A 244,836-nucleotide genomic window follows, 5' to 3' on the forward strand; every position below is an offset into this window, starting at 1 on the left:
CGGCGGAAATGTCCTGACCATCCGGACTGCTGCCAGCCTCATGAAAATTGACAATCAAATTGCAAATAGCTTTATCTTGTAGTTTGTTTATTTATTTATATCATTTCGTACACTTCCTGCGCATCGGCCACAATGAGCAGAGAAGTCATCTGGGAGGCAGACGGCGGCCATAGTTGTTAAGCTCTCTGTCTGCCTGTGTGTGTGTGTGTGCGTGTGGCCGCCATTTTGATATGGCTCATATGTGCGCACGTGTGTATGTGATTGCCTGTCCTTTTCGGCCTGTTATCCTTGGCTTATGTTTTCAATTAAATATCCATACAATTTTCATGACATGATGAACTACCTAGGAGGACTCCAAGCCAGGTCTCGACACGACTCTCAGCTCTCGCACACACATGTCTGAGTGTGTGTGCCCGCGTGTGTGCGTCTGTCAGTCAATTTATTTAATAACAAACGCACAGCAGACAAACAGAACAGATCTGAAATGTGCTGTATTACAATCAACCAACCAAGCAACCAGCCACTGGGCATAAAAATCTCTGTGAAGATTTTTGAATAAATCAAGAGACAAATATTTTATTTCATTTAATTTACACTCGTATAAAAACGAGCCGAGATAAGGTCGAGCTCATAAGTGATACAAAAATGTTTCGATTATAGCTGGAGTTAAACTTGCTTGCGGGGGAAGAGACTGGGCTCCAAGTATTCGAGTCCCTTGGGAAGAATATCTAAGATCTGACACAAGGCATTGTCATCTGGTCAACTGCCTTGGTTTATCATTTATGTCTGAATCAATCGACATTTAACCGCAACTGCCAAGGCAATTGCCAATTGGTTTTCGTTTCCAATCAAAGCTGCATATTCACTTTTTGTTTGATCGGACAGGCTGACAGCAACAATAAGTTGGAAGCATTAAGCTGAGGAGCTGAGGGGCAAAAGTTAATTTCACTTATGCGAAAAGTGAGGCAAAAAAAACTTTAATGTGCTCGCAGCACTCAAATGAAGCTGATAGGCTCTCTGTCAGGTGAACTGGAGCAGAGCAGCGCAGCTTCTGCGGCTGCTGCTGCTACCCATGTCATTTCAATCAAATATATGTATTTATTTTTTTGTTTATGACAGCAGCAGTGCCTCGACTGTGCCATGATTTATCATTATGTGACTGTGATGGCCCCCACTTGCCCTAACCCCACGTCTGTTACGCAACATAAGTACATGTTCAATATATAATAACATAAAATATGACGGCCTGGCCACATAAATAAAACAGCCACAAGCCGGTGAATATTGTAAATGTTTCAAAAAGGTTACAAATGAACACACGTCATGCAGATGCAGATGCAGACATACACACATACATACATAAATGAAGTGTATGTGGAAGATGACGTAAGGTAGTTTCAGAGCGTTCAGTCTGCTCCTGGCAATAAATAATATTTTCGTATTTATAGATTGCCTAGCAGCTGGCTTAAAGCAACAAGGCAGAAGAATTAATTATTTGAAAATATATGAAGACGACTTAGTTAAGCAACAGTTTACGAATTAGTCTATAGCACAGTTAACAGCACAGACTCTTTCATATCCGATCTCACCATATAGAGATAATTTTTAAAATTTTTAGACTTGCAATTCGGAATATATATTTTATATTATTAGACTGAATTCTTAATTGTTGTTCTTATTATATTATATTGTTTATTGTTTGCTTCGAAAACAATTTCCTCTATTATTGTGGTTTAACATTGATAAGCTTAGGGTGTTGACCTGATCTTATATAATAAATGGGAACATAACATCAATTGACACTCGCAAAAATGATAAGGAATAAATAATGCGAAATACGAGGTTTGCTTATTGAGATGAGTGAAGAGCTTGGATCAGTTCGAAATAAATGCAGTTGTGAAACAGTTGCAAATTCTAGATTATTGAAAATGGAAAATCAGCTCAAGGTGTGTTCCATGTTCATGATACTGATATCAACGTTGAGCTTTGTGGCAATGGAAAGTGCGGTAAGTATTTTCATATATATCATAAACATAAATGTCAAATGTTAAATATTTAAGGAGTGCAAAGCTAAGAGAGAGTTAGATACGCAATGCGGAAAGTATTGCTATAAGATTGTGAAGCCCCTTCTTGAGCACGCCTCATCTGTGTTCCAGAAGGAGAAGGCTCTAGCGGAAATACAACTGAAAGCTAATGAATGTACTCAGACTATAGCAGATTTACAGAAAACAGTTGCATTCAAAGTTGAATTACTTAACTCCAAAGATAAACATTTGGCTTCTCAAGCTCTTTTAATTGAAGCCAAAGATAAGCAATTGGCTCTTCAGACTGAGCTAATCAATACCTACAAAGCTAAGAAGGATTCGATTGAAAATGAAAAGGATAAGAAAATACTAACACTTGAATCTCTAATAAAAGAAAAAGATCTTAAAATATCGGATCTTGAAGTAAAAAACACTGCAAACTCTGCGAAGATAAATGATCTGCAAACGAAGCTAGCAAAATATTTGAAAATGCTAGAACAATCTAGCTGTAAGTCGATCACATCTATAATTAAGTTGCCTCACGTGGAGCCATTCCCCGTGTCCTACGACTACAAAATAGCTGGACCCGGGTGGACCGTAATTCAGCGTCGGATTGGTGGAACTGAAGACTTTAACCGAAACTGGGAGGAATACAAGACAGGCTTTGGCGACTTGCAATATGATTATTTCATGGGATTAGAGAAGATTCATCTACTTACGCAATCGCAGCCGCATGAGTTGTATATTCAGTTAGAGGACTTTAATAATGAAATCCGAAATGCTCGATACACACATTTTCTTATTGGAAGCGAGGAAGAATCTTACAAGCTAATAAAGCTTGGTAATTTTTCAGGAAATAGTGGAGATGCCTTTACGAAGCATTTAAATATGAAATTTTCAACAAAAGATCGGGATAACGATTTAGTTACAAATAACTGTGCGATAGTCCATGAGTCTGGATGGTGGTTTCACAATTGCAGTCACTGGTAAATACCGAAACTGTTTTGATATTGTACATCCTTTTGATCGTCTTGCATTTCTAGTAATCTAAACGGACGATACACATCCGAAGATGTTGGAATAGATGGAAAGAAAATATCTTGGAATTACTGGCATTACAAGCCTCTAAAGTTCACACAAATGATGATAAGTCCAAAGTTGAACTAACTAAACAGTTTAATACATTTAATACACTTTCAATTTATAATTTGAATAATAAATCAAATAAAGTAAAGAATTCATATTTGTCGACAATATAGAAACAGGAGGGAATATGAAATATGAAAATAATAGGGAAACACAATTGATCTTGTTATCTCCATGAATGTGCTGCACTTCATTCTGTATAATAAGACAACTAAAAATGGTCTAGATATTTCTAGACTAATAAAAGCGTTGCTCCTGTAAGATTCGAACTCACTGACTTCGTAAACTTATTTTACTGTCCAAAAGCAGCTAAATTACAAATCAACATTCTAGGACTTTAAAGATCCCTGCTTGCATAACATAGTCCTTGAGTAAATCTTCAGTACCACATGACCGTTAAAGAGAGTTATACTCGTAGGCTAATACAAAAAGGAGTTTTGAGGATAACAACAAAAGTTTGCCCTGAGCTCCATATGGTAGACACAGCCCCGGATACAGTCATCAATTCTTTGTCTTCTATCAAAGGGCATTTGATAGTTGAATATTACAATTAGTTTCTTTTGCAATTATAATCTAAGCATTGTATTGTATGCCATTCGACTGAGCTACCCGGGCACATAATAGACTCTTGATAAGATCCAATGAAAAGTTTTTACTCCTTGGAATGGTTTCAAGAATATTTTAAAAAATATTAAAATATTTTGAAACACGAAACATTTAAGAGTGCTCAACCCGATTTTTTTGGATAGTAAGTAAATTGAATGATTATTCGAAAAAGAAGATAAACTTGTACTGCAAATGCTATATTCGGTTAAGCACTTAAAATGTTTATGTATTGAAAGCAATCATTATTTTTTTGCTTTTCATTCCATTTTTGCTGCTTAAAAGTATTTATATTTATTTTCAAATATTAATGCAGCTTCTTCAGGGGATTAAAACTTATCATTGGTTCTTAATCAAGGAAGTTCACGTGCCCGGGTAGCTCAGTCGGTAGAGCATTGGACTTTTAATCCAAGGGTCCAGGGTTCAAGTCCCTGCTCGGGCGGCTACATTTTTTTGTGAAGATCACGGGAAATACGTTCATATAACAAGAGCTTCAGCAGCAATGCTGTCCGTTTCCCTTAAGGATGACAATAGCAAAAACAATTACAAACTCGCGAAAGACGAGATTCCCGAGTTGAATATAAGACATAATAAATATGAAAATGTAGCGTTGCGATCTCGCAACCATAAGATCTAACTTACCTTTTTTCGATAGCTCATCCTATTTCCTTAATATTGAAATTCACAGAAGTATTTCAAACACTAGTCAGTGTGTGAGTGCTCAAATCGAGAGAGATACTCCAAACCTTTCGAAGTGTTGTACTGCGTATGGTATTTATGGTATTTATGAGTTTTGTGGTTCAAGGATATACATACTATATGAAAATATCCATGCCGACTCGAATGTTGATCATTATCCTGTTCCTACACAAGAACTGGAAATAATTTAGAAAAAAAGGAACTCTTTGCCATCCTATAAACTGACTCCAAGCTGATTTTGAATGCCGCCCATTTCCATATTACCGACAAATATGCATTCTTTACTTTATTTGCTTTATAATTAAAATTATAAATTGAATTTATTACATATATCAAAGTGTTTAGTTGTCAGATTTTGGACTTATCATCATTTGTGTGAACTTGAGTGGCTTGTAATGCCAGTGATTCCAAGATATTTTCTTTCCATTTTTTCCAACATCTTCGGATGTGTATCGTCCATTTAGATTACTAAAATTGTCAAAAAAATCAAAAGGCTGTACTTATTAATTTATTATATATATTATTATTAATTTTTTTTTTTTTACCAGAAACTGCAATTTTGAAACCACCATCCAGACTCATATTTTGCCACACAGTTACCTTTATCGTTAAGGCGATCTTTTGTTGAAAATTTCATATTTAAATGCTGCGTAAAGGCATCTCCACTATTTCCTGAAAAATTACCAAGCTTTATTAGCTTGTAAGATTCTTCCTCGCTTCCAATAAGAAAATGTGTGTATCGAGCATTACGGGTTTCATTATTAAAGTCCTCTAACTGAATATACAACTCATGCGGCTGCGATTGCGTAAGTAGATGAATCTTCTCTAATCCCATGAAATAATCATATTGCAAGTCGCCAAAGCCTGTCTTGTATTCCTCCCAGTTTCGGTAAAAGTCTTCAGTTCCACCAATCCGACGCTGAATTACGGTCCACCCGGGTCCGGCTATTTTGTAGTCGCAGGACACGGGGAATGGCTCCACGTGAGGCAACTTAATTATAGATGTGTTCGACTTACAGCTAGATTGTTCTACCATTTTCAAATATTCTGCTAGCTTCGATTGCACATCATTTATCTTCGCAGAGTTTGCAGTGTTTTTTACTTCAAGATCCGATATTTTAAGATCTTTTTCTTTTATTAGAGATTCAAGTGTTAGTATTTTCTTATCCTTTTCATTTTCAATCGAATCCTTCTTAGCTTTGTAGGTATTGATTAGCTCAGTCTGAAGAGCCAATTGCTTATCTTTGGCTTCAATTAAAAGAGCTTGAGAAGCCAAATGTTTATCTTTGGAGTTAAGTAATTCAACTTTGAATGCAACTGTTTTCTGTAAATCTGCTATAGTCTGAGTACATTCATTAGCTTTCAGTTGTATTTCCGCTAGAGCCTTCTCCTTCTGGAACACAGATGAGGCGTGCTCAAGAAGGGGCTTCACAATCTTATAGCAATACTTTCCGCATTGCGTATCTAACTCTCTCTTAGCTTTGCACTCCTTAAATATTTAACATTTGACATTTATGTTTATGATATATATGAAAATACTTACCGCACTTTCCATTGCCACAAAGCTCAACGTTGATATCAGTATCATGAACATGGAACACACCTTGAGCTGATTTTCCATTTTCAATAATCTAGAATTTGCAACTGTTTCACAACTGCATTTATTTCGAACTGATCCAAGCTCTTCACTCATCTCAATAAGCAAACCTCGTATTTCGCACTATTTATTCCTTATAATTTTTGCGAATGTCAATTGATGTTATGTTCCCATTTATTATATAAGATCAGGTCAACACCCTAAGCTTATCAATGTTAAATAATAACAAACAAACAATATAATATAAAAAAAAATTATAATTAAGAATTCAATCTCAAAATATATAAAATGTATGCTTGAAAGCCCCAATGTGTGTAGAGATATGATTCGGACACTTCTTATTCAATTGCAATGCTAAAACTGGAAGCTCGTCAAAATACCTACAAAATTGTCACTAAATTAGAATTAGCATCAGTTTCACAATTGGTTTTATTTACAACTAATCTAAGCTCTCATTTTATAGTTCTTATCAATGTAGATTAAAGCGGCAGCCACACGAGTTATCAAATAATTAGTCGCATATAACAAATTAGAATTAGTCAAAGTCGTAGGTGAAATAACTTTGACTAATTCCATTTCGTTATATCGGGTCAAAAGGCTAAGCTTATCAGTTCCAGACGAATTTTTCATGAGAATATTTCGAAATCAAAATATATCCGTTTAAAATATTTAAAAATAAAATATAAATAATAATGTAAATATAAAAATTTATAAAAAATAAGTTCATTATCTTTTCGCTTATTCATTGAAATTGAATGTGTTTGAAGAATTCCAAGATTGTTCAAGCCGAGACGTATCTGTCGTTATATGTATGTATTGGCCCAACTTTGTGAATAAACTCTGCACAGCAATTCATTTTATATAATAAGACAGCTGCGAGTGCTCCAGTCGGGAGTTCTTTTTAGCTTTTCCAAAGCAACCAGCATGTATACATTCAATAAATCACACTCAATCCTGGGTGAATTTTTAGATTTATAATGTGTCTTTATGAAAAGGTTTTATTCGTGAGCTGTATGAGATTCATTAAATTGACGTTATCAAAGTATTCACAGTACAAAATATCTCCCGTGATGTTCACCAAAAAAATACGCTCGCCCGAGAAGGGACTTGAACCCTGGACCCTTGGATTAAAAGTCCAATGCTCTACCGACTGAGCTACCCGGGCACGTGAACCTCCTTGATTAAGAACCAATGATAAGTTTTAATTCCTTGCAGAAGCTGCATTAATATTTGAAAATATATATAAATACTTTTAAATACATAAACATTTTAATTGCTTAATCGTATATAGCATTCGCAGTACAAGTTTATCTTTTTTCCGATAACTCATCCAATTTTCGTACTAACGATAATAATTCCAAGGAATAAAACCCATTATTATATTGGATCTTGGTTCCCATGTGCCCGGGTAGCTCAGTCGGTAGAGCATTGGACTTTTAATCCAAGGGTCCAGGGTTCAAGTCCCTGCTCGGGCGGACTTTGTTTTGTGGCGTCGATTTAAAATATTGGAATATTTAACTATCATCAAATGTACTTCGATGTAAGAAAAGTATATCTTGTTGTGATCCCCAAAACTCCTTTTTGTGACAGCCCACGTGTTTAACTCTGCTCAACGGTCAAGAGGTGTTAAAGGATCTATTCAAGGACTATGTTATGCAAGCAGCCGTAGGCTAAAGGCTATCAATCAAAAGCACTCAGTCAACAGCTGAGAGTCAGCTAGAGCAATTGACTTGAAATGTCGAAATAACTCTTGGCACAAAATAATATATTTTATATATTTAGTATAGATATTAATACTGTGGAAATGTTTCACTACATAGAGATAAGAATTGTCAGTTCCAGGAAATACTCGCAACACTCAATTAACAAATGTAGCCGTTGCCAATCAGTGGCAAATCAGTGGAAATCTGGCAGAAAAATCTAAAGTGATATTAAAAAAATGAGAATGAACTCGGCCGCGTACAATTAAAATGGCAACTAAATAAATTAAATTCCAAGTTGGCTGTCATCGGCCAAAAGGCAAACATACAAGTGCCAGCAAGCCGAGGCAAATCAGAGCAGACTGAAAGAGCAAAGGTCCTGACCTCGAGTCTCCAACTCCGAGTTCATGTGCGGGCAGCATCGATGGTCGTCGAGGCGCGCGTTTATTGAATGAAATTAGTCTGCAAATACAGTGTGGCATAAGCCCTGGGCGCATTGGCCTGGTCAACGAGCCGTAAGCCTAATGTAAGTGCCTCCTTGGCTGGCGCAATCTGTGCTAGCTGCCCCGCCCGCCCCCACACATACATGGCGCACAGTCTCTCCCTTGCAGAGTTGTCGTCTGCATTGAAATCGTCCATTAGCTAAGCAGATTAATTGCTAAAAGGTATTTAATTCGCGTCGCTTTTAGATTTCAGCGTTTTATTCTCCATTTCATTCAAAGCTCGGCGTTCAGCTACTCGCATTTCAGCCAGACGCATATTACGCTGTTTCCTTTCATTTTATTTCTCAATTTCTTTTCATTTGATTCTTTTCTTTTATTTTTCGCTCTGCTGTGCTGTGCTTTTTGATAGAAACTCTCAACTTCCTTGGAAATATGGCGTTAAGTATTTTGCGCTACTTTTTTCGTTACTTTTTAATGCTTCATTAGCTACTAATGGAAATTGTGACTTTGCGAAATGCTTTGGCAGCGACTGCCATTAGGGGGCCACGGAGAGGGCCAGAGATTAACAGAAAGAAAATGTGTCACACAGAGGCCAAACAAAAAGTTGTCGAGGCGGAAAGTGTCTTGCCTAGAAATCAATTGATAGCAGCTTCATTTCTTTGATTGAGCTCCACATGATAAAGAAATAGTAGAGAATTCTGTATGGAAAGATTTGACTTGTATAAGCCACGCTAGTACTAAGAAATTAAAAGTAAAATCTACCCAGCAGCAGGGACAACAAAATATGAAAGGTGTTTGAAGACAACGCATAAAAGTAAAAAAAAAATAAAAAGCAGTAGCAAATAATTTTCAGAAAAGTTGTGTGATTTATGTGCAAATATAACACAAAAAGCAACGCAAGTTTTCCACTATAAAAAATGGCAGGGAAAGAAACTCAGAGAGACTAGGCAATGCAGGTGGCAATGAAGTAGGACATCAGGTAGAAAATGAAAATTGCCAATGCAGCTGCTGCCAAGCCAAACAAAGCGAATGACGACCAAGGCAGCACAAACTTGAGGCAGGACAATGGGCAGGCAGGGTGAGAGAGGGAGGCTGAGCAGCTGTAAGGCGAAAGCTGCGCCAGTGAAAGCTGTTCCGGAAAACTTGCTAAAATTATTGAAGTGCAAGTAAAAAAGTAAGTGTGACACTGAAAGTTGTATGCAGCGAAATCGAGAGAGAGAGAGAGACTGTCTCAGTAAGGAACAAAGTCTAAAGCATAAAGATCGTAGGGAAGCTTTCAAAGATCTATTCAATACAAAATATTTAACCACTTCTCACAGCTGAAACAAACACAAAAACTCACACAAAAAAACGAGCAATTTGTGTTTATTTACAAATACACGAGCCTTAATCGAGAGCGACTAGATTGGGAAAGTCATAAAAACGTCCGATTTTATTTGAATATTGACTATATTTATAACAGAACTATAACAGAGGCATTCAAATATGAAATATATATAATTTGCATTTACCAGAGACTAAATGTATAAATATAATGCTCAACTAACTAAAGTTCAATAACGTGTTTAATCCCCTTCATGGGAACAGAGAAGTTTGAAATACTAAGAGTGCCCATGCTCGGCTGCTTTGATCATTATTTAAAACTCTGGGGTCTACCATGCTGCCTTCTACCAGTAACAGACATCCTAATAAAACTCATACTATAGATTTTGCATACAATTGAGCTACCATTAGAATAAATTCAAGATTTACTAATAACAACTATGAGTATAGGAAAAGAAAAGAAATATAATTTGTTACCCACTCATTTAATATAACAGATTGTCATCAGTACCTGCCTTTTAACTAATCTAACTATATAAATTTGTTGCAAGCAGCTTAAAGTTCCTTCTGATTCAGCCAATTAGCTAACATTCTCGTACATCTTGGGATTGCGTTGAATATTTTCCTCCATGATTTTCTTGTGCATAATCTCCCAATTCTCAACCTTTTGCAGAACATCGGGTAAGACTTCGCGTATGCGGAAGCGGTCAAACTCGGGTCCATCGCGCATCTCAATGTTCGTCTTGAAATTATAGTTGGGCGTGTAGCCGTTGAGCTTGAGGAAATGGTCGAAATAGAAGGGCACAATCTGCTCCTGCATGTTGTCTAGCACCATGACAGAGTCTTGGGTAAAGCCGTCGCTGACGACGCCATCGTCAGCAAAGGCGCGCACAAAGTTTCGTGTATTTTCAGAGATGACCACGGGCGGTGGTATAACTTTCTTGACACGCTTTCTCAAGTACATACGCTGCAGTGGTCCAACACGCTTGGGCTTCTTGTAGGGCGGCTCGAGGTTGCGTCGCACCTTCTTCATTTCCATATCGATGCGCCGCTCAACCAGATAGGCCTGCGTAGAGAGCTTCTCCAGGTAACGTCGCCGCTTGCGTAGCGTCAATTCCACTTCGCGTACTTTTTCGATGTCCATGTGCTCGAACTTGCTTAGTATCTCCAGGACAACGGTACTGATGGCCGCCACCATGTCGGAGGCACTGGGTATCACGTCGCTGGAGCCTCGCACCGTGGCGGGCACCACACGACGATAGACTTCGGCCATAATGGCGCGATGCTTTGTATGTTCCTCGTCTGCAAAGGAGGCTTGAATCGGTTGATCGAGATAATGTCTGACGCGCGCCTCCATCTCAATGGCACGATCCTCCATGAAGAATTTCTTGGCCGACTTGCGTGCCACATACTCCTGTTTCTCCTTCAAGTCCTTGCTACACCAGTCAACGAAGGTTTCCAGTCTACCCTGCAGTTCGGTGTGTACGGATAGGGTATAGTGCATTTCAAGCAGCAGCATGAAAGTTTTGTTCTTCAAATTTTCGATGCCCTGCAGGAAGTGGTCAGCACTGGGAAATACCTGCAATACTGGATGCAGATTGCGCATGTAGACGTTATAGTAAAAGTCTCGTATGGCCCAGGCATCATCCTTATCGCGCACGCGTATGTTGACTATGGCACGCTTCGCAATTGACTGGTCATAGGGTTCCAGTTCATACTCAACATCCTCGTCCTCCTCCTGAACTGCCTTGGAATCCACCGCTTCGAGCTCATCGGCATCACCACCGAACTTGACGCGTTTCTTCACCGGCACCAGATGGATCCAGTCATGCTCGGAACGCCATTCCTCCTCACCCAGTAGATAATGGAAGTTCTGCAACATCACACAGCGAATCCAGTGCCCCTCAATAAATACTATGTCCATGTTGAGCATTGTTAGCTCACGCTCCAGCTCACGGTATGTCTGCTTCATTTTGTCGGTTATTTCGTAGTAGGTCTTTACCTGATAGACCATCGTCATAGCTGCATTGTACTCCTTTTTTTCCCACTTGGCGAAGAGACCCTCATACAAAATCTTGGTGTTCTTCATGTCCTGCCAGTGGCGCTCGTTCAGCGTGTCGTAGATCTTGGTGCGCACCATTTTGCCTTGGATCAAAAGCGACTCGTACTTGAGACGCATTGCGACCTTTAATAGTTCGACGCCTGTCTTGAAGTTAAATGTTTTGACTGTAGCACGGTTTTTCAACTCATCTATATAGTTCTCATCGAGGTCGGTGATTACGGAACCAAAGAACTTTTTTGTTTTAGGTCCAATTAACATTTGATTGGCACGGCTCACGGGGACCTCCAGTCTGAGACGCAAGCCGTTGCGAAGACGTGAGCTGAACGTAAAGAATGAATCCTTGGGACCCAACATGGCTGCCTGCTCCTTATGTTGACCGGAGAAAGGAAGCATGCGGAAAGGGTTCTCCTCTTCAGCATCGACGTCAATGACTTCCGCTTGGAAGCGAGAACGGCGCATTTCCTCAAAGGGCACGAGGGGTTTCCGTATATAGTCCAAAGGTATCTTCGTCTCATCCTCTAACATTAAAAAGCTGCCGCTGTCTTTGGATAGATTTGTGCACTCCGAGCTACTAAGCGAGCTAAGGCATTGCTCAATGCTCTTAAGATCCTCCTCGAGATCAGCCTCAACTGCCTTGCGGTCAACCAACAAACGCTCCTCCTCCGGATCAATTTCTTTGGTCTCGTACAGAGCCTCGCGTGTCTCACGCAAAAAGTCCAGATACTGCTTACGTCCTGGAAAGTCAAGGTTCGCCAGCTCTTCAGGATCACGTGAGTGAAATACAAAGTCATAGGGCTGACACAGATCCTGCACTACCTCTCTGGCTCCATCCTTGGTATCAACGCGAGTAGCCGCCAAGTGATCAGCGATCATCTTTTCAAAATCATATTTTGGCAAAGTCAAATCAGTGTCTACATATTTCTTGCAAGGAGGATTTGCCTTGATAAAATTTACAATCGGAACTCTTTCCGGCTGTACTTGTACGGTGATCTTTGGGTAGACTGTTTTGGTCTGATAATGGACATGCACGGTCTTTGCCTGGGTGGGATCCCAATGATCGTGATGATGACGCGCCTCGAATTTGGTCGTGAACGGACGCTTTGGGGTACGTACATTGACATATTTGATATGATCGGGCATTACCTTTTCCAGCAGTGGCATACCTGAATTTTGGATGGCATCATTAAACTGAGCCGATGGCACACGCTCGGTCTCGTAGTTCCGTCGTCGTCTCGGATGTATGTGAAGCGTTTGCTCTCGGAATTCAGGCGCTGGCATGTTGCCACGCTGATCAATGGGCACATTTTCGCCCCCGGCCTTCATGCGATATTCAGGATTATATGCTTCCTCACTGGATGGAGTCGTTTGCTTAAGAACCTCTTGAGGGGGCACCCAGTCCAGATCGACTTCCTCTTCCTTGACATCGCAAGGCGATTGCTCGCGCAATTGTTTCGCCTCTACGCAGGTGAGTCCCAGCAAATTCATTCGCGCGAGCTTTGCCTTGAGGTGCTTCGCCTTGGTCACTTTGTTCTTGAGCGTTAAGTACTCCAAGGTAGTTTCAACTTTGGAAGCGTCCACAACATCGGCATCTAATTGATCTGGTGCATCCGGCACTATGATCTTTTCCGGAAACACATAGCGAATGAGATTGAACTTCTTGACGTGATATTTCAGCTTGGGCTTGACCAGCTTCAGATTCTTCCGAAGCACACGATGATAATGTAGACCGAGGGGCTTATCGATGAACTCTTTGATGGCGCTCTTCTTCTCATGCTTGTGCAGACTCATACCCTGCGGCGGAAATAGATCCAATTTAGGATCATCCGGATCGAGAACTTTTATAATGCCTCGCTCGACGTCCAGCTTGATGGGCTCCTTGCGGGGCGCCAATTGATTGAGCCACTCGTCTCGCGTTAGGCAACCCTTAACCGTTCGCTGACCTTCCATGATCTGAGAGCGATGCAACTTGCCGCGCAGGCCGTCGCCGTGCTTGAAGTGAAAGCCGCGCAACTGAAATTTATCGCCTATTTTGCCCACCTTCAGATAGTCTTCATCATCGCTGCTCTGTTCGCTGGGCGTGGTGCCGACACTGCCGTCAATGCTATCCTCGCAGCGCAATTGATGCGTTGCCTCCGGAAACTTCTTCAGCTTGCCAGTGCGCTCCAGGAAGAACTCTTGAGTCACGCGTGCCAAGTCACGTCGCACGCAATTCTCCTTATGCATGATCGCCTTGAGTCGTTCGGTTTCCGTCAGTGTTTTGGGGAAGAACTTGCGCTTTCGTATCACTGGCGGTATATACTCGAATTTTCGAAAACTGCGCTCGATATCATCATCGATTTTCGCCACATCCTCTTGCAAATCCCTTTCGGCAACTGTGCGTGCCTGAATTTCCAGTTCGGCTGCCTCCACTCTCTTACGCTCGAGCTCTCGCTGGGCTGTACGTTCTTTGCTACGTAAATAAATGTCTTTGTAACGGGCCTCCCGACGCTTGTGCTCCTCGGCGATCTTCGCTTTGTTGGCTGGCTTGTCGGGAGAGCGATATAGCTCGGCGAGCTTAAAGTCCTTTGGTGGCGGTTTGTCTACAACGGGCTTATCCTTGATGTTTGTGTCAAACACTGGAGGTATCGCTAGACGTTCAGCTTGCAATTCGGCCTCAACTTTATTGGCAGTTTGCTTCTTCGTTCGTCGCCGCGTCATATAGCGCACCACTCGCCAATAGGTTTGTTGGTTTTGTTGGTCCTGTTCATCCTTCTCGTATGTATTCTTATAGTCCATGCCCTGGAAGTCCAAATTGACGGGATTCTCCAAATCAATGACCTCGCATATGTGCGAATCGGAGGACTCAGAGCCTGTGCTGGCGCACACGTTGTCCCCATGCTTGACCATCTTGCTAATTAGCTTGAATTGTTGATCGTCCGTCAGTTTCTTGTGTCGTAGCGCACTGGGATTGGCCAAGCAGTGAGTCTTGCGTGGATCTTGTGTGAGGAAGAACTTTTGGCGCACCGGCGCCAATTTGGACAATTGCTGAAAGTTTTCCGGACAATTTCCTATATACGGTCGTGGAGCCCCAATCACGTAGCTAGCCTCGCAGGGCTTCTTCCACTGGTCGCCCTTAAAGTTTTTGGCTCGAGCGGATGGCACATGAGAAGAGTCCATCATTTTCTCTGAATTAACTGATCCCATACTGCTTGACTGCTTTTTCTTTAATGGTTCAGGGGCCTTGTGTGGTAGACTGGACGACGTACAGCTTCTCGCTTTCATATTCACTGTGAAGATTCCGTCACGAAAGCCTGAAACGCTTGAGCTTAGAAAGTCATGCCCGGTTCGCTTGGTCAACACCCGCTTGCCACACACATCGCGCGTTGCGATTTCTGTCCGTTTGATATTCACATCCGGAAACTCTAGTGTCTGAACGGTCAACTGGCGATCCGAATCACGGTGGGAGAAGTCAATATTCTTGAACTTGGCTATTTCAATTTCCCGCTTCGACAAGTGGTGTCCCTTTTTTGGTGGACAGCGGTTTTTCGACCGAGCTAGCTTGGTATTTGACCTGCTTTTCGCTTCGGGCACATATGAATCTCGTACAGCATGGGACATTTTCTGAACGACACTTGCAGCAGCTTTGGTTTGTTCCAAAGATGCTTCAGTGTACCGTCCCTGTGTTCTCCTACTCTCAGCCATTTTTGCACTATTTTTGCACTATTCGGATTTGAAAATATAATATAGCTTGACTGGATAATAGTTTACGCCGTTTTCTTATTGTTGTAGTTCGATAGCAAAAGTGACTGAATTTAGGAATTTAACCCGTGTTACTGACTATGATTTTATTTCGTATTTTACTGACATAATTCTGGCAAGGGTAACTAGGTACTATGGACATACAAAATGGCATCTATTACGAATAACAAACAGGTCAAAATAAATAACAATCAATATGAAATAATATTAATAATATTAATAATAATAATAATAATTAAATGTTCTTTGCAACTCTAAGAAACTGCAATAAAATTGTTAATTTGTATAAAAAGAATTATACAGAAAATGTAGTTAATATTTTTATTTTCTTAAGAAATAAATATATCTATAATTCTTATATTTATTATTTATATATAAATATATACATATTTATTTATGCACATATAGTGTTTAGTCGCACTATCATTTTCATGACCATACCTAAATATATAATGTCTCAATTTCAGCAGTTTTTAAATTTTTTTCTGCAAGTCTGTTCACATTTACCTAAACTTAAGTAAGTAAACATTTTTTTCCATCTGTCGTCTGCATATAGTTTGAGTCCTTTATTTTTATTTTTATTTTTTTGCTGACTGCTTGCTTCCATTAGCATTCAAAAGTTTACATCGAGGACCCATAAATTCAGAATGGTACATATCTGCTTACATGATTTTTATTACATTTGTGGGGGCAGCATTTGCTGTACTCAGCATTCGCTGCTCTCACACCCAAATTTCTTTTGCTCGTACTTTATTTCCACCCTTATCATCAATATTTCCATTTTCCTTATTTGGCATACCCTATAGACATATCATTGACAAGAGAACTTTATGAAGATATGAAATTTATAAGAATGAAGAATTTGTATATATAAATTTTATATTTATAATTTGTATATATCTATTTATATAACAGATATTGTTATGTAGGGTATCTGCTCTTCGATCATTTGCCTTTACATGTTTTCCTTTGTGTGTGTCCTTATGTACCTTGTATACTCATTGTGAACTCCTGCCCGCCTAAAAGTATGCCATAAAAATTGACTGGTTTTCCATTTTTAGCTTGTCGCACTGCGCATTGAGTTGCCACATTTTTCAATTTATTTTTCAGCTCCATCTTGACGTTTTATGACCCACATATGTCTGCCTAATAGGTCCGAGAACTAAGCCGCCATCGCCCTACTTGAATTTAATTAAAATTTATAACGACTTCCATATGCCAAAACGCTCTGCATAATTGCAATCAGTTGATCTAAATATATAAATATATTAATTTCTACCCTCTCCTGGTCCTATTTAAATCTCACATTTATGTTTATTTTCGATGCTCGTAACCGGAAATAAAGTTATTTTTTGTGCATTTTCTATTCGTGCGTCAATTTTAATGCTCGACTCTTTTTGTTGTTGTTGCTTTCAGTCAAATTTCATTGTTTTGATTATTATTTTTTTTCGGACACCCCCCAAGCGGCAAATAAATAATTTATAATAATTTCACAAAATACCACTTAAAGTGCGGAAATTGCGCAACACGAAGCCCCACAACGGACAATTGTGTGAATTTATAATTTTTGTGCAAATTCAATTAAATGTAGCACGTTTGGGGAGCGTGGGGATTACGGCTGCAAATTGGGAAATTGAGAAATTGGCAAATGGGCAAAAATCAATTCAATTCACTTCAAAAGAAATAAATAAAATAAAAGTTGCACTTTTTGCATAGAAATGCAAAATGCAAAATGCAAAACGCAAAACGCACAACGCATTATGAAAACATATTCCTTAATGTTATGCCTGAATATTCTATGCTCTTACAAAAGTGCATATCAATTATTCATTCTATAAAATGAAATTGTATTTGCAATGCATTTCTAAAACATAAGCTTTAGGCCGGACTTAATCTACTTATATTTGAAATTATGGTAAAGTTATATTATTCAATGTAAAGCTAGTAAGCTTTTGGTTTTCCATTTACATATAATTTTTGATTCATTTATGTAGAATTAGGTAGGGCTGCATTAGTCGAGCGACAGGCATATAGAGATGGAGGGATGGACAAAGTGATAGGTAGAGAAAGAGGAAGAGAGTGGATGAACAGATGAGCAAGTGAGAGGGAGAGACGTAGAGAAGCTGAGAGGTATATATAGGAATAGAGAGAGAGAGAGAGAGAGAAATAAAGTGAGAGAGAGAAGATATATAGATAAAGATAAAGAGAGGAAGAGAAATAGAAAAAGAAAAGAAAAGAAAGCGAGAGAGAGAGCAAGAGAGCCTGGCAAAGACAGAGAGAGAGGGACGGAGGGAGATATATATATACAGAGAGAGAGAAAGAGAGAGAGAGAGAGAGACAGGAAAATAGATATATATACAGATAGAGACAGAGAGAGAAAAGAAAAGAGAAAAGGTAGAGAGAGAAAGGTACTGACAGAAACATATGGAGAGATATATAGAGAATGAAAAGCAAAGAGAGACAACATAAAAACCGAAGAAAGCCCGAGGGAAAATAATAAATTAGTAATTAAAATTCATGAAAATCCCGCAGAAACAAAATACGAGTAGCTTGATGAGAAAAATCAATTTTGTTTAAAAAAATATAAGGGAGTACTTAGGTCACGTCTATGCAAGTCTGTGAAACACAAAATCCGGCAGTCAGAAAGACCAAGCAAAGCTCTTATGGACTTGCTAAGAAAAAATGACAACATGAGGAAGTAAGTTATACTGCACTCATTATACTAAGGAAAATCCATTTTAAATATGCAATTACTTAAATACATTCACAATATTAACATCAATATGTATTGGGCCCACATAAAAGAGGGGAGCTTCTTGAGCTTTAAGAATTTTTCAATGCGGCCACGCGGTTTTGCGAGCAATCAATTATCATTAGCGCAGTCAATTATCATATGCAGTCTTCCCACTTACTTTAGCCAATTGCTAATGCTTGTGGTGCAACAAACCTGCTGGAAAAATAATCAAGCCCAACCGGCGCAAGGGTACAAAAAGACAACGCAAGAAAAAATTGGTTAACATTTTTTTAGTTTGCTTTTGCTTTGCTTTCACTTTGCAGCTAAAAAGTTTAATTCAATTAAGAGTTTGGCCTGCGCCGCTGCCTGGATGCTGAAGTTCGCTCTGACGAGAAACCAAACACTTGCACACACACACAACTACACACCTACACACATGTAGCTGCACAGTTGGCCACCCACAGCAAAGTCAAAGTTGCGCTTTTCAATTTTTGCAACATTTTCTGTTGCATTTCCTTTTGGTCTCGTTTTCTCACCTGCCCAGGTTACATTCACCTTTTCAGGATTCATTAAAAATGCATTCTCCTGCCTGCCTGCCTGCTGTGCCAAAAGAAACTGAAAAATTTAAGCAAAAAACTTTTGGAGTCTGTGCAGCGAAGACGACGACGACGACGACGACGACGCCGCGACGTTGAAGGCGCTGCCATATTTGCCATATGGCCAAAGTCTGTGCGGGATTTTCTTTGTTTGGCTATAAAGTTTTCCCACTGCACATTTTATGCCAGACTGCAGCAGCAGCATCAGCAGCACCTCTTAAAGATGCACGAGCTGGGCTGCTGTCAGGTGTTCAGCTTTCACAGTTAAATTAGTCAAAAGAACATATCGAAACTGTTTATAGCTGATATATGTTTGAAATATTTTATTCACTATAAATATACATAGAATGTATAAGATATATTTTGCTACTATCTAGTTAACAACAGCATCTGCGCTTAAAAAAAACTCATGAAATCAAGCGACTTTAGAGCTTTGAATTCAAGTTACAAAGTTATATTAAAAATTTTACAAATATTTTTTAGAATGTCGAAAACTTAATTATTTTAGGGCTGCTCTTGGCTGCCGAATAATGCTTACATTTTGCAAATGCTATTCACAATTAAGGTGATAATAAAATTTATTAATGTTCTAAATATTATCAATAACTTCAATACTTGCTGAAAGCAAATATAGCAAATAGTATCAGACTTGCTGATTCACTCATCTAAAAACTCAAAATATTGGCCTTTGCCCTTTACATCACTAGGTAACTCTTTATTCATTCAATTCTTTGCTAACTACTTTTATAAATGAGCATTCTACAAATACGAAATATGATTATGCGTCTATATAACAATATTAACCCATATATATATTATTCTTTTGCAAATAAACATGTTTTCATTTCGCCTTCTTCATAACCCTTTTTCCGCCTTATGTTTCACGTGCATATGGAATAAGTTTCGCTATGATTATTTTCAGTTTTTTTTTGCAGCTTCTAATTGCCCAGCAAATGTGCTCATCTAGGCTATAATTTCCTAAGCTTCAATATGCATTTTCCCAGCCACTTCACAATTTTATTTTTTCGCTTTTTTCTCTCTCTCGCTCCGCACTATTTTTTTTCACGCGCGGCAAAGTTTTTAATTGAAAGTTTTAAGCTGTAATTGAAGTTTGCCCAGTCCTTCGACCTGTCACGTCCCTCACTGGTCTAAGCCAACCAACCACTACACGTACTCCTTCCATCTCCTCCAGGGTTTTGCCATCTAACATAGCTGCTGCCATTTTGCCAGCCTCTTCATTGCGCACTTTCGGTACCCAGGCTCGTCCTGCAACTTGTAAAGCGTTTTATCCAGGCTCGGCCTGTTGGCCAATGCCTTGGTCGAAGTCCCTTTTCGAGTGAAGCGCAAATTTGCCTTTTGGCCCAGGTATGAAATAATTATAATTTGCAAATTTCGCAGCCATCGCGCGAACCTTGTTTAATTTTGTGTGCAGCAACTTGTTAAAGTCATCCCGAAAGTGGCTGCCACTTCAACAATCTTCATAAATGTGTTAAATTTAACTCGCATTGCGAGTATATATATCCTTATATATGTATAAAGCATATATATATATATATTTATATACATATTCTTTTTTAATGCCTGTCCAGATGAATTTCATTTTACATTTACGCTCGCCGTGCCTTTTCTTTTGTGGCGTATAAAACATGTATTTATTTAATTAAAAAACGCAGCTTTCCTCTGCTGTGCTGTGTTGTGTAGTGTAATAATAACAATAATAACAATTTTCAGTTTTTATTTTTTGTATCTTTTTTGGTTTCCCGAACTTTTAACAACCAATTGTTGTGGCAGTGCAGATATATTAATGAAAATAAGTAAGAGTAAAAATTCAGCCTATGACACTATAAAATGCCCTGCACAGTTAAGCTATTAATATTATTATTTAAAAAATTGTTAGCTAAAGTAGAAGTCTCTCTTTTACCTAACCAATAGATTAAAAAACGTTAATACTTTAACATATTATATACGTATGGATAATCTTTTAGAACTGCTTTAGATCTGCCATATCTTGACAAAAATTTTTCAAATACTTTTCATATGTATATAATCCCAATACAAATGTTTTTGACCATAAATAAAATAAAATATGTTTAATTAATGAATAAATTTTACCATTCCAAATTTTTTGAGCAGCTTTTTTAAACAATACGGAAATAAATATATATTTGAAGCCTTAAAAAACAATTGTTGGTTCAGTTTATGTTTCGTATCTGCAATCTGCCTTGAGCTTTGGTTCGTAAAGCAGGCTCAAAGCACAATGCGCTCTTAATTAAATAAAAAAAAAAGAAAATTCAAACTATTTTTTTTTTGTTATTGATATTTTGCTCATAAAAATATATTTTTATATATTATATATTACAAACATTATTCATTATTTGTATTTTCATGTGACGTTGCAGAAGCCGCACAAGCAAAAGGAGGAAAAAGAAGCTGCCAGTTTTTAATTAAATGTTCACGGAAATGCAGCCACATTAAACGGAAATGTTGAAACATTTAAATGCAAACGAAATGCAAGAACTGAGCAACAGATTCGACCAAACAGCATCTCCCCCGCCGCTTTACAAGCTCTTCTCCTGGACACGCTTTGGTTTCTCTGCAACTTTTTGACCAGCGCATGGCAGGTCGTTGACACCGTCAAAAAAGCCAGCTTTAAAATTGCCAGACACATTTTTAATTATGAATAAAGATTATTTTATGCACTTCATAAGTTTCAATCAATAATAATGAACTTCATAATGGCCATAATTGAAGACTTCATTTATGATATGCAGCTTATGCATGTCGGTAGTCGAATGCTTAAATATGTCTGTTGTCTTAATTTAAATAAATAATAAAATGTATTACAATATTAATGGTATATATATACTGGAATATCAATAGCTTATCCTTCATTGTAGGAACAAGGAGTGCTTATTTGTAACATATAATATTTATAATATATCATAATAGGAACTCTTAATGAAATTACACAGGTCAACGTGTGTAATGTTGTTAAGTGACATCTATCAACAAGTCCAGTTCCTATAAAGATTTATTCTTTTACATCAAACCTGTCTTGTTTGTATACATACATACACATACATACAACTACAATATGCAATGAGAGACTCAACTAATAATAAAAACTATAACAATTAAAATACATATAAAATAAATCACGCCAAAATTAGTTTCTTACAAATATTTATCTGTATTTTAATCAGTTAATCAAACAAAATTCTTTCACGTATTAGAAGTTATTTTATCATGCGTTCTGATTATCCAGCAGCAAACAGTCCCACTTAAAGAGCTGCTAGCTGCTATGCCAGTTCATGGTAATAACTTAATTCGGCAAATTGAATTTGTATCTATATCCAATCAATAAAATACGAGTATTTAAATAATTGCCAAATTGCTGCCATAGAACGACGGCAATAAAAACAATAATCGGTAATGTATGCATTCAATATGCAAAGGTTTTCACTGTTTATTTATGCAATAATGCAACGACAATTAGGACAATTAAATATTTATTTTTACACTTGGCTTCAACTCTACGAAAATTGCTCAAATTTTGTTTGTTTAAATTCTCAAATGTCTGCCATTGAGTGCGTGCTACCTGTTATTCTTGTTGTTATTGTTGTTGTCGCCGTTATTGTTCGCATTGTTGTTGCTGGTGTTGATTTAACGAGTGCATTTGAACCGCAACAACAACTTGTTCAAATTTTCGCTTTTGGTTTTGTTAAACAAACTAGCAACAACAACAACAACAAGCACTAACTACTAAAAGTGCTGCCACAGAGCCTGGCACTTTGTCAACTTCATGCAACGGCAAATTGGTAAACCAACAGCAGCAAAGTGCAAAATGAACAACAATAACAAATATAAATATAAATTAAATAAATAGAAACCGCAAAAATTAATTAGCATGCTAACAAAATAACAAATAACTAAAGTATATTAATTAATCACGAAATATAATATAATAAATAAATATGTACCCCTTTTTTGTGCTAAAATTTTGTTTTTATAATCTGAAATGAAAGTTTTAGTTTTTTATTTAAAATTTCATCCTCTTTCATCATTATAAATTCTCGCACATCAAATCATGTTTCTCTTTAATACGAACTTAACTCAACTTTTTTAGGTCAAAAATACTTTTTGAGCAGTTTAACTTATGTAATTTTGTTGTTTTGCAAAACTTGAATGATCGTGAATAAACGTAATTTATATAGTTAAGGCAACACAACTTTACACTAGTATATAGACAAAAGTAAATATTCAAACAAATAAAATTTAATTATTAGTCTAATTGTCAAAAACTGTAGTCCTGATTATATGGAATTATACAAAATTTAATGAGCTAGGCTCGTCTTTTTTATGTGAGTGTGTGTGAGTAAAGTTAAATAACCAATTTCTAGACCGAAATAAAGAATATATTGGCACTAGTGTAGTGTATATTAAATAAAATATATATTTATGTAATAGTTTATTATTTATTTTTATTAACTAACAATATTTACTCAGCTGCACTCACAATAATTTAAGACATTTTATTTACTAATAAAGAAAAAACTTTATAATATATATAATATATAGGAAAAGTATTACGCAGACAAAAATCAACAATTTCTAAATCAATTGATTCTAAATAAAAATGGAAGAAACTTAGCTTAAATTTAATGAAAAAAAATCATTTTTGTGTAAATTTATTAAAGTGAATTATTACATTTAGTATTATTTATATGTGTCTCCACAGTCAACTCAAACAATTTATTATTTAGTATTTTTATTCATTTTTATTAATATTTATATGTATGTGTATATTATTTTCATTTCTTGTTTGTTTTTCAATTTGTGCAGCCTCCTTTAATATCATTTTTATACAATTTAAAAATGTTAAATATTAAACTTGTGCAGACAGTTCAGTCACACACTCATGCGACCATAATACTAGCTTGATAAATACTCTTTTTCCACCACAAATCATTTCCTGAAATACTCTGAACCATTCGGCCTCTCGTTCTTTCCACAGTGCGTTATGTGTTATTAAAACCATTTTTAATTGAAAATTAATTGAAATATCAATTGCAATGGCATTAAAATGTATCTGGCTGAATCTGAAGCTACAGTTACCTACACAGAGACAGACAGAAAGAGAGAGAGAGAGAGAGACTTGATTCCCATTATAATAATACTGTGACATTTTGTGCATTTACAATTTATTATTATGCCATTTCATGTGGCATTTGTGTGTCTGCGACGGTGTGTGTGTGCTTGATAATTTGTTATACAATAAATTAAAAAAATCCATTTTGATATCATGTCAATTTGTTTGTTATCCGAGTGCACACTGTACGAGTCGAGCCGCCAACTGAAAATCAATTAAAACAACGCGGCGATCATCGAGTGGCTCCATAAATTAGCCAAGCCCAACAATTTAATTGAATTAAGTCCATTTACGAATCTGAATTATACTATCATTAAATTGCACCAAATATGTCAAGTGCTTTGGCAAACAGTCAATATTCATCCGCATTAAGCAGCCAAGTCCCTTGCTCCAAATCATTTCGCAACTAACAAATAAATATTATAAAAGCAACAAGACAACAAGAAAAGAATGCAGCAAAATGTTACCATTCTAAACTTTGTGTAAAGCCAGATAAGAATGCTCCTCCTTGAAGAATATAAGAATATTTGTATGAAGTAAGACAGGGGCTAAAGCCCCTGACTTGTAATATGTTTTTTTTTCCTTTGCAGTTCGGCGTCTCATTGACTTGTTATGTCCTAAACATAATAAAAATAAAGCTGACTTAAGACGACAGAATCATACTCTTATATGCGCCTGTATTTCAATTTATCCTAACATATATACTTCAGATATTGAAGAAGCTTATAAAATAGAAAAAAATTATTGATAAATCAATTCTCCTCACTTCTTCTTCTCTTATGCAAATGACCTGAATTATAATCTTCGATGCCAATTTAACTCTGGCTTTGAGCCATTACAGTTTAAAGTGCTCGCTCAAATGCTTAATACTCTTATATACTTTAGGGACAACTTTGTTCTTAAGCATATACCACACACAATAGTCATCGTACAGTATTTGCTACTGTAGAATGAGATATCTTTTGTGACCAGAAAATTAAGTTCCCAATGTTATTAAAGCGTTTCACGCTGATAATTTTATACTACCTTAAAATGCTGAAGCAAATTTGTTATGTAAGTTCATGTAATAAATACACAAACTATGATTATTTTCGATTCCAGATACTTTTCCCATTACCTTTAATCCGAATTGCAGTTAGAACTTAATTTGTGCAATTCTGAGTCAATAGCTTCTCAGCACAATCGACTGCTAAGGTAACTGGCTGTTGGCATTTAGCATTTTGTTTCTTTTCAATAAAACTTGAAGCAAACCTCAATAGATTCAACAGCAACAACAACAGTAACAGTTCGTTAAGCGAGAGGCAATAGTACGTAAGCGGAAATTGTTGAAGCCATTTGGGTATTTCACAGCAGGTGAGCCTTCATCGAACGACCTCCCATAGAGCTACAAGCTGCGCACTCGCTTACTCTTAGGAATAGAAAAGCCAACAAGGTGAAATTGCAAATAACAAAGCAAGCAAAAATTCAATTCAAGACATTTCTAATAAAACTAAAAGATTTAAGATTTTAACAAAATTAAATTAAATATTTTATTAAGGTAATTTTAGGTAAGGTAATTTATTTATTAAGGTAATTTATTATAGGCTTGCCATAAATGAATTATATTTGGCATTTATTGGATCTAACTAGGAACTTGAAGAACATCTTTTTTTTTAAATATAATAATATATGATAAATAATATTATAATAATAATATTCTCAAAAAATATTAGGTATATAAATTGAGATCAGAGAACCTTCGTATATAACATACATAACTTAAGATAATCAAATATAATAAATCTAATCATTCGAAACTTTGAATAAATCAACTCGCCTGCATATGCTTAAAGTTGATATAAGCTCAAAGCCTGTCAACACTAAAACTTAATAATAATAATACTTACTTGAATAGACCATTTGCAGCTGCCTCTTGGCAAGCTAAGTCTAAGATCTAGCCAAAAATTGACAATCATTAGTCAGCTCCTCTGAATTGAAAGTGGGAAGACAATTGCTATAACTTCTTTGTTTTGTTGTTGTTGTTGTGCTGGTGCTGGGCAAATTACGAGCCTATTGTGTTTGGCAGTTGACAAAAAGAAGATGTGTGAATACTCGGCTCTAACTCCCCGTTGGCTGACGCTTGGCTAATGGCAATTTTAATGCGCACTTCCGCCGGAAGTCAAAACGTCGCCGTCGCCGTCGTCGTCAGCGTCGCAGCGGGTTGGCAGTAGCCAGTTTTGGTAGCTGAAACAGTCAGTCAGTCAGCCACGTACACACTCGGAGGCAGTTCGGCGTTAAAAAGACAAATGACAAACACATTTGCACACTATTACAACTGGAGCGAGAGCCCGCGCGTGTTGTCTGCTTTCTCTTTCGTCAGCCAGCCGCCTCTCACTCTCGCTCACAGTCTCACTCTCGCTGCGTGTCCCATTTGGAGTCGCAACAGGCGGTCATGGCACAGGCACATAGATAACTGTCGCTCTATTTTATACACACTACTTACATGGCAGATAAACACGCATGTAAATGTGCCCACGATGCGAGTGGGTGGCGGAGACAAAGGACACCAGAGGCTGGCATTAAAATAATGTTAAATTGCTTGTAGTATTTGCTCCTGTTGCCTGCTGCTGCTGCTGCCGGCTGCCTGCTGCCTGCTGCCGATTGCCTTTCCTGTCCGCCTTTGTTTGCTGGCATCTCATTGTAGTTGTCCTTCGGCATGTCCTGCCTGCCTGTTGTTCTTCTTTTTCGTTTCTTTTTTGTTTGTTATTTGTCTTCCCTTTTGCAGTTTTTCGTTGCGTGGCGTCGTAATTCATTGTCCCCGCCTCCATTAAAGCAGACCGTCTGCATATTTTATTTGTTGTTGTATTTAAATGTGCTTAAAATGTGGTTAAATGTGTTGGCGAAAGTCGTCGCCGTGCTCTGGTCGCATTTCCGTTTCCGTTAACCACATTGCCAACCGAATGAAGTTGATTTTTAAGTTGCAATTTTTGTGGCCACGTCCTCGAATTGTTGCCTCCCTCCCGAACCGTGCAATGAGACTTGCAAATTAGTTTAGATTTGTATCCGAAAAGCCAGTTGGATTTTTGTGGTTCTTCTTTGTGTGTTTACATTTAGTTCGTATTTTTTAATACCCTCAGCTCATTCAAATTTAGGGTATAAAGGTTTTGTTTAGGTGAATGTAACAGGCAGAACGAGGCTCTATATTTTATTTTTATTTTATTCATCAGATAAACTGAATTGATCTCGATTAAGCCCTGAACTTTGAGACATATAATCTAATATATATATATATGTGTTTACAACAAGCCTACAACGCTTGGCAGCAGTTCTTAAAAAGGCTTCAGGGTATTTCCTAGTCGGGAACTTCAGTCTAGAGCTATCTTATTTGTTTCTATTCCTTTTTTCAGTTTTACTTTTTTGGCTCACATTTAAATGCTAATTGGATTTGGTTTAATTTCTCTAAATAAATCTTTTGCATCAACTATTAGTATCAATCAGAAAGAAAGAAAGTAATAGAAAGCAATAGAGAGGCAGAGAAAGAGATATGTATTGAAATGTGATCATAAAATTGCAATGAGAATAAGTTAAGTTACATTAAAAAGTAGATAGAAGAGTGCCAAACGTCAGTAAATATTTTGTTTATGCTTTGAATAAAGCTTCAATTTGCTTAGACAACCTACTAAGTAAAGCAGACTATTTCTGAAATATTCGTTTAATTTGAAATTGACTGATTCAGGAAGCTGGCTTAGTTAAGGCTTAAGCACATCTTCAACATTTGTTTCTTTTCCAAGTAGGCCAAACTTTTCTCAACAAACACAAACTCTAATCAATTACAAACAACAAAAAGATTTCAGTGTATACTTGTATCAGTTTCGAAAGTATTTAAGCTCTTCCCAGTTCCGTTCAAGTTTAAAAATAGAGATATTATTTAAAATAAAATCACATATTTTAAAATGCATTATAGTTGAACTGGCTTTGGGGTGCAAAAGTAGCAAAGCGTGTGGCGTGCTCTGGGTCCCAAGCGGGCAGCGTAAATATTTGCGAAAACCGCACAAAAGTGAATGCGATTGCAAGTGATTGCACCAGCGAATGCACTCTACTATATATGCATGAGTAATTAATTTAATTAATTTGTTCATAATTAATGCCAACGGCAAAATTGCAAAACTGTTGCAACAGCGTCAAAGATGGCCAACAAAATGTTTTTGTTATTTATGAAAATGTCGTAAATTTTCTCCATAATTTTTTTTATTATTTTTTTTTTGTCTTTGTACCATATGTATATATACATATACTTATATATATATATATTCTTTTTGAACCTCAACTCACTCTGCGCGACTGACTGAGCCGCTGTCATATTCATATTGCAAGTATGATGCGACTTTTTGCAAGCTATTTGTTAAATATGTCAGTTTTAATATGCCACACGCATTTTCACTTATTAAGTGCGCTTCATTCAATGACAAAAATAAAAAACACAAGCAAAGCGAAGCTGAAAAAATCGCGCAAAAATTCAATGCAATGCTTTGTGCAATGATGCGTATGCGTGATTTTTAATCAACCCGCCGCCCAGTCGACAGATACAACAGATCAACTGGGCGCCTTGCTGCCTGCCCACGTTCATTTAAAATACATATATATCTGCGTGTAAATATATATCTCTTAATACATATATTTCATTTCATTATATTACGTAAATGCTAAAATAATACAGTGGCCTTGAATCCGCATTCAACAAAGGTAAGAATTAAAAAAATACCTGCAAATTGTATAAAAGAAAATGAAATTGAAAAAGGTAAATACAAAGCAGATCCAATTCATACAAAATTGCAAATTAAAACCGACCCAAAAAAAGGAACGAAAGCTTAAGTCGAAAAATATATAAAATATGTTTCAGTTAATCAAGCAGTTAAAAGAGCAAGAATGAAAATTAAACAGAAAAAAGATAAATCAAATTAATAATAAAAGCAAAGAGTAAATATTTTATGAGCAAAAATAATGAACATATTTTTAAGCAATAAAAAACAATTTAATAACTTTGGTTTTTAAAAATTAAAAAAAAAATTAAGTAATCAAAGAAATGTAATTAAATAGTAAAATAATATTAAAATACTAAATAATAAAAAACGTAGACTTAAAAGCAAATATAAGTATAGGTAAGTTAAGTAATATGTCAAACATGAGATGTCATTAAACAAAAAACTATAAATCAAAATTTCTATAAGTTTATACCATTCATATATAAAATTGAATTATTTAACAAAAAAAGAACATGAGCAAGAAAATAAAAATTATAATAACTAAAATTAAATATTAAAAAATAAGTGAAAGAAAATGCAAACTATGCTAAAGAGAATATTTAAAAGCTCTGAACACATTAAAAAAGTAATTCAGAATGTATGGCTTGTGTCACAGTGCATAAAATAATTAAAAAGTATATATACCATATAATGGATTGTCAAATGTGCTTGATATGCTGTAGCTGCCTGACTGAGCACACACACATATATATACATATATACATATTTATATTTACATACCGACATTCGCTTACATTGAAAACGATTTGGTTACCGTGTGCAATGGGGCGTATGAGCGATTTGTGTATATACGCATTTTAAGTGCTTTATGGTTAATGACACTTATGGTTAGCACATTGACAAACCCAACCAAACAGCAGCTAGCCACAAATTTATGCAAATTTACGTTTGGCCATAAGCAGGGGAACTCCAGTGACCGGCAAATACTTTAAGCCCCGCCCTGCCAACTGCACTGCAATCACAGTCTCCAATGCTGGCAAAAACTAATTAAAATTACAAATCCACAAATTATTTTCATATTCTCTTCATTGACTTTGCCAAATGGCAAAATTATGCAGGCTTAAAAATTAATAGCACATAATGCGGCACAAAATACAGCAAACAAAATGGCAAAATTGCACCGGCACACACAGTATGCAATCAAAGAAGCTGAAAAGGAATAGAAAGAGGACGAGAAAGAGATAGAGAGAGAGCAAGAGCGAGAGAGTGAGTGAGATGTGCAACTGTGCCATTAAATAATTGCACATGTATCAATTGGCATGCTTACTCAATTTACAGACAAACAATTTGAGCTGTAAAGAGCAACGGCTTGATAAAAATCTATTGCATACTAATAGGCACTTCAATTCAATTCGCTCACTTAGACAGCCTCACATGTGAGAGTGTAAGTGTGTGAGTGTGTGTTTGTGTGTGCTGCAGTGCACTTTACAATGACCCATAATAAAGTTTGTTTGCCGCTCTGTGTCTGCCAATTTGCCCATTTTGTGTTTACTCAACGCGCCAGAGCAAACAAAACGATGCCAAAAGAGCGGCTGAAACGGAGAGAGTGAGACAGAGAGAAAGAGAGAGCGCGTACCTTTCGTCAAGTTAACATTGTGGGCATACGTTATACTTTTACCTGACATTATTTCCGTTATTACGACAGCACCCGCATCTGCTTCGTGCTGCGTGCTTCGTGTTCCCTGTTGCATGCTATTTGGCGCATGTTTGTTTCTCGACTGGCTCCACCAACACCAACAGTAACAAAGCGCGCTCTCTTAAAGCTCTGCTCTCTTAAGCGTTCCACATGCACATGGGCAGCACTGTTCGCCTTTTGCAGTATATTTTCTTTGGTATTTTTTGTCTTTTGGCTGGTTGAATCTTAGTTTTAAGTGAATAGCTTTAGTTCTTTGTAAAGTGTTCATATACATTATTATTTGTATGTTAATTACTATTCTTTTTACTTTATTATAAATATTTAATTTTTGTTAGATATATAATTATTGGACTTCTATATCAACCATTAATAAAATAAAAAAATAATTTCTTATGATTTTTATATTTTATTATTCAATTTATTTATTTATATTTCTTTAATAAATTAATAGCTCTAATATTATTATTTAATATTGTAAAATATAATTTAAATAGACTCTATATATATTTTTTACTATTTCCTATATTTTTATGCTTTCTTTGCTAGGTGAACTCAGCTAAGTCTTCAATCAAACATTTGACATTTAAAACTTTAAATATTATTAAAATATTTAATACATCTTTTGTTTTATATATTCAAAAACTGCCTCAAGCTATCAAATAATCACATCATCAATGCAACAAGCATTAGAGCTTCATTGCCATTTACTTAATAACAACTCAGACAGACAAGTAGGAAACAAGTTTGGCTATTAATTAGCCATTTGCACGTTATTCCAATGCCAGTTCAGTAGCTCTTGTCGTCAATAGATGACCGAGCTGTCACGCCCCCTTGTTTCCTCACTCACATGTCAATTGCAAAAGTTATGGCCAGCATGCACAACGGGCACAGCATGCAATGTAGTCATACATTTAATTTTTGAAGTCCGTTCTGGCAGTTTGCAGCGTTTGTAGGCGCAGCTGTAGCGGCGGCGGCGTACAGTGCGTATGAGTGACATTTAATTAGTACGACATAAGCATTGCCATAAAGTACACTTCGAATTGTATTTATTTGCAAACAAACATGGCGACAAAGGACACACCTACACAGACACACAACAACCCATTTTCCTTTGCCCCTCCCCATCCCTCACTCTTTCTGTCCCTCTCTCTCCCTTTCGCTTTACATTGAGCGGAGCAGCAGGCGCAACTTTTGCGCTTGTGTGTTTCGGGTATTTACACACATTTCACACCGACAAGCACACACGCTTATACACCCACACACACACTCACACACATACTTGAACAAAGTGTAAGACATTTATAAGCAAATATTTATAACGCGCGCCTTGCACTGACGCGAACAAGAAGTTCAAGAAGAGGAAGATGAGCAGAATGAGCGAGAGGAAGCAGGGGGAGGGAAACTGCAAAACAAAATAATTACAACATAAATTAAGCAAAATAACCGCAGACGCGTAAATGTTACTTCGTGACTTCTGACTGAGCGTGTATGTGGGGGGCTAAACATATGCTACATGAGATTTCTAATAAAGTGAATTTAAGGTGAGCCAAGTGACATTGCATGAGGTACGCTGAGAGTAAAAGATGCTGTCTTATATCAGTTGAAAACTTAAGATGACAAATATAGTATATAAAACTTGTGAAGAGAAGAAATTAATTTAAAATTTATTTGAGACAAAATAATGCAATTTTTATCCTCTTGAGGTATGTATAAAAAAATATGGAAATAGTATCAACATTTGAAAATATATAATTATTTCCATTTAATGAGTTAGTTGATTACTTAATATAATGATGTTATACAATGTTCTATATGATGTTATATATGATAAGGTAATTTGTAATTTATCTTCTGAGACGCATATGCTCTTCAGTTAAGTTTGGTTAAGAGTAAAAACGTTTAGCTTGTCGAGCTTATATACAAATTGTTTAATCATAAAGGTATAACAATTAATAATCATGAACCGTGAAATCATTAAATACTAAAATATTTTTTTGCTTTCTCTTTATGGGCAAATTTTGTTGTTTAATTAGTAGAGTTGATGGCGCGCAAACGTAAAGTAATATATAATGATTAATATAACTTTAGAACGCTATCAAAGGCAGGTCGAGGGAATATTATATACATGCGTCTGTACTGCTGGTTGTTAGGCTGATAGCTAAGCAGCTTTGATGGGTTTCTGGTCTGTTTAAGTGCGAAGGGCTGATGACATGTTAAGCTCTCTGATATGACTTGGTTCCGAACTTTCCATTGTGTTGCTAATTTATTAATTATTATTCAAATTTTATAATATTTAATAATTTGGTATTACTTTAATGCAAAAAAATTGGTAAATTTTAAAAATAATATAATTGACTTTGTATAAAATATAAAACATATTTTAAATTTGAATTTAATATGGAAATAATATAATAGGCGAATATTTTGTACTTTATCAGATTTAATAAATATTTAAATTTGTTATACTTATATATATGTTCTGCATCGAAATTCCACTTTTATCAACTTGAATTGAAACCTCTCTCAATGGTCTATTATAAGTCTTAGATAGAGCTTAGCTTAAAATTCTAGAGTATTAGATATGGACAGCGCCTCAACAGTTATCACTCAATTCAGTCATATAGTCCTTCAGTCTTTCCTTTTCGCTGCTTCGGTAATTGTTAGCGAATTTTAATAAAAATCATTTTTGCGACAGCCTCAGCGCTGACAGCTGTCTGTGAAACTTAATGCCCTGACAAATGTATACCCAAAGGCTGGTATGTTCTGGCATTCGACTGGATGCAGGCAGCTTCTCTGCTGCAGGTTTTCAGTTACGCAAAGGAAATGAACGAAAAATGTAACAACAAAACATACAAATTGAAAAAAGCAATGCGAAGAAGACGACAAAACATGCCCACGCCTTGGCAGGAAGTAAGTGCCCCAAAATGTATGCTACGCTACTTCGCACTCAAATTCGCATTCGCTTTCGCCTTACCTCGCCTCAAATGAAAGCAAGTTAATTTGATTTGGAAATTTGGAAATTTCCAAAGCGCAGTTGACAAAGTAGGCGCAGTTGGAGGTGGCGCGAAGGCAGACGGCAAGTGGGAAATGGGGAATGGTATCTCGCTTTTGGTAGCTAATAAACGTGTCGCCATTGTCGCTCAGGTGACAAAACAAGTGGCGTGGAGTGAAGCACAGGTGTACACGCGTGTAGGGAAGTCAAGTGAAAACCAAGGAAATTGAATATAAGTTGATAAATCTTACAAATATGGAATGTTCTAAATGCTCGCGGTTACAGTGGCACAAATCAAATATCAAGTTGACTTTCCCACTTAAATTCAATCATGAAATACATAGTTACAAAAGAAGAAACTAACTAAAAGAAAAGCTTATAGAAAGCCAAAACAAACATGACCATAGATCTAGTATCAGATGACTTGGTTCAACTCAGTCAACTCTGTCTCACATATAGAGCTCAAGGTCTGCCAACGAGGAAGGCTTGTTTGCTATAGTGCCACAGAGAACACATGATACTGGCGATCAAGTCAACTTATAGAATAAAACTCAACAGCTCAATGTGATCGATAACTTAACTTAACTTTGGTAAATCATGTTGTGTATTGATTGATATTAACTAACTACTAGAATGATTCTCCGCTCATTTATTCGCAAGTCAAATTAACTAATTAATTTGATTTTTCGCCAGTTTTGTGCTGCTTTCGTTGCACTGTGTCCTTGAGAGAAGGCAACCCAACACATTCGTAAGTCAGACAACAAAACAGAAAGCAACTTTTGGCAGAACACTTCGACTTCTACTTCCACTTCAATACGCCTTCAATGCGCAGCTGAAGCGACGAGGAGAGCGACAACAGAGTCGACAGCCTCGTGGCAGCTGTCAAGCGAGACAAGCTGGCGAAGTAGCTGCTTCAATATAAATAGCTAACTGTATACCTGAGCCCAACCGTACCCTACCCTACCCTACCCCGTTCCAATATTCATGGCAACGCACCAAGGACGCTGACAGAACAGAAAAGTACATCAAATGTACATTAGTGCGGTAGTTAACTTATTCATGTACACAGCAACAGCTAGGAAGCCCAATGGGCTGACACGCCTCCTTTTGCACAAGCTCCCACTCAGCCACTTGCCCATCTTCCTACCCTGTTTCATTTTCGTGCTGTTGTATCACTTTTTGTCGCCGAAAAAAAGTGAAGAAAAGAAAAGAAAAGGTACAAAAAATGTCAAATGAAATATAATAAGGGTACATCGGGACTGGCTGTGCCTGGGAGTATCTGCTTTATAAGCTGACTCCATTTAACTCCAACGCACTTGAAGCTCGACTCCGACGGCGCAGCGGAGTCCTCCGTCAAGTGTGTCCTTGGCGTGGCGACTTCACTGCTGTCACTCGGCACTCGGCAACAGACAGACAGAAAATTTGTTTTGAGTTGAGCTCCTGGCGCATAGTTCGCAGTTTCGAGTTCGAGTTGCTGTCGGTTAGTCTCTGGTTGGCAGGGGTACAAAAGACTTTGGTAAGTATGAAATAAAGTCAAATTCCAAAACGTGCCCCGCCCCAATCCTTCTCACAAGCTCACACAGCTGCCAGGTAGCACCCGCCCCCGCAGACTACCGACTGCCGACTGCCTTAAAGACGACAGCAGCTGCAGGTGAAAGTTTTGTCTAATTAAAAAATGCTTCTTTGGCAAGAAAATTGCGGCTTCATTGGGTTCACCCGCTACCCAAACCTCGATGCTTACAAGCAGCTTAAAGAATCAAACAATCTAAGCTAAATATATATATTATTTATGTACATCTTGGATGCCTTGGATACACCTCTACAACGTTTGAAGACGGTATTGTCAGCGGACAGAATATATACAAATTGACAGCGGAATTGTATAAAATGTCAGATGCTCAGTAGTAGATAAGTTATGGTAAATGATTTATTCACTATAGGAGCAAGAAATTCATTCGAGTATTGAAACGTATTGAAACAAATAATTGAATTAAAATTTCATGTTTCTTAAAAGGAAATCGCCTACGACTTTCATTCAACTTTTCTTTTCAGCGCCCACGCTGCGTATGCGTGCTATGACTCTTCTAGTATTGAAATATTTATGGCACATTGAAGCATTTGCTTGAAGTCGTGTCTAGACTTTGTTCAACATTTGCCAGCTTAAAACAAAGAGACGTATTAAGAGTGCAGCAAGCGTAGCGCCGCGGGTCAACTTGGGAAGCGTAAATAATAACACAAAATTTGTTGCTTTTCTAGCAGTGGGCGTGGCCAATAACCTTGAACGAGCCACAATAACATGAAGAAGAGCCTGGCGGCACTTAAAATGCACTCAGCTAAAATGCCACACATGTAGCAGAGGCAACAAACATCAACAACAGCAGAGCCAAATAGCCAAACAGCTAAACAGCCAACGGGCCATCGGCCAATGGTCAACAGAGCAAAAAGGTCATTGAAGTAAACGCAAACGAAAATAAAACTGCAAATAAAATTAACACGCACATCAAAATGCAAGCAGCAGCAGCAGCGGCAGCTGAGGAAATCAAGTTGTGCGAATACAAATTGACAGCACTGTGCATACTTGGCTGTGGGCAAGGGCAGTCACAGTCACATATTTAACATATATATATATATATTTTATTAAAATAACAATAAGTCTAGGAATATCTACATAAATAATAGAAAATTCTGTCTATTTTGTTTTCAATTATTATTATAATTCATTCATTAATTACGATTAAAATGCAAATTCAATTGAATATTTGAGCAGCTTAATCTTTATTGATAACTTTAACAGCTGCTCAAATATAGTTCAACAATTTATTAGCTAATTTGTTCATATTATATGCTGGTTAATTTTTTTCAAATTTATATAAAATTAATATAATAAATAAATTTAAAAAATTTTGAAAGATATTTTTTAATATTTAAAAAATTGATTGGAAATTTAGTATACAATTTATACATATATATATATATATATTGTACAATAAGAATACTGAAAAATAATATATCTTTCTTTAAATCGTCTCAGAATAAGTAAATATTGACGTTAATTAAAAAAAAAAAATTATTATGATGAGATTTAATTACAGTTTACATTTACTAAGTTATTGAATTCACTCAGTAAAATTTAAGCTAAGGATTTCATATAAGACCAGGATATTTGCCAATCAATTCGTATTTTATAGCAGTGTTTTTCTCTATATTATTAGTCTGTTTTATTTTTATATGTGTATATATGAAATTTTAATTATGTATTTTGGGTAACCTAAAAAGAAACAATAAAGAAAGAGAATTTTTTAAATATGGAAAATATTTGTATAAAAGTCTCAGCTACTTATTCAAGCATGAACACTTCTCTTAAGTAAGATCCAATAACCTTCGCTTAACTTAAATCATAAAAATATCAGAGAGCAAATGACTACAGCCTTTAAGAATACGAAAGGAGCTTTGAGAACGGATTAAGAAGCTGAACAGGAAAACAAGTGTAGCCATGAATAAAATAGTTCAAATCTTGAATAATTCATGTCTATAAATCAGCTCAAAATTAAATATAAAATAAGTACAGTTGCTTATGTAAACTCTCTCTTACTTTACTTAAGGCATATGCTACTACAAGCTATTTTATGATATTTATTTCTTCTTTTAATAATCGATAATACAATAATATCACTACACATTTTATATAAAGCTAAGCTAAACTCAACTGCTTCGAGTCTGATTAGCTTTTCCTGTCCTTATACGCAAAGCTATTCACTCTAGTTTAAGCAATAGTTTAAATACGTTTTATACCTTGTTATTCTAACGATCAATCAAGGAATTTTTTCATCAGCATTGGAATTAATTAAGTCATATTACAGGCACTTAAAGTCCAATAAGTATTGAAGTGCTCTGGCAAACCTCTTTCAAAGTATATCAACTACTTCACATTTAATTTGGCAAGCTCTTAATTATTTTCTTCAGTGTTTTTTTCACTGACTTGCCACAACTTATGAATTTTGGATGCATATTAAATTGAATTGGCAAGTGCTTCTGCCTTTTTTTAACCGACTGCCATCAAGCACGCCTCGCCCGCCCCCTTTTCCCAGCCCGCTCACATTGCCCGTTGCCCTTATCGTTGCAATATACATTATGCAGTGCCTGCAAAAGCAAATTTATTTAAGTTAAAAGTCAACACACACACACACTCAGCCCCTCAGCTGCCTGCACATTTGCACACGTAATGTCATACTTGGACCCATGCCCGGACCCCCAAATGGCAGGGCCACGCCCATTTACTTTGGCAACGCCATAAAGTATACAATGGCATTGGTAATAAACCGCAACGCGTCATTGGCACTCGCTGCCCTCGCCCTCGCCTTCCCTGTCTCTCTCACTTGCACCTTGCCAGGCCTGTGGCCAGGCGAGCGCCTGGCTCGCTCCGTTGGCCTTTGTATAACGTGCTGTGCGTCCTGTTGGCCCTGGGAGATGTCTCGCCTCCACAAAATTATGCTGCACACACACACAGCAACCGGGCATACAACGCCTTTGTGTCCAACTTATTGACGCGCTGACTGACTTCAACTTCGAGCTGAGCTGACTTCAATGCATGCGGACGACGTTGATGCCGCCGGCTGCTTGGCTAACTGGCTGACTGGTTGACTGGGCGAGTGGCTGACTCCCGGGGCTGATGGCTGGGCCGATTGTGCAACTTCCTGGTGGCCACGCTCCATGGCGTTAATGTTTGCCCATATATAGTCTTTCTATATAATGCATAACATTTTGCCCGCCAGACGCTGCCAGACACAGTATCCCTTCCCTCCCTTCCGACCCTACCTCCCACCCCATCTCCTTCGCTCCATCAGCTCCTTTGTTGCCCGTTCAAGGTGTTGATATAGGCGTTGGCCACTGCTGCTGCTGCTGCATTTGGTGTTGTTTGTTTGTTTGATTATTGATTGAGCGCTCAACTGAAAAACAGGAAGACATACAAGCTGAACAGCTGATTTTCACTAACTATCGACTGGTCAAGCCATTGTTGGCCTTGAGGCGTGCAGTTGCAAAACAAGATGCAGGCATTCAGCTCCATCTTGAAATGTATCTTGTCTTAGTTATCAATATATGTAATAACCTGTCTGCCCCTCCGTAAGCAATCTCGTAAACTACAGCACCTAGAGAAGTTATTGAATTGTACTGCATGCCATACTTAGTGCCATTTATCATTATTTTTCGATATCGTTTAGTATTTACCTATTATTTTATTTGTACTTGCCTTTTAAGCAGGACGTGAGGTATCAGAATTATTAAGTTGATGCCTATGTTAAATATACTTTAATATGCATATTATAATAATTCCTAATTTTTCATACATCCACCCATTATCCCTAAGATTGAGCAATTTATAAATGGAGCTTTGCGAACCTTTTCATATACGATCTGAAAATTACATTCTATCGCTCTCTCTTTCTCTCTCTCACTATATGTCTGTCTTTCTCTATCTCCCTCCATCTGTTTCTCTTTCTTTCTTGCTCTCTATCTTTCACTCATGCTCTCTCTCTCATTCCCTCTTTCACTCTCTCTATTCAAAGCTATGACTACGTAAGAGTTATAGCTTGAGATGGGTAGTTCGACAACGTCAATTAATGATAAACCCAGGAAGTTTCTGAAATCAACTCCTTTAGCTTGTTTAAGCATCATCTGTATACCAAAATCCTTATATATATATCCTTATACTTTACTACATTCACTGAATAAACCCTTTCAAATCAATATCAAATAGTTCCAGTTAAACGAATCTTGCTATTTGCTAATGTAGATAACTACAAAGAAAGTTTGACAACAAGAAACAAAGAAATCAAATTTAGTTCTTAGTAAGACACTTAAGCATCAAGCTAAGCTAATTGGATAGAAAAGTTTGTATAGCTTCATTAGATATGCTCAACTTTGAACACAGAAATTTTGATTGAGTTTCCCATTTGGCTAAAGATTTTTCAATACTAATGTCTTAGCAACTCGTGTTATGGCTTTAGAACCTGCAACTGTGTTGCATACTTCATCAGCTTAATAGTCCCTTGAAGTCACCCACACGCGATTTACCATCAATTCAATGAACTATTCATTCACATTGGCGGAAGTTTTTCACACGCGTCTCCGCATGCCCATAAAACCAACTCCGAAAACAACTTCAACAGCAACTCCAACTCCAACTTCAACGCCCGCTCCCACTTAAGTTTTAGCTACAGCTACAGCTACAGCTTCTACTTCATTGTCATCGTCAAAGTAGCACTAACGGCATTATGCAAGCGGCGCCTCAAGTGTCCTTGTCGTGTTCATGCATGTCACTTCGATCACTTCACAGATTTAATCAACTACCCGGCCAAAAGCTTTCCCCAGCCCCCAGCCCTCTATGCATAGCTGCATACGCTGCGGGCGCATTATGATGTGATGTGCTCTATTATATTCATATTTTATAGCTACTTACATTTTACTACTCAGGCGCTAACCCAACTGCCAACTGCCAGCTGCCAGCTTCTGTTACTTCTTTCTTATTTTTCATTTTTTTCTTACTTCTCTTTCTTTTACGTGTTCCTTTTTTTAGAGCTTGTATTTTTGTTGCTGCCTTCTTTTCAGTGTGGCTTCCATTGTTGTGCAAATATTTTTTAGCTTGGCGGCACTTTACACGCCTCTTTCGTTTTTTTCTTCTTCTCTATCGTCGTGTAAATCCTGGCAGCAAGCGCTTGTCTCTCTCTCTCTCTCTTTGTCCGCCCCCACTGCCACGCCCAGCATCAACAGCCAGCCTATCCAAAAGTGCTGCCTGTCTACTTTTGTTGCCTGTCAGCGGCGGCAGCGACGGCGACGGCGTTGCCATCCAGTGGGTGTGCGGCTGTGAGTGGGTGTGTGCGTGTGCTTTTAACATGTCTTTTGTCATTTTTCTAGTTTATTATTATATTTTCTTGCACTCCCACACACACACTCACATGCACAACAAGGCGAACCTCGTCCACGTCCATTTGGCGCTATGCTACATAAAAATGCATCAACCGCAAATTTTTTGTGTTGCCTTTATGATGTGCCTGCCTGCCTGCATTTTACCCTGTCTGCCTGCGTCGATGTCTGTGTTCATGTCCTGCAGGCGCTGGCAGGACACGCTCTTTGTTGCAGCTGCCGCAGTTGTGGCTACTTTTCCAATGCAATTGGCGCTCTAAATTCCATTACTCTCGCATTTGCTGCACTGCACGCTGGGCAATTTTCTTAAATTTGATTGAGCAGACAAAACTCCTCCGGCTGAAGCAGCGACAAAAATTTCCTTTTAACTAGATTCTATAAAAAGTACATAAATATAAACTATACTATAAATATATATATATGTATATTTCAAAAATACATTAAACAATTATATATGTATATATATATATATATATATTTATAGAAATATATATGTCGAATCGGTATGATATTAAGGCTTGATTTTATGAAATTAAGAACAGAGTCTATAAGCTGTTATGTTGTGATTTCCTCCTACTGTTCGAATAGAATTTGAGAGAAGCTGCCAGCTTATATTAAATATATTTTATCGGAATGAATTTAAATTTTAGTTGTACGCAAATCTATTCTGTATGATATAATTCTCACTGCGCGGGAGACAACTTGAGTCGATGCTGAGTTCAAGCGAGTTGAAAAGGCACTTGGTCCAAGTTTGAATTATGTAGAGTTGAAAAGTACAAAATTATAATGGAGCATATAAAATTTAACACATTCACACGATCTATATATATGAGAGAATGGAGTTTGAGCAGGAAAGCCTAGCGTAAGCTGAGAACTTGACATAGACTTGACATTGACTTAAACTGTATTAAAATTCGAGCAATTGATGAGCTCTTATCATGAGAGAACTGTGCAGTCAAATTTTAACTTCACAGTTTCGGAATAATTCATGATTAAATGTCAAATCACATAAAATATTTCAGCAGCTGCATGTAATCGATGACTGTAAAAACTACTGCCAAATAGTTCTCGGTAAAAATATCATCTTAAGTTGCTCGTACTTTATACAAATTCTTAGCAGTACCTTGATTAATTTGAATCACTTACATATTTAAGTTAAGCTCTCCAACTTCCTGCTTCATTGTTATCGCTAATAATGCAATTGCAGCTAAAACTAATGCCACAGCTGTTTTATTAGCATTGGCTGGTTGAAGTTTGAAAAGTGGCTCAACTGGCGCCTCTGAGTGACCTGAATCTCAATTGCATCTTCCACTCCAGCTGGAAGCTAATGCCAATCGACAGAGCTGTGGCGCCTTATGTGGCCAGTGTCCAGAGCTCGGTCATGGGCGGGAGCATGGTTAAAGAGGGGCTGGAGGCAGGCTTGCCTTTTTGCAGCTGTAATCAATATGCAAACAAACCATTTGCCACAATAATTACAAAGTAATGCAGCGTCCGGCGTGAAATGTAAAAATAAACGGCAGCTGCTCGAATCCAATGATGACTTTGGCCAGAGCCGAGCGAGCGGGTTGGAGAGCAAAAGCTGAAGCTTTCACTTATGGTGGGCCATATCGAGGCCACCGCCAGACCCCGGCTCTGATGATGGCCATGCGCGAGCCAATGATGAAGCAATTAATTTGCAATTAAATCGATGATGCAATTGCAAATAAGCGCAGCGCAAAAGAAGCGACTGCAAATTGTGGAAATAAAAAACAAAGTACTGGGAAGGGACAGTGGCCAAATGGTAGAGTCTTAACGGCTATTCAATGCGCTGCAGTTGAGCGAAGAAGATGCGAAATATGCTTTACTAAATATAGATTTTTATAAATTTAATATCGAGTAATAAATGAAATAAATAAAAACAGTTATTTTTTATAATATATAAAAATTTTGACTTATGTAAATAAAATTATTATTTAATAAAAGTTCTATAACGGAAAAAAGGTTCAAAAAAATTAAAAAAATAAAATTAATTTTAGAAAACTAACTTCAAATTATTGTACTTATATAAATAATCTTAAAATCTTATAGTTTTAGCTATAGAAAAAATTGTAAACTATTTTAATAAATATTATTTGCATGCGATGTAGGAGAGTTAATTAGCTAATTCTGATACAGCAATTTATATTTTATTTATTCTATCAAATATATATCATATTTCATTCCATTCAGTAAAATAAATATAAAATAAACACAGCAAATTTATAATTTATTTACAAATAAATTAAATTTTTCTGATAATTCTGCTGATAAAACTAACAATGAGTTCGTCTTATTCCATTTAAAACTAATTTCTTACAAAGTTTTATTTGGAAACTGAACCTAAATTTTTGGAAAATGTATCTATGTATTACTAACTTAAATAAAATAAATATTATAATTGAAAGAAATTCAATTTGATTATAATTTATGCAACTTATAGATGAAAATTTCTTTATCATCAGCGCATTGTAGGGCATTTGGGGTGCCAAAATAAACCACGGCACTGCGCATGCAAAGGGCGGAAAAGTGGCAAAATTAATGTCCACACACAAACACATTCACACACAGAGAGACACCTACATACACAACAAATGTTGGCACGCACAGTGGTGCGAATGATGTTACGGTCAGTGAGGCGTTGGCTTTGGCTACCAACAACAAATAGTCCAGGCCGACTTCTCGCTGAAGCTGATGCGCATTTTTCACGCCGAAACTGCAAATCGATCAGAGGCGTGCTGGGGCATGGGCGTGGCCGGGCTGTGCTGGTTTGTTGTGGAGTTGGCGTTTTTCCATCAACTTTGGCGGTTATTCAATTAAAAATTACTTTATTTGTAATTAAATCGTTTGGCATGCTCACCAGCTGGGCGCCCTGACGCCCGCCGTCCGCCGCACTGTGTTCAGCTGTGGCGGCCATGCTGCATTTCCATATCCTGCTCTTCTTCTTTTTTTGTTCATAGTAAAGTAACGTTTTGTTAGAAAATCGCTTGGGCTGCATTTTAAAATGCAATTTGTTGGGCACATGATATTCTCTGCCGTTTTTTCTATCGACGCCTCTCGTGGCTGGCACACAAATCACGGCAATTTATTTATGACACTATTTACAATAACGGGGCGCCAGGATTGAGCAGAGACAGTAGCAGGAGCAGCAGCAGCAGCAACAGCAGCAGCTGCCAGGCGCCTCAATACAGAAAGGCATACACATTATAGCAACTAGGAGACAGCAGAGAGTGGCTTCTTCTTCCACTGCTCCCTCACCTACATCTGCTGACTGGTTCCACGTGCACTCTACTTAAATAACAATTTCAATATATTGAAATTTACTTTGTCACATGAAAGCTAAACAGCTTGCACTCAGCGTCAGTCACGAAGCAATACACAAGACTAGCCCAGCTCCAAGCTCCGCCTGCCCCCACACCCAACGACAACCCTTACCACCAACTCAACTATGTGACTTGTTACCCATCCAACGCGTCCCTCGTCACCAAGTGGAAAGTGTTGGAAAAGTGCTGCCATTGCAGGTTTTCATTTTATGCTATTTACATTTTCATATTTTGCTCTGCGCCGCACCGCAAACAATTTTGTAGCTCGACTTTGTTGTTGTTGCTATTGGAATACCCTTACAAGAAAGCAGATCCCATAATATGACAACATAATGTATGCCTTTATTTGCATATAATATATAAACATGAAATTCTATTGTGAAGACATTAGAATATAATATATTTACTACTACTATTTACTACTTTAATAAAATGAAATTATTATTTTTAACATAAAAAATTGTAAAGAAAGCAATATAAAAAAATATATTTTGCAGAAAAAATTCAAGTAAATTTTTTAGAAAAATCTCACATGAAAACTTTTTCGAACTAATTATATAATAAAAATAGTATTAATACAAACATATTTTTAAATTATTTTATTTTTAATGTCATTAAATATGAAAAATAGTATACTCATAATTGATTTACAAATTATATACATTTTCAATATTTTAAAAAAAATATATAAATTTTGATAGCACTAAACATAAATACATTTAATCATTACTTTAAATTATTGATATTATAACAAATGTTTCAATAATGCTACAATAATTCATTTTCCTCAACTCTTACTCAATTTAATAAAGTTTATGTTGATATTTTAACTATAAAAATATATATGAAATAAACAAAAAATAATTTTAAATATTGAAAATAAATAAATAAATAAATTTTTAGCTATGTTCTATATTCAAACAAACTTTTCATATAATAGCTTACAGTAATATCACATTAATAAGACCCCTTTTAACAAATTCTACTTCATAAAAAGGAATTTTAGTAGAGTATCCACACGTCTGCATTACATAAAAGTTAAATTTTGTTGTTGTTTCCGTTTAACATTTCGTTGTTTTTTGTTTTGCTGTATTTTTTTATTTTCAATTTTGTTATATGCTCGTCGTTGGTGGGCTGCCTCTTCGGTTTGGCGACTGCTACTTCTGTTTTTTGTGCCCATTTAGTCGTTGTTTGCAATTTTTAACATCGCATACTCCAATGGCATGGCATGGCATCGCATGGCATGGCACGCTGCCCGGGCGGCTGGGGCCTGGGTCGGTATCCTTTCAAAAAGGGCATCAGGTGTTGCACGTTGTGCAGCAGCTTATCTCAAATGATTTATAAACTACCAACAGTGGCGAGGCCAAAGCCATTGTCATTGCATAAAATATGCTAACAGTACAGCATAAAAAACAGGACAGAGCACAGTAAAAGAAAAACACGAAGCTACATAGAAAGAGAGAGAGAGAGAAAGAGCGAAAAACATCCATATGGAGTGGGAAAAAAATGATGGAAGCTTCTGTGTCTCAGCCAAGCATCGATTTGAAATTGAAGTCCAATTCTTAATGGAAACCGAGTATAACTTGAAAGGTATGAGCTTACAAGGACACAGGTAACAAATACAGTTTTGGTTGTAACTTTAATTCATAGAGAACCAAAATTCATTCACTAGTTCACTGAAGTGTGAAACTGATTTAGGCGATTGAATGATGAAGTTATTATGAACAGAAATTATATGGCATATCGATGAGAAGTATTTAAAAAAAAACCATATATAAATTTTTAAACTATTTCGCAGATCTGAAGAACCTTTTCCTTAATCAAATCTATATATATTAGAATATGTAAAATGCTAAAAAAACAGATAAAAATGTTGAAAATATTTCCGTTGCAACAACATAAGCTTAGCATTCTTAGATAAAATACAACTATTTTTAGCAATTTCAAAAATTCAAAACAATTCAGCAGCTAAACGACTGATAAAATAGATATATAAATATAGAAAATACCAAAATCATCCAGCTTTTATGACATCAAAATCAAATATATATTTAACATATAAAAAAAATTATTATAAATATAAAATTATATTTGCAATATTATAAAAGCCTATAAATACCTTAAATACGATTTTTTAATTTTTGATTAGGGTTTAATAATATAATTTATTATTGCATTTTGAGATTCCATCAAAAGCGCTTAAAATAATGTAAAAAATTACTTTCAATATTTTTAAAGAAAAGAAATCGTCAAACTTTACGCCGCAATTACTCATAATGAGGAAATAAGCATATATACATGTATATTTGCACATGTGTCTTTAGTTATATGCATAAATTATCTGCTCAAATAGCTGAGAGCAGCTCTCATCTATCATCTGTCGAGTGGGATCCTCACCCCATTGACAATCGACAAACATATTGCACACACTTGGCACATAATAAGCCACTCACTAATTGTTGCAGCTTAATTGAGGCTTACGCAGTGTCCGTCCATAAGCGTCCGATCGTAGTGGAGTGGACGGCGCCCAATCCACATTATAGACGCTCAATTTGTTCATAACTATGGCTAACAAAATAATTATTGTTTAAAAAGCCGTGCAAACTAATGCCCAGTGTTTGGCCTGCAAATCTCTGTCCCGCCCACTTGTGGGCGGTCATTCAAATTGCCTGAACTGCTGTTGTTGCTCTTGTTATTGTAATCGTTGTTGTTGTTGTTGTATTAAGACCAAGTTTGGCTTGTCTAATTAATTTGCATTTAGCGCACAGGCCTTACAGTGCTTTGGAATCGGCTTTTGGGTCTTAGACGGCATACAACTGCGGCATTTGGCGACTACCTCCTTAATGCCACGCCCCCCTTGCCTAACTACCCTCTGTACACACGCACACATGCATCCCTTGCTGCATATGCTGTCTTTGTCTCTTGGGCGATTTATGTTGACTGCAATTTTCAGCTGTGGTGCGACGCAGATAACTAAGCTTGATATATATACATATCTCATATAGATATATATATATACAGATATGTAGGTACATATTTGTATTTGAGGCTCATCCAGTTGTCGCTGCGCTTGTTGTTGTGATTATTAACGATTATAGTCCTGCTGTGGGCAGCACTACAAATGCTCATTTTATTAATTTGAATTACATTCCATGATTGAATGATTGAAGCTCGATTAATTTATTATACAAAAAATTTGAATTTAACAATTATTGGACTTACGTAAATTCTTATATATTTTTCATATCCTCTACAATCTGAAAATAAAAGAAAATTTCCATTTTCAATTATTTATAAATAAATAGTATCTTAGCTTAATTTTTATATTACTTAAACATACATATTTATATTAAATACTTGGTATCTATAGTGTATAAATATATATATATTTATATTGCATTTAATTATTTTATAAATATATAAATATTAAATATTAAATAAAATTGTAAATATTTTTTAATATATTTTCAACACACTTGGTTTAAATATTTTTTATAAATATATAAATTTATTTCATTATATATGTATATTTTATAAATATATTCTTAATAAATTTATTATATTATATTTATAATATATATTTTTCTTAATATTTTTTAGAAATATTAATATATATATATATAAATATTTATTAAAATTATATTTATATTATATATAATATTTTTTTCCGTGTTATTAAAAATTTCACAATTTAATTTTTGATTTAAGCTTTAGCCTATAGTAAAAAACACGATTTAATAAAGCAGCCAACGAAAAATATTCACTTGTCTTAAAATTGTTATCAACCTATATTCTCTGTTGTACGCTTCAATATGAACTATATTCTCAGTTATCTTTTGTATATACATATCTCTGTATTGTACCCATTGGCACATTAAACTTCAAAGCGCCTCACACATAGGCACACATAGGCAAAGCCATTGAACCGCACACACAGAGACACATTTGCCCACCCACATAGATGTGAGCAGGTGGCTGCTGCTCTCATCGAAGATACCCCTGGCCATGGGGCTATACAAATACAAGACGGCAAAAGCATTTATGGCATTTTGTCGTTAGCTGTGCGAACTATTTGCCTTGAAACGACAACCACGGAGACAATGCCGCAACAACAACAGCAACAAGACGACACAAATCATCGAGAGATGCCACAATAGCGCCCAGAACATGCCAAACAGAGACACCAACATGGGAGAGAACAGAGATAGCTACAGCTGAAAAGCTTAAACATATGCAGACAAAAGTAAATCAATCAATCCTGGAATTAACTAATTGCGTAAAGCAATATTTATGAATAATTAATGAGCTCATAATGCCGACCAGCATGTGTGTGTGTGGGGAATGGGCGTGGCAAGGGCAGAGTGTACTTAGTTTGTGGTTCGTTTATCTTTTAAGCATTGGAAAGGCAATTCGTATGCCGCCCGGCCTCAAACCTGCGGCTGGGCTGACTATTAAGTGGGCCTTTGAGTTTCTGGCTGAGTGCAAACTTGAAACTATGAATATTAGTTGCCTACTTTATATAATATTCTATGAATTTTTAATTAACCACGTATGTGTGTGAGCGAGTGTGCGTTTGTTTATTGTTGTTGTAATTTGCAAACATTTGCATAAATCAGACCAAATATTTTGCATACTCATTGATATACTTGATGGCTTTTTTATTTTGCTTTTGAGTAGAGAAAAGACCTGGTTAATTTATAGCTGAAATGCATGTAAATTACCTCGGGGCCAGGACAAAATGCAGGCAACGCAGATAAGTCGCTGCCAGAGAGTATGCAACAACAATTTACACAGGCAAGCGACAACAATAATAACAACAGCTATGACAACATTTACATTTCATAAATTCAGTGCAAATAATTCATAAATTTAAAACGACAAGAAAAAAGAGCAGCAAAAGAAATGCATAAAACGTATAGAGGGAGAGAGAGAGAGAGAGAGAGAGAGAGAGAGGTAGAGCAGGGAAGCAGCGTTCCCAATCCTTTAGCACTTCCAAAAGTACATGAGCATATGAGCTGTATATAAGAAAAAACAAAAAAAAACACAAAATAAAAATCAACTTCAACGATAACAAAAACAACAACAATAAGCGACATGCGTGTAAAATATTTACACATTTTTAACTGAATATTAATTTATGTTGTTTTCCACTGTCCAGTATTTCACTGCCAGGCTCACTCTTATGCACTCTGCCTCTCTCTTCCTCTGTGTCTATCTCGCTCTGCGGACTGCGAGCTGACAAAAATGATTTTATACCCTATACTAGATACCTTTATATGGTATATAGTACATTCTGACCGACATTAAACTTAATTTATAGCCAACAAAATTAGTTTATTTGCAGATTGATTCAAGAGCACGAAAAGTACAGCGAGTTCTGTTAGTCTAATATTAATTCTGATCATATTTATAGATCCTATAATAGTTGTTATTTAAGGTATTACACAATTCAAATTTTTCTAAATGCTCAAAATTATTCTAAGCAACTCTCGCTGACTATGAATTATTATGCAATCTTTTTTGTAGTACTAAACGTGATTTTTATATAAGATTACACAGCAGAACCCATAGCAAATAATATTTTTTTCTACCTGAGAAGCGAATGAAGGTGAGAGAAATAACAAAAGCTTTTTCAAATTAAGTCACAAAATTATCTAGAATCTGATTACACTGATTACTGAAATATAAACAAATTTTAATTTCAGCTTCTGAGTTGGAAAACTTTTAAGAAATTTCAAGTTATATGAGTCAAAGAATATACTAATCTGATTTGTCTTTATTAAATTTATTTATTTTATGTAGCTGTCTATAGTAATAAATATAGAAACATCTAGTTTTTTTCTTTTCTTAAGTTTCATTAAGAGTAGTAGTAAATTCGTCGCTCAAAAATTGCCAACTTTATTGAAGTGGTTTTTGTTGTTGTTGTGGCCGCAGCAGCTGTTGACACATAAATAAATGCATTTTGCAGAATTCGTGCGCTGCTGCCGCCGCGTATTACTCTTTTATTTGCAGGGAACAATCCATGAATTTAAATGCATTTTGCCGACAAACATTTAAATAGAAAAAATACAGAAAGCAAATTTGAAATGCCTAAAAAATCTATTAAATTGAAGTAAAAGCGGAAACATTCTAAAGAGCAAAGGAGGCAAATGGGATAAAGGAGTTCTTTGCTGAAAGACCAGACGTTGCATAGTTCTCGGCTGGCTGCCAAAAATGTAGCAGGCAACGCCTCACTGAACTCAGCGATGGAAAGAGGCGGACATTGGATTGAGAGGCATGGCAAACGCGTCTGGGCCTCATAGTTTACATTGACACGCGCCTGCATGCAAATAAAATCATGACAGCCAGACAGAAACTCGTGAAAGCTGCCAGGCGAGCGCAAACTAAACAAGTAAAAGAGTTTGGCTCAGGAGTGCCCTGCCAGCAGACACCCTGTAATCAAATATGCTTTCAATCGTTCTTGCCCGCTGTTAAACATGCGAACACGGCATCTTAGATTCAAAAATATAATACTTTATATTTCTATTTCAAATTGGGGTTAAGCAAATTTCCAAAAAGTGAAATTTTTGTATACCTGACTCTATATGCCAAATTGGATGATTCTGAGTCGTAAAGCGAGTCGAGTTATGATTCAAAAATAAAATTTTTAATATCACTATCCGATGCATTGTAATGGGAATAGAGAAATTGAGCATATTTGTTGAATAAAACGATGAACTTCTTCTATACAAAGTATATATAAATAAATTTAAAAAAATATATAAAAAAAATTTAAAAATTTCTAACAATTTTAGACGCTTAAACGGACTGATGGATAGGACTAGATCAGCTTATTGATGTATCTACAAGTTAAAGCAAGTCAACAGACAGAAAGCCACATAAACGGACAGGTTATCGGAAGGACATATCATCGACGGTCGGACAGACAGAGGCTACATCCACTCCACAACAATAAATATACATATTCATCTCAAGCATACATAAATACATGATACCCTGCTTAGCCACATTCATGGTTTTCAGCATGTAAAAAAAACACTCACATTCACTCACACACATAGTCAGTCTCTCCTACAGACATTCACATTATTATTATTATTGTTTTGATTTCCCTGGCTGAGTTTGCTTAAATATTTTTTCTTAATTCTTGAACTTGACAGGCTGCCCGCCTCTCTGCAGGAAATTGGGGCCTCGCCATAGCTGCATCTATGGCATAAGGACATTTTAGCCAGGCCGTGAGGCTGGCCACTTGACTGCATTGACTGCTGCTACTTTAGCCGCTGTCATGGCCATGCCCATGCCCAGAGCCCACGAACCAAGTCCACTTCATCTCCTGTTGTTCTCGTAGCTTGTTTGTTTGCCTTGTTTTGCTTTTGTTTTCGGCTCGGTCTGGACGAGTGCCAAAATAAAAATATTTTATTATGCCAAAAAGAAGTTATGTCGTCTACGAGCAGACCCTTTCGCCACTGGGATTACACTAGGCTCTTCGTTGGCTTTGGCTTTGGCTTTGGCTTTTTGCTCTGCTCTGCTCTGCCTTGTCTGCCTCAAAGCTGTGCATTTGAAAGTAGCCACAATTTGACAACATTTTTTCTCTTCATCTTCTTGGCCAACTGTTGTGGCCAACAGCTTTATGTATTTTGATATGAAAATTTATTTTTGGCAACAAATTTGCTTTCAAAATATATATAAATATATATATAAAACATATATATTTATTTATTGAATGCTATTTTAAACGGCAATTGATATTAATAATAAAGGAAAAGAGTTAGAAATTGAGAGTTAGGAAATAACAGAATACTTGAATGTTAACTACGTAAACTGCTTAAAATATGGAATTTAATTTTGTTTGAATTTGAAGTTAGTTTTTCCTATAAAATAAAATTGTATATATATATTTTTTACAAACCATATTTATTTTATTTTCCTATTAGCTTTTTAATATCTAAATATTTTGTAAGTTTTGAGATGGCCACAAAAAGTCCAAAATTAATTTGCAATTCACATTCTGTAAATTGTTTTAGCAATATATATATATACATATATATATATAACAAAATTTAAAAGTTTTCTGTAAATTTTAAATTTGAAGTCACTTTGGGCTATTCGTGAAAATCAGACTGGATTTTCATTATATTGGTTATATATTTTTACATTACACAATCTAAAACCATATTTAATTAAAAAGTTTAGTTCAAATGTCAATAAATGTCAATAAAGCAGACTTTAATGGATAGGAAATCTTATGACATTAATGATTAAATTTGACATATGGATCATCCGTATTCCAAATGCGACAATTCTGGTTATTTGAAGTCGGCTTAATCCATAGGCCTTAAAATGCACAAGTGGACAGTTTGTCCGCGTTGCTCTGCTATAAATCTATCTATTCCCAATAAAATTTTAAACTAAACTCAATAGAAAGTAATAAGCAGCTGTTTAATAGGTTGTCCAAAATAGTGTTACCAACTCAAAGCATCAACCTCTAAAGAAAACACTATTTATAAAATTAATGAATGTAAAAGTAAAAATTTCAAATTTATTATTTGGACTCAAATATGCTTATAAGTATTTCAGGTTATATGTTGCACTATGTGCTTTGATCTAATATCAATAGAGTTACACTATTTTGATTAAAGAGAAGAACTACAATATATTGAAGTCAAATTTCAAAAAGATTTTACATTTTGAAGTAAAATATAAAGCTAAAATTCAGCAAAACAAAATTTCTATTATTAAGACTCACTTCACAAAACACTTTTTGGCAAGATGCAAGTGCGACGCTACGTGAAAGCTATTTAGTTAAGCCATAAATATATATTTATATATGTATACTATTTACTATATATTCTCTACTATATAGAGGTATACAATATAGAATCAAGCATATCATCTTTAGCCATTTTATGCCGCCTTCAATTTTTCTGCAATGTTCATTTGCTTGACGAATGTCACGACAGAGAATGCCAATTTGGCCACCTATAAAAAGAAGTTTATATTAAGATTTGGCCAACGGAGGTCACAAATTGTGTGTCTCACTTTAATATTGGTGTCCAGGCTGATGGGGAAAATGGAGCCAGCTGTAAAACGTATCGATTGCTGTACATTTTGCAGAAAGTAGATCAAGGCTGACTTGTATGGCCGCGTCGCATCAGACCACTTTGATTGAAACAATGCTAAGGCCAGTTTCTCGCAGTCGCTTTCGATCAGATTGCAGGTGAAACAAAAGGGAAATGTCTGGAAAAAGAGCGCTATGATGTAGGCAATCGATGCAATGCCCGTCCACAGATCCACGAAGAACATCAAATTGATCATGGTCAGACCGAAGAGCAGACCAACGAAAAGGAACTGCACAAATGTCGTTTGCGATATGCAGGGTCGCATAAGATCGCAAATTCTAAACAGATAATTGATTAAATAACTTCTGTACAAAGCCTAAGCCGTGCTTAAAGTTACTTCAGTATTAGCTTGTGATCCTCGATGCAGCCCCTCAGCGCAAAATAGTTCTGCTCCTCAGACATCGCGGGATCAGTGCGCAGATTTTCGATCCGTGTGCAAAGTAGTTGCAGGTGCGAGCGCAGCGCAAAGCCAAAGATCAGCGGATAAACGTCGGTCAATTGATTAAAGTAAACGCCGGACGACATAAAAAGATACTCAATAAAGGAGGCGATCAGCAGACTCCAGGGCCCATCCCGCCAATCGATAAAGTAGTTATACAAACGCCATGGGGTTAATCCTCTGCACACAGATGTTAAGTACGTTAGGGTCACAAAGATCGTGTACGTGAACTGATATAAGAGATAAATCTTATTGCCGCGTATGACTGCGCGATGCACGATAATGCGCTCCTCGTCCGTTACGCAACGCTTATCAATCTCATCCAAGAGCTTCTTCAGCTCCATGAGACGCCAGACGTTCAAAAAGGATATGATGCCACGGGTGAAGGCACCAGGCGCATTGATGCCCGCCTGCAAGGAGGTGAACAGCTCTCCGGGCGTGAAGGTGCTAAACTCCTTCACATAGGTGATGCACAGGCCGATGGGCAAATAGCCAGCCAATCCTATCACAAATATCGTCCACATCTTGTAGACACACTGATATTTCTTATCGATCGCCTGCGGCACCCAGCCCAAAGCCGTCATTCCGTACTCCAAGTACTTAAAGCCATCTCGACTGGGCATCAGGTCCGTCGGTGTCGGCTCCCGCAAATACCTGAAAAACATTTTCACTTTTCACAAATATTTTCCGAATTCGCAGACAGAGGCGACCAGAGAGCAGCTCCAACTATGCCCGTCGATTGGAGGGAAAACCCTTTATATATGCCTTTGCCTGCAGCTGAAATTAATTGCATACTATATAATAATAAAACTATAAAGTTTTTAAATATAAATAATTGTAGGTGTTGAGAAAAGAAGAAAACGTGTAAGAAGGAGCAGCTGTTTGGCATGTGCCGAACTGGGAATACCCTTAATATGCAATTCAGACGAGTCTATAGTCTAGATAACTAGATAATACTTTAGAATATTATTAAAAAATTTTAGAAGATTTGTACGGAAATCAAATTTTTTGCAACTATCAAATTTCTGGAATATGAGAAAGAGGGAATGCCTTTAATTATATAGAACTGTAAAATGTTATTCATTTTACAGCGATTTTCTGCTTCTTTTTGCAGGCAAAAAATATTGAAAAAACTGTCGACATTTTACTAACCGGGAATTCCCCTAATAAACTGAAATGTAAAGATTCCTATACATATTATAGAGTATTATAAAGTGTGTTTGTGGAAATCAAAAATGTAGCTCAGAGTCTCTGATTAAAATTGATAATGATAGATAATAAACTAAAGTTTATAGAGTCTAAATAATAAATATGTTTAAGGAAACAAAACTTGTAGTAAAGAGCAGTAATCTGAAAGATACTGAAGAGAGAATACCCTTAATAATATTGAGTACAAAACGTATAAAGTCTGATAGTGTTCTAGATAATTTATTCTTCTCTATTTTGCATGCTATCTGCAACAGACTGTAGAGGGAATAGCCTTGATCAAATATAAGGTATAAAGTCATATTTAAAATATAGAGTATTCTAAAATATGTTTATGGAAAACACATGTCCAGCACTGAGACCTTGTCTGATAGCAATAGAAAATTATGGATAGAGCATGATGATGGATAAAAGTTTATAGAGTGAAAATAATACTATCGATTATTCTAAAAAATGTTTAAGGAAACAACTTTATATTTAAGAACAAGTAACCCAAATGGGCTGAATAGAGAATACTCTTAGCAAAAAATTGATTTTAGAGAGAGTAAATAATACTTGCGACTATTGTAAAAAGTATCTTTATGGTCAGCTCCTTGGCATATGAAAATGAGGGAATACCATTAAATAGGTTGCCATTTGAAAACTTTTCTTTAAATATATAAAAACTTACGAATACTTAGAAATATTTTTATATGCTTTTAATATTCTCAATCTTAAATAGCAAATAAAATAAAACAAAAGTGATCTACTCCATTCTTCTATTCCCTCTGATTGCATTAGATAATTTCGAGCAATTTCTAGTGCCTTGCAGACAACAATATAACAATACCCTTTCCAATAGAGCAAAAGGTCTTAATTGTGCTTCAATTATTTATATGTCTTCTTGCTGTTATATGGCAATTGTTTACATATTTAAATCTGTGTCTTTTTATTGGGAAAATAGTCATCGGTTTGTATAGGCGCAGCCAACATTTTAGTTAACGAATTCCTCCCCTACGGGACTCGAATGTTTCTTAAAGCAATGTCTTTGTACAGAATATTTGATTTTCAAGTTGAATTCATTTAAAGCAAGCTACGAAAGGGTCCTGCAACTGCATTAATAACTTGTTAAGCAAATATGCAAAAATATTTAAGACTTTACGAATCTGAAATTCAACACCTTTTCGCACTATTTGAAAGCATAGCACGTGAGAGCGTCGCTGTTGGGTGTGTGTGGCTGCATAATACTCGTCCATGAATCAAAGGTAGTTTAAGTTGAAGTAAATGTTTTATATGCCCCAATGGACGCACCAAATAACTTAAAGTTCTAACTAACTCAAGGAACTTAGTAGCTATAAAAGTGAGGAAAATATGGCTTTTCTTATTTTTATAAATATTAAGGCAGGCTCTATATTAACTTGGCTGTAAAACTGAGCAAGAAAATGCTCATCGGATTTGCCAATCTCCCAAAGGGCATCATGTGCCCAGCTCTAAACATTTTTAATCTTAAGAAAATACAGTTATTGCAGATTCGTTATCATATATATTTTATTATATTATATATTGTTCCGGGCCCTATCCGCCAGTTTAGCTCTCAATCATCAATGCTTTCATTCATACAGCCAGCAAGATTCACAGTCAAAGCTAATATACCCTTCACAATTCGTGAACGAGTAGAAATATGCAACTGAGAGAAGTGAATGTCTCGGGTGCTGCAGAGCATATCCTTTGGATATACACACGCCCCTTATGTGTGCTGCCCTATGATTATTCCGTGCAGCTTCTGCAGCTCTTTCATTCTCATTTCCGTTGCACAAAGATTTGCATTGCGATTATTTCTGACCAACGCAGAAGTTGTTGTTTTTTTATATACACAAAATAAAATGTCGAGTGATGTTAATGACAGAACAACTGCCAGAAAGGCAGGGCAGAGCGCAGTGAAGACAGCGGCTGAAGCGGATGAGTAAAAAACGGCTTCACCTGCAGCCAGCTGCCATGGGCAATGGGTGCAGCCTGTGGCTGGCAAGGATCGCCGCAAATGAATGGCATTTCAGTTGTATGCAAGGATATATGCAAGGACCACAACAAAGGCTCGACTGGACTCGGTCTCCGGCTTGGGCCGGCAAGCGGCTCATTATGCACAAACACGTCACCGAATGTTAACTCCTGCCGGTAGATGGCGCCGGCACATGAACTGCCCAACGATAAGTCAAACTCTGCATCGCCCAAAAATTCTGGCAGGCTGAAGAAACGGCAAACGAAGAACTTTGAGGTAAGGCCTGCTACTGCGGCAGCAGCTGACGATGATGCGTGACATAAACCACAACGCCAGGACCAAAGCCCACAGCACAGATCCACATGTCCGTCCCGCCGGCTGACTCACAAATTTGCACAGCGTCGCATATTTCAGTTGTCATTTTTGCTGTTTTGCCAGTTTTGCGTATGCCAGAAAAGAAGGCGCCGTGTGCGAGTGTGTGTGTCCCGGATACTTCAGCTGCTGCTGCGCCCTTTGCCATCTCCCATTCCTGTTTATCGTTAAGGTACTCTCGCCTCCCTCTCCCTCCCTCTACATCTCTCTCTGTCTCAGTCTCTGTGCTGGGTAGCGGCATTTCCGCTGGCAACGCAGCTGCGGCGGCAACTGCCACAAACAATTTTGACATTGCGCTGCTCAGTTGCGGGACGTTCCATTGCCATAGCCAAGCCAAGCTGAGCCTGCAGTGCTCCGGACAGGATGTGCAAGGATATTGTGAAATCAACGTAATGGCGGAGCATTAACATGCATGCTGCGAAAAGGCGACAGGTAGCAATGTCCGGGCAAGTTGGCCACAAAACAAGAATCACCAAATATGACAAGATAACGCACTTTTCATACACTATAAATCAAGATTTCCAGCTAGAAGCAAGGTATATGCTTCTTGTATAATAAATCAGTTAACATACTCGTAGACTGATTGACTCAATAAGTAAATTAGGCAGGTAACTTAGACTAGTTGGTAAAATAGTCATGCAGCAATTATTTGCAATAATTGAAAAATAAATAAAAATATATAAATAAATTATAATAATTATAATAAATAAATAATAATAAAATAAAAAAATAATAATAAATAAATAAACACTTAAATAAATATATGCATATTTTTATCAATATTTTATTATATAAAACTTCATTATATAAATTTAATAAAATATATATAAGTTAATGCAATTATAGTATTTTATTAGAGGAATTAACGATAAAAATAGTTTAAAAAATTAATAAAATGTAAAAAATATATATATTTATAATATAAATATAAATGTTATAAATAATATATAAGTAAACATATATAATTTAAAGGATTATATTAATTAGACTTTATTGTTTCAGATTGCAATTTAAATAAAAAAAATTAAAGCAGAAAAACAATTTATTATAATTTAATTTTGTTGTTTCTTTTTTGTTGATTCAATTAAACGATTTCTTCTTTAATTCCCTGGCAGTCAAATGCTATCATTATTTGAACACTTATTCGCAACAAATCTCAGACGAAAATCCCAATACCTTCACTCGTCCTGGGTATTATACAAAAAACAGATAGAGTATAGGCCACTGTTCGCATTATCTTTGGCATGCTGCTCTTTTTCATTATGAAATTATAAATATTTTATTTTATACTGAAGCGAGGACAGCACTACCTGTAGAGAGCAAGACAGACAGAGAGCGAGGGAGAGGGAGTGTGAGAGAGAGAAAGAGAGGTTCAAGGGGCCAGCAGTCTGTGTATTAAATTCCATTGCCAATTGCAGGCGACTTTGTTTTGCTGCCAGCTACGTTTCAATTTTAAATGAAACATAAAATTTCACTTGCACGCAGTGGTAAAACGAAGACCGAAAACAAAAAAAAAATATGTATTTTGTGTGTGTGTGAGTGGGTGGGTGTTTGTGTGTGTGTTTTATTAGTATTAGTAGCAGCTACATTAAACTGGGACAGAGCTTATTCTATTGAGCTGAACTCTACGCAGTTCCACCACTACGGCCAGAAAGAATCTGTAAAAATTAAAAATTAGTATCACCATACTTATGGCTAATCCAAGGTTCCATTTCCGGGAACAGCGTGTATGTCCGCCTGCCAAGGCAGCCATACTTTTTGTGGCTCGTCCTTCACACTGGCGTCCATCCTTGCACCTACTAGCAAGGTGTGGAGACCTTGGCTTCCAAACTATTTGTTTGGCTGAAAACTTAAGTTCGGCCTGGTCCTTGGGGTATGAGCATGGACCGCCACTCTTAGAGCACCGCAGTTTGACCACCTATCGTTTTGCTGGGTAAGCCGTACCCTCAGCTTACACCTATATTAATTTTACAATTCCACAGTGAAAAACTGAGGCTTAATTGAATTTTCCAATGGAATACCATGCAGACGCGTTCGTACTCCACGAAACACCAGCGTGTGTCTCTCTGTGTGTGAATGTTTTTCAATTTCAATTGAAATTTACAAACCACTCAAATGACCTTAAGCTACTTTAACATAAGCTGATGGGCGTACTGTGTGGAGGTGGGCGTGGCAGCGACATGCCGCACAATAAAAGCAAAAGTAATGCCAAAAGTAAAAAGAAAAAGAAAAATCGTGAAAATTTCATAAACCAAAACTCAAACAGCGCCGAAAGTTAAGTAAAAATGTAGGTAACCAATGGCTAGGGGCTCTTCTGGGCACGGCCAAAAAAAGTGAGCCGCCCAGCAAAAGTTATGGCCATTTTACACACACACACACTGTGTTGAATCGCCTTTTGCCAGGTTGTTTCGGTTGTGGGGCTTATTTGATTTTTGCTTGAGTTATTACACAACTGGCAACTGCATAAACACGGCAACCGCAACGCCTCCAGCATATAAATTCAATTTAAAAATATATATATAAAAACATACATACATATATATATATATACATATCGTATATCTCTGTCCAAATAGCGAGGCTCCATTGAAGCGGCTCTGCTGTTGATTTTTCCATACAGTTATTACCAGTTTGGCAGTTCAAAGGAATTTCCTTTGATTATGTCCGCCGAATTTTATAATAATATTTATTAAAATATATACTAAGTTAGGGCTACATATGTATATACTAATGCATAACAATAATATTAATAATAAAATTATTATTTACAATCTTTATTATTTTTTACATTGCATTTCAAATAAAAATTTAATAAATTAATAAAAACATTTTAGTTAATATTTGAATTTTTATATAATTTTACTTTAATTTTATTAACTAAATTCAAAATATTAAATTAATTTTAATTCAATTAAATTAATATAAAATGTAAATGTAACCATAAAAATAAATATATAGACAATAAAACATATTCAAACTAAAAAAATGTATGTTATATATAAAATATATATGCAAAACATAATATATAATTATATTTTTATTAGTTTTATCACTTTTTTAATTAATTACATTTTAATTAAATTTATTATTTTAATTTCTCCTTTTCTAACTTATAAGCTTTATTTTATAGGCCAAAAGTAGTTTCAGATTATGTTAATAGTTGGAGTTGAAATACATAATATAATCAATATAAAAATATAATAATAGTTATAATTAATAATATGATCTACATAAAATGCTTTTTATTGTAATTTTAAATAAGCAAACTCGATACGTTGCAGAAATTTTAGTTTCAGATTCGAACTCAGGAAGCCGATATGGTATATATATGCTGATGGATGAAGTCTACATATATATAAAATGATATAGTCTAAGTATACACAGAATAACACAAAATTTTATAAAATTATATAATTTGTATTATTTTTTTAAAATTTTTTATTTAGTTGACATTTTATCATTAATACTTATGTGTTTTCGAAATTATTTAAACTAATAAAAATTAGTTAAAAATATTTCAATTAAGTATAAATTCATTTAATAAAGTTACTGAATATATAGTTATATATATATATATATATATATCATTTAAAAATATATAATAACGAAATATTCTCAACGCAAATGTTGTCAAAAATTTGTCACATAATTTAGCTGAATGAAAAAGAAAAAATTCTGGTTTATTTTTTCCATTTTGTAGTTTTATGGCAAATATGCTAAAGTAAAATCTCAATGATACTTTGGTTTCTTTACGGCAACAGCAGTCGACGAGTTCGGTAACATCCTGGCGCAGGTTGCCACTGAAGAGAAGCTTTCGTGGACCATTTTAAATGGCGACAGCGCCAAAGAGAAAGGGTGACCCACGTGAGTAGTGTGGGCCATAATAAACTGAATCGTCCTAGACTATGTCAGTCATCTTTGCAGTTGCCACAAATTCATCGCAAGATCTAGTCACCGATCAAGCCTCGGGTAGACGAGCTGAGCAAAAAGTCTATACATTTAACAACGAGAAATCGGCTCATGCAAAGCCCGCCTCATCACCCACGAAAGATGAGAAGGTCAAGCCGCAGAAAACGATATTGGAGGAGCACGGCATCATCTTGGGCAAGGTAATTGGCACGGGGAACTACGCCAAAGTGAAGATCGGTTTCTCCGAGGAGTATGGCAAACGGGTGGCTGTTAAAATCATATCCAAGGTGAAGGCACCCACTGAATACACTCAAAAGTTTCTGCCACGCGAAATTGAAGCTGTGAAGGGCCTGCACCATGAGAATCTGATAACATTCTATCAGAGCATCGAGACGAGTCATAGGTAAGCCTCTTGACTTCTACCTTTCAATTCGTATCAACTCATCGACTCTATCCATCCCCCACCCCAGAGTCTATTTGATAATGCAGCTAGCAGAGAATGGCACTTTGCTCGATTATGTGCGCGAGAAGAAGTTCTTGGACGAGGCACAATCGCGCACGCTATTCAAGCAACTGATCAGTGCCGTTGAGTACATACACAGCAAGGGAGTCGTGCATCGGGATATCAAGTGCGAGAACCTACTGCTGGATGAGAACTGGAATTTGAAGCTGATCGATTTTGGTTTTGCACGCAAAGATACGCGCACTACCGAAAATCAAGTAGTGCTGTCAAAGACCTTTTGCGGCAGCTATGCATATGCCAGTCCAGAGATTCTAAAGGGTATGCGCATATACATTTAGATATTGTTCAGGACTAATTAGTATCTTCCCACAGGCGTTGCCTACGATCCATTCATGTCTGATATTTGGGCCTGTGGCGTCGTCTGCTATGCCATGGTCTTTGGCCGCCTGCCCTACGATGGCTCCAATGTGCATATTCTGCTTAAGCGCATCAACCAGTCGCTAGTATTCCCCAAGAATCCGATAGCCAGCACCGAATGCAAGCACATGATCATGCACATATTAGCGCCCGTCAAAATAAGATACACTGTGCCCCAAATCAAGGAAGATGCTTGGCTGAGCAACAAATAACAGACAACATATTCAATCGATTTGCCATAGTCCAGTTCTCACTGTTGTCGTAGCAAAAATTAAACAAACAAATATTTAATATAAATTTTTAGTCAATAAAACTACACAATTAAACCAACGTCTGATATTTTTACAAATTTTATCTGAACAATCTTCGACATAATATAGATTGTAATAAAACAAAAGCTTTTTAACTTTGCATTGATTCTAATTTTATGAACAGATATCAATTTTAATTTCAAATTCGGTTTATTTTATGAACATCAAGTTTCTAGTTCACAATTTTGTATTTCGCCACCTTCTTCAGGTATCACACAATTTATAAATAAATGAGAAGTCACTAATAATTATTTAAAATATTTGTCTTTTTTGGTCAGTCTCACTACACAGCATCGCTTAAAGATTTGTCTGAAACATTGTTACTATTTTATTGTAGTTATTGTTATTGTTATTGTATTTATATTTCATTTGTGTTGCATTTTATCTTTATTTAAATTTAAATAAAAACCTTATTTTTAAATAATGAAATTCCCCACAGCACGCCCTCTGGCGCATGCCGCGTGCACAAGTTGGCAGCTCTAATGTATGTCGTGCGACCGCCACAATGCAGCGATAACACAAGCTATCGGCTCTAATCGAGTGTGCCGCGCTTTGTAAAACTTATTTAAAACAAATATAAGCATTTAGCATAATTAAATTATTTAAATAATTTATTTTTGCATAATTTTCAAACTTTTTTTCTTATATATTAACCATATACTTGGATCATTTTATGGCTGCCATGACTACAATCGGTTGCTCTGGCAACGACAACTGCCAAAACGAAAAATTAACAAAATAAAAAGTTACGCGATTTGTTTCGTGCTATGAAAATTGTATTTAAAAACTACAATCAATATATGTATTGTAAGCAAAGGTGCTAAATTGATGGCTGAGGTGCACGTAATTGGACAACTACTGAAAGCTGTTGACTTCGACGAGCCACATTTGTACTGCAAGTGGAGTTTGCAGAGCGGTAAAAAAGGAGATGAGAATATATATAAATTTACTCAATTTCTTTTAACTAACTTAATTAGGCAACGCCTGGCGCTTGGTGCAGGGCGAGGTGCAGGGTCAGACGCACGTCTCCAGCCATCGCCTGCAGAACAGCTCCGATTTCGCTCAGCCCATCGACATTCATTTGAGCACCGCCGCCCTGCAGGGTTGGCCTCGCCTCCTCGTGGAAGTTTACGCCGTCAACGTGCTGCAACAGTGCTGGCCCGTTGGCTACGGCTTTGCGCACCTGCCCGCTAGGCCAGGCGCCCATCGCTTGGAGATAAACACCTGGAGGATTGCGCCAAGCACCTGGTGGCAGAGCATCAAGGAAAAATTTGGAGGCGGCGGCGCTGCCTTGCATAAAACCGATTTACTTTACTCGGGTGTAGAGCGGTAAGTGCGAAATGACACGAGCTTAAAGTGTCACAAAAAATACGCTTTCAATGAGTCTTAAAGGCATTAGCGGAGCTTTTAGGTAATTCAACTTTATTAAACAACTTTGAGGGACTTTGAAATTACGTGAAAGCTTAAAGCTTAAAGCTTTATTAGCATGAGTACAACTAATTTTCTTGCCAGAGATTCCAATTTTACTTACGTGAAGTTAGATTTTGACAAGAAACTTAATCTAAAACCTTTAAATGAGCTTAAACTAGTGAAAACAAAATGTTAAGTTAATAACAGCCTTGAAAGCAACCACTGTTAATCGATTCTCTTGCTTTCTGAAGCATCTTTATATAGAGTCCATAGTTCGATAAATTACCGAACTTAACATGAAAGCGGAAGAACTTAAACCGATGAAGATGGGACAATAAATACAAATTGTTTTACAATATCTCAGGAAATGAGATAATCGAAATATATACTCGGTTTTGTTCTTCTCTTAAATTAAGATAACTCAATAAACCTCTCAACTAAGATGAATCAATAAATTGTAGTCGCTAGTGAAGTCGCTAGTGAGGTCGCTAGTGAAGTTAAAGATTTCAGCGTTCCACAGTTTTCAAAATATTCCAAAACTCTTTATCTGCTTTACAGATAGAAGTTCAATTTCTGTGCTCTTTGGGGGTGTATTTCTGTCGTGTGCGTTCTGGGTGTGTTTCAGTCAGAAATAATATATTAATATTAATATAAATATATTCTATTCGTTTTTTTCATATCACTTCTGGGCTACAAATGTAGATCATTCTCAACTTAACAGCTAGAGTCTGGCAATATATTCTAATTAATAAGATATGAAATTTACACTTAAGAAGCTTTAAGTTGTAGAACATCATACAGATCATATCTCTTCTTGGTCACCAAATTTGATCATATTATAATCATATCATACGCACAGAATTTAGATAAGACTTTTCCTATCTATCAAGTTTCTTATCTATATATAATTTTCCCACTTTCTCTACTCTTCTCACAGCTACAAACTGCAAACACGCAGCTCTGGAAAAATAATTGTGGAACTCAATTTAATATTTCGCAAGTTTGAGGAATACGGGGTGGAATTTAAGTAAAAATATGTTAGACTTAAAGATGTTGCTAAAGATCGCCGTATTAGGCTTCTGCCTACTCTCAGCTCCAATGCAATGCATCAAAATTGGCGTCTCGAAGAGCGACAACAACAGCGATGCAACAACACCACTGACGACAACAACAACAACAACTACAACAGAGTTTCTAGCAACAACAATTGCAACTATAAACGATGTGGAAATCAATAGCACTGGCAGCTCCTTGCCAGACGCGGCGAGCACTCCCAGTCAGACCTTTCCGCCAAGACGCAAAACATCTAAGCCACGGCCAACTCCAAAGCCCACCAAGCGCTTAACGACGCCAGCAACAACAGCTGCTGCTGCTGCTGCTGTTCCAACAGCAAACACCTTGGATGCCAGTACATCGCCGGCCACTGCGTCTCATCGTAAGGACACTCGCCTTTATTACTGCGCCTGTGACTTGCAGGACGAGCTGTGTGAAGTCAACTGCTGCTGCGATCGCGACTGCTCGCAGGAGTCGCTGCAGGTCTTCAGCTGTCTGCCCGAGCAGCACACGCGCCTGGAGGACTTTCAGTACAATCATGGACTGCCCACGTGCCAGATCAGCGACGGCTGGCTCTGCGTCTTTCGCAGCCACACGAAGCCAGCCAAAATGAAGGTGAATAGAGGCGAATTGACTTTTCGCTTTTATTATAAGGTTGAGACTAGATGAGGCTTGAGGCTTAGATGATAAACGTTAGTATTTTTATGTGGTAAGATGTGAGCGGCTTGGTAAGTTAAGATATAGTGTGCATTGGGTATACTGGAGATGGCTTAAAACGCTGTAATAATAGGTTATCAACTCATCTAGTTTCCTATAGCAGAGACGACAATCTGTAAAGCAGTTCATATAATGGCGAAGTTAAAGCAAATTCTTCTTAAGTCTTTAAAGCTGATAAACTCTTACCTAGCACTGGCAATTAGACTAAGCCTCGCTCTGGATCGCTGAGTTATGTACTAAGAACCAAGAACTCTCTCAGTAGAATGAAACACAATGTCAAACTGCTTCAACTCGTGTTAAATCTTATAGAAATATGATACATAGTTTTTAAATTTTCAATTAATCAAAGTCCTGTTAAGTATACAAATATTTAATTGACTTATCAATTAGTCCAAATATTTTTAAAATTAACGAAAAGCTTGCGATATAAATATAGACATATATATATATATATATATATATAGACACTATAGTAAGAAGAGTTAATTAACAAAAATGAAAATTAAATTATAATGATATAAGTTATGCGTTCAATCAACATAGATATAGATAGGTATATAGATTTTCTATCAAAGATGGTTGAAAAGTGAAAATTTTTATTTGAGAAATAAAAAGTTTCGGAAGACTCTTAGCAGAAAAGATTAATTTTCGAACTTGAACGCAATAAAAATAGAAATTCAGAGTGTAATGCTTTTGGGAAATCGTCTGTAAAAGGCAGAAGAAGCCGTAACAAAGTCCATTAGCTGTGATCTACTGTTTCACTAGAATTTCAGAAAATGCTTGAAAAAAATGAACAATTTAATTTAAATATGTTTAAGCAATCACAAATACCTAACATGATAAGAGATGTTAACATCTTTCGATCTACTGTGCGAGCACCTCTCCAAGACAATTAATATTACACAATACACAGTTAAAATAATTGTAATTTTAATCTTAGTAAGAAAGTATATTTAACAGGTCTTTGATTATACATTCCATTATAGGTGATCTCAAAATACTAATAAAATGCTTCTATTTTGACAGACGGCAAGCAACATCTTCGATGCAAAGGACTACAATAGATGGCCAGAACAGTTGGATGCATTTGAGACGCCGTTGCCAGCCACACAGACGACATCGCACTACAAATTCGGACAAGCGCTGCAGCTGTGGCAGCCCGAGCGCAAAGAGTTGGCCAGCTGGGAGCTGCCCCTGGCCTACGAGAGCGCCAGCTGCCAGTTGCAGCAAACCTTGCTCTATCTGCAGCCAGTGCAGAGCAGCTGCCTCATTGGCGATGCTTCGCAATTGCAAATGCATCTCTGGAGCCTGCTCAATGTGACCAGCAGCTATCAGTTGCTGTCGCGGCCCAGAGAGCCGGAGGAACAGCAGGTGCATGGCCTCAGCATACAAATTTGCCAGCAGCTGCTGCTCCAGCCCAACATACAATGTTCCGAGGCCAATGACACGCAAGTGGATCTCATGGTGGACAGCATTGAGCTGCAATTGCTGCACAACTATACACATATTTTGGCCGCAAAGCTGCTGCTAAGGGAGGCCATTGTGGGTGATGACACTGCGGAGCTGTGGCTGAGCTATGCGCTCGTCTACAAGTCTGTTCATGAACCCAAGACGAAGCCCAGCTCTGGCTCGCTTGGCTATGAGCTGGGTGCGCCCATTCTGCTAGCCATGCTGCAAGGGGACAACAGCAGCAAGGCGCAGCAGCCGCAGCAGCTGCTGAACTACTTTCGGACTGGCAATGCCAGCCAAATCAATCAGCACTGGTTGATGCCATGCACTGCCAGCGTGGAGCAGCGCCATGCCGTCAGCTTTGGCATTGATCTGACCAAGCAGTGTCAGTTGAGGCAGCTCACACCTGTGCCGCAGCATGACAATCACACGGACTACTGCCAGCAGCTGCAGCGGGACATTTGGCGCCAACTGTTGCCCTACGATTGCACGCAGCTGGATCAAGTGGCGCAGACGTTCGTCTCCCAGCTGGGCAGACCGCAGCTGGACAAGTGGCTGCCACTGCAGCTCAGCTATGTCGACGGTCAGCTTCAGCAGCCACCCATTCAGGCCATCTACGACGCGCAGCAGCAAAGCCTGAGCTGCCGCAATATGTTGCTCAGCGTCAGCTATGAGTTCTATGTATCAGAATTGACGCTGCTCGAGGGACAGGTGCCGCATCAGAGCGTGTTGCAGCATGCGCGGCTAGTGCTGGGACAGCGCCATGATCTCGAGTTCGATGCGGCCGAACAGCAAGTGCAGCTGCCCCTAGCCGTGTCCGTGATGTTCTTCAAGGCGCAGAATAAGCTGCAAAACAACTCGAATAATTTAACCATCGACTGTTGCTTGCTTTTGATATCTTTTGTAATTCTAATGATTGCAGCTCACAGTTCCCCGCTCAGCTAGTCAGACCAAAGCAGAACCTAATGTTTATAGTAAAGCTATTCCAAAAAGCTGTTCCAAAAACTAAGATTAAATATGAAAAATTGTACACGATTTACTCTTAAAGCAATATATCTTAAACAAGACTCAAATATACAACAAAATTTAAATACCTTAACTACATAAATATACGACAAACTTGCAGAGTATAAATTTAGTCATATTTAACTATCATTATCTACACTAGTCAGTAAATGAGATTGATTATTAAATAATTGAATTCATTGACTGTAAGAGCTAAGAAGCTGTGTACCAATATAAAAAGCTATAGCCAGCTGATCTCTAGAGTCTCTAGCGTGAAAGAAAGCTCAGTGAATAACTCTTTCACAACATAGCTATATGCAACAACCGATCAATATAATGTAGCTAAAAGATCAGAAAATATAAAAAATGAGATTGGCTACAAAAAGAACAATTTTATATGATATAAGCACTCAAAGCATAAACAACTAAAAGTAATACTAAATCCACAAAAAACCTGGCTAATACTAGAACGAATCAAATGAGTTCATAAAACTGAATAACCTACTCTGTTAACCCGTGATTCCTTAAAGCATGAGAAGAGCAGTTAGAAATATTTGTAAGATTTTGATATCCCAGCTACTGGAAGCACACTTAACTCGGATGGAATGCGTTTTATTACAGTAAACTAAAGTCAATAAATACATCGCAGATCTGCATACATGGAGCACTCGTAGCCATTTCAGATGATGTCCCTGCGGCACTTGCGCATCTGTTTGCGCAACAGCAGCGCATTCAGCTCGTCCTGTTTGCGCTTCTCCTCCGCCTCGAAGGCAAGTCTGATTTCTTCAGCATCATTGGTGGCCCTCTCGGAGATCTCGTGCACCTCGCGCAAGAAGTCGAGCACACCCTTGCGTATCAGATACTGATAGTTCATGGAAGCAGTGTATTTGATTTCGGTGCCAATCACGCGACTGAGCTCCATCCAATGCAAATAAATCCAATTCTCGTTACGCAGATCCTTGACGCTTTGGTAAACGGGCACGAAATCATCAATTTTCTTAATAAACACTTTCGCCACCTCCATGATCTCGGCCTTCTCAGAGAAGTTGTCCAGCGATTGGACGAGTTCACCGCGCAGATTCATTAAATTGTTCCACACCTCCTCGAGCTCAATCAGTGCAATGGGATTGCCCAGGGTGGCATCCTCCAATTTCTGAAAGTTTGCACAGGCATACCATAGCGTTCTATAGGGCTGAAAGCTCTCCATGATGCTGGTCAGAAACGATGTGGAGAGTGGCTCCAGCTCGAAGAGCTCTTGACGATATTGCAGAGTTTGGCCCAGCTTCTCCAGTTCTCTGATCACACCCGATGTAAGTTTGATGTCCACCGATGTCTCCTGCGCTCGATTGGGATTGAAGGCGAGTGAGTACGTTTGGACTTCGTCATTCAGGGATTCGAGACGCTCCTCGAAGACCTGGCATTCACTGTAATGCTGACGCAAGAATTCCTCAATATCGATCTTTTGCTCCTCCTTCAAAGTAGACAAACGCACAAGAATCTGATATGGCCAGGCAAAGGCGTTCCACTTCATAGCAAACTGATGATCGCTCAAATTGTAAAAGAAACTATCAAGCAGATCATACTCCAGCCAAAGCACCTGGATATCGGCGCGCAGATGTTCAACCTGTTCGGGCACAGTCAGCGCATAATCACGAATCTCAAATAGATGCTCAATGCTTATGGGTCGCAAGGCGATCTTATGGAACACCTCCTGGCAACGATCAATGATATTATCAGTCGACTCGTACATGCGGTCCACGTAATACTCAAAGATGCGCCGCACCAGGTCAATGTACTTCTTGATCATGAACTGCTTCAGATTGTCCACGTTGACGTAGAATGGTCCGATGGTTATGAATGCTGGCAATATTTGACGAATCTCCTCCTTTTGTCGCTTGTACTCCAATATGTCCCACTTCACCTGTGACGAGGGCTTGCACGCAGCTGCATAGTCTTTCATAAATTCGTTGACATTTAGCAAGTAAAAGTTGATGAATCGCTCGTAGTGGCGGGCGTAGGCCTTCAGGGGCAACACAGCCTGGGCATAGCAATTGCGCATTAGTTCATGCTGAGTTAGGAATTTATCCTCGATCAGTTCTACGGTCAATACGAATAGATTATGGGCGAATTTCAAAGAGCTCATGACATCCGCTTCAATTGTCCGCACACCCGACACCTTCTCCAGTCCCCGCTTAAAGACGTCCATTAACGAGGGCTGAAACTCATCCGGATTTGTGGAGTAGAAAACCTTCCGATCCTCATTAATGCCAATTGTCAGTGCAAAGACGGGCTTTGGAAAGGGAAATTCCGTATCAATGAAGTTACTTGTCCACTTATAATTGCTCTTCAGGTTCAGGAACTGCTGACACGGATCACAGACGAGATTTGCGAAGTTCGTCAGCGAGGAGAACAGCAGCACCTCCATTGACTCCTGCATGCGAAACTTCACCTGCAAAAGGAATTGAGAAATCTTGCACATCTGATAGACAGTCCAATTGTTCAGCGAGATGTCCAGCCAGCCCTTGCCCAGGGCACGCAGCACCAATGTGATCACAGTCGTCAGCTGCTGCGGCCAATAGACCTTCAGAAAGGTCGAAACACTATCGCTGTGCGTCTCTTGCGACTGCAAAAAATCAACCAGAGCCATCGGCTTATTGAAGGTGCACACGAATATGGTTAGCGTCTCGATGTGTTGGCATTGGCTAGCGACGGCCATCATGGTCTCGATGCTGCCGGTACAATAAAATAGGCTAGTTCTTAGCCAGCCGTAGCGTTTCTCCTTAATATTTATTTCAAGCGCCTGTAGCTCTCGTCGCTCGTGATCGGCAAAGTCAACTCGGGCGGCCGTTGGCATAAACTCCTTGAGCGAAATATTGCGGAACTGTGGAAACTCTTTGGGCATGTGTATGATGAACTGTTCCAGCTCGTAGAGAGCCATCAGGCGCTCGAAGACAATGTTCACCTCGGAGCGCAGACGTCGCTTGCACTGATCAGAGACTTTGGACTTCTGCAGCACAGCTTCAATGGGCTTAAGGCTCTGAAAAGTCGTCGATTCAATATCGTCATGGAGCACACAGTCCACAATCAGCTCCATAAGCATCAGTTGCTCGCCCTTGTGCCGTTCGTGCACAGCCGACTTGATACGCTGGATGTATTTGTGCGGGTCCTCGGCTAGGAACATGAACTGCAACTTGGGCACCTCGTAGCTGCACTCATCATCCATCGAGATGAGCGTCCAGAGATCGGTTTTCTCATTGTAGAATGTAACCGCAGCCGTAACCCAACGACAGCTGCGCAGACTTCGATTATAGGGCAAATAGGCGCGTGCCGGCAGCGGATAATGAACATCGCCAACAATGCCCAGCTCAAACCAGGCAGCCGGGGAGCTAATGTCATAGTTGCTGTCGTCGAAAAAGCTGAGAGGAAACTTGTGCGGAAAGGCAAATTCAGACATCAAATTATATTGCTCCTCGGTGGGCTGCAGCATATCGTCGGTGAGTCCGGCTTTCTTGAGCTCTTCAATTAGATTAATTTTGCTGTATTGTCGACGGCGGCGATCCACGGCCACATCCTTGGGCAGTTCACCCTTGGGCACGAAGCGCGTCTGAATGACCTTCGGCAGTATCGTGGGCAGTGGAAAGCGGTAGACTTTCCCATTCTTACCCACTAAGGTCAGCCAACGTTGTGCCTCCTGTATGGGATAGTGGACGGGCGTCAATTGTTCGCGCGGTATATGCAACTCTTGGAAATGCTTAGGTGCTGTGCCAGGACGTGGTGGCATAATACAAATTGCTGCCGGAAGAATCTCATCTTCGTCAATGGATTGTGTACTTTGAACAAATACAGATTGCTCACTTAATTCCTCCATTTCAAGGTATCAAGATTTTTTTTTTTAATTCGAATATATTCCTGATATTGTGTCGTAAACTATGAAATAAATGACATAGTTTGTGGTGGCGTCAATTTCTTAAATCATTTTCTTGTTTAATTATACATTTTTAAAATTTTCAAGCAGCGCGCCCAGTGGAATTTATATTAGTTGACTACACAAACATATAAAGTTGGCAACGCGAACGTTACATATAAGGAGAGAGTAAACATATCTTCGTTTTTCAGCACTGACAACAACAGTGATGAGCAAATTTAATGTTGAATTCTTGCAGCTAACTGTGAAGACATATGTCAATTTAAACACATCCCAATTATTATAAATGATGCCGATTTTAATTAACTGCATATGTACATCACGATTTTACTTAGTATGTTAAATATCACACAAATATTGTGACTCTTCATTCGATACTTACGATATTTTATACCACCTCTAGCAAGTCACGTAAATATCGTTCGCCTCAATTAAACGCTAGTTCGTTCGTGTGCAACAAAAAGTAATTTTTCAATGGAAAAGCAAATGAATTAATTACGAAAACTAATGAAAAACGCAAAAGAAAAGCCATGCTAAACATATGCATAGAAAGTAAGTGAAAAATATTGTGCATACTATGCGAAAATTCTGTGTGAAAATTTTCAACTTTCTGCTCGAGCAACGGTGCTCCGCTGGACAGAGAGAGAGCAAAAGCCCGTGAGAGCAGAAAAAATCAATAAAAATTGTCGTAGCATCGCGATTGAAACGAGCAAAACAAAGAGCGCGCAACGAATGTGCGTGAAATGAGGGAAGCGCTAATAAGAGCAGCCGTTAACTGTTCCCGTTTCAGTTTCAGTTTCAGTTGCAGCTACATGGCCCAAATGCGTTGGCAGCAGACAGGTGTACTCAACAGAGCGAGAGAAAGATAGTCAGAACGGAAGTCAAATAAGAAATAAAAAAATCGTAAAGTTCACAAGAATAAAGCAAACAACTGCGCGAAAAGTAAACTGCAAACAGCTGTTACAGTTATTGTGTGGCACAATCAGTGTAAATATTTGTGTTTGATTTATGAAAAAGCTGGCAAAGCAAAGGCATTTAGTTCACTTAACCCTACTGAACCCACAACAAAGCGCGTCACCCACGCTTAAGCATTTACTCAGTGCACGCACACAGACAAAATCATATGTATGTACATATATATTTGTATATAAATATGTATGTATATGTATATATATCTTAAGTTGAGCCAACGCTCGCACGTTCGTTCACTTTGATGGGTGCGCGTATACAGCAAACATTCCGCCTTTAAATCGAATGTATTTCGCAAAAGCAAAAACAACGGCAACGGCGAACGCAGCGATAACAATTGAAACAGACAAACGGCAAAGCTTGCACCGGTGATTCACAGCCGACGGAGTCGCTAATTAAAGCGACTGTGAGTGTTGGCGTCGGCGGCAATTGAATGTGGAATATACATTGAATATAGAATATAGAATGTCAAACAAGCTTTGATGATGTGATTTTCGTATCCGACTAAGTAATTCAATTTTGTTTTGCGCATTTGCAGTTTGAGCAGCAGCAACAACAGCGACAACAACAACAACAGCAGCTATGAATGTTATGCGAAAGCTGCGCGGCGCTGCCAGCGCCAGCAGCAGCAGCACTTCAGGCGCCAGCAGCAGCAATGCCAGCCCAAACGCTGTCAGTGCTCCCAATGGACGCACCGGCGACGAAGCACTGCTCGATGCACGCATACAAATGAGCCTGGCCACGCTGAAAAAGCTCTTCAACGAGTACACACATCCCAAGGAGCCACTCAGCGAAAATGAACGCGATGGCAAGCTCTATGAAATGCTGCCATTGTTTTGCAAGGTCTGTAAACTTTACCATGTCAACTATATATATAAATGTGAATGTTATTTATTGATTTGTTTTATGGCCACAGGTGTTTAGCAGCTGCCCCGCCAACGATATGAGCGAAAAATTCTGGGATGTTGTTGCCTTTTGTCAACAAGTTTCTCGACTGATGGTCAGCGAGATACGGAAACGTGCATCAAATCAAAGCACAGAGGCTGCCTCCATTGCCATTGTCAAGTTTCTCGAGGTGGAAACAACGGAGGATACCAGCAGTGGCTGGCTACTGCTAGCCACACTGAATCTCTTGGCCAATGGCGATGTTTCGCTTATACAGGTTAATTGCAATCGATATTAGAGTTATGTAAAGAGATTAGGAAAATATTCGAAAACTTACACAAAGAAAGAAATAGGTAACGATAGAGAGGCATTGTAAATTTTTAATTCTTATCAACATGGGAATTGGTATTTCCGCATTAGTTCATTTATAGACCAGCCCCTAGGGATTAATGCATTCATTTGCATTTGTTGATGTTATATGTTCAGATCCAATTATACATATTACATTTGCCTCGTAATACACATATATTATATGTCTGCTACAGATAAGCATATAGCAGGAAGGCAAAATAACTGACCTCCATATTTATAACATGATAGCTGGAATTACTTGAATGTCAACCATACCAATAATAAGAAAGAATAACAATCTCTCCATATAAGAAGTATTTGTCATGTATAGTATATTATGTAATTGATTGACGCAGATTGAATATATAGAAACCGTTACGCCGCTATGTTATCATTAAAATTATTTACTGTACTTTACTACAAGTTCAGCTCTTAAATGATAGTTTATTCATTATTAATCAAAACATATTTTCCTCTTAGGTCATGACAGCTGCGGCAGTGCCCTCAACTTTAGTCAAGTGCTTGTATCTGTTTTTCGATCTGCCCCAAGTGGAGGACGATGAACCACCTGCTGATGGTGAAAGTGTCAGCGATTTCAATGCGCACGAACGTCGCACCTTGCTGCAAAAGGTATTTGTACAGCTGCTGGTCAAACTGTGCTCGTATCCCTACCCAGCCGAGGAGCTGGCACGCATGGATGATCTAACGCTCTTGTTCTCCGCCATCACCGCACCCTGCCCCATGCAAAATATTGTCTGGCGCAAAAATGCAGCCGAGATACTGACCACCATCTCGAGGCATGGCCTGACCGATGCCGTTGTTACCTATATACATTGTAAGTATATTTATATATTATATATACATACATGCCGCTAACCTTTCAATTCTCCTGTTTCTTAGCCAAGGGCTGCATGGCGCTGTGCGTGGATAACATGCAACGTTTGGCATTTGGCAATCCTCTGGAAATAGTCGAAATGTTTGTCACGGTCTTTTGCTTTCTCAAGGATTCTAGTCAAGTATCCCAGATACTCATGGATGACTTTCGAGCCTCTCAGGGCTATGTGTTTCTCAGTGATTTTTTGCTCAAGTATGTTGATTATTCACAATGTTAGCATTAGCATAATACCCTGCAATATTCCACAGGTTCGACAATCCTCGCAGCCAAACCCTGGAAATTCAGGCCGCTATACGCAACCTAGTGCTAATGATCTCATCGCTCTGCATGTGTGGCTTCTACGAGCTGCGTCCGCCGGCTGCCCAATTTAATACGGCTTTCAAGTTGCAGAACTTTCAGCTGCCGCAAGCTAGTTCACGCGAAACTTGTGTGCGGAATGTTTATGCATTTCAGGTGCTACAAACGGTCTTCCTCAGATCGACAACACCTGCGCTATGCTGCACCATACTGGATGCTATTTCACGCGTGTATCACTCGGAGAACGCCAATTATTTTATACTCGAATCGGAGCATACGTTGAGCAGCTTTGCAGAGCGCATACACCAGAAGAGTCCACAAATCCAAGAGAAGTTCTACGATCTGCTTGAGTTTATAGTCTTTCAATTGAATTTTGTGCCCTGCAAGGAGCTAATCAGCTTATCACTGCTGCTCAAACACAATCAATCGACATCGTGCAGCATCCTCTGTCTTAAGACTCTGCTCAACATTCTGCGCCACAATAGCGTGTTTAAGGATGTTTATCGCGAGGTGGGAATACTGGAGATATTTGTCAGCTCCCTGAATCGATATTCAGATCATGTGCGACAAATCACAAAAGGCGATGATTCGCTTGTGGTACAGCTGACAGCTGAAGAGCCAGAGGACCTGCTCGATACACTGGGCAAGCTTGTATTGGAGGCTTTGACAATGCTGCTGGGCGGCGGTGCCAGCAACAATGCTCAACTATTTCGCGAATACGGTGGCGCGAAGTGCGTCCATGAGTTGGTCAAGTACAAGCATTGTCGTCCCCAGGCGCTGGGCATTGTACGCGAGCTGATACTCTCCGCTGGTGGGGACGATGATATGCTCTATATACTCTCACTGATGCACAGCATCAGTCCACATCAAGTGGAGTTCAAAATCCAGATACTAAATATGCTTTTGGGCTGTCTTAAGGACTCGCATCGCACACGCACCGTATTCCGCAAGGTGGGCGGCTTTGTCTATCTAACCAGCGTCTTTGTCTCGCTCGATGGCAGCATGGCACAGCCTCAGCCGGACATTGCCCAACAGGATCTCATTCTCTTGCTGCAAATTGTCTGCCAGACGTTGGCCACAGCCATGCGCTTTGAGCCAGCGAATGCCAAGTTCTTTCATCAGGAGATCTGCAACAGTTCGCTGTGCGACACGTTGCGACTGCTGGGCTGCTTTGGTGGGGACACCACGCTACAAGACTTTACAGGCAACTATGAGCCGCAACAAACGCTACTCAAATATTACCATGACGTATTTAGCGGCGATATACTGAGCTTCAGGTGAGTTCATATATTATTCTAAATTATATTATGGCATTTTTTATTGGTTAATATTCCTTTTAGTTTCTCTGACAATGTACCCAGCTCGTTGTCCTACATCTGTGTGGTATTTCGGCTGCTGTATAGCATTGCCTTGGACAATTTCGAGACGCCCAACTTGAGCGGAGTCATCACGCTCTTCAGCGAGACTGCGCCTCATTCAAGGTCGCCCAGCAAGGAGTTGGCTCCGCCCGTGCACCCCAGTCAACTAAATCTTACACAACCCGCACCCGAGCCACGTATCGTTCATCCCGGTGTAGTGCTGTGCATGCTGCAGCTGCTGCCAGGTGTGCAGCATGATACGGCTCCGTTGCAGGCCATCCAGCTGCAGGTGTATCTAAGTGAAATTATCAAGTCGCTGGTGCGCAGCGAGCGTAATCAGCAAATAATGTGCGACCATGGACTGGCCGAGCAGCTGCTTAAGCTGACACGACGCGCTTTGGCCGAGGAGCAGCATCCATTGCATGTCCCAATGCAGTATATACTGGAACGTCTGGCGGCGCAGGCGCTACAGCCCACAGAATTGCGCCAATTTCTGCGTCTGGGCGAACCTCTCTCCTGTGCAGATATTGATCTACAGCAGCCCTATAGGCAGGGCGGACCAGTGCCCCTGACGCGCATCAAGACGTTGGTCTCGATGACAACACCTCGTGATTTTCGTGCCCATGGCTCTAGCACGTTGCCACCATTCGTGGAGCTAGACATGTCAGCCGAAGGATTCGGTTGCCTCTATTTGCCATCGCTAGCGCCACAGGCTACAGCCACAGCTGGTGGCACAATTGATGCGAATACGATTGGTGGAATCGGTGCCGGCGATCGCATCTTTCCACCACAAACAGGTCTCAGCTATTCGACATGGTTTTGTGTTGAAAAATTCTCCGATCCCAAGGCAGATCCGCATTGTGTTAGGCTCCTTACGCTGGTGCGCACCATTCATAATCCACGAGAGGAGAATCTGGCATGTTTATCCATTTTGCTATCAGCCAGAGACAAAGCCATTGTTGTATCCACGCAAGAGACACTCGTCACGCCTAGAAAAAGTAAGTCGACCGTTGGTGACTTATTTCTGATGTCATTTCATTCGTATCATTGTTTGTTTTTATCGTTGTCATAGGAATTCTTTGTATGCACATTGACTAACTAAATCCACTTTTATCATTTATACTTTGCTTTACTTTCATTTATTCGATGATATCATTTTCAAGAGCTTTCATGACTTGATCAAAAATCGTATGATAAATAAACTTATTTATCACAGCTTATATAAAGTTGCATAAACATTTATTTGATAGAAATTCGATGAGGTATAGAGAATTTGATATTGAATATTTGTTTACAATTTTATTGTCTAATCAAAGTAGAAATTCGCTAGATGAGAACTTCCTCATTTCACTTCATAAGCCATTTTTTATATATAATTTAATTGACAATTTAACTGTACTCTCAGGTATCGGCGACTGGGAGCCAGAAGGTTCGGATGATGGCATTGCTCGCATCTGGTGCCCGGATCTCTTGCACGAGGGCCAATGGCACAATTTGGTTGTAGTGCTCAATCGTGCCGTGCTTAAGAACTCCAGTCTCTCGCTCTACCTGGACGGTGTGCCCATGCACACGCAGAAGCTGCACTATATAGCGCAGCATCCGGGCGCTAGTAGCGCCAATCTAACATCGGCTACGCAGATCTTCGGCTACATTGGCACGCCGCCCATTTGGCGTCGCTATTCGCGTCTGTGCTGGAAGCAGGGTGTCTGCCATCTGTTGGAGGATGTGCTTACGCAGCAGACGGTGCAGACTATCTATCAGCTGGGCCCACACTATATGGGCTCGTTGCAAGCGCCACAGCTGGGCAAACAGGCGGAGCCACTGGCGCCCCTGGTGCCCGAGGATCGTGTGCTGCTCGGCCTGAATGCTAAGGCGGTTTCCAAGCTAACATTGGTTAAGATACGCAAGGTTTACAGTCGGGCGGATAACAAGAGCATTGCCAAACAGCTCAATATGAATTCTCATGAGAATGCCACGCCCATTAAGTGAGTAGCTACCAATGGGTGATCCGAACCATTTCTGTATAAGCACTTTTATTTTCCAGAATCCTTCATAACTCAGCGGGTCATTTGGCTGGCGCTGGTCGCTCTCTGGGTGGCGTTGTGGTTGGCTATTTGGGAGTGCGGGTTTTCAGTCCACATCCCGTTTCGGCCATGATTGACACCGTCGGCGGCTGCAATGTGCTACTTGGGATTATTGCCATGGCCCAGGACGTGGAGTCTCTGTATGCGGGCGTCAAGGCGTTGACGTGTGTAGTGCGCAGTAATCGCGCTGCACAGGCGGAAATGGATCGCAAACGTTGCTATCAGACGCTGGGCATGTTCTTCAAGAAAAAGAAACATTTGCTTAACTCACACATTTTACATCTGACCTTTGGCCTGGTGGGCACGGTGAACAGTGGACATGATATGTCAGCCATACCGAATGTGACAGCATTTCAGGATTTGTTGTGCGACTTGGAAATCTGGCATAATGCACCAAATGGTCTTTTGCGCTCGCTGCTGGAGCACTTACTCGAGCTGGTCGTGGAATCGAATGAGAAAAAACAGAACGTGAAAATTATGCGCGATCTGCAGCTGCTAGTGAAACTGTTGCACATTATAGCTCACATTCAGGATCATTCCACGCGTGAGATTCTTTTCAGTCTACTCGAGACGCTGCTTGGTGGCCAACCACGCCATACGGATTTGTTGCTCTTTGGCCAGTATGTAGCCGCCAAGTTGCCACGTCTGCAGGACTTAAATGTAGAGCGTGCTGTGCTACTGCCCAGCATGAAGCAGCCAGCCGAGGATCAGGACGGTGTGGCGCACAACATTTACTTGCGCAATCGCTGTCTCTCGCTGCTGCACGGCTTGCTCTTTACGCCTCGAAACACCGTCAACTACGTCATTTGCGATGACATATCGAAGACGCTCGGCATGGATTGGCTGCTGCTCTTCATGCAGCCGCACGTTCACTTCACCACAGTCATCATAGCCGTACGCATTCTAGTTGTCGTGTGTGCCAATGAGAGTTTCCTGGTTCGCTTTCGTGATGCCACCCACAATGGAGGCTATTTACGCTTCACTGAAATGGTTTCGCAACGCAAAATGCTCGGTTTGGGTGCCCAGCAGCTTAATCAACGTCCCAACAATGGCACTGGCACTGTCATCGTGGCCACGCCCCAAAATACAATACAGCATCTGCCCACGCAGATTGCGGGCGAGGTGCGCCCAGCGGCTTTGAATATCCCTGGTGAGTCGATAAAATATGAATCTAATTTGCTAGAATTGGAAGTTAAATTGAAGTTTAAGAATCTATAAGGAAATTAATTAATAATTAATATTCTTCACTGTCCTCAGTTATGTATCTATTAATTTTTATCGTTTGCTTATTTCCTTACAGGTTTCCAGTTGCTTGAATGGCTCATGCAACACCATTTGGACGTGCCGGAGCTGTATTTCCTCGTGACGGCTTTGATAATGGGTCAGCCTGTTAAAGTGCTGGCCACGGAGCATACGAAATTCGATTTGGATCGAGTGTGGTCCTTCCTCTGGGGTGCACCAGTCTCGGCCAATACGCAACTGCCCAAGCTAAGTGTCTGTCCCGAAGGCGTCTGTGTGCTGCTGGCCATGGTGCGTGCCATTGTGCACGGTGGCGACTGTGCCACCTGGCTGCATAATCACCCGGAAACAATTATTCAGTTGCTGTTTAGCCTCTATCAGAATCTCAGCGATTTTACGCCAGTTATGATGGCAGCAGATGTGGTCACCTCTCTGGTTGCGGTGCTCTTTCCGCAGGTTTCACGTTCTGGCGACTCGGAGCCAAACAGTGGCACCTCCACGCCCACCGACGGCACGGGCAGCAGCTTTGTGCTGCCTCCGCCGGAAGCGCTACACGCAGCTGTGGCCAATCAACCGAAATTAACAACGCATCCAGTGCATAAGTGCGTCATTGACTTTTTGCGCGTGATCGTGGTGGATTCTTTAGGACTTAACATGCATGGCAAGGCAACGCCTGTTATAGATCTAGTTCTAGACGCCGCACCAGAGACATCTGAACTGCCATTGCAGGTGCAATACCAAACTCAGATCATTATCGCACTCATGGATCACCTATTGGCCGCCGATGTTCTGGTGGGAGAGCAAGCAGCGCTACCCTTGGTTCCACTTCTTCAAAGTCACACGCAACACATTGCCCCAAATGTGTTCTACCTGACGGCCCGAATTGTGGACAAGTTGTGGCAGGGCTGCCTCACGCGGAATCCCCACGATATCTTTGACTTTGTGATCAAGCTGATTGGTCAGGCCAAGCGGAGATCCTCTTCATTGTCGCTGGAGCAGTTGCATCACTCACTGAATCGGAGTATACTCTTTTTGCTTTCCCGTCCCACCGATGATTCGATAGCCGAACAGATGAGCGTTTTGGAAGCGCTACACAAAATCATTCAACATCGTCTGCTCATCTTTGGTGCCGGCAATCACGAGCTCGAGTTCATTGGCTGTCTCACCTATTGCCTGATGCAGCTGACGGCTGATATGAAGATTATATTGGAGCCAGCAACAAGCAGAAATACCACCTGGCATGTGAATCCACAAACGGAGACAACGGAGCCCAAAGACGAGGATCTCAATCAGTTGCAGGTAAGTGGAAAGATCAACTTCTCCGGAATAAACATTAATTCATTTCATTGAATCTTTGCCAGGGTCGCAACTTGATTGTGGGCGCCGCCTTTCGTGTTTGGGAGGAGTTATACGTGTGCAAGAAGCCCGCCATTGAGGAAGTCTTTAAGATATCGCTAACCCCACCACCAGCCAACTCTAAAGCACCCGACTTGCAGACAACACGCGAACAGGTCATGGAGCTGGCCTCTAAACTGTGGTTCAATTATGTAGATGCCGAACGTAAAGCCTCGTATCGTGTGCCCTGGGAACTGCACAATCAAATACAATCCAAGATACAAAAGGTAACGGGTGGACTGACCCGTTTAGCCAGTCGTTCCAAGGTGAAAAAGGATGAGCTCGTGCGCACCAAGTCAAATATGAGCCGCGAGTCAGCGTACGAATGCACGGGCATACATGTGCAGTTGATTAAGGATTTGCTGGAGCTGCGCACCAAGCAATATCAGCAAATGCTGCAGCACACGCAGCGCTACGTCTACCAGGATTGGGTGCAATCCGAAACGGAACTCACACGTGAGCGCGGTTTGTGGGGTCCGGCGGGCTGTTGCACGCTGGACAAGTGGATAATGGACACGACCGAAGGACCGCATCGAATGCGCAAAAAGACAATGCGCAACGAGCTCTTCTATCTGCACTATCCATATCGACCTGAGTTGGAGCTAGCAGACAATCGTCAGCTCAAGTACAAGGTGGCCTCAAGCTTGGATAGTAAAATATACTTTCTACATGGCCAGCAACAGCCTCGCATCTTGGCAGAGGCCGAGCAGCATGCGATGCAGCAACAGTCCTCGCTGGAGGCAACGAATCCGCATCGCCTGGAGGCAAGCAGTTCGACATCGACTCCACCGCCGCCTATCTCGCCCAAACTGTTGGCTCACGGTGCACCTTATCAGGAATCACTGGACGGCAATGCCCAGGACGATGATGAAGAGGAAGAGGACACATCCATGACCAGCGAAAATGAAACCTTTTTGCGTTTGCTCGAAGAACAAGAGAAGATCAGCTTCATGTTTCGCTGTGCCCGTGTTCAGGGCCTGGACACCTTCGAGGGTCTGCTGCTGTTCGGCAAGGAACATTGCTACATTGTGGATGGTTTCACGCTTCTAAAGAACAGAGAGATACGCGATATTGACACGCTACCTCCCGGCGCCTACGAGCCCATCATACCCAACTCGGGCGGCCAAACATCGTCGACCTCGCGCGCTGTTAGCCACAAGCTGAGGCAGTGCTCCAAGTTCGCCTACGAGGAAATACGCGAAGTGCACAAGCGACGCTACCTCCTGCAACCCATTGCGCTTGAAGTCTTTTCTGAGGATGGACGCAACTATTTGTTGAGTTTTCCGCGAAAGGTGCGCAACAAGGTGAATCAACGGTTTCTGGCCCTGGCCACCGCACTTAATGATAATGCCCAACAATCGGTGGCTGGACAGAAACGCACGGCCAGCGTGGAGCAAACTTCGGGTCTGTTCAGCGGTTTGATTGGTGAAACGTCAGTGACTCAGCGCTGGGTTCGTGGCGAGATCTCAAACTTCCAGTACCTGATGCATTTGAACACACTCGCTGGTCGCAGCTACAACGATCTCATGCAGTATCCGGTGTTTCCCTGGATTTTGGCCGATTATGATTCCGAAGAGTTGGACTTTACGAATCCGAAGACATTCCGCGACTTTTCCCGCCCCATGGGCGCCCAATCGGACGAGCGCTTGGAGCAGTTCCAGAAGCGTTTCAAGGAATGGGACGATCCGCATGGCGAAACTCCGCCCTATCACTATGGTACACATTACAGCTCGGCCATGATTGTGTGCTCCTATCTGGTGCGATTGGAGCCGTTCTCACAGCCATTCCTCAAATTACAAGGCGGACATTTTGACTTGGCAGACCGTATGTTCCATAGCATTAAGGAGGCCTGGCTATCGGCATCCAAGCTAAATATGGCTGATGTCAAGGAACTAATACCCGAGTTCTTCTACTTGCCCGAGTTTCTGAGCAATTTTAACAACTTTGATCTGGGCACCAAGCAGAATGGTGAAACCTTAAATCATGTCATATTACCACCCTGGGCCAAACAGGATCCCAGGGAGTTTATTCGGCTGCATCGAAGCGCTTTGGAATGCGATTATGTTAGTCAGAATCTGCATTTGGTAAGTTAACTGTGCGTTACAGACTTACGTTGAAATTATGAGAATTGCATAGAACTAAATAGTTGGATTATGGGTAGCAGAAACTCTTAAGTTCCAGCAATATTTCGTATATTTTGAAACATTTTGATTTAGTAAATTTCTCTTTTTAGTGGATTGACTTGATCTTTGGATGTAAGCAGCAAGGACCGCCCGCTGTGGATGCAGTCAATGTGTTCCATCATCTCTTCTACGAAGGCAATGTCGATATTTACAAGTAAGTTAAAGCGTTAAGATACACAAAAGAAAGCATGCTAATGGCTATTAACTCTTTTCTAGCATTGATGATCCACTTAAAAAGAATGCCACTATTGGTTTCATAAACAATTTTGGCCAAATACCGAAGCAGCTATTCAAAAAGGCGCATCCAGCCAAGAAAATGGCCAATGCGCGACATTCGGCGCTGATCGATCCCACGGCTTTGATACAGGGCAACACGACAGTGCTGCAAACGGATCGTCTGTTCTTCCACAATCTTGACAGCTTAAAGCCTAGTCTACAGCCCATTAAGGAGCTGAAGGGGCCTGTGGGACAAATTTTGCAGCCCGATAAAACGGTCTTTGCTGTTGAGCAGAATAAGGTGATGATGCCGCCATCGTATACCAAATACATTGCCTGGGGCTTTGCTGATCATTCGCTGCGCGTGGGCCTTTACGACACGGATCGCGCCTCGTTTGTCTCCGAGGCCGCGGCCCAGAACTCAGGCGAGATACTGACTTGCGCCTGTCCCAATGCCAAAATGATTGTGACAGCCGGCACCAGCTCCGTGGTGACTATCTGGAAATTCGATGCTAATCGCAAAAGTCTCAGCGTGCGCCATTCACTGCATGGGCACACGGATGCGGTGACCTGTTTGGCTGCCAGTGCTGCCTACAATGTCATTGTCTCTGGATCACGAGATGGAACTGCCATTGTTTGGGACATGTCACGCTTTACCTTCGTGCGTCAACTGCGCGGACATGCGGGCGTTGTGTCCGCCGTTGCCATCAACGAGCTAAGTGGTGAAATCGCCACCTGCTCGGCCACCTGGCTGCATGTGTGGTCCATCAATGGCGATGCTCTGGCCATGGTAAATACGTGTGTGGGTAGCGCCGATCGCATGCAACAAATTCTGTGTGTTGCCTTCTCTCAAATACGTGAATGGGATCAGCAAAATGTGGTAATGACGGGCTCCACAGATGGCGTTGTTAGGGTGAGTGAGCCATCCGTAAGCCAATCCAACCGCTTTACTCATTTATCTCATTCTAAGCAGATGTGGTCCCTGGAGCACACTCAAGTACCCATTGATCGCAAGCTGAAGCGAGGCGTGGAAGTTACCTCGCAAGATAAGCCCGATGCAGGCTCCGTTGATGAATCTCAGAATAAGCCAGATAAAATGAATATTTTCAAGCAAATAAAGAGCCTTTCACAACCTGAGCCAGAACATGGTTAGTTAACGCATTCATTCGATTAAAATCTTAACTAAAACTAATTATATATTTACAGAGATTGTAAAGTCCGCGTCGGAAAGCAGCATTTCTGAAGCCTCGCAACACAGCAATGAGTCCAGCCAATCTGTTAAAGTGGAAACCACCGCAGAACGTAGAAAAAGCTCCATTAGCGGTGCTAAATCGCTGCATGAAATGAAATCGGCCACGGTAGAGGGTCCCAGCAGTAGCTCAGAGCACAAAACGAATGAAGGTGAGAGAAATAAAACATCATTTCCGATAGCATTCTCATATATTTCCTGTATGCTCTTTACAGAGGAGCACAGCATTCGTCCAAGCAAATCGGACACCAGCTTAACAGACGGCTTCGTTCTGCTGGACAATGACAGACATCGTGGCGAGCAGGCACTTAGAAAAGGTGCTTAAACTGCAAAATCTAAAACACACCCAAATCAGCAAACCATTTATATTCCTTTCTATCCAAACGCTTGGCATTAACATATTCATATCATATCATATTTTCCCAGGCTTTAAATGGCAGCGTCAATTAATGTTCAGATCAAAGCTAACCATGCATACGGCCTATGATCGCAAAGATAATGCCGAACCGGCTAGCATAACAGCTCTGACGGTATCCAAAGATCATAAGATCTTATATGTGGGTGAGTACAGTCAGAAATGAGCAGACTATACTTTCAGAACATGTACTAATAATTCAAATTAATTGCACAGGCGATGCACGTGGTCGCATTTTCTCATGGAGCGTTACTGAACAGCCAGGTCGTGGTGTCGCCGATCATTGGCTTAAGGATGAGGGCGCTGAGCAGTGTGTCAAGTGTCATGTGAAGTAAGTTTGCCTTCTAAATAGAGAATTATATGCTATAAAGAGCTTATTGAGTGACATCGCAATCTGTCTATCGTATATCTCCTTTAGAAAACTTGTGCTTTTTTTAATCCTAATACTAATTTCATTTCAGATTTACACTATATGAACGAAAGCATCATTGCCGTAATTGTGGCCAGGTCTTCTGCAACAAGTGCAGTCGCTTCGAATCGGAAATATCGCGTTTGCGCATTCTGAAGCCAGTTAGAGTTTGCCAGGCCTGCTATAGCCAGTTGCGCTCGAATTCCCTGGATAATTAAGAAGGGCCTATGATTACCTATGATTTAGTAACGAATTTCAATAACTAAGTTTACTTATGGCAGAAAAAACTATTGTAACTGTAAAAGACGTTAGGGGCATTCATTTAAATACGACTAATTTATTTATATATAATTGTATATTTATTTATAATATTTTTAACCAAAAACAAAAAGTGAGTTGCGCTAAAAAAACAACCAAAGGCTGTTATATGATTTTAAATATTTTTTCTAGTAAAAAACGAAAGTTGTTGCAATATTATTTTATACCTAATTTTAACTATTTATTATACACCGAATAAAACAATAATAAATATTGCTTATACGCCACAATCATTGACAATTTGTAGTGAAGTATTAACTAAATTGTGTAATTATATAAATTATATTAACACTTAAATATATATATAAACAATTTGTGTGTGTAGCATCAACATTTTTGCGCATGTATTAAAGCTGCTTAGCGATGCGACCAGCGCACAATAATATTTTGTTAATTGAAATAAATAAATTTAATACACAATAAAGATATATATATATATAAATATATATATATATAGGGAATGTATGTAGTAGCTAAAACAAAAACAGAACCCAAACTCAATAATTAGCTTACCAAATAACGCAAACAAGCACCGCCAGTTATATCAATTACAAAAAACAACTGAACTTTAATGAATTTTCTAGTAAATATTATAATCAAGCTACATTTGGAGACAGATTTTTACGGAGCAGACAGAAAATGAAAGAAAACACCTAATTAGCACACACAACACACGAACCTCACACAAATATTTATACACATATACAACAACAAAAGGAGGAGAAACTACTTAAGCCGAGTATTAAAATAAAAAAGACATTTTACTTCCAAATTAATAAAAACGATTTAACTAACAACTAACAAGCAATGAGTAACAATGTTGATGTATTAATTGAGTCCATAGAGACAAAAGCAATATTATAAATTGCTTATAAACTAAACAGAGATATAACTAAAAAATTAATAATTAAAGCTAAAATTAAACAAGAAGTTTGGCACACTCTTAATATGTGCTGTCAGAGAGTCTATAAACTTTCATTTTATTTCTCTTATGCTTTGTTCTCTTACGAATCTTCTTTATCTGCAGCCTCTTACTTTGACTCTCTTAAACTAAAGACGACTTTGTATATATAAAAGACAAATAACGAAGCAAACAATAAATGGTAATTAGAGCAAGTAATAATAATAATTAGATAAATAAAATGGTAGTAGTGGTAATTGAAGACAAAAATTAAAAGATATTCGGTATTTTGTAGAGCATCTACATGTTGCATTGATAATAATTTACAAATATTATATACATGTGACGGCTATATACAAAAATTTGTGTTGTTCTAGCAACACATACATACATACATAACAAATTTCAATTTAAATAAAGCAAACACTCCCATTGAGCAGATTTGATACGGCTCCCGAGCCCAAGGAAACAATTACATACATTTTCAAAGACTTAAAAAAACAAGGCAGTAAGGCAAAATAAGCACATTCTACAACTAAATAAACGCAAAAACACATTTCAAGAACTATCCAAAGACTAAGCCAGAAATTCTTACATTTCAAAATAAAGAACAATTATACGATGGAGAAACCCTAGCCAATTAAGTCCAACACAAGAGAACACCATAGCGAAACAACACGAGTAAAACCAAACCCAAATAACTATTAAATATTATATTAAAATATATATATATAAACATATATATATATATTACTTGTTAGTTCGTGTCATAATATATGCGAAAAAGCAAAAATGCAATTTAATAAAATGAATAATGTTAAAAGAAACTGTATTTCATTCATTGGGGCATAGAAAAGGTGAATATATAAAAATATTTAGGATTTAAGAATGAATTCTTTATTATTATGCTAACAGAAGCTTCTGTTTGATACACTCTTAAACACTCTCTTGCTTGCTAATAGCACTTAAGAGAGCAGACACTCATTGACTGTTGGGCAAAGCTGGCGTACATACTAAACACAACACAAAGTTCACAACCATTGCAGTTCTCCCTCTTGTAACATCGAAAAGTACGCTACTTGCATTTATCCCAACACACGACAAACACGAGATCAAATGCATCACAACGTTACTGTATTATATCCCCCCTTTCTGGCTTGAGGAATAAGGCCTGCACACCAAATTATATATGGAATGTGTTATACATAAACCATAACACAAACTAATTAATCAATTGTATTTAAAAACTATTTTAAGCGCACTCTCGATTTAATAAACGATCACAGCCCACAACTGTTTTCCTTCCACACACACAGCTCTCCTTCCCCTCAAACTCACCCATGAATAGTCAACGGGATCCAAAGCACACACTGAGCGAAAAAGACAATTCGTGAACCACAATTTGTGGATTAAACCAAACATGAATTCAAATAAATGTTGCTTTATAAATAACTGAAGCAAATGAAATCTACTATATGAAAAATCAGCACAAGCAACCTATGGAGCATACGAGCATCGTATAGCGGGTGAGGCCAGATGAGAAACATGCATAAGAGCAACCAGGACGCAGTCTGATCCCCATTCAGCGTCCACCCTCTGCCCAGTGAAGAAACTACATTTTTAGTTCTTTTCTCCCAAGAGAGCCATATATATTATGTACGTGTAGGTGTGCTTACGTTTTTGTGTCCATAGAAAAATGACTGTTTAAATAAAGTTGCCATTCGGTGAGGAGATGTACATGAACCGAATTCACGAAATCACGCGCCGCTTTGCCAGAGATGGAGCGTCCAGCTCTTCATTGCTGACGTCCATTGTGTGTATGCCAAGATGACCGATTGAGTGACCTGTCGCGCATGCAAAAGCCACCAGGACAGCAATTGCCACCAGGGCAACCTGATGGTGGAGCTTGTGCCGATCCACCCATTGGGCAACAATTGCCATTCGGACAGCTAAAACTTTGCCTGGAACCAAACTGGTAGCTGTTATTTGACGAATATCCATCCATAGTTGCTTTGCGCTGAGGGATCATATTTAACATACAACTTTAGGTCTCATAATCTTCGCATTATATATGTTATTTTCTAATTACCTGCACAGAGTTTATTTCACAGTCGGCAAATCGGTGCGTTATTTTTCAGAAAAAAATAACAAAAAAAAATTACTTTTCTGTACTGGAACACTGCTGATTTGTTTGAGGTATACGAAAAGAATGAGCTACTTGGCTACACATCGTTTAGGGGTTAGTCCAAGCAGCGATGACAGCAATTCGTTCGCCTGCTACGTTTCGAACAAAGTTCGAATTAACAACATTCCGAACTGTGTGCAGAGCGCATGCGCTGCAACTGACAAAGTGGTGAGTTTTCTGCTCTAAGAGGCGTGGCTAAATGCTTACACGCACACAATGAAAACTGTGGTGGGTCGGTGAGCGGAGAGAGGTCTAAGAGTTTTTGGGGCATAGAAAAAATGCGACTTCTTGATGCCGCAAATTTGGCATGTGAGTGTGCATATATGTGCGTATATGTGTGCGTGCGTGTATGTATGTGTGTGTACGTGTGTGTTTGATGGGAGGAGGCGCCGAGCAGCAGGTTGTAGGGTATGAGTTAACGCTGGCGTTTCGTCAAATGACTTTGCATTCTGACTGGTTAATATAACCGCAGGATTGTATCAAAGCGACGGGCTGGACTCAGCTTGCATATGTGTGTGTGTGTGTGAGTGCGGAACGGTTGGATTAGTGTTTAACAGTATATGCGACTATATAACCGGCGGCTACTAAATGGGCTGTGTAATAGCTGCCGCGCTGCATCCCACTCGCTATTGCCAAAATACCGATTTACAAGACTCCACCCACAAAACGGTAAACATACATATATAGAAGACGTTGACCGCTAAGCCGAATCCTGCCTACACCAATTTATTCGCTATATAAGAAATGCTAAATATATATAAAATATGTATAAATACATATATCTAAATATATATATATAAACGTGTGTGTGTGTGTGCAACCAATACACAATGTCACAAAAGTCATTTCAATTTAGATGCGAGTCAGTAAATCAACCCCTATCAACATACCAACAACAACCAGCCAGTGCCAGCTCAGAAAACGCCATTGCGAATTTCTCACAACGCACACACATTTACACACTCGAAAAATCACCTACACGCACACACACACATGCATGCACAGCAGCACACATATAGCCAAATACGTACATACACTCATACATCATGCAAATGACATATTCTTGACTATCCCCAACTGACATACGCTACACAGAATTCTTGAAGCACTTAAAACCTATTCGATTTAGGTGGAATATAAGAGAATTATAATATATTATATATATTAAATAGCATTCTTTGGTTTGCGTCTTTTATGTGTGGATTTTGAAAAAAATTTATTTGCATATAAAATTCAATTTTTAGTTTAAGAATTAAATACTTTTTAAATAATGAAAAAAACCAGTTTATACAAATACGTTTTATTTAAGATTTGAATACCTAAAATTAAATGTAACAATAGAAAAAGAATTACCAAACATTTAAATGAAAATGGGAAGCAAAATATTTAAAAATTAAACTGAAAATTTAAAACTTAAAATAAAAAAAATATTATAAAAACAAATAAATAAAAACTTAATAAACGTATGTAAATTTTGTAAAAATAATTAAGTTTAGTACACAAATTTAATTTTATTCAGTATACAAATTAAGCTAAAACTTTATAAAAAATCCGTTTATATTAAAAAAATAATTAATATTAAAATCATATTCATTCGCTTTGGCTCTCTTTACATAAACTGCAATCTTAAAATTCTCAAATGTTTATATATTACCAAAAAGAAGGTGAATTAGTAGTTAAAAGCCAAGTTTGTTTGTTGAATAAGGACTCTCCTGAAACAGCTTTAGGCAGAAAACCTGCTCAAGTTTTAGATTATTGATTAACAAATAGTTGACTTGCAAAACCTATAAAATTTGAAAACTAGTAGGAATTATTAGAATATTTATTTATTTCAATCTTATTATGTTAAGATTATTATTGTCAATATTTTTAATTTTTAATTTTATTATTTGTAATTCTATTGTAAGCCATTAGACTTTAGATAGCAAATGCTAGTTAACTTAAAAACGTGGAATATTAAGAAATATTAATAAATAAATAATAATGTATAAAATAAAATTCTAAATATAAATAATATAATACAATATTTCATCAAAATTACTAATATTCTCTGTTTTTCAAACGAATTTTCACACTTCAACCATTTCGATATGCCCCAAATTGTAGCGCCATCACAGCTGAGATCCTGACTTTAGAACTAATAATCCGACAGCCTACAAGCGCAGGACGAACCAAAAAAATAAGAAGAAAAGAAAAAAGTAGCAGAAGAAGAAGAGGAAAAGAAGCCACCGAGGCATCCGCCCGAAGAGCAGCAGCAGTCACGATTGCGACCTCTGCTGGCAAAGATATTTGCTGAGGCACAGATACAGAGATACACAGTCGAAGAGGGTAAGCGCAAGCAGGACATACATATATAAAGATAGAGAGAGTGAGAGAGAGCAAGACAACAGATGCCATTACCAATACAGTGGCAGAGCGACGTCAACGTCAGCGCCAGCGACGACGACGACGACGATGTCGCCTCGTTCCGTCGCTAGCTTTTCATCATTCTTGACATTTTGTGGTGAATTGTCGAAAGCCACAGGATATGTCGCAGTGTGCGTGTGCGTGTATATGTGTGAGTGTACTACAAAAAAAAAGTAGGAAAATGGTGGACGGCAGGAAGTCTCCTCATTTGCTGTAATCGCATCAGGCGGCAGGCGCAGAAAAAAGGGCGTTTTCCGGTTGGCTGCCCGCCTCTCCAGCCCTGCCCGTGTCCCTGGCCGAACCCATGTCCTTTGCCGTTGCATACCCTTTGTGGCGCCCACTCTCGCAGGGGATGAAATGTAACATTTTGTAGCTTTTCGTAAATTTTCGACTTTTTCGTCGACGTTTTGGTTTTTCGCAACGCGCTGCGCTTTCCACATTTTCATTTTCATTTTCATTTTGCATTTTCCTCATTCGGTTTCGGGTTTTTCCGTGCTGTGCGCTGTCCTGTGCTGTGCTGTGCTGTGGCTTTGCTGTAGCATCGAACCGAGGGTGGGTGGTTGGGGTGGGTTTTTCTTCTTTTTTTTTGGCTGCCTTTGGCTTTGCTCTGCATCCTGTCAAATTGACTGCAAAAAAGGACCTCTCCTTTGGCAGCTTCACTTTCGTAATTGGCGGTCTGCTCTGCTCTGTTCTGCTCTGCTCTGCTCTGCTTTTGGCTCCGGCTACGGCTACGGCACCGGTTCAGCTTCAGCTACTGCTGGCTGCGCCATTCACAGTTGGTCCGTCAGCCAAAACGATCCGCATCCGCTCCGCAGCAGCTGCGTCGTCGTCGTCGTTGCTGTTGTCGTCGTCGTCGTCGCCGTTGTCGTCCTTTGCGTCGGCAAATGCATTCAATATTTTTACGCGTGCGTTAGTCAAAAGTTGATTTGTGATTTTTCCAAGTGCTAATTGTGCTCGAACTAAAAATTAACATAATCCCGATTAAATATTTCGTGTGATCAGCGCAGTCATCATAAACTTAAGCACGCTGGATACTTTAGGGTTTAAATATTTCCATCAGCGGAAAATGGGCACAGGTAAACTTCGCAATCTCACCGTAACACCGTCGGAATTTTCCGTAAAATAAACCATTAAAGCCGTCGCTAAGTTGGAGCAAAATAAATTATATATTCTACGATAAATAAAATATTTTAAGAACATTTGTTCAATATAAAAATATATTTAATTAATAAAAGTTCAAAGAATAATTGAAATAAATAAATAAAAAATTTTAAAATCATGCTTCTTGTTTTAAACGATAAAATTGAAGTCAACTATAAATATAAAAAGAAAATTTGTTATTAGCTTGCTTAATATTGTTTCGTTTCAATTCTTGTCGAATGAATTTTAAATTACACTTTAAAGAAAATTTTATTTTTGTAGAGTTTATATTCAATAATTGAAATTTTATTTAATTAAATATTATAAAAGAATATGTAATGTTAGTTTTACAATTTATTGTTGATTTTTATTAGTTGCTTTTAATAATTATATTTCATATTTATGAGGAAAACTATAGTTTAATAAAGTGAAAAAATAAAAAAATAAATATTGAGACGCAAACTATACGGAATGTAAATTTAATAAATATAAAGAATATTGTTATAAATAGTAAATATGATTATATTAATTTATTAATAATGGAAATATTAATATAACCTTAAAACATTTCAAAAGCATTTAAGAAATATATACTTCAATAATAATTTGATGATTCTTTTATATATTTTTATTATATATTTTATATATTTTTTTATATATTTTTATCGATATTATTTACATGAATATTCTTAGCTTAAATAATGTTATTATAATTGTGTTTATTATGATTATTATTCATACACATATTTATTAGTATTAATATTATAGTATTTATTAATTACTTAAATATTTATAGTATATATATACATATAAAATATATAATATTTATATATATTTATTTATTTTCATTAAATGTTCTATTATTTTTTTATTATTATTGTTATTATTCTTTAAATCAAATTTTAATTTCTATCTCTCAATCATTTTACTTAAAAACCGCTCTTTGGCTCAGTTTAATTGTACGAAATCTGTGCCTTCCCTTCTGATCCAACTATATACTTAACACCCTTTCAATTCTTAAATTTAGATATGCGTAATTCGCAATTCCCACGCCCAAGCCGAGCAAATCCCACGTTCGCCCACACCCACTGAACTGAGTGGGGCAACCTTTTTAGCCTATGAAAACAGTGCAGAGATTTCCATACCGGTCAAAAAGCATATTGTAGAACAGTTCACACTAAGCTATAACCCACTCGCACGCATTATGCGAAAGTTGACGCAACTTGCTAAGCTAACAAAAAAGTGAAATGGAAAGAATAGAGAAGCAAATGCCATGGCATAAATAAACAAAAATATTTAAAATCAACAACAAAAATTTTTAAAAAATAAAACAGACAACTGAAAAGCAACAACTATATAGATTGTTGAGTGCGCAACCCGAAGGGGTCAGGGTCAGGGGTGAAGGGCGAGGCTGGGGTGCCGGGTGTTAACACGCTGCGGACAATTGGCGATGCGCAGGGTGTGAAAATTGGCAACACGCGTCGCAACCAGAGGCAACCCAACCGACAGTTGACAATATGTCAAATGTCACAAAGGACAAAGGACCCCGCCGAAAAAGGACAACAACAAACGCAAACGGGCGCGCTTTATTTTGACAAGTGTCCGAGTGTTCAACTTAATTTGTGAAGCGTGTGTGCCGCCCGGCAAAGGGCTAACACCGTATAACTTGCATTATGTGCTAGCTTTGTGCAATTTTCACTTGCTAATCCGCGACACACTCACACACACACACATGTGGCAGGCAAATATACGGCAACAGTGCCGCAAAGTATGCAACAACTTTTGTGCGTGCCACAGCGTGTTTACCTAACGTAGGCTTTGACGCCGAGCTTAGCTCTTAAATATAAGTTAAATATGCGGATATATTGCGACACGAAACACTCAAACACAGTCTCACTTGAGTTGGGGGCTTAGAGAAATGTATTTAGCCAATTTAGCAGAAGCCGAAAATAGTTGAAGTTGGTCATAGTTAAAAAATCTGTAAAATACAGAATTTATTAACTATTTCTTTTCTTGGGTTGGTTACAGTCTCATTGGGCCTTATTTTCAATAGGCCTTAACTTTTTAATGTATATTACATTTTATAATAAATTCTCAACAATTTTTCTATTATATTTACAATAAGTTTTAACTAGTTAATTGGCCCAATTTCATAACATGTTATCTATATTTTAATCTTTTATACTTACGATATAGCAAGCCACATAGTAAAATGCATCGATAAATATGTTCAAAGATTTTTTTATTTCAATTATTTATTTTAATTTTTAATCTATTATAAATTAATTTAAGTTTCATTTCTTTCACTAATCCAAATTTAGACCCTATTTTTTATTATTCGTTATTATGTTATTATTTTTATAAATTTCCATTTATATCCATATATTTTATATTTATTAATTTTGAAATAAAATACTAAAAGAAAATAATTCCAAAAATATATTTTTTTTTATTTTTTCTAGCTTTGTTTTTTTTTTTAATTTTATTCTAGCTCAGGAGAAACGATCGCATTCAAATCATACAAATTAAATTCCCTTCGAACTCCACCATCAGCCTATCAATAAGTGCTAGAATTCCAGCAGCATAATCTAAATAGTTTGATCTAGCAGATAAATTACCAGTTAAGTAGGCTCAAGTTCGAATCTCAGGCTAGAATATGAAATTTGCCAAAATTGAAATTATTATTCAAAAGTTATATAAGATTGATGCACGCAAATTATATAATGGACATAAATAACACTAGCTAAAAAAATAATAATAATATTTATATATAATAATAATAATTTAAAACAAATAGTAATATTTAAAAATGGTAAAATATTATTTCAAAAATGAAAGCCTGGCTATAAGACAGAAAACTCTTTGAAACATCTTAGCAAAACAAATACATATATATATGAAATAAGATAAATATTATATATTTATAATCATTTTTACCATTATATATACATCTCATTTATTTATATTTTGTATCTATATTCACAGCTGGCGATCGCCTGCTGGACATACCTTGCAAGGTGTGCGGCGATCGCAGTTCGGGCAAACATTATGGCATCTACAGTTGCGATGGTAAGTCTAACAACACTGTACGTCTCTCTCTCATTAATGGATTTTTTATGTTGTAGGCTGTTCCGGCTTTTTCAAGCGCAGCATTCATCGCAATCGGATTTACACCTGCAAGGCGACAGGTGATCTCAAGGGTCGCTGTCCTGTGGACAAAACACATCGCAATCAGTGTCGCGCCTGCCGCCTGGCCAAATGCTTTCAATCGGCCATGAATAAAGACGGTAAGTGAACGGGGCTTTGGGCGCTAGCCGCAAGTCTTTGTTTTGCTTGCCAAATTCATTTAATTATGCAACAAATTAGCCGGGTTTGCTACCCCGGCATAAATTACATTAAACTCAAAAACCAAAAATGCCGCAAGGCCTCCGCCTGCCGCACCCATTTCTAGCTGGAGTCTTCACAGACTTACATGGGCCTGCTCCAAGTGCCTGTGCTCCTTTTGTTGTAGTTGTCATTAAGCTGATTATAAATTATGCGCAGCTCTCACTCTCCCCATCAGGCAGAAGGCAGGCAGAACTCAAATGGCGGCACTTGATTTCTGAACGACATTCTTTGTGTGTAGTGCATAAATTATGGAACGTGACTTTCATTTGCCAGCCAGTCAAGAGCAAAGTGGCGTTGGCAGGGTACAATATAGAGAAAGTGTTTTCAATCAGACACAAATTGAAAATTTTTGTTAATAGATACGAGAGCGCAAGTAGATCGCAAGATTCTTTGTCAGATTGGGCATATTCTCAACAGCTTAAGGGAAATGTAAAAGAAGCTTCTAAGAAGTTAGTTTCACTTTCAATCTTTTCAGTTATACAAAAATATTGATATATTGAATAAACTCCTTAGCAGTTACACAAATATCTTATATCATATATTTTCTCTTATTTTTATAATATTTTTTTTTATTTTTAAAATAATTATAATATTAAATTTTTACCTTTAACATTTTTCTTTCTCGCTTTGCTGTTGAAATCATCTACAACGTGTTGTATTTCTATTGGATTCTATAATATGTAAAGAGTAATTTTTAAAAAGTTTGTTAAGTGAAGCTAAACTTTGTTCTTTTTACTTGTATGATTTTGAGGGCAAATTTAATAAAAATGTTTATAAATTCAAGAAAGGAAGAAGGATATTTCTCTTTACTTGATTTTCACTAATTCAAATAATTTCGGACCAATCAAAATTCGGTCACTTGTTTATTTTATTTATTTGTTTTTATTTTATTTATTTGTTTATTTTATTTTTTTATTAATGTGAATATAACTTTTTGGAGGATTAACTTAGATTAATGCTTTTTTCGATATATTTCAGTAGCTACTTAAGTTATCGATGACATCGAACTGTTAAGGTATTCAATAAGGTTGCCATTAATCATAAATCATCCTAACCTATTGAATTTAATTGCTAAATTATACACAAATCATATTCTTTATAACAAATTAAGCATATTGTGTGTGAACTAGCTGTGACAAATATATTTAAGAGCTGGTTTCATATATTTTACACCTTATTATATATATATAGAAATATATATTCCAGGGGCTGGCGATATAAATATATATAAGGACATTTTGAATAGATGAAACTATAAAAGAAATAATAAATGTATTATTGTTGGAAGAGTAGTTCTGAGCTGCTTATTATTGTGTAGACATTTATATCTTCTGTTACTTTGACCTTGGCTAAGCATTTTAATATTAAAAATGTATTTATTAAAAATGTTCAGTTTTTTAAATCCGAACTCAAGGTATTCTTAAGGTAGTTAAAAATCTCTTTTAAATGAAAAACATAAGAGTTGTATAAATAATAGGCCAAAACCCTTGCTAATCCATGCCTACACAAATCTCTTAACTCTCTCTGCCTCCTCTAGCTTATCCTTTTCTAGACAATCCTCAATAATTTCTCTTCCTTTCTGCCTTTCTTATACCACAACTGTCTGGCAATAGATAAATGTAAATAAGTTTCACTTGAGTCACTAAATGATTTGCATATTACTAACTTGTTCAACTTTATTTTGGCCATTTGCGATTGACCAAGCTTTACAGACCGCTTTCGCACCCATTTATCAAGTACAGAAACAAATTGAATACAGCCCAAACTGATACGAACAACAACTCAATGCAACAATGCTAGCTTTAAAGCTCTTAAGCCAACATTAAATGTAGCATAAAAACACATGACAACGTCGGCAATGAAAGCAATACACAAACATCTATGGCTATATCTATGGTTATATGGCAACGGCTCTATGGCTACAATTTACCATTTAGCAACAATCATTGATGGGTTCACTGCACAGGACAACAACAACAACAACAACAACAGCATCAGCAGTAGCAGCGGCAGCAACAGCAGCCGAGGGGGACGAACAGCGTGAGAATTGTTGCAGATTTTCTCACACGCAATTCGCCTTTGGGTGGGAGTGTCGATTGACAATGTGCACTTAATAGCGGATTACATGCATTATCCCATCGCTGAAAATGCGACTAAAATGTATTGACAATCAAATGATGATACCAAACTCAGACGTCAGACGTCAGTCGTCGGACGCCAGACCCACAGACCTTAGACCTTAGACGACGTCAAATGCGAAATTTCTGGGCACACGAACAGAAGATTTGTTCGTATTGAAGCGAGTAGCAAAGTTAGTTTACGGCTTGGGTTAGCAGTTAGCTGGGTAGTGGTTAAGACACGCCCTTTAGCTTACGCCCACTGAACTTGCCTGGCCAAAATAACGCTCTCTAGGTGACAACAATAGCACAACGGGCAAAAGCACAACAAACCAAAAAAAAAATAAATAAAAGCAAAAATAGATAAAAAGTTCGAAAAGCCAAAGATTAGATACCCTTACACTAGAAACTATATGAACAAAACATTTAATATAAATGTTTTTAAAAGCCCCTTTTGAGCGCATGTTTGGGCACATATTAGTACTATTATTATTATATATATATATTTAAATATATTATAAAATATTATAATATATATTAATTATAATTATATAGGAATATATTTTTAGGCTTATAATTTGTAACAAAAAAAACCTTACATATATTTAGGACCTGAAGCACAATGAGTTTGACCTATAAATCTTGTTTTTTCCCAGACCTAGACTGAAAACTTACAAAATTGTACAAAAAGATTTACTGGCAATAATATCTTTATGATTTATTTATCTTTCAAGATTCATTCTGCATCATAGTATTAATCAAAATTTAGAACAATTAATCAAATTATCCCAACATAAAATTTATATACGTTTATTTTTTTTACTTTAATATTTTTAAATGTGAAAAGTTTTTTATTCGTTACATTTTACAAAACTTTTTTGAAGATATAAGGGATATATTCATATATATAATTTATACAGCATTCATATAGATATATATATATATATATATATATATAAAGAAAGTATAAATATCTAAAGAATTATTAATATTGATTATTGATTTCTTTAATAAGTTTTATATTTCCACACGTATCTTTTCTATTTTTATAAAAATTGTATGAAAAAAATGATACAAATTTTGATTTTAACAGTGACTATATCTTTTCATAAAACTTGTTTAAGTCTATCAAAAGTGAAAACAAATTTTGTATATACTTTGCTTAGCCCTCAAATTGACTTTAATCAGAAACAATTCTTGCCTTTTTCGTAATCTCAAATCTCATTTCATTTGTAAATAGCAACAAAAAGAAAACTGAACAATTTAAACTTACATAGATCTGTCAAGACATATTTTAACAAGCTATATAAAATATTGTTTATTTTATAGTCTCAACGTTTATTTAATTTGTAGACGAAAAGGACAAGAATATTCGGACTGATAGACATAACTAAAGCGACTCAGTTTGTCATAAGCCTTCTGCTGTCTGTTACACTTACACAAATATAAATAAATAATAATAATACATATTAAATATAAAGAAAAAAACAACAACAAACTAAAAAACTTTCTTTGATAAATTGAAATTTAATCAAGTAACACTATATTTTTAAAAATATCGAAATCATATGTAAAACAACTGCCACGCCTTGTCACATACCGTCTGACAAAGTATATTAAACGCTTTTCACTTAGAGCATCAAAATTTTATATACCCGAACATGTGTTTGGACTTTTTCCTTGTGCATTTTCTTAGTTTGCCGCTGGAAAGCCTCATGTTAGCTGCCTTTTTGGGGTTTTTCTTGGCTGGTTGCCGTACATAAACAATAAACATACACAGCCATACACACTCACACACCCACACATACACCCACCCACAGTCACACACTGACAGTAACAGCGTAGCCCTTCGCATAGACAAAGTGCTTTTGTTGTTTAGAGCAAAAAGCAAAAAAGCCACAAAAATCGTTCAAGGCACGTTTGTGTTACAACATAAGAGTAGTTCTCTCTATATATACAATACCCATGCCTCTGTCCCTCATTTTTTGAGCTTGTTCTTCTTCTTCTTCTGTTCTATGGAATTTATGGGGCTGGCCATGTGGTTAGCCATTTTCAGTTGGTTTCCATTTTGTTTGCGTTCTGTGCGATGTTGTTTTAGTCTGATTTCTCGATGTTGTCCATAAAGTTAATTAGAAAAGCTGCCAGTGTTGCAAAATAGTGTTGCACAGCGCTAGATAAAAACAAAAACGTTTTATTAATACAAATCTCTCTCTCCCTCTGAGGCAAATAAGTTATGATGGGAAAATATGACAAACAGCGCACATTTTCATTTTACTTTATCTGCATCCCCTCTCTTGCTCCATCTCTATCACTGCGTCTGTCTTATAAATGTTGGCCGCTTTGTATGGTAATATTCGAAGGAAAAAAAGGCGACACGGCGAGAGCTTCCCTTAACAAATTATGTTGCCACTTGTCACATTTAATGGTATTTGCATTTGTATACCAACAAATGGGTGTCAGGCATCATCATCACGCATAGTGATGATGCTTGCGCTCGCTCTCTCCTTCTCCCTCTCTCTCTCTTGCTCTCGCATCTCATCTTCTTAGATTCTTATTTCTTTACAAATATTTACGCGGCATTTTAAGCGGATTTTTCATTTTGAGTGATTTGTGTCGCTTTTCCAAATCCCATTCGCATCAAGCGAAAAAAAACGCTAGCAATAAAATGTCCTTTTGCGGGTCGTCCACTTTACTGAGTGGGTGTGCGGCAGGGTGAGGGTGCCTAGGAAGGCGTGTGCGTGTGCATATTGAGGTCTTCATATTTGCTGGCTGCGTGATGAGCCGAAAAGTGAGCTCTAATGGCTCGGCCATTTGATAAAAATGAGAAATAGTATAATATATTTAGGATATATACTATGTAGAGGCATTTACATTTGCCTTTTAAATGTATATATCTTTCATGTTTGCAGATTAAGTATGACAAAATAGTTACCATTTGCAGATAAATTATTCGCTATTAAAATGATTTTTATTTTTATTTTAATTTTGTGCTTAGTACTCGAATTGAAATTTTTCAGACCATTTTACAGTTAGTTTACAGCTGACTCAGCGATGCTCCAACTTCTTTAATCCTAATTACTAATCAGAATTTCCTCGTATTTACAAAAAACTAAATTGCAAACTATGGAAATTTTACTTAGTCAAACTGCTTCAATAAGCCACACACTCCAATTCCTTAAGTTCCTATTATGTCAGCTCGATATATTCTGACTTATAAGTATATTTGACTTGCTGCAGCATTAAAATGACTTTCGAAAGGAAAATTTAGCTCTGCAAGAAAATAAAAAATATTTTAATTAAAATATTAATACAAAATTCGAGTCAGAAGCCTGACAAGCACTTGCCCTGCTTTTGTGATTTGCCTTGTCGTTGCTCTATGTCGAATCAATGATCGTCAAAATTTACTTTCAGTTTATCTAGGCAATTGAATTGTAACTTTAGCACTTTCCATAAATTGAAAAGTTCACAAAGCTAACAGCAAACAGAATGCTTAACGCAAATGCCTGACAACTCTGGCCAAGTAACAGATGCAGAATACACAAGATAAGCAACAGCAACAACAACAAAAACAACAAGAACAACAGCAACAACAAAAGACTGTAACAAATTCAGTCAAGTGCAAATTTAATGAAAAAGGGAACTGCAAATGGAAAATTTTCGCACTTTATAGTTCTTGTGCTCCATCTTCCACGTCTTCATCTTCCCCTCGACTGTATATAGAGTATACATTTTGCAGCATACTTCTGGGGCAGTTAAGCCCTTTTGTCAACTGACTGAAGCGCTGAGCTGTAACTGGGACGCCGTGTTGTCAATCGCCTACGTTTGCGGTCATAGCAAATGAAGTTGTTCTTGTTTATGTCTATCTCTAAATATATATATATATATATATATATATACATATATATATATATAATCGACTTTTTGGCGACTAATTTCATGACCACATTTATATGTATTGATTTTGGGTTGCTGTATTTATATAAAAACATGTTTATTTCTATATACTATATATATACATGCATATTTATATACGTATAGGCAAGCAGCTTTTAAGCTGCCCGCTTCACACGCATTTCGCCCGCCATATTACGTATACGCACTGCATTCACACATGACTGCAGGCCATGCCACACACAAAGCAACCCCACACACACACACACACACACTCGTATGTTTACATGCGAGCTGCAGTGCTGCTCTTAATTGACATTATAGCCTACTACTTTATGTGCATACACTTTTGATAGGCAGTGTGCGACATGTAAATGCGCCTGGCTTGCATGTGTCACACACTCACACCAAACAAAATGTCCGTGTGTGCGTGTGTGTGTGTGTTTTGGTGTGTCTGTGAATGACAAAAGTGTCAGTGTCAACATTAAAAGCGGATTTAAAATCACTCACTCACTAGGCCCTGGCGACAGAGTCAGAGCGTAAAAGCCTTTCACCCCCTGCTCCAAACTCGCCTCGCACCCAGCTCAACCATGCAGCTGACGCATTGTAAAAATGGAGCGAGGCAATGGCAAATGGCAACGACAACGGCAACGGCAACGGCAGCAAAAGTTATTGTTAAATATTCAAAATGGGCTAAAGTTAAGGGTTATGCATAAACAAATAAGTAAATCACAAGGTGAAAAACTTTATATGCATTTGCTGTGCGACAGTAAAGCCGAAAATTGTTAAACGGAAACTCATTTGCACATTTATCGAAGTCTATTTTGAAGCTTACTCAGGGCAATGAAACTTCAATTTAATAGACTCAAATAAATTGAATTCCCTAAAAAGTTTTATATAAATAAATAATAAATAAAAATGCAAATAATGAAACAAATACAGCTCTCAGTCCAGCAAGATGAGTTGCTAGACAAGTTAGATAATGTAAAGGACGAGTTTATTTAGAAAACTTAATTGTAGCTCAAATCTCGGCACAGTATTTTAATCAAGTTCAAGACCATAATAGACTGATAGTTTGTCACTATTATCAGATACTTATAATATAATAGAGAGTACATACTCATCCAAACAGCCTGGCTAGATATCTTGGTATTGCACGCAAAAAGCTATGAAAATTAAAACAATATCGATAATTTGATCCTTACGTTAGCTCTGATATGAAAGAAGGGTTTTTCACTTCTGAGAGGACGCAGACATTGATAGCCGCACAGAGTGATTGACAGTCAGACGAGCAGATAGACAGACAATTGAGTATTAACTCATTTGTTGCTACTGCTCAAAGTTCTATACTTTAGATAGTCTGCGCACGATTTTTCATTTTGAACTGATTCAGTGTATACTCAACTATCCTATTCTGATGTGAACATCAATGCAAATGTTTCCATTTTAATATTCTGAAGAAACAGATAGAGAAAGAAACACACACAGTCGAGCAGACAGGTTGATAGTTGGTCTCAATTATATATTAAATAGTCGACAACGACTCCTTCTAATGCTCCTGCAAATTGTACCCATATTCAAAACAAATCACTATTGCACCTGTGCACAGCAAAGGTAATCCTAAGTAGATTTCATGAATTCCGTGAAAAATAACAGCTGTTTCGCTTCCATATAAATACAAAACTCCACACATATATAGCGAGTTCTTATCAGTTATTGCAATGCAATTGGAATCGCAACTATAATCGTAGCCCACGCAATTTGTCACTTGACTGGCTGCAGCGCTACCCCTGGCTCGAGCGCTGCTTGAGCTGACATAAACAATGGGCATTATGGACTATTATGCACTTTACAGTTGCTAAGCCAAAGGCGATGCTCATCTGAACAGTCCAGCCCCTGGCTGCAGGGGGATGAGTGCCACCCCCTCATGCCGTTGCCAACCGCATCGAATCACTTCAAGTGTGTTTTTTTCTAATTTCACGGTTTATTTTTTTTTCTTTTTGTGTATTTCATTTCAGTGCTACATTTAGCTGTGTTGCCTTATTTACTTTTCATTTGCCTGCCAAACAATCGTATTTTTATTATCTGCAGAGCTATAAGATAGCAAATACCATATATATATATATAACATATATATATATATATATTTATATATATCGGTAACACACTCATTACGAGGCTTTGCGCTTTTCAGCTTACGAGCAGCGGACAGCAGCAGTCCAGGTTCTTGGACCCCTCCTCATTGTGGGCTGCCAGTTGATGATCATTCATTGGGATTTTTGCGTGTCTCGGTCGTGAAGTCGGCAAGCGTTCAGCTCTGAGAATTTAGCAGCTGTTACACTTCACCTCTATCTCTCTCACTCACTCTCTCTCACTGTCCCTTTCTTTGCCACTTATCATTAATTTTTCTACCGCATTTCTCTGTCTGGCATTCTGACGTTTTTGCCTTTGCCCTAGCTCTGGCCTCGTCCCTGTTTTGACATAATTGTTTTTGCTCGAATGCGTTTGCACTTCCGCCCCTCACTCACCCGCCTGCCTCCTGCCTCCTGCCGCCCGCTGCCCTAATTAATTGATTAGCTTCAGCAAATCGGTCAATATGTTTTCACCGTTTCTTTTACTCGCCGTTTTTATTGCTCTACGCTTCGAGGATGCGTAATGAGTTGCTAATTAGATTTGTAGATACCTTTTTGTTTTTGCTTCTCTTCAGGTTGTCCTGAGAGTTTGGGCAGGTGTTGCAAAGTTGGCAAATATGTTAAGTCAAACGTAACAATACTTTGATTTAAGTATTTTTTTCTACGTTTTTTTACAATTAATATATGTTTTTATATAACTCTTTTAGGTAGTTTTGTGTTTTTATTTTCAGAATATTAAGAAATATGTTTACTTAATTTGGATTTTTTTTTAAATTTTCTATGATATTTCTCAGCATTTTAATATTATTATTAAACAATTAAAAATTAAAAATAAAATGTTTACAGCAAATTCTGTCTATATGTTTATTATTTTTCTAAGTCTTAGTGGCAGTTTAAATTGTCAAAGAATGGAAATAGGGCAGCTCAAATACTTTGAACAATTTTAGGTTTTAGAATAAAACTTATTTCAATTTCTATACACCTAATCTTCTTTCTTCCTTCTGCCTTGCAATTCTTCAATTGCTTCTGAAAACTTTAAAGTTGCTTCTAGTACGGCATCCCTCTAAATATATTGAGCTTACTATTGTTATTTTCTTATATTATGAATGAACACAGCTGTAATTATTGCTTTGTCTATATCATTTGATAGCTGCTTCTTGAAATTAAGTTAGGTGCGCATAGCTTGACGACTTTAAGAGACCCCAAAAAGTTAGACTTATTTCATCATTCTTCTTTAGCAATTTTACCTCATTTCTTTCTTATCTGTCGATATCTTCCACATGAAACTGAGTTTTATTGCACATAGCTTAGGGACTATAATACTTGGAGACAGTTAAATTGGTATTCGATACCATATATGCAGAGTCTGACGTCTGAATATATCAGTTGTTGAAAAATGAAAAAAGCTTTTAGAAACTTAGAAAAACAATGCAAGATGTGGTGCAGGACTTCTGCTAGTCAGGTATTTAGGAATGGGGCTTATTATTTAATGAAACTTACGAATCTTATTGAGGTAAAGTAAACTTTAGAGTTAATAGCAAAGTTGTTACTAAATGTTAAGAGAAGAAAATTTAATTTGATTTTAGCGACGAAGGTTTTTCAAGAAGACTTCGATGACTGAAATCACGAGAAGTCATCAGTAAGGCAGACGATTAGAGCTCATGTGATGTATATGATGATGGGGTGATATATGATGATAGATGTGATATGATGATAGGGTTTATAGACTTTCGGTTATCTCAAAATTTTGAGATAACAACTTTTGTCCTGTCCTCCCAGATATGTATTAATAATAATATAATATAAAATATTTTTTACCATAATTTATTAAAATATATATATATTATATACACATAGTTTTTAATAATTAGCTAAGTTTCGCCTCACTTTAGCATACCTTGAACAGTCTCACAATTCCTCTAAATTTGAGCCAATGACCTTTATGGCGGCATCTTTGACACCAATCGCTCGAATGCTCGCATAGCCGCAAGCAAAGTAGGAAAAACGCCTTCAGCTGATTTGATGCTGTGTGCCGAGGCAGGCGGCATGACACGACTTTTGCATTTTGCATCCATAACTTTGCCAGCAATCAAATCAGTTAGAGAGCGACAAATCTTGCTCTGCTTCTTCGTCTGCTTCTTCTTTTCTTTTGCATCAACTTTGACAGCGCTAAAACAAAATGGCGGCGCTTCAAGTTAGAAAAAGCAGCAAAAGGCTCTAGGAGCTGGGGGTGTTTGGGGGCGTCATAAAAAGCGCAGCGAAATAAAATAAAAAAATTTTTAATTTTTGCTTATGCCCTTAATTTTTTGCCTTTTTCACACGTTTCTTTGTTTGAGCAGCAAGAAATTGTGGAGGAAGCACGAAGGCGTCGCGTGCAAAGGGTTAACAATTTGGCCCAGAGTCTTTGGGTCTGGAGGGGGCTTAGTTGCCCAAGTCGAAGGGGGGAAGTCTTTGCGCTGAACTTTTTATTTTTGATGCAGACCGCAGTTTTTAAGAGTCTGTCGGGCGCTGAGAAAAATGTTGTCGCAAGTTTTGCCAGCTGCCGCTTAACCCGCAGCGTAAAAATTTGATGAGTTTGGCATTTTCTTTAATTGAAATTTGTGATCTTTTGAAAGCTTTGTCGAGACCATAAAGCTGGAGCGCGGTAGCTAGTAGTTTTCAAGTGCCAAAGGCGCCGTCAACTGGCTGCAGTCACTTCAGCACAGACACTCACACGCACAGTCGCTCACACATGCGATTAGCTGCGGATTAAAATGTCACCCCTTTTGCGCTGCGTCACGCACAAGATACAAGGCTACAAACGCGCACGCTATAGATACATTTAATTACAAACAAATAAAAGTCATGACAGCAACCCACACACACAGAGAGAGAGATGGGAGCATGTGTGTGTGTTGGTCCGGGTCCAGGCTTGGGGCATATGCAACAGTTCACACGACCTGGCTGCCACTACTAAAGGACTAACATTTTGTATCTTTTCATGGGTATCTATCTCTCTCTCTCTCTCTCTCTCTCTCTCTCTCTCTCTCTCTCTTGCACTCTCGCATTTTAATAATCGGTTTATTATGCCTGTGTGTATGTGTTTAGCTGCTTATACAGAGCCAAGTGTTATTTGCTATTTGCCTACGCAGAGCCAGGTCCGACCCACACTTCAAAGCGCTGACAAAGTTTTTGCCGGGCAACAAAGAAAAAGTAACAGAAGAAAGCCACTCAAAGTATCTTTGAAATTAACTTTATTTATTTAACTACTTAAAAGCAGATTAACGCAATTACACACTTCAACTGATTTTATGCAAAACAGTTGAGCAAACGCACACAAGGGACAAATAAAAGCGTAGTCAGATCCTTAGACGGGATAAATGTAAATGCCGCAAAAAAAGCAAAATCAGCGAAAATAATCTATTGAGAGTTCAAGACATTTAAGATACATTCAAATATAAGAGAAAATAAGTGAAATTCGTGCATTTAAATGCTATCAGCTTAGCCACATTTGCACTTTTCCAGCTTAAATTGTTGTTGCTTCACGGAATTTAAAGGTAATTACCTTAATCATAATCACCGTCTTGGGGAATGGCTTAAGTTTATATTATATCATTTTATTTTATCATTGTCCATATTCTAAAGATTTTTTAAGATTAAAGATTTCTCAATTGTCTATCTATATGTAACATATTATACGACCTGCTGAGTAAAGTAAGTAAAGGAATGGGTCATAATCCTAGTATATCTGAATATAGAGATATTCCTAGTATATATAGTGAAGTCCATACTTCACATATTGAGTTTAGCTGTAGATATTATAGGGTGGCCGAATTAACACTGTAAGAATATATATTCTATAATCAATATTTGAAATTCTTTACGTATTTATCAATTCATAAATAAATGGCAATTTATATTGAATATTTAGAAACTTTGACGATATTATTAGCTGCTGAGATATATATATCGAAAAGAGTATCACTCTTGCGTGGTCACAATTTATAAGCTCTTTTTCGCTATATAAGGCTAAAATATATTAATAAGAATTGTATCTAAATTCTAAGTCATTTATTTTAATCCAATGGAGTTTTCGGGAATCAAATAATTGCAACAAGTTTTTACTAATAAACTAGGCTTATGAACTCTGAAAACATTTACTTTTGTTATGTATTTTTATGAAAGAATTTAATACTAGCTTTATTGTAGCTTTTGCTCTTAATTAAATAAATTTATGTAGATAAACTTTAATTAAATAAATTTTAATTAAATAAATTTAATTAAATTAAAGGTTGTATCTAGTACGGTATCCCTCTAAATATTTTGATCTTACTATTGTTTTTTTTATATTATTAAATTCCACAAAATTTCCAAAATAAGTTGCCTTCAATTTGATCTCTAACTATATTTTTGATATACCAAAAATAAATTCGTAGCTGAGTCTATCTCAAAGAATTTTTGCTCATAGCAAAAAAGGTTTGGCTCAATAAGAAGTAGTGTATATTTCTTTAGAAACTAAAGTATTAAGCTGCAAATGGAAATTTTACTGTTTATTAAAACTCTGAATCCTTGTAAAATAGAAGAGTTTCTATGAGTTTCTTCTGAGTAGAAGCTATAATGTTCTAATTTATAGTGGGGATATATACGATTTAGGTTGTGTCTTCAAACATATATAGCAAATAAAAGGACACAGATTTAATTAAAATTACATTCGTTAACAAAGTATATGGTGTAGTATATATATATATATATATATATATATATATATACATGCAGTAACATATATAATATATACCGTAAATATCATTCCAATTCAACTGCTTCAATGTTGCTCATGTTGAGCCGAAGCTAAACATTATTCAAATTGAATTTGTCAAATGAAAGTAAAAGCAAATTAGTCTGAAAACAGTTTCAATTCATAACAGACCAGTTATGCTAACTATAACATATCGCTACTTGATCGTCCATAATCAGAATCCCCATTTCCGCTTTATATTTACAGCTGTTCAACATGAGCGCGGTCCACGCAAGCCGAAGCTGCATCCCCAGCTGCATCATCATCATCATCATGCAGCGGCTGCAGCGGCGGCGCATCATGCAGCCGCCGCCCACGCCCACCACCACCATCATCATCATCACCACGCCCATGCGGCGGCGGCCCACCATGCGGCGGCAGCCGCAGCCGCCGCTGCTGGACTGCATCATCATCATGGCACCCACCTGCCAGTGTCGCTGGTGACCAACGTCTCCGCATCGTTCAACTATACGCAGCACATTTCGACGCATGCACCGCCGGGTGGCTTCCATTTGCCCACAGGTGCGCCACAAGGTGCGCCGGCACTGACACACCAGTCGCAGACGGGACATGCGGGGCAGCAGGCGGGATCCCATGCCACGGCCTTTCACCATCCGGCACATGGCCACTCGCTGGGTCCACATGGAGCTCTGCAGAATGGCAATAGCAGCGGTGCACTCGGTGGTGCTGTCACTGCTGCTGGCGGTGGGTCAAGCGTTGCGATGACCTTTCCGCCACATTTACTGCATCACAATCTCATCGCCGAGGCGGCCAGCAAGCTGCCCGGCATTACGGCAGCCACGGCAACGGCTGTGGCTGCTGTCGTCTCCACCACACCCTATGGCCAGGCCACGTCGGCGGCAATCGCTGGCAATCACAACAACTACTCTTCGCCCTCGCCCAGCAATTCCATACAGTCCATCTCGAGCATCGGTTCGCGCAGCGGCGGCGGTGCCAACGGCGCTGGCAGTCTTAGCCTGGGCAGCGAGAGTCCGCGCGTTAATGTGGAAACGGAGACTCCGTCGCCATCGGCATCGCCGCCCTTGAGCGCTGGCAGCGTCTCGCCGGCGCCCACGTTGACAGACTCGCAAAGCTTGGCGGCATCCAGCGCATCGCCGCATCCGCCCCAGAGCTCCACGCACTGCCTCAGCGATAACTCGCATCAGACAAACAATCCAACAACGCCGCCCGCAAATGATGCGCTACTCATGCACAGCATACATGTCAACAACAACAACAATAATAATAACAATAACAACAACAACAACAATACGAGCAACAATAAACAGCTTAGCTACACTTCGGGCTCACCCACGCCCACAACGCCCACACCTCCGCCTGCGGCGCCGGCAACAACGCGCACCAGCAGCGCCTGCCACGGCTCGAACGGTTTCTTGGAACTGCTGCTCAGTCCGGACAAATGCCAGGAGCTCATCCAGTATCAGGTGCAGCACAATGCGCTGCTCTTTCCACCGCCGCTGCCACAGCAGCTGCTCGACTCACGCCTGCTCTCCTGGGAGATGATGCAGGAGACGACGGCTCGTCTCCTGTTCATGGCCGTGCGCTGGGTCAAGTGTCTGATGCCATTCCAGACCTTGTCCAAGAACGATCAACACTTACTGCTGCAGGTAGCTTACACCGAATATCGATGCAGTTTATGCATAAGAAAACTTACAGAAACATTTAGCCAGCTTAGCTGAAAATAAGTTAACATTTCATCTAGGGAAGTGGAATTTACTTGAAGGGAATCTTCTTATTTGCAGCTTAAGATTAGGCCTTTAGTTTCATTTGCCATTTTACTTTTTAGATTTACTGAGCGCCTTTCAATAAACAAGCTTTAAGAGCCTAGAATCCATAGAATGATAAAACAAGTAACAACCTTACAACCAGATGCTAACGACTGCATGATACTCGCTCACAGCTATATCGATGTTTTGCCCTTTGCCACTCCCCAACAGACAAAACCTTAGACTCAATAAGTCTTTACGCAGGTAAACTGCGATACAATTGCAAAGCTTGACATCTTAGCTTGAAACTGAGAAACACATTTATTTTTACTTGACCACGCCCAAAAGTCGTAAAACAACATTTCTTAGGCCAATATGTCAATCTAAGAATCTGAGCTCACTAGGGAAATCTTTATTGACTTTAGCCTTAGAGCTGTAGAAGATACAATTTTATCTTCTTTTTTCAGAGCTGTATAAAATACAGGCTGGGGCAAAAGTAATCGCACTATGTAATCACCCGATGATGTGATAAGTTACACCGAGTTTAATTACTGTGATTACTTAAGAATTAAAGCAAAAGAGAGTCGGCTGATTACTTCTGATTCATTCATTTATCACAGCTTTAATGAACGTCGATATATTGACCATAACTGCTTAAGCTGGAGATAATATTCACGAGTCTATATTTCTAGACTGGACGGGCAATAGCATATTCCTAAAGCAATATATTTTTTCCATTCATGAATAAGCAGAGAACCGCAATGAACAGCATTTCCTAAGTATTGGAGATAGACTTTAGGTGTTTGTTGAAACATAAGAATTAGACAAGGAATCAGATGCAACTAAACAAGGCATTATATATGTATGAAAATTTATGTATATATATATATATATATATATATATATATATATATATATATATATATATATATATATATATATATATATATATATATATATATATATATATATATATTACATTATATAATATATAAATTAGAATATTCTGCTCAGTTTCGAGCTGCAAATTGTAAAGAATTTTCCTCATTTTGCTAAGCATTCTTTTCATTTAGAATTTTTCCAAAGTGATCTCCAGCTTGGCATCTCTGTTAATCTTATATCTTTTATCTTACTAGCATACATAGATCTTGAAAGCATTTTTGAGTCAATCGAATCATATTTAAATAAAAAGAGCATTTGCTTTACTTAAGAATTTTACATTTATTTCTCAACTCTAGCAATAATTGATTAAAATCCAAATACAAATTAACAATTTAACAGCCAATTAAACTAGAAGTTATTATATATATATACATATATGACTATCATAATACAATTTATAATTTTAATTTCGAAAACTTAATAACAACATTTCATCTCTTAACTCTCTTAACTAGGAATCCTGGAAGGAGCTCTTTCTGCTCAATCTCGCTCAGTGGACCATACCCTTAGATTTGACACCGATACTGGAGTCGCCGCTGATCAAGGAGCGCGTGCTGCAGGACGAGGCGACGCAAATGGAAATGAAGACCATACAGGAGATACTCTGTCGGTTTCGGCAAATAACGCCCGATGGCAGCGAGGTGGGCTGCATGAAGGCGATTGCGCTCTTTGCGCCCGAGACCGCCGGCCTGTGCGATGTGCAGCCCGTGGAGATGCTGCAAGATCAGGCGCAGTGCATACTCTCCGATCATGTTCGACTGCGTTATCCGCGACAGGCGACGCGCTTTGGCCGGCTGCTGTTGCTGTTGCCCTCGCTACGCACGATACGAGCGGCGACCATTGAGGCGCTCTTCTTCAAGGAGACTATCGGCAATGTGCCGATAGCACGACTGCTTCGCGATATGTACACCATGGAGCCGGCGCAGGTGGACAAGTAAATGATGACTCGCTGGCTGGCTAGCTGGCTAGCTGGCTGGCCATGGGCGTGGCGTGCTTCCAAATGTAATCAAAATCGATGCGCGTAGCATTTAAGCGGCAACAATTTTTGTCACTTGCAAAAATATTTTTGCTCCAACTAAACTAGAAAGAGAAAACTTATAAAAAAAATATATATAAAAGGAATGAAACGAAACGTTGATAAAAATAAAAGTAAAAAATTGCGACTGCAGCTGCGACAGTTCACAGCGCGTACAGCGTTCATGTAATAGATACATTGCCACGCCCCTCTGGGCGCCTCTGGCTGCTTTCACGTTGATTTATAGCTCTGTTCGCGAGTTATTCGCTACTTTTCACTTTTTTCTTGCTTTCTCTCTCTCTCTCTCTTTCTACATTCTAACATTTTATTTTTTTCGCTCTGCACTTTATTTATCTTTCATTCGACGTTTTGTCGTCGCTTTTCTAAAAATTGCTCATGTTATTTCAGTTGGCTGGCAAGCAAAACTCACCTGCAAGCCAGCCACCCAAACTCTCCCGAAGCACCCTTGACCTGCTGCAACAATCAATTGCCACCCAAATCCACTTGCTGCTTTGCCCCGTTTACCATTTACCCTTTTTACATATTGGCTTTTTAGAAGAGAGTCTTTTAGCTATGTAGAGCGTTTTATACAGCAGTTAAACAGGCTTTATGTTAACAAATTACTCTTTATAAATTCTTCGAAAGGAGTCTTTATAAGAGTGTTAGCAGAAACTGAGAGATCGCTGTTAAACAGCCCAAGCTAAGTCTAGTTAAGCTAGTCTTATATATTTCGAAGACTTTTTCGAAGAGTTGTTTAACAGTCTTGGCTTTATGTTAAGAAAAGCTTTGCATGTTTATAAAAGTGTTAGAAGAGCTTCAGTAACTGCTGCTTAACAGCTCAAGCTAACAGTTTTGAAATTATGTAAAGTTTTTGTAACTTTTAAATTCGTTTTTTATAAGAGAGTCTTAAGCATTTGTAGGAAATCTTATACATTTGGACAAAGGCTATAAAACTATTGTTTCACACTCATGGGTTTCTCTAATCGAATTTTTGGCTACTCATAGAGGAGCGTCTTATATGTTTATGACTTTTAGCTTTATCTGATCAATGGCTGCTAATCAGTCTAACAGTCTAAGATTTATGCAAGCTTGAACTTTCAAATTGTTTCTTGAGATTAGAAGAGAGCCTTATAATTTTAGATAAGCGTTAACAGAACTTGCTCACATTATACTTATATTCTCAGAAGTTCGTATTAAACATCATATGAGTTTTGGCAAAGCCTGCAAATCTTTACAATCTTAACTAACAGACTGAGCTTTCTTTTTTTTTTTTTTTTTTTTTTTTTTTTTTTTTTTCGTTTTTATTTCTTTATTTTGTTGCAGCTTATTGTCTTAGACTCTATAGCGCATTTAGCTCTAAACCTTAACTAATGGGAGGGCAGATATGCCAATTATTCTGCACTTGTAGCTACTATCTTAATTAGTTCTAATATTGTCTAGAGGATGCAATCTCTTCAGTCTTCGCCTATTGTTGTTTATAGCCAGGTTGCTTGCGAGATGGTTAGGATGCGCTGCAAGTCTGTCCGCGTATCTTGAACTGTGTCGCCCAATGAGTTCAGCAACTGTGGGAATTGCTAAATCCCTATGTAAGACTGAGTTTCTTACAAACCAGCTGGCTCCAGTCCATCTGCGTAGTGCTTTATTCTGCAGGGTCTGAATTTTGTTCCTTGTAGTCTTCGCCGAGGAGCCCCATAGAGAGATACCATATACGAAGGTTGGGACAACTATTGCCTTGTAGATGGCGGCCTTGCTGCTGTAAGACAACTTGCTTGAAGCTCTCAGCATCCAGTCGAGGGTTTTTAGCTTGCTTTTGCATTTTGAGGTTACTTGACTTATGTGCGCTTTAAAAGTCAGCCTTCTGTCAAGAGTGATACCAAGGTACTTTACTTTTGAGGCTTTGGGAATAGTGGGCCCCAATGCAACGCTTGGGCAATCTCCTCTTCTAGTGGCGAAGGTAGTATGTACAGACTTTTGTGCATTAATGGTGATACACCACCGTTTTGCCCAGCGTCCGAAAGAGTCCAGATATTTTTGTAGTGAGTCTGAAGCTTCTTGCGCAGATACGTGACGTGATAAGATGGCGGTGTCATCTGCATAGGTCGCTATGAGTACTGCATCTGTACTTCCTATATTTGGCTCGGGAGTTGGCATATCTCCTGTGAATAAAGTATAAAGTGTTGGGCCTAGAACACTACCCTGTGGTACTCCAGCCATAATTGGTCTAGTCAAGGATACTGTTTGCCCCCTTGACACTTGGAAGGTTCTTCCAATAAGGTATGAGGATAGCAACGCGAAAAATGGGGCTGGAAGGGTGGTCCTCACTTTCTGCAGCAGTCCCAGGTGCCAAACTCGATCAAACGCCTGTTTGATGTCTAAAAAGACGGCAGAGCAGTACATCTTTTCTTCAAAGGCTCCAAGGATATGGTGCACAACTCTGTGAACCTGTTCCGGTGTTCCATGCTGTCTCCTGAAGCCAAACTGATGGTTTGGAATGGCCTCCTGGCGTCCCAGATGTGTCAGTACTCGTTCCAGAAATATTCTTTCGAATATTTTGGAGAGTACTGGCAACAGGCTAATTGGTCTGTACGACTCAATTTCTCCCACGGGTTTGCCAGGCTTAGGAATCATCACAATCACGGCGCGCTTCCAGCAGGCTGGAAAGTGCCGGATGCGGAGCATGGCGTTGTACACCATAGTTATGTAGTCTATGGTGGAGTCAGGCAGTGCTCTAAGGACTCTGCCGTTTATTAGATCATATCCAGGGGATTTTTTTGCCTTCACTCTTCTGATGTGTTCAAGAACCTCTTCTTTTGTACATCCAGTTATCTGGTCTTCAGCTGGGAGGGGCGAGAGAACGATGTCTTCTGTTGCTTCGATTTCTGAGGCCTCTGCGGTAATCACCGGCGTGAATTGGTCTTGAAGGTGGTTTGCAAAAGCCTCAGCTTGAGCTTCGTCTCCAATGTGCCAGGAACCAGAAATGCTCCGAATGGGATGACGTCGTATTGGCTGCCGTTTGAGCTTTCTTGTAAATTTCCATAATTGAAACTCTGCGTCAGTGGGCGATTCAGCTCGTACCAGCGCATCGCTGATACACCTCTTTTGAAGCAGGGCGAGAGCAGCTTTAAGATGCCTCGTGGCTTCGTTGTACATGGATTTGGCATCAGGCGTGCGTAATCTTAACCAGCGTCTCCTGGCCCATCTTTTGTGTATTAGTAGGTGTTGGGCCTCCAAGGTGAGGGGGATGTTGTACGGAGACTGTTGTCTTGTTTGGCAAGATGGTGGGGCGGCTTGGTGCGCAGCTTTGACTATTTCTTCCTGCAGTTTGTTTGCTGCGTAGTCCACGTCTTCAGGAGTGTTAAGTTCCATTTCTATGTGCAAAGAGTAATGGAGCTCGCGCCTAAAGACTCCTAAATCTGATCCTGCTGGCAGTAGTTGTTTCCTAATGGGCAAGGGCTGTGGCTGCGCGTGGATTGTGACTATTAGTGGCAGGTGGTCAGAGGATAGGTCCAAGGATTCTTCAATGGTCAATTGCCGGTCACAGATGCCTTTGTAGACAGCGAAGTCGATTGCCGAGGGCCTGTGTCCATTAATTGGGTAACGGGTGGGGGCTCCAGTCGCCAATATGCTGAATTGTAAGTTTTGAATCGCCTCAAATATGACTTCTCCGCGACGATTCGCACTATTGCTTCCCCAAAATGGGTGCCATCCATTCCAGTCGCCGCCGATGAGGGTCTTATTCAACCTTTGGCCTAGAACCTGTTCCATGTGATGATCACACAGACCAGTGTTTGGCGGAAGATAAATTGACGCAACTTCGATCGCTCCAATAGACGTAGGCAGGGTGATGGCTGAGACCTGCATTGTTGCGTTGCAAATTGGCAGTAAAGGTGTATGCGGTATTGTTGCTCGTATGAGGATTGAGGATCCACCAAAGCAGTTTGCTCCTTCACCATGAGCCTGATAGTGTTCGTATCCGAAAATTTGTGTAGTGGGGCACTCATGAGTTTCTGTTATTAACATTATATCTATGTTTTCTTGTGAGAGAAACGCAGCCAGTTCCTGAGTCTTGTTTCTCAGGCCATTGGCGTTCCAGATACCCACACGTAAAGCCATTATTTGTAGGCAAGCTTGGTTATGATGGCCATTAAACTGTTTAGCATGGTTGCTTGTTGGGATTGTACTTCTCGCATCGCTTTGAGCTCGGCATTAATTGCGTCAAACTGACGTTGTTGTTGCTGAAGCATTTCAGTGAACAAAGTGTCACTTGTGGTATTCTTATTTGACGGTCCACCTCTAGCGGCCTGTGCGTAAGAAACACCACTAATAGGCGTTGCAAAGCTCGTGGCTTGGGTAATGCTCCGGGGCCTTGTAATTTCGGAAGCAGTACTCGGACCCGTAGACGGTGTTTGTGTGGGACTCCTTTTTTGTGCTGGGGATTGCAATTTGCGCAACCGCTTGTATACTTGGCAGCCCTTATAGTTGGCTGGGTGCTGTAACTCACAGTGCACACAAGTTGGTGCCTGGTCCTTTTCGCGGGTGCAGTCTTTGGATGCGTGTTTCCCGGCGCAACGCACACATCTGGGAGCTTTGTGGCAGTAGCGTTGTGTGTGTCCAAATTCTTGACAGCGATGGCATTGTGTCAGGTCGTTGTATCTTCTTGGCAGTTCCACTGTGCAGCGTTGCCTGCAGACAACTCGAATGTCCAAAATTTCTTTGTTGTTGGGGGCCTGAGCCACGTCAACAAAAAATATATTTAGCGGTGTTTTGTCCATACGGCTCAGTGGGTTGTGCACATTTGTAATTGTGTGGCCTTTGGTTTCCAATTCCTTTTTAATTAGTGTTGTATCAGTGCTGGAGTGAAGCCCTTTGAACACGACTCTATATGGTTTGTCCTCCTTAAGCTGGTAGCAGTGGAACTCCAATTCCAGCTTAGTAAAGTGGTCTATAACTCTGCGATAGTCCTCACTGCATTGGGTTAATACACCTATGTTATTCTTCTTTGGCTTAATTACGTATGATTTAGCATCAATTACTTTATCTATTATCTGTTGAAGTAGGGCCACAGACTTGATGTTTGGACACCATATGGGGGGCGGACGAGGTTTCGGAGTAGTTTGCTGGTCGGTCAATACTGGGGCTTCTGGAGCTACAGGTGATTCGCTGTAGTCTTCATCTTCTTCTACGAGCAGTGAAAATCGATTTTCTGATATTAATGCTGCATTGCTGGTGCTTGGTTCGTCGAAGATGAGCCTTTTCTTGATGGTTTTTGGTGAATTTGGCTGTTTACGTTTCGTGTTTTTGTTGTTAGTGATGCCTTGCACGGAGGCGATATCTATTTTTGAGTTTATTGGCATGATGGAGGCTTGCCTATTTGCCATCACAACGTTAAGCTGGGCTTGCATTTCTGCATTTACCTTTACAGCTGTAGCGAGGTTATTGACATTAGATGTCATCGCGGATTGTGCTTTTGAGTGCAGGCGCACTCGCGCCAAGCGACGAAATTTCGTAAATTGCAATTAAAGCAATTGAGTTACGCGGAAGCAAGCGATAAGAAAACGCTGCGTGTGCGGTTTTTGTTGCTGTTGCGTTGAAGAATGCACCGCAAAGTTCTATTTTTAGAACTCTGCAGCAGTAGAGCTTAAGCGAAGGCTGTTCGAATTCACGTCTTTACAGGTCGAACGACTGATCGCGATTGACTGAGCTTTCTGCTATGTTTCTCATACATGCTTAGCGCTCTTGAAGAGTCTCTTAACTTTAACATAACATTCGAAAAATGAGTAAGACTTGTCTAAGCATACAGTCTAAGCCCTGTGCTAGGCTTTCCATATTCCTTAACAGCTACTCAGCAGAACAGCTACTATACAGAAAGTCAGCATACTCTTAACATAAAGCTAAGTTATACGTCATTTTAGCCTGATTATCTAAATCATCCATAGACCCCTTCTATACTCTTATCATCTTCGCTTTGTCCCGCTTCTTTTGCGCCATTCAATTTGACTGCTGTCTGTGTATATAATTTTCAATTTCATAAATTTTCTGCTGCTCTCTTATGGCAATTTTCATTTGGTCTTCGTCTTTTTTTACGCTGTTTAGAAATCGTGGAAAATGAAAAAATAACTTTGCCGCAGGTCAAGCGCCAGAACGTATGCTGCATGTTTTGTCTTTGTTACCTTACACACATTTGTTGCTTTAATGTTTCAGTTAGTTATATGTATACACACAGACACACACACACATATATATATATATATATATATATAAAGGAGTGCGTGTAACACATATAGCATATAGATATAGACTGGTGCCCAGCTTTGCTTTTGAGTTATGCCAAATGCTAAAATGCTTTTTAATTGATTTTGCCAGCGCGAACATTGTAAAATGTATCAAAATGTTACCACAACTAAAAAAAAAAAGTAATAATTTGCAAAGACAGACGAAAAAAGAAATATTTAGATAAACAATAATAGTTGGAAATAGTATGTAAGTCGCAACAGCTGTTGGCTCCATCAAAAATATATATGCAAACTAATTATTATGTATACAAAACCAAAAAACAAAACCAAATATTTAAATAAATTTAAATATAATACAAGCATAAAACTTTTCCTAATTTTTTCATTTGTGGGAAGCTGAAAATGTGGTCGAAAAGGGAGTTTGATTCATGCCACTGATATTGACACAAATTTCTATCATTTCTAGCAAATAATCTAATCTAATATATATATATATATGATTGAAATCAATAACATTTACCTGATAATGAGATGAAATATACATATGAGAAGAATATATATATATATAGATATATATATATATTTCAATTTTCAAATAATATTTTAGTTTATGTATTTATTTTTAAAATATTTTTTTTTAAAGAAGAACCAAGCAGACTTGCAGAACACGTTCCAATTGGTAAGTTTGATCTTAAGTTTTTTAGCATTAAAATTGTGAAAGTATCTGTGAGACTATTACTTGTTCTTTACTCATTACATCTTTATAATATATATTATGTATTAGATATTTAGATATCTTCCAATAAGCAGTTGCAGTTGCATTAAAGGTTTTTTGGACATGGTCTAGAGTATGGAAACTGAGCACATGTATTTGTTGTTTGTGGCACAACAGACTTATGTAAATTAATTTAAAAGATATTTTAGCTTGACAAGTATATAGTAAACAATCTATTGCATTCGACAAACATTCGACAAGAGCATGTCGAACATGTGACTTGATGCATTTGGGAAGGCTGAATTTCCGCGTGACTCGATCCTAAAAAGATATCTGCTGATTGCTTTGATATGAATAGGCATATGTGCATATCTATTAAATTTGAGATAAGATAAGCAATACAAGCCAGGCTTTATATCTGTATTATTCATGTCGATTGTAGTATATACTTCAAGCTCTTTTCTTTTGAAAGGCAGACAGAAAAACCAATATATTTTCTATCGGTAGTATGCAACTACAAACTACAATTTTTCAAACTGCAAAAATTAGCTTCTGTTAAAGGGAAAATAGATGTCAACACCTTTTGACTATGATTTGTTGACCGCAGAAATAGCATAGAAAGTATTAATTTAATTTGCTAAAAGATTCACTTATTTGTAGACAATTGCTGCAGTTCCTTAAGAAAAATTAAATCAGATCTTGTTCTAATATAAAAATGAAATTTGATTTTCTCTTTGCTCACTTATACCAACTACTGCAGTTCTCAATAGATGAGATGTCTAATGAGAAGCTTAAATAGCCTATTTAGCCAAGTGAACAAAATAAGTTTCTGGCTTGTTAGTCAAGTTTGAAAATAAAAGGCTAATACTTTATAACTATACCATACTCATTAATAAATAAAAAGAAAATTGAATAAATAAAAAAATATCAACTGACCTATGAAATTATTCAAAGTGCTCCAATTCAAAGATGCTTTTAATAAGGTCTTTGATCAAGCTATTTAATTTGAGTGATATATAAATATATATATAGTGAGTAAATAACGTACTTTGACTTTAAATCCGCATATTTTATTTCCATTTTTATATATTTCAACTCCTTTAAGGTAAATATAACTCAGTTATTTGCTCCATCAATGTGCGCTTAGAAATATTCTCTGCCCGCTTTACGCTGTCTACTTTGCTTGTTGCCTGTCGGCGCCTGTCCTTGCCTAATGCACTGAAAAAAAAGTTACCAAAAAAGAAACATGCAAATTTCACTGGCACTAAACAAATAACAAACGCAGCCAAAGTAAATTGTGTTAATGGAAGTAGCACAAAAAAATAAAAAATAAAATACAAAAAAGGCAATTAAAACAATTAAGTGACGCCTTCTTTGGGCCACACTATTTACCAAGTTAAAAAAAAAAAATATAATGGGAAAGGAAACCAAAAAATGATGGCATTAAAAAAGTGCCAAAAACATTTCATTTGCTGGCCAAGCGAGCAACACAAATGCGAATATAAAATGTAAATCATAAAAAATATGAATATATATATATGTATATATCTATATATGTATATCTATGTGTATATATATCTTTATAAAATCCGCAATTTGTATGCTGTCGCATATTTTGCGTAATGCATAAGCATTGTCCAAAGGCCGTGAAAATGGGGCGTCGCTGGGCAGCTGTCATAAATACTTGGAGCGAATGTCTTTCAATGCTTTGATAAAGGACATATGCGGCTCTATTATTGATGCCTGCTGCTGTCATCAAAGGACGTGCCATTGTTTGAAGCGAGCGTCTTGATGTGAAAGGTAAGACATTTGCTTATTTTACATACACACACACCAAGGGAGAGAGAACGGCAAATGCCTTTGGGACACATAGTGTAGCTGTTGTCCAGAATGGAACCGCACAGACCGCTCGCTGGACATGTTGCATATATACCCTTTTGGCTAGAACTTACGTTGTCTTTCATTTCTTTTCACACTTTTTACTTGGCCATGGGCAATACATCTTGCACCACAAAACACAAAATCGTCTTAAGTATTTTGTGTGGTTTAAATAAAATAAAAATAATAAAAACCATTTCTCTCTCTCTTTCTCTGTCTCTCTCACTGGCTCACTCTGTGTGTGTGTCTGTGTGTAAAGGGATAAGCGCCGTACATCCGCTTAACGTTGTATATTTTCTTCGCTTAGTCTTGTCTTGGCATTCAATTTGGGTCTCGTTTTGCGTAAATGATTTTATTTCATTCTTTTTGTGGCTGGCTGTAAAATTTTGATATACTATTATTCTATACCCTCAGAAGATCCAATGTCCGTCATTGTTTTTTATGAACACACAACATATTACACAACAATCCAATAGATGGCCGCAGCCCACCAATCAGCCCACTCCCGCTCACACAGCATCATCATCATCATCATCAGCCGCATGACATGGCCAAAAAGGTGGCAACTGCTCTGCATATATTGGACATGGCTGTAGCAAAACCCACGGCCATCTAATAGCTATGTGAATTCGGCCACTTGTTGTCCTACACATGTGGGCGTGCGTGTGTGGGCGAAAGGATTGATGTGCGCCACATGGTAATTTGGGCCTGTGCATAGAAATTGCGCATACGCCTAGTGAGGCGTAGGCAAGTTCAGTATCTGAATGATTTAAAAACAGTTTTTTGAGCTAACTCAAGTTTCAGCAGCCTAAAGCAAGGACTTTGTTCAGCATAGCTGCGGGTATTGATAATAAATTAACAATAAACTAGGAAAGAAAAGAAATTATATTAGAAATTTATCTAATCAACTTAGATACAAATCTGATCGATCTCAGCCAATAAATTAAAAGGTAACAAGATTATGACTAAAATAAATTTTCAATAAATAAAATTACATTCTTCACATGAGTTTATTTTTCAAATAGAATTAGACAAAACTGATGAGCTGAGGGCTAAATTTTGTTGCGGAATATTAATTGGATTTGCTATGATACTAAGACAAATAAGAATGCTCGAGTCGAGAGTGCCTGACTAGGAGATACCCTGAGCCCGGTGCCAAGCTCCGCTTATTAACTTAATTTCTCTTGAATAAAAATTGCAGAGCATACTTTTAATAGTTATAGTTCTAGTGAAATGGAATGGAATTTTTCTTTTTTGTGAATTGGGAAATTATTAAAAATTGGACATATTAATATTTTGTATACTAACTAAGCGAGCTTAGTTTGCTAATTCGATCCTTAACTAATGACTAATAAGCCAAAGCCAAACATAAATCTTATGATCATTGATATGAAATTAGGTTGAGTTATCGATTACTTATATGAGTCATCCTACCTTACAAGAATATATACAAAAATTTAACATTTCAAGTCTCTAGCTTTTGTACTTTATGATATATATATCAAGATATATTTGTTTCTATATATATACTTTTTGGGTCGTATTAGTGGGTATTTTGAAATAAAATATTAAAGGTAAAAGTATTTATGACATATTTTAAGTGTCGAGCTATTGTAGTAAGTGCAGACAAATAAACGCACAGACACAGATGTGTCTCACTATATTCTGAATTTTCATTCCAAAGTTTTAAGAGTTTTAACTTTGATTATTTACACATTTTTATAAATTTATTATAAATAAATGTAAAACTTGTTATACTTCACTTAGTAAATATATCTTAATTGATATTTATAGTTGCATCGAGATAAATGGTAAATTGTATATAAAACATATTTTATGGCTCTTACGTTAACTAACTGCAATTATATGGTTTTCGCTATGCAAAATGAATAATTTTATGCCTGCAATTGACACTGAAATGGCTGAAATAGAGCTTGATAAATAAATACAGAAATAGCAATATAGTAGATATTATTTTCTTAACGTCTTGCTTTCGTTTTTATATTCATTTTTATTTTATTTTATATGATCTTTATCTGAATTCAAAAGAAAAACTTTTAAAAATTATTATCTGAAATATAAATATAATTATAAAATGAATAAAAAATGAAGAATTAATTTCATTTATTTTTAATATATTTTTATTTTTATATTTTATATTTATATATATAAAATTGTTTAATTTTAAGTTTTCCATATTTTATTTTTGATTTTTTAATTATGCAGGAATTTATTCAACAAATTTAAATTAATATAATAACTCTGTATAGCGTGCTACTCTATGCCTCCCTTTGCGCTTCTCAACGCAGCTTGTATAAAAACAATTTATCTGATCTGAAGTTTCTATGAAAATTTCATAGACTCTAGCGATATACGTATCTATTCAGCGAATTCTGTTGTAGTTGTAGTAGTTGTAAAAGTAATCACTTGTTGATGAGAATGCACCTCATTTACGTATTTCAACGGAATGTACTTTAAAATTAATATTTAGCTATAGAGATACTTAGATATTATTGCACCTATATACATTTCTTATGACCTATAATTATAAATACATATTGAAGTGCCAGAGATTATAAATAAAAGGTGCAAGAGTTTTTGGACATTTGTTCAGCTGTTTAATGTGCCTGGACAGCACTTAATCGTCGTTGCGATGCTGCAGAAAATCACATTGCGAGCTGCTGCTGTTGGTAGCATTGGAAACAAGCCAATCCGCACGCTATACCAGAAACAGAACCAGAAGCAGAACCAGAGAGTAGACAGAAGACCCGGACACGGACACGGACACAGACACGGACTCAGACACAGACGCAAAGCAGGAGCAAGTCAGGCCACGAGCATAACGTGCAACTTTCCAGCTTTCGCCGCAATCAATTTTACGGGTGCACAACAACAACAGCAGCAGGAAACGGAATTAGAGCAACCCCGAGCATAGAAAGCAACCCAACCGAAAACCCAAACCCAAAACCAACTCGATGCGACACGATTCACCCACCCACACACACACACACACACACACACTCACACAGCCATAGATGAAGGGCCAAACAGCGTTAGACACGCAACCGAACAGCGCTCAGCACGTGGTCCAGCTCACATGAAGGTATTAACGCGTAACAACATCGCTGCATGATTAACCTTCTGCATTGGGATGTATGCCCGTCAGACCATTGACGCCCATTGCCAATGTGGGCGTGGCAGCGGTTAGCCATGACTCTGGCATAGCTTTTGCCATGTTCTAGTCGAAGGCTTGATGTGCTGCAGCTATGACTGTGCTCTGGCAACAGTTACAAGAGCTAATCGCCCGACAACTCCTGCAACAACAACTCTAGCGAAATCAATTGAAAGCAAAACTCAAGAACTCACTGAATTTTATAAAAATAGTATTATTCAATAAACATAATTTGAATTTGATGAAAGATTGACGAGACTGCAGAGCAATTTGTTTAAATTTTGGATCTAAATTCAAAGTAGTAGAGTATGAATAGGGCGCTTTACAAATCTTTCCCTATCCGATCTACTGCAAACTTTTGTTTCTCATACCAAATTCTAATCAAGTTAAGCTTAAGATTTCATTACAAATTTATCACCTGGCCGTACTGTGCGATTCTCATAATTGGGCAAAACTTTAAGTCGGTTAGCTTGATCTCTCTCTCTCTCCTCCTCTTATCCTTTCACTGTCTCTGTCTCTCTCTCTCTCTCTCTCTCTTTCTCTCTCTCTCCCTCTCTCTCTCGCTTTTCATCTGTTTCTCTGTCTTCCTCTCTCTTCTTTTCTTTCTCTCTCTTCCTCTATCTCTCTCTCTCCCTCTCTTTCTATTATTATTATTATTTTTTTTTTCATTATATTTCCCATAAATCGTGCCAGTTTCACCCATCTTTTACTATATCAGAATTACATTTTAAAATATTACTCAAACATTTGCCTTTATTAAGTCAGGTATGCGGCATGCATTCAGCTATAAACATTCATTTATGCATTACCAAATTCAGTGTTCATATACGAAGACTTAATGAAAATTTTATTTTCAATTCCATTGGGAACGAAACCAAATAGTCTCGGAATAGATAAAATGCCGGAATAGACCGAATCACGAATATGTGTCACAGTATCGTGAACAGTTCCAGTCGCGTCACCAAAAGCTTTAGCTGTTTGCGATAGTGCCCTTTGGACAGCTTTTCCAATGTCAAAGTCAGGGCATGCGGTTCCCAGGCAGGGTGTTCCGTTGGTTGGGTAGAGTAGTGAAAGGAGAGCTATGGAATTTAATACATTACTTATCAGTCCATTTAGCTAGAACTGCAAGATTGCCACATACTACCAACTATCAGCCATATTTGAAGCGTTCCAATATTCATGGTGTACACTGTCGTATCGCTAATATTATTAATAATAATAAGTCAGGAATACAATTTTTTAGTTAGTTATAGTGTGTCCGATTGATTAAGATGCGACTAAAAGTATTTACCACAGTTCAAAGTCATGCGAACTTTATGTACAAATATAATACAAATAATACAAATGTAAATTTGAGTTACGCGCGCACTGTTAACAGCTGTAGCAGCTAACAGCAATAATGTTTAACAGTTTATTTGAGCATAACAGAGAAAGGGAGTAAGTAATGCAAATTGAACAATTTTAGTTGCATTTCTATTACAAATTGTTTAAATATTATTTTAATATAATTTAATATATCTTTATTTTTTTATTACAAATATTTACATATTAACTTTCTCTTTTTGAAATACAAAATAAATCTTTCCAATAATAAATCTTTAAAATGAAACAAGAACACACCGAAGAGATCAGAAAACGTCTAAAAATATTATTATTCACTTTTAATTATATATATTTATGTATTTGCTTCTATGAAACAAAAAATATATAAATCATTTACGGCAGTTTACCCCAACAACAATTGAGAAATATATAAAATTAAAACATCCGTACGTAAATAAATAATTAGTTAACGATTCAATTAATTTCAACATTTAAAGAAATTTAAATATTGGCTTTGACTATGTCAATACTGTAAATCATTCGATTTAACGTTGCACGCTATCGTCGTGCAATCAATAGTATGTTATCGATAGTCTATCGGTGCATAGTCTTGCAAATACGCGTTTACTAAATAGTATTTATTAAACGTGCCGTGGTTTCGACGTGTCAGTTCGTAGTAAATAATTCGCAAGTGCTAGTCGCCAGTTCAATAGAGTCTGACACGCGTACAAATCAATCACCGAAGTAATATACACTTTGCCATACAACAACAACAACAGCGACTACAACAACAAATACAATAACTAATAACAGCAGCATGGCGGAAAAAGTAAATGTTTGCATTGTTGGCTCCGGCAACTGGTGAGTGCAGTAACAATAGAAACAACAACAACAATAACAATAACAAACTTGCAAATTATATAATGCTTGCATATTGCAACTTGGCCTTTTAAACCTTGTTCAGGGGTTCGGCCATAGCAAAAATCGTGGGCGCCAATGCATCCGCATTGCCGGAGTTTGAGGAGCGCGTCACAATGTTCGTCTACGAGGAGATGATTGATGGCAAGAAGTTAACGGAAATTATCAATGAAACTCACGAGAATGTTAAATACTTGAAGGGCCACAAACTCCCACCAAATGTGGTAAGTAAACAGAAGAATAAATAATGTAGAAAAAAAACAAAACAAAATAATTAGTATCCATTACGTTGAGTTGCTAATTGAAAATCGTAAATAACAAGTTTTCACTTATGTAATATGCGCATTAGTATTAGTTGAATTATTAACAACTGCAGCTGCCCCTTACATAAAAGACGCCGCTGCCTTGATCTTGGCCGTGTCGTCGTGCAGCCAAATTATCTAATCAGACGAACGAGCGGGCGAAACATGCATACATATGTAGCTATTTTTACAACCCATCAACCGTTACTCGCTCTCTCTCTCTCTCTCTCTCTCTCTCTCTCTTGTGTTTTTTTTTTTTTGGCCACCGCTGCACTTTTGTTTCAGGGCCAACACATCAACAAAAGTTTCACCTTGCTCTGACGTCTGCACATTAAATAAAAACCTTCTCCTCCTGCCATGCTGGCAATGCCAGCTCAGCGGCTGTCTTTGACGTAGGTCAAGGCCGGCTTGCACTCGCTCGCGCACTTTTATACTCCCTCGCTCTCTCTTAATTACACTCTCTTAACTGTTGAGTGTAAAAATAATTGTACATGTCCCAATCGATTGCAACTTTAACATTTACATAGTTCAATGGCTCTTGCGTTATGTATTTATATAAATTTTTTTCAATATAAAAGCATATATATATTTGTTTCTAAATATGAGCTTATTTATAAATATAATTTGCACAGCTGAATTGATAAGCTTCGCGCACAGCACTTAACTGTTTGTGTTTGCTGATTATAGATAAGCCTCAATGTTTACAGGTCATGTTAAACACGCTATTTGAGTTGTCTAGATAAAGTTCGCACCAAATACTATATATGTGTGTTATGTAGCTCAAATGCTTAACAATGTGGAATTTTCCAAACATTAATTTAAAATTTCGACTAGAACAACTGGCGCTGCAGAATTGATAAAAATCAAATCAGAAAACTAAATTGTTTCTATGTCTGTTCCTTTTGTTTTTTTTTATATATATATACATATAATTGAATGTCACACATACCTGTACATATATATAAATATATATTCACGCACATGTAAATTTGTATAGCTGTGAGTTTTGGCAATCTTTCAATAGTGAAAGCAAGCCAAAAATACAAAAACAATTTGGAAAAATAAATGCTATATATATAGTAGGCGTATATATAGTTTATAAACAAATCAGCATGGGCCAATGTCAAAAATGCAGCCAATTCGCAAAGTATTCATCAAATTAAGTGTCTAGCGAGTCAAAGAATATAGAAAACTATTTCATTTTTAGTTACCTGATAAGCGATACAAAACTAGTACAACGAATTTTATTTGACTCGCTTTGTGCGTCGAGTCTAACGGAAATTTATATTGAGTTTTCTGATAAGCATTTATTTATTCTATGTTTATAGCTGCAATAAAGTAGCATTAATATGTGCCATTCATATAAGAAAACAAGTTGGTTAATATAAACAGATATACATTATATGTATATATATATATATCTTAGGCAAGATAATATACTAAACAAGTAAAGATTTCGATGGACTTTCAACTGAAATATATATAAAAAAAAGTAACCAAATGTTTTTGATAAGTCAAATTTAGTTGTTGGAACTAAAATTAGTTTTCTTATACATTTTGAAAGTGTTGCTTAAAAGGAAGTTCCTAATATTAAATTTAATGTTTATTCTGTTAAATCTTGAATTTAAATATTATAATTTTTCTTATATTGATTATTTCATTTTTGTTTTAAGAATTAGCACAATTTAGCAAAAAAAAAAAAACAATTTATATATATTTAAATTTTTACAAGCAAACAAGACGTTAATAATAAATTTAGTTCCAGTATATTTTTTGCAGATGCATTTTGTGAAAAGCCATTTTTACTACTAAATATAAAAAGCTTAGTTTATGCATTTTTAACTTATTTAATTTGAAATGCAAATAGCTTGCAAAACATATATATATATATATATGTATATATATGTATTATAAAGCATCGTTATCCAAAGCAGCGCCTGAACTTTATACTATTTATGAACTGTTCATAAGTAATCGTTATGTAAGACTTGCAAACCAGTTTTGAATCACAAAACGGCAAACTGATCAATAGCGAATCGATTCAGCAAGCTGGTGACCAGAGTCTAGATGTGAGACAAGCCTCTAAAGTAGGTATACACGTGCGTATGCCATGATTTCCATAGTGATATGAAACGTATTTCAAAAAAAGATTTCACAGTTTCCTTCATTCAACCTTGAGCTTATCAGAAGTAACTTTGCTTGCTTATAAAAACATTATTGTTCATACACAGAAACTTATTTATTTACTCTGTAATTTTCAGGTGGCTGTGCCCGATCTGGTTGAGGCTGCCAAGAATGCCGATATACTAATTTTCGTAGTACCCCATCAGTTCATACCAAATTTCTGCAAGCAGTTGCTGGGCAAAATCAAGCCAAATGCCATTGCCATATCCCTGATCAAGGGCTTCGATAAGGCTGAGGGCGGTGGCATTGATCTTATTTCCCACATAATCACCCGCCACTTGAAGGTAAGCTCACATACATGTATACTGAGTGAGAAGGTGACATTTACCCTATCTATCCCACTGTTCAGATACCATGCGCTGTGCTAATGGGCGCTAATCTGGCCAACGAGGTGGCCGAGGGCAACTTTTGCGAGACGACAATCGGCTGCACTGACAAAAAGTACGGCAAGGTGCTGCGTGATCTCTTCCAGGCCAATCACTTCCGCGTCGTGGTCGTCGAGGATGCCGATGCCGTTGAGGTCTGCGGTGCTTTGAAGAACATTGTCGCCTGTGGCGCTGGCTTCGTGGATGGCCTTAAGCTGGGCGACAACACCAAGGCAGCGGTCATTCGTCTAGGTCTTATGGAAATGATACGTTTCGTCGACGTCTTCTACCCAGGCAGCAAGCTCTCCACTTTCTTTGAGAGCTGCGGTGTGGCGGATCTCATTACGACGTGTTATGGTAAGTCACTAAATTTTTAGAGTGAGTTTCCTCTTACGCCCATATATTTCTATAGGTGGTCGCAATCGTCGTGTCTCCGAGGCTTTTGTCACATCGGGCAAAACAATTGAGGAGCTCGAGAAGGAAATGCTCAATGGCCAGAAATTGCAGGGTCCGCCCACTGCCGAGGAAGTTAACTATATGTTGAAAAACAAAGGCTTGGAGGATAAGTACGCTCTGGAAGCTAAACAGGATTCAGATGAACAATATTTAACTAAATTCAATTTCAATCTCTTGCAGATTCCCACTGTTCACAGCCATACATAAAATTTGCACAAATCAACTTAAGCCTAAAGATTTAATTGATTGCATACGCAATCATCCAGAGCATATGTAAGTGTTGAGTTGCTTTTTGTTTTGCTTTTTGCACAGCTGCACATGAAACCTTTAAAGAGTTCCTCCCGTAACTCCCTTCCTCTGCCTTTTTATCCAACAAATACACACAACTTTATGAATTTATGATTTTTTTTCTATTGTATTTAATTTGCTAATTGAGATTGCTATCCTACCTGTAACTCCTGTTTTTTAGTTTACTTTTATTTCTTAGCTTATGCTTTTTATATACTTTATATTCTTTATTTAGTTATATAACTTTATGCACTTAAACTATTAGCATGTTTTGTTGATCTTTTGATTTAATCTAAGTTAACATTAAAGAAGACCTACAACGACAAAAACTGATAAATAAAAATCAAAATTCAAAATTTCCAATTAGTCAAATATTTCAAATAAGTTTTTAATATATTCTTCTACAAATATCATTCATTCCCAATTCCCATTCATAGTAGCTCACCCATAGCTTAACCCTACATAGATCCCTAACAAACTTCCATTTCGTATACATTTTTACAAATTCAATTAAACTTTTATGTTTCATCAACAACAAACAAATTTGTTTTCTTCTCTTCTTTTTTATATGATTTCTCATAGGGATACGTTCATCATGCCGTCGCCAAAACTCTAAACTGTGTTAAACACCAAAAATTTAACAACAAAACAAAGTTTATAAAGAGAGAAAAGAAAATCGATTGTAAATACTATTTGTTTATAGCTCCAAGTCAATTCATACTCACACACACACGCACTTGCTACCAATATACACGCATATATATAAAGACATATATATTGTAGGTATTCGCAAAACGCTTCCTTCGCCTAATTTCAAACACACATTTCTATATCTTTTATATTTACGATTATATTTGTGTTCATAAGAAAAAAGTCAGTGTCATATTTGTTAAACCATAATGAATTTTGTTAAAGCATTAATAAAGTATTTAAATATTTTTTGTACATATCAAAAAAAAAACAAAAACAAAGCATAATTAGGAAAAATATTTTTTAATAAAACATTTAAAAATAAAAACAATAATTGGCAGCTACAAATCGGCAGAGAGCAGTACGTATCAAAATTTGATATATTATTAATTAAATTTTACGTTTGTTTTAATTCACGTTTGTATTTGAATGCAATTTTGAAATGTTTTCGTTCATCAATTTGCCGAGCACTTCTATAAATAATGGCGTTTTGTTTTCTATTCCGCAGGCAAACTTTGTAAAATAGTAATTACAAATTTTTAAACGTTTTTATGCACCAAAAAAACTAAAGCAAATAAAATGCAAATCAAGAGTAAATAGCTAATTTTTCAGCACACGTTTAAGAATCCACAGAAGCAACTCAGTTAACTATTTCTACCCAGCCAACGACAAGAATGTGTATAGGTTGTTAATTTAATGTTAAATATATTAAATATCCAACGCATATCCAGCGAACCACAGAGAAACGAACAAACAAACCAATCTTGAAGTCTGCCTTTTCTTTTAACTTAGTTAATAAAAATATAATTGAAAGTAGCGAGAAATGTGCGCATGTACCTAAAAGACAATTGTAAATACCAACATTGAATTTTACGATTACAAATACAAAAACAACAAAGGCGTAATAAATGGGAGAGTAATGGTTTAATTTAAAACAGCAAACGGAAATAATTGCATTAGTAAATCCTAGTGATATTATTAAATTGAATGGCGTAGCGATAAATTATAAAAGTAAAATAAAAATATGTTAAAAAGGAAAAATTAAAAATATATGAGTTTGTTTGGGGCATCATTTGCACATTTAAAAATACTTTTGCTGGCGCCTTGGGTTTAGGGTAAGTATAAAATAATCGATATTTACACCGATTGCTCATTAACAAGCAGCTGTTCTGTTGACGCTATACAACACTTAAATTACAACCCTGTGTTTACGTTTCTTGCTGACTGTCAATTTTTAGCAATAACAAAAGTTTTTTCATTGCCAGTGGAATATTTTTTCTCATAAACAGGATAAACGACCAATAGAAATGTAAAACTGTTTGTTATATCGCTAAAAATTAAATTAGTTTATACAAATATGCGTCGAACATGTAGGACTTTGCGTTTTATGTGAACTGGACAATGGCGTCGTAATTGACTTTTGTTGTTCTCAGACAGATTGTACCCAAATCGTAAACATCGAAATAGAACTAGGTGAAGTACGTGGAATGCGAAGTGCAAATTATTTTTGTGTCTGCGTGAATGAATGGCTGCGTATGTATGTGTGTGTTTATTAATATATTGTTTGCATTCTTTTTTCAGTTGATAAACGGAAAAAGCTGCAACGCATAAAGCTGATTCACTAAGACGAACAACAAAGCGTAATTGAAACCGCATCGTTAAATTCGTTTGAAATCAGCTGTGGAAGCTCGCGCTAAGTTTGCATATATGGGTTACACTTGGTAGAGAGCAATGGACCCACAAAAGATCACCGAATTGGCCAACTTGCTGCGCAAGAATGGTGACAAAATCCTCAGCTCTGAATTTACCTTGACCTTATCAGGTGAGCAGTGGCAGGCCATGCATGCATTTGGGACATGACTAAACAGAGACCCCACCCTTTCAGTTATTTTGTGCTAAGCTTGATTAGATTATCAGCCAAACCAATTTTCTCACAGACACACCTCTACAATTGCAGGTCCCCTTTTGCGCGCTTTAAATGATTCCTTCACGTTGATCGCGGACAGTGATATTGTCGCTGGCGGTGGACTTGGCACCTTGCAAAAGGAACAGCAAGCCTTCCAAGTGGTGAAGCCCATCAATGCTAAATCGAGCGTTTTTGCCGATTTGCAGCTGCTTCATGATTTCGTGCAGAAGACAACACTGTTGAAGCTCAATTATTTTCCCAGCGAGCATTACTTTGAGGGAGCCATCGACATATGCAAATTTCGAGCCTTGCGTCGTTTGGAGGTGCACAAGATCAACATATGTCAGGTGGTCGGAATTCAAGCATTGCGCGCACAGCTGCAGCAAATAATTTGCATCAAGAGCCTAAACAATGTGGACGATATCATTACGCATTGCGGAGGCGATATGTCGAATGGTTTTGTCTGGAACGAGCTGCAGTCGGCCGACTTTAGCTACAACAATTTGCGCTCTGTGGACACAGCTCTGGAGTTTGCACAGCACTTGCAGCACTTAAATTTGCGCCACAATAAGCTTACCAGCGTGAGGGCCATCAAATGGTTGCCACATCTTAAGACGCTCGATGTGAGCTACAATTGCCTGACTCATTTACCCCAATTCCATGTGGAAGCATGTAAGCGGCTGCAAATGCTTAACATAAGCAACAACTATGTAGAGGAGCTGCTGGATATGACGAAGCTGGATGCGCTAACCAATATGGATCTGTCCGACAATTGTTTGCTGGAGCACACACAGCTGTTGCCGCTGAGCGTTCTTATGACGCTCACTGTACTCAATTTGCAAGGCAATCCTTTGGCCTGCCATCCAAAGCATCGTCTGGCCACAGCCCAGTATTTGCATAAGAATACGGCGACAGTGAAATTTGTGCTAGACTTTGAACCGCTCTCTAAAGCAGAAAAGGCATTAGCCGGCAGCCAGCAAATGCGATTTGCGGGTTCTATGAATCACCGGCTAGTGAGTAGTCATGTATCCATAAATAGTTCACGGGCATCTGTCAATACGCCAGCCTCAAGCGTGGGCTCGCAACGCTCGTTCTCGCTCAAAGGCAAGGATTCCTCATCGGAAGCAGAGCAAACAACGGTTGATATGCAAATCGGCAAGCGACGCCTTAAAACTAAAAAACCGCGTACGGTGGAAATTGCTGAACATGGAGATGAAGTTGCAACAGAAGCCGTTACAACAACAGCATCAGTCGAAGCAGCTGACCTGACACCAGAAAAGCCACAAGAGACAACCGATGGCAGCCACTTGGAAACGAAAAAGCAAATTGAGACGCTGCGTCTTAAATATGGCAACGAGTGGTTGCAGTCAGGTAACGCGGAGCAAATGTTAGGACTAGATACACCACAGCCTAGTGAAGAGGATCGTCATGTGGCACGCCAGCAGTTCAATGAATTTCTGGGCGAGTTTTCGCCTTCAGCACAAGAGTCAGAGCCTACGTTTAACTCCACTCCTGCGAACAGCAGTAATTGGAGTGACACATTTAGTACAACTTTGACACCCATTAAGAAAGAAGCCAGCAACGACACGGACTCCAACAAAACACAGCAAACAATTTACGAATCGTGCAACAACAGCGTCCAGACGGAATACGAGAGCATGAACAGAACGATGTCACAGGAACAACTCACAGAGCCTGAAGCTGAAATGGAGCAAGAGATCGATATTCACAAAGCAGTGCTAAAATGCTATTCAGATGCGACTGCAGAGGAGGAAGAAGAACCAGGTGAAAACCTTTTCAAAAGGAAAAACTCGAACCAGTTTAAACAAAAATTTATAATCTTTTAGTTTCTGAAGAAGAGCCCGACGAAAAGGTGTATATTGTCTACCATGAAAACAAGGCCACCGACCCATTGTTCCTCACAATATCCTCTAACTATGTGCGCGAAAAGGATGCGCTCACCGAACGGTTAGATATTATAAAGCATAAGTTATGTTATGAAATCTTAAATATATTCTATTGGCAGCACCAAGACAAAGTGGAGCATCAAAGTCCTCGAATCATGTGAGCGAATCAAATCGAATACGTTGCGCATCAATTTTGATACAATGCAAAAGGATAAACAGGAGCGTGTTTACTGTGTAGAGAATGCACTGTGTCAGGTATATCGAATACATAACAAACCAAAGCAGATGATTAATAAATTGTTATTTTACTTAGGAACTGGAAAAGAAACTGCGCGACATTCTATCGCAGCGTGATCTCACTGAAATGAATATAACCATCTATAGCTGCGTCAATTGTGGCATTAGGTTTACCAGAGAACGTAAAAACAAGAACTACAAGACAGCGGGTACAACGATTTACAGTGAACTCTACGCTAAGAGCGACTACTAATTCAATCCTTTTTTGCACAGAGCTGCGTTGTCCGGATTGTCGCAGTTTGTTTGTGGCCGAGGTGACTGATGAATGCGGCTCGCTGGACAAGCCCAAAGTCGCTACGGTCGAGCCGAAGCTATCGCCGGCATTAATTGTAGAGGAATCACCTGTCAACACGCCGCCGACTGTGCAGGCGAAAGAGGACGATCAAAGTATTGGCAAGTACTTGGCTAGTTTGCTATTTTATGTAGATCAAATTGTGGAAAACATTTAAAACGGATAAATTGATTCAAAAACATTTAACATGTAGTTTAGTGTAACATTTTCGAACCATTTTCAGTTTTCTAAACGGCTTTTAGTTAAATTTTTTGTGAGCTTAGATTTCGGCTTGTTTATTTTATGACTTAACTATAATTGATATTATATTTTATTGATTATTACTTTTATTTCTTTTTCTTTTTGCATGCTATAAAACACAAACACACATATACACACACACACAAACGTACACCTTAATCACACTGCAATTCGAATGGCAAACTGAGGGTTAATCTAACTTTTGTATATTCTTATGTATTTCTTTGGTACCTTTCGCTCACCCAACTACAACTACAACAACAACTTTAATTGTTACAATACTATTTTAATTATTTAGTGGCCAACAGCAGGCTCATCGCTAATAACACACCCAAGCGTAGGAGTTTGATGCAAACCACAAAAAGTTAATATGCCAATTTATTGTATACGTATTTTATACTTTGTATATCTTTGTTGTTAACAACAATTTGCATTTGGCTTCTTGTTGTCATATGAAGCAGCATTTGGGCATGAAAAAGCGAACAATTAACCAACTAACAAAATTAAATCTATTCCAAATTTTTGCAATCATTGAACGCACCATAAAAAGAAATTGCGCTACATTTCACTTAAGCGAAAGCAAATCAATGCTGCTTCAATTAGAGAGAAACATTATATTCTGTTGTGTGTCAAGCGAAACTAATGTTTCTTAATTGTTCTTCAGGCTCGGCCAATTCACTAAATGAGAGCAGCTCCTGCTCGAAGATAACCAATTCGCAGTGCTCCTTCGATTCGAATCAATCCGTTGTGGGCAGCTCCAATACGGACCGTGATTTGGAGTTTCGTGCCAATGAGAGCGACGTGGACATTATCTCCAATCCGAGCCAATCCAGCATTGAGGTGTTGGATCCCAGCTGTGCCCAGAGTGCCAGTCGCAAAACATCTGAGGAGCGTCGCATATCCCAAATGCCCAATCTGCAAACCATCGACGATGATTTAAGCCAATCCCAGAATTTTATTGAACGCGAACAGACCAGATTAATTTTCGAGACAGACACAGCGGCTGCGACAACCACAATGGACACAACAGCCAAATCTAAAGCATTGGCGCATGTTCAGCTAACGGAGAGCAGTTCATCGGGTTCGGTAACTGATAGCATTTGCACTACCTACGAGCAGCAGGCCAAACAACAGACACCGGACAAGGCGCAAAAGCAACCAACCGAGGACGTCAACATTCTGCAGAACTTGTTGATGGCTGAATCTGGAGGAAGCTCAAGCCACATACACAACAACAACAACAACAACTATAAAGAGGTGGCAGCTGCAAATGGTCATCATGAAAGCAAACATATAAAAACTGCAGAGGATCCACTTTTATCACACATGTTTGGCGGTACGTATAGAACAATATAAAACTATAATAACTTTTATAAATATTTTATTTTAAAAATATATACGAAATAGGAAAAAAAGTACACTTATAACTTATAATTGTTCTCTAAAAAAAGCAGAAAATCTGTTAATTATCTAAATCAATCAAATGTCCTTCAAAAATATTGTGTAGGAAAACCAAGATAGAGTCAATCTATAATCTGCCTTAATTGGTCTTTTGAATATAGATTTAAAAACTAGCTGGGTAGCTATATTGCCAAAGAAAATCTGTTATGAAAGACTAAAATTTCATATATTTTCATCGTTTACCCGTGAGATGGTAAAAATGTGATAATAAACCAGAATAAATCATAATTTATGTTTCCTAATATTATATATTATATAAATATAATTAATATACTCCAGTCTCCAATAGCTAAATAATATCTTAATTTTAAATAATCCTTTATGAATTTAATTCTTTACAGCACTTTTCCAATCAACCACCAAGCTGATGTCGAGCTCGAAAAAGTTAATTGAAACGGAGGCTACTGCCAGCTCAATGCAGCCATATAAATTTAATTATAGCGATTACAGTGACATCGATCATCGCTTGAAGCTCTATTTCTATCAGAGCAAATTCAAGGAGGTGGGCGAACACTTTAAGTGGCTGGCCAAGGGTCGGATATACAATGAGCAAACACAAACGATGCGCGACGGTATATTGGTTATTTCCACCAGCAAGTGTTACCTAATGGAAGCGTATGCAGATCCCCAGGATGATGTGGCCAAGTGGCTGCGCCAGGTGATTTGTGTGACAACGAATCGTATGACACGCATACGACTTTTACCCTGGAAACTGGGCCTGTCTTTCACACTACGGGACTGGGGTGGCTTTGTGCTAATACTGCAGGATACAATGCGAACAGATAATTTGCTATTTTACCTAGCAGGTAAATGGAATAGGCAATCAACTGTATATAGAAATATATTTATTTTCTATCAATTCCTTTGTTTCGCTAGAAAACCCGTTGCCCAAGGAGTGTGAAGTTATCCAGCATCCCTCGAATGAAGTAATTCAGCGTCTCAGTTCACTAGTGGCTGAACCAATTAAGATTTGTGCCATATTGAGCGGTTGCCAGTGGACTAGTGGTCAGGAGGAAGGCCACTTTGAACTTTGCACTCTGATCACAACCGATTCACAGTTGCATATTGCCGGCAATGGCAAATTCAACTGGATGGCATCCAATGAGGAGAGGCAGCCGCCAATCGAACTTTCGCTAACGCAGCAAATGAGCAACTTGGTGGAGGTGGACCGCTTGACGGATATCGAATATAATGTAAATTTCCTGGATGAAACCGAAAACAAAAGCGAAGTTTGGCATTTGCAATTTGAGACCTTGTCCAATGCCGAGCTGTGTTTAAATGCCATTGGCAAATCTTGGGAAGAGCTATTTGGCGTACAATTCAGCTATTCTGGAACGTAGTATTTCTCTATTGATGTGGGACTAACTATTTTGAATATCATATCGAAACAGACAATTTATACATAGCTAACAATTTTTTTATGCAAATATCGAAATTGAAATGTCAGCGTATTTATCCATTTATATATATTTAATGGATAAATTGAGTAGATAGTATATATAAATTGAGTAGATGTATATAAATATATATTTAATTATACTAATTTAAGTATGCAATCATGGACAATATTCACGCTAAGACAAGAAGTGTAAAATATGTTTGTGTAATATCTATTTTATATCACACTGTAAAATATGTACAGAAAATAATTCGTATAACCTATATATATATATAACCTTCTTATAACCTAAATATACTTTAATTGCCAAGAAGGCATAGTTAAAGCCAAACGACATACATAAATCTTATACTAATATTCATAGCTTGTGTTTATCAAACAAAGGCTTGCATTTTCAGCAACTAAATGAATTGCAAATTTTAGCTCTTTTAGATATTTCGAATAATGTTTAAGGAAAAACAAAGACTATGCCATTGAAGTGTCGCAGCAAAATCTATTTAACTGTTTCAGAATTACCTAATCATATTAATTCTATTGCCATAGATCAAGACAAAAGTTTTAAATTGTTGAAGGAATACAAGTAATGCAATGTGCGCGTATCTATCGTTCGATAGATGTCGCTGTTGGTAGCAATTAAACCACAGATGGCGCCACAGGTACCGTTTGACATTTGATAACTTTTAATAACTTAATAAATATAATCGAACGTTAAATCTTATTTGAAATTAACTAATATTTATCTTAAAATCAAAATAAAATTATAAATATTTGTGTTATGTACATTTATTAATTGTATTTGAGCTTTACATTTCAATTTAAACTCTTGCCGCCACCTAGCTAAAGTAAACCTCTTTAAATATATATATTTATATATGTACAATCACTGTCAACCTTCGTGATGATTTTATTTATCACCCAATTGTTCGGCTATCCAATCGAGATGCTCTTCCTTATAGCGCGGGTCGGCCATAATCAAAGCCGTTGACTTAGAAGTATAGTAGTAGTAAACGGACACTGTTAAGAAATATAAAATATTGCTTTATGTGACAAACTAGAGGGAAAGCTTGGAACTTACTAAGGCGCTGCAGCACGGTCAAAGCATAGAGTGCCAAAGGCCATTGCTGTGTGGATTCTGATGGTGGCAATCGATACTGGTAAATAGTCCAGGAATGCTGTGAGGCGGACAGCAGGAAGTAGACAGTAATGCTGAACAAAAATAGCTTGCAATTGCGTAGGATAATGTGGGAGGCGCCCACCTGGTAGACGCAAGTCGAATGTAGAGCCAATGTAAACAGCAAATACTCAATAATAATGAATGCGTCTTGAACACTGTAAATGATAAGGCAATATCTCAATTAAAACACATTCTGTCCGAACAACTCTTGGCACTCACATGAAAAAGAATATAGCTGTTTGAAGCTTATCCTGCGACAGCCAGGAGCCGAAAGCATTGAAGAACAAATCAGCCGCAAGCAAAGTGAGCTGTAATGCCACCAGCCATGAATATCGACGTAGCGTTAGCTTCATTTTAAGATTTCGATTTGGATTAAAAGATAACTTAAACTTTCGTTCAATAAACTGCCCACAGGTCTCTCGCTTATTTGTTTTGTTTGTGCCTATGTTGTGTCCTTCATCCTAGTGACGTCAAATGCGCCCACGCGAGCATGCGCGGACACACATTTTAATCGTCTATCGATAGGCAAAATAACGATTTGCGATTACGATAAGCTGCTATTGAAACTGTTAAAAAACGTAACGTAAAGTAACAAAATACTAATTTGAATCCCTTTTAGCAGTTATAACAAATTATAAGTTCTATTAAAAATGCATTTCCAATGAAATGTCAAATATTTATACTATTATTATTAAAATTATTATTAATAATGTATAAATTACGCTAAATCAAAAAAGCGGCAAGTGTGGACACTGCGTTCACGTCATACTCAAAACTTACTTCTTGTATAGCAACTCTCTGCTCTAACTAATGTAGCGGGATCAAAAGCATCGACGTCATTGTCGTGAGCGGAGGCTACACTCATACACATACCTGCATAGCCCTCTCTATTCACTTCGCTCTCTTTAAAGAGCTGGTACTAACAGGCCAAATATACAAATAACAGGATCGAAAGCATGAATGAGTACAGTCTTTGCACAGAAGCTCTGTGAGAGGTCGCCTGAGAGCTTATACGCTTACTATGCTCTTGTTTACTTACATTTTCTCTTTCAGATAATATAAAGTATATGTATATATAATATTTAATGAAAGTTCATTTTGTAAGTTACATAATTGAAATAAAAATAATATTGGAATAATGTTCAGTTGTTTATTTTATTTCGCTCTCTCGTTATTTTTATATTATTTTAGAGATAACGCGCATATTCAAACGGATGCGGTCGAGCTCGTCGCAGATCCTTTAGCCCTAGTCTGGAGTGCCTACGAAATATCACATAGTATTGTTGATTCAATTCTGAGTAGTAGTTGCTTGGCAACAGATGTGTCCAGCTGAGTTCGACTTGGTTGGGTTCCAGAAAATTGTACAAAGCGGAAAGTGATGACGGCTCAGATTCGACAACTGCTGCCGCTGCTGCTGCTGCTGCTGCTGCAGCTGGGAAACCCGAATTTGGGGTTAGCCGATAAAGCAGTGGTAGCACTAACAATAGTGTCGTCAATTTGGCCATTTGGAATTGGTGTTAGCCGGTCAGAGATTCACCCTACACCCTTCTCCTTGGTTACGCTAAACCGAACTGCAATTCCATTTGGGATCGTCAGCAGTTTGCACTTTTTCGCTTTGTGCTTTTTGCCTGCTATTGGTTTCTTGGCACTTTCCTATTTTCCAATGTGCTCAGCGTTTTTCGACAGGGCTATAAAGCGAAGAGCCTCGCCAGTGATCGACTACAGTCAGCCATTTGATTCCATTTCGAGCGCAACTTAAGACAGCACTAATTATAGCAATGGCATTCAACATTGGACATATCTTTCTGGTCACGATGCTGGCTGTGGTCTGCGCTGCAGAGACGATTCAATTGCAGCCAACGCAAGGCATCCTGATCCCAGCTCCTTTGGCCGAGAACATTCGTGTGTCGAGGGCTGCCTATGGTGGCTATGGCGCACCAGCTGCCTCCTACTCCGCACCAGCTGCTCCATCATATGCGGCAGCAGCTGCTCCATCATATGCCGCACCAGCTGCTCCAGCCGCGCCTGCCTACTCTGCACCCGCTGCTCCAGCTTACGCCGCCCCAGCACCAGCACCAGCACCAGCACCAGCCGCTCCCGCCTATTCAGCACCCGCGTCTATTCCATCCCCACCGTGCCCCAAGAACTATCTGTTCAGCTGCCAACCCTCACTGCAGCCCGTGCCCTGCTCGGCACCAGCTCCCTCCTACGGCTCCGCCGGCGCCTACTCCCAGTACGTTCCCCAATACGCCGTTCCCTTTGTGCGCGAATTGCTGTAATTGATTGATATTGACACTCGACATACCTGTTCCAATAAACTGAAGCTATAAAGAAAAAAATTGACTATTTGTGGTTTTATTGATTATAGATAATTTTAATGATATTTGATTCTCTAAACTAAACTTACAGTTTTTAAAGTAAATATCAAATTTTTATAAGGATATAACTATAGCAAATGTTTCTAGAATTGCTATGACTTAACTATCCCAGTTTAGCATTCCCATATATTCCTTAAATGAAATGCATACGAGTAGCTCTACAGTTCTTAATAGATCTATGTAAAATGCAGTTTTTTTTTTAATTATACAAATTTATTTTTATCTATTGTTGCCTGCCACTTGCTGCCTTTAAACAGTAACATTTTAAAAGCTTACAAAAATTGTTTATAAATATATTAATTAAACTTTTCATAGACATTTCCAGACGAAAGCGATTTTATTAATTTTATAAAATTTATATAATAATATATATGTGTACAATACATACAATTTTCAACACAAAAAATCACACCTTAAATGAAAACTATTAAATGTGATTATTCTAGTCATAGAACATATTTTTCTTTTTAAAAACAAATTTGAAATGTATATATAAATATATGAAATATTTAAAAATAATATTAATTATTTAGTGTGTGTATAAAAAAATTAAGTAGAAAAAAATATTTTTTTAATTTAAATAAATAAAATTTTAAAATAGTTTGTAATTCATCTTTAGATTATGCAGATGACTCGTGATATGTGTTCTATCTTCAGTTAAGCAATTGTCATTGCCTTAACTTAACTTTAGAGCACTTCAGCATTATAACATTAAATATCTTTATAGACAAATTGAAATTGTTTTTCTAGCTAACTTTCTTCATTTCAACTTTTGCCACAAGCTCAGCTATTTATTGATTATGACTAATTACGGCACACAATGTGAGCAGCTCGTCTATAGAGTTATTTTTAGAAATTTACCCAATGCACTATCTACAGACTTCCTTATCGATTACACCTTCGCCTTGCTACTCTTGCCTAACTGTAACAATTTGAGAATTCTATGCTTGCAGCTTGTGCAGAGAGAGCTTAAAGACCAATTGCATACAATGAATTATATTAAATTATTACAGATATTCTATATTTATGTTATTCTCTAGTTGCAGACCTATTTTATTAATAAATAATGAACCAATTCCTATTCAAGCAATTTTAATAACTTTAGCTGAATGATAAAAACACTATAAACAAACAAGAAAAATCTTTCTAGAATAAATATTTAAGAGACGATCATATTAAGTATGCAAACATCTTAAGATCTGAACAACCAGAATAAAGTATAATATAATTATTTCTATATTCTATGCCTGCCCATCTTATTTTATTTGAAATGTTTTCAATTCAAAGACATCTGTTTTCCAGCTGTCAATGTTTTCAAAACCCAACCATAATCAATCAATCTGTGTTTGCCTTTTCGGTTGACATCTTGCCTTCGCTCTAGCTGATAACCATCCACCCCGAACACAACAACATGAATGCAATTCTTAAGTTTGTGTTTTTATTTTTAGATATCAATATCAGTCCTTTGGTCTCTCAATAGCCACAATTGCCAGCTGGCGCTGCGTGGCCACAGGGCACAGGCTTCAGCACCGCTTCACAGGAGAAGACATAGTTTTTGGCACAGGGAGGCGATGGAACGCTGGGCGCCGCATATGTAACTGGCGCTGGCTGTTGTGGCTGCTGTGGCTGCTGTGGCTGCTGTTTCTCTTCTGGCTCCTCCGCATTGTAGCTGCGTCCAAAGCCGCTACTGAAACCACCGCCAAAGCCTCCGCCAAAGCCCCCGCTAAAGCCGCTACCGCCAAATGATGGCCTGCCGAACGGCGGTCCGCCAAAGGGTGGTCTACCAAAGCCTCTGCCCGGCAAATTGAAGTTATTCTCCACAACGACTTCCTGTACGATTTGCTGTTGTCGTGGTTGACGCACCAGCTCCACATTATCCCCCAGCTGGTCCGGCGTATACAAGCGTACGGGTATAAAGCGGTACAGCTGCCCAGTGGGGCTGCGCACACAGCGGCCATCACATTGGCCATTGACCAGGAAGACCTGGCAAAGGGAACTCAGCAGCAGCAGCAGCGCAAAAGGCGCCCAGTGGGTGGCGAACATGGTGATCTGATCAGTACAGGCAGGTAACTAAACACCTGAAATACTATGAAGCTGTAAACTGAGACTAGCCAGCAATTGGGTGCAAACAGTTGCTTTTTATTAATGCGAAAATTTGCAGCGTCAAGCGGAAATGCAGCTCAGGCCAAATAGCACACAATGCTTCAAGGTAAAGCATTTGGGCTAACTGGGTTACTTGGTCAACATGGGGCCAAGGCTAATGGCGTCTCAAGCACTGTTACCATGAAATACATTTCCTTTACGCATCCTAAACAAAGTCTGCAGCCACATGTCAAAAACTTTGTTTAGGCTGCCGGCAGTTCCGGCTGGCCAACATCTGTTAGCCACTTGTGTATATCTTGTTAACAAACAAAGTTAGCTTCGGCCATTGAATGGGGTTGTCAACTTTATCGCTTATTTTGCAATCAACAATTCTTTTACTTTCTTTACACAAAAAGGTCAAATCAAAACAAAATTAGCTTGGTTCAAAGACCTCATCCATTATATGTGCAATTTTGTTAAAATTTTATGGATAAAGTGGGAAAGCAAAAGTGCTTAATAAACATATATACGCAATATATATTATATATATGTATATATATATAACTACACAATATGCTGATCTAAAGTTTCTTGCCATTTTTGTAGGCGTTGCTCTTGATTTGGTAAAGCTTGCTTAAGTTTATGTGGCTCAGAGAACTGTAAAAATATTGTGCTTAAAAAATGTACAAGCTAAGTTAAAATGAAAAAAAAAAAATAATAAAATAAAACTTTTGTACATAGTAACAGAATTTCTTTTTTTATATTTATGATATACTCTAACATGTCAAAAGAGAGCATATTGACTTTGTGTCTCTAGCTGTGGGCACATAAAAGTCGTAGCTTAATTTGGAATAAACTGTGTTCATATGTTGCCTTGTCTATAGAATCTTAGGATTTTCTTAGATACGCCCATTAAAGGCTGGGAAAATTATATAATATTATAATATTATGTTTGGTAGAAATTTAAAAATATATACTAAATATATACTCTAATATCTATGTTAAGCTTATATGACTACGACCACGCACAGAAAAGCGCCTTCTACAGTTTCTCTATCTCTTAAATCCAATTCAAACTGATATATACGCCTTCTGTGAAGCGCTAAGCGTGGCTTTACAGAAAAAGCTGATCGAATGGGTCTAGTATGTTCTCAAGCTGATATAAAATTCAAAAATGTGGCTAAGTGTGTAAAGGACATCCTGTTTAAGGGTAAGAGCTTCGAGTTATAAAAGAGAAAAGCTTGCTCCGCTTTAGATAGAGTTCTTTAAAATTCAAGTCAGAAAAATATTTTGGAATGAAATGGAAATATTGCTATGTCAGCAAATGGTTGATTACACATATTCCTAGAAGGGTATTGATACTTACTCTACTCATGCTTTTCTCAAAAAAAATAATTTCAATATAATACCAAGCTTTAGTTTAGCTCTCAATAATCTCAAGTGTAAGCAAATTGTTTATTTATTACTTTTGATATATTACATAATTTAATATAAATAAAAAATGTATATAAATAGGTAGAATATAGTTAAAGTAGAGTTCATTTAATACCTGTAAAAAAGCACGTTTGTAATTCAATTCCACAGAAAAACGAAATTCGTTTCACTTTCATTTGGAAGTTTGTCTAATGTTTCAGATTAAATAGAAATTGATATTTAATTCGATACGGATTTTATTGTTTGATTTTAGTGGAATAAATAGTTACTTATACCCAGGTATTGGATGACAACTTAAAACGAACAATTCAATCGAACAGCTGCTTAATCAGCAATTCTGAAGAGCTGTTTAGCTAGAGTAAGGCTGGAAAAACGTGAATAAAACATTTGAAATTTATAATTATGCAAATAGATTTATTGATTTTTTTTAACATTTTCTTTAAGCATGGCTAAGATTTTGGTTTCTCGGCAGCTTGGGAAGCCGTGTCAGATTCAAGTCCTCAGATGCGTTGATCTTCTAGTATTGGTAGCCGTAGGCCTGGGGCAAGTAGGCAGCGCCGAAGAGGTTCTGCTGATGCTGGGGCACGCCGTAGTTAGGGGCAACATAGCTGGCCACGGGCGAGGAGTAGGCACCGGCAGATCCGTAGCTGGGAGCTGGAGCGCTGCATGGCACTGGCGCCAGATTGGGCTGGCAGCTGAACAGGTAGTTCTTGGGGCAGGGAGGAGCTGGCACACTGGAGGCGCCGTAGCCGCCGGAGCTGCCGCCATAAGCCGACTTGCGCAGACGGGTCAGATCACCGTAGCCCTGGCCATCAGACTCGACTTCCTGGTTGGCAGTGGCCACCGAGCTGCTGCCAGTGGGATTGGGCAGAGCGGAGGCGAAGATGGTGATGAGAGCAAAGCACACGAAGAATTTCATCTTTAAGCTGTTGATTCTTTAGCTGTTACCAAAGGTGACTGATGCCAACTGTTAACCCACACTCGGCTTATATAGCTAAACTTTGTCAAGTTGGCACAAAACGAACGACAAGTGGCTTCGACTAGTCTTTTACCTCTGACTTTCGCTGAATCAGCTATCGTTGATCACCCTTTAAAGTGCACTAAGACTAGTATTGAAGTAAAGCAACAATTTGTGCCACCATTTGCATTTCAGCCCATTACTATATGGACTCACATATATTCTAACTGAATTGGATTATATATAATAATTAAAAGGGGTAAAAGTATGTCATCCTATTGTACATCTGCTTCTATCTTAACTTAATAACTTAAGCAAAATTATCTATTGAATTAAGAACTATACTTATACCTATACCTATATCTATACTTATACTATCTATACTCATGCTCTTGCTTAAGCCAAAACCTAGGCTTCCTCTTATACTCTATCACATAGTTAAAGGAGTATATTAATTTCATGCAAAGTCTGTCTTGCTGCTCGCCTGTTGATCTGTGCCGATCTGCTCTTTAAAGTGGGGACTTTTAAATATATAGATTCGTCTTGTAGGATGTTGAAATATGCAGTTAAAAAGACCTTTAAAATGTATAGGCAACATTTCTACTCAGATTTGGGCTATGCTCTTTTTTTCACAATTAGCTACAAATTCATAATTTCATAATTAATAATATTCATAATTTACGCAAAGGATCCTCCACAATTTTGCTGGGGATCGGCAAACGGAGCTATAAATACGCCAATGGGGTCATATCACATCTTAAAGTAATGACTTTGTAAAAGGTGCATATGCTTTTAGACTACGAACGAGTATTATACAGTCGAGACCACCCGAGTGCAATGCTTTTACTTATTACACTTAGATCAATGTAGATACAGACATCATTTTATCAAGCACAATGCAGCAGTTTGAAGGACATTTCCAAGTGATATATATTAAGCTGTAATATTGAACCTTTTTCTACTCTGTCAAATCAAAAATTCTATATGATTTTCAATTTCCAAACACAAAACAAAGAAAACAAAAATCGCCAGCAACTGAAGTTATTCAACTGGCAAAGGACAGACTCACACCATTTGGCTAGGCAAGGGACACACATACTTTATTGTCTATTGTTGATTGATATATTGTATATTGTATATTGTATTTTGTATTGTATATTTTATATTGTATATTGTATAATCCAGCTCAAACCTTTGCTTCACTCTTAGCTCAAATGTCAGCCATGTGTTTGTAATATTAGAGTTTTTTATAGATCTCACTTCGATGGTCTCATAAATGTAATATAATATTGATGGATGATTAATTCCTATGCCAGCTACGCAAACTTTCCATATATTCTTGCTTTCATAGGAACTAGTTTATAATAGCTCAATTGCTCATATAATTTATAGCTAAAAATAATAAGCCTTGCTACAATTAAATATAACTAGACTCCCAGCGTATAATTGGCTAACTGACTGGACCAAGTCAAGAACTCATCTGAATATCAATCCCTAGGATGCCCATTTCTAAACAGCAAACAGTTGCCTTAAGAATTCTAGAGCAATAAATCAGAGTTGCTTAATTATTAAGAACCCACTGCAAAACCAAAATAGACGAAACCCATTTTACGATTGTTTATCAATTTAATTGAAGCACATTTTTTTTTAAACATTTTCTTTAAGCATGGCTAAGATTTTGGTTTCTCGGCAGCTTGGGAAGCCGTGTCAGATTCAAGTCCTCAGATGCGTTGATCTTCTAGTATTGGTAGCCGTAGGCCTGGGGCAAGTAGGCAGCGCCGAAGAGGTTCTGCTGATGCTGGGGCACGCCATAGTTAGGGGCAACATAGCTGGCCACGGGCGAGGAGTAGGCACCGGCAGATCCGTAGCTGGGAGCTGGAGCGCTGCATGGCACTGGCGCCAGATTGGGCTGGCAGCTGAACAGGTAGTTCTTGGGGCAGGGAGGAGCTGGCACACTGGAGGCGCCATAGCCGCCGGAGCTGCCGCCATAAGCCGACTTGCGTAGGCGGGTCAGATCCCCATAGCCCTGGCCGTTGGCACCCTCAACATCAGATTCCTGGGCTGCAGCGGCGCCAACATTGCTGCCACTGCTGCTGCCAGTGGGTGTGGCCAAGGCGGAGGCGACGATGGCGAAAAGGGCGAAGCACACAAAGAATTTCATAATGAAGCTGTAGATGCTGCTTTAGTTACCAAAGATGACTGATGGAATTTCCAATTTCCCGTCAACTTTATATAGCTCGACAGTTCTTCTGCCCTCTGCCCAGCTGGCACAAGTGGCTTTAACAATGTGCTTTGGCTTTGAAATTTTGGACATTTCTTAAATTTACGCTGAGTTGGCCGAAACATGCGACTTGAGTTCTTTTTGGGGTCATGTAAGCGTGTATGAATTCTTATTTTTTGTGTTGTTGCTTAAACTGGGTTGGCGAAAAATTCTAGAATGAGTGGAAAATGTGGCCACCGAGCTGGGTGGGTGGCTTGATTTTGACTCGTTTGCATGTTGCACAATGCTAAACGTAGCCTCATTTCATGAGCCAGCTCTACTTTAAGATAAAATAGCTCACCATTTTGCTAGCCATGTGAATATTTTCATATTTCGAAATACATTTCGAATTTGTGTTGAGTTAACAAATGATTAACACTTGGAAAATTTTTCAAATCCAAAATCCAAACTTAAAATTACTAAAATATTCGATCAAATTATATTTTGAAGATAGCAAATATTTTCTAATATTGTTGAAGCATTCACTACATTTTTAAATTATTTATTATTCATAAAATATATACTAACGCTATTAAGTCAGCTGCTTACAATTTCCAGTTGTCTGGCATGTTTATTTATCTAAAGCTCGTAACAAAATGTTGATTAGATTTTGCATGTCTAGGAAACAACTGGGGAATTCTTTCGATAACGCGACTATCCGATCACTCACCCAGTTTCAAAGATAAAATATATGAAAAACCTAAACTAAATCTGTTATGCGAATCTGTTTACAATGCTTGTTTGAATCAGTTATCTATAAAATTCTTTGTTCGTGAGTCTTATTCTAAGTATAGCACATGAATACTTTATTAATTTCCTGCTATCTGTATAATTTTTGTGGGAAATCTTTATATATTTTTCTAGAATATATCTGCTATATTTTTATTTTTTTTTAATATTCCATCTTAATTTAAAAATGTTCTAATTCATTTTTTAATTTCAAAAATTTGTATGCATTCCATTTTATTTATTCAATTGCTTTAGCTGCTTTTGTATGTATATTTTATGCCTAAAAATAAATTTATCCATATACATGTGCAACATAATTCATATAAATTCTACAGTTTCATTTATTTACTATATACATATATACATTTTTTTTACTTATGCTTTTTTAAATAAAAAAAATCTATTAAATGTATTTAATATTTATATATATATATATTTATTTATATATTTAATATTTATTTCAATTTCTAATATTTCTATATATAATATATATTTATTTTGTGATTTTACAATATATTTATATAAGACATAAATCAAAACGTTTATTTATTTCGTATCTAATTCTTAATAATATCTTATCAAATCTTATAAAATATCTTATCAAATTTAAATTATTTTATTAATTATCTATGTATATTTAAATATATAACTTTTTTAATTATTTATTTATTTTTTGTTTTTTTTTTTAGTTAGTAATTTTTATTTATTAATTTTTTTGCTAATGTATTCATTTATTTTTTATTAAATTATATTTTTGTGTATACATACACTATTTATATATATATATATATATATGTATATATATATATATATATATATATTTCTTTATGATTTATTTCTACGCTGTAAGAATTTGTCATAATTTTAAAAAGTATATACAAATATAAATAAAAATAAAGCATACATATCATTTGATGATTCAAAATGAGTCAAAACTGAGCGAAGCGACTGCAAGTGCCAACGACCCACATTTTGGTTTGAGTTTCGGAAATTTATTACATACAACCTCAAAGCAGCTACATAAATACAAAATTAAATATAAATTTCGTAAATGTAGAAACAAATGAAAATTTCCACAACATTTTTTCTAAATACAAACATTTACAGTATGGCCACAAAAGCCCCCCGCCAAAAAGCAACCACTGCGATTGAACAAACCACAAATTCATATATATATTTATACATGTATATATATACTTATACATATACATACATAGTGGTATGTGGCACCCGGACTTAGTAGCTCCCATACAGTCCAACGCCTCGTAAACTGCGGGAAAATGCATTGAGCATAAGCAAGCCGAAAGTTGAATACACTTACAGGCAAAACAACTACAAATATTGTAGGTATTTTTTTAATTTTACAATATTTCTTGAATATTTGTTGGCCCTTGTTAGCTTAGAGCTTATTTGCTTGCTGGTTCAAGCGCATATATCCTCTTGGCAGTGCATCGAGATCGCTTCATTTGGCATCAGCGTTGGCGGCGACATTGGCGCTATTTTTGAGACCCCGCATGCGGTGGGATTGCAAGTGCCCATCAGCAACAGCAGCAGTAGCAACAGCAGCCGAGGCAACATCATCGATCAGCCCCCCTCACTTTTTGGAGAGAGCTGCGCACACATGTTGTTTCACATGTCTGCTGTTTATGTGCTGTTCAATTTTTAGGATCATTCTGTTTGTACACTCACTCAATTATGCCGGAGAGTCGGCGGCGCTGCTTCTGAGAAAATCAGTGTGGGGTAGTTTTTCGTGAAGACAAGATCCCTGATCTGGCGTATCGTTGCGCCAGAGTCAGTCACTCACTCACTTTCAATTGTTGCTCTTTGAACTCTGTTCTCGAGTGGTTGTGAGATCACTTAATAACTCAAGACACAACTTAGCGATGGCAATGTCTACAGATATAAACGAGTCAACTGATTGCAAACTAATTTAGATTAATAACATTTAGACCAATAAACAACTTGATATTACAGCAGACACCGAGGTGTCGAGAGGCACATCAGACTTGGCTATATATGGTCAATGTAGAAGTACAATCTCCAAATCGGGTACAATTTCTATTATAAATAACTCAAAGTACTTTAAATTTTATCTTTTATAACTGTAAAATTATTGTTTACTAAACTCAAATTTACTTAATTATTTTTGTCTGTAATTTTATGCATATAATAAAATTTCATTTAATTTATTTGAGATTAAATTATTAACTAAATTAGTTTAATACATGTATAATATATACTTATATCTTAGTTAATTTTTAAAAAACGCTTATTTATCATTTCTGAGTGTTCCTAAAAGCCAAATGATATCAACAAATTGAGAACAACTTTTCCAGAAATTAATTTTCGATATAATTTTTTCAGCGCAAGTGCAGCTTAGTCGAGATATAGGAATATTAGGAATTATTTATTTCTTAATATTCTAATATTCTATAAATAATTTTTTATATACAAGTTCTTAGTTTTCTTATTCCACAACCAAAATTAGCAAATCTAAATGCACTTTGTACTTTACCACATGAGTTTAAGGACTTTTATCTATACTTTAGTATAGTCGATAATTATTTTGAGCACCCGCATGTATTTGCCTAGCTTACTTAAAACACAATACATCATAAACTGTCTGATAAATGTCTGCATATTACAAGAATCCAATTCCAACTCATAACATTCATGTAAGCAAAGGGCTAATAATTTTGAATAAGATTACTTATATCAGTTTTCTATTCATTAAATGGAAACTATTCCAAAATAGAAATGCATGTTAAGCCATAAAAACCCCAGTCCTGCACTACACAATACTAGTTCAACTGCAGAATTGTCTGTTGACTAATTAAAAACAAATAAATTTATTGAAATTTTCCAACAGCTGAACTGAAGAATTTCCGAGTCTCTCTATACAGTTGGTTGACATTCATATAACTACAAAACTTTGTGAGCTTAGCTTTAAAACTTTCGAAAATATAATTTTATTTTTATTTATTTTTTATCAAAGGTACTTTTTAGGTGTGTCTATGTACGCTTTATTTAATAAATAAAAAACCAGCAGCAATGCATTAATTAAATTTGTTGATTAAATTTATATATATATATATTTACTGAAAGGATAGATACAGAAGTCAATTTTGTTTAATTTTAAAAAGACTAAGATACAGTAAGACTAGAGCTGGAATGATATAGAAGATATTCAACTGAGTTCACTAGGCGTGCGGTATTCTGAGCATGTACAGCGTATATGGTATATTTATATATATAAATGCACTCAGTCTCCAGAATATGACTCAAAAATAATACGATAAAGCGATAGTGGTTTGCGGAACTATATAGTATATTAATTTCTGATTTGCCACGCGTTATTAGGCGTGCAGTAGAAGAGGTGGAAAATAATACCTATATTATATAGGCTGTCTGCATACACAATATATCAAAGTCTCTTTCGAGTCTATAGGTTAAAAATTTACTTATTAAAACTAAAAGATAATATTAGAATAATGCTAATCATTGAAATCAATTCAGCTAAAGAGAAATGCCATGAAATATTAATAAATTAAATAATTATATTATGAACTAATTAGAATAAAGACTTAGGTTAATTAAGTAAACTAATAAAAATTACTTTGTATACACAAAGTACCAAAATGTAAAATCTCATGATATTAACAGAAATTAAAAAATAAAAAAATTATTACTTTACACTGATTGCTTTATCAACAATTCATAATGGATTTAATATTAAAAAATAGTTGCTATTCTTTAGTATGAATAATGAAGTGAGTAAATCCAGCATTAAACTAAATAGTTTAAGATTGACGAAACACAAGTTGAGCTAAATAACAATCGCTTGAGATACTCAAATGAACTCAATGATCTTCGCTGACATCACACGTTGCAGACAAAGTGAAGATCACTCAGAAGATGCCAAGCAATTGAATCAGAGAAACTCACTTGATCTTTGGCATGATCATACAGCGTTTGCTGATTACGTCGTAAGATGTGAAGATCTTGGATAGTTCATCTGCAGAGTAACCGCTAATTTATTAAGCATATTTTCCGCTCACTCAACAGGCGATTAGATTATGTAAACGGCGTCACGCTCTGTAGCGATGAGATGCATGCCTCAACAAACGATCAACGCCCAGACCTAGATCCAAGACAAAGTCTTTGACTAAATGTAGCAAGAAGTGCGTGCCACATGCAAAGTGAGACAATGAAACAGCAAAAGACGTGGATGACCAGCTGAGTGCAGGCCTCCGCCTTCGGCTGCGGCTGCGTCTGCGTCTGCGACTGCGACTGCGGCTCTGGTTGCCAGGCTGTACACCAACGGCAGGCAGGCAACTTTCACTTGGTCACGGTCATGGTCAGGGGCTCTCTGGTACATTACCCGGGGCCTGTTATCGCATTTCATAGCCCCGATGCTTGATGCCCGCATAGTGTTGATAGGAAGTCTCTGTTTATCTTGTGCAATTTGTTATGGAATTTGAATTTGAAAACGAAATGAAAACGGAGACCAGCCAACGACCAACTGACTGACTGACTGAGGCGATTATGGCTCAAATTCTTGCCAACGTCATCGTCCATACATACATACATGCATATATATAGATAGATATGAAAAGAGAGGCATAATAATAACAGGAAGAGGCAGCAGAGTAACAAATCGGCTCCGCACATATGCGATAAATACGAACCGATGATGGGAGTCCGGGACCTTGACAGCTCAGACAAAATATATACATACACACATATATATATATATATATATATATATATATATATATTATATATATATATACCCTTGCCGATAAACAGCTACTGTGCATACAAAACGGAAGTCATCATAGCACGCAACTGCAAAAATTCATCTGGGAAGCTGCATAGAATTTTCTCAACTTAAATAACTTCGTTTGGCAATTTTATTAAGCGAATAACTAAGTTAGTTATTCATATACATTTTTTTAAACATTAAAAAATAAAATATTATATATAAAATATATATATATTAAAATAATAAAATATTAGTAATAATCTTGCTTAAAGCAAAAATTTCAAAATTCTTATTCTAAAAATCTTGAAACTTAGAAAAATATTTTACAATTAGAAAATTATATCAGAAAAAATTAAAGAACAATTTTCAAAATTAAATCAGGCATTGTTAAGTAAAAATTATACATATACAATATAGAAAATATAGTTTCTTTATAATTAAATTGTAAAAAAATGTTGGAAATATTTTCTTATATTTTTTACTTTATTCTTACCAACTCATTGTTAAAAAAAAGTACGAAAAAAAAATATATCAGAAGAATATAAAACTTTCGTCAAAAATAATATAATATATATAATAATATTTCTATATTTTGATGAATTTATGTTGTATATTCGCTTATTTGTTTTTAATTTTTTATAATATTAAATTGTGCATCAAAATATATTCACAAAGCAAAAGTTCGCAGACTTCTTGAAAATTTAAGATTTGTTTTAACATATCCTTCATCAGCATCGGAGACTGGCTTAATCATCAAAATGATGTCCATTTTCGTTTACAAGATCTCAACGTTTTCGAAAATATTAAGAGATAGAAATATCTAACGAATTAATGCATAACATTTTTTAGCTGCAGGAGTTCCTATATTCATTAAAATATATTTCAAGATTTATTAATTATTATTATCTACGCAAATTTTAAATAGCTTATTTTAATGTATATTTTATATATATGTATAATTAAATTTTTAAAACTATAAATTGATTAAAAATGTTGATCTCAGTAAGCTAAGAACTAGCTTCTAGGCACATTTTCTCAAATATCTCAGTATTATATACATTAAAAACAGTTTGGAATGTTTTTTGTTATCTCTTGATTTTCCTTCATCTTTAAGCTAAAGCCAAACATTTTTTAAACACTTTCTTACATTCTTTATCAGTATACACACTCAAGGAAATGTGGGCATTTATATCTATATGAATAAATATATATAAAATAGTCTGAGTTCAGCTCTGCACAATTGTAATCAGGTCTATTATGTATAATTCTTGTTATGAATATATATTGAGTATTTGAATAAATAAATTAAATGAATTCTGCTGCATAAAACTTGAAGCATGATGAGATATTAGCTCATAAAAAAACTCAGCTCCTCAAGAAAAATTACAAAGAAATATTCCTTCTTAGTGCATAGAGTCATTGTCTTGAATATCACTTATATTTAAAGACAGTACTATATTATACACATTTACCATTGGCTCAAGTTATAAAAGTTCAAGCCAAGCTAAGCTTGCAGCATTATTAACCTAAACCCTTTCAAAATTATATTTCCAAACATAATTTATATAATTAGCAATAATATCTAATTATTCAGTTACCTAAATATAAAAGTTCTTATCCCTAAGATCTGGAGAGCCATGAGCTGAAATTCATGACTCGAAATTCCCACGCCCCAACCAATTTGCAAATCAATAAACTGACAATCCAAACAGCATTTACATACATTTTATTTACAGTTAAGTCTTAATGATCTTTCCAGTATTCATCTACTATATATATTCCTTTCGTCCAAGGCCAAGCGGTAGTTGTATTCTTGGAAGAGTTCGGGTGCCACTCGATAGGGTTGATCAATAAGAGACAATCGAATGGGCGTCTGGCAAGAAGAGGAGCTATAGGCAGCTGCTGGTGGTGTTGGCTGTGGTGCTGGTGGCGCTACATAGGCAGGAGCTGGAGCTGGTGCTGGGGTTGGTGCTGGGGCAGGTGCCGTTGGGTAACTATAGAAAGGCACGCTCCATATGGGCATGTAACCTGCGCATGTGGGTGCATTACAAGGTGCGGGTGGTGCTGGATGTGGGGCATAAGCAGGATTTTCTAGTGGTGCTGGAGCTGGTTGCTCGTAAAGCTGCTGTGCTGGTGGTGGTGGTGGCTGTTCTGTTGGCTTCTCATAGTTTAGCTCCGACTGTTTCAACTGGTTGGCCAGTTCATCCTTAGCAGCGGGCGAGGTCGACAAATAAATAATGGGTTGATATACGATTTGCGGTGGCTGTGCACCACTGTAGGTCTTGGCAGGTTGCGCATACTCTTCCACTTTGCTGTAGCTCTCTGGTGCTGGTGCTGGTGCTGGGGCAGGCGACTCAGGCTCATAGCTCGGTTGTGGTGCCGGTGGTTCATAGCCGGCGGCTGGCGGCTCAGGCGTCGCGTATTCTACAGCTTGTGGTGGCGGTGCTGGTACTGGTGCTGGTGCCACATAGCCTGCATCTCCATCGCCGGGACCATCGTAGCTGGGGTTGGGCGTCTCATAGCCGCCGCTAGGTGGCGCTGGTGCCGCATTGTAGTCAACTGGAGCCGCTGGCTGTGGCTGCTGAGGCTGTGGCTGTGGCTGCGGCTCAGATGGACCATAACCTTCGCCGCCATAGCCAGGAGCAGGTGCTGGAGCATAATTGTTCAGCGGCTGCTGGCCACCACACTGGCCGCACTGACCCGCACACGTATTGCCCCACAGATCGGGCAGTTTCTTGAACAGTTGCATTTGCTTAAAGGGATCCAGTTGGTTCAGCTGCAATCCATTGCAGTTGTTATTCGGGATGACAGGTAAGCCGGGCGGCAAATTATTATTGTAGAGCAAATTATTGTTGTTGCCGTTGCAGCAATTGTTTTGTCGAAATAAGTCTTCCCACCACTTCATGAGCGATCGATTCGTACGCTTCAGTTCAACATTTGGACCCACTGTGGAGCCCGCATCGGCCATCAGGTAGTACAAGGGCTGGCCAGGTGTTGCAATGCTATTGGACATGCTAGCTTCATCGCGCTGGAGCGCCTGCGCCTCTGCGCACCAACCAATGAGGCAGCAGCAACCGCAGAGCAATGCGACCTGCAAACAGTTCCAGGAATTGTGCATTTTGCGTTGACGTTTCCAAATTTAACCTCGTGTCGCGAATTCCCAACTGCAACTATTCGAACAAACTTCGATTGCATCGAAATAATCGTCCAAAGTGGCCCAAAAAAGTGCTAGACTTGCACCTAAATACCCTGACCACTGAAGGCGTCACAACTTGGGCATAGTTGGCTAGAGAAACTAGTCAAACTAGTCTGATATACCTACATCTATATCTATATCTATATCTATATCTATATCTATATCTATATCTATATCTAATCTATATCTATATCTATATCTATATCTATATCTATATCTATATCTATATCTATATCTATATCTATATCTATATCTATATCTATATCTATATCTATATCTATATCTATATCTATATCTATATCTATATCTATATCTATATCTATATCTATATCTATATCTATATCTATATCTATATCTATATCTATATCTATATCTATATCTATATCTATATCTATATCTATATCTATATCTATATCTATATCTATATCTATCTATATCTATATCTATATCTATATCTATATCTATATCTATATCTATATCTATATCTATATCTATATCTATATCTATATCTATATCTATATCTATATCTATATTATATCTATATCTATATCTATATCTATATCTATATCTATATCTATATCTATATCTATATCTATATCTATATCTATATCTATATCTATATCTATATCTATATCTATATCTATCTATATCTATATCTATATCTATATCTATATCTATATCTATATCTATATCTATATCTATATCTATATCTATATCTATATCTATATCTATATCTAATCTATATCTATATCTATATCTATATCTATATCTAATCTATATCTATATCTATATCTATATCTATATCTATATCTATATCTATATCTATATCTATATCTATATCTATATCTATATCTATATCTAATCTATATCTATATCTATATCTATATCTATATCTATATCTATATCTATAATCTATATCTATATCTATAGGGTATCTGAGCTTCTACCTTCCCTTGCATTACTTTAATTATTAACAATATTCATCGACGACCTGAAGAATCGTTTGGTTTTTCATGAATTTCGCAATGGATGTGTTCTAACCCGGTTAGTAGAAATCCAATCGCAAGAGCTGTGCCAATTCTGGTCAGAGCTTACTCAACCCAAGAGCTTGACAATGGTCGAGGTACATTGACTTGGAGTCTAAATTGGATTTGTATTATATATACATATATATATTTATATTTTTTTATATATTTATTTAGTTTTGGTTTTGTTTATTTAAATTGTGTTACGTGCTTAACATGAGCAATCAGCAGATTGCAGCTAAGCGCTGAGCTCCACTGGGCCCGACTTGTTGCCAGCAAGTAAATGGGTTCCTGTTTGGTCCGTGAAGCGTAGCTGCTATACAGACGTGCGCCAGTGTAAGACAAAATGCGCAAAGCCCCCAACGGAAGTATATAATACATCAAAGAAAAGGTATAAAAAATAAACTGCATAATAAATATGTACAAGAGTATTTATATAAAATACTTCCTTAAGTGGCCATTGGCTTATTCATCGGCAATAAACTGGGCGTCAAATACACCATTGACTTGGAAGACTCCGATCGAGCACAAAGCGTAGACTCAAATTAAATAAGTAAGAGTGCTCTAGACGCAAGTGAACAGCTCGTAGATACCCTGTAGATTGGTTGGGAATGCAGTTGTATCTGAAATATATGATTAAGCCTGGTTTCAACTGAGCTTAAGACGTAGTTTTGAAATAAAAATAATAAAATATATATAAATAAATTAATAAATATATTTACATATTTTTATTAAAAAAATTTATTTTTGGTACTTGATTCACAATTATAAAAAATATACTTATACACATGTTCATTAAAAAAAATATTATTTTTTTGGCATTCATCGACTCAGAAATAACAATGGTGCAGACAGAATAAATTATAGGCACTGCTAATTGGAGAAATCTCTCCATTAGCCAATATAATAGCATGCACTAAATATGTTATAAAATTGCTCATATATATTATTTATTTATATATAATAATCTAGAGTATTGTATAATAATAATTGATAAGAGATTTTCACAATTCAGCAACGAAATTAAAAATTAAAATATATTAAATTATTAAATATATATATATATATATATATATATATATATATATATATATATATATATATATATATATATATATATATATATATATATATATATAATTTAATATATTTTAATTTTTAATATATATGTATATATATAATATATATATACATATATATATATATATTTGTAGCAAATATTCCGTCGACTCTAACTGCAAGTGATTCAGAAGGCGCTGCCAAAGAGCTTGAATCATTTCCTTCTTTAAACCCATAGCAATACATTTAAATATAAATTTGAATATAGTAAATTTATATGCAGTTAGTCAACTATATGTGAATAACAATTTAAAGCATAATTATAGAATATAAACACTCGATTTATATCAAATCAAATATTAAAAGCAGCAAATGTTAGATGTAACTGTTTTTATTTTTATTAAATTTTTGGTTTCTATATGAATATGTATTTATTATATATGCTTTTATTTATTATATATATTTTTATTTATTATATACATTTTTATTTATTATATATATATTATTAATTAATATATTTTTATTTATTATATACATTTTTGTTTATTATATATATTTTTATTTATTATATATTTTTATTTATTATACATATATTATTAATTAATATACTTTTATTTATTATATATATTTTTATTTATTTATTATATATTTTTATTTATTATATATTTTTATTTATTATACATATATTATTAATTAATATATTTTTATTTATTATATATATTTTTATTTATTTATTATATATTTTTATTTATTATATATATTTTATATATTTTTTCTCAGATACTATGCATCTGTCAATGTATTTTCCAATGCTCGAAGCACTTCAGAGAATTATCTGATTTGTGATTTTCTTCAGTTATTCCTGCGTCCTTATCTGCTCAAGGCAGGAACAACAAAAACTTAGGGCAGGGACGTCTGGTATTATGTTGTTAGCAACATCATGATTGTGTCTTGGCCAAAGACACTCCAAAGAATGTCATAGCAAAACAGATGTCAAATATTAACTTAATGTTAAAATTGACAAATGTGTTAACATAACTGAGTCACATGAGCAGCGAGTTAAACACATTCAAAGTTGAATAAGGCCAGATTTGAGATACTTTTTGAGCAGACCTCGCACGATAGCAAGCACGATTTTGTCCTATTTTATGCAGAGTTGGCTTAGAATAGTATATAAATACACAGAATTCAGTTAACTATGAATTTATGAACTGCAAAACATTGAGCCAAAGACGATACTCAGTTGTGCCTTTGGAAGAATGGAAAGCACTTCTTGGCTTTATACATATCTGTATCTATCTATATCTTATATCTGAACATACACAGCGCTCTCTTCGAAGTTAAATAACTAATTGGCTTTATTGTTGTTTAGTTTTTTTTTGCACAGTGTAAAAACTTATACTAGTTAAGATCTACAATCGGTGAAGATATTTGCGCTTCTGGGAACTATTGTTGCTGTAGCGTGCATTTTGACGCTTGCGCTTGTTGTCGGCCTTCAGTTTTTCCTCTCCTTTCTTGATCAGTTGTTCGGCATTGAGAGCTGAGTCCGAATCCTCGTCATCGTCGGCCTGAGAAGATGACTTTGGCGCTTCGGTGTTTTCGTGCTCATCTTCATCGTCGTCCTCCTCGCTTTCGCCTTCGCCTTCGCCGTGGTCAGCTTCAACTTTTTTCTGTTCATCCGATTCAGGGGTGGCACCAACAGTTGATTCAGTTGGCTGCAAGCTGTCCTTAGTAGTTGGCGCTTTTGTGGAGCTGCTGGACAAGTTCTGGGTAAAGACATTGGGCAGCGCTGCTGTTGTCGCTGTTGTCGTTGACGTTGCACTCACGTCGGGTGCACCGAACAGGCGCAGTCTGGTGGGCTGGTGAGTCGTTGGCACTGGATCTCCTAGAATTCTATTAAAAGGATTAAATCGATTCAGACTGCCGAACGGACCAAAGGGATTCAGAACTGGCGCTATGCCAAATGGTGCACCCACTTGTGGAGACATGCCGAAAGAGGCGCCAACCTCAGGAGCTCCGATGCCATAAGCCGGTCCAGCATGCGAGCCCATTCCAAAGGCAGACCCCACATGAGGCGATGCCAAGCCAAAATGTGGCGCTACCTGTTGATTCATGCCGTATGGCGAACCCATTTGTCCCGCCAAGCCGAATGGTGCCCCAAAGGGATTGCCCACCATTGAGTCACGTGCCGCAGAGGCAGGCCCTGAGCCAGGCACAGCCAAGTAATGCGTCGGCTGCTGCTGGCCATAGCAGGGCATGGCTATAATCACAGGCTGCAAGCTGGGGCACGGAGCAGGCGTATTGAAGCTAGCCGTGGAGTCCGAAGGCGTCGGACACGGACAAGAATTGCAAACATTGCTGTCCACAGTCGAGGCCTGGCCGTAGGGCACAACGGAGCCACTCTTCGAATTGCCATTGTAATTGGGCTGCCCCGCCGGCTGGATTTGTGCTGGTGCATAGGCTGGCAAATATCCTGGACATGTTTGACCAACTGGCAGCTCCGCAGGCGCTGCAGGCTGTGCAGGCGCCGTCAGCGGCTCATTCTGGTCCAAGCTGGCATAGAAGGTGCGCATGATCGGATCATCGTAATAGGGAGGCGGCTGTGTTGCAACGGTCGGCTGCTGCAGCTGCGTCTGCATCAGTGGCATCCACACCAGTGGCGGTGCAATGCCCACCATCGAGTCCATGCCAGCAGTGGGTCGCCTGTACTGCAAGTTGAGCTCCTCCGGTCGAAAGCCCACATCGGGCACAGCCAGCACATCCTCACCCAGTCCGGCATGATAGCGCCTGCCGTCGACTAGTGAGTCATAGGCATTGCCATGGCCATTGCTATTGCTCGCTTGGCCGCTAGAAGGCTGCGATTTTGGTAACGGCGCTCCCTGTGCAGCTGATGGTATTTTCTGAGCTGCTGCATCAGCATATGCAGTGGCCGTGGCCGCTGGGCGTGCGCCTGCTGCATTTCCGCGTGCAGCTGCTGCTGCGCTGCCTGCACCTGGGTAAGGTACTGCTGCCATGCCATATGATTGCGGAGCAGGCGCAGATGCATAGGCAGCAGCAGTGGATCCAAAATTGGCGGCATGGGGTTCAGAATATGACGTCGCTGGCGTCGCCTTCGGCGTGGACTCTTCATAGTTGGGCCCGATCGGATAAAACCCAGCCCCAAAGCTGGGAAACGATGGAAACGGCGTCTGAGCATATTGTGGATTATTTGGCGCCGCTTGTTGCTCTGGCTGCTGATAGCTTTGCATGGGTTGTTGCATCTGCGGCTGATCGTCGCCACGTGAGAAGTCGGTGCCCTTGCACATGAAATAGGGCTCCTCCTGCGGTCCGCTGGGCTTGATCTCCACACAAATTGTGGTCAACGTACGCTTGTTGCGATGCAGCGCCTCCAGCTGCTGTTGCTGCGCCGGCTGCTCTTGGGCCAGCCCAAGTGCCAGCGCGCACAGCAGCAGCAGCAGCAGCAGCTTCAAGTGCTGTGAATAATTGACCATTGCTTCCGCTTACTAACTTCCGTTGCTGCCGACTGCACTGCTTTTATACTCTGGAAGTGTTGCAATCGTCAAAGAGAGTACTACAAGAGTTAGACTCCCCAATGGATGTGAATCTGAAACTCCCACAACTCACCCACCGAATTCTGTGTAATCTTTCGCAATCCGTGCTACAGTTCTGGGTGCAGTTATGGCTTAGCCCTTTCAGCTGCACGGGTAATTGAAGTTTCTTTCGCTCGAAATTCGTAACACTGAATAAACACCTTTAAAGCTCTGCATGGTGCACGAACCTCAGCCAGAGGGTTCAATATGAACTGACTACACTAAAACATGGCAAAGTCGCGCAAATTTACTGAAGCAGAATAATATAATATACAATATAATAATAATATATTATACAATAAAATTAGATCTTGTAATTTATTATTGTTTAGCTCATAATCCTTACAGCTAAGATATAATACTAAAACTTTGCTTATATATAAACATTTTATTATTTTATTATCAAGTGCATTTTTATTAATTTGCTAAAAGCATTTCAGTTTCAATTTAAGAGTATTTCGACGTTGTTATAGCTGTTTCTTTAGTTTAGTTCTTTCATTAAACATTCAACATTAATTTGAAATTTCAGCACTTTTTAGCGCACTTCAATTTCGCGTGTTGCAGTTCAACAAACTCTCAAATTGCCGTTCAGTTTGTCCAGTCAACATTACCTACACAGCTAATAAAATATAGATAAACACGTATATATAGAGATATATATATATATATACATATATATGATATATACCTACATGTATAGAGAGCTATTGAGTGTTAGTCAAATTGGTCAGTTGGTCAGAGAGTATTGGATTTCATCAAAGTGTTTTATAGTTCAGCATAAACTGACCTGACTCAGCAGCCAAAAGTGTTTGAGTGCGAGGCTCTATTAGTAAGCAAGCTGAGCTGCTGAGAGCTGAGCAGCTCATCTAGCAATGTTCGCAGCCAAATATAAATCGTGCGTGTGTCGGGAATTTCAAATTAAGCAGCTCCCCCAGCCGGGCCTGTCGTACCCCTGCGTGCAGCCACAAAACGTCACCTTCATTTAACAAAAGTGCTAAACGCTCTTCAGCGAGAGGCAGGGAGCAAGCCAGGCAGCGAGTTCAAGGCAGTAGGAAACGCCAGTTTCGCATAATATATAGGTGTAATATGTATGGGCGCGTGCTCTGCAACGTTTTTGTTGTTCCCTCGCTGTCTGTCTGACTGACTGACAGCGCCACTTACTCACTCATTTGCTCATTCAGCGGCGGCATAGACAAAGTGGCTGGCTCTATGGCCAACTCCCCTCATTGACTGGCGCACTGACTGACTAACTGGCTGTCTGGCTGGCTGGCTGGAAGCCACACCCAAGTCGAGGACGTGGCGTATTTCGAGGGTAGCCTGCGTTGCCGTTGCACGGCAGCACAACATGTGTTGGCACACACAAAAACACACATGCATACACACACACACACACACATTCTAATCATCATTATTTTCAATAAGCAGTTTATGCAACCACCCCACGACGGCCCCTTATACTCTTCCCACCTATCTTAAGTTTTGGGCGCGGTCGTTGTGGCGTGCAATGTCATCGTCATCAAGTTCTTCGTTCTTTTTAATTTGCCATATCTACCTTATCGCCTATAGTTTTCATACCATTTACCCACTGAAAGTTACCACCATAGGGTATAATAATCTTGTGCAAATATATGAAACAGGGCATCTGACGTAAAAAAGGAGCAGCTTCTACACAGTGTAGAACACTTCAACATATTTAAGAAAAAGCTTTGAATAACTCTCTTATATTCATGCTCTCTCCACCTTCAACGTATTAAGCGGCAAATGCAAATGCAAATATGCGCCATTTTGAAAAAGCTCTGCAGCAAAAAAAAAATGTACTATGTACAAACATGCATACATATGTATACATGTAGATTTGTTAATAAGATGTGTGCACATTGACACACTGAATTTGAACTTTAATTTCAAATTTTTACTTTGAAAGATGAACAGTAGAAATAACGAGTACACACGATGGTCGATCAAAGATGCATACATGCACAGTCTTTTTTCACCGAGTTGGTGTAAACACTAATCCAACTTACATATCTTACTCGCTCTCTCACGCCATTGACAGGCACGCTCCTTGTCGGAGTGTTCTCTGCATGAGGTAACGGGATCAAAAGCATCAGCGCATTAACGTAAGCGCAAGCTACAGATGATGTGCATGAATAAACTCTCTGTATGTCTCTCTTTGCAAGTAATACAGCATAACAAAATAATAACAGGATCTAAAGCATCAGCAACCACCGCATTGCCCACTCTTTGGATAACTCTCTCTTCAGTCCGCTTTTTGCTGACACGCAAATTGGCGCAGTAAAGGATATACTCTAGTGCATACTCCTAAGTCTAGCTGGCTGAATATGAACCAATTTATAGATATGAACCAATTTTAAGTTAAACAAATGTGCAATTATCTGAATAAATTTACAATTTATATGTTCTGCATTTCATAATATTTTTTGCAACAATTTACAATTTTCAGTGAAAAATCGTTACTTCCGGACTCTATATAAATCATTATACGGAGACCTGCGGCTGCCACCCACTTTCACTCTCTTCAGACGCTTTCTCTGGTGATGGTTGCTTTGTACTCTGAAAGTATCACAATCATCAAAGAGAAAACTTCCCTTTGCTGGTAAACTTAAATTTCTGCAACTCGTTAAGAGATCTATGGAATCTTACGAAATCTTTTTGAATATGTATTTTTTAATTTCTTTAAGAAGAAATTCGGAACAGTGAAGATACCCAATACAAAAATAATCTCTAAATTCAGACAGAACAACTCAACAGATATTCCCCTTAGTTAGTTATCATGTACGTACATGAGAAATATTGGATTTTAAAACCAAAGTAATTTTGTAAAGCTGCTTGTCCGATTTTTATTTTAAATTTTCAGTATGCCTAACATATATTTGATTGAGCACACATACAGAGAAATTTTAGTTTTAGTTATTAATTTTTATATTACGTTATTTAAAAATGAATGATAAACCGTTGTCGAAATATCCAAATGAAAGCAGGTCCCAAGACCACATGTCAGTTCCGCAACATGGCCTAACGTTTGTATCCACCAATGTTAGAACTCCCTTTTTGGAGCTCTACATAACGTCGGTGGTGTCAGCATGGATTCCCGAGTTAGTCTGTTATCCGATGGATTTAATGAAGACCCGAATGCACATTCAGGGCGAGAAGGCAAGCAAGACGTATTCGAATTTGAAGAAGGTTAGCACGCTTGGCACTGCGATAGGCATCGTCCGCAATGAAGGCATACTACATGTCTACGGCGGTCTTTCAGCCATGTACTTTCGCCACTCGCTATTTACGGGCATGAAGATGTATTTCTATGATACATTGCGTGATGCATTGATCATACAGGATCGGGACGGCAAGCCCAAGCTGACATTTTTGCGCAGTGCCTTTGCTGGCATGTTCTCAGGTGGACTTGCAAATTTTATTTCCTCTCCCGCCGACCTGGTCAAGGTGCAAATGCAAATGGAGAGCAGCCGACGCTTATTGGGGGAACCGCCACGAGTCAACAATGTTCCACAGGCTCTAATATCCTTCTACAGAAAGGGTGGTATAAGAGGCCTTTGGAAGGGATGTGTTCCAAATGCTCTGCGAGCATCGCTTGTGACCCTCGGTAAGTAGCAGCAGGTGCAAAAGCAGGAGAATTAAAAACTCCATGAGCTATGCCAAAAATGTAGCGGTTATCGATGATCAGTCGAAAGTTTGGGCATATCTAATATCTATGTGTGTAGAAATACTAAGGGTATTCCCTGTCTTTAAATCAAATATTCAAATATTTAAGCCACGACTGACCCGACTGTGTAAGTGTGTATGTGTGAGCATGTGTGTTTGTATGTGTAGAAGGCTGCCTAAGCGCAGCCGAACGTCAAATGTACATTAAGCAGAGCGCGTGTGTGCTTGTATTGGTTGCTGTCCAAACGCAGCTGCTGTAAAGCGTGTGTATGTGAGTGCATGTGTAGTAGACGCAACCGAACAACTGCGCAGTAAGCAGAGCGCATGCGTGTGTGTGTGCGTGTATTGTTTGCTGCCCAAGCGCAGCGGCTGCAGAGCGCCCAAGTGTGTATGTGTGTGTGCATGTGTAGTAGGCTGAACAAACACAGCCGCAGTAAGCAGAGCGCGGGCTTATGCGTGAGAGTAAATCTGTGTATGTGTGTATATAGGCAAGTGTATTTGCTATGTATGTGTAGTGATTGGTGCATCATCGCTTCGCCGAGCTCAGGGTGTCTCCCAGTCGAGCTGTCTCGACTAAAGCTCTTCTCCTTGCCTATATCTAATGTACCTTTTCCATTACCATTACCTTTACCTTTTACTTTTCAGGCGACATTAGCTTCTACGATCTCAGTAAACGGAAAATGATGGCTCTTTTTGAATTGCCAGATGATCGACGGGTTCAGTTTATGGGTGCAATGATAGCCGGTTTCGCGTGCGCCGTGCTTAGCACACCAATGGACGTAGTCAAGTCGAGAATCATGAATCAGCCAATCGATGAGAACGGACGAGGAATACATTACACAGGTACTATAGATTGTTTCCGAAAGCTGATCCAGAAAGAAGGTGCCTTTGCCATGTACAAAGGCTTTTTTCCCTACTGGTTGCGCATAGGTCCATGGACATTAATCTTTTGGACATCCTTTGAACAAATTCGTAGATTCCGTGGTGACGAAGGATATTAGTACTAAATTAGTGTGCCACGGGCACACAGTCGTGTTAAAAGTTACTAATGTCAAAATTAGTTTTATTTTGTCGTTTGATTTCAATAAAGTATCATTTTCAAATTATATAAACAATGAAAGGAGATGACATTGATTACTGGAACTTGAAGGCCTCGGCGACGCCACCAACTCCAAAGCTCGTAGCCAATTCCCAGGAGGAGATCAATTTGAAAAACCTATTCATGCTCTATATCAACACTTTCATTGGCGCCAACATTGCGGAGGGATGTATGTATTCCTTGGATGTGGGCAAGACGCGGATGCAAGTGTATGGCGAGGAGCAGAAGAAGACGGGGGGCAAGCACCGCAAGATGTTTAGGACACTCTATGGAATTGCGACTGAGGAGGGCCCGAAGGCCTTGTACTCTGGATTCTCGGCAATGGTTCTACGGAATTTCATATTCAATTCGATGCGCGTAATGCTCTACGATATATTTCGCCGACGATACATCTATGTCGATACGAATCAACAGGAGTGCATACGCATACATCACGCCTTCCTCTGTGGCAGTGCAGCCGGATGTGTGGCCCAAGCATTGGCCAATCCCTTCGACATAGCCAAGGTACGCATGCAAATGGAGGGCAGGCGCAAACTGTTGGGCCTGTCGCCGCGCAGCACCAGCTTTCCCAATGTGCTGAACAGCATCTACAGGAAGTCCGGTGTGGTCGGCATGTGGCGCGGCGTCGTTCCCAGCTGCATGCGTGCCTGCCTCATGACTGCCGGAGACGTTGGCGCCTACGATCTGTGCAAACGCAACCTGAAGAAACATTTGGGAATGCACGAAGGTATAGCCCTGCGCTTTGCGTCATCAATGGTCGCCGGACTAGTGGCCAGTGTGCTCAGCAATCCTGCGGATGTTATCAAGTCGCGCATGATGAACCAGCCCACGGATGAAAAGGGCAAAGGACTTTACTACAAAAACTCGCTTGACTGTGTGGTGAAATTATTAAGAGAGGAGGGCTTCTTCAATCTCTACAAAGGGCTAATTCCCTGCTGGCTAAGGTTGGGGCCCTGGTCGGTCCTCTTTTGGCTATCCGTGGAGCAGTTGCGCGTCTTAGAAGGACAAACTGGTTTCTAATACTCAACAAATCATCTTGTTATCCAAAATTCAGAGTTCAAGTATCCTCAAATTGTGAAGTGATCGTTTTTAACATGTCATATTTTCTATGTGCCAATTTCTATTTTAAGATCTCGCAATTGTTCCAATTTGACACGCCTGCACATATATATATATATATATATTTATATATAAGTTTGGCTCAACTGCAAGTGAAATAGTTTTTATAATTAGTCAAGCCACATCATAAGAAAAGGAAGAATTGTATTTCCCGATCACATCGTACAAGTAATCTCGATGTTACCCATACGAAAACTGACTGTGCTGCACGACTAGCAGATACCCTGCCATGTGTTTCCAGTATTATATACGTATAAACAAAATTTGAATATTCATTACATGAATACATCTATTGTGGCATTCAAGTTACACTTAAACGAGAACGTCAACATATCAACTTTTATCGGCAACGGAATTCGGAATTCGACGAATGAAAAAAAATCAGAAAATTTCAATACACCGTAAAATTAATTTGTGAATTCGATTTTTTAATTAAAAAGCCAAACATAATTTTAATTATTAAATAAATTTAAAATGTTTAGTAATTCAAGTTAAAATATGAGCCAGCTTTATTTTATTTAAGTTTGCAAATTTAAGTTAAATGACAGCTCGGATGGGAGAGAAAACACTGCAAAAAATTATATGCACGTGTCTATAAATTAAAATTTGAATTCCAAGCTTAAATAAATCACAAAAAAAAAAAATGCGAGGCCGAGTCAGCTTTATTTTTTATTGAGGCTCATTCAAAACGTAACGTATTACAAATGGCATTTAAATAAAAAAAAATTAGCATATTTTATTAAATGAATTAATGCTTGTCTTGATTTCTAGCTGCCGTTAGAGCTATAAAACAAAAACAAAGCGACAAACACGAGTCACAAAATGCTATGGGTAAAAAAACATCGTCAGACCCAGCCAGTCGGGTAAAAATAGCTAATAATATGTCTTGATTAATTGTGCAATCGATAAAAAAAAGCGTGAAAAAAAGAAATTCATCCAAAAGCGAAAGTGGCGAAAAAAGATGTGCGAAGAATTTCTAATTTGGGTCAATGTTGCGGGCCACGAAGACTGAAAAAAAAAGAAGAAAACTCAAAAGAAAAATGCTGAAAATGTCAATTGCTGAGGCGCAAGGCAGCTGCCGCCAGAACATGTACATAAAAAAGAAAATATTCAAATATATGCAAACATATTTCTATATTTTTATGCATATTATTTCTGCAAAATACTTGCGCAATTGCGTCAGACATTTTGTTTTAAAATACAGTAGATCGATTCCACGGAGAACACTCAACAAAATAAAGCTTAAAGATTGCTTTCCACTGATAGCAGCGAGTTCATTGAACTATCGATTCGCAATCTTTGACGCGAAAGCCAAGCCAATGGACTATGGGTGAAAAGCGCGTTTTATCGGCATAAAGTCGAAATATTGATAGAACGCTTTTGCGAGAATTTATTATTTATTATATACGTAAGTAGTCCAAATAGATGAGATCCAAAATTTTTTTGCTATTTTTTGCAACTCTGCTTTATTGTTGATAGCAGAAGAGAATCCAATTCTGACTAAATTCTCAATAATTTCAGTAATAAAAATATCTTTTTCAGTTGATGCAACTTTTATTGAGATGTTGAACACATTAAGCATATTAAAAAATAAAAAATTCCAAATTTAATTATGCCCAAAGAAGCACTCATTTAGCCCATAGTGCAGCGACCCAACTACCTTTTATAAATTAAAAAAAAAAACACTGTTTTGTATCATTTTTATGAACAGGATTTTTCCCATGTTCCGTTTTTTATTTCAATAGTATTAAAGTATCGTATTATATATGGTTTTTCATTTCCTTTTTTTTTGCATTTTTTTTTTAATTTTTCATATTATATATTTAATATTTATGCATTCATTTTTTTTTTGCTTTAATTTCTGATGAATTTTGACGCTTTTATGGAGAAAAAGAAATGATGGGGACAAAATGTTGGAAAATGTTGGGACTTTTGTTTAACTAACATAAAAAGCCATTTATTTATGTATGATTTAAGTAGTTTTTAAATGTTTCCTTTTTTTGTATATTTGATTTGATTTTACTTTCATTATTATTTGCATGCATGTTAATGTGTGTTAATGGCAAAACTGAATTGCCAAATTCTTGATTCCTCCGTTGTTGCTTCAGCAAAGATCCTGTAAAGCGCTGGCAATCAAAATCAAAGGCTGGCGGCAGCGGCGGACAGTGTTGCACAGCGTTCGAATTACGCGTCATTTGCCGTTTATCGCTTATCGATAAATGTGTATGGTATGGTACGTTTTAACGTTTTCTTTTTTTTTTGTTTTTTTTAATGAATATTGCAAAATTACAAACATGAAAAGCGCATACAGAGAGAGCAAATGGCGCAAGTGTCCAAATATATATGTATGTATGTATGTTTGTATGCATGTACGTTTATATGTATGTATATGTATATATGTATGGCTAGATGAGACGGTTTGGAAAACGGAATATGTGTGCGTGTTGTTGTTGTTGTTGGAATCTGCTTCTTCTTTTTCACTCCTTCACTAAAACTCCCCAATGATGAGCATAGACTTCAAATATGGCTAAAAGAATGTTTATTCTTTTTTGTTTTAGTTTTGTTTAGTTCTCACTTTTTTGTTTCGTCTTTAAATATTACACAAATATTCTCAAAGTTCTCTGGTATAAAAAATTGCCTAACCCACTGCGCGGCTGCTTATTTATTTTGTTTTCTTTTTGTATGTGTCTGTATTTTCCCTGCACCATAAAAATAGAGCTTCATGGTTCTCCAAATAGTTTACATATATAAATATATATATATATATATATATATATTTATAATTCATTTATATTGGTTGGTATTTATCTGTGTCTGTGTGTGTGTATGTATGTTCGCTGCTGCTTGACTGACTTGACTTATCGTTCTTTCTTTCTCTTTTCCTTATTCTGTTTCTCAATAACCTCCCCCCTCCTCTATCTCTATCTCTTTCTCACTCACTCTCAATTAGTCTGTGTATGTTTTTAGATCGGTGTATATATATTTGTGTACTAAACTGCTGTACAAAAAAGTATTCAAAAATTTGCCTGCGTTGCTTTGCGTTTGTTGCTTCTTCTTCTGTTTCTTCTTCTTTATCTACTTCTTTTTCTTCTTCTTATTCTTGTCTTGCTTACAAAATGCTTTCCAATACGTTTTTCTTTTAGCTTATGTTGACTGTAAGATTTTCTTTGTTTTTTTTTTGTTTTTTTTTTTTTATTATTATTTTTATCGTATGAACCAAAAAATGTTTAAATATAGTAATGCAGAATTTTATAATTTTGTTGTAGGCGTTTTTCGGTAATTAAGATGTTGATGCTGTGGATGGTTTATAAACATTCTTTGACATTGTTTTTTTTGCAAGTTTCAGATCTGTTTGACCACAATTACCTTAAAAATATATTTTTTTTCTTGGCATTTCTCATAAATTTAAATATTAATAATTACTTTTTTCTTCTTTTTTTTAGTTATTTAGTTCATTTACGGTTTCTTAGCGAATTTGATGTTTTTTTGTTGCTGCTGTTGTTGTTGTTGTTTGTGTAGGTTGGTGTTGATGGTGTTGAATTGTTGCTTTTATATATTTTTTTTTTCATTTATTTTCTAGTACCCGCAAGTAATCAGATAATCTCCAAGTTTCTCCACCACAGAAGCGGCCTGCTGGGGCTGCACAGGATCCTCATAGATGGAAACAATGACGGCTGCAAGAATGAAAGAAAAATAATATGGAAAATTAATAAATACATAGATATGATAGCTGGCAACTAGACCCACCCCAGCAATGCTATCGATAGCACAAGGCATTATTAACCCTGGCCAAATATGCCAATGAACATTCTATACTAAACATTCAATCTAATCATTAGTAGAAATCTCTTTAGCTATTTCAACATGGCTACATAATTATACTCACACACACGCACATACACATGCACTCTCATACAAACATCGTCAGCCGCTTATCCGGTTGACAATACAGCACACAGAAACGAATGAAATAGAGAAAGCACAAGACATCAGCAGCAATAGAGAAACAAGAACTAACTGTATTTAACACAACATCATCAGCAAGAAAATTATGAATAAAACGCTCAATAAAACAGCGTGGAGAGCAGAGAAAGAGAGATAGAGTAAGACTGTAGACCAGGTGAAAACCGGACAGACCGGCCACAACAATATTGAATGACAATTCTTCCAAGCTGCCAAACAGTCGGCAACAAACATTGAAATACTGATGAAATGTAAACGAATCGCGCCTCAAATCGAAGTCAAGTGGATGCTTGTGGCAGGCTGAATAGCCGAGTGGCTGACCGGCTGGGTCGCCGGCTTACTACATTAATCAATTGTGCAGCAAATTGTTGTTAACCCAATTGATTGACGCTCCAAGCAAATCAAATCAAAGCCAACCAAATTTCCAACTGGGGTCAATAAACCAAAAGTTAAGTGTCATGTCGCGACGAAGAAGAGAGCAAGCAAACGAGACAAAGACAAGCATACAAACACAGCCAGGCAAACTCACACACACATGCGCGCACTTGTAGCGCCCTCCTGCACAACATGCTAGCAACACCCACACCAGAGCGGGCAATAATGGCAATCGATAGCTGATGATTGCGATAAAAAGCTGTTAATGTGCCTTGTTTGCCTGATAGCGAACAGAATGCTAATATAAAATTTCATTTCATATTTAATTACACAAATTTTGCGCCGCATGCCTTGAAACATTTGAAGCGTACTACTTGTTGCTATATTAAACAAGCATATCAAGTTGTATTACAGTTTAAACGCTGTTATACGCGCATTTTAATTGCCAAAGCACACATACACATACATGTATACACGCATACATAGACAATGTTAATGCGATGGCCATTTGAGCAGCGTGTAATTTGCGGTAAATACATTGCTCGGTAATTTAATCGATAGTAAGCTTTGTGCGATCAGCTGTTCAAGTGCCAACAAAGACCAGCCTCGAAGAGCTCAAATTTAATGCCAAATAAAGACAAAGCAAGTGGCCAAAGAGACTAATCCAGGCGCCAACATGCAAACGCACACACATAACAGTCCGCTAGGTCAACGCAAGCGAGACAGTCAGAGAATGGGAGAGCGACCAGTTTTGCCATTTTATGCCTATTTTTTTTTTGCCTATTTCCATTTATATGCTACTCGCTTGCTTTGGCGCTTTTGCTGCTGCTTTTGCGGCTTATTCTGTGCAACATTTGCACTTGAAATGGATTATGGCAATAACCTTGAGATTTGCGGCGGCTGCTGCAGCGGGCAGCAGACTGCGACGCCGCGCAACAGTTGCCGCAAAAAAATAGATGTATATGTACGCATTCACAAACACACAAACACATAAATCAAACTAGACAAATATGGAAGACGACGCTGCTGCTGAACCGTCGGCAAAAAAGCTGCAAAAACAAATTTAGTTTCATGGCACTCACACACATGATCAGACACACATACATATATTATTAGACAGCTGCTTTCTACAGTTTTCACGACATCGAAAAAGCATTTTGGGCACAAGGTGTAAAGCAAAAAAAAATATGAGTGAAAAACGAAACGGTGCTCCATTTGATTTTACCAGCTATTCGAGAGCATTTGAGTGTATGTATGAATGTACGTGTGTGTGTGAATGTATATGCGCGTACGTGTGTGTGTGAGTTTATCTATGAATGTATTCGTGCATGTGTGTGTGTGTGTGTATAACAGGAGGTGCCACCAGTTGACCGGAAAAATGGAGCAACAAACTGCAGAGGCACGTAATGATTGCCTATAATTTACAGCTCGTTACGTTTATTGTTGTTGTTACGTGGCACACTATGAAGCACATTAACTGCACATTTTATACAGATGTAAATCATTGACTCTACTGCTCTGGATGTTATATGTTTTTCACTTATCAACATTCTTACAGCTACTGGCAAAGTCAAAACACTTATCTTGAGATTATATGCTTTGCACCTATACATTATTCAAACACACACGCAGCAAAAAACTAAAGGTATTGCAAAAAATGAGCAAAAAGCTAATGATAACAGTGGTAAACTGTCAACGATTATAGCCCATGCGTTCTGTTCATGTTATCGTTTCTGGCATATTCCCCAAAATAAAAAAGTCTAAAAAAAAAAGTACCACATATAGTCGACAGCTTATTACTTGTGTGCAAAAACAGTTGGCAACTCTGACTTTATTTTCCTCGCTTTTTACTCACCTTGTGTCGTCTTCATGCAGTGCACACCGCTTCTGCCCAGTTTTGCGCGCACCACGCGATCTGTGCCTGAGAGGTAAATGTACCGTTGGCCGGCTAATGTCACGCCGTTGCTGGTAAGCAGGTCTTGTTGATCAAAGCCGCTTATCAATTTGGCCAGCTCCTCCTTTGTGACCTGTATAGAGAGAAAAGCAAAATGAAATGGAAATTTTAGAATGAGCAAAAATATTATAAATATATAGTCAATTACATTTGGATACCCTGCAAGAGGCATGAGGCACGCACATGTACCATAAATTTTATAAATTTATGCATCCTGCGTTGCCGTGCGTGCAAATACAAGTTTAATATGTGTTCTTACAAAGAAACAGTATCAGAGAGTGAGTCGTGTGCCAGCTTAAAACACATTCATTTTGTAATCAGCAACAGCCCACTCAAACAGGCTAAAGCCCAATATGAGGGAGCGAGAGAGAGCAAAAAAAACCCACCACTGCCTACATACACCACCCATAAAATGAAGATGACGACGACGGCGACGTCCACCATCTCATTAACAAAATACGATACACGCCGCTGCTGCAGCAGCAGCAGCAACAACAAGATGAAAGGAACGGCTGACCATTTGCCTTGATTTTGTAGTTGTAATAAGCAAAAACTAGTTTGCCAACACTTGCAAAGGGCAGAGTTGCCATGCCCCACGCAAAATTTTATTAACATTATTTGCAGGACAAAAAGTTTGCAATATTCTCTCTTACTCTCCCACACTTCTTAATATTTTTATGCGTTACCAAGCGCCAGAAAAGTTCGCGAACAAATTAATAGATTTCAATAGATACGACATGATTAATAATTAGTCATTAGTTAACTCGTTGCGGCCCATGCGGCAAATATGTTAATGACACTCGAGGGGAGAATGCGCGACCGAAGAGAGAATATTGTCGAAAAAACCTTTCTAGAAGTTTCCAATGCGAGCGTAAAAGTCCGAGTGTATGTGTGTCTGAGTGAGTAAGATACAGAGAGAAAGAGAGAGATACAGAGAGAGAAAGAGACCGCTAACACCATAAAGCCGGTTTTGCAAACAAAGCGGTAGGTATGCCAAAAATGTTCAATAAATTAATCAAAATCACTCAATTAATTTAAGAAATGCACACAAATAATAGAAAAGGCAACGACCACAAATAAAAAAAATTACGCCGCGTGCTTTTTTGCTAATGTCTAGCAAAAAAAAAAACAACTTTTTCCAAACGCAGTTTTGTTTTTTAAAGTGCAATGAACAAATAATACATATATTTGTACTTGTAACAGCCGGTTTTTATGGCACAATCCATTTGTGCATATATGTATATAACGAAATTAAAAACCAAAGTATAATAAGTAAAAAGGCGTTATTGATAAGAGTCAAGAACTTTTGGCTCGAAAATCACTCACTACCACACACGCACACAAGCATATGTATATAATAATAAAAAACAGTCTGGCAATACCATACAGCAGCTGATACTAATTCAAATAACTAAAATTTTAACGATGAATCACGATCAAAATATTACAAATCAAACCATTTTAGGTACAAATGTAGGTAACTCAGCCAGACGAACATAGTAAGTAACTGAGAAAGCAATAAGCCACAAATTAAATAAAAATAAATAATAAAAAACGACCAACAAAGAAAAGAGTCAAATACATAACATCGAACGGAGGCCAACCACAAAATGAAAGTGAGATTCATGGATGTACGCGAAACCGTGTGGAGAATTGCAAGCACAACAAATGGCCAAAAAACGAAGGTTGTTTCTGCTGCTGCTTATGATGATGATGTTGGCAATTCAAATATTTATAAAAAGAAGTATCACTTTTACCCATTTCAAGGCTTAAGAAATTGTATTTACTTTTCTTTAACAATTGCTATTTTCCCTGTGCAGAAACACATAATTTGATCAGTGCACGGAACTAGTTAAAATAAAACTTAATTTCTTTGGCATATGTAAATTTGTGTGGACCCATAAATTATCGAAATCGATGAAAGAATTATCGATATTATTCGCGGAAAAAAATGTTTTACAAACAAAGCGTAGGGGAGTGTCCCAAGGCCCCACCCCTGGTAAAGAAAGAGAAGAATGAAAAAAGAAAAAAAAAAACAAGCATGAATGGGGCACGCAACAGACGTACAAACAAAGGATAAAGTATGAGGAGTCAGCAGGAAGTTGCACAAACTCACTCACACACATACAGTCGTACATATAAAGTAAATGCGAAAACGTGGCTCGCATATAAAAACGTAGACGCTGATGACGCGGCACTGCGGTCGCTGCGTTTTTTTTGAGATACATTTCTTCTTTCGTTTCTCTTCCAATCAACTCGAAACTTGCGCGTTTAGTTTCTTTTTTTTTCATTATTTTTAGTGATAAAAAATTGCTAACAGAGGAAACAAAGATAATAAACGCACACATATGCACATCAATCTATTGAGTGAAGTGCTTTGCCTGTGCATGTCTGTTGATAAGAGCAAATAAGGCCGGTTAGTTATTTTATGATATGCGGCGAACGGTGAGCCGCGTAAAAGGGCAATGTCTCTCTCTCTCTCTCTCTCTGTGTTTCTCCCCTCTCTATTTATACTCCATCTTCCGTTAACAAGAGCTCAGTGGAAAAAAGAGTGCGCGCAGGGGATAAACAGCGCAGCGCTATCACGTCAGTGTTGAAAAGTGCACAAGATACTCGGGCTGGGTGCCGGCCAACCCGCTATGAAAAATTACTCACGCACACACACATACACACGTATATATACACACATATATATATATATATATTTATATTCACAGACAAAGGCTGCGCTCAGTTAGTGCAAGCAAACACCTTTCATCAACTGCACTCCAAATGACGAATCATCTTTGGCTCAGCACTCAATTGAGTGACTAATCCACCTGAGCATATTTCTTTTTAGATGAGTCACAAACTAATCGAACTTTTTTTTGCTATAGATTATGCACAACAACCAACCAATTTGTCCAGCTGGGCCTAATTGTGCTATAAATAATGAAACTCTGCGACAGCATCTCGGCTAGTTCGTTATCAGTCAGTTTGACATCCACAGTACAACAGTTTTACAGGCACTCACGATTTTTTTTTAAGTTTTGCGTTTGTTAATGTGGGTGACCGAGACAGACGGTTGAGAGGCTGAGCAGTGGAGAGCTGCGCAATCGGCTGTATTGGCGATAGCTAAAGAGAGAGAGAGAGAGAGAGAAAGAGAGAGATTGCAAGAGAGAGCTCTTGCAGGGGGTGCACACCCATACAGGGTGGGAGTTGCTTTATCAAACGAAATAAAAGTACAAATGGCGGACGAACAGTAAAAAAGCATTAAAACCCCAGTAGAAAACTGAAACATACTAAACTTACTGAAGTTAATACCTCATCCAAACATTTAATAATGCTTGTAAAAAGACAAATATTCAACTTATTTTGATACTTTCAATTTACATACTATAAATTTAGTTTATCAATATACATAGAAAAAAAAGAACACATTTTTAAGTTTGTTAATTTCCAAAGCCGCATGCCAATGTCACCATTAAAACAAACATTACAAATGTTTGTTCGCTACTGAAATTCATGGCTCTGGACCAGTTGACGAAAAAGTCCTCCTGGGGTATATACTTTTCCCTAACACTATTGCGCTCTCTTTGTGTGAGTGGGTGCTGCTGTGCATGTGTACGTATATGTGTGAGGATACACTGTTGTTGGTCACACCCTTGAACTTGGTAAAAAAGTTTCAGTGTCGAAACGCCGACGACAAATTTCTGGGCAAGATTGGTGAACTGGATTAACGCTACTCACCTCAAAGCCGCTAGACTGCGCCCAAATGTTGCCATCGTGTCCGGCAATGCACGCCTTGTTAACGCACTGCGAGGCCAAAAGTTGGTTATCGACATAATCTTGCCAGCTCATGATTGTAGTTTGTTGTTGTATTTGTTGTGGTGGTGGTTAAAAACTATTAAATAGGTATTTATGTATTTGTTGTATTTTACACACGCGTTGCTTGTTTCAATTTCTTGTTGTTATTGCTGCTGTTGTTGTTACACACTTTTCACGCCACTAAAAAATTTAGTTAAGCGAGAGTGAGAAAATCGTGGATTTTCTACGTAATTTGTTTAAGGAAACTTATTTAAACTGCAATGAGAGAGGGTAGAAAATAGAATATAAGGTGAAATTAACGATAATTTGGCGATTTAAAACTTTATTCCTTTATATAAAAATCTGAAAATTTTCGCTTTTTTGTTTGTGCGTCGCAACAGTCGATTTTTACTATGAGACTCGAAAAGCAGTGCATACTTCTTTCTTTTTTGTTTTTAAATTTGCTGTTTCTTCAAAAAAACGCACACACACTAACACATCCAACGAGAGATAGCACACACAAGCACACTATGAGCAGAGAGTAAAACGTACATAGCAGCAGCAGCCCCCAACACGTCCGACTTGCACAGAATGACAAAAACGATTGAATGCAAAATGTTGTTTAGTGGCTCCAAGCATGGAAAATTGAGAAGAAAAAACCCACTCAGAGCGCGCGTGAGTCACAGCTGCCGCCGACGCTAGGCACTCACCCACCGATTCACTCGATGAGTGCAATGCCAAAAACTGTGCGCTGGAGTTTGTGTGCGAGTGAAATGGCATATATGGCCGTTATAAATCGCCGGTCGCGCAATGCAAATGAGTGAGTGAGAGCAGGCGATGACTCAACAGTCTCAAGTCTCCTTGCCTGTTTCTAAGAGAGCATGGATATATGTGTGTGTATGTGTGTTATGAATCGGCCTTTTCTGGCGCAGCTTGAGCGTTTTTCTGGCCGGTCGAAAAGTAGACAACGACGATGGTCAATCATAAATTAAAAATAGATTTTTTAAATTTAAAAATGTACATCTTTAAGTATATGTACAAACAAATCTTATATTTATCTATATCTTCGGCAAATTCTACTCAACAAAAAGCTCGCCGAAAAAACAAGATCACAAGGCCAGAAACCAATTTTTGACAAGACTTTACTTGCAATGACAGCAAGACACCGACCGGCTGCTTAACTTTTTCACTTCTTTTTGCACACTTATATACATACACCTATATATGTGTGTATATACATATGCGCACAGCCAACGCCGTCGGCGAATATACGCATATATGTAAGTATATGCGTGCGAGTGAGTCGGCCTTTCATTTGTAACTTGACATTTTATTGAAACTACGCCTCGCTGCTTACATTATTGTTGTAACTACGACTGCTGGCCACACAAACAATTATTAATATTTGCACACATTAAGTAATTTGCAATTAATACGCTTATTTTCTTAAAATTCAAAGCTAACTCACACTTTTCACACGCTGTGCGATGCGGCGATGAAATTAGACTGACTGTAGGTAACCAGAAACATCGATAGCATCATTAAATCGATATTTTCATAACGCAATTGGAATATACGATGTATTTATATTCGATCTATTGAGAATTTGAATAATAAGCAAGCGACTTGGCATAATTGTGTAACCTAGGCGTATTATATATTATTGGTATTTAAAGCCGTTTATAAGGGAAGACATACTACTATTAAAACAGTATTAGTTTATATTCCTTACTTTAATTTCAAGTAACTAGATCTTTATAAATACCAATATACAAACTGAAAAATACTGCTATTCGATAACAAACAACTTCACTCAATCAAAATTATCCCTTGAACATTTTTATTAAAAATGTTTTATTTTCATCCAGAAAATTACAAAAAATACATTTTCTTAAATCAATATAGATTGATTTTCATCGAATGGCAGCACTAATGCCATGATGTTCTTATTTCGATTGCAATTATTAAAAATTTTATGCTTTTTATAATTTAGAAAAATTCAATAAAGTTTGCATTAAATATTTATCAAAATAAACACATAACTTTTAACATTATCATACTCTGCGTATCCAGAAAATCGTGTGGAATAATTCGATAGTTGAAGTTTAATATATCGATAGCTGGGATGTTTTCCTTACATCACTAAAAGTTTTGCAAGATGGAGCCTCTTTTGCTTGGTTTTAACAATCAGCAGCACGTGTATAAAAAGTGCCAAAAAATAATCAGAAAATGTTAGTATTATTCAACGATTTAATTCATAATAAGTGAAATACAATTTAACAAAGCAGTTTGCAAAATTTTGCTGACAAAATTAATCCAGTTTAAGTGAGCAATACTACTAAAAACTGCATTTGAAAATTTAACCCAAAATGTGAAACACAAATCGAAAAGAATTTTTACACGACGACGGCGGACGTTGCGGCACGAGTGACTGGCACTGCCGAAGAGAAAGAGAGAGAGAGAGAGAGCACGAGAACGAGAGAATTCAGTGGTTGTTGATGGTGTGTGTGCGTGTGTAATGTTGGATAAAATATATATACTTATATATATTTTTTCTTTTGGAATGACATAGGCTTAATAAATAACAAAGAAAATAAGGCACCCGATGAATTCCATTCGAGGTTAAATGAGTTTATTGCTTTGCAAAAAAAAGTTCGTCTGGTTCGAAGCAACAATGAAATCTTGCAATAAAATACATTTCGCTCTCTCTCTCTCTCTCTCTCACACACATACATACATTGACTCATAGTCACTGACTGGACATTAAAATGGACAACGACTACCTATAGCTATTCAATGCCAACGCTGCTATCATTAAATACTTATTCATATTTATATACATGCGTGTATTTGTGAAATATGTATTTTCAGAATGCAGGGAATTCACAGAATCTTGGTGGTTGTGCCGCTTTTCTCACCCTCTTTGGATGTCATTCGCTCTTGCAAGTGGTTGAAACGCACGCCTTAAATTTGCCTGTTGGCTCACTATTTTCTTGCCTGCTTCGAAGTTTAGTACCTTCTTTTTTTTGCCTACTTTATGCTACTATTTCCCAAGTACTACGCACATGCAACACTGCAGTTAAGAGTTGATAGTTTCCTACTGCTCCGACACATGCACACATGAACAGAAGCAACCACTGACATTGATACATCTAGTGTACTCTTTCGCACACACACACATTAGTTGGACGCGACAGTGACGACGAGACGCTGCTTAAAAGGCCGCCTAGCGGTCGTTAAAACTCACACTGGCATTCGCTCGCAATCGTGAAAATACCGCAGAACAGCACGCACAACAAAACACGTTTGTGTGCACTCTGTAGAAAGAAAAAAATTTTCGTTACAAATTTTTTGACATACAACTAATACAGAAATTGTTTAACTGAACGGTGCTTAAGCCGTCGAAATTCAGTATACAAATTTAACTAGTCAATTTTTTATTGTTGATAATGTAAGTGTTGTTCGTGCCACCGCCGTTGCTGCTGGGCTTGCCTACTGCCTGCTGCTAAACGCTGCTGTCACCACCAACCCGTCTTTGTCGTCGTTTTTGCTACCTTGGTTGCCAAGCGCAGATTCGCCATAACCAAAAAAAAAAAAAAAAAAAAACGAAAGAAAATTTTCAATTTACTGCATTACTGACATCGTTTTGTGTTTTTTCTCTCTTCGTTTATGTTCTCATAGGGATGATCGAATTGAAATACCTCAAGATGGTCCCGCTGGCATGGACCCTGAGGGCGTCATCGAGTCGACCTGGCATGAAGTCTACGATAATTTCGATGACATGAACTTGCGCGAGGAGCTGCTGCGCGGCATCTATGGCTATGGTTTCGAGAAGCCATCGGCCATTCAACAGCGCGCTATCATTCCTTGCGTGAAGGGTCGCGATGTCATTGCCCAGGCCCAGTCCGGTGAGTAATTTATAAATCAAGCAAACAAACAAAGCAAAAAAAAAAAAAAAAAACAAATTTTGCTTTAATGTGAAAGTGTAGAAACTTTTTTTTTGTTATGAGGGCGCATCGCCAGCAGCGTATGATGACGATAACGGTGACTCAGCTGTCTACTGCAGCTTGTGCTCTCTCAATCTCCTTCATTGAAGCAAACACACACATACACACACTTGAAGTTTTCTACTCTCTGCTGAGCGCTTGCGCGCCACTTTTGTGATCGTCTTTGCCGCGTTTTTGTGTGCTCTTTGCAAGCGCGTAACTAGAACAGCGTTGCCCATACTCAGCAAAAATATGTATATGCATATGTATTTGTATATATATCTATCTAAGCGTATGTTAGCCAAAAACGCAATTAATTTCAAGTATTGATCAAGCCAGAGTTCTGCAGAGAAAGCTGTTTTAACGGATTAATCTACTTAGTTGGCAATTTTATGAAGTTCTTATTTTTGTTTTTAATGGTAATTAAAAAAAAACAAAAACAAAACAAAGTTAAAAATCAATTTTGAGTTAAAAAATTGCAGCGATAAATATTTTATGTATGATTTATAAAATACCATGGGTTACTAACCTGTTACTAAAGAATGTTCTGTTTAGCTACAGATTATATAACAGACAACTATATATTATAGATTCGTATCATTATCAGTTTCTAATTATATGTGTGGTTTTTTGGCTATTGTTTGTAGGTACTGGCAAGACTGCCACCTTCTCGATTGCCATTCTTCAGCAAATCGACACGTCCGTTCGCGAATGTCAGGCTTTGATCCTGGCACCTACTCGCGAGTTGGCCACCCAAATTCAGCGTGTGGTTATGGCACTTGGAGAGTACATGAAGGTGCATTCGCATGCCTGCATTGGCGGCACTAATGTGCGCGAGGATGCTCGCATTTTGGAATCTGGCTGCCATGTGGTGGTTGGCACACCAGGTCGTGTCTATGACATGATCAATCGCAAGGTGCTCCGCACGCAGTTCATCAAGTTGTTCGTACTGGATGAGGCCGATGAGATGTTGTCGCGTGGCTTCAAAGATCAAATCCAGGATGTGTTCAAGATGCTGCCACCAGATGTGCAAGTGATCTTGCTCTCAGCCACCATGCCACCCGATGTACTTGAAGTGAGCCGTTGCTTTATGCGTGATCCAGTTAGCATTCTTGTTAAGAAGGAAGAGCTGACACTTGAAGGTATCAAGCAGTTCTACGTGAACGTTAAGCAGGAGAACTGGAAGTTGGGCACATTGTGCGATCTGTACGATACGTTGTCCATTACCCAGTCGGTTATCTTCTGTAATACCCGTCGCAAGGTAAGCTAATACTCTCAAATATATGAAGCCTATCATTTTCCTTCCCTATTCCCTATTTCTCGTTTACTGCTTCAGTCTAATCTTAATCAAATGGTATTGCGACTTGATATATAATTCATTCATTGTCTATCCTACACAGGTCGATCAGCTCACCCAGGAGATGTCTAGCCACAACTTTACCGTGTCGGCCATGCATGGTGACATGGAGCAACGCGATCGTGAGGTTATCATGAAGCAATTCCGTTCGGGCTCTTCCCGAGTTCTGATTACAACTGATTTATTGGCGCGTGGTATTGATGTGCAGCAGGTATCGTTGGTCATCAACTATGATCTGCCCTCGAATCGCGAGAACTATATTCATAGGTAAATTAAATACATATTCTAAACTCCACTTGTCAGATATCTAAATCTTTAAATTCATATTCAATTTTAGAATCGGTCGCGGTGGTCGTTTCGGTCGTAAAGGTGTTGCGATCAACTTCATTACTGATGATGATCGAAGAATCCTGAAGGATATTGAACAATTCTATCACACTACTATTGAGGAAATGCCTGCTAATATTGCCGATTTGATTTAAATATTTTGTTGAGCAAAAAAAATTAATACAAAATAAACAAGAAAAAGTGAGTGAGCTCTTCTACAGCAAGGAGTTGCGAGAAAAGTGCGCAAAATATATTTAAAAAAAAAAAATAAGAACTTGAGAACTAAAAATTAAATATTTATTTAAACAACAATACAAACAGCAGGAGCAACAACAACAACAGCTGCATCAGCAAGGCGACAACAAAAGAAACTACAACATCCAAGAACCTAATTATCAGTAACAAGAACAACATCCGCTGGCTGGCGCTTTGCTCTAATCCTCTATCTATTCCTAAAACAACCAACCAACAGAAGTAGAACAGCTGTAACATCTGATATTTAAACACTGCGTCGTCAACAAGCAACAAACAAGTCTAAACTATATAAACGCTAAAACTGGGATAAAAACAACCACAACAACACGAGGACAACACCTTTCGATTTTTTGTGTGTGCAGCGAACTGCAGCAGCAGCAGCATCAACAACCACAACATTGTTTTAGCCTTTTCTAGAACTATTGATAAAATATATTAAAAAAACAATACAAAAAATATATGTACACAATTTTATGTTTAAATAGAACACATACACATAGATACAGGCTAAAAATAATAACAGCAGCTGATCAATCGGCCAAGTGACATCACAGTCATCCACCCACTTACAGACAGAAACACACGACCCACGCCACACAGCTAAAAACAAAAACATGCGACAACTGCAAGCGAAAGTGAGTGCAAATTGCTGTGCCGCATATCAACAGCACATTAGCAAAAGCTTGGTGCCTAAAACACAACGCATCAGTTTCATGAGCATAATTTTAAAATTATTTGAAATACGAAATTTACATAATGTACTACTACAGAACACAATTATAAATTATTGTATAAACTGGCTAACAAAAGGCAGCAGCTGTGTATTCATTTTGCTTTCGACAGGTAAAAAGATGAGCTGCGACAGCTGCAACTTTGCACCTGCATTTTCAAAAACCGAATTTGGAGTAGCGACATGATATAGGTTGGCAGCACCTCCATCAAACACATTCAGCTGCTTATTTATCGATATTTAAGAAAAGCATCCATGTGATATTTGACATTTACCAACACTAATTTTATGCGGGTGCCTGTTCTGTATTGTTGCTAGTGCCGCTTCATTTACAGTTTTCACTTTGTCAACGTCGCGTTGCTGCCGCTGCTATAGAATCAAAAGTATTATAAACCGGTCGATAATGACAAACAGCTGGCTGTAGCCGACATATTACTACACTACAACAACAAACGACTCCGAGCAACAGCAACAATTAATAAATAAAAGTCGAAATGGGACAAAAAGTATCGCGCAACGATTTCGAATGGGTTTATACGGAAGAACCGCATGCCTCGCGTCGCAAAATCATACTCGAGAAATATCCGCAGATCAAGAAACTTTTTGGTCATGATCCCAATTTCAAATGGATCGCCGGCGCCATGGTGCTGACCCAAATACTGGCTCTGTTCATTGTCAAGGACTTGTCTTGGCCGTGGCTATTGGTTTTGGCCTATTGCTTTGGCGGCATTCTGAATCATTCGCTCATGTTGGCCGTGCATGAAATATCCCATAATTTAGCCTTCGGTCACAGCCGTCCCATGCACAACCGCATTTTGGGCTTCATTTGCAATTTGCCTATCGGACTGCCCATGAGCATTTCGTTTAAAAAATATCATTTGGAGCATCATCGGTAAGCTAAACGACTGTTGATTTGATGACGTTATTTGTATATACGTATGCATACACATGCGCTATGTGCCGGTTGTATATTATATATGTATATATATAGTCAATTTAAATCTGTTGTATGTATTTGTTTTTCGGGGCGTAGCCTATAGAAAGATTCCCCTCACACTGTTGGTGTACACGTTGATTGCTTGGAAAACCGGCAGAGTCGTTTTGCAACACTAAAAAACTGCGCTCAGCGAAAATTTCCCTTAAAATATACATATGTGCCCTTTTTTTCTCTTTCTCTCTTGCACTTTTTTTCTTAAATACTAATCAACGTCTAAGTAAAGATTTAGAGAAAAATAGGTTTGTTTTTGTTTTTTGCTTTAGTAAGACTATTATCAAAGTATTTCAAACATACTTCCTTTTAAAATGTCGACATTTGTGAGTCAACAGTAAATAATATCTAATAAAGGAGGATTTGCGTATATGCCGATATGCACGTTAATGATTGCGATAAGATTTGAAAGTTTATAAGATTTAAGCAATTTATGCATATCAGAAACAACGTAATTGAAGAACTGTTCCAATTGGTCACGTAGCCGGTCGCAATTTATTATTTATTTATTTATTTGATTATTTGTTTGTAAATCATATGGGAAGTTTATTTTGTGCTACGAACCCTCATCTGAGTCATGCGCTCGAGTTGTTTAGTTTATGTGCATTTAATGCCGGCAGTTTGCCGGGACGGCAGAATGCCAATTTAATGACAGAGCAGTAATCGATTATTTACTGAGCACTTTAATATCAAAATTCTTAATTTTTTATATAATCGAACCACGCGTTGCTTCTATTATCCAATACACTTCGAAGTCCTTATCTTCTTAGAGTGCAAATAAACTAAAATCTCAAGTTCTTCAATAAAACTTGACCGTTATGATAACAGTTAAAGAATGCACTACTTTATATGAGTATGTTAGCTCTTATATTTTACTGTGCTTACATTTGCTATTTATCTGTTAGTAACTTTTTATGTAAATAACATAGGTGAAATGAAATCTTTAACAGATATTTGAATTGTGCTTTTTAGTTGCAAGTAAATAAAAAATAAAAATTGTTGTGGTTCTGTGAATGATCGAACGTTTGTTTAAATATAATATTTGATTGTTATTATCAGCGTTAAACTGGTTTTGACCACTGCATTCTGCAGCTCATATTTCACAAACGCCGCATTTTTATTTGTTTTTTTTTGATAACCCACAATTGAGTCACATGGCGAGTCATGGCGAATAGCTCATTCGGCTCACGTATGTCTGGCAGCCAGGTGTTAACAATTAGTGGGTCGCGTTTATCTAATCTGTTAGTTACTTGAATGCCTTGTTTATGGGCCCTACATCCCACTGATAAGGCAAGCAACAAACTTTAAATAGAAATGTAGTTTTAAAGCAAAAACTTTTCCATACAAAGATTTTCCTGGGAACTCATTCTATATACGATTCTTATAATGCAGATATAACATTTCTTGGTATAAATAAGTCGATTGTTGTGTCTTGAATACTCATTGAACAAAACTTGAGTCTAGACAAAAATTTTCGGAATTTTAAAGTCATTAATTGATAAAACAAATTACAAACATAATAAAAAGATAACGCCTATATATTTGTTGCCAGGCGTGTGGTTTCCCCACATCAATCATAATTAATTCGTCAATTTTCGGTTGTTTTACGTAAAATTAAGTGATTACAAACAACTCTCTGATTCATATAATAAACGTTAGATTAATTCTGGATAGTTTGTCGCTAAGTTAAGTATTCTAAGAGAAAAATTAAAAAAATCTAATGAAAATAAAATTTTGAGGCAATTTATGAGGAATCTTGAGAATTTTAAAAAGGAAGAGTGCAAGGCGAGGTACTTTAGATATAGCTAAACGCTCCTTTGCTTCAATATTAAAGTATTTTATCACCAAAAGTAAATATTTAGAGAGGAAGAAACTTTATAGCTTTTCAGTAAAAAAATGATTCTCAAAAACTTCTTGAGATTAAATCGATTCAAATAAGAATTCCATTAAAAACTTAGACTAGGCGCTTTCAAGTGATTAAGGAATATATTTGTATATATATATTATAAATATAATAGCATATATATAAAATCATAACCCTGAAGAAACCATTTTCATATATAAAGATTCAACCTCTTCATAAATCATCCAGTTTAACACAAAAAACATCTAGCTTAAGTCATTTTATTATTATTATTTTGACACTTAACTAATATTCTATCTATACTCTGCACCATTTACAGTTATCAAGGCGATGAGGTGATCGACACGGATATACCGACACTGCTGGAGGCGCGACTATTCGATACGACATTTGGAAAATTTCTGTGGGTTTGCCTGCAGCCGTTCTTCTACATATTCCGTCCGTTGGTGGTTAATCCGAAGCCACCGACACGCCTGGAGATCATCAATACGATCATACAGTTGACATTCAATGCGGCTGTGGTTTACTTCATTGGTTGGAAGTCGATGGCGTATCTACTGATTGGCTCGATATTGGCGATGGGCTTGCATCCAGTGGCCGGGCACTTCATATCGGAACACTATATGTTCGCCAAGGGCTTCGAGACGTACTCATATTACGGTCCACTCAATTGGATTACCTTTAATGTGGGCTATCACAATGAGCATCACGATTTTCCGGCGGTGCCCGGCTCCCGGCTGCCAGAGGTGAAGCGCATCGCCAAAGAATTCTACGAGACGATGCCGCAGCACACCAGCTGGACGCGCGTGCTCTACGATTTTGTGATGGATCCGGCTGTGGGTCCATATGCGCGCGTCAAGCGACGACAGCGTGGATTGGCATCCTAAGATGCGGCGCCCACCCAATTCGTATGCGAATGTTGCAATGATTTTACTAGCGGTTTCCTGGCATCATGTAATCTCAGTGTTTAGCTTTAGAACTAAGTAGATATTTTTATTTGATTTCTTCTCTTGGTCATTCTGTCAACTGGCAACAGGTGCAAACTAAACGCAAATTCGCCTGCCAAATCCTAATTTTTATAACTGATTAAAAGATTTGTGGCTAAAAAAGTGTGAAGCTTTAGTCGACAAGGTGAATTGATTGTTAAACTATTATTGTTACCTCAGCACACAACTAAAATAAAGGCATGTTATCAATTATGATTATTGTAAATCTTCTGCTACAGATATGATTATATGAATATGTGTATTACAAAGCAGAGGAATATATTATAGTGCTTTAGTATTTTCTAACTATGTATGTTTAAAACTAATGCCTAATGCTGCAGCACACATACACACACACACACACGATGTACCAACTATTTTTGATAGCCTCTTGAAACTAATATCTAAAAAACAACAAACAAAAACCAAAAAACCAAAAACTAATGTAAACTCAACTGCACGCGGCATTAGAAACTATATATACAGATGTGTATATATGTATATATATAACGATTGTGTACTATACTTGTATGTGTAATAAAGCAAGATATCAAGTAATAATGAAAAATGTTGTTTTGCTTAACTCAATTTTCCGCTGGTAATTATATGAACACATATATATGTATATATATCTGATCACATACTCGTGTCATGTGAAACATGCAACGCGTAATGCCATTTCCTGATTGACTTCCAATTTGAAGACTGATTATCGTACGCGACAAAATAGTGACAAACAATGATAAGCGCGTGAAACGACCTTGACTTCTTTAGCGATTATGTAAGGCGGCAAAAATGGTTTTATTTGCCAATTTTTAATCGGTTTTTAAACTTGACGAGAAATGGTAAAAAAATAAAATTTACCAAATGTGATTTGAATGGATCTGGAAACAAATTGATAATTCATTTAAACTGTAAAAACTGTAAAAAAGAATTTGACTATAATTCGCTGTATTTTTTTTATTTTTTATATTAATAAGCAAGATCTGCTTAGATTCAAATTTATTTAATTTATTTTAATATTTTAATTTTGGTATTTGAAATTCGTCTTTTGTTAAATATATTTTGACTCATACACATAAATAATAATCTCGCACAAAGGCATTCTTTCTAATCTATATAATATATATATAGAATATAATCTCTAATTTATTATCTTACAATGCAGAATTACTATAAAACTATATATATCTATGAGGAATCAGATTAACTTAATTAAAGTTTTTGAAGATTTAAATAATAGATTTCAATGAAAATATTCAAAATGCAGAGTTTAAATAACAAACTTTTCTTTACCAAAGAAAAAACCTAGAAAACTATTTACAATTCTCCAATCAGGAATATATCGAAGAGAAGTAAGTTCAAGAAATATTGAATGAATCAAATATTACGTCTAATAAATGATTCAAGTCAACTATGAGTCAAAGAAACTTTGAAGACTTTGAAGATTGTGTATTCAAATAAAATCGGACATTAGTTCTTATATAAAAATTCCTTTAAGTTAAGCTGTTAAAAAAATCCCAGTATTTTGTTATTAGCCAACACTGAAAGGATAAGTTCATGTCACATGCTTACAATGCGCACAAAGTAGTTTGTAACTTTAACTACGACTGGCTCTACTTAGACAAGTAATCTCCATGGAAATCGGTGCACAACAGTTGAACATGGCCATGAAAAGAACAGGTGTTAACTTTTTATTCATACCAAAAAAATTTTTGGCACACTATCGAAACATTTGCCATGTACATAGCGACAAAAAAGAAAAGAAGACAAATATGTGTGCAATTTTAGCAAATATTTTTAGAGTGTTTACAAACAATAAGCAGTGATAACTGTTTTCCATATAACAGCGTTATCTCAGTGCCCAGGTGCTTCCCATTAGTCTAGTCCTGAGGCCCAACAAACATAAGCCGGTAAACGATGATTAACGGGTTATTTGTCATTGGCGTGGCGCACGTGTTGGGTGAAGCGTAGGTCATTCAACGTTGTCGCGAGAAGTCAATCAAGGTGAATGCAGGTGGTAACTTGGATAATTGATTAATCAAAATAAAATGGGTTAAAAATATGATTAATACTTCGATTAAAAGACGCCCTCAATTTTTTTAAATACTATTTATATATAATTTATTTATATGTATAATAGAATTACATATTGTGGATTCTTGTGGAAACGGGGCGGGGGTTCTAAGGTTTGATTTGTTGTTTGTGGTTTGTTTGGGTTCGTTGAAAGAAATCGTACAGTGTTAGCTTAATTAAATAAAATGTTTTGCGCCTTAATATTTTAGGGTATTTTTCTTCTTTCGTTTCGCTTCCTCTTTCTCTTTCTATTTTATTGGTTTTTCTTTTTTAATTTTGGGTTTTGTTGTTGATAACCCGCTTCGATATTTTTACACGCTTAAAAAATGATTTTACAAAGTTATTTTTTTTTTTAGTTTAGTTTTTGTTTTTTTATCGCATAGTTCTAAGCTTTTTGTTGTACGTTGAGAAGTTATTTATTTTTTTGTTTTTTGCAATTTTTTTTGGAGATTTTTCTGTTTTTTTTTTTCAAAGTGGCTTGTTCTCTAATCAGCTTACTACATTTAAATTAAAAATTATACAATTTACTTTTTATTTTTTTCTTTTTTTTATATATATTTCCATTTATGTTTAAATGTAAACTTAGCATTAGGGCTGCAATTTATTTATATATGTTTTTTGTTTTGTTTTAATGATCTTTTGTCAACAAATGTTTTGTTTTTTGTTGGGTTTTTTCTTCTTTAGATTTATCTGTGCATTATTTATGCTACATTATTTTTAGTATAATTTTTTTAATTAATTAAATCTTTTTGTAGTAGGAAAAAAAAAACAAATAAAACATACAAGAGAAAAATTGATTACAGCGCGCCACGCGTCCAAAAATTATCGCATATCAAGTTAATGGAAGATATATATATTTATATATATTTATATATATATATATATATAAACGTATATATATATGTATAAAATAACAATTAGATTTTACTTGGCTTTTCACTTTAAGTAAACAGAAAAACTGTACAGAAGTAAAATAATATAATTTTCTTTTTTGTTTTTAAATTGTTCTTTGAATGAAAAAATAAAAATAAAATAAAAAATAACGTAAAAAACGCGCGCGCGTCGCACAAAACTTAAAGCGAACACAAACTGTAAATTAAATTAACAAAAACTAATAGTAGCAGGTAATGGTAAATTAAATATATATATTTATATATATATATATATATATATATATATATAGCTATATATATTTACATTTAGTAAATATATAAGAGAACGTTAAACGAACGTAAAAAATGTGTACCGCACCTACACATACAAAATTTGTTTATATTTTGCATTTTACAGTTGAATCGAATTATTCACTTAATGTTGCTGCTCAATTGTGTGCTTGCGTGTGTCAGTGTGTCTGTGTGTGTGTGTGTGTATAGATCTTCTCTGCATTTTGAAATACGTCTGCGTAGCGTTATAATAGCAATAATTAGTAAATATGTACTACAAAAAACGTTTAAGTGACTTTTTTACTAAAACTTAGTAAATACCGTTTAACGCATAACGTTGCGTATGTGTGTGTGTGTGTGTGTGTGTGTTTGCTGCTTTATGATCTGTGTGTACGTTCTGTCTGTGTGTGTGTGTGTTTGATAAACATGTGTATAAACACTGCGATAGCAGTTTATCGATTAATCGAAGGTGCTGCCAACCGTTGTCAATTTGTTGTTTTTCTTTTTTTCTTGCGATCTACGTCGTTCCATGTTTTCACTCCTCCATTTGTTCTTCCTCTCTACCGCGCCGATTGCGCTGCTCGCTGCTTCCCCGGCGTCCCTGTGCTCAGCGTTAGGCTGCTGGTCGTCGTTGTGGTCACCGTTAAACTGCTGCTGCCACCGGCAACGCCCACGCTGACCGTCTTGGAGCAGCGTATACATATATAATCATCATCAGCCTTTATCTGGCTGCGATTCAGGCCCACACAGTACATGTGAAACCATTCGTTGCAGCCGCCGTCGCACTGCACCCAATCCACTTCGCGGCCTGTGGGCTTATGGCAATTCTCGGCGCGGCATTCCTCTTCGTCGTCCTCCTGTGCCGTTTGCTGTGTGCGTTGCGCATGCTTCTTTTGACCGCCACCTGTTGCTGGATTGTTGTTGCTGCCAGCTGTAGGTGTGCCGCCGCCACTGCCACCACCACCGGCGCCTGCATTGCTATTGTTGCTGCTGCTGTTGTTGTTATTGTTATTGTTGTTGTTTGTTGTGGTTGTGGTGCGTTTGCGTTTCTTGTGCCCGGCCGCTGGTATAGGCGTCGCTGCTGCCGCTGCAACAGCTGTTGCCGAGCCCGGTGTCGTTGGCGTCGTCGCCGTCGTATTGCCACCATTTGCCTGTTTATTCTCCGCATCGGCATCCACACCGGGCGAACTGCTCGCCTTGCTGTCACTCTTGCGTACCGCCGCTGGCGTCTTCTTGCCTGGCGTCTGTTTGGGCGTATTTTGTTTCTTGCGCGGCACAGCAACATTTGCGCTGTTCGCATCATTGGAGCGACGTTTCTTATTGCGCACCGCTTGAGCGCCACTGCCAGCGCCGGGACTTGGACTATTTTGCACGAGTAGGCTATCATTGGAATCCTCAGCGCCGCTGTGTATGCTGGATGAGGTGGTCAGTGTCGTCGCTGCTCCCTGACTTTGCTGCTGACGATGTTGTTGCAAGTGCTGAGCCACTCGCGCTTTAGCCTCGGCCTGCAGCGGTGTAGGCGGTATTGTTTCCAGTATGCGCCACAGCTCTTGCGTCTCATCTAGCGATACCTCTAGTAAATCGCCCTCCATCATAAGCTCGAGTAGGTTCTCAATTTCGCTGTCGGAGAGCAGCTTCAAGAGATCAGTGCTGCTGCTGCTGCTGCTGGTTTGCGCGTTGTTTTGAGTCAAGCGCGGCAGCTGTTCGTCCTCATCATTGCTATACCCGTCCTCCACAATGCGTAGCCGGCATTCATCATCATCGTCGTCATCATCCACATCGTCCCCATCCTCATTATCTGACTCAGAGCGGCCCGTGTTATTGGTTTCCTGCTTGGACAGGTTGTGCGAACGTCTCGGCTTGCGTGGACTACTTATATTGCCCAACACGGCGGCACAATTGCTGCTCTCCGAGCGTCGCTTCTGCTGTTGAGCCAAAATCGCATCCAGGGCGGCGCTCACATCGGGACTGCTTAGCGCCTTTCGGGCACGATCTTGCCAATTCATTGCCCGCTCCGCCAGGCAACGCAACGCCTCATCCTCAGGTAGACGAATGGGCAGCTGCTGCAGCTGCACAAGCAACGGCAAAATTGTCTCCAAGCGTGGGCGCTTCGAGCGCACACAGCTCGGACATAGCCACTTGGGTTGCGCTGGCATTGATGATGCTCCGCCATTGATTGCACCGCCACCGTTGCCATTTTGTTGCACCATCAGTGACTGGGGCAGCGGTGGCACACAATCCTCGTGGAACCAATCACGGCACAGCTGACAATTGTGCATCAGACCACGAAATTCCGACTTGCACAGACAGAAGACATCGCGTAATGGATTCTTTGACATATTCTGGCGCCTTAAGTCGCGCATATCGCGCAACTCTTGCTCCTCGGCATGCTTAAAGCTGGCCACAATTTCGGCGGGGTTCTTGTCCTTGAGGAAATCATCTTGGAAACGAGGCTTGAGATCCGAGTCAATATTGATGGCATCTGCTCGCGGCATCAGCACCTCCAGCAGCGTATAGAATGTGCCCTTCCTCAGGAACGCACGTGCCGTATTGTCCTTCCACTGATGTGCACTATTCAAATGGCCCTGCATGCGACCGAGCTCCTCCAGCTGAATGGGTATGCTGAGGCCGCGATCAATCATCGCCTCCAGCGTATGACAGTAGGTGACATGATTGTTTTGCTGCAGCTGCTCCACAGAGCGCAGCCATTCACGAGCCTTGCGCAACGCATCCTTCAATATACCATGCGACGGCACCTGCCCATTGATGTCAGTGGCGGACTTCAGAAACTGCTCAATCTCGGCCAGCTCGTGCTGTTGATTGAGTCGTCGGAAATATTTAGCTGCCTGTGATTCCCATGCCTCGATCGCAGCACCAATTTGCTGCAACTTGCGCATCTCACGATCCACATAAGGATCTGTTGGATCCAGATCAGCGGCTGCCGTATGCAGCAGAGTCTTCACATCATTATAGGTCAGCTTGGAGCTGGTCTCGCGCAAGCCTTGGGAGCGTTTGTACCATTTGCATTGCTTGAGACGCTTCTGCAGATGATCCAACTGCTGCAGCTCAATGCGCAACGAACTGCCCTCATTGATGAGCGTCTCCAGCTCATTCTCTTCCAGCGCCTCCAGTGTTTGCTGCAATTGGTTATCGGCACGTTCCACAAACTGCCGACCAAGCACTAAAAGCTCACGCACCGAGGCACCCTCATCGATAATGCAGCACAGATTGTCGATTTCCTGTACAAACAGCTCCAGCTCCTCCATGGTCAGTTTATATTGTGCTGCCTCCTGATTGTGATCGGAACGGGTGCGCACCTTTAATATATACATATATAAATCATATAAGAATGTAATTTTATATTATATAACATATTCTATATAGCATATAGCCTCACTATTTTAACCACATAAATATATATTGATTAAATAGTCTGATCAAATTGGTAGTACGAGCTGAAATCGATACTATTTGGGTTCAAATTGAGAAGGCTTTACATATAGACATTCAGTTATAAAGAATATAAATGAAATATAAAGCAAATCTAAGGTTAATCATAATATTAAGATTTATATTACACATTATAAATAAGGATTTAATTACTAAATGTATATCAATGATTTACCTTATTGATGCCCAGTTGTTGGATGACTGTAACACATTTCTCTGCCTCTATGGCCGCTGCATTGAGTCGATCAATGAGCAGAGATGAAGGAAACTTTTTGGTCTCTGCTTCCTTACAGAGCTCCTGCAGCTCGGACAGGGTCACCGATGTCGGAGTGTGGGCATCGACAATGTCGCGACAACGCGACAGCCAGCGCTCAAAGCTGTGCGCCTTAACCTTCAACTTTTGCAGCATCAACGGCATCTCGTCCAGCGTATAGCGATAGATGAGCGTATGTTTCTCTGGCGCACAGCCACAGAGCACAGTATAGTGGCGCAGGCAGACAATCAGCTTGTCGTTGCACTCGCAGGCAACGGCCGATAGGAAGCAGGTTGTATTGCACTCCTGGCAATGGCGCTCATCATCATTAACCAGCTCGAAGGCGCGACGTTCGGCACGTGTGACGCCCCACTCTAGCAGAGACTTGCGCAGCTTCTTTTCGGTGTCAACCATTTCGGCCATGTCAATGTAGCAGGCGGTGGCGATGCCAAACGTCAACTTGGCCGGCTCTAAAGCCATCTTGCAGACGAGCTCGTCGTGCGAGAAGACACAGAAGCGACGCAACATTGAATAATGATTGACGCATTCGCGTCCCATTTTCAGCCAATCCGCGGGCGCAAAATTGACGGCCTCGGCAAAATTGTAGCCCTGATTGAAGCCAGCATGATAAGCGCGCGGAAAGGTAATTACAAATTCGCCAGCATGCTGATCGGTGCGAAAGACGGGCACACCATTGTTCATTAATATGTTGGGATTCATAATGGTCACCAGCTGATGCAGTAGATCGGGCTGCGAGGAGAAGAGCTCAGGAGCGGCACGCTTCATCGTTTCTTCAAACTGCTCGGCACAGGAGCCGGGCACACCGTACCAGGTCTTTGGCTCGCCCCAGTGCAAATAGTTAATCGAATAGCTCCAGTGATCCTCGTTGTGCCAGCAGAAGGCAGCAAAGCACATGCCCACATACATCCACGGCGCATTCATGCCGCTAATATCAGCATTAATGTGTCCCAGTATCGAATCCTCTAACAACGGAAGATTATTTAAATTCCAGCTGGACTCGGCGTACTCCTGATCACCGGGCAACAAATAATGTGAGCTCTTTGTGGGAAACCCGGAGCCGTGATCCATTGTATGTAGATCTGCGCCATATTCCACAGTCACATCCTCATCAATTGACGAAACAATGCGCCAAAATTCACGCTCCACCAGCTCCGTGGGCACCAAGTGCACCGGTTTGCGAAAGTATTCCTGCTTGAATTGATCGGCCATCTGGCCAAATTGCTGCAAGGTGTACTCTCGCTCGGCCTGTTCGAAACCAAAAGCTTCCTGCGGCTTGCTCACCTCCTCCACAACGCAACGCGGGCAAAGCCATTCACCTAGTACGGTTGAATCAAGGAAGAAATAAAATGATTGATAACTGATTAACAACTGACTCAAGAATTATAAAAATCTCAATTATTTCTATATTTTGAAAGGAAAAGTGAACAAAATAGAAGAGATAGAACTCACCTTTCGGTATGCTGCTCAATGGTGGCAGCAAGCAGAAGGTATGATAGCTATCATCGCAGCCATCACAGAGCAGCATTGACTCTTCGACATCGCCCCGATTGCAGATATGACAGATGTACTTCATCAGTGGATCGATAAGCGGCTGCTGTAACTCAGTGGTCGCTTTCTTTTGGGTGGCGCGTGTATTCGGTGTAGCTCCGCAGCCAGCTGATTGGCCAGCACCCGCAGCGGCACCCGCATTGACAGCATTAAAGCTGCTCAATAGGTCGCGCTTGAAATCCTCCTTGGTTTCAGTTTTAATGGTAATGGCAGCCGCACCTGGCTTGGTGTTTAGGCCGCAACTGGCGTTCGAGTTGCCAAAGCGCTTTGAGCGACGCGTATTGTTCTCATTGGGCGGCGCGATTTGCTGACGTGTGGGTATCTCATGGGCCTTATAATCTGTGCCGGCATCCTCGAGCTTGACGGGCGTTGCGTTTACTGTAGAAGCTGCCGCATTAGGTCCCAATACTTTGCCAGACGTGTACACCTCAAACGGATGCAGAATACGTTCGTAATGGGCTTTTAGTGTGGCGCCCACACTTTTGCTGGATGGATACTGCATACGATTGGCTACCTTGGCCCATTTGCGCTCCTTGGTGGTCTGCTCCATGCCACCCTCCTCCTGTACGATGCGATGTAATGTATATAGATCTAGGGCTTTACGCTCTACCATCGGGATTTTTAGAGAGGAGCCTTGCAGCTCCCAAAACTTGGCGATGTGATCCAAGAAATTCAATTTGACGCGCGTCTTTGCCTCCAGTTCGTTGAGTCGCTGCACGCGCGGCACAAAACGCAACTTGTCAACATCGACGGCAAATGGCGGTGACCATTTATCCGGCGGTAAGATCTTGGCAATGCCACATTTCTCCGCTATGGGTCGAATCTTGCTAATGTATGCCAATGGATTCTTAAACTCTTCCGCTGTCGGTCGAAATACTGGGCACTCGGGCGGTGTATCAAAATGGAATTCCTCGTTCTTGCCCTGATCGAATTTATTACTGCTATGCGGCTTCGTATGCAACGATTTCTTGTGCACCGTAGGTGTTGGATGCGGACAGCTGTTGTGATATTTCTTACTGGCCGACACGCTGCTACTGGCATGATTCATCGGCACGCTGGGCATGGGGCGTTCTACGGAGCTGGGTGGCGCTGATATTGGAGTGCCAGAACCTGAACCGCTGCTACCACCACCAGCTGATGTTGGCATCGATATTCCTGTCGACGCTGACGAACCATCATTTCCCGTTGCAGCTGATTCGTTATTGTTGTTGCTGTTGTTGTTATTAATATTATTATTGTTATTGTGGCTGCTGTTTGTATTCTTTTTGGCCGACTCGCTGCCACTTCCGGTTGAGTTGCGGGTGCGCAGGCGTCGCGCTGGTGTTACGGTGCCATTGGAGTTGCTATTGGCGCCTCCTGTGCCGCCACCGCTGGCGGCTAGATTGTCCGCCTCGGCTTTGGCGGACATGTGGGGCTTTATAGATTTTGAAATGAACTGCTGCAACGGCTGCTGACCTTGTTCAGCTCTGCAAATGAGTATAAAATATCGTTTAGTTCACAATTAAAATTATGATAGAAAATTTTCGTTTGTATATATATTTATTTTTCAATAAACGCTTCTATTAGTTCTATGTACTTTCTGCTTGCTCGCTCAAAATCACAGTTATTAGTAAACGTACTTCACTGACTTCCGTTTACATTACGTTTGTTTCTAGTTTTTTTTGTGTTTGGGGTTGAAAATCCACAATCTCAATAAACATAGCCATTTTCTAGTTTTCGGCCTGCCTGCCAAGTGTGACCAGCAGACGAGCACAGTTCACAGTTACAAGTGTGTGCGTTTGTATGTGTGAGTATGTGTATGTGTATTTGTGCAACACTTTTCAACACTGCAAGAACAAGCAGCCAACCTTTTTCATATGTTTAAACGCATGAACGAACGCAAGTGAAAAGTTGTAATTGTAATAGTGTGTGTGTATGAGAGAGAAAGAGAGAAATTTATACACACAGATACACCAAATCACGCACAACCCCTCTCGGACTAGCAGGCAGGTAAACAAAAACAGTAAACGGCATTTATAGAATTAGTGTACGTGAGAGCGCCTCTCGCCGTTTAAATGTGGGGGTTGTGTGGCATTAAAATCGGAGACTATTCTTCAATACATACATACATACATGTATATACATATATAGAGAAAACATACGCACACTTACAAGCAATTGCACTGACTGCAAGCGCATTTGTATTTGGCTCAGTTGGTTCTGATGCTTGATTACATTATCAGCCAGCGTTTCTGATATTGATAAAAATAAAATTGCAATAATTTAAAATGTCTGTATGTATGTATAATCATAATCAGCAGATAAACATCAAATTACAGCTGGACTACAGGAAACTTAAATAAGTAATTTAGTTTTTTGAATACTTTTATTAAAAAATTAATATCTAAGTCTAATTAAATTTGTTTTAATCAATAAAAATATAATATTTGTAATATATTTATTTGATTAGTTGTTTTCTGCACATTTTTTGTTTATATGACAAATATCCATAAATTGATATATAAAACTATCAAAAGAATTTTATAATAAATATTACCTGATTTCAGTCTGTCTTGGGTTTTAATGCTGATCAAATCAAAAAAAATCTAAGCCCATATATATAGTCTAATTAAAAGATTTAAGCTCTATTAAAAGTATCGATAATCAAGGAAAAATTTGTGACCCACGAGTTGCGTTAAATTTACATACACAAAACGATAAGTGGATAAAATTGTATTTAGCTTTTGGAAAACTTTCTTTTAATTATGTATGTATGTATGTATGTACACACACATGAAAAATCTTAGCACCTGTGAAGAGTTTCGGACTGTTTGACCGGGTGGCAAGCAAAGCGCAAATAAATGGCACACACAACACATACTTGCACAAATGACAAACAAACTCGTCTACGTGATCAAAGAACGCCTATCGGCAACTAGGGGCCAAAGGGGTGGGGGTGGTTTTGAGCTTGCGACGGTCTGTCGTGAGAACGACTGAGAGAAAGAGAGTAGGCAGTGAGAGCGAAGCGAATGTGTGACTGGGAGTGGGAGTTAACACGGATGCAGCGCACTGTTGCAGTGTTGGTAACGCACAAACAACATTTGGCATGTTGTTTTTATTTTGCAATTCTGTTTTGCTCACTTACACAAACAGAAACACAATACACATAAAAGCCAACAGGAGTTTTTTTATTTGCCATAACACATTTCATCGTGTTAATTGTGTGTGTATGTGGCGCATGTTAGAATCGTGCAACAGGAAAAAATTAATTTGTTGCATAGAAAAATGGAGCGCACAATACAGATACACATACAAATCTATACATCTTTATTATTTATTCATACGTACGTTTGTATATGAGTGTATATGCACACACAACATTACTTTGCGTGTATGTATAACATAACGACCGATAGCAAAAAACTTACAAATTCAATACGTATGTATGTATGTTTATAACCATACATACATATATATGTAAAATTCTAAAACCATTTGTTCTGCTTAGCGCACGCATATGAACCGGTAGTTTAGCTGTTACTGCAGCTGGGAAAGCTCGTACTTTCCAACATTAATTGCGTATTTCCAGGCAAAACTACTCGGCCACATGCAAAATGTTTATATTTATTGTGTGATGAAATTGAAATAGTAAAAGAAGCCATATTGAAAAACGTCGGTGTCGGCATCGACGCCGGCAGCGATGTTAAAGTTCCGGTTAAGGCTTTTTTGCAGCGTCCAAATAGACAAAAGGAAGCCGCCGTAGTAGTCGCAAAAAGCTTTGCCTTTGGTGGTTGTTGTTACAATTTACACACACACACACACACACATCTATAGCAAACGGTTCGGATATAAAAGTGGGGCGACGCCGCCACCACCACCCCAAATAAAAAGAATAACGTCAATGCATAACCAGGGAGTAAGCGAGTACACGAACAAATTTCGAGTATGAGTATTGTGTAGCTCTGTCATTTCCTTGATCACAACGGACAGACAGACAGACAGGCAACCAGACTCTATCTGTCAGTGTGAGAGCAACGAGTACCGTTTTATGTGTACATACATACGTATGTACGAATGGGAGATGACACGGGCAGCGCGTGAGTGCGTATGCTTTGAGCGTTTGTTTTTAATTTTTACTATTTTTTCCTTAGCCACACAGCTTTTGCTTTAATTGACGTTTGCAAATTATTGATTGGTAAAATGTGAACGCTGCGCGCTTGCCAACTACGAGAATTTCAGAGTCTTGACAAAGTTGGCAACGTTTTTCGTCAACCTATGCTGCCATATTGATCGTTAGGTTCGTGTGTATATATGTATGTGTGCGTTTTGGTGGAAATAATTAAAGCCTAAGAGCCGCATGCTGTTTTAATCTAAAGCGCCTCACGCACACAAAAAGGGGTTTTATATAATTTCCATTTTCAGTCGAACACAAACACACGTACGCGAACTTACACACACACATACACTCACAAGCGCGCACAGGTATATACATATACGTATAGAAACACACAACAGCATTTATCTATACATACATAAATTTGTATGTATGTTGGTATATTTGTATGTTTAGTGAAATTAACACTGAAAGTCGTTTTACTTTGTCAAATGCAATTGATTTAATGTACTTTGGTTAGCTGCATCTGAAAAACTCTGCTCACAAAACAGTTTTCCGTTGCCAACCAAGCCCAGTAACAGCAGCAGCAACAACGACAACAACCAACATCAGCAATGTCTACTACAAAAATAGTAAGCAGTTAACAAACGTCGACGTCGACGTTGTGGTTTTTACGCACTGTCCACCATATTGCACATTGAAATGTTTTATGTTTGTATGTATAATATATGTATGTTTGCGCATACATCGACGTGTGAATGTGTGTATAAATGCAACACTGTACTTTTTTTTATAAAATTTTACACTTTGCATAATTAGTCGACAGGCCTGTAATTGAAATTGATATTCAAGCGTGGGATCACAATATTTGGAGGGATTAACTGCGCTAGACACACACACACACGCACACAGGAGGCAGGCAGCGACGTCGACGGCAACGTCTCTGCTATGATGGCGACCAAAGGCTGAGAACGCACTTTACAACGTCGGTGGTGGTGCTGCTGCTATTACCTTTCTGTCAATGTATGAGCTTATTAAAAATTCACAAAAAATTCACGAAAAATATTATATCAACGGTGTGGCAAAGCTTTACCTTAACAACTACATTTTCACTTTTTATTATATTTTTTTCTTTTAGACTGCGCTGCTAGCAGTGGCCGCAGTAGCAGCAACCGCACACATACAAGTTTTTTCTTCTTTGATTAAAACGCGGGGGGTTGATTCCAACTGTCTTTTTCAGAGCGCACTATAGATTTATATTAAGTTTCGCTTGATTTGTTGCAACGTTTTGGGCATGCCGTATTATATATATGTGTGTTTTGTCCATATTTCGCCTGCTAATTAAACAATTTCTGCTGCAGCCATCAGCAAAACTCACACACGCACGCATACACAGAGGGTAGAAGTGGAAGAAAAACTAAACTCACTGTCGTCATAGGTAATGGGGCCGAGCACGCTGTTTGTATGCGTGCACTTGCCCAAAATATCTCATAGATCCACGCACACAGCACTTAATCAATTCTATTTGTATTTAAATGTTATATTTATTTTTCCTGGTACTGATCTTTTCTACTGCCTTTTCAACTGCACACGACGATGAAAATCAGTGTGGCTAACTCTTGCGTTCAATTTAATACCGCAGTGCCGCAACAGCACACACAGAAAATACCAAAGTCTATGTAAATAGTAACATAAATGGGGGAGTCTATTCTGTTAAGTGGGCAACCTATTATGTTAGTTGTATAAACAATAGCCTTGCTTACATGAGATGACTCTGTTAAGTTAAAGAGTTATGGTGTTTTGTCGTTACCTGGTGGAGTGAAGTGTTCGGTAGAGCAGTAAATACTGTAAAACCAAGTAGATACATATGAATTTATACACTAGTAAACAACAGTGTGGCAACGCTGATTGTCAGACAGTGGCAACTTCAAAGCTTGCGATGTTAATAACAGACACTCAAAAAGGCTAACAACTATCATGCTTATCGTACTAGCCTACAGGTTTTCTTATTTGCTGTTCTCGTCGCACAATTGCTAAGTCGAAATCTGTGGCTGGTAAACACAGCTTTTCGTTCTAGTAAAATAAAAAAAAAATTAAAAATAAAATAAAATAAAATTAACAAAAATAGTAGTGTACGATAGTAGCATAATCATTCCGTACCAATTAGCAATCGTCAGACGAGCTGTTGTTGTTGCCGCCGCCATCGACTCTCGGAAAAATGCCCGCAGTGCGCAAATATCGTCGCGAAACAAGTGAAATCAGTTGCTGCCTCAAATATTTGCTCTTCACCAGCAATGTAATTATCTGGCTGACCGCACTTGTGGTGCTCTCCGTTGGGATTTGGGCCTGGACCGAAAAAGATATGTTTCGCAACATTAGCAAGCTAACATTTATTGCATTAGATCCCGCTTTTGTTCTCATTATATTGGGAACCATCACCTTTATGTTGGGCCTAATGGGCAGTGTGGGTGCACTGCGAGAAAATACCTGCCTCCTGAGCGCTGTAAGTTATACAAAATTTTCTTTGCTCCATATAAACAATATACATATATTAAAGTCGCTTTATAAATTATTTATTTACAGTATGCTATATTTCTGAGCGTTCTACTGCTAAGTGAAATTGGCTTCTGCGGGCTTGCGTTTGTGCTCAAGGACAAAGGCTGGGTAAGTTGTTAACATTTACGCATAGTAAGCTGCATACTAATTAGTTGGCAAAGTTGAATTAAAGCTGCGCAAAGTAAACAAATCTGACTAAGTCGTTGCTAAGTTGATTTTATTTTCATTATTTGTTTATTTGATTTAAAGTTTATTTCTATTTAATATTTAAAAAATATTTTAGACACATTATTTTTAAAGTATGGTTTTTTTGTAAATTATACTTAAAAAATATATTGTTTTTATTACAACCTATATGATATTTTAAAATATAATAATTGTATTTTTCAATTCATTTTGGTTTACTTAGTAATATCACGAAATATAGTGTGCAATATAAATAGTTTTAAGCTCAAGAAAAACTAATTTAATGATATAAATTTAACAATTATAATTATAATTAATATTTTAAATGTATGAAAAATATCTTCTATTTTTTTGTAGATCAAAGATCAAGCTACAGAAGGTCTGAGAGCTTTTATCAAGCATTATCGCGAGGATCCGGATCAACAGAATCTGATTGATTGGATACAGGAGGATTGGCTGCAATGTTGCGGCATCGATGGGCCCAAAGACTGGGATAGCAATAACTATTTCAATTGCTCCTCAATAGCGATTGGTAGCCGTGAAGCATGTGGTGTGCCCTTCTCCTGCTGTCGCCGGCGACCGCAGGAGGTGATCAAGAACAAGCAGTGTGGCTATGATGTGCGCAAGGAGGGCTACGTAAGTTGATTGACAACTAAGCTTCGCTATAGATTTTTCAGGCTTAATCAATTTTATATGCACGCATGCAGCCAGTGGATAGAAATATACATGAGCGCGGTTGCTTGCGCGCTGGAGAGGATTGGCTGGAGACGCATTTGATTGGTGTGGCTGCCACAGTTGTTGGCCTGCTCATCATGCAGGTGCAAGAGTTTTACAATATATATGTTTCTTTTAGTTTTATATGCATATACATATATATATTTTAATGTTTATATATCATGTTGCTTACATTTAGAGTTTGATGCTTTTGTTTGAGTTTATGTGACTGGCAGAAAACGATTTCTAGACCATATTAAGACCCCATATTCGATCTAGTATATTCCGTATGCTTCCGGGCAAATCCCGAATCCTTTACGATGTTTCTCTTGTCGGAGGAGCAGTTCTAAATTCCTTAAAAGTGTTTATTCCATAATATTGATATACGCACTTTAAGTGTTATATTAATAACATAGACTATATCATAGATTATTCTTAAGTAAACATACATAACGGAAAATAGGTTATGTATATTTACTATGTACTATGAAGAGAGATAAGCTATACTGTTTTCATGTAGCAGATCAGCGTGGGGTTAATTTTATCTACTAGTCAGTTCATGGCTTCTCTTACTTGTTTTCAATATAAGTATCATATTTTATTATTTAATTTATATTTATTTGATTTATTTTCATGTCGTTATTTGCAGTTTACGCCGCAGGGCATGGAGCTCTCAAAGATTATTTATGAGAAAGGCTGCGTTCAGGCTGGCGAAGAATGGATTGAGAATAATTTGATTATTATTTCCACGGTCGCTATTGGTGTTATGTTTTTTCAGGTGTTTAGTTTGTTTTGAATTTGACACATATTTTTATTTCAATATACTTGAAGTGAATGCATTTACTTATAACGTTTTATTTGCCTTGCAGATTCTTGGCATTTGTTTTGCGCAAAATTTGCGCGCTGATATCTATACACAAAAATCGAAATGGCACTGACAAATGGCGCACGCTGCCCCCACAGCAATTTAGAAAGGTAAGCGACGTACACAGATAGCAAACAGCAACAGCAACTTTAACTACAACAACTATAACTACAACTATGCATCATCTAAATCAACGCTTCGGTTAGTTACCTATACTATAAATACCTAACTATATGTATATATATATTATATATATATGTATGAGTGTCTACTAAACGCAAACGCATTCCGTCTTCATGGACATTGACTAAATATTAACTAGGTTGCCAAATTTTTTGCTGTTCTACGTAGGCTTCTTTTTTACCCAAAACACACACATACTAAGAAAGCAGAAAGCGAAAAAAAAAACAATTTTCTATACATTTTTACATAAAGAGACGTATATATATATATATATATATATATATATATATATGTGTATATATACTTGAAGAAGAAGTAAATTAACTCGAAATGCAGCTGTGATATATTTTTAGTAAATGTATAGAAATGAGACGAAAAAGCTATTCAAATATATTTCAAATGCAAATAAATTTTCCAGAATGCAAAACTTCGGCAAACCGAAGCGAATATAACCTAGCAGAATGTATAATATTTGCTAACAAAATATCTATCACATTAGATGGATAAATCTACATTCCAAACCAATATTATACTGCTTAGAGGTATCCAAAAACAGAAAATTTCATTTCAAATGTAAACAGCAAAAATCTACCACTATAAAACCTATAAGATATATATAAATATATATATATATTGCAGTATTTTTTATAACACTAATGAACAAAACAAGTATGGAAACTTTTATGTGGGGGCACTTAAAAATAAAAACAAAACAAAATAAAAATATATACAAATTATAAGTAGTTTGCTGATTAGATTTTTGACGAGCTTAAATTGTACGCGCCGCATGCAGATTTATGTAATAAAATATATATAGTAATGATATAACAAATATATTTTTACATAAATCATTTATAGTTTTTTCCGCTTACGGATTTCCTAATTTGCAATTAACATGTACTATTGCATAATACATACATAATATAAATGAAAAACAAAAACCTGTCTTGTGTTCGTTATAAGTTTTACTTTTGTTTTTAAATAAGACTGATGTCGAATTAGTCGAAACAACTTTTGCACAATGAACTAATGTTAACAAGTTATGTATAAAATATATATTTGTTTAATCTATGGGTTGATAGGCATCCTTGTGAATCGCCCTAACTATTACTAAGCTTTGTTTTCCATTTCGTGACTATTATTAAGTTTTAATGTATTTCGAATCTGTTAACATACCTCTTGTATTTCCTCTACTACAATACTGCCCTAAAAAACATGTAGAAACACAAAAACCATTTTTTTTATCAAATTTTGATATTAAAAGGAAAAACATTTAATTATATTTCGAAGAATTTACATTGAACACCAACTGAGTCTCTTTCAATTTTTGAAATATATTTTTGAGAATATCGAAAACTAAATGTACTTAATACTCTACAAATGTATTTAATATGCTAATAACAAAAAACCAGAAAATAATGTCTCGACGCACAAAATAAAATATTTTTCCTATAAAACAATTAAATTATAAATAAAAAATTAAAAAAAAAATCTGAATCTCCATTTGCCAATGAACAAAATATTTATTGAAACGAGAATTAAATTTAAGAAAAAATTAAAATTAAAATTAATGAATTAATTTGAGAAACCAAGGAAAATAAAAAGAAATTCCTGAATAACGAAAGAGTCAATTGAAAACGAGCTAAAATTATAATAAATACAATGTCAGTCAAACAATATTGAATTAATTAAGCAATGTTTATTATAAAACAAATGTAACAGCTAAGATTAGCAAATATTATATAAAAACGCTTGTCAAGGTTGTTGTTGCGACAGCAAAATCAATAACTGCTTCTAAACAACAAAAAAAAGAAAACGCTTGTAAATGGTAATAATAAAAATTAACAAAAAACTGTTTGACGTCTACTTTTGTGCCTCGCTGGACTCTCCATCCAGCTGAGCAACTGCATCGAATTGCACAGCCGGCAGCTCAGCGCCGTTTGTGGTCTTATTGCAGCGTTGATACTCGATCAGCACCAAGGAATTAGAGCCCACTTTGAGCAGCTCATTGGGCACATAGAGCGTTATCTGTGGTCCAGCTAGCGGCCAGTAGCGGCCCAAATTGAAGCCATTCACGTAGGCCACGCCTTTGCCCCAGCCAGCCATGTTCAGATAGGTGTCGCCCACTTCAGGTACCTGAAAGCTGCCCGTATAGAGTATGGGTCCGGTGCGTAGCAGCCGCTGCTTAGCTATCGATGCCTCGAGCGCTGCATTTTCTGCCAACTTCTGATGCCAGCTCTCAATAGCGATCGCCTCCAGTGGATAGCCTGTGGTTGTCCAATTGTCCAGTGGCAAAGCGCCGCCGTTATGTAGTTGAAGGGTCACCTTGCCAAAGATACCCTTGGTGTCATTGGCGCGATCATAGTTAATCCGTCCCTGATTCTCTACGAGCAGCTGCAGTGTGCTGCCCCAGCCCTTGCTCAATGGCAGCGCATAGATGCGTGCCTCCCGGGACAATGTGCCCACCAGCTGCTGGTCGACGAAGACGTGAGCTCGATCGCGCAGATCTTCCACCTGTAGCAGCGTCGGATCCAGATCCAAGCTAGGAAGCGGTGTCTCATATAGCAACAGGCCGGAATACTGATCCATTTCCTCAAACGATTTGGGCATATCGGACTTGACGGGCGTGCCCTTGGACAGGGCAGCGCGTCCCTCCGTCGAGAGTAGCTCCATTGAAGGCGTCAGCTCCACTTTGCCATATGCTAAACGCTTGGCGGGATTTAGTGTAATATTGGGCGGGTCAAGTACCTCGCTTATCACTTGCTTGATTAATTCATATTTTTTGGTAACTCCGCCCGCCTCATCCATAACGGCATCGTAGTCATAGCTGGTTATGTCCGCCGCATACCCAATGCCACCATCCAGATCGTAATTGGCGCCGGCTGTAAAACCAAAGTTCGTGCCGCCAAAGAACATGTACAGATTAACGCTGGCATTGTAGCTGAGTATGGTCCTGAAAGGCATAAGCAGAATATTATAGTATACAAATGCTGATATATTTGGTTTCTTTAAAGGTACTTCAAAGCGCTGGCCACTTCGTTCGGATCGCGTCGCTGATTCATCTCCTGCCAATGCGTCAGCCAGCCAGGATAGAATTCCGAATTGACTAGTGGTCCAGTAGGCTGTACGCCGCGCAGATATTCCCAGATTTTGTCAATCTCATGAACTGTATAAGAGAAAATGTGCTTGAGTGTAGCTTGAGATGATTTGAGATTGACCTTCAAGAAGCCGACAGTTAAGATTGGCTTAATCTTATATAGTTATGTACACTTATATAGTTATAAGAGTTGAGCTTTTATATATGTCTAAAATTAAGCAAGCTTATTTCATTTTACTAAAATTATCCTTGTGAAGGTAGTTTTAATTATATATTTATACAAAAATTAATATATTTTCAATTTAACAAATATGTATAGTTTTAACTGCCTCTACCGAAGATCTTTTAAACTGCAATCACATGTTTCTACTCACTGCGATCAATGCCAAAGTCCGTGGTAGCAAATACATTCTCAATCTTGCCGCAGTGCATCCGTTCATTTGGTATATCCACAGTGAACAACAACGCCTTATTTTCCACATATTTATCAGTCTCGTCGCGCAACCAATTCAGATACTCATGATCGCAGGCATAGTATGCGGCATATTCATTCTCGACCTGCACCATGATGATCTTGCCACCGTTGCCAATTAGCAAATGCTTTAGGCGTGGCATTAGCTCAGCGTACCATTTGCTTACCTCAGCCAAATAATTGGGATCATTTGTGCGTACTTTGATGTTCGGATATTTGGTGAATAGCCAGTGGGGTAGGCCGCCCTGTGTTAAATTTCAAATTTGTGTTAAATTTCAAATTAGTCATTTCAATTTGTTATCTGACTTATGTTACTTACGTTATCGCGCTCAGCACAGATATATGGACCGGGACGTAGCACTATATAAAAGTTTTCTTCTTGAGCTATTTCTAGAAATTTAACCACATCGGCTATGCCCTCCCAATTGTATTCGCCATCATGTGGATTATGTAGCGACCACTCAACGTAGCTGTTAACGATAAAGGTAAAAAATTGTAGATACATTAAGTATAAATAAATAAGGGAAATAGCTGAATCTCTTCAGATATGTAAAAGAACAGTTTACTAGATAAAAATATAAATATATAGATATATATGTAGATAATATTGTTATTTATATAGATAGACTGTTATATTATTATTGAGAAACATAGAACATCAACTACTTTTCTATATAGCTAGTCTAGCATTTTCCTATAATCGGTGTTTCCTATAATAGTATGCGAGGTCTTTTAATGTACAATTTAATGAGAAACATAAATTAGTAGCACAAAATCAGAGTCCCACATCTTCATTCAGGCTTGCTTAATTTGAATTTCCCTTGTAAAGTTCAGCCTTGAGAACGTTTTGTGCAATTACTTATGGATGTAGCTCAGTGTTGCTTATCATCAGCTTGTAAAAGTCAGAGCTGTAAACCCATTCATTATATTGATTCATAACTTTTAGTCAGCCTTGCAGTTGCTCAAACCAAGCCATAGTCACGTCCTACGGCTTACACAACTATCCTATCTAAAGCTACTACTCACGTATCCAATGCATTGAGACCAGCTGCACGCATTGTGCGCAGACGATTTCGCCAAGCATCGGGCAGAGCCCGGAAATAGTGAAATGAGCCGGCGACATAGCGAAATGGCTGTCCATTCAGTAGGAAAGTGTTTGCCGTGTGATCAATGCTGAATGCGGGTGTTTCCTGATGAAACGAAGTTATAGCGGTTAGCCAATGTTCAACAAATTGACCCACTAAACTTTTGTTTTTTAGCTCACCTCTGTGACGTCATTGCTGCCGCTGAGCCCCACGCAGAGGCCCACAGTCAGCGCGATCACCAAAATTATAATGCCTCCACCCATGGCCAACGTTAGCTTACGAGTGCAGCGAAAACGGCCACTGCTGCCACTCATGGTTGACTTAAAGTTTTATGATCAAGCTTTATTGGGCTCGAAAGCTACAGTTGAACACCTCAAGCTTTTAGCTTACTTCAAAAGTTTCTCTTCTAAGAGCTGGTTTTAAATAACAACCGCTAAGTTGCCCTGGTCGGTCGGCAATGTCAATGGGTTCTGGCGCTTTAATCGCTCACTTCACGATATATAAATAAGTACGTGTATGTATGCTGATAAGTGGGGTCGCCTGGAGTGTCTGATAAAGCTAAACTAAAGTGGACTGCACAATTTGTTTGTCATTTCACAAGACGAGTGTGTTGTTATTTCGGCATTAGCTCAATTAGTTATAAAAGCGCATATCTTGAGCGCTTTAATCGCATCTAAGCGATAATCCCTATCTATGAAATCTGTTTCGATTGTAGACAAAAAATATAAATATGAATATATGAAAATATAGAACTAATTAAGGCATGTGAAGTGTTTCCAAATTATATTTGGCTATTATACTTTCGTTTTGTTAGATCAAGTTTTCATATCTCATCTGAGTCTGTACAGCTTAAAAAATGTATTTCATTTTAAAGTTTTTTCCTAATTCAATATTCGTTCTGAAGTTGTCGCTCATTTCATAATAAACTCAGCTTCATTAATTCAGTAAATTGTTGACTTCCGATACGATTTGCTGTTGTTAAGTTTGATAACTCTATAAATATAAATTCATATTTCATTTCCCTTTGTCTTTCACTTATATATATATATATATATATATATATTTATATACGTCTACATAGTATAAAACACTTATCGCTATTTAATTTTCCTTTATTTTCTTTATTATAGTTTACCGCACTATCACTTATAAAATTGCAAAAAATTATATTATAATTATAATTAGTATACGGTTTACACTTGTTGAATGTATTATGTATGCATTTGATTAACTGTATATTGTCGGATCTATAGTATGTGTATATAATACTTTATATAGTTGGATTAGATGTGTCTTTTAATTACTAGACTATAAATGCCTTTGGTAGTGTGCTTCAATATTTTTGGTTAATGCGAACTCTCTTAGAGAATCCGCATATTATATTAGATGTAAATACATTTTGATTAATTTCAGCTTGAAATTGTGTTTTTTTTTGTAAGAAATGTTTTAACAATACTAAGTAGTTTCCATGGCTTAACTAAATTTTAAATATTTTTTGTTTTTTTTTTTTTTATAAATTATTTGAACTGTAACAAAAGCGCTTCTATTTTTTCTTTGTATATAAAATTATACATACATAGGTTGAGGTAGAAACAGCACAAAATTACAGAGAATTAGATAAAATTGTGGTATAGCTGAAAATAGAAGGACTAAGGGACTAGTATAAGACTTGTATAAGTATTTTTTTTGATTGTGTTAAGTAATATCTTAGCTTAGAAACTAGAGTCCGTATAATATCGTTGTTTACTTATTTGGTTTCAGTTGGTTTTTTGTGTCACTAAGCGCTGACGCTGCAAAATTTATCGGCCATCAATGTTAGCACCTTCTCTAGTTTTCCATGCCGATCCTCGGGCTTGGCGGTGGCGCCTGAACTACCCCACAGGAACTTGACGTGAAACTCAGTGCTGTATATGGAAAGTTTTAGTTATTAGCTAAAAAGATTCAATTGCAGGTTCTAATATTATACTTACCGAAATGCATCCGCTAGCAGTTCATCTAATCTTGTGCTTGCCTCCTCCATTATAATCTTAGCATTCTTGCGATATAGATCCAAATTCTTAAGGAAGCCACGTGATGCATCCAAATGCTGAAAATTGATGGTCATGCCAAAATCATCTGCTTTGGATTCCCAGGGTGCAATGCAGGTATTATAGAGTGCAGGGCGCTCATCCACATTGCTGTGATCGATAATGTCCATCACGGGTCTATCAATGAGCAGAGCGTAGAGCAGCACATGGGGCACAGTTGTGTTTGGCGCCTGCGGATTGGAGGCTTCATTCATGCTGCTTAAAGTGGGTCGAAGTTTGGCCTCAAATGTAAACGCACTGTCCGTGTACTTTTGGCGCAGAATGTGCCAGGCCTGATCCAGTTTTTGTATCTAAAACTCAAATTTAAAGATACATTGGAACTCCATATCCATTTTAAACTTAGCCAACTCACCTGTTGCATGCACAAGCCCAACATAATGGCACAAAACCCAAACAGATTGCCCAGCGCTGTTTTTGTTTCAACCGCAATTTGTATCCACTTGCTGAGCAGCTCGGCGCGATCCAGATCCGTTTGACAGGTCAGTATGGTCACGGCAACCATTAGCTTGATGCATTGCGTTCGCTCAATGATGTCCTCTCGAAATACTTTGCCATGTGGCAGAGTCAGCAACTCCAGACCTGAACAGCTTAAATAACAATCCGATTCATTTTCAGGCTCATCCAGAAATAAGCCCACATCGATGCGTGTAATGTGCTCGGCTAGTAGCTTGGGACCTGTTTCCAATAGCATCATCTTGAAAGTGTTCAAAGCATCGCCATCCAGCGGCTTATTCTCCACTGAAGGCAACAGCAACGTACTAAAGTTCTCAAAATCAAATTTGCTGCACTGCAATGCGAGGGGACATATTAGTCAAATATTATGAATATAGCTAGTGCTAAATATATTACGAGTACTTCGGTAAATCGAATTGTTACTTTAACCGGCGAAATAACGTAACAAGATTTAAGCTTCAACGTAAATCTGAATTGCGTTGCCACCTAGTTGCAAAAACTGCGTATGTTTCTCGATTGTTATATTAAATTTGATCCCACATTTTTAAAACATAAGTTGAGTCTGTTAACGGTAATATGCGTAATAAAATCTAATTTAAACTATTACAATGCTGTCTAATCAGTTGTGGCAAGATAGTTGGCAAGATATGGCGAGATCTTTCAAATAATTTAAAAAGTCGGGCACTCTTTTATATATGGCGCGCTTGTTAAGTTACAACAGCTGTTAAGAAGCTGTTACAGAGCTGTCTGTCAATATTTGCAATTAACATTACGCTACCAATTATAATTAAATTAAATCGCGTAAGGTGGCAATACCGTAATTCACAATAGACCACTATGTCAGTTGTATTGAAATTTTGAAAACTGGTAGTGCTTTAAAATATTAATGAACTTATGCGCTTCTGAACAGCTTTTGGCAATTTGTTTAAAAATTACAGTATTAGGTTGTTACGTATATTGTTGAAAATATATACTTTGCGTTCTTACCAGCTTAAACTCCTCAATGGGCAATGTAAAGAGCTGTTCCTCAGCGGCCAAGGCATCAAATTCCGTAAAGCTTTTCAAAGTGCCATTAGAAATTGAGCTGCTCATAAAACGAGGATTTTTGATAATGACGCCGCCACGTTGTATGCTCAGTTCACTGATATCACCGGGTGCTGAGTCCCCTGAGCCATTGCCTGAATCCGAACCGCTGGCCTGATATGCCAGCATAGCGGCCATTGGCTCCTTACGTGGCTTGGGCGGCGGACTCGGTGGTCGATCGGGCGTATCGAGACTGCAATTACGCGCCAAATTGCAAATGCGTGCTGCTGCCTGTTGTCGCAGCGCCTGCGCTGCCGAAGTGCTCGGACGTGGCAAGGACTGTGTGCTAAACTTGTGTTCCAAGTGTTGCGATTGCAACTGCATATCGCTGGTGGGATTACAGCGTGCAATGGTCTGAAAACGTGCCAGGCCATGGCCATTGGGGGCATCTGTTGCGGCAAGCTGCTGCTGCTGTTCCTGGTGCTTGTTAATGTTGCACACAACCATCGCCTGGGCTGGTGTCAAGCTCTGTGAACGTTGTTGCTTCTTACAGGGTAACCTCGGCGGTGGCACATCCCGGCGCACTCGTGGTGGTGAACAATGCGGACTAGCAGGCGTTCCAGCCTGTTGTTGCTGCTGCTGTTGCTGTTGCTGTTGCTGCTGCTGTGGCTGTGTTGTTGCAACGTCACCACTTAGTTGGCCAAAGCGAAAGATTGCGGAGCCACCTGCATTGTTGCCCATGGGCGAGTTCAATGGACTCAAACCACGCAATCCCGCCAACATTTGTGTATGCAGCTGATTGCCCACAATCTTGTGGCCATAGAAGGATAGTGGATATGTGCGATTGCATGGATATTGTATCAAGGCGCCCGAGGCAGCTGATATTGGTTTGCCCGAGCCCACGTAGAAGGTGATCAAGTCTGGCACCGTATCGAAGGCATCCTCCTCAAATTGATACTGCACGCGCTCGTAAACAGTCTCCGGCTGTAAAACCAGCTGGCAAATAAATGAAGGAAATGTGGTTAGTGTGATTCATGTAATATTTGTTGTTTTTATACATATTCTATAATCTAAACATTGATATACGATTGCCCACTCAATCAATATATAGCTGGAAAAATTCTAATTATTTTTAAATAAAAACTTATACACGGAAAAATACGATTGGATATATAGACTTAATCTGTAAATACTGAAATTTTCTTCAAAATATGGATAACTTCTTAAGTGGACTCTTCTTCAATGCAACACACTTAACGCAACATTTGACTCTTGAACTCACCTTGTTGAGCACAAAATGCAGGACAGCTGCTTTACTGCGACAGGTGAGCACGTAGTTATCCGGCTGGGAGGCGCAATCCCGCACTAAGAAATCTCCCTCTCGCTGAACAATCTCTTCGGCACGCTGACGTGGCAGAGCACCGTGGTACCAGGCATGCGAGCGCAATTCTCTGGCATCTAAGCTTAGTTCCCATTCGAGTGCCTTTTTCAGCGCAATGGCCTCCTGTTGCTCATTGGGATTGGGCGAGGCTGCAAGGGGCGTGGAAACGTTACTGTTATTGCCGCTTTCCATATCGTCGGCGTTCTGGCCCCAATGCGGACTGTTGCACTTGGAGCGCGGCTTCAATTCCTCATAGCTGTAAAGAGAGAGACAGAGAGTGAATTATTGCACTTCATAAATTTCCCTTATTATGGGAAATTTATTATGCTTGCGCTCTGTGTATACACGGCCGGGCTATTGTTGGAAAAGGGAAATCCGCTCCCACAGGATTGTTTCTTGGTATATGCGAACTTTTGTCTGAAGTTCAAGTGCAAAAAAAAATTACGCTAATGTAATTGTAGTAAAAATTGCTTACGCCTATTTCCCTCAGAATGTTCAGATTTGTAAACTAAGCTTAAAGTGTTTATAATAAATAATTGTAAATGCTTTTCATTTACAAGTTGTTATCACTCACCTGCTACGCCCATTTTACTAGCACAGCTTTTCGTTACGGAATATATACGCAGGACACGCCTCAAATAATTTTCTTTTAATGCTATCAGACTTTATATGGAAACAAACTTTTGTATTTAAAATAAATTGTTTTATGTTCAGTTTTATTTAATATTTGTTTTTTTGTTTATTGAAACTGTAAAACTTTTAGTTTATTCTTATCTTTGGCTTTTCTTATCGCATCGAACTCGTCTGCACTCTTTGCCATCTAAATTCGCTCTGCGTTTTTGGCCCACCCTGGCACAAGTCGAATGTCCTTGTGAGGGTTGTTCGCTGTGCGCGACTTGTTTGTGTTTTGTTTTAAGATTTTTATGCCGCCTGCCTAACGGCATAAGGCTTATTGTTTCTTTTTTATTTTATGGGAAATTCTTTGGGGCATGCGCAGAGTTTTTGTTATTGAAATATGTTTAAATGTAAGAGGGGCTGGAGAAGTGGTTGTTATTAACTCGGGAGAGGCAATATGCGGGCAGGCAGGCAGGGAATCACGAGTGTCAGCAGTTGAATGTGGATGTTAAGGAATTGTGGAACTTATTTAAGAATTCGTTATATTTTAAACAAATGTATTGTATATGTAAGGTTTACATGACATGAAAAAAAAAACAATTTTTTAATTTATATATTTTTTAAAATTATTTAATAATTAAAAAAATACTTTTGACACACATTATTATTAAGGTTTATTTTGGTGTAGATATATATATTATTTCTTATCAAGTTAAGATTAGGGAATAAAGTCAATTCTGAAAACTGATAACTAGCAAAATTTTTATAATATTTTATCTTAAATTGTGATCAGCTCAAAGTGAATTAAACCTCCCTGCTAACTGCCAATGCAATTAAAAAAAAACTAAAAACCTATAGGCCAATCCTCATTAATGAATATATTTGATACATTGGGAAAAGTTTTTCACGCAACTATTTGAGTAAAGATATATCAGAACTTAAGTTTTAATCAGTAAATTTACCAACAACATGCCTCGAGCTAACTTCTGCATAAGTTTTCTACTATCTAGTCAGTACTTTGTTTAGCATACTCACATAGTTGTTGTCTCATCGAATGTCAATTGCTTTAAGACCTTGCCACTTTTGGTGGTAATCACAGCTGCTCCGCTGCTTTCGTTGCTTTCAGCCATATTATCGGGATCTAGATAAACCATTGGACAGGAACTCTTGCGGCGTGGCACCGCACACGGAGCGCTTCTCATGGCTGTTCTCAGATAAATCAGCTGTAGCTATATAGATTGGCACCATTCACTAATTGCCGCCACTTACCTTCCAAATTCATGGACTGTCTACGCTTGGCCCTCACGCCCAACAAGCTGTTTAGCATTTTCTGGCGATGGGTAATGCTGCGTACACCCAAACGTTTCAAGTCTCTATCGGTTACATCGCCAACATCATTCACTGTTGCATACATTTTCAGGTTTTCTGTTTGAGCGGATGTGACACGTGAGTTACTGCAGTTTGCTGGAGAACAAAATAAACTGCTGACTAAACTGACCTTCATATTGCTGCAGCTCGAGCAGATTTAGCCATTCGCTAATGCTCAATCTGGAATTGTGTATGATCATGGCAACGTCGTCGCGTCGTCTACCGGAATTGGGATAACGAAAGTTCCACAGGATGCCTAATTGAGAGAGAGAGAGGGAGACACTGAGTGTTGTAATTGTATCTGTAAGATACATTTTCAACCTCTTATATCACTTACTGCTACGTCTATTTGTCGCATTCCGCGAGTCGAGCTGACGCGTTTGCACATTACCCATATTCTCAACAATTTCTACGTAGTTCTCAGCGTTTGTCTTTAACTATATTAGCTCTATAATTAAGCCGTCACATTGCCGCGCGTTCGTTAACTGAAATTTCAACCGCTCACAGCGCTTAGCCTCAACAAACTGAACAAACGAAGCTCTAGCAAAACATTATTGACAAAATCCAAGGCCTGATAAGTCGCTAACTAAATACTCTAACCAGCTAAAGTAAATTGTTATGTTTTTATATGTATATTTAGTACTATATTTTAAGTACTATAATTTAAATTACTACTAAGAATTACAACTTCAAAAATAGTTAGAGAAAACAAAGAAAATTTTTAAAATTTTAAATTTTATTCTTAATAATTTGTAATATTTAGCAATATTTTTTATATTTATTTAGAAAATATTTTATTTTGTATTTATTATACTTTAAATTTAAACATTTTTTGAGATACAAAAATTTTTTGTACTTAGTTTTTAATATATAGTTTTATTTTTAATTTTTATATTTTAAATTTGTATTAACATTTTTTTTTAAATATTTTTAATTTAATCAATACTAGTAGATAGATATAGTTTATATTCGTATACTATTTTTTTAACAAATGTGCTTTATTTAAATATTTTTCCTTATTTATTTATAATTTTTAATAAGCATTAAATGCTTTTATTTATTTAATTTTTCTTTTTATTGCATTTTGTTGTACAAATATATATATTTTTCAAGTTTGAAAAAACTTATTTATTTATTAAAAAATGTTTTATCTAAATACTCATCTGTTTAGTGATATTAAAACTAATACTTAATATATATTTTGTATATTTTTTATTTATGTAAAAGTAATCCTTTGCTAACAAACATATTTAGAAATTCTTCGTACTCTTTGTTAGAGTATAACAATAATATTATTACGAGCTGAAGTAATTTTTCAATGTCGTGCGTCAATAATTTGCGCTCACTGTTTGCCTAATTGTCTCTCTGATCCGCTACGGCTGATGCCCCTGCGCTTGACCAACTGCTGTTGTCGTCGGGTATCGGGTATCGGCTTTTATCATTGTCTAGATTAGAAGGTCTGCTCGTCGCAGTTTCGAGTTCTGCTGATCGCAGCGGTATATCTTTAATTAAATTTTCGGTTGTTTATTATAAGAAAATGGCATTGCGTGTTCTGCTATTGTTTACTCTGTGCCGAAGCACAATAAGAGAGCAAAGAGAGCATTAAGAGCGAATTGCTTTTAATGATATATGAGGTATTAATATGTTGCTTTATCAATTATGAATTGCTCAGCTAGTTCCTAATTGTTTGTTTTCATAAGTACATGTGGTCAGATCATATTAATTAACGAATATTGCTGGTCATTAGTCTAAGTTATTATACGTAGATCTGTGCCTTGATAGCATCTACGCAATATGCTCTTTTCATTGTTTGTTTATTGAACAAAATTGATAATTATCTGATGTATTTCATAAATCAATAAATAAAAGCATTTACGTTTAATAGAATTTGGGCTTATTTAGGTTCTCTTTTATGTTGACTAGCAACAAAATACAATTGTAATTGAAAGACAGCGCAGTGATTACTAAATTGCATGCTCCGTTCCTGCCTTTGGCTGATGTTTCTGAAATATCCAGATTATTGCTTAAGAAAATGCCTAAAGAAATTTTGTAGTATCTTACCATATATTTTACTATTAAAGACTTTATGTATCATGTTGACGAGCTTAGTTGATCTAATAATTTCGTATAAATGCAGCAATCTCGTAATTCAGAAAAGCTATTTTGAAATACATGTTTATATGCATGCATAAGATTAAATATTGTTTCGATAATTTATCTTATTTATCGATAACTTAAAAACGGTTACTTGAATACCCAACAAGCTAGATATTTGAAACTTATTATGTATACCTCTGAAATGATTACCTTGCTCTTTCCCTCAAATTTGCAAAAATCATATTTCAAATACTAGAGACTTGTGCTTCGGCACATACGCACATTGGAATGTCATTATCATGATCCTGATTTGCTTGATTATCTATATCACATATAATATAATTTAATAGTGAATTATCATCATTATTTTTCATATCATCATAAGCAGCAATATTATTATAATTTATTATAAAAATTTGTATATAAGTAACAGATGTTGAGACTTACCAGCAGCAGGTTAGAAATGCAAGCTCTTCAGCAGCCTCTTCTTTTAGTTCATTCTCAGTCATCAGATTCTCACTCATGGAACTCAAAAAGAGCGTTATCTAGAGAGTTTTGGGAGCTAACATTGACACTCATTCAGTAAAACTAGTAAATTGTTTCTGTGGGTTGAAGTACATATATGAATAAAGCAAAAAATATTTTAAATGGACAGACAAAAGAGAGACGACTCAGTCCAGTATTGTGGAATTTGAATCCCCTGCTTCAAGTCTCAGATTGATTAATGATTGTTAAATTGTTAGTGACGCAGGATAAAAGTATTTGCCAATCAAGAATCAGACTACTTTTTCACAAAGCTAAATCTATAACTGAAGGAAGAAAAATTAAATTTTTGATCTAAATTGTAGAAAACGCGTTCACTCCAAGATACAGTAACATCAAAACCCTTTTAAAAATTTTAGTCTTAGCAATTTTTTACCCTGTGCATCGTCTAAATACAAAATAAGTTTAAAAATTCATTTTGTACAGTTAACATTTATTGTTCATTAAAGATAAGTTTTAAATGGCAATAATTTAAATTCGTTTTTTATATAAATTAATTAAGCTATGAAACAATCAAACTTACGCTACAACCGAATTTGATTATGGTTAACAATCTCTATGAACTAATTAATATAAAAAATATGTTATTTATATATTGACTTGCGGCTATTCAACGACATCAATTTCAATGTTATCATCGTCGTCGGCTCGTTCGCTGAGCTCCACGCTGGAACAGCTGTCGGAGCTGTAGTCCAACATTTCGTGTGGCCTTGCTCCAGCTCCAACTCCAGTTGTGACCAGCAAGGTCTTCGCCGGGCTGTTGCTGGAACCCATGGGCTGTGGCTGTGGCTGCTTCTCGTGTCCGCTTTTTAGATTTTCGCGCGTGTGACGCCATTTCATGCGCCGATTCTGGAACCAGACTTTGACCTGCAAATTGGTAAGACTTCAGCGCGAATCCTTCTCTGTGGCTGGCTCTGCCCACAACTTACCTGAGCGTCTGTCAGATTCAGCCGTGCGGCCAACTTGCGTCTATCCGGTTTGGTTATGTATTTCTGTTGCTGGAATTGTATTTCGAGTCCTTTTCGCTGCAGATTTGTGAACACGGCTCGTGACCAGGAACGTTTGCGTTTGCTGCCATTGCCATTTCCATTGCTGTTGCTGTTGCTGTTGCTGTGGTTGTTGTTACTGACGCTGCTGTTGTTGCTGCTGCTGTTATTGCTGTGGCCGCCATTTTGTAATGTGTTTGCGGCACCTGTTGCCGCTGTGGGAATGTCCAGCAACTGTTGATGCGCCGTTTTGGCCATGAAACGTTGCTGCTGCGTTAACTGCAACGTCTTGAGGCTATTTAATGGCGCCAGCAGCGCAGCAGATGTTGGGCTGTGCAACAGCGTTGCTGCCTTGTGTTGTTGTTGTTGTGGATGTATGTGTTGCTGCTGTTGATGATGTTGTTGCTGCTGCTGTTGATGGAAACGCATCAGTGCGTTCGTTGCCAGCGTAGGAAATGTTGTTGCTGTCGATTGGATAAAGAAAATAATGGTTTACTATAACAATTTCTTGAAGGAAATATATATGTATATATATATAAATATATACAAGAAGTTCACATACAAAATCGATTTTAAGGATACTAAATAAAACATTCCATTTTTATAAAAATAACTCTATATATCTATATCTTCGGGAAACAAGGAGTTAATCCCATACTCATTAAACAGTGTCATCTTTATATAACAAATGTAGCGTCATTCATGTAGAGTAATATAATATAACCTTTAGTAATTGGCTTTAAATAAATATGCACATACGATCTTTACTTCAAAAATACATTATTATTGACAGTTCGTCAAGTAGACATTACTTTAAGACAATTCAAAGATCAAAGGTGTATGAATTCAACTGTATCCTTTCGAATTTCACATATTGAATTTGCTGTGCTTGTTAAAATCCTAGACTTAATTAGCTAACATATTAATCTTGTCCTGTTTCCAGTCACTCACCTAGCCAATGTGACCTATGCACTCATGCTTGTATGGGTCTATTTTATTTTCTGAGCTCAGGTTTGACTCAAAGTATTGCAGTCTTTAAAGCTTCGCCTAGAATTAATTTCGAATGAAAACCTCGTTCTTATAATTACGTTACAGTTTAGAGACAATAAGAGTCACTTTTTTGAAACATCATCAATTGGGAACGACGGGAATAATAAAAGCATAAAAAGAAATCAATTTTATCATCTTTCGTTCCACTTCTATCAAAATTAATAAATTTCTTTTAAAATTCGCTAATTAATTCAACAGATTATATATTTCTTAAATATTTATTTTCTTCTAAATGTCTAGTTGCATTTGTTTTCTGTTAATTTGTATACATAAATAGAATGTAGGTTTTCTACTTTATCACATATCCAATTATTTTTATATTATTCGCCACGCTCTTTTAGAATATTTATTTATTCTGTTCAATTGGCGCGTACTTTGGGAAAAGCTTTTACATTCCATTTTTCATATCACACTTCTTTATTTATTTGTACACCTAGACACTCAACATCCTCTATAAGCTGATATCCGGCGGGGCCTAAATATATATAAAATATATGTATATAAATATAAATATTTTGCAAAACAATTTACGCATTTCCTTAAACGCAACATCTAAAACTCAATAATATTCGATGTGAGCAAATATTAAAATACAATTTCTAAAAAAAAATTCAAAAAAAAAAAAAAGAATTTGAGTAAATTATTTTCAATGAAACGCACGTTGAAAATATTTAAATGAGTTTGTTTATAATAAAATTTTCACTTAATTGGAAATAATCAACGTTGCGGGTAAACAAATTGTTTACAACACAGCGCCAAAAAAATCAACAACAACAACAAATATAAGCCAAAATACATCTCAGTGGACCAAAAAAAAATTATTTGGGGTAATCGAGCACGACATGGGGCACGAGATTGCGGCCGGGTAGCTGGGCCAAGTGTGTGGCTTGCAGCTAAATGTTTTTTAAATACTCTACAGTTTTTCTTCTTCCTCCTTTTAAACTAGTTTATGCATTTTTATTGGTTTTTTTGTTGGTTTTTATAAGTGAGATGTGCGCACGGAAATTTCAGTGCGTAAATGGATTTCGAATTTGTTTGTGCGCGCGGCATGCGTCTAATTATTTTTCATGGCGCATTTTATTTACTCAAAACTCAAGCGATCTTCTATCTGTGTATTTACATTGCAACGGAAATGCAGCTGTAGCTGCAACTGCAACTGCAACTGCAACGGCAACAGCAACTGTAATAACGCGCACGCCTTCAGCTTAATTGGCCGGCATTTGGCTTATGTCAACCGTCAACGATTTCTTATAATGAGTTTCCATTGATTTTCAACACCTTGGCGCACCTTAATTGCCCCACACACACTCACATCGATACCTTTTTGTAAATAATGCTGCAAATGTCTTAATGAGTTAAATGATCATCTAGGCATGGCCAGCATCCCGCATCCTGAATATTTGTAGCTATCCTACAAATTTATGACCTGCTTTAAATTGTTTCGATTTATTTTCCAACGTACAATCATATTTATGGGCTTGCGAATATTTTCTGAGCTCGTGTAAACACTCGCATGCATTTTCGAATGCAATGCGAATAATTGCCACATTGTATTGCCATAAGAGCATCGAGGAAGTTATGGGTTCGCCTTAACTCAGGTGCGCAATGGGGAGCAGCAGGTGCAACACTTAAAGAGATCCCTGACCCTGATTGAATGAGCATGGAAACTGAGTTTATGCTTCCATACGACAGATAAACTTTGTTGCTCATAAATTAACTGAAATTGAAATAAATATCTTAAATTATAATATGGAATAACAAACAATGCGTTCTTGGGTATCAACAAAAATGCGATAGGTTCAAGGAATTACTTTGTTGGCGGACTCGTTCTGATGTGTAAAAATATATTGGCCTGCGTAACATAATCAGGAATTTATACTAAAGATTAAAATTCAGTTATGAATTATAATATTGATACGATTTTTTTCACATGTGAGTAGAGTAGAGTAGAAAGAAATCAACATATAAATGAACGCCAATTAACCATGAATATGTAGAATATAAATTAGTTTTTCAATTCTTAAACTATAGTATAATATATATATTTTTTATTAAAACTTTATTTTTTATAGTCCGTAATATGAAGTATTTTTATTCGGTTTCTTACAAGTTCAAGCCTTAATTTAAAAAAAATCAAATCGTATTACTTTATGTCTTCATCAAAAACATTGTTAAATTGCTATTTACGCCTTAAGATTTGTATTTCCAAAAACAATATTTTAAGCCTAGTCATTTAGATTTGCTTTAATATTTTGCGTAATATTTACATATATTATTGTTTCTGCAAATGTATCGTATTAAAAGGCTATATCTATAAAGTTTTTACGGTTGAATTAATTTGAAAATTCGAAAGATAAAATAAACCTGATTTTTATATGGTATACAAGAGAGAGAGAGAGAGGCAGAGAAAAAATGTAAGAGAGGGTGCAAGACAGTTAAAGAGAAATAGAAGGAGAGATAGAAAGAAGAGACATGGATGCGAAAAAAAGAGACAGAGAAGTAAATATAGAATGGGAAGAAAAGAGAAAGAGAAAAAAAGATAGAGATAGAGAGAGAGAGAGAGAGAGAGATAGAGATAGAGACAGAGAAAACAAGAGAGAGATGAATAGCGCTGGATTGAGACAAAGCATGAAGGAAGTGGAGAGAGACAGAAAGATAGAGGGAAAGTGGAGAAAGGAAAGAGAAAGACAATGAAAACACAAGAGGAAGGCGAAAATAGAGAAATACAAAACATGAGAAAGGCAAGTAAACAGGAAACAAAAAATTAGAAAGGCAAAGAAACGGAGGGAGAAAGAGAGACACTCATCTCTAACGGTTTAATTTCTATTTTTATATTTATAATATATAATATAATAATATAATATAAGTCTAACAAAAATATTTTAATTAATTTAAGTATAAAATTCAAGTACATAAAATGAATGATGCTTATCTGATCAGCTTGTTGCATTTGATTATGGTAATTTAACAAATTGGTTGATAATAATCGTAAAATTTGTATAACTTGCTATCAAGATCTGTATTATATTTCGTTTTATGCTGTATAGCAAATCAGTTTGCTGATAGAATTAAAAAATAAGAAAAACAAAGGAAATCACAAAGTTTTTTTATGGCGATCAGTACAACATAAACTAAACTAATCGCAATCGATTGCAATGAGGATAATTACAGATAATTCGATTTAAAAATCAACAACAGAAATAAGTTAAGTTGGTAACTGATCAAAATGATGTGTTGAAATCTCATGGAACACAAAAGCGACATGAGATAAGCGTATCATAATAAACCCCAACCGCTACGAGCGATCATAAGTTGATCTGCTGCAGGCGTTGTTAAATGAAAGCGCTCCTGCTGCTGGGAACGCTGGTTAATATGACAAACCTGGCCCAAACAAACAGCATGGCCAATACAAGCCAACACGTATGCACTGTGTTGATCATTGATCACAACGATCTGAGAGACACAAGCAATTGGATTAACATATAAATTGTAAATTAATTAGGCAAGCGGCGCCAAATTATTGGCCCCGACCCGCAGCATAAACGAAACGATTCATAAATAAGCACAGCAAGAAAAAACACGAAGAAGAAAAATAACAAGGAGAACAAAAACATACGTGAAAAAGAGATCTTGAACGATCCATCGACCGATACATCGATCGATCGATCGCCAGCCAGAAAGGAAAAACAATCAAACAAACTACTCAACACCCATGAAACAACAGCAACAAATATAGTTGAAGATGAGAGAATGCGAGACCTGGAGCTGAGTGGCCTGAAACTGTGACTGGCTGGGCCCAATGGTTTTTTATGATGTGCGATGCGATGCGATCAATCCATCACAAATGAATGCAATGATCAGATACAAAAAGCTCTTGCTCCCGCTCTCGCTCTGTGGTTCTTCCTGGACCTGACACCACAGGTAGCTTAGCTGGCCACCACAGTGGGTGGCTGTGTAAATAGTTGGCCTCGGTTGGCCCCTAAAAATACCACATAGCTTCAATCAGTCAGACAGTCAGTCAGCCAGTTAGTCAGCCATTCAGTCAGTCAGTCAGTCAGTCAGAGTGGTGCATGTCATTAACTTAAATGGCTGCCTCAGTAGTTGGCTCCGCGGCGCTTCAATCTATCAGAAGATAGAAAGATTCCGCAGCTTCTTCTGGCTAAAGGCTAAATGCTCTCTGGCCGAACGGAACAATTCATTATAGTTGGGATGGATTGGCTATTCCTGAATGACGGGGGCCAATTGCTCAAGCAAATAAACAAATTTGCTTCAATCGGTTTTCCACAAAAGTTTCATTTGTTTGCTGCCAAGCGGGCAGGCAGTTTATTTTCAAAGGCCGATTCTTAATTTGTTCATAAATTGTTGTTAATTTGGTTTTTGTTCTTTTGAATTTAATTTATTTAATGTTGCCCAGGATTGATGAAACACTTCAAGCTCTCGTCTGTCTGGCTGATGTGTTATTTCTGTTGGCCTCTTTGCCGTCGATTGAGGAAATGTCGAATTTAATGCCACGTGCTAATTGGCATTTCATTTTCGATCTTCGTGTGTTTAATGTGTTTAAGAATCATTTAATTTTGATAATAATTTCCATAAATTGATGGCCTGGCTAATTTATTTTAATTCGCTGCTAATTTGTTTGCATCTTTCAAAGGAAATAAAGGCGAAAATTTTGTTGGGTGATATCATTTTGGATTTTTGGGCATGAATAAATTCAGTCGCGTGAAGCTTTTCAGGAAGTTTTGCAATGAATTCACAAGGAAATTTGCCTTAATGATGATGTTATCCTTTTAATTTACATACTGATCAATTAAAACTGATCGTGAATGTAAAATTTTAAAATTTAATAGCAATAACTTGAATTTATTTTTAGAATTTATTTCTCAATGAGAAAAAAATTTAAAAAAAAGAAAAAATAATTTTGTGGATTGTAAGATCATATAATAATGATCACGATGCTAATATTGATTATATTTGGGTTCAAAAAATCGGGAAACTTTTCATTTAAATACTATGCAAATTTTAATAATTTTAATTTATTATGCCTACAATTTTGCTTGAGTGATAAGTGATCAGTGATTAGTGATCATTTCTTATATATTTTCTTAAGTAAGACTATAAGAAGGGAGTTTAAAATTTAATAATTAAAACATATGTATGAAGTTAATTTCATATTCATTGCGATCAAAGATCATAATTGAACTCATCAGAATAACACTTTTAACAGTAAATAATTTATGGAACAAATTTGTGTTCTCGTTTATCGTATTATCGAATATTAATACCCCTTGAATACTTATTTATAATATTAATTTCAGGATATGTTTTTGCTTAAAAAGCGTGTAACATGCATTATGTATCAACCGTTAAGTATATCTTGCCCTGACTGTCTTGTTCATCCGTCCATCTAGCTATGTATTTATTGATGCAGCTCGCCTATGACTAGAAGTTGTATGCTAAGATCAGCCAATAATACGCATTGATTACTAAATTAAATCCATTGATAATTGACTTGCTTTAACGAAATCGATTTTTAGTTACTTGAAGTATAGCAGCTGCTCGTTAAGGCTGCATCCTATCCGGTCTGGCACAATGTTATTTATTTTTTCACAAAACATGATCTATTTCTGCAGACTATTTATATCCTGAACCCATTGAAAATAATAATGTATACGTAACAGGCAGAAGCAGGTGCGACAGATCAAATTTATTTTACATAATCGATAACTATTCCCATTTCATACAAGGCATGAAATATGTTAAATTATGTTGCTTAATTGTGTGGAAATATAATTAGGATACATATTAAATAGACAATGATAATATACAATTTATAATATTTAGTTTCTGTTGTTCAACATTTGACAATTGATATTGTTAAGAAAGCTATTAGTATTTAAGGATATGATTTCTTGTGAGTCTAAGTGATCAATAATTAGTGACTGTGTTTATAGAATGATGTAGTACCCATTTAATTATTTTTTTCTCCGCTCTTATGTCATCTTTTTCTTCACAATCTTTGGCAATATTCGTTTCAATGACTTTGTGTTATACACACTTCCGGGCGCAGCCTTCAACGCATGAATCAATTGGGACACTCAGCCTATTTAACACCCTCTTGATAGGAATTGTGTATAAAACAAAAGAGAGTTACCCTAAAATTAGGGGCACCAGCTAAACAATTCAATACACAATATACAAAATATATTCCTCACTATTTTTCATATAAACAAGATCAAAGTGCACAGGCTGGTTGGCTGGCTGGCTGGCTGGCTGGCTGGCAGACAGTCCATGAGTCGTCCCCATATATACAAAAACAGCAGGAAGTAACGTAAATACGGTTCGACGAGCAGATATCTATTTGTCGATTTCAACAAACGAATTGTTTTCGTCAAGAAGAAGCCCCCAAACAGTTGGCAACAATAATATTGCACAATATGGCCGCAGATCAACTAATAATTCCAATAAAAATGCACGATTTATGACCCAACCATTTGGCTGGCAACAAAAAGTGTTTCAAGTTTGATTTCCACGAAATGTAAATTTTTACAAATGCGTTTGCATTTGCAGTTTATAATAGTTTCGAATAGCCGCAGAATGTGTGTGGATTTGATTGGCAAATGGGATAAGTTCTTAAACGGTTCGTCTTTTGATCGTCTTGCCAAAGCTAATGAGAGGATGTTGAACTTTAAAATATAGATATTTATGGCACTTATGGCGGAGGATTATAGATTTGCGTTCAATATACTTTTTAAATTTATAAATAATGTTTTTTTCTATTGCTTGATCATACAACTTTGTAGATCTTGACATTCATCCTATATATATTTTATTTTATATTGTCTATAGTTCTGCTAACGTAAACATAGATCTGTTAGATCTTTTGATATTTAGCTTATAGATTTTATTACAGATATAGTAATATATGATAGTCTTGTTGATCATACTGTTGATCATGATCTTGATATGTTTGTTATTGATTTCATTCCAGATCGTCGAGTAACATATTGAATTTTTTTTAATATAAATATCTTAGATCTTTTGGTATTCTTGAATGTATACTATTCAATTCATTCTAGATAGCGTAGTTACATTTTGAAATCCTATTGATAATATTAGTCGAAGCATTGTTTGTCTGTCTGTTTGTCTGTCTGTGTCTATGCAGCCATTAAAACTAGAGATTTGACATTCGCAACGAGAATACATTGATGCCGTCACCAGATAGTGTTGAGAGAATGTATTTCTTCAAACATATATAATGATATTTAGGACTCTATTGAAGCTAGGAATTTTGGAATACATATTAGTGCTGACAACCCCTGACTAAAATTATATAGCATCTGTATTTACGCTCACTAAGACATTGTTAAATCGAGAAAACTTTATCATCCACAGCTTGAATACTCTAACCACAAAATCTGATTTAGTATTATTAGATTCTTCTTTGGTCGATTAAAAATGATAAGTTTACGACTTTTAAATCGGTGATAAATTTTATATAACTATAATATGCTGCTATATAGTTGCTTTATATTTTAAATTATAGATGCTATGCCCATAAGGGGCGTGTCAAATTGGAAAACCCTGTATAATCTACAGTATTAGAACACTCGTTTTCTAGTCTTCTATCTACACAGTAATCAACATAATATTCTTACCATGCTCAGCTGCTCGAATGGGCGTCGGTCTCAGCACCGACTTGTAATCCATATATATGCCCGAATAGAACTTATCTATTCCCGCATAGTTATAATTATGCGCATTTGCTAGTCCTTGGGGCGCAGACATGGGAGCGTGCTTAGCAGCTTCTGCTGTCTGTCCAAAGCAGCTGGAAAATGTGCAGCAGGCATAGACACTGCCATCACAGCATTGTCGCGAGGACGTTGGGTTTGGTATGGGCAGAGGATCGAGGCGCTCGGCGCTCAATAAACGATCGACACTGAAACTAAGTTTCACTTTGGTTGTGTTGCTGTTGCTGCTGCTGCTGCTGCTGCCATTGCTGGTGAGGGATGTATTCGAAGCTGTGACACTTGTCGCTAAACGGGGACTGGAAACTGAATCTTTGGTGGGCAAATCACTGTTAGAGTTGGAACCGTTCTCACTGTCCATGGGATCGTGACAAGGTGTTTGCAACTTTATGTCACAGTCGTTAAACACATGAGTGCTGAGATTCTCGGGCACACTTTGTTCCATGTTTGCACTTTCGTGTAGTAACATTGTCACACTGATGCTATACGGTATAATTATACGATCATGTCACAAAGGGAAGAAACACCGTCGCTCAAAAGACACGTTTGTTGTACAAAATGTTTATGCTGGGCGGGGGATTCGCATTCAATTCGAACCGTTTGCTAAGACAACCCACACGGAACTGATCGCGACCGGGCCGGGAGCAAATCCAAGCAGCGATCATCGATTGCCGCTGGGCCCATACGAATAAGTATTGTGTTAAAGTAAATCTCGATGATCGATACAGTGGGTCACAGTGTAACAAAAAGTGCGGAAAATGTGTGACAGAAATGTTGCATATATACATATAGTTGTGATGTATATCTAACATAAGTAAAGCTTGATTTTAATTAGTTTTTATTATTTATGAAACACAAATCAAATGTGGCTTAGTATCAGCAATGCCTTCAATGTTAATAATCAATAAAAACACATTTAATATGGACTTGACTGTGACATATATCATAATATTTAATATTTGATTTATCTTCCTGCTTGTATATAACAGAAAGATATAATATACGAAATAAGTAATAATTATTTCCATTCATTTTAAAATTTTTCTGCTACAAATTCATTTAGCATTATGCAAGTTATGGATAGGCAGCTAAAACACGTAATTTATAGAATATATATTAATTTTACTGAATGTTAAATGTAGCTGTTAAGCATTCATTTGTCAAGAGAATGTATATATATCTAACTAAAAAAAATTGACATCATTTGCATTGAAAACTTCCTTGAATATAATCTAACTGTTAATATTTAACTACGGGATAAAGAAATTGAACATAGAAACACATGAAAAATGGCAAAAGCTGTGGAAATATTAATTCAAACTAGATTTAAATATGCACTTAAACTGCTTTATACTAATTATTATATAATATTAAATTAACTGATCAGAATATGAGTAATGCTTAAGAAATTGACAATAAGATAAAAGATTAGATCATTTTCTTTCAATAAACAAAAACTTACTTTAATATAGAAAATTTTAATAAATTTAAATAATATATAACACTAAAAAGTAAGACTAATTATAAATCTTTTATATTTAATATATATACATTTATATATTTATATATATATATATTTTTTTTTTTTTATTTTCTTCTCGTATTTGCCCCACTGTTGCTTATATGAGAAACTTGCTCTACACGCTTTGGTTGTTTACATACAAACAGAACGCTGTGTCATTAGCTCAGCCAGAGATCGTTCGTTGATCGCTATTGAGATTTGTTTACCGATTTCTCCATATGTTGCCGTACTCAGTGCGCACACATAGAGAAGATGTATACACACACACACGCACACAGTGAGTTCCCTAGCGCCTACAACTTATGGAGCGACAGCATGGCAGCTGTTGGCCAATGCGAACGATCCATTCAGGTGGGCGGAGCCACAGACGCTATCGCCGGCAATGCTTTATCTCTTTCCGGCCTATGGGCGTGTGTAATGTTTGTATGTAAATTGTCTGGAATTGAGCGATCTTTGCGCAAATGCCTGTTAATAAAGTGGGTAATGGTGCCGAGCGGCTTGTCGAGTCATAAATCGCACTGTATTCTATAGACCCTCATAAATCGTATATAGACCCAGACAATAGCAATTTTATTGAAATGCATTGCATGTTCGCTGAAAAGCAACAACAAAATTGTTTGTGACCCATTAAAGAATGGCGAAGTTAACTTTGTGACCTGCGCGAATATTTAGCCTATAATCGGTATTAAATATTATATATATATATATATATATATATATTTTTTTTTTTTTTATATATATATTTGCGAAATTTGTTTTGTTAATCAGAATCAGAATCAGAATCCCTGGCGTGTCGGTACCGCCCCCATCGCGCCCAATTGACCCCGAAAAAGAAAACAACGAATATGCAAATGCAATCACGGGAAACGAAAACAAAATAAGGACACGTTAACCGCTAATGCAAATGTCAAATACCCTAAAAACATTTAAAGACTTCTTAAAAGTAGCAAAAAAACATTCTTAAGAAAAGTAAAATATGAAAATATATAAAATTAATTTTAATTAGCAAATGCATTATAAACAGTTGGAATTTAAATTATATTTTTTTAGAATTTATAAATATACGCATTAAGAACATGATTTATATAAGCATATGTAGGAAATATAAAATATTTCTTACTTTAATTTATTTATTTGATGATTTAATTTATTAGATTGATGATTTATTTATTATTCAGAAAATATTTTTATATTCAAAAATGTAATTTATTAATAAATTTAATTGAAGAATAAAATAATATAATTAATATACTATATATGTATATAGGCTACTTATATGCATAAAACTTTAGTATAAATATTTTGTGTTGAGTATTTTAATAAACGTTTTATATTATATTTACATTTGTATACGTCGACACATTATTTTGCTAGAGGCAATGTAAAACAAATTCACTTATTATATAGGACATATATAAATATTTTAATAACATATTTGGTATGAGATTTTTTTAAATTTTAAAAGTTCAATGTATCTAGTTAAATATGTCATATTTGATATCGCGCTAAACAGAATATTTGACTATAAAAACAATTCAATTTTAAAGATTAACAGATTAAAGATTAAAATTTTTTTGATGTATGCAGAAAAATTAATACAATTCTGGCACTTATTTCATAAATATTTAATTTATATATAAACATCATATACATAAAATTCAATATTTAATATTTGAAGTCCTTCACAATTTGCCGAAGCACTATGCCCTACTGCCCTAGAGTATAGAAAAACGCAACCAAGCAATGTAAACAAACACGAACAGGATACTCTTGGGGTATGAAAAACCGCAATCAAATTGACTTGGGGCAACTAAATTTGGGTTAGGCAGGACACAGTACGTGTCATCCGCTCGAATGGAGTCGTCGTCGTCGGCATCGTCGTCTATGTCGTCCTCCTCATGCACGTCGGCAATACCAACGCCGCCATTGCGTCGCAATTTCGACATAGAAAGTCTCAGCATCAGCGAGTTGCCCGATGGCAATGATGAGCAGGACTTTACCTTTCGTTATCCGAGCTATATGTATCCCGATGTGGAGTACGACAAGAATGATGTGCCGCTCTCCTTTCGCGCAACGCCGGATTCGCTGTTCAGTCTTTGTGCCGCAGTTGTGGATGCCCAGGCACGCACGGAGGTGTTCAAATGGAGCATAAATGACGTTGCTGAATGGCTGCGTGATTTTGGCTATCCGGAATACGAGGTGGGTTATCGGCGAGATCGAAATATTTGAGAGTCTTCATTTCGAGTGCATTCAATAGGAAACCTTCAGGGAGAACTATATCGATGGGCACAAGTTGCTCAATCTGGATGCCATAGCTTTGGTGGCCCTGAACATACGTGACTTTGAGCATATACGGCACTTGGGTCGCGGCATACGAGCGCTCTATCGCAAGGAGCTGCAGATGGCAACCGAGACGAAGAAACAGAGCGAAGTTTATAAGGCATTTCGATCACGCACTGGACGCAAGTACGAGGGCTTACGTGAGACGGAGCTATTGGGTCGCATGCACATGATTCGCTCGGTCTTCCAGGACCTCAACGAATGGGAGCTAATGGAGCTGCACATGGCTCGCACTCCGGTGCGTCGCTATCGTGAGGTAATCGCTGGCTCGAGGCGCTACAACCTATACGGCCCATCAACGGCACGCAGGTCCCCATTAACAATGGACGACGGCGACACAACAAATTGGTATAATTTTGGCAATTGTTATTGAGTTGCCAAGTAGCAAAGCCCAAGCCCACCAAGCAATTATTAAACTCTGTTAACTATTTGTTTATGGTATATGTTGAGCTTGCTGTTTGTTGTTTACTTTTGGTTTGGTGTAGCGTCGGACTGTGAGACCTTAAATATGATTAAAGCATTGCTATTGATTGAAGTTCAATCTCTCTTCTATATATTACAATTTTCTTTCTCATGAATATCAAAATCATTTAAGGTAAAATGTTTATAGTTTTTAAGATGATTTGACTTAGTTTTTATGCTCAATATATCTGACGTAAGCTTTAGAACAACAAAATCTTAAGCTTTATTTCAATATGAATTTGAAGACTATCAATTTTTAATTATTATTTATTTTATTATTTAATTATTATTTTATTTATTATTATAAATATTTTTATTATATGTTTGCAAATATATGTATATTGTTGGGCATCTAATAAAATTTACAAAACTTTTGTTGCTATGTTTTTTGACTGCAACATTTCAATATCTTAATGACGTCTTCAGACCAATTGTGTTTAAATTTTTTTATTTATTATAATATTTTATTTATTATTGGTAGTTCTGCACTCAGTAAGTGCCGGGACTGTCACATATGTAGACATATGTACATGTCTTATTACAATAATTTTATGTTTTCAATTGAATTGAATTATCATTTATGAAATTTAAAATTAAAATTTAATAAATCTCAATCTCAAATCTCTTGCGTATTATTAAAATACATCTTAAATGAAAAATTAAAAATACTGTGCAGGCAAAACTGTATTTTAAATGTTTCTTGTTGTTTGAATAGTTTAAAATGCTGAAGACTTTAATCGCAATTTTAAATCAAATAAAATTTTACAGACACACACAACGACTGCCGAATGCTCTGAAGCTGTTCTTGCTTTATGCTATTAAATAATCGGCGCATGCTATATTCATCTATGTTTCATGAGAAGTGCTACAAAGCAAACAGATTGTATCAATTTGATATTTTTATATATTTAAAAATATAGTATATTTTTCTAAGGTTTCTTAGGCTTCGGCTCATGCTCCTTTGCAAAGTTCTATCTGTTCAGTTTATTCAGTTTTTATATGTTTGGAATGTACTTTATCTCTTGTATGCATATATCTTGTAAATTAATATTTTTTATACTCGTACATCTGACGAATTAGCATTACATTTATAGAATTAAATGTTGGCGATGAACATAAATTCACCTTGCCCAACTTGGTAAAAAAGCCAGAAAATAAAAGAGCAAGCTTTTTCTTTTTATAGACAGATATATCAAAACATAAATAATATATTTTTGTATAAATAAAACATAAAACACAATTTTAAGCTTGTGATTATAGATTTACAATTTTATAGCCATTCTCATGCCTCGTTTTGTCTCAAATCTTTCATTCGATTTTGTATGTAAAGGTATTTGATGAGCTTATTGGGGGCGTGACAAGTGACTAGCTGCACTTATCAATTACTTTAAAACGCGTTTCAAATCTTATTTACTGCAGCACAATGGCTGAGTGGTAGATCCATATAAGTCAACGCCTTTTACACCCTAGTGATATCAGTTTGTATATGCAGCTTTAAGTATTACGTATTGCCCACAAGTCAATAGCTACGTACTTCTTCCCCTACTACCCCTACACCCCTTAGTTTTTGAGCAATCTATTTTGCCTCAAAGCTCAGCTAATATCCATCAAATTAGAGTCAAAACTATTCATGGCAACTAATAACTTCCTGTTCCATGTTCCCCCCACAATTGCTCTGCAAAAAAAATTGTGAATTTTTGTTGCTGTTGCTTGTGGGCAATCAGTCGACACGGCGATCACTTATCGCGTTGTACTCGTTGTTGTTGCTATGTTGTTGTTGTCTTGTGTTGAGTTGTTGCTGTTGTTGTTGCCGTCTGCATTCGCGTCCCGCTCACGTGTTCAAATTTATTGATTGTTCTGCTCACAAGACACGGCGTTTGTGTTTTGTTGTTGTCGTCTCCCCTTGTCTCCTACGTCTGAAGCTGATCGGGTCCGGCGTCCTGCTGAGCGGCATGGGAGACGTACGTGTGGTCGTTTTATGTTATATTTTTCGACATCTTGTGTGTGTGTCTCCACAACGGCGGGGCAACCTATGCAACCTTAGACGCAACTCAAGTCGAGTTAAGTTCGATGCGGAGCTGAGCTGAGCTGAGCCGCTGGCTCCAATGCAAATCGTGGAAAGTGCAACGAGCTTTTATTAACTTATGCGCATTCAGATTACCTTAATAACTCGTTCCGTTAACACTTTATTATGTTCAAGGCTCATAAATCGTTCCATCACCCGATCGCAGTTGCAGACGCTCAGTCGATGAGCTCGAACGATACCCATTGCCCACTGTGGACGCTGGACGGATTATGATTTATCGCATTTTAATCAATTTAAAATGTTCAAAAAAAAAAAACAAACGATACAAATCGGAAGAAATTATGAATGTGTTGCTGTCTTTAGGCTCCACAGTAGGCCAGGCCCACAGCCAATGACAAGCATGCAACAACAACAACAACAGCAGCCGGAGCAGCAGCAGCAACAACAACAAGAACAGTCTTGACGCTGCGCGTTATCCAACGCGTACCTCGTTTGTATTTCACTTCTCGGCCAGACTCTCAGGTTTCCCCCTTTTTGCTAGATTGTGGATACGAAAATTTACGCGCGCCACATTAAGCCTGGATGCACTGCTCTCTGGGGGCACAGCAGCCACAGCCTCTGCAATGAATGCGGATCGCGTGCTGTGCCTGAACTCTCACAAGCTCTGTTGCCTGATTTTTTTCGTTTGCTTTTTTCTGGCTCGCTCGACGATGGCAAAGCGACGATTATGATGATTAAAATTGATAAGCGAAATATTTTTATCATTTCTCAAATTAACATAAACCATATGCGATTATCACACAATAAGCGCAGTGCTGCTTCTTCTTCTTCTTCTTGTTGCTTTTCTTCGAGTTTTTTGTTTGCTTTTTATGCGCTTTTATGGCCACCTTCGGCTGGAAGCGAACACAACTGCGGCTGGCTTTTATAAGTTATGGCCATGCGGCGAAATTATGGCAGGTCGGGCCAGGATTTAGTCGCGGCAAAGTGTCAATGCCATAAATTTATGAGGATTTTGGCCAACGGTCGCTCATGTCATGCAACTCATATCCGACTCTGGCTCTGGCCAAAACATGCGCTCCTTCAACTTTTCACATATTGCTGGCTAAATCAAGTTTATGCTATACGAATATATATATATGATATATATATATATATATATATGTATATGTAATCTAGTGTTACTTAACTTAGCTTTTCTTGCCTTCATTGCTGCGTGGCTATAACCTCTTGACCTTATATAAATGGCATTTTGAGCAGGCATTCGTAGAAGAATAATTCAAATTAGAAAAATTCTTTTGTTTAATAAATACAAATAATAGAATTGAAATTTAAATATGTCAAAAATAAATAAAAAAAAATAAAATAAAAAAAAAGTGTTAAGAGTTAAGTGAAATTGGGAAAACAAATTATTAGCTTTCATTAGTTTAAATCTTTTTAAAACCTTAAGGCAGCATACGGATTTCGCATATGAAATGTTTGTATTTTAAGAGTCGCGTTTGGAAATAAACTCATGCACATATAATAAGACAAGTTTAATATAATATAGTTATATTAAATATATAATTCTATAAATCGTAACAAGTCAAAGATTTGACTATAATATATCTAATATGTCTTATATAAAAGTTTGTTTTGCTTTGTCTTTGATTGTAAAGATAATTTCATATCTAAAATTTATGAATTAAATATATTTTTATAATGTATTTGCAATTCTAAGTTTCTCTTTTTGTTAGTCAAAAATCAAATATGTCTTAAATAGCTACTCTTTAATCAATTGCCTTGTTAATACTCCTGATAAATAAGTCCATCATATTTTCAGCCCTTAATTATATTCCTTTGAGAAAAGTAAGGAGCATATTGATTTGATGTAATGTCTCTGTTTTCCCTGTGTCTATATGAACTCAAACCGTTCCATTGCTAGTTATTTTTAAGAATTGCAATTTGTTATGATCGTTTCGACACACCGACTAAGAGCGTGGCACAGCGGGATCGGCTATGTTTGGTATAAGAGAAACGCTAATACGTAAGATGTGTAGAAAACCAAACACTATAAAAGTATAAATGGTATATAGGTAAGCACATTGGAAGCGTTTCAGACTTTTTGAACTCCTTTAATTACAGAAGGAACACAGAAGCAACTCTATAAATAGAGTTTTAAATGATATGGCTTATCCATTATGGTGTGCCAAGTCAGGAAATAATAAGTTTTGATCGTGAACTCGTATTATGCAGTCAGTCATGTTGGACTACAACATTCTTGCTTGTCTTAATTTGTTTTGTTTTAGTTTAGAGTTTACTAATAACAGAAACCAACCGCATTTAGCAGCCAGAATAAACTAAGCTCAAGGGTTTTAAACATGCTCTACCGCAACTCTATATATGAGGTCCTTTAACATTGAAGTACTAATTTGATTACCAAATTAAATATTTCTGATTCGTAGTTACAAAAATAGCTAATAAATGAAGAGATTTACTACAAAGTCATAAAAGCCATACGACAATTTTAAAAGTAAAAACAACCATGAAAATATGTACATTTTAAGCAAACACTATTCCCATTAAGTCTCTAAGTTTAGAATCTTTAATTGAATCTAAGCTGAAACAAATTAAACTCCTTTGTTGAATAGTAGAGTTTTTGTCATCATAACTGATGTTTCTCATAAATTAGATAGTTAATATTTTTCTTCTCCAGCTTCACTTCCTCCCGTTAACTAAAAAAGCAACAATATTAAAAATAATTTGTTTTATTAGACTCTTAACTAAATTATGCTAAAACGGTCTGAAACGTCTCGATTTCTTGAGCAGCTCAATTTTTTGCTTATCTTCTTCATATTTCTTACGCAGCTCGACAATATTTTGCATTTTGCTTTCACGTATTTGAAATGTATAAAAGTTTTTGAGTTCCTTGGTTTTCTTATCCTTTTCCAGTTTACTTTCGATGCGTCCAATAACCGATTCCTTTTGCTCAAAGCCCGCATTGCGTCCATCTTTGCCCACTGTTACCCAACCATCGGGATCGGCTTCGCTTGTTTTGGCTGCTGCTAACGCGGCACGTTCTCTTTTATCATATCTAGCCATATAGGCATTGATTTGGTTTTGCGTCTTAGCCACATCTAATATAAAGTTATTTACGTAGTCGTCGTGCCAGAGTTCCATGCCCGTTTTGATTAAGCATTCGCCGCTGCTGTTAAACATGTCGATGCTGTCGATGGCTAGAGCTCGGCCGATGCTGCTGCTCTTCTGAAATACTACGTATGCCACCTTGAATTTGAAAGGTGTCTGTACATTCGAGAAGGGCACATCCATTCCTTCGTACCAGTTGGTTGTCTCGTCGCGTCCTGGTTTCTCGGCAAACAAAACGCTCTCGACGTTGCCTTTACTCTTGAAGAATGTTTTAAGGCTGGCTTCTGTTACATAGGGAGGAACATTGAGCAGAAATAAAGTGCGGCCTTTTGGTTTATTAGGATCCATTAAACGTATGAAATGTTCGCGCATGTAAACGCTGTGACAATTCTTGGCATCCGGGGTCATACGCAGCGGCACAACTGTGTGGGGTATTTAATAACATACTTATATATATATATATATATATATAACTATATTCAATAAACACTTACCTCTATATCCCTCTATTTCAGTCATATTTAATTTATTTAAAGAATCGTGTTCGATGCTAGTGTAAACACGTTTTGTTTAAATTGTCGAGGTAATATTGCTTACAGCTGTTTTAGTTAGCGCAGCCAACTTCACGTCCGACCAAACAGCTGGCAGCATTATGCACATACGAATTACATTTTGTTACTAAGTGGCAACGCTCTACACATAGCGCGTAATTTTGAAAATCAAACTTAAGAGCAAAATTATTTAAATCTAAACTATTAAAGTGCTGCAGCTCATATAATTAACACAGCTATTACAATTTAAAAATAAATAATTTAATCTCTCTTGCTTACATTAGAAACTTAACAAATCGCATTAGCTGGCACAATTCGCTCAAATCCAAAGCTAAGCAAAACTTTTTCTCTCATCCAAAATGGCAAATAATTAAACAACCTCAGCAGAAGCTGCAACGGAAGCGGCACAGCCACAGCTAAATTGTTTTCTGTAAACTTTGCACGTATTTTTGTTACGTACAAAAATTTGTTTTCCGCTGCTGTCCGGCTTCACTCCATGTGAGTGTGTGCTACAGTTGGGCTCGTATGTATGTGCCCGTGAAATGGTCCGAAAAACAAAACTGCACACAGGCCACAAATGCAGCAAACCAAACGCTGTCCAATCCCTGCCCAAAAGCAAGCTGTGCTAAGCCACGCCCATTGGCCACACAACTGCGTTCATTTAACCGAACCGAAAAGCGGAAGTTTGTCATGCACGTTTGGCTCGTGTCGTGTCCTGTGTCCTGTGAATAGATGCTAATTAATTGAATGTGCATTTTTTTGTTGTTGTTGCAACAGCAATAGCAACAGCAACAGCAACAGCATTGTTATGTGTGTTTTAAGCATATTTACGACAATTTTTAACCACAACTGGCATGCAATCTAAAGAGTCATAATCCGATATATGTTTTGTATGTAAAGTCTTTTTGGACAACTCATGCATATTTTAGCATTCATTAATCAAAATTCCTTCTACTAATTGCACTGGCAATTGTAGCACTGTTTTTGGCCAACGCACACACACGCATCTACACACAGGTAAATGCAGTCTCTGTCTCGTTGGGGACCACCTGGCTGGCTGATTGAATATTGCAATTTGAATGTGGTTTGATTTTGTGCAAGTCTCAAGTGTAATTAAATGTGCAAATGAATACACACATGGCAAATGCAATGTGCATATATCATTCAATATATGGTATATATAATTTGCCAGATAAGCTTTAAGCAGATATATAGAGTCATATTTTCAAAATTATTCTGTTCAAATTTACAAGCCTATTAAAATCTCGACATAATAAACAGGCACTTGTTAAACTTTTTTCCAATTTTATTTTTTTTTGGCTACGTGCGCATAATTTCAAACAACATTAAAATATGCCCCAAAAACCAAAAAAATGAATGTTTTGAATATTTTAAATAGCACATGGCACGTGCTCAACATTTTTTATTGAGGGTTGAGCATTTCGTGCTAACAAAATCCTTGACTAATTAGTGTCTGGCTTGCGCTGCCTGCCGAATGGGGCCAAAGGGCGGTTCACAACCTCCCCCTAGCTTCCCCTATACGACAGCCCGTATTAAAAGCATTTTGATGAACTTTCAAGTATCTCACACATTAAAACAAATGTGCGCATCTTTTTTATGCTCGCTCAGTCAGTGCATGGAGTATATTAGTGCTGTGCAGACGACAAATCGTTTCTGCTGAGTTTTATTTTTTGTTTTTATTATTATAATATTAAATTTAATTATTATTATAATATTAAATATATTAATATTATTATAATATTTAATTTGATTTATTTATTATTATATTAAAATTTCAAAAATAAAGCTGAGCATATATAGTCTATATAATCATGTTTATTTGTTTATACAATCTTTAAGCTAGTACCTCTTTAGATCGAGAATCTGCTAGAGACATTATAAATCGGAAATATCCGTGTAACATTTTCTCCAAAACCCAATATATTATGACGTAATATTATATATACAATTTTAAATTTTGAAAAATATCAAGCTTATATCTATCTATAGATAGATCAGAAATTATATACCAAGGGGGTGGCATCTCAGAAGTAGAGCAACTACATCTATGTTGAGCTTCGTCTATAGACCCTGAACGAGTATCGCGCAGTCAGTTGTGCTCGGCTGCAAAGTTATGTTGAGCGGGTGCTAAAATTAAAAAGAACTTTTCAAGTTGCGAATTCATTAAAAATATTCGCTTAGCTGAAGATTTGTTAAAGCAAATTATGAATCGAAGCAAAATTTTGAAATAAAAGCGAGAGATTCGCTCGGCAGCCATGAATTATAAAATTCGTAATCTTAATTAAATTTATGACCCTCTCTTAAATAAATATTTATTTAAAAATCTCATAAAAACTGGAAATTGCATTTGCCACTCTAGCTAATAGAGTTTTTCTCCTTGATTTAATGCAATCGAAATGTTTCCGGCAATAGCCAAATCCCCATATCAAAACTTTCAATGCCCTTGCGAGAGTGCTTACCTGTGTTATGTTGGTCTCGTAGCTTTAGAATTTAGCCAATTGTGCGTAAAAAGTTGCTGCACGCATGATTTATGTGCGTCCATTTGTGGCACGCAATTTGTGCCACAAGCGTATCAACAAATACACACACATACACACACATACATAAATATGCTCCGTGCAATTTGACCTGGTCAAAAAGCATTTGCTGCCACTTTTTGAAAATCCATTGCTGTGGCCATTTAAGGCGCGTCACGTGCAACAAATTTATTTGGCTCCCACGAAATGCTGCGCGTCGCTTAACAACATTTTCCAAAAAATAATTTCAAATGTGCAAAAATCATTGTGCAATCAGAATTGCACAAATTGCGTGTTTATATATTATTAAAATATTCGATTTCAGCCTGAAATATATTATTATTTTTAACTTGATTGAATCAAAATACAGCGGCCTAAAAGTAAAATTAATATTAATATTTCGTAATTGTGCATTTTAAAGTCCATGTGAGTCGATTAAATCGACATAAAATGAAGCAAAATAATAAATAATAAATAAATAAATAATAATTTTGAATACATATTATAATATTTTTTTTAAAACTAAATTAAATATTTTTTTTGCAGGCCTTTGATCTATAAACCTCAAATGAATCAATTTTTGCATATGAGTTTAGGTATTTGATTCTAATGACAATCGTAACTGACTGTAAGCCAGGTGAACAAACAAGTATTATCATTGCTATTCAGTTTCTGATACGAAAATAAATAATTACGGGATACGTAGATATAAAACACGCTTCAACTATTCATTTGGCTCATTTGAATGCCAGCAAATTGTGTATAAACAAAATTACCAAACCATTCGAACGTGACCCGCGGCAAGTCAATGCGATTTGATAGCCTGCCGTATGGAGCGGGCAGCAAACAAACAATAATCCTATGGTTGGGACTTATAGCTGCCATAGCTTTGCTGATTAATCGGGCAAACACTTTGACTAGGCGCTGCTGCTTTCATTAATTATGCCCCAACGAACAGGGCCAAGGAAAGCGAAAAAAGCACAACTTTTCGACTCTCATTAGTTGACATGCCACGCCCCCCAATTGAGATGGCGATAAGCAGCCAATAGGGGCGCAGCCGGATATTGTGTGGACAATACTTTTCAAGCTTGGACTTCGTTTGCGAAACTTGCACAAAAGGTTAAAAACTTTGCTCATTAATTATGGCTGCGAAAAGGAAAATTCGTGAAGAGCGCCACGTCGTCAACTTTTGTGAATTGGCTATTTGTAATTTATGCTGCATTAATTTTTATTTACCAATTTATTAAGCTACTTCAAGGGGGGCACACAATGGAAAAAAATTAGCTACAGATGCCATTAGCGATAGCAAAGGCCATTTTTTTGGGGGGTTGAGTGTGGCAGGGCATACGCCCTTTAGTCATTTATCACGGATATAAGCAGCGAGTGCCGTAAAAACCAATTTAAAGTAAATTAGCGCAAGAACGAAGAGCTCGGCTGTCAAACTGTGTGCAGACAGTGCTGCTAAAACCGCAACGGAAACTGCCATCGGGGCGGAAGTGTAGAGTGGCATGCGTACGTGTGGGTGTGTGTGTGCGTGTGCATGTGCGTGTTTTAGAGCTGGGAATTCTAGTTCAATTTGATAACAATGAGTTCAAACGTGCATTACTGAGTCGCGCCGGTTCATAACTTTAATAATATATAAACGATACATATGGAAGTGCGCTCACATTTTCGATAACTGAACAGCTCAATAGAACATCGCTTAGTCGTTCATGATCGACATGAAGTAGCTCAATAGAACCTTTCGTTAATGCACAGCTGAACAATTGGAACTCAACGAATAGTTCTGAGTAGAAAAGATTATTTATAGCTGCTTCGTTCATTTACGCTGAACAGGTTCAGTGGTTCACTGTAATGACAATCGAA

The 244,836-nt window shown here is 37.5% G+C and overlaps 32 protein-coding genes, 2 long non-coding RNA genes and 3 other non-coding genes across 54 annotated transcripts; 18 read left to right on the forward strand and 19 right to left on the reverse strand.

Annotated features, from left to right (window-relative positions):
• The first annotated feature begins 1,896 nt into the window (after positions 1 to 1,896).
• On the forward strand, positions 1,897 to 3,014 carry LOC111602302 (angiopoietin-related protein 7-like). The gene is made up of 2 exons (XM_023319303.2): positions 1,897 to 2,006; positions 2,061 to 3,014. Exons 1-2 carry the CDS (start codon positions 1,929 to 1,931, stop codon positions 3,012 to 3,014), a joined length of 1,032 nt encoding a protein of 343 aa, XP_023175071.2. The 5' UTR covers positions 1,897 to 1,928.
• A 1,128-nt stretch (positions 3,015 to 4,142) lies between these two features.
• Trnak-uuu lies at positions 4,143 to 4,215 on the forward strand. The gene has a single exon. It is a non-coding gene; the product is annotated as a tRNA-Lys (tRNA).
• A 555-nt stretch (positions 4,216 to 4,770) lies between these two features.
• Positions 4,771 to 5,711, reverse strand: LOC111602329 (ficolin-1-like). Its single transcript, XM_030223266.1, has 2 exons — positions 5,018 to 5,711; positions 4,771 to 4,940 (listed from the first exon to the last, which is right to left on the reverse strand). The coding sequence occupies exons 1-2, from the start codon at positions 5,506 to 5,508 to the stop codon at positions 4,814 to 4,816; spliced, it is 618 nt and encodes a 205-aa protein (XP_030079126.1). The 5' UTR covers positions 5,509 to 5,711; the 3' UTR covers positions 4,771 to 4,813.
• Positions 5,712 to 7,161: 1,450 nt separating this feature from the next.
• On the reverse strand, positions 7,162 to 7,234 carry Trnak-uuu. The gene has a single exon. It is a non-coding gene; the product is annotated as a tRNA-Lys (tRNA).
• Positions 7,235 to 7,471: 237 nt separating this feature from the next.
• Positions 7,472 to 7,544, forward strand: Trnak-uuu. Its single transcript has one exon. It is a non-coding gene; the product is annotated as a tRNA-Lys (tRNA).
• A 2,262-nt stretch (positions 7,545 to 9,806) lies between these two features.
• LOC111602221 lies at positions 9,807 to 15,456 on the reverse strand. Its single transcript, XM_023319200.2, has one exon. The coding sequence runs from the start codon at positions 15,276 to 15,278 to the stop codon at positions 10,116 to 10,118; it is 5,163 nt and encodes a 1,720-aa protein (XP_023174968.1). The 5' UTR covers positions 15,279 to 15,456; the 3' UTR covers positions 9,807 to 10,115.
• Positions 15,457 to 52,407: 36,951 nt separating this feature from the next.
• On the reverse strand, positions 52,408 to 53,726 carry LOC111602301 (odorant receptor 42b-like). Its single transcript, XM_023319301.2, has 3 exons — positions 52,960 to 53,726; positions 52,543 to 52,900; positions 52,408 to 52,482 (listed from the first exon to the last, which is right to left on the reverse strand). Exons 1-3 carry the CDS (start codon positions 53,724 to 53,726, stop codon positions 52,408 to 52,410), a joined length of 1,200 nt encoding a protein of 399 aa, XP_023175069.1.
• Positions 53,727 to 60,239: 6,513 nt separating this feature from the next.
• On the forward strand, positions 60,240 to 61,733 carry LOC111602260 (testis-specific serine/threonine-protein kinase 3). The gene is made up of 4 exons (XM_023319254.2): positions 60,240 to 60,478; positions 60,539 to 60,926; positions 60,994 to 61,304; positions 61,359 to 61,733. The coding sequence occupies exons 1-4, from the start codon at positions 60,445 to 60,447 to the stop codon at positions 61,613 to 61,615; spliced, it is 990 nt and encodes a 329-aa protein (XP_023175022.2). The 5' UTR covers positions 60,240 to 60,444; the 3' UTR covers positions 61,616 to 61,733.
• A 668-nt stretch (positions 61,734 to 62,401) lies between these two features.
• On the forward strand, positions 62,402 to 64,168 carry LOC111602219 (B9 domain-containing protein 2). Its single transcript, XM_023319197.2, has 3 exons — positions 62,402 to 62,630; positions 62,692 to 63,043; positions 64,062 to 64,168. Exons 1-3 carry the CDS (start codon positions 62,543 to 62,545, stop codon positions 64,153 to 64,155), a joined length of 534 nt encoding a protein of 177 aa, XP_023174965.1. The 5' UTR covers positions 62,402 to 62,542; the 3' UTR covers positions 64,156 to 64,168.
• LOC111602218 (tectonic) lies at positions 64,168 to 67,453 on the forward strand. The gene is made up of 2 exons (XM_023319196.2): positions 64,168 to 64,792; positions 65,921 to 67,453. Exons 1-2 carry the CDS (start codon positions 64,175 to 64,177, stop codon positions 67,286 to 67,288), a joined length of 1,986 nt encoding a protein of 661 aa, XP_023174964.2. The 5' UTR covers positions 64,168 to 64,174; the 3' UTR covers positions 67,289 to 67,453.
• Positions 67,454 to 67,926: 473 nt separating this feature from the next.
• On the reverse strand, positions 67,927 to 71,239 carry LOC111602332 (dynein heavy chain 1, axonemal). The gene has a single exon (XM_023319334.2). It carries the CDS (start codon positions 71,214 to 71,216, stop codon positions 68,028 to 68,030), a length of 3,189 nt encoding a protein of 1,062 aa, XP_023175102.2. The 5' UTR covers positions 71,217 to 71,239; the 3' UTR covers positions 67,927 to 68,027.
• Positions 71,240 to 71,371: 132 nt separating this feature from the next.
• Positions 71,372 to 85,570, forward strand: LOC111602331 (WD repeat and FYVE domain-containing protein 3). Of its 3 annotated transcripts, XM_023319332.2 has the most exons (21): positions 71,372 to 71,441; positions 71,512 to 71,607; positions 71,677 to 71,825; positions 72,781 to 73,085; positions 73,159 to 73,404; positions 73,959 to 74,313; positions 74,379 to 74,565; positions 74,622 to 75,947; positions 76,011 to 77,026; positions 77,434 to 78,013; positions 78,073 to 79,262; positions 79,413 to 80,650; positions 80,713 to 82,830; positions 82,980 to 83,083; positions 83,146 to 84,058; positions 84,119 to 84,293; positions 84,352 to 84,546; positions 84,610 to 84,711; positions 84,821 to 84,955; positions 85,026 to 85,140; positions 85,271 to 85,570. In XM_023319332.2, the coding sequence occupies exons 4-21, from the start codon at positions 72,825 to 72,827 to the stop codon at positions 85,434 to 85,436; spliced, it is 10,422 nt and encodes a 3,473-aa protein (XP_023175100.2). In that variant the 5' UTR covers positions 71,372 to 71,441; positions 71,512 to 71,607; positions 71,677 to 71,825; positions 72,781 to 72,824; the 3' UTR covers positions 85,437 to 85,570. The 3 variants fall into 3 exon arrangements, with proteins under 3 accessions (XP_023175100.2, XP_023175101.2, XP_030079129.1); XM_023319333.2 differs by lacking the exons at positions 71,372 to 71,441; positions 71,512 to 71,607; positions 71,677 to 71,825 and adding an exon at positions 72,432 to 72,648; XM_030223269.1 differs by lacking the exons at positions 71,372 to 71,441; positions 71,512 to 71,607; positions 71,677 to 71,825 and having other exon boundaries at positions 72,432 to 73,085.
• Positions 85,571 to 88,054: 2,484 nt separating this feature from the next.
• On the reverse strand, positions 88,055 to 88,660 carry LOC111602322. Its single transcript, XR_002751605.2, has 2 exons — positions 88,527 to 88,660; positions 88,055 to 88,454 (listed from the first exon to the last, which is right to left on the reverse strand). It is a non-coding gene; the product is annotated as an uncharacterized LOC111602322 (long non-coding RNA).
• A 3,434-nt stretch (positions 88,661 to 92,094) lies between these two features.
• On the forward strand, positions 92,095 to 112,173 carry LOC111602300 (steroid receptor seven-up, isoforms B/C). The gene is made up of 6 exons (XM_023319300.2): positions 92,095 to 92,104; positions 94,957 to 94,980; positions 95,154 to 95,237; positions 95,294 to 95,455; positions 108,677 to 110,097; positions 111,594 to 112,173. The coding sequence occupies exons 1-6, from the start codon at positions 92,095 to 92,097 to the stop codon at positions 112,074 to 112,076; spliced, it is 2,184 nt and encodes a 727-aa protein (XP_023175068.2). The 3' UTR covers positions 112,077 to 112,173.
• Positions 112,174 to 124,884: 12,711 nt separating this feature from the next.
• Positions 124,885 to 125,351, reverse strand: LOC111602333. Of its 2 annotated transcripts, none has more exons than XM_023319337.2 (2): positions 125,296 to 125,351; positions 124,885 to 125,230 (listed from the first exon to the last, which is right to left on the reverse strand). In XM_023319337.2, the coding sequence occupies exons 1-2, from the start codon at positions 125,330 to 125,332 to the stop codon at positions 124,950 to 124,952; spliced, it is 318 nt and encodes a 105-aa protein (XP_023175105.1). In that variant the 5' UTR covers positions 125,333 to 125,351; the 3' UTR covers positions 124,885 to 124,949. The 2 variants fall into 2 exon arrangements, with proteins under 2 accessions (XP_023175105.1, XP_023175104.1); XM_023319336.2 differs by having other exon boundaries at positions 125,293 to 125,351.
• Positions 125,352 to 126,062: 711 nt separating this feature from the next.
• On the forward strand, positions 126,063 to 131,612 carry LOC111602242 (glycerol-3-phosphate dehydrogenase [NAD(+)], cytoplasmic). Of its 2 annotated transcripts, none has more exons than XM_023319232.2 (7): positions 126,063 to 126,335; positions 126,439 to 126,616; positions 128,956 to 129,162; positions 129,228 to 129,600; positions 129,656 to 129,809; positions 129,880 to 129,972; positions 131,186 to 131,612. In XM_023319232.2, the coding sequence occupies exons 1-7, from the start codon at positions 126,292 to 126,294 to the stop codon at positions 131,196 to 131,198; spliced, it is 1,062 nt and encodes a 353-aa protein (XP_023175000.1). In that variant the 5' UTR covers positions 126,063 to 126,291; the 3' UTR covers positions 131,199 to 131,612. The 2 variants fall into 2 exon arrangements, with proteins under 2 accessions (XP_023175000.1, XP_023174999.1); XM_023319231.2 differs by lacking the exon at positions 131,186 to 131,612 and adding an exon at positions 130,570 to 130,925.
• A 304-nt stretch (positions 131,613 to 131,916) lies between these two features.
• LOC111602234 (serine/threonine-protein kinase 11-interacting protein) lies at positions 131,917 to 138,204 on the forward strand. 3 transcript variants are annotated; one of them, XM_023319216.2, is made up of 11 exons: positions 131,917 to 132,155; positions 132,259 to 132,499; positions 132,635 to 134,368; positions 134,431 to 134,551; positions 134,610 to 134,745; positions 134,804 to 134,936; positions 135,001 to 135,180; positions 135,618 to 135,683; positions 135,984 to 136,655; positions 137,122 to 137,586; positions 137,657 to 138,204. In XM_023319216.2, exons 2-11 carry the CDS (start codon positions 132,409 to 132,411, stop codon positions 138,118 to 138,120), a joined length of 4,062 nt encoding a protein of 1,353 aa, XP_023174984.2. In that variant the 5' UTR covers positions 131,917 to 132,155; positions 132,259 to 132,408; the 3' UTR covers positions 138,121 to 138,204. The 3 variants fall into 3 exon arrangements, with proteins under 3 accessions (XP_023174984.2, XP_023174985.2, XP_023174986.2); XM_023319217.2 differs by having other exon boundaries at positions 131,917 to 132,150; XM_023319218.2 differs by lacking the exon at positions 135,618 to 135,683 and having other exon boundaries at positions 137,657 to 138,203.
• A 750-nt stretch (positions 138,205 to 138,954) lies between these two features.
• On the reverse strand, positions 138,955 to 140,008 carry LOC111602323 (transmembrane protein 138). Its single transcript, XM_023319324.2, has 3 exons — positions 139,573 to 140,008; positions 139,255 to 139,508; positions 138,955 to 139,193 (listed from the first exon to the last, which is right to left on the reverse strand). The coding sequence occupies exons 1-3, from the start codon at positions 139,704 to 139,706 to the stop codon at positions 139,084 to 139,086; spliced, it is 498 nt and encodes a 165-aa protein (XP_023175092.2). The 5' UTR covers positions 139,707 to 140,008; the 3' UTR covers positions 138,955 to 139,083.
• A 1,051-nt stretch (positions 140,009 to 141,059) lies between these two features.
• LOC111602257 (vitelline membrane protein Vm26Ab) lies at positions 141,060 to 141,692 on the forward strand. The gene has a single exon (XM_023319251.2). The coding sequence runs from the start codon at positions 141,132 to 141,134 to the stop codon at positions 141,630 to 141,632; it is 501 nt and encodes a 166-aa protein (XP_023175019.2). The 5' UTR covers positions 141,060 to 141,131; the 3' UTR covers positions 141,633 to 141,692.
• Positions 141,693 to 143,204: 1,512 nt separating this feature from the next.
• On the reverse strand, positions 143,205 to 143,774 carry LOC111602299 (vitelline membrane protein Vm26Ab). Its single transcript, XM_023319299.2, has one exon. It carries the CDS (start codon positions 143,772 to 143,774, stop codon positions 143,205 to 143,207), a length of 570 nt encoding a protein of 189 aa, XP_023175067.2.
• A 1,866-nt stretch (positions 143,775 to 145,640) lies between these two features.
• On the reverse strand, positions 145,641 to 146,211 carry LOC111602251 (vitelline membrane protein Vm26Aa-like). The gene has a single exon (XM_023319242.2). It carries the CDS (start codon positions 146,164 to 146,166, stop codon positions 145,765 to 145,767), a length of 402 nt encoding a protein of 133 aa, XP_023175010.2. The 5' UTR covers positions 146,167 to 146,211; the 3' UTR covers positions 145,641 to 145,764.
• A 1,600-nt stretch (positions 146,212 to 147,811) lies between these two features.
• LOC111602250 (vitelline membrane protein Vm26Aa) lies at positions 147,812 to 148,413 on the reverse strand. The gene has a single exon (XM_023319241.2). It carries the CDS (start codon positions 148,364 to 148,366, stop codon positions 147,944 to 147,946), a length of 423 nt encoding a protein of 140 aa, XP_023175009.2. The 5' UTR covers positions 148,367 to 148,413; the 3' UTR covers positions 147,812 to 147,943.
• A 7,255-nt stretch (positions 148,414 to 155,668) lies between these two features.
• On the reverse strand, positions 155,669 to 157,124 carry LOC111602264 (extensin). The gene has a single exon (XM_023319259.2). The coding sequence runs from the start codon at positions 157,075 to 157,077 to the stop codon at positions 155,722 to 155,724; it is 1,356 nt and encodes a 451-aa protein (XP_023175027.2). The 5' UTR covers positions 157,078 to 157,124; the 3' UTR covers positions 155,669 to 155,721.
• Positions 157,125 to 158,251: 1,127 nt separating this feature from the next.
• LOC111602347 lies at positions 158,252 to 158,707 on the forward strand. Its single transcript, XR_002751609.2, has 3 exons — positions 158,252 to 158,278; positions 158,358 to 158,571; positions 158,635 to 158,707. It is a non-coding gene; the product is annotated as an uncharacterized LOC111602347 (long non-coding RNA).
• A 1,890-nt stretch (positions 158,708 to 160,597) lies between these two features.
• Positions 160,598 to 162,967, reverse strand: LOC111602256 (skin secretory protein xP2). Of its 2 annotated transcripts, XM_030223213.1 has the most exons (3): positions 162,864 to 162,967; positions 161,216 to 162,780; positions 160,886 to 161,132 (listed from the first exon to the last, which is right to left on the reverse strand). In XM_030223213.1, exons 2-3 carry the CDS (start codon positions 162,728 to 162,730, stop codon positions 160,968 to 160,970), a joined length of 1,680 nt encoding a protein of 559 aa, XP_030079073.1. In that variant the 5' UTR covers positions 162,731 to 162,780; positions 162,864 to 162,967; the 3' UTR covers positions 160,886 to 160,967. The 2 variants fall into 2 exon arrangements, with proteins under 2 accessions (XP_023175017.2, XP_030079073.1); XM_023319249.2 differs by having other exon boundaries at positions 160,598 to 162,780.
• Positions 162,968 to 165,673: 2,706 nt separating this feature from the next.
• Positions 165,674 to 167,596, forward strand: LOC111602204 (mitochondrial uncoupling protein 4C). The gene is made up of 2 exons (XM_023319174.2): positions 165,674 to 166,451; positions 167,156 to 167,596. Exons 1-2 carry the CDS (start codon positions 165,791 to 165,793, stop codon positions 167,509 to 167,511), a joined length of 1,017 nt encoding a protein of 338 aa, XP_023174942.1. The 5' UTR covers positions 165,674 to 165,790; the 3' UTR covers positions 167,512 to 167,596.
• On the forward strand, positions 167,538 to 168,800 carry LOC111602205 (mitochondrial uncoupling protein 4C). Its single transcript, XM_023319175.2, has one exon. The coding sequence runs from the start codon at positions 167,625 to 167,627 to the stop codon at positions 168,627 to 168,629; it is 1,005 nt and encodes a 334-aa protein (XP_023174943.1). The 5' UTR covers positions 167,538 to 167,624; the 3' UTR covers positions 168,630 to 168,800.
• Positions 168,801 to 171,708: 2,908 nt separating this feature from the next.
• LOC111602346 (profilin) lies at positions 171,709 to 180,360 on the reverse strand. 2 transcript variants are annotated; one of them, XM_023319357.2, is made up of 4 exons: positions 180,275 to 180,360; positions 178,750 to 179,082; positions 174,922 to 175,093; positions 171,709 to 172,402 (listed from the first exon to the last, which is right to left on the reverse strand). In XM_023319357.2, exons 2-4 carry the CDS (start codon positions 178,858 to 178,860, stop codon positions 172,305 to 172,307), a joined length of 381 nt encoding a protein of 126 aa, XP_023175125.1. In that variant the 5' UTR covers positions 178,861 to 179,082; positions 180,275 to 180,360; the 3' UTR covers positions 171,709 to 172,304. The 2 variants fall into 2 exon arrangements, with proteins under 2 accessions (XP_023175125.1, XP_023175126.1); XM_023319358.2 differs by lacking the exon at positions 180,275 to 180,360 and adding an exon at positions 179,359 to 179,439.
• A 588-nt stretch (positions 180,361 to 180,948) lies between these two features.
• Positions 180,949 to 185,189, forward strand: LOC111602343 (eukaryotic initiation factor 4A). Of its 3 annotated transcripts, XM_023319355.2 has the most exons (6): positions 180,949 to 181,037; positions 182,488 to 182,714; positions 183,440 to 184,053; positions 184,193 to 184,416; positions 184,487 to 184,677; positions 184,798 to 185,189. In XM_023319355.2, coding segments are annotated over exons 1-5 (1,212 nt in total). In that variant the 5' UTR covers positions 180,949 to 181,035; the 3' UTR covers positions 184,632 to 184,677; positions 184,798 to 185,189. The 3 variants fall into 3 exon arrangements, with proteins under 3 accessions (XP_023175123.1, XP_023175121.1, XP_023175122.1); XM_023319353.2 differs by having other exon boundaries at positions 184,487 to 185,189; XM_023319354.2 differs by lacking the exon at positions 180,949 to 181,037 and adding an exon at positions 182,167 to 182,257 and having other exon boundaries at positions 184,487 to 185,189.
• Positions 185,190 to 185,739: 550 nt separating this feature from the next.
• LOC111602344 (sphingolipid delta(4)-desaturase DES1) lies at positions 185,740 to 189,794 on the forward strand. Its single transcript, XM_023319356.2, has 2 exons — positions 185,740 to 186,353; positions 188,633 to 189,794. Exons 1-2 carry the CDS (start codon positions 185,956 to 185,958, stop codon positions 189,198 to 189,200), a joined length of 966 nt encoding a protein of 321 aa, XP_023175124.1. The 5' UTR covers positions 185,740 to 185,955; the 3' UTR covers positions 189,201 to 189,794.
• Positions 189,795 to 192,607: 2,813 nt separating this feature from the next.
• Positions 192,608 to 203,518, reverse strand: LOC111602297 (lysine-specific demethylase lid). 5 transcript variants are annotated; one of them, XM_030223174.1, is made up of 4 exons: positions 203,331 to 203,518; positions 197,712 to 199,276; positions 196,164 to 197,578; positions 192,608 to 195,855 (listed from the first exon to the last, which is right to left on the reverse strand). In XM_030223174.1, the coding sequence occupies exons 2-4, from the start codon at positions 199,216 to 199,218 to the stop codon at positions 193,099 to 193,101; spliced, it is 5,679 nt and encodes a 1,892-aa protein (XP_030079034.1). In that variant the 5' UTR covers positions 199,219 to 199,276; positions 203,331 to 203,518; the 3' UTR covers positions 192,608 to 193,098. The 5 variants fall into 5 exon arrangements, with proteins under 5 accessions (XP_030079034.1, XP_030079036.1, XP_023175066.2 ...); XM_030223176.1 differs by lacking the exon at positions 203,331 to 203,518 and adding an exon at positions 202,997 to 203,198; XM_023319298.2 differs by lacking the exon at positions 203,331 to 203,518 and adding an exon at positions 200,347 to 200,363.
• A 370-nt stretch (positions 203,519 to 203,888) lies between these two features.
• Positions 203,889 to 206,626, forward strand: LOC111602258 (tetraspanin-17). Of its 2 annotated transcripts, XM_023319253.2 has the most exons (6): positions 204,087 to 204,406; positions 204,487 to 204,567; positions 205,003 to 205,281; positions 205,353 to 205,463; positions 206,021 to 206,137; positions 206,229 to 206,626. In XM_023319253.2, the coding sequence occupies exons 1-6, from the start codon at positions 204,122 to 204,124 to the stop codon at positions 206,295 to 206,297; spliced, it is 942 nt and encodes a 313-aa protein (XP_023175021.1). In that variant the 5' UTR covers positions 204,087 to 204,121; the 3' UTR covers positions 206,298 to 206,626. The 2 variants fall into 2 exon arrangements, with proteins under 2 accessions (XP_023175020.1, XP_023175021.1); XM_023319252.2 differs by lacking the exon at positions 205,353 to 205,463 and having other exon boundaries at positions 203,889 to 204,406; positions 206,009 to 206,137.
• Positions 206,627 to 208,121: 1,495 nt separating this feature from the next.
• On the reverse strand, positions 208,122 to 211,526 carry LOC111602208 (beta-galactosidase). Of its 2 annotated transcripts, XM_023319180.2 has the most exons (7): positions 211,241 to 211,526; positions 211,003 to 211,166; positions 210,296 to 210,446; positions 209,879 to 210,221; positions 209,426 to 209,573; positions 208,275 to 209,360; positions 208,122 to 208,201 (listed from the first exon to the last, which is right to left on the reverse strand). In XM_023319180.2, the coding sequence occupies exons 1-7, from the start codon at positions 211,373 to 211,375 to the stop codon at positions 208,189 to 208,191; spliced, it is 2,040 nt and encodes a 679-aa protein (XP_023174948.2). In that variant the 5' UTR covers positions 211,376 to 211,526; the 3' UTR covers positions 208,122 to 208,188. The 2 variants fall into 2 exon arrangements, with proteins under 2 accessions (XP_023174948.2, XP_030079047.1); XM_030223187.1 differs by having other exon boundaries at positions 208,140 to 209,360.
• Positions 211,527 to 212,647: 1,121 nt separating this feature from the next.
• Positions 212,648 to 218,496, reverse strand: LOC111602210 (SH2 domain-containing protein 3C). 2 transcript variants are annotated; one of them, XM_023319185.2, is made up of 9 exons: positions 218,326 to 218,496; positions 218,119 to 218,244; positions 217,890 to 218,045; positions 217,656 to 217,824; positions 215,907 to 216,261; positions 214,589 to 215,620; positions 213,501 to 213,935; positions 213,032 to 213,438; positions 212,648 to 212,965 (listed from the first exon to the last, which is right to left on the reverse strand). In XM_023319185.2, exons 1-9 carry the CDS (start codon positions 218,381 to 218,383, stop codon positions 212,839 to 212,841), a joined length of 2,865 nt encoding a protein of 954 aa, XP_023174953.2. In that variant the 5' UTR covers positions 218,384 to 218,496; the 3' UTR covers positions 212,648 to 212,838. The 2 variants fall into 2 exon arrangements, with proteins under 2 accessions (XP_023174953.2, XP_023174954.2); XM_023319186.2 differs by lacking the exons at positions 217,656 to 217,824; positions 217,890 to 218,045; positions 218,119 to 218,244; positions 218,326 to 218,496 and adding an exon at positions 216,580 to 216,648.
• A 2,738-nt stretch (positions 218,497 to 221,234) lies between these two features.
• On the reverse strand, positions 221,235 to 230,911 carry LOC111602326 (homeobox protein H2.0). The gene is made up of 3 exons (XM_023319327.2): positions 230,320 to 230,911; positions 221,558 to 222,078; positions 221,235 to 221,495 (listed from the first exon to the last, which is right to left on the reverse strand). The coding sequence occupies exons 1-3, from the start codon at positions 230,876 to 230,878 to the stop codon at positions 221,235 to 221,237; spliced, it is 1,341 nt and encodes a 446-aa protein (XP_023175095.2). The 5' UTR covers positions 230,879 to 230,911.
• A 2,891-nt stretch (positions 230,912 to 233,802) lies between these two features.
• LOC111602296 lies at positions 233,803 to 234,644 on the forward strand. Its single transcript, XM_023319297.2, has 2 exons — positions 233,803 to 234,130; positions 234,189 to 234,644. The coding sequence occupies exons 1-2, from the start codon at positions 233,816 to 233,818 to the stop codon at positions 234,642 to 234,644; spliced, it is 771 nt and encodes a 256-aa protein (XP_023175065.2). The 5' UTR covers positions 233,803 to 233,815.
• Positions 234,645 to 239,506: 4,862 nt separating this feature from the next.
• On the reverse strand, positions 239,507 to 240,492 carry LOC111602295 (ribosomal RNA-processing protein 7 homolog A). Its single transcript, XM_023319296.2, has 2 exons — positions 240,377 to 240,492; positions 239,507 to 240,304 (listed from the first exon to the last, which is right to left on the reverse strand). Exons 1-2 carry the CDS (start codon positions 240,399 to 240,401, stop codon positions 239,529 to 239,531), a joined length of 801 nt encoding a protein of 266 aa, XP_023175064.2. The 5' UTR covers positions 240,402 to 240,492; the 3' UTR covers positions 239,507 to 239,528.
• Between the last annotated feature and the right edge of the window lie 4,344 nt (positions 240,493 to 244,836).

This window comes from Drosophila hydei, unplaced genomic scaffold (genome assembly GCF_003285905.1).
Source record: "Drosophila hydei strain 15085-1641.00,03,60 unplaced genomic scaffold, DhydRS2 tig00000149-arrow-pilon, whole genome shotgun sequence".
Taxonomy (NCBI): domain Eukaryota; kingdom Metazoa; phylum Arthropoda; class Insecta; order Diptera; family Drosophilidae; genus Drosophila; species Drosophila hydei.

Excerpts from the sequence above, each read along its gene's own strand:
- LOC111602302 (XM_023319303.2), top strand. The coding sequence starts at position 1,929 with ATGGAAAATCAGCTCAAGGTGTGTTCCATGTTCATGATACTGATATCA. Across the intron at positions 2,007-2,060 it reads TTGTGGCAATGGAAAGTGCG|GAGTGCAAAGCTAAGAGAGA; the intron begins GTAAGTATTTTC and ends TAAATATTTAAG.
- LOC111602329 (XM_030223266.1), bottom strand. The coding sequence starts at position 5,508 with ATGGTAGAACAATCTAGCTGTAAGTCGAACACATCTATAATTAAGTTG. Across the intron at positions 4,941-5,017 it reads TTTCAAAATTGCAGTTTCTG|TAATCTAAATGGACGATACA; the intron begins GTAAAAAAAAAA and ends TGACAATTTTAG.
- LOC111602221 (XM_023319200.2), bottom strand. The coding sequence starts at position 15,278 with ATGGCTGAGAGTAGGAGAACACAGGGACGGTACACTGAAGCATCTTTG.
- LOC111602301 (XM_023319301.2), bottom strand. The coding sequence starts at position 53,726 with ATGTTTTTCAGGTATTTGCGGGAGCCGACACCGACGGACCTGATGCCC. Across the intron at positions 52,901-52,959 it reads GATCACAAGCTAATACTGAA|AATTTGCGATCTTATGCGAC; the intron begins GTAACTTTAAGC and ends TTATCTGTTTAG. Across the intron at positions 52,483-52,542 it reads GCCTGGACACCAATATTAAA|GTGGCCAAATTGGCATTCTC; the intron begins GTGAGACACACA and ends TTCTTTTTATAG.
- LOC111602260 (XM_023319254.2), top strand. The coding sequence starts at position 60,445 with ATGGCGACAGCGCCAAAGAGAAAGGGTGACCCAC. Across the intron at positions 60,927-60,993 it reads AGCATCGAGACGAGTCATAG|AGTCTATTTGATAATGCAGC; the intron begins GTAAGCCTCTTG and ends CCCCCACCCCAG. Across the intron at positions 61,305-61,358 it reads CAGTCCAGAGATTCTAAAGG|GCGTTGCCTACGATCCATTC; the intron begins GTATGCGCATAT and ends ATCTTCCCACAG.
- LOC111602219 (XM_023319197.2), top strand. The coding sequence starts at position 62,543 with ATGGCTGAGGTGCACGTAATTGGACAACTACTGAAAGCTGTTGACTTC. Across the intron at positions 62,631-62,691 it reads CAAGTGGAGTTTGCAGAGCG|GCAACGCCTGGCGCTTGGTG; the intron begins GTAAAAAAGGAG and ends TAACTTAATTAG. Across the intron at positions 63,044-64,061 it reads CTTTACTCGGGTGTAGAGCG|CTACAAACTGCAAACACGCA; the intron begins GTAAGTGCGAAA and ends CTCTTCTCACAG.
- LOC111602218 (XM_023319196.2), top strand. The coding sequence starts at position 64,175 with ATGTTGCTAAAGATCGCCGTATTAGGCTTCTGCCTACTCTCAGCTCCA. Across the intron at positions 64,793-65,920 it reads CGAAGCCAGCCAAAATGAAG|ACGGCAAGCAACATCTTCGA; the intron begins GTGAATAGAGGC and ends CTATTTTGACAG.
- LOC111602332 (XM_023319334.2), bottom strand. The coding sequence starts at position 71,216 with ATGGAGGAATTAAGTGAGCAATCTGTATTTGTTCAAAGTACACAATCC.
- LOC111602331 (XM_023319332.2), top strand. The coding sequence starts at position 72,825 with ATGAATGTTATGCGAAAGCTGCGCGGCGCTGCCAGCGCCAGCAGCAGC. Across the intron at positions 73,086-73,158 it reads TGCTGCCATTGTTTTGCAAG|GTGTTTAGCAGCTGCCCCGC; the intron begins GTCTGTAAACTT and ends TTATGGCCACAG. Across the intron at positions 80,651-80,712 it reads AGGATCTCAATCAGTTGCAG|GGTCGCAACTTGATTGTGGG; the intron begins GTAAGTGGAAAG and ends AATCTTTGCCAG.
- LOC111602300 (XM_023319300.2), top strand. Across the intron at positions 94,981-95,153 it reads AATAGTAATATTTAAAAATG|CTGGCGATCGCCTGCTGGAC; the intron begins GTAAAATATTAT and ends CTATATTCACAG. Across the intron at positions 95,238-95,293 it reads TGGCATCTACAGTTGCGATG|GCTGTTCCGGCTTTTTCAAG; the intron begins GTAAGTCTAACA and ends TTTATGTTGTAG.
- LOC111602333 (XM_023319336.2), bottom strand. The coding sequence starts at position 125,332 with ATGAATATTGGAACGCTTCAAATATGGCTGATAGTTGGTA. Across the intron at positions 125,231-125,292 it reads AATATGGCTGATAGTTGGTA|CTCTCCTTTCACTACTCTAC; the intron begins GTATGTGGCAAT and ends TAAATTCCATAG.
- LOC111602242 (XM_023319231.2), top strand. The coding sequence starts at position 126,292 with ATGGCGGAAAAAGTAAATGTTTGCATTGTTGGCTCCGGCAACTG. Across the intron at positions 126,617-128,955 it reads ACAAACTCCCACCAAATGTG|GTGGCTGTGCCCGATCTGGT; the intron begins GTAAGTAAACAG and ends TGTAATTTTCAG. Across the intron at positions 129,163-129,227 it reads TAATCACCCGCCACTTGAAG|ATACCATGCGCTGTGCTAAT; the intron begins GTAAGCTCACAT and ends CCCACTGTTCAG.
- LOC111602234 (XM_023319216.2), top strand. The coding sequence starts at position 132,409 with ATGGACCCACAAAAGATCACCGAATTGGCCAACTTGCTGCGCAAGAAT. Across the intron at positions 134,746-134,803 it reads TAGAGAATGCACTGTGTCAG|GAACTGGAAAAGAAACTGCG; the intron begins GTATATCGAATA and ends TATTTTACTTAG. Across the intron at positions 134,937-135,000 it reads CAAGAACTACAAGACAGCGG|AGCTGCGTTGTCCGGATTGT; the intron begins GTACAACGATTT and ends TTTTTTGCACAG.
- LOC111602323 (XM_023319324.2), bottom strand. The coding sequence starts at position 139,706 with ATGAAGCTAACGCTACGTCGATATTCATGGCTGGTGGCATTACAGCTC. Across the intron at positions 139,509-139,572 it reads ACAGCTATATTCTTTTTCAT|TGTTCAAGACGCATTCATTA; the intron begins GTGAGTGCCAAG and ends TATCATTTACAG. Across the intron at positions 139,194-139,254 it reads GACCGTGCTGCAGCGCCTTA|TGTCCGTTTACTACTACTAT; the intron begins GTAAGTTCCAAG and ends ATTTCTTAACAG.
- LOC111602257 (XM_023319251.2), top strand. The coding sequence starts at position 141,132 with ATGGCATTCAACATTGGACATATCTTTCTGGTCACGATGCTGGCTGTG.
- LOC111602299 (XM_023319299.2), bottom strand. The coding sequence starts at position 143,774 with ATGTTCGCCACCCACTGGGCGCCTTTTGCGCTGCTGCTGCTGCTGAGT.
- LOC111602251 (XM_023319242.2), bottom strand. The coding sequence starts at position 146,166 with ATGAAATTCTTCGTGTGCTTTGCTCTCATCACCATCTTCGCCTCCGCT.
- LOC111602250 (XM_023319241.2), bottom strand. The coding sequence starts at position 148,366 with ATGAAATTCTTTGTGTGCTTCGCCCTTTTCGCCATCGTCGCCTCCGCC.
- LOC111602264 (XM_023319259.2), bottom strand. The coding sequence starts at position 157,077 with ATGCACAATTCCTGGAACTGTTTGCAGGTCGCATTGCTCTGCGGTTGC.
- LOC111602256 (XM_023319249.2), bottom strand. The coding sequence starts at position 162,730 with ATGGTCAATTATTCACAGCACTTGAAGCTGCTGCTGCTGCTGCTGCTG.
- LOC111602204 (XM_023319174.2), top strand. The coding sequence starts at position 165,791 with ATGAATGATAAACCGTTGTCGAAATATCCAAATGAAAGCAGGTCCCAA. Across the intron at positions 166,452-167,155 it reads AGCATCGCTTGTGACCCTCG|GCGACATTAGCTTCTACGAT; the intron begins GTAAGTAGCAGC and ends TTTACTTTTCAG.
- LOC111602205 (XM_023319175.2), top strand. The coding sequence starts at position 167,625 with ATGAAAGGAGATGACATTGATTACTGGAACTTGAAGGCCTCGGCGACG.
- LOC111602346 (XM_023319357.2), bottom strand. The coding sequence starts at position 178,860 with ATGAGCTGGCAAGATTATGTCGATAACCAACTTTTGGCCTCGCAGTGC. Across the intron at positions 175,094-178,749 it reads CGCAGTCTAGCGGCTTTGAG|GTCACAAAGGAGGAGCTGGC; the intron begins GTGAGTAGCGTT and ends CTCTCTATACAG. Across the intron at positions 172,403-174,921 it reads CTGCATGAAGACGACACAAG|CCGTCATTGTTTCCATCTAT; the intron begins GTGAGTAAAAAG and ends TCATTCTTGCAG.
- LOC111602343 (XM_023319353.2), top strand. Across the intron at positions 182,715-183,439 it reads CATTGCCCAGGCCCAGTCCG|GTACTGGCAAGACTGCCACC; the intron begins GTGAGTAATTTA and ends TATTGTTTGTAG. Across the intron at positions 184,054-184,192 it reads TCTGTAATACCCGTCGCAAG|GTCGATCAGCTCACCCAGGA; the intron begins GTAAGCTAATAC and ends TATCCTACACAG.
- LOC111602344 (XM_023319356.2), top strand. The coding sequence starts at position 185,956 with ATGGGACAAAAAGTATCGCGCAACGATTTCGAATGGGTTTATACGGAA. Across the intron at positions 186,354-188,632 it reads TATCATTTGGAGCATCATCG|TTATCAAGGCGATGAGGTGA; the intron begins GTAAGCTAAACG and ends CACCATTTACAG.
- LOC111602297 (XM_030223174.1), bottom strand. The coding sequence starts at position 199,218 with ATGTCCGCCAAAGCCGAGGCGGACAATCTAGCCGCCAGCGGTGGCGGC. Across the intron at positions 197,579-197,711 it reads ATTGAGCAGCATACCGAAAG|GTGAATGGCTTTGCCCGCGT; the intron begins GTGAGTTCTATC and ends CAACCGTACTAG. Across the intron at positions 195,856-196,163 it reads AACAACTGGGCATCAATAAG|GTGCGCACCCGTTCCGATCA; the intron begins GTAAATCATTGA and ends TATATATTAAAG.
- LOC111602258 (XM_023319253.2), top strand. The coding sequence starts at position 204,122 with ATGCCCGCAGTGCGCAAATATCGTCGCGAAACAAGTGAAATCAGTTGC. Across the intron at positions 205,282-205,352 it reads ATGTGCGCAAGGAGGGCTAC|CCAGTGGATAGAAATATACA; the intron begins GTAAGTTGATTG and ends GCACGCATGCAG. Across the intron at positions 206,138-206,228 it reads TTGGTGTTATGTTTTTTCAG|ATTCTTGGCATTTGTTTTGC; the intron begins GTGTTTAGTTTG and ends TTTGCCTTGCAG.
- LOC111602208 (XM_023319180.2), bottom strand. The coding sequence starts at position 211,375 with ATGAGTGGCAGCAGTGGCCGTTTTCGCTGCACTCGTAAGCTAACGTTG. Across the intron at positions 211,167-211,240 it reads GCAGCAATGACGTCACAGAG|GAAACACCCGCATTCAGCAT; the intron begins GTGAGCTAAAAA and ends TCGTTTCATCAG. Across the intron at positions 209,574-209,878 it reads GGACTTTGGCATTGATCGCA|TTCATGAGATTGACAAAATC; the intron begins GTGAGTAGAAAC and ends TCTCTTATACAG.
- LOC111602210 (XM_023319185.2), bottom strand. The coding sequence starts at position 218,383 with ATGGGTAATGTGCAAACGCGTCAGCTCGACTCGCGGAATGCGACAAAT. Across the intron at positions 213,439-213,500 it reads TGGGCTTGTGCATGCAACAG|ATACAAAAACTGGATCAGGC; the intron begins GTGAGTTGGCTA and ends TTTGAGTTTTAG. Across the intron at positions 212,966-213,031 it reads CTGCTAGCGGATGCATTTCG|CACTGAGTTTCACGTCAAGT; the intron begins GTAAGTATAATA and ends TTCCATATACAG.
- LOC111602326 (XM_023319327.2), bottom strand. The coding sequence starts at position 230,878 with ATGTTACTACACGAAAGTGCAAACATGGAACAAAGTGTGCCCGAGAAT. Across the intron at positions 222,079-230,319 it reads CATTCGAGCAGCTGAGCATG|CAACAACATTTCCTACGCTG; the intron begins GTAAGAATATTA and ends TCCAATCGACAG. Across the intron at positions 221,496-221,557 it reads TGAATCTGACAGACGCTCAG|GTCAAAGTCTGGTTCCAGAA; the intron begins GTAAGTTGTGGG and ends ACCAATTTGCAG.
- LOC111602296 (XM_023319297.2), top strand. The coding sequence starts at position 233,816 with ATGTCGTCCTCCTCATGCACGTCGGCAATACCAACGCCGCCATTGCGT. Across the intron at positions 234,131-234,188 it reads TTGGCTATCCGGAATACGAG|GAAACCTTCAGGGAGAACTA; the intron begins GTGGGTTATCGG and ends TGCATTCAATAG.
- LOC111602295 (XM_023319296.2), bottom strand. The coding sequence starts at position 240,401 with ATGACTGAAATAGAGGGATATAGAG. Across the intron at positions 240,305-240,376 it reads TGAAATAGAGGGATATAGAG|TTGTGCCGCTGCGTATGACC; the intron begins GTAAGTGTTTAT and ends TACCCCACACAG.